Source organism: Castor canadensis, chromosome 5 (assembly GCF_047511655.1).
Source record: "Castor canadensis chromosome 5, mCasCan1.hap1v2, whole genome shotgun sequence".
Lineage (NCBI taxonomy): Eukaryota > Metazoa > Chordata > Mammalia > Rodentia > Castoridae > Castor > Castor canadensis.
Window position 1 is genome coordinate 158,777,878 of NC_133390.1, and position 283,655 is coordinate 159,061,532.

Consider the following 283,655-nt stretch of genomic DNA (forward strand, 5'->3'; position numbering starts at 1 on the left):
TAATTTATTTGTTTACCGATGGACATTTGGGTTGTTTTTGCCTTTGGCTATTGTAAATAATGCATCTATGGACATTTATGTACATTTTTGTTTGAACATCTGTCTTCAGTTTTTTGGGTATATAACTGGGAATGGAATTAATAGGTCAAATGATAATTTTACATTGAACTTATTAACGAAAATGCCAGCCAGGTGCTGGTGGCTCATGCCTGTAATCCTAGCTACTCAGGAGGCAGAGATCAGGAGGATTGCAGTTTGAAGCCAGCCCGGGCAAATAGTTTCCCTATCTCAAAAATACCCATCATAAAAAGGGCTGGTGGAGTGGCTCAAGGTGAAGGCCCTGAGTTCAAGCCCCAGTACTGCCAAAAAAAAAAGGAAAATGTCATTGTCTTCCAGTCACTATACCATTTTACAGTCCCACCGCAATTTATGAGGGCTCCAGTTTCTCACATTCTCACCATCACATCCTTTGTTGTTGTTTTGAGATAGTATTGCTACATTGCCCAGGCTGATTTTGAACTCCTGCCTCAGCCCCCCAGTACCTGAGATTACAGACAAGGGCCACTGTGGCTGGCTTGCTATTTCCTTTTAAAAACTTATCATTAGGTTGGTGGAGTGTCTAAATGGTAGAGCGCCTGCCTAGCAAGCATGAGGCTCTGAGTTCAAAGCCCAGTACCGCAAAAAAAGAAAAAATATTATTATATCCAATTTAGTGAGTATACAGAGACATATCATCATGTTTTGATATCCATTTTCCTAATTAATTATGATATTCACCATGGATCTATTGCCCATTTCCATATCTTCTTTGAAGAAATGTCTATTGCATTTGCTAGGTATGCACTCTATCACTTGAGTCACACTCCCGGGCCTTTTTACTTTAGTTATTTTTTCCTGTTTATGCCTTGGCTGACCTGGACAGCAATCCTCCTAATATGCTTCCTGCAGAGCTGAGATGACAGGTACATACCATGGCAGAACCGGGATTCTCCAGATCTCTGCCTCCTCAGTAGCTAGAATTTTTACTAGTACTCCTAGTAAGCCACCACACCCAGCTTCTTTGTCCATTTTTAAAAACTGGGTTGTTGGACTTTATGTTGTTGACTAAACATATTCTTTTTATATTCTATGTACTATGTAAAGTATCCAGTTCAGAGATAAGTTCAATTTTTTTGCTATCTTTTCACTCTTCTGATAGTATTCTTGGACATATAAAAGGGTTTGTATAAAAGTTCTTACTTTTAATGAAGTCCAATTTATCTGTTTTTGCATTTGTTGTTGGCAGTTTTGGTTCCACATCTAAGGTGCAAAAGTCAAGGACACGTGGATTTGTGTGTGTGTATGTGTGTGTGTGCGTGTGTTGATGAGGCTCAAACCCAGGCTTTGTGCATGCTAAGCAACTGTTCTACCTCTTAGCTATACCCCTAGCCCTGGTTATGAGGATTTGTTCCTATGTTTTCTTCTAAAAGCTTTATAACTTTAGCTCCACTCATATATTTAGGTCTTTAATCCACTTTGAGATGTTTTTGTTGTGAGACCTCATTTCAACTGACAAACCAAATGTGGTGGTGTGTGCCCGTAGTTCCAACTATATGGGAGGCATAGGTAGCCAAATCATGGTCTGAATCTGGCCCCAGGCAAAAACTCAAGACCCTAGCTGATAAAATAACTAAAGCAAAAAAGAGCAAAAAAGGGCTGGTGGTGAGGCTCAAGTGGTAGGGCTCCTGCCTATCAAACCCTGAGTTCAAGCTCCTGTACCACTAAACAAAACAAAATAATTTCATTTTTGACTTCTTACATTTTTTTTTTGGAGGCACTGGGGTTTGAACTTAGGGCTCCAAGCTTGCAAGGCAGGCACATTTACTACTTGAGATCCTCCACCAGCCTTCTTACATCTTTTGATGATGTGATTGATCCAAGTTATTTTCTTCTAGTGTGGAAAATATCTCTTGTGTTATAAGAAGCAGATTTGCAAGAGCAAGGCCAATAATATTGACCAATGTCAACATGATCATTTAAGAAACTTACTAATATTAACCAAGATGATAAAGGAAATACCAAAAATTAATAAGCAGATAGTTATATATAGATAATATTGTGAAAATTCTTTAAAATTTCCATGTTTCTTTTTTTTCCTTAATTTTTTTATTATCATATTATTTTTTACTAAGGGTACATTGTGACACTTACAAAAGTTCTTACTATATATTGTAGCTAAATTCACCTCCTCCATCATTCTCCTTTATACCCCTCTTTTTTTTTCTTTGTGGCAGTACTAGGCTTTGAACTCAGGGCCTTGATATTGCTAGATAGGTGCTCTACTACTTGAGCCATGCCTACAAACCCCCCTCTTTTTTAAGCTCCTAGTGTAACTTGCATCATTAGTTTTATTTGTTTATTTTGGTGGTACTGGGGTTTGAACTCAGGACCCTGTGCTCTTTATCACTGAGCCACAGCCAAGCCCTGTAATTTTCATGTTTTTTATCTCTTCATTTTAAGTTAGCAAAAGGAATTTGGATTTTTTTCTTGGTTTGACTGGAGTTTTAACTCAGGGCCTGTAGTTGCCAGACAAGTACAAATGGTTGCTCTACCATTTGAGTTATGTCTCCAGCCCAAATGCTAGGGTCTTAATATGAGGTAATTTTACATTTCTATGTTATCTTACGATAGCACAATCTAAATAAATGATTAGGAATATAAAATCAAAAACGCAAGGATCTTGTCTGTCTTGTTCACCAGTGTCTCCAGTGTCTTGGGTCATGCATGACACAGAATAAGCACTTCATAAGTACTCATGGAAATAAAATATGGTATTTCACATGCTGAATGTTGAAACAGATTTTCTAAGACATCAGAATTTTAATATACAAGAATGTTTACATTGAATGAATCTTTTATTCAAAGCTGTTATTTGTATGTTTAAAAATAGAATTTACTCCAAGACTCATGTGACTCCCAAAAAGGGTCCCATGCTGAGTAGAAGGTTCTGAAACTCCATGCTATGGCAAATGTTTGTTTCTCTCCACAAATTGATAAGTTGAAACCTAATCGACAATGTGATGCTATGAAGAGGTTCAGCCTTTTGGAGGTGATTAGGTTATTAGGGCAGAACTCTCTTTAGTATGACTAGTATCCTTATAAAAGAGACCCCAGAGATCTGCCTTGCCCCTTAACCATGTGAGAAGCAGTCCCTCAAGGGACCAAATCTGCTGATGCAGATTTCCCAGCCTCCAGAACTGTGAGAAATAAGTTTCTGTTGTTGGCAGTATTTTGTGATAGCAGCCCAAATGGACTATCACTTGAAACACAGCCCAGGAGAGTTGGTTTGACAACAAGAACAACTCAAGCACCTCGAGATAACAGGGCGAAGATTCTCAAAGCTACACTGGAAACCACCTAAATGTCCACCAGCAGGAAACTGGTTACCCTTCAATGAACTATGATGCATCATCATAAATAATGAGGTAGATCCACAAATATTGACATGGAAAAATGTCCATGCTATATTGGTAACTATTTTTAAAAAGAAAGTTGTGAACTGTGAATATATAATTCCATTTTTATTTTTTTTTCTATGGTACTGGGGTTTGAGCTCAAGGCCTCACACTTGCTAGGCAGGTACTTTACCACTTGAGCCATGCTCCTAGCACCATTTTTAAAAAACATAATAATATGTTAATGTACAGAAAAAGAAGTTGGTGGAGCTGGGTGCTGGTGGCTCACACCTGTAATTCTAGCTACTGAGGAGGCAAAGATCAGGAAGATCGCAGTTTGAGGCCAGCCCGGGCAAATAGTTTGAGAGACCCTATCTGGAAAATGCTCAATACAAAAAAGGGCTGGTGGAATGGCTCAAGTGGTAGAGTGCCTTCCTTTTTTTTTTTTTTTTGGTGGTAGTAGGGTTTGAACTCAGGACCTCACACCTCACACTTGCTAGGCAGACACACTTATCACTTGAGCCAGTTTGCCAGCCCCAGAGTGCCTGCCTAGCAAGCATGAGGCCAAGTTCAAGCACTAGTACTGCGCAAAAAAAAAAAAAAAAGAAGGAAGTTGGTGGAGTGTATGCTAAACTATAGTATATTTTTGAAAAGTTAGGACTTTGAGGGCGTGAATTCTACATTATATATTTAAGGAGCATTTAATATTTGTATAATTGTTATATCTGTGACACCCATTATATTCCCTCTATGAGGGATACTATAGAGCTTATTGTGATGACAACTACTTTAATTATCTGTGTCCTTATTGTTTGCTTATTTTTGTTTTTGTGGCACTAGGGATCTAACCCAGGACCTCGTGCATGCTAAGCAAGTGCTCTATCACTAAGCTGTATCCCAAAGCCAGTGTGTCCTAATTTCTTTAATGTTTGACTCCCTCTATATCCTGCAAATCTGTAAAAATAGCCTATCTTGTTCAGTGCTGAATTGCAGTGCTTAAAATGCCTGAAATATAATGGATACATGCATCCACGTATGAATAAGCCATAAAAGCTATTTATAGTCTGAGCTATAGTATATGAAATATACTTTATAAAAAAGTAGAAAAAAAATCACACAAAAAAGAATTATACTTTATCACAAATAGTTCACCTAGTAGTTATGGAATTGGTTAAGAGCACAGAAGTGAAAAGGGCTAGGGGTGGAGGGGTAGAATAGTTCAAGTGGTAGAGCGCCTGCCTAGCAAACACAAGGCTGAGTTCAACTCCAACACTGCCAAAAAAAAAAAAAAAAAAAAAAAAGCACAGATTATAGAGTCAGACATCCTGAGACTGAACTTCAATTCTATTTGTATAGATGAAGAACCTTGGACAAGTCCCTTAACCACTTTTTTGTCCATTTCCCATTTATAAAAGGGAAAAATATTAGTACCTACCTAATGAGGTTTGTGATGGAGCTTAAAAAAGATCACATAAACTGCTTAGAATAGAGCCTGGCATACATTAAATTAATTAATAGATGATATCTATAGTAATATATATTATTATTTATTATTATTACCAGTGCAAGTTTTGAATATGTAGTCCCTACATAGTTAACTCTAGCTTGCTCTAGAGGCAGGGCTTCTAGGACAGGGTAAGCCAAATTTTCTTCTCCCACTCCAACTTTCAACCCAGTTAAACAAAAATCAAGCCAGAGCCATGGTTAAGCAATATTCTTTCTTTAATTTCCCTTTGCAAATAGAAGCCCCTGAGCTAGTTCCCACCCCCACCCCTACCCCACACCCTGGGGACCCCCATATGCAAGGTCCCCTCCTCAACCTGGTGGTAAGAGAGGATTACCCCCTCCCCATGATGATCCATTAAAAAAAAAATCCTAGTCACTTAAGAAATGAGGCTGGGGACAGGAGAAGGGAGCTGGAAGACAAGGCCCAGTTCAGACCAGTCTAGAGATGTTGGGGTTGTGAGACCCTTGAGAAGGGTTTGCAAGCACATCCCTAAGCTCAGGGCCAGCATGGCTGAGAGAGAAGAAGAGACAGACAGAGAGAGAGAGTCTGTCTCCTCACGGTCCTGCCTGCATGGTCGTGCACACTGACACTCACCACCACCACCACAGGCCTCCTGATAGAGAATTTTCCAGTTTCTCTGGGGTAGGGTTTGCTAAACATCCCCTCTGGCCCCTGATCTGGGGCATCCCTGGGGTCCCCCTGAGACCAAACCTGGGAGAAAGAGGGACTCTGGGAACATGCAAAGGGGAGGAGACAGAGACCCTGCCCCACCCCGCTGTTCTACAGGATGGTGGCTCCAGCTGCATCTGGGCTCCGAGGGTCCTTCACACCGATGATGAAGTTGTTGGTCCTCCGGCTGCCATGTACCCAGGATAAGACATCTACCTTCTCCACATGGTGACCCCTGGCTTCCAGGAATTCAATTTCCTCCTCTGTGAACTCACCTGAAAACCGTGCCCCACCCCGACATATATATTAGAGTGTTTAGAATGGTGGCTCAGGAGTCCTACCGTTAGACTTGAGTCCTGATCCTGTCTGCTCCACCAAAGAGCTGTATGTATGATCTTAGGCAAACTGCTTTACCTCTCTGAGCCTCAAATCACTGTGTATAAAATGGAGATTATAAGAGAACCCACTACATGGAGTTGTCACAGGGATTGAAGGAGATAATGCATAGAAAGCACTGAGCTCAGTGCATATAGTAAGTGATAAATAATATACAGTAATTCTTAATATTGGAAAAAGGACTTTGGGGATCTTCATCTCCACATACCTAGCCTAAGTTGTCATCATTACTTGCCAGGATTGCTGCATAGTTCACTAACTGATTTCCCTGTTTCCAGTCTTGCTTTCTTATACTCTTTACACAATAACCAAGGGATCCTTTAAAACTATTTGTCAGACTTTTTTCACTTCTCAAACTCAAAAAGCTCCAAAAACTCTGATGGATCTTGGAATAAAATTCAAAGTTCTTACCAAGTTCTCTAAGGCCCAACATCATCTAGGACCTCATTCCCTCTCTAAATTCTTCTCAGTTCCTTCTGTTGGCCATCACACTGGCCTCCTTGCTGTCCCTCAAGTAGGTCAAACATAACTCCTACCTCAGGGCCTTTCTTTTTGTCTGGAATGTTTTTTTTTTCTTCTTCTTTTCTTTTTCAGCAGTACTGGGATTTGAACTCTGGGCCTTAGTGTTGTTAGGCTGGTGCTCTACCACTTGAGCCATGCTCCCAGTCCAATGCTTTCCTCTTGATAGTCACAAAGCTGACTCACTTACTTCTTTCCAGTCTTTGGTCAACAGGCATCTCTTTGAGGACTTCCTTATCTAGAATAACAGTCCCTGCCATCTTTACCTTGCTTTGTTTTCTTATGAAGTACTCACTACTACATGTTTATTTATTGATTGTGTCTCCCTTCCTAGCATTATAAATTCTTTGTTTGCTATTGATTGCTCCCCACTGCCTAGACAGGGTCAGAACACAGTAAAAGTTAAGCAGATATTTACTAAATTGGTGAACAAACTCCTATCCTCTTGCATAAATTCACTTTTTCATCATCTCTTGCCTGGACCCACCTGCTTTTCATTTCCTGGACTTACTTTATTCCCCTGCAATCCACCTTCCCTACATATAGCAAATAGATCATACGCTTCCCCTACCCAATTGGTTAACTTTCATGCTTCTTAACATTGACTTCCATGATACACCTTGTTAACTTTACCTCCCATTGCTCCTCTATATACATCTGGTCTTATTGTCCCAAACAGGATGATTTTAGGTACTTGTTGAGATAAAGGCCCCTTATTGAACAGCATTAAGTCATCTAGTCAGACATCTATCCCTTTGAGTTTCATTCTCAATCGTTTGATTATGGCAAGGACCAAGTTTCAATCTGGTCTCTAACATTTTCTAATCTCCTTTAACAGACAGAGCAGGCCTCAGAGCCTTCTGCAGACAACAGTAGCTAAGTAAAACAAAAACATTTAACTTTTTAAAAAAATAGCTGTTTATCATCTATGTGTGGCAAATGATGCTGTTTTCCATCTGTGATATGACATAAGGTTACTTTTAAAATACATTTATGTAAAAAATGTTCAGCTATAGAGATGAACTATGTAAATAATGGTGTGCAAATGTGGCAAAAGTCACTAAGGTGCTTGGTAAATTCATAAGTCTTGGAAACAGTTGGCTCCTGTCTGTTCTCTGAGCCATTCTTTCTGGGTTTTTCCCCTAGACTGGTCCTCATGTCCAGAATGTTGTTTACCTCCACATGCCAAATTCCTGTTCATACTTGAAGGCCCAGCCAGTTTACCACCTCCTCCATGAAGCCTTCTAAGGCTTCAGTTGGATGAACTTTGCCAGATTCCCACTTTAAGATTTTAAGGGAGGGCTAGGATGAGTAACATCATGGCATTGCACATACAACAGACACTATGTGTCAAACAAAATTCAGTTTTAAGGACTTAGCCTCATGCACCAGCTGGGATCAAGGGTCAGTGGCCAACTATATGGTATGGCTGTTGAGGACCTAGGTCGTCTGTGCTTCTAATGTGCTTTAGTCCAGAAAATATCAAGGACCGTGTGGTAAAGTAATTGAGTTAGTCAAGAGTATGTTCTAATCTCAGTCCTGCCACTTACTGGTTCATCTTTGACTAATTTATAACCTCCATGAGACTCAGCTTCTTTATCTGAAAAATAGGGATAGTACTGACCAGGCAAGGACTATGTCTCAATCAATTCTGTATCCCTTTTGGACTAGCATAGTACACCATTGTAATAAAAACTTCTTGCAGGTGCACATATTTTCCTATTTACAAAATGAAGCTGTATCCAAAATTAAGCCCCTGTTCTTAGAGGCAAGTCCATCTTATCACCATAAACCTATAAGGTCCATAACCTGGTTCCTGCTTCCCTCTCTGATCTCATCTCATCCTCACTTACCTTGGTCTCCTTTTTACTCCTCAGAAAACATCAAGCCCAATTCTGCCCTGAGTTCTTTGTACTCATTCCCTTGGTCTACAAAGCTCTGCCCCAGTTCTTTGCATGGCAGGCACTTTCTGACTCTTTAGATCTCAGTTTAGATGTCACCAAAGAGAAGCCTTCCCTGATCGCAGAGTCATTTCTATTACGTCATCCTCCTTTAATGCTCAGATGAGCATTTATTTTGTGATCTCAAATTTCTTTGGTTATTTTACTGTCTGCCTGTAAATGCAGTATCCCCACCACCGAGGAGGATGCCTGCACACAGTAGGTGGTCAATATAATATAAACTGTATTAAATAAATGCAGGTTTGCAGAATAAACTGTATCTTATTTTACCAATAAGAAAACCGAGGCTCAGAGTTGAGATGTGGACTTCTCAAGGCCACAAAGTCAGGAAATGGCAAGATGGCTCCAATCTCCAGATGTTTCATTGCTCCAACAGGAATTTGTGGGGGGAAAAAACCTTTAAACTTTTACTGGCACAATGGCTTATGTTTGTAATCCAAGCTACTTGGGAGGAGGAGATATGAGGATTGAGATTTGAGGTTAGACAGGGCAAAAAAAATTAGTAAGGCCCTATCTCAAAGAACAAGTTGGGTGTGATGGTACTTGTCTGTAATCCCAGCTATGAGCCTTGGCAAAAGTGCAAGACCCTATCCAAAAAAGAACTAAAGAAAAAAGGACTGGAGGCATGGCTCAAGAATAGAGACCTTGCTTTCACAAAGTCTTGAGTTCACTCCCCAGTACCACCAAAAACAAGCAAGCAAACAAAAACAAACAAACAATTTAAAAATGCCCTAAACTTTCACAAGAAGGAAGCTGGTGCTGGTCAAGGAAGGGGAAACCTTGAGAGTAGCCCCTTTTCCACCTGTCCCTGTGCCCACTCAGCTGGGAATCTCTGCTCTGCACTCACTGTCCACTTGCAGGAGATTGGACTGCAGGTCTGGATGCAGGCGACCTCGGGCCAGGCTGTCACTCAGGTTCCGGTTCAAGGTCAGGACATTCAACAGAACCTGTGGGTATCCAAGGGACAGAAAAATCAGAACTGTTCCAGGGTTGATCATTCAGGACTCCTCAGCTCTCACACTTGGTCCTTTGAGGGCAGAGGCTATGACAACAGCCATTCCCTTCAGGAAGAGCACATCCCTCTCCTTGTGAAGCAGGCATGGGGAAGTCTCCATGACAACAGAGGAATGACTGAAGTCCAAGCACATTACCATTAACCAAGGTAGGTAACAAGCATGAGCTGTATAACCCTCATTCCAGGTATGTTATCTGAGCCTCTCAACAGCTCTGGAAGTCAGGAAGGCCTATGATAACTGTCCTCATTTCACAGAGGAGGAAACTGGGGCTACAGATGGAAAATTACTCCAGAGTTTACAGAAAGTCAAAGAAGAAGTATCACTAGCACCAGTCTTCTTTAATTTAGGCCAGGGCTTCCCTCCCTTCTCTCTGGACAGGGCAAGGTGAATAGCTAGGAGTGGTTCAGGGATCAATGTGGTACTTTCAGCTTAGTGGTTAGGAGTAGGACAGGCTCTGGAACTGAACTGTCTACCTACTCTTACTAGCTGAAGGAACTTGACCTAACTTTTATACTTCTCCGAGATTCAGTTTCCTCATCTATAAAATAGAAACAAGCATTCCTTTCTAAGATGGGGAAGCTAAAAATGGTTACCATATAGTAAGAACTCTATAAATGCTAGATGTTGTTATTATTTCCATTTTACAGATGAGGATACTAAGATTCAGAGAGGTTAAGTGAATTCCCCAGCATCATATAGCTGGAAATTGGGGAAATTGGCAGCACTTGGGCTGGAAGGAGTCTAATTCCAAAGCTAACTCATCATTTGCCGAAAAAAAAAAAAAAGTGCTTGGCACATATATCAGCTGCTCAAGACATTCATGGAAATGTCTTGAGGTATTTTAGATAGTAACAGGCCCTTCCTTTCAAAATCAGACCCGAAAGAGGGCTGGTCATTTATTCAGATGCAGGCGAGAGGGATGATGGCACTTGAGGTTGACAGCACACAGACAGACCAGATGCTATATTAGTCTTCAACTCTATTTGTCCTGCAATTTCCCCTGCAGTTTGGGAGACAAGGGCCCCATTTTCACAAAGCTTAGCACAGTCTGTTTGTGTCCAGAACAAGTTTAGTGCAAAGCAGCACAGCTCATGTGTTTCCATGTAAGGGATGAAAAACCAAGCAAGATATGAGGAGCCCCTGCAACTCAGACCACAGTGTGGCTCCTGGTTACGAAAGGCCTATTATAGAGGAAAGCTCACCTGGGTCAGGCCGCTGAGGCCTCGGGCAGCTCCATTAGCTCCCAGAGCGAGGTAGGTCCCACAGAGCCCTTCTGCTGGTCGGACCACAGTGGGAAGCAGGAAAGAGAGTGGCCGCTTTCCTGGCTGCACTGAGTTCTCCTGTTCCCAGAGTGCAAAGATGGTAAGGGGCAAGACAGGGAGAGGGTCATCTACCACCCTTCCCACTTCTCTCCCTCTTCTACATGGTCCTCAGGCTCTGTTTCTGAGAGACTAGTTCCTTCCCAGGCAACAGTGTCCTGTCTGTGACAGGGGGTAGCATCCCTGGAGGGCGAAGGTGGATAAGAGGGAGGGATAAGTCGATCCATTGAGCATGCAGCTGCTTATAGGTGACAGGGGAAAGGACTAGCCCAAAAAAATGACATTTGGGAAGAATTGTAGACTCTATCTTTACTGGATCATCTCTGGGTCTTTAATCTACAGCGGCCCCAGCTTGCAAGGTATAAGTGTGCTAGTCTCCAACTAGACAATAACTCCTAAGTCCCTCCTCTTTGGGTCCCTCTTTAGTGTTCAGCTACAGGGCTGAGCCTCACCAGTTCAATATCATGCACTCATAGATCTTTAGTGCTGGAAAGCGCCCAGAGCATCAAATGGGGACCAATAACTTCATTGTACAGGTAAAGAAACTGAGGTCCAGAGAGGGGCAAGACCTTCCCTGAGTCACAGAGTGAGACAGTGACAGAATGGGATAAAGGTTCCTCAGACCACCAGGCTCCTTGCTTTAGACTTAGTAGGGCTAGGGATGAAGTGAGCATCTTGTTTCCTTATAATAGAAGTTCCTACAGAAAACAGGCAGGAGGGGGCAGCCTTACAGCTGTACCTCCTACCTAGCCTCGGGTCCCCAGGGAAGGAGAGAAGCAAGACCCTACCAGGCTGGGTGCAGAGTGGTTAACGGTCCTGTTGGGCCAGGAGAAGTCCAGCATCTGGCTGTTGAGCAAGATCCCTGAAGGGGTGATGAGGCCGCTGCCAAAGGGCCGGTTCAGGGAGCTGGGGGCCAAGGTGGAGTCAGGTGAACCCTATGGCTGCCTTCACCTCTACTCAGCCCCCACCTCCCTCATGGTTCAAAAGGTCTTTTGTTCAGATTCTAAAGCTAAGCTGGCATACCTGACCATGGCTACAATGAAGTCATCAGGACCCATGATCAGCACCTGGGCAGCTGTGGGAGCCCCATCCAGCTCATAGACAGGCAGGAGAGGGGCAGGGGCCGCCTGGGAGTCATTGATGTGGCCCCGGAGGTAGGCAGCTTCCACCTTGCTGAAAAGACAAAGGACAATGGATAAGCACACAACAAATTTCATTCTACCCCCACCTACCTGTGACGTTTGTTTGTGCAATGGTTTGATTAAATCTGCCTCCCCTAGTGGACTCTTAGGCCTATCAGCTCACTTACTGCTAGCACATAGGAAATACCCAAGAAATAACTGTTGAACTGGATTGAGTCAATTTACCTAGGTATTATTCAGATTCTTTTCTAGTGTTTAAATTCTTTTCTAATGTTTAAATCGAGAGTCTTTTAGTTACTTGGCTTTGCTACTCGATCCTATCCATGAAAGTGCCTGGTGTACAGTGGATGCTCTGAAAATATTTGTTTTGAATGAACAAACTAGATTCATTTAACTTAATGTTTGTAGTCTAGAACTACAGTGTATTCAGAGTTTAGTATATGTCCTGCTGAAGCAGCATAATTATTAAGAGTTTAGTTGGGGGGAGGATTTTTGTATCTGGGAATCTTTACTTACCATTAGATTTTGTTTCAAGGCAAAGGAGGACTTGGCACATAGTCCTCAAGAACTATGTCTTTTTTCTGGTGGTACTCAGGGCCTTGAGCTTGCTAGGCACACATTTCCAGTCCTTTGAGCCCTTTGAATAGATTTCATATAGGTCTGTGTGCTTTAAAGCTAAAGTCTTCAGACTTTTTAAAGTTGAACTAAGGGTTTCTCAGTTATCACTGATGTAACTGTATGTTGGGTTATTCGTAGTAATTAGGGAATACTAAGTCAGTAAGGATTACTGGAGACATTCATTCAGTTTTTGACCAAAAAGGCTAATGAACACGCAGAACAGGCACAGGGCTTTGTTTCAGGTTAGTGGGAGGGAGAGGTTTGGTTTTTATACTTTACCCTGTGGCCTGGACATGGTTATTGTTTTAGGTTGCTGCTCCTTTTATTTTTTTTGTGGGGGGGAGGTAAGTGACTGTGATATTATTCTTTAATTCTTTTAAAATTGACCAAGTCAGTTAGGTGCTGGTGGCTCACATTTATAATCCTAGCTATTCAGGAGGCAGAGCTCAGGAGGATTGAGGTTCAATGCCAGCCCAGGCAAATAAAAAATACCCAACACAAAAAAAAGGGTTGGTGGAGTGCTTAAGTGGTAGAGCACCTGCTTAGCAAGTGTGCAAGTGTGAGGCCCTGAGTTTCAGCCCCAGAACTACAAAAAAAAAAAAAAAAAAAAAGAAAGAAAGACAAATAGCTGGGTGCTGGTGGCTCACACCTGTAATCCTAGCTACTCAAGAGGCAGAGATCAGGAGGATCGCGGTTCAAAGCCAGCCCAAGCCATATAGTATGAGAGACCCTATCTCAAAAAGACCCAATACAAAACAGGACTGGTGCGGTGGCTCAAGTGATATAGCACCTGCCTAGCAAAGACTTAACAAGTGTGAGGCCCTGAGTTCAAGTCCCAGTACCACAAGAAAAAAAAAGACAAGTAAAATTATATGTATTTTCATTGTTTACATGATGTTTTGAAATATATCCACATGATGGAATGGTTAAATCTACCTAATTAACAACTGCTTTGCCCCACATAGTTACCATTTTTATGGTAAGAGCACTTAACATTCACTCTGCATGATTCAAAAATACAATATATTGCCATTAACTATAATTACCATACTATACAATAGATCTCTTGAACTTATTTCTGCCATCTAATTGCAATTATGCATCCTTTGACCAACACCTCCCCAACCTATATCTTTCTGCTTTTTAATTATAAACTGGTCATTTAGTCTCATCATTTCCAACTTGATTCATAGAAGATTGTTTGAGTTGCAATACAAATTTACATCAACTACATTTTTGGCTTCTAATTTTTCCAGAGCTAGCCTGTTAATCAGGCACAGTAGTAGTTAAATAGTAGCCATTCCAACTCCTTTTAGCATTTGTCTAACATATATCATATACCCGGACAGTGTGCTAAATGCTTTACATGTAGAATCTTATTTAGTCTTCATTAACACCTCACAAAGTTCTACAGTATTGACAGGCCCCTTGCAGAAACAGCCTTAGGGAGTCTAAATTACTTGCCCAGGATGACACAGCTAGTGAATGTTAAAGCTGGGGTCTGAATGGAGGTAATCTCACCAGAGCCCATGCTGCTAATGAAGATACCTATACTTGAAATCCCTATCACCTCCTGTATTTGTTTGGAAACTATTTTTATTGCTTTTTGACTTTCTTTTTATACTTGAAATGGGGGGAGGCGGGGAACAGATGCATCCCTATCAATTCATTGTGCAGACTGGGAAGATGAAGAGCAGGCAGAGGCACCAAGTATCATAATGTGAGTTGAGGTTTAGGTGAAATGGGCTTGGGATTTCACCAACTTTTCCCCTGATCCTTTTCGCACACCCACCACCATCTCAGCAATCCCCTGAGTCCTGTCCCAGGACCTACCTGAGCATGTCATCCATGCTCTCAGTGATGGTAGAATCATAGACAGGATCTCCCAGTCTGCTGGCCAAGGCTAATGCGATCTTCAGGGTCTGAAAACATAGCAGGGATGTGGAAGAGGTTGCCAGGCCACTTCCAGCACCCACCAGGGGATCTTCATGTGTAACAAAACCTCAGAGGTATTTAATCTTGCCCAAAGGCAGCACCTCATTTTCCCATCCCTAGTGCCCCCAAATCCAGGTGAGGTGGAGGGGTCAGTCTTACCTCTGCCACCCAGTGAAGTGCCTGCTCTCGGGATACCAGGGTGGTAAGATTGAAGCCCTCAAGGATGTTGAGAGCACTGATGAGGGCAGGGCCTGTGTGCGGGGGTGGGGGACTGAGAACCAGATGGCCTGAAAGTACAGGAAATGGCCAGATGGCAGGGGAGAGGTCAAGTCATCTTCACATCCCACATCCCATCTGCACATCTCACCATCACACACACTGAGACTACTGCACTGAAACCCCTCATCAGATCCCCATCTGATGGGAAGCACTGAGAGGCAAAGGGATTCATTCAAGTTCACATGCCAAGTCAAAGGAGACTCAAACTCAGAATTCTGTACTTCAGTTTCCTCTGCCATAGGAGGAAATTAAAGCTTAAGAGGGCTGTGACTCGTTGAAAGGCACATTTTAGGCTACTGCAGAGCAGGGATAGGTAAGCAAATGTCCTGATTCCTGGTTTGCCATGTGCATGTGTCTCCTTTTAGCTCCTCCCACAGGCCAAAATACTGTTCAGGGTCCTTGATTGTCCCACTCAACTGAAACTTCTTAGGAGCAGCAGTTTCCTCTTCCTATTCTGTTATTAAATATTTGGACATCGAACGAATAAAAATACCTAACACATAACATTGACATTATCTAACAGACTCATTTAATCCTCACAATGGGTACTATTGTTACTTCAATTCTATAGATGCAGAAACTGTAGCATAAGGAAGTGACTGCTCCAAGGTTATAGGGGACAAAGGAAACTTAGGGCACTCAAGGTACTGGCATTGCTGAGACAACCCATGCTGGGGAGAGAAAATAGAAAATCCAATACATAGTCATTATCCACTGTGGTCAAGGCAACTTCCTGTATCATCTCATCAAATCTACATGGGACTCTGATGTGGACACTATTATTATCGCCATTTTAAGGAGGAACAAAGGTTCATGGTAAGAAGTGACTTATTCAATGCAAATGGCACAGCTAGTATTCATACTCAAGCCCTCCTGGCTCCAAAGATACATTCGTTTCTCTACTTTATATAGCACGGCCTCTGGTAGAGGAATCATGCAGGAGATTGAGGCCCGTAAACTTGAACTCATAGGAAAGACTCTCCTGGAGCTTGAGGTGACCTGGTCCTCTTATAGGAGAGAGAACCTGAGAACTTCTTAGGGACCTAGAACCCACCCCTTGGGTTTGGCAAACATGAACTTCACCCATGTCATAAGCTTGGCTTTCTGGATTTCTGATTGTTTTTCTTGCGTTTGGCACATTAAGTTCTACTCCCTCCCTAGGCCTCAGTTTCTGTTTGGTATAATGAAAGGCAAGCCTGCAACTGTCTTATAAATGGTTTATTCTACTCTGAAGCTTAGGTGGACTTCAGTCTTACAAAATCTTCTTACTAAGTACAGGGCAGTGAGAATAGGGTTAGAGGACAGGGTTGAGGTAACACAAATTCCAAATTAAAACCTATGAGGGTTGGGGGTTTAGCTCAGTATTAACAAGGTCCTAAGTTCAATCCCCCAACCCTGTAAAAGAGCAAGAAGCAAACAAACAAACAAATATAAAATCTATGGCCAGAACCCCAACTTCCAGGTCTGAGCCTTTAGCTAGACCTATCCCCCCCATCCTAAATACGTGGGGTAACTTGGGGTAACTGACCCCTTGGCTACTTCACATGGTTGGCTGGCTCTGGCTTGCTTGAACAGTTGACTGCCCAGGCAGCTTACTGCCTCAGTTTGTCTCCTGTGAAATGGAGAGGAGTCTCCAGGCCAGAAACTTGTGGCCATGGACTGGGAAGCTTCTCCTGATTGGGGACCCTGGGAGCTGGGGGAGAGGTCACCTCTGTACATGCCACACACGGGTTTCTCCACAAGGGCGCTGTAGTTGCTGAAGTCCTCCTCAGTAATGACACCCCCTGCGTGCTGTGCCTGGAGGGGAGAAAATGATCACCCGCCACCATAAGGATGTGGGGGTTAGTCTATGACACATGTCTGGATCATAGACAGATCAGCTGTTTATAATTTTTGTAACTTGTGCAACCACCATCTTGGCATTTAGGGATCATCAGCCCAAGGTACCACAGAAGAAAGGAAGGGAAAGCAACACTTGCCTAGGAAATATCAAAACTGAATTCTGCATCTCACTACAGCCAATTAAAGCCACTATGAGGTCTGGGGTATGGTATAGCTCAGTGATAGAGTCCTTGCCTATCATGCACAAGGCCCTGGATTCCCCAGCACTGGAAAAAAAAAGCAGGGGGCTGAGGGGCTGGCTCAAGGGCACCTGCCTTGCAAAGGCAAAGCTCTGAGTTCATACCTCAATACCACAAAAAAAAAAAAAAAGAAAAGAAAAACTAAAGCCACTATAAAACTCTGAACTTTGAATGACACTGGAAGGACTAGACATAACTGAACACTCTTTATTGACCAATGAGTCAATCCTGTACAAACCAATGGGCTTATTACATCCTAATAGCATGCTAATTGTCAATCTTAAATTAGTATCACCACCATGAATCTTTTTTTTTTTTTTTTGGTACTTTTTAGTACTTGAAACTTTTATTTACCTTCAGGGAACTACACACTGAATTTCTCGGCTAGTGTCTGGCAAGTTAATAAACAGAACACTTCTATCACTCCAGATTTTTCATGTCACATCCCAGATAACCTTTTGTTTTTAACAACCACTGGTCTGATTTTTATCATCAGAGGTTAATTTTGTTTGCTCTACAATTTCAAATAAAAATAATCACAAACTATATGTAGAAAGAAAGGAAGGAAGGAGTAAGAGGGCATCCTTGTAGCACAGTCCTGAAGGCATAACCTTACCTCCCACCCTTGCACTCACCTCGGCCACCATCTCCAGTGTGAGGTTGCCACCATTGTAGAAGGCAGCAGGGCCAGAGATGCCAAGTGCCTTCAGCACCTCAGCCAAGTCGGGCCTACGCAGCAGGGAGCCAGGCAGTGGTGGGTGGCCCAATGGCAGGAAAGTCTCCAGGAAGTGCTCAGATGCGTTGGGAGGCAGCTGCTCAGCCAAGGCACGGGCTGGGGGCAGGGATGGGAGGCTGGGCAGTGGGGCACCAAGACTGGACCAGGTGACTGAGATGTGCAATAGGTGAGGTGGATGAGGGCTAAGTGACTGGCCCTAAGAGCTCTGCCCCACCAAGAGTCTGTTACATGGGAGGCAGGGATATATATAGGCTCTTCCCAGATCCCTTCAGTCCAGGCCACCTCCAGGTAGGGTAGATGGGGTAGACAAGAAGTCTAAGAAGCAAACTGAATGAGAGGTCCTCTCTGGCTTGGGCCCCAAATCTTAATAGTCCCTCCCATCAACCTTGTGTCTCTCCCCCCCACCCCTCAGCCCCACTGACCTAGATCATGGGTCACGTTGAAGCCATCTTGGGCCACAGCTGCTGCAAAGGCCAGGACTTGGGACCATGGCAGCCTGAGGGGGCCGGAGAGCAGGGGGTGGAGGAGGTCCTGGGGGGAGGAGGAGGGGTCCTGGGGGGAGGGGGGTTCCTGGGAAAGAGAATCCTGGCAAGGGAAGGGGGTATTAGGAGGGGGAGTTGGGAAGCAAAGAATCCAGGAGGGTAGGAGAAGGCCACCCAAGGAGAGATGCAGGCAGGGGCCCCTGGTCCCCAGGGGAGGGTCTTTACCTGCCATAGAGCTGATGAGCTTCATGTAGCCCTTTCACCATTCCAGGGACCCCCACCAAGAGCCCAGGCTGGGCGAGGCGGGCAGGCGAGGGAGAGAGGAGACCAGGTCACTGGAAGGGGGGGGCTGGGCTGAACTCCGCAGAGTCCCAAGCCAGGGATGGCTGGCACAGGGGAGAGACATAGGCCAAGTATCCCAGGGGATGGACAAGCTTTCCCCAGAGGCACCCAACCTATCTCCCTGACTTTCTATATACAAATGTAGAAAGGCCTTTATATACCATAATTTAGGAATTTAACAAATTAATCAAAACCTTTCAAGAGCCAGGAAAGAACCAGTTTAGATAGAAATCTACCTACACTAGATAACAGGTACCCTTGCATTTTAAAATGCATTTTACAAATTCATTTTCACATCACCATAACTCTGAGCTGAAATAACTCAGGAGTGTGTTTGGCTTTTGCCACTGCACCAAATACCTACTTTTCCAACTTGTTCTATTGCCTCTTTTGCTTTCAGCAGATAGTGGGTTTGCCTCTAGCAGTTCTCTAATCTTTCCATATGATATAGACTGGGAAAGTTATAGTCACCAGGCTCAGAGTGAGATATGATATGAATTTTAGTGCAGCAACTATGTGACATACAGCATATCCAAATGGCTTTATATTTTCTTCCTGTGTTCCAGACAGGTAAGACTGCCAAAGAGGTAAGATGTTTCACTATTACCTCCAGATTTTTTTGCTTATTATTTTATTTTGGGAGGGATTGCCTGTCTTCCTATAGCCTAAGAGTGTCCTGCTCAACTCTTTTTCTCTACCCCCACTCTTTTTCTTCATAATTAATATTCAACAAATTAATATTTAGATTAGTAAAAGGGCAATGAAAGGAGACTCCCCCCCCCCAACCCTCTCTTCTCACCAGGGTCCCCACCTTGGTCTCCCAGGATCTCTGCAGGGCCTCTTCCCTGAGGGCTCCTGGTGCCGACTCTCGGAAATCAATTAGGTGACTCTCATTTCTTCGGATGTCATGTACCAGCATCACACCCCCACTGGGAGAGATACAGAAGGGGGAAGGTGATGATAACAAGCCAACCCTCTGAACGATTAACCTGCCATCTCTCAATCCCTAGTGGTGAGGATTGTAGGTTCAGTTTGTCGTCCCGGGTGAATGGAGTGTTGGAGCATTGTCCCCAGCAGGAATTCAGAGAATCAGCCATCTTACAAAGGGTGAAATCAAGGGGCGTGGGGGATCCAGGTTACTGGAGATTTTTAATCCTTGATTTAGAGAAAACCCAGAGACTGGGAGAGCAGGATGTTCTGCCCCCTGCCCCCACCCTAGACCAGAGCTGGGCTCTTGCCAGCTTCCTGCACCTGACTACTTGGTATGCCTCCTGCCCCTCCCCCAGGACTGGATTATGTAAGGATAGATTGTGCAAAAGGGGAATTTCTTTGGTAGAGCCTGGAGGGCTGGTCTTGCAGGAACCAAGATATGGACTTTATCAACTTATTCCTTTTCTGTGTCTTATTTATTCGTTGTGTGTGTGTGTGTGGGGGTGTTGCAAATTTAAATGCCTGTTGTCAAAACTACAAAATAAGTAACAAAATAAGGAAAGCAGGACAGATAAACAATAGAGTGGTATGAAGTATGGCCAAGTGGACAACACCTGCCTCATCATGGAAAGCAGCTTCTATTCAGCTCCAGATAATTGCAGTCATGTGGGAATGTAGGCTCTGTGTTACCAGATCTCCTGATTTCTCAAGAGATGTTGGAGATCAGGAATTTTTTTTTTTTTTTACAATAGCAAACAGTTTAAAAAACTTAAATGAGCAAACCAAACCAATCTGTGTTCTGGGTGTGGCCCATGGGTGACCAGTTTGTAATCTCCCTTTTAAGAGTTCTTAGCATGGGATGTATTTTTGGAGGACAGAGGGTCCTCAGACTCACAAGGATTTACGACCCTAAAAGTTGAAGCATCACTGTCTTATTTGATGACAGGATACTTCACTGTGCACCTCACTTTACAGTTCTCTTTTCCTGATGGAAAAATCATAAAAGCTTCTTGAAAACACCTTCAGATCTTCCACATGGTAGCTTTGCTATTCTTACTCCATGCAGGGAGAAAAGGAGTGAAATTGGGTGTAGAAAGAAAATGCAAGGAGTGGGGCAGCTTCCTCTCTGCCTAAAAGACCCACACCCCACTTCCCCACAGGAGGCCTACAGACCAGGAGAAAAAGTAGGTCTGGGGACCCAGACCTCCACTGGGTCCTTACCCAGCTCCTTACCCGCCCATGCCAGAACTATGCGGTGCCACAATCCCCAAACACAAGGCTGCTGCCACCGCTGCGTCCACAGAAGAGCCCTGTTTACTGAGCACCTCCATGCCCAGTGATGTGCAATGGGCAGCATCAGTCACCACAGCACCTTGCTGGAAGATCTGGAAGACAGGAGAGGACTAGGTAGAGACAGTAGAAGCCCTTGGCCTCCCTAAGACACCTCTGATAATCCTAGTACCTCTACAAGATGACTCCTCCTTGTGACCAAGTGCTTCTTACCTGATGGAGTTCCTTCTTTTTTCTGTCTCTTACATGCTCCAGAGCCTTTCCCCTTGGGACCTCCCTCTCCCAAGTCACTACCCTCTCCCCTTTTCATTCCCTGCCCCACTTCTACCATCCAGTTACTCCCTAGTTCCCATCGCCCTCTCCAGTTTTTCCTCACTCCCTCTTCCCCAGTTCCCTCCAACTACTCTCCTTACCTGGGGGTCCCCGAAGTAGATCTGCATGACCAGCGCCACAGTGACACCGGTGGCGAAGGTGAGGCAGGCAGTGACGATGACAGTGAGTCCATCCTGGCGGCAGGAGCACTCCGAAGCTGCGGCTGAGAACGGGTCCTTGCGTGTCTCTCGTAGTGGCGACCCGTCCTGGCTGCCCATCTCCGAGGACGACGATGGCAACCGCTGCAGCCTTGCCGACTTCAGAAAGGAGTCCGCGTCTGTGGAGCGTGGGTAAGGGGTAAGGGGTTGGGGGTGTCGTTCAGGGCACCTCCTACCTGGCCCTGAAGCCCTGGGGCGGGGCGTTCCTCAACACCCTCCGGGCATCGCCCTGGTCACATAAACCCCATTGGCCAGCACTTCTCACTTTTCCTGTCTCCAGGACACACCCCAGGGCTGGCAGGGGCTGAGGTTCCTGCCTGGAGAGAGACAAGGGACCCCAGCTGTGCAACTGAGAGGCTGGATTCCAGTCCCTGGCTGATACTTACGCCAAATTTCCTGGGATCAGGACCCAGGGCTGAAAACAGCAGCGGGTTCAGCTCTCTTTGTCAATCAGATCTTGCTTGCCCAAAGTTGAGTCCTTGCCTGCTATGCCAGGAACCAGCTACCAAACAGGTCCTTGGTTTCCAACCTTGCTGCACTTATCCATTCTTTCAGTCAATATGAAAAGCCTACTATGTGACTGGCCCTAATGCTTTCCTGGGGAAAGGAATAGATAGTTCCTGCTCTCATATGATCAGTGGAGGAAAAAGGAAATAAACAAGTAAACAAAGGACTATAATTACAAGTTGTGGCAGGTGTTATGAATTAAAAAAAAAACCAATGAAATGATAGAGAATAGTGGTGGAGAAGGAAGGAGGACTGCTTATAGGGAAAATCAGGGAAGACCTCTCTGAGGAAGTGACCTTTAAGCCGAGAATTGAGATGTGAAGGATCCAACTGCTGGTAGACCAAGCAGGTGTGTGTGTGTGTGTGTGTGTGTAGTGTTCCAGAAAGAGAGAGCAGCAGGTGCAAAGGCACTAATGTGGGAGTGAGTTTGGCATATAAGGAAGAAATAACCAAGGCCTGATGACTCAGGTAGAGCAGGAAAGTGGGGTGAGCAGTAAGAGTGGAAGCTGGGCCCCCTACACTGGGCCTCAAGAGAAGCTTGGATTTTAATCTGTTAGGTGAGGGCATCTGTTTTGTGTTTTAAAAAGATTCCTTTGGCTGCTGTCTGAAGAATAGACTAGAAGATAATAAGAATAGAGGTAGGTAAGAGCCAAAGCCACTTATTTGCTCAGTGACTATAGATAGGTCACATCAAGTCATGAGCCTCACCTTCCTCATCCTAAAAATGAAGCAAATCCCTAACAGGTAGGATGGGTACAAGGATTCTGTGAGGTGATATATACCAAATGCACTGTAGCTGCTTAGAGTTATTGAGACTCACTTCCATCCCACAGTTTCTTCCTCTGGGTGCTATTAGCCTTGAACCCAGTTCCTAAATGGATAAAAGGTCCTGAATGTTTGTAAACAATAAATACGCTAGCACCTTGACCTTAACACCTTGCTGTATTCACAATAAATTTTATTTGTTTATTTATTTATATTTTTGCAGTACTGTGGTTTGAACTTAAGCCCTTGTACTTGCTAGACAGGAGTTCTACCACTTGAGCCACACTCCAGCCCTTAAGTTTTAAAAAGATTGTCTGCCTAGTAAGCACAAAAGCCCTGAGTTCAAACCCCAGTACTGCCAAAAAACAACAACAACAACAACAAAATCCAAAACAAATTTTTTTAGCTTTTTTTTTTTTTTTCTTTTTTGAGGCAGGGTTTCATTATGTTGTCTAGGCTGGTCTCTGGCTCAATTAATCCTCCTTTCTCACTCTTCCAAGTAGCTGGGAGTTCAGGTTTGTGCTACCACACCTGCAACAAATATTTTTTGACCAACTGTTATTATGCACTAGGAATATAACCTCTTTAAAAGTTTGTCATACTACTTGGAAAGCTAAGATCAGGAGGATCACTGTTCAAGACTAGCCTGGGCAAATAGTTAGTGAGACTCTTCTCCAAAATAACCAGAGCAAAATGGACTGGAGGTGTGGCTCAAGTGGTAGAGCACCTGCTTTCAAGTGCAGTCACACACACACAAAAAGTTTGTGTAATAACCATAAAAGTTGACTATTATCTTTCCTGTTTAAAATACATGATAAAATTCCAAGCTCCTGCTGGGCACAGTGGCTCACATCTGTGATCCAGCTACTTAGGAGACGGAAATCAGGAACCATCTCAGTTCCAGGCCAGCCCAGGCAAAAAAAGTTAGCAAGAACCCATCTCAACAACAACAGTGACAAAAAGCTGGGCATGGTGGTGTGCACTTGTTATCCCAGCTACCCAGGATACCTAAGTGGGAGAATTGGTCTAGGCTGCCCCCAAGCAAAAATGTGAAATCCTATCTTAAAAATAAACAAACCAAAAAGGGCTGGGGTGTGACTCAAGTAGTCGAGTGCCTGCCTAGCAAGAGTGAGCTCCTGAGATCAAACCCCAGTACCCTTCCCTCCAAAAAAATCCAAGCTCCTTGACTTTAAGGCCCTCCACAATCGATATATATCTTTTTAAAAAATCAATACATAGGGGCTGGAAGTGGCTCAGGCAATAAGAGCACCTGCCTAGCAAGTGTGAGGATCTGAGTTCAAAGCCCAGTGCTGCCAAAAAAAAGAAAACAATATATATGTGCTGGGGGTGTGGCTCAAGTGGTAGTGGACCTGAGTAGGAGGCTGGAGGCCCTGAGTACTGCAAAAGTAAATAAATAAATAAATAAAATAAGTGAATAAATAAGTATATATATTATATATATTTCAAAATAAAAGGAAAAAATACAGGGAGATAGGAATTGGGAAGGAAACTTTTACTTTTCTTATTATTTTCTTATAATGATCATGTAATTTGTTCTTAAATATTTACTTTTTTAAAAAAAGCTTATCTTGGGCTGAAGGTATGGCTCAAATGGTAGAGCACCTGCTTAGCAAGTAGACATTCCTAAGTTCAAACTCCAGTAAAAAAATAAAATAAGAATTCTCTTCTGGGAGTCTGCTTCAGTTGACCATGCTTCCCTCTAACTGCACACCAGCACCACAGACTATGTAAATAAAATTAAAATTCATTCAACAAACAGATGTTAAACACTCATGGACACAGAACTCTACTGGGCCCTTGAAGTATCAAAAGAAGTGCAGGAAAGAGTTTCAAACAGTATTTATTGATGCTAATGATATGCCAAGCACTTTGCATATAGTTCCATGACTTTATGAGATAGATCCTACCCTTTCTACTTTACAGATGAAGAAACTGAGCTGAGAAAGGTCATATTGTCTTCTTAAAGTGCTAACATGGATAAGTGGGAGAACCAAGAATCTGTATGTAAGTAAATTGACAGTCCCCTTTCCATTGCTCCATGTGGCATCAGAAGGTATTTCCACCCTCAAAAACCAAACTTAAAAGATAACTTTAGTTATTTCCAGGTTCTTCAATCTGTATTCTACATTCAGACATAAGGACTCAGGAGATGAAGATACAACCCAATCACAACTGGATCTATTCTGAATTTGTGGACCATTCTGAATTTGTGGGACACCAGGAGGAGCTTCCTGGAGGCAGCTGGCCTAGTGGACATCTAATTTTTATCTTCTTAGACACCATTCCCCATTCAATTTTCTTTTAGGGAGCATCCTTTCCTCTCCCTTAGCCAACTCCCTCATTCTTGACCAAAATAAGTACATGACTCACGTTTTGCCAATCAGAACAGGCATCTACACACAGGGACATTATTTTGTGACCCAAACCAGGCCAATAAGACTCAAAGTTTGTTCTTTTGCTAGAATTATTGGGATAGAGAAATGTTCTCTTCCTACCTAATTATCTAAGTTGATAGAATGTAAACATGTAGCTGCTTGGAGCATCTTGTCCCCAACAAGATGGGAGTCCTTCTGATGATAAAGCTCACAAAAAGGAAGACAGAGCAGAAGATAGCTAAAGGAATTCTTTTTTAGGCACTTTGATCCATCTAGGTCTGAAGCCCTATATTTCTGGACTTCTTAATTATTCTAACCAATAAAATTCTCTTTTTAGATATAACTGTTTCAGCTGAGTTTATGACAAAAGAATTCTGAACACAGTTGACTATGTGAGCCCACAGTTCATTGTTAGACAATGAAGTTATCCCTGGCTTGCTTACTTCCTTAAGGGAAGGATCACTCAGTATTTTTAAGCCAGCGGTGATATGACCAGAAGTGCAGAGTGGTGGATGGATTGGGGTGAGGGCAGAGACAGGAACAGTAGCTAGAAACATATGAGAGGTTAGTGGCTTAGTCTACAATGGTGATGACAGGATGATGAGATGGAATTTGGGAGATCCTTAGGAGGGGAGGACAGAGAGCACCTGATCATCTTTTAGAAGTGAGAGGGAAAAAGGGAGTCCAAGGTAGCTCTTGGACTTCTACCTTAGAGACTAGATGAATGGCAGTACCACTCATTGAGAATGACATTGGAAGAGGATAGCTGTGTGAAGAAGAGAGGATGGGTTCAGGATAAAATATATTGAAGGTGAGGCAAAATATCTAGAGCCTGATGTCTGGGAGAGGGAGGCATACTGAGGTCTGGAGTGCAAAAGAAGAAAGTATTTCCCAATCTCAAAGTGGCCACCATCTAGCTCTGTTTTCTCCAGGGCCTGATGAGGGGGATATCTGACTAAAGGTTAGCCAGGCACAACCAAGGCCCTGACTAAGAAGATGGGGCAGAGCCACTAGGTGGCATTGATAGGTTGAGAATATAGAAGGTCCAGCTGGAGTAGCTGGACCAAAGGAGCTTTGGAACTTGAAGTAGGGCTATGTGACATGGCACTGAAACACTTACACCAATTTGATGGCAATGTCCTTATAACCCCCAAGACAAGTCCCTTAGAATCTGGTTTACAAACTTATGATAAGGTTTAAGTTCCCAGAAGCTCAAGTGACCAGGGTCTCTGCTAGATTTCAGAATACAAGAGGGCATAGACTATTTGAACTCCCCCGAGATATATTCCCTGAGGCTTTGAAACTCCTTTCCCTGCCATTATTTCATCCTGAGACCTTTTCTCATTCATTTATTCATTCAGCAATTATTTATCAGGTGTCCAACACTATGCTGGATGCTGGAGAAAGGATAATGAGAGAGGACAATGGAGAAAGGGCAGGATCACGCTCCTGCCCTTCTGGGGCTTACAGGCAAGAAGTAATCACACCATTGCACAAATAAGTAACCACAGGTTTTTATAAGTGCTGTGGCATTTATATGGGTCTGGGGAAAACATATCAAGAGTGTCTGATCTCTAGGTTAGGAGAGACAGGCATTCTTCCAGAATGCAAGAGAAAACCAAGTGCCTGCTGTAACACAGTGAGTCAAGGAAGTGGTAGGATCAGAAGCATCATTCCTGACCTCTGAATAAAAGACCTGGCTTCAGGCTGGTTCCACCAAGACAATATCTTCTCACTGCTCTCCCTGCTACCTCCTGGTTCCAAGGCTAGAAAGGAAGCTTTGATCTATAGCTCTGACATCTGCTACCCCAAAGCCTTCACATTCCACTCTCACCATTCCCTCATCCCCATCACAGGTAGAGTGCAGTCCAGTCAGGTTGGTATAGGCTACTAGTCAGGGTCAGATGGTCAGAAAGTTGTGGAGGGGAAGAGAATTGGGGGCTCTCAGATTGGAGGTAGGTATGGAAGGGCCAAGCCAGAGAGAGCCAGGCCATGTCGGAGAGAGCCGGGCCAGAAAAGCAGCATCTGTCAGGCCCATAAGGGATGAGGCTCAAGTGCAGGCGCTGGGAGGAAGAGTCAGGCAAGAAGGATGTTCTAATGCCAGGAAATGACGTTAAGGGAAAGAGGACTGGGAGATGGAGGGTGGAGAATGGAAGGGAGAATAGAGCTGAGCCATATGGATAGGAGAGAGAGAACTCTAGAGAGAGAATACTCAGAGAGCTCTTGGTCCCAGCTCTCTCCCAAGCCTAGTCTCCTCCCTCCTTACCTCCATTCCTTGCAATTCCTGCAGAGGGCTGAGAACACAGTAATATTTGGATACTGCTTCCTAGGGATCAGGGTACCTTACCAACATCCTGGCCTGATCCATGGCTCCAGGAGGGGTAGGGTAATCCATAGGGCAGCAAAGGCACTCTGGTCCCCAAGGACTTTGAGAGGTCATGCAATTCATCCCCCTGTCTCCCAATACCCACTACTCCCAGACAGAGGGAAATCATATTCTCTTTACGCATACTGGATATGAGTTTTTCAGGTTCTCTCCAGATTTTTCTTCCCACAATTCCTGTCTTTAGGGGAAGTTCTTCTTAAGACCTACACTCCATCCCTCCTGCTGCAGTCTGACTTGGTTTCTTCTATCCTGTCCTCTGTGCTTAGAGAATAGCCTTTACTGGGTGATCACATCTGTTCCATAGGCTCTCCCCTACAATATTCCTTCCTTGTTGGTTGGTTCTTCTCAAGAAGTAATTCCAATCCCTCCTACTGCAGTCCCTGGCACCGTCTCCCTTGTCGCATCCTACGCCTCCAAGGCAGAAATGCACCCCCCTCCCCACCAGATAATTCACAGACAAGGGAGAAGGGAGAGGTCCAGAAGGAAGGGGATGAATTAAGGAGATGGAGGCTGAAGGTGGATGATCGGCACAGATGAAGGAGGACGGGGACTTCCCAAGGAGGGGCAGGGACCGGCCAGCGGGCCTCACCGGTGTCGGGGTCTCCCAGGAAAGCGTCCTCATCCTTGCGGCCCCTCAGTGGGGCGGCAGGCGCCGGCTCATCCTCAGGCAGTCGCGGGAAGCTGGTGATGCTCATGTAGTCCACAGGCGAGTAGGCTCCCAGAGCGCTCTCCTGGCTGGCCTCGTTCTCTGCCGCCATCCTCTCCCGCACCCCCCGGCAGCGCAGCGCCTGCCGGAAGTGGCTGCGGTGGGGGGGGGGTGCGAGGGTGGAGGGCGGGGCCTGAGCTCATGGGCAGCCGGGAGGGGGCAGTGTCCTGGTCTGACTCTCCCTCGCCTGCTTAGAGCTGTCAGCTTGCAGTGGGCACGCAGGTGCCGGCGGATGGAGAGCGGAGGGCAGCGCAGTGGAGGGCTGGGGCGAAGAGCGCACTGCTCTCAGCTCCTCTTGCAACCCCAGGACAAATCTCTTCTTCCTTCCAGCTAGAATCCAGCTAGTTTCCTCCTGAGTTCCCAGACACTTTGTTCGGGCCCAGCCACTACTTCGTTCCCAGACCGCATTTCCACCCACAGACCTCTCCTTAGACAACAGATCTCTCTTCTGACCGCAGATCCTTTCCTATGCCTCCACACTTCTCAGACTCCCCTTTCTCCCTCCCCGCCAACTATCAGCACAGGCGAGTGATCCTCAAACATCAGAGTGTTTTTGGATCTTTGAAAGAAGATTCCACCCTAGGATTACGATTCTGTAGGCTGAAAGGAGGAGGTCTTTGGAACCTGCATAGTCATTTTAAGTTTTTGATGTGGTTCTGGAAAGAAGAAATACATGACTGTGTGATAGGGCAGGAAGACGTGGGATGGGGAGGATAAACGGGTGAAAATGGGAGATGGGATAGATCAGTGCTGGTCTAGCATGTATAAGGCTCTGGGTTTGATTCCCAGCACTGGGGAAAAAAAGTGAGAATTTGTCTCTGTAGTCTAGGTGTCTATTCCTGGTACTACTGCCAGAAACTGTGTGATCTTGGGTAAGACATTTAAATTACTTGAGTATCAGTTTCCTCCTCAGTTAAATGCAAAAAAAAAAAAAAAAAGTATACATCTTAGAGGGTTGTCCTGAAGGTTAAATAATGAATGAAAGGTGCTTCAGGTAGGATGTGGCATCTACTCAATAAATGCAATAATCATCATGATCACCTTAATCTTGTGAATTCCATCCCGCCCAAACCCATAAAATTGTATCAGAAATTGCAGCCACACTACAGCTTGGCTCATTTCCCCATCTCCAAGGACAGGGGAAACTCCCTGAGGTCTCTGGTCCAAACTTCTATGTCACAGACTACAGGAGGGACTGTGTCCCTTCTTTCCACATCCCAAGACTCCAGGCTTAAAGAGGACCCGAAGGGCTATAGTATTTAGAATTCAGTATGGGCACACAGCAGCTGCAGTGCCACGTGTAGACAGGAGGCGGCAGCAGTATGTGGCGAACAGCTGTAGGAGGAAGACCGGAAAGAGGACAGGAAGGAGACAAGGCTGCTCAGAGGGTGAATGGTGGATGACAACCTTCTCTACATCTACAGGTAGAAGTGCATATGCCTTCCTCCCCACAGATAGATTCTTATCCTCTCAGTGAGGTACGTAGGGCCTGTTAACCCTGCTTTAGAGGGGATCTGTGCCCCCTCGGTGACCTCTACTCAGTGTAGGCAGAGGCTCCTCGGTGGAGTTTGAATATTCTTATTGGGATCCAGAGCTCTTTAGTAAAGTCTGTAGTCTCTGTATTTTTTAGGGGGGAATCCATATCTCCTCAGTTGGGTTAGTGCCCTTCATGTCCTATTAGCAGGGCCCAGATCCCTTTCCTAGGGTCTGAGAGTCCTGGTAGCAAGATATGTGCTCCCTTTGTGGAGTCTATGTCGCCTCGATGAAGTCAATGTCCATGCTACAAGATTTGTATGCCTTCAGTGGGCCCTGAGATCCTCCCCTCATGATTGGCTAAGCTTTTGATCATGTGTCTGACCGTAGGGAAAAATTTTTTTTCAGCTTAGAATGTACTAGGCTTATGATCAGCTGGGCAAAGAACAGGGGAGCAAGTAGGAAGGAAAGCAGGCTAAATGGGGCCACAAGCTCTGTGTAGACATCAGAAGGCAGGGGCTACTTGGTTCAGACCTCAGACTCATTTTTAGAGTTAGATATTTAAGAATCCTTCTTGGCTTGATAGCCAGTGGTAAACTGTCAGGTGGATCCTTAGTGGAGATGAGTGTAGAGTTCTGTCTAGCTTCTTTCTGCATGCAGAGGATAGAAGGAAGTCAAAAGTAATTGAGCTGTGGCAGATGGGAGATATCCCTTGGTGAAGTAAAAAGATTGGGAAGCAAAGAAGAGAATGTGAAAAGTTACTCCTATTTGCATAATTTTTGGTGTTTTGCAATCTTAGCTTCAGCCTGTGGCAGTAAAAACAGATCTGAGTCAGGGAACCCGGGCTTGGTCCTAACTTGGCCATTGTTTGCTCCCTGACCTTCCCTTTTCGGGGTTTACCATTTGTGCAATGAGGAGGTGGGTTTTTTGGCAAAGATTTCATCATTTTAATGAGTCTTGTACTTTAGATAAGGATAGAGATTTATGGGGGCAAGAGAATGAAAATGTCCTCAAAGGTGTGAGAAAACTGGAGCTGGCCCCAGGGTTTTGGGGAAGGGAGAAAGGTGACCTGTCCCAAGGGCTGTGCCTTCAAGGTCGTGGAGGAGTTTTTCCTGAGGAAAGAGTGGTGGTGCTGCTGGTGGGGGGTGGAGACAGCCTGGAAGGGACTGTACTCCACCTGGCTTTCTAACTCAGTGGAGGGTGACAGTGAAGATTGTGCAATTAGACCACGGGGCAACTCCGCTATGGACCTGACCCAACTCCTCTCATTAGCCCTTTACCGCTCGAGCTGCGGTAATTAATCTGTCACTACAAAACCACAACTTGGTCACTCCACGGCCCTGCCTCCTCTCCTGTCACATCCAGCAGGGCTACACCCCATCACTCCATGAGTCCGCCTTCTCTCCAGTCACGCCTGGCCCCGCCCCTTCCCTGTCATCCTATGGTCCCACCTCTCTCCTGTCACGCTCTGCCCCGCCCTTTCTGCTTTCACTCTACGGTCACACCCCTTCCGGCAAGTCAGCTCCGCCCCTATCCCCGACTTTTCCATAGTTCTTTACTAACCCTGCCCCTGCCCCCAGCATTAAGCCCCGCCCACCATTTGGTGCGTATGCCCCGCCCCTCGCCTAGGGCTCCGCCTCCAGGGTCGGCCTGTTTTCTCTGCCCGGCACCCGCCGGTACTGCAAAGGCGGCCACGGTACTCGGAACTTGACGCGATGGGGCTTCCAGAGGAGCGGGGCCGAAAAGGCATGGAGAGCCGGGGCCGGGAGGAAGCTGGGGCCGGGGGCCGGGCGCGGAGTTGGTCTCCGCCGCCGGAGGTCAGCCGCTCGGCGCACGTCCCCTCGCTGCAGCGCTACCGCGAACTGCACCGGCGTTCTGTGGAGGAACCGCGGGGTGAGGCTGGGCCCCGGCGAGCCCCGGGAGGGCGCCAGTGAGGAGAGGAGCGGGGGCTTCTTGAGGGGGTGGGGTTCCCCCTGGGAAGCTGAGGGGTCCGTGGGGAGACCGAGGCTCACTGAGGGAAGAATCGCAGTCCTTCGGGGAGATGGAAAAGAGATTTTGGGAAGAGATGAGGGTTCCATGTGGAGGAGGAAGAGGGTTCCCCCCTGGAAGTTGGAGAGTTCGGTGTGACCTGGCAGTTTCACAAACGGCTGTGGGTTTCCGTGAGGATTTAGGGGTTCCATGAGGGAAGAAGTGAGGCTTCTTGAGGAACTTGGAAGAGGGGAGTCCGGGAGGAGAACCCTGAAGTGAAAGGGACTCTGAGGGGCGCCTTGAGGGGAGGGGGCCACGAAGAGAGCTTTCTCTGCCTCCTTCCCCCCAATTCCGCATTGCCCCCCCCAGAACTTTTAGGAACTAACTCTCTTGTGATCTATGTAACAGCAATCCCAATAGAAGACTGAAAAAGTCACTAAAATGTCCCGTTTTTGCTTTTTAATTTGGGCTGGGGTTGTAAGAACTCAGATTCTGATAGATCGTGCCATGTCTTTTGAAATGTGCAGGAAAATCCCCTCCCCTTGCCTTAGGTCTGGGGAGGGAGGCAAAACCGTATCCCAGTTGATAGGCAGTATGATGTTTGGTAGTGGGATTAGCATGTGCCACACATCACACACCCCACAAATCACGTATTTAGAAAAATTGAAATTTAGACCCTAACTCTGCCACTCATTTACTGTGAGATCTTAGGCAGCTTTTTAAAACCTGAGATTTCTTTGTCTGTAAAATAGGAGTAATAAACTGGACTCCGGTGGTTCACACCTGTAATCCTAGCTTCTGTGGAGGCAGAGATCAGGAAGATCGAGGTTCAAAGCCAACTGGTGCAAATAGTTTGCGAGACCCTATCTCGAAAAAAAACCCATCAGAAAAAAGAACTGGTGGAGTGGCTCAAGGTATAGGCCCTGAGTTCAAGCCCCAGTACAACACACTCAAAGGAATAATAATAGGAGGACTAAAGTGGGGAATAAGTTAAGTGTGTATTATAGAATGCCTGATGCACAGTAGATATTAAACAGTGATTTGTTTGATAACAATGACAACATTAATGAAGCAGTTACTAAGTAGTGCAAAATAGGATTGGATCAAGTTAAAATGGTTGATTCCTGCAGCCAGGGTCAGTTTGAGTCCTCAGACCTCTTATCACTTCTCTTTCTCTTTATTTTCTCTCATCGTGAGTTCATTTGTTTTCCAGAGATAAGCTGTTACTACCATAATAACTCCTATACTATATATATAATATCTAGATCTATACTCTACATTTCACTATGCTCTGGTCCCAAATTTCATAGAACTATAGACTATTTGTATTCATACACCTTGATATTAATACCATATTCAACATGACTATGAATGAGATTTACCAATTTTCCCTCCCAAACCTGCTTTCCTTCCTAATTTTCTAATTTCTGCCCATCAGAGTCAATGGCACTATCCAAACTGTAAATCCTTTCTATCAGCCTCTCCTCTAAAAATATCTATATATCTTACCTATTTATAGATTATTTACTGATTGCTAAACACAATTCCAGTTTGATTTGATGTGAAGACTGTTGTGATCCACGAGGACACTGAAGCTTAGAGAGGTTAACTAACTTGCACAAAATCATAAAGCTAGTTAGGGCAGAGTTGGGATTTGAACTAACACATTTTGACTGTAGAATTTATACTGCTAATAATGATGCTTTTCCTTTTACTCTGGCCCCACAATATGCTTTTCACCAAATTCTGTCAAATAGTCCTTCAAAATGTTTCTCAGATTTACCTTTTCTTCCATTCCTACAGACACTTTATATCAGGGAAGCAGCCTCCTAATTTGTTCTCTCTCCTCTACTCTTACTGCCTTCAGTCTCTCCAGTAAATTTATCTAAACATCATTAGGTTGATATTCTGGAAGCACTGCTTTCACATGTCAATGCAAAAACTCGATAGTTCCCTGTTTCCTATAGTTTTGAATTAAAATTCTGTTTTTCTTTCAAGGTCTTTGGGTAATCTAGCCTCGCCCTACCTTTTAATCCTTATCTCCCACTGTTCCCTCACCACACCCCTCATGCTAGACAGGTCATTTTGTTTGATATCCTGGATACACAAAAGTCCCTTCCGCCTCCTTGCCTTTGCCCATTTCCTTCTGCTCCTCTTTACCTAATCAAACTCTGTCAGTTCCATAGAGTATTCCCTGATCATCCCAGTCCATGCTCATCTTTTTCCTGTTCTGAGTTTTATTTATTTATTTATTTTGGCAGTACTGGTGCTTGAACTCAGGGCTTCATGCTTGCTAGGCAGTGCTCTACAGCTTGAGCCACACCTCTAGCCCCTGTTCTATATTTAGAATGTGTGCCAAGGATTCCTATACATACACACACTCATGCACATACACACACTCATGCACACACACTCACATGTGTGTAAAAAACCTGAAAAAAAAGAAAACAAAACTAAGTGAACACAAACTCAGTTTTTTTTTCATTTCTTGTTGAAATAAATGTAGTTTCATAAATATAGTTTTATATGGTATCTATTACTACCCTTTTTTTTTTTTTTTGCAGTACTAGGGTTTTGAATTGTTAAGCAGGTATTCTACCACTTGAGCCACTCCACAAGCCCTGTCTACTACTATTACTTAAAAATATTTGTGTATATTTTGGCAGTATGTTACGTATATACTGGAGCTTACTAGGCAAGTGATCTACCACTCAAGCCATGCTCCCTGTCCTTAAAAATATTTTTGAGGATTTTTAGTCTTATCGTTAGTATATGTACAGTCTCTGGGAGTATTCAGTTTTCTCATCTGGGAGCTTCAGTTTTCTCATCTATAAAATTAGGATAATATACACTTGATATGACCATAATATAATATCATAAAGATTAAATGAGATTAGTCCAATCCTGATCCAAGAATGGCATTCACTAAAAGCCAGTTTCCATTTGCTTTCTCTTTAATGGTTGCAATTCAGTATTCTATTATATGACTAGCTGTAATATTACTAGCAGTTTGTAGTTGTTGAGCTTTTATTGAGTTGTTTCCAGTTTCACTATTATAAATAGTGTTGCTATAAACATCTCTTTAGTAATCACTTTATTCCTTTGAGATTATTTTCTCTTAGTATATTTCCCAAAGTTGAGTTAGAAGATAAAAGGATATAAAAAGTTTTACCTCTCTTGTTAAACATTTCCTGGCTATCCAATAAGACATTGTGCTGATTTTTTACAATGCCATTATTGTGTAAAAGTATCTATTTTTTCAGGTACACCCAATCATTGGGTTTAATCTTTAAAAAAAACTTTGTCAGTTTTATAGGTATATAATGCCATCTTAGATATCTTTAATAGATCGAAAGGCTGTTTTTACCATATGACTTAGCATTCAATTATATTGTCTTGTACATTTAAAACTATTTCATGTGTTAATTTTATCTGTCCAACTAGATTGTATAAATTCTTTGCTTGTTTATATTAGAAATAACTTTCACTTTATCACCTAGGCTGGTCTCAAACTTCTTGGGCTCAAGCTATCTTCCTGTGTCAGCCTCCAAACTAGCTGGGACTACAGGCATGTACCTGTAGTCCCAGCTGGCCTAGACTGCATAAATTCTGAGTTATGTAACCTAGCCTCTATGATTTGGTTTCATGAAATTAAATGAGGGTACAATAATTTCTAAACTTCCTTCCTTGTTATGGTTCTAAGTGTCTGTTTCTCCTCTAACTCTTGATCATGTGCTCAATTCTTAATTCTCTGCATTCTCTTATTTCATCTGTTTGGTACATTTTCTCCAGAGTAGCAAGGCAGATATTTTAAGAATGCAAATTTGATCTTGCTTAAAACCCTTCCATGGTTTTCCATTGTTCTTGGGGTAAATACCAGATTCCTAGCCAGGCGCCATAGCTCACACCTGTTATTCTAGCTATTTGGGAGGCTGAGATTGGGAGAATGGAGGGTCCCAGGCCAGCCTAGGCAAATAGTACTTGAGACTCCATCTCCAAAATAACCAGAGCAAAATGGACTGGAGGTGTGGCTCAAGCAGTAGACCACCTATTTTGCAAGTGCAAAGCCCTGAGTTCAAACCCCACTTCACCAAAAACAAACAAAACAACAACCAGATCCTTATCATGCGGGGAAGAATTGTATAATCTGCCAGTTATGCATCAGTTCCTGCTATTCTTTCCTTCATTCTCAGTGTTTCAGTCTTAAGTGGTTTCTCTTAACAAAAACCCTTGGTTCCTTTCTATACCATAATAGTACTCTCTCATTTGGCAAGGGAGTAAAGAAAAACTTCTGTTTATCTTTTTTTTTTTTTAAGTGAAATTGACCTCATGATTTTATTTTCTTCATAAAAGAACAAAAGATGGAACTTACAACTGGATCACTTGTCCCTTTCTCTTATCTTCTCCCAGTTGAAAATGCTTGCATCTCTTAAATAGCCAGAATTCTCTTAGATCTGCAGTTGGGCTCAACACACTCAAGTCTCAGCACTATTTTCTTTGTAGTTTTAGCTTTTTTTCCGGAAAATCAGCTTGGTCTGCCCACCATAGCCACTCCACTTCCTGTCATAACGCCGTTTTCTCTGGGCATACAGAGAATCCTTGCCGTTTTTGTACTGTGTCACTTTATGAGGTTGGTGCTTGCCACACTTTTTACAGAAAGTTGGGCGGGTTTTAGGAACATTAACCTCTTTGATCTCACCACTTCAGTTCCTTGCCCCGAAACCAGGTTTTTAGGGTCGCTCCTGCCAGTATTGGATTTCTTTGGTATATCGGGGCCACGCAAGGGCCTGGTCCCATCCGGGGAAAGTAACACCAAAGCAGGGGCAAGGATAAAGCTGATGTGACTGCTACCGAAGTCCTACCATGATTACTCTGTTTATCTTTTGAACATAGAAAAAGGTGTCTTCTTCAGGGAAGTTAAAATCTTGACTTAATAAACTGCAAAACCATGGACAAGTTATTTAACCTCTCCAAGCCTTGATTTTCAAATCTATAAAATGAGAGTGAAAACAATGCATACCTCTTAGGGTTGTAGTAAGGACTAAATGAAAGAATAGAAAAAAGAACTTAAAGTAAGCAGTTTCTGGTGGCTCACTTCTATAATCCTAACTACTCAGAAGACAGAGATCAGGAGGATCACAGTTCAAAGCCAGCCCAGGCAAATAGTTCATAAGACCCTATTTTGAAAAAAACCCATCACAAAAATGGACTGGTGGAGTGACTCAAGGTGTAAGCCCTGAAATCAAACCCCCATACTGCAAAAAAAAAAAGAAAACCAAAAAACTTGAAGTAACATTTGTGCAAATAAGAGTAGAAGGATGCTCAAGTAATAACTAAAAGAGAATGAGCAATTAAAAGAAAAAAGAGATGATCATGACACAATCATGGCTCTGTGAGTAAAGAACTTCCTTTCACTAATTTAAAAATTTACTGACTGCCTACTACACACTAGGTATTATGCTAGGTACTGTATGGCTATTATTTAAATAGATGGTTTTGAAAAATGATAGCTAGTTTTGAGGACAGAAGAAAGAACTTGAATGAAGATTCAGCCCAGGGAATAGAAGGTAGGTTAGGAGAGTGGCAGATGTTAAGATTAGATGGGTAAAGGGGAGTCCTGCAGCAGGGAAATTATAAATTGGTCCTAGGTGTAGACTGGTAAACCATCTCATGATAAATGTGTTTGAGAAGTTTAGTGATATCTGGAAATCTTTTTGTTGCAGAGTTTTGGGGAGACATTGCCAAGGAATTTTACTGGAAGACCCCATGCTCTGGCCCATTCCTCCAGTACAACTTTGATGTAACTAAAGGGAAAATCTTCATTGAGTGGATGAAAGGAGCAACTACCAACATCTGCTATAATGTGCTGGATCGAAATATCCATGAGAAAAAACTTGGAGATAAAGTTGCTTTTTACTGGTAAAAAATACTTATTTATACTCAGTGGCAAACAAACAAGAGTCTTCCCTCATATTTATATAGTGTTTTGCAGTACACAAAGTACTTGAAAGTTTACTAACTCACTTGATGCTTACAACAATCCAGTAGAATAAACAAAATATCATTAACTTAATGTCTCAATGAGAAAAAAATACCTCAAAGAAGTTAAATTACTTCCTTCAAATCACATAACTACTATGTGACAAAGTTGACATTAAAGCCAAGGGTACTGATTTCTAGTCTAGGTTTGTAATTGAAGAGGAAGGGGGAGAGGTCATAAATGGAAGAGAACAGGACAGAATAGCTTTTTTCCCCTCATTCTGTCTTGGGAGGAAAATGGAGGTATTGGGTTTTTTGCCACCTCCATCACTATTATCATTACCTTATTGAATTATATACCAGGCACTATGCTTAAGTGCATATCAAATATTATCTCCTGTGATGCTCACAACAACTGCAAAAGCACTGTTTGTTTTCTTCATTTTATGAATAGGAAAACTGAAATTCTAAGTAGTTAAGGGACTTACCTGAGGTGAAAAGCCTAGCAAGAAGCAGGGCTAAGATTCAGATGCAGGCAGTATAATTACAGAGCTTAAAGTCTTTAACTGTGACTCTCTACCATTCCTCTAACTCTCAACAGTTTTGCAAAATATGTGTTCTTAGTTCCATTTTATAGGTGTAGAAATGAAGGATAGAAGGGTTACACTAGTAAATAAGGTCATAGAGAAAGTGGTAGAGCCAAGATTCAAACCCATTTGTCTGCCTCCTTGCTTGTACCACTAGACAACATAGCCTCCCTGGTGGGAGCTTTCTAAGACTTACTCCCTCTAGCCACTTACTTTTCTAGGAAGTTTTACTATATTGAACCCAAACATGGCAGTGATGTCCCAGTAAATGGGGTATTCCTTCTGCCACCACTGATGAATACTCGAAGAACTATTCTATTTTTTTTTTTTAAACAGGGTCAGGTTGGATATTTCATGGAAGAACTAAATTGACACTCAGTCAAAATTTTCCCAGTTTGTGTGTTATCTTGAGAAGAGCCCTAATTTGAGAGCTAGGAAATTTAAATTCTTATTAAATTCTGACATTAGACAAAGCATTGAATTTTATTAGAGTCAGGAGTCAGTTTCCTTTTCCGTAGAAGGAGAATAATAATCCCACCCTTGTCTTCCTCACTAGACTGTTATAAGAATCAGATGAGATGATGTTGTAATAGCATTTGTTTATTCATCAGAAAACACTGTACAAATGTGAGTGATTGATTATCATACTACTATAGTTTAATTAGGGGTTACTTTGCCATGGAAAGTTACTGTCTGTTATGTCTGTTGAGACTCTTTAGTTCCTGTTCTAGGGCTTATGCTTGAGTGCCAGCTGACATTTGGGCCTACCCTTAGGCGTTCTAAAGATCAGAAAACCCTTAAAGATCTACAAAGGAGATGTTTATGTTTGAATTTGTTTCATGGTTTGAAAGAACTTGGGTACAGACTGAGAGAACACTTACTTGTTTAATCACTGGAGATTGCTCCAAAAACCTAAGGCACTTTTATCTTGAGATATTAGTTCCTCTACCATCCTTACCTGAACAGGCTCTAAAGATCCTCTCTTTCCCAATATGTAAAATGAGGGGGTTAGATTAGATCAGTATTTTTCAAAGAATGTTCCAGGTATCATTAATTACTGGAGACATTAGAAGGAGCTTCTTCTCCCTTCCCCCTATCCACTTTCTTTCTTTGTCTTTTGGCAGTCCTGGGCATTGAACCCAGGACTTAGCACATGCTAGGCAAGCACTCTATCACTTTACTACATGCTCAACCCCATGTATTAGTGCAAGTTGTTGTTGTTGTTTTATTTTAGCAGGGGTTTCTTAATTCATGAAACAAATGAGTTGGGGGAATACTACATAATAAATTACCTTTGCCTGTGATTTCCAGTATAGATTAACATAATGATGTCTCAAAGAAGTCCCATAGTAGAGATAATCTGATTTAATTTTGTCTAACATGAGATTTGCCAAATTTATTCCAGCCCCAAATACTTTTTGCAGTATGCTATTAATACAAGAAACAGTATTCAATGGAACTCCAATTCGGGAAGCACCAGATTTAATAATCTCTAAATTTGCTTCCAGTGCAAAATTCTGTAACTCCACAATAAGACATCTTCAGTCCACTTTTACATTGATCATTCCCTCAGCAAGAATTGTTAAAGGTATTGGGTACTCAGCCCAATACAGGGGTAGAGAGGTGAGAGACAAGTGCCATATAAGCAATTATTTTTTATATCTTTTATGTTTGTGATAAAGCAAAAGCAAGCTACAAATAAATTACATTTGTTAGTATAAATACATAGTTACTTCCCTTGTTACCTCTTTATTTTTAAGCAATATACTGCTGTTTATTTATTCTTATTTTATTTTTACTTTTGGTGATGCTGGGTATTGAACCCAGGACCTTATGGATGTTGTGCAAGCACTCTACCACTGAGCTATATATATCCCCAATCCTTTCTTAATCTTTGTTTTTTTTTTAAGTATTGAAGGGCTGGCAGGGTGATTCAAGTGGTAAGAGCATGTGCTTAGCCAATGTGAAGTCCTGAGTTCAAACCCTAGTGCTACCAAGAATAAAAAAGTATTGATTTCCTATTATGGTGAGAATTTAGTTCTCACACATCCTTCCAACTTCCTTCTCCCAGCCTTTCCATATAATTATATTTGTTTTTTACTTATTTAAAAATCACTGTTTCTATAAGAGTAGTATATTATGGTTGCATTTCCTTTTATATACAGTTTTTTTGTTTTCTTTGGAGTTAATAATTATCTGCCCTTTTTTCGTGTACTATTTGCCTTTATTATAAACTCAAAAATTTCCACTCTCTGGCTCAAGTGGTAGAGCTTGAGCTTGCTGCCTAGCAAGCATGAAGCCCTGACTTCAAGCCCCAGTACCACCAAAAAACCCCCAAATTCCACTCTCTATCATGAATTTATTCTATTTAGTTATCTTTTTTTCTCAAAGTCCTCCTTCTTAGAGCCCACCTTCTTTCTGCTTTAATTTTTATTGACTTTTTTTTGTGTTGTACTAGAGATTGAACTTAGGGCCTGGAGCTTGCTAGGCAGGCAATCTTGATGTTTTTTTTTCAAAATGACATCTTTTGGGCTAAGGTGTGGTTCAAATGATAGAGCACCTTCCTAGCAAGTACAAAACCCTGAATTCAAACTCCAGTCCCACCAAACAAAAAAAAGCTGTTAAAATGATATTTTTTCAGTAATTTGCTCTCGTTGATATACTTTTTTTGTTTGTTGTTTGTTTGTTTTTGTTTTTTGAGACAGTCTCACTATGTAGCCCAGGCTGACCTTGAATTTACAATCCTCCTGTTTCAGCCTTCTGAGTGCAGGGAATGCAGGCGTGTACCACCACACCTGGCCAGTTGATATACTTCTTATGGAGCTTTCTTTTCTTATGATTTTCTTCTCAACTGAAACTATGCCATTTAGTTAGCTAGTGGTAGTAGCATACCACATTTGTAGGTCATTCCTTGCTTTGGGTCATGTCATATATACTCTAAAATAATCCACAAAGGAAATAGTGCTCTTAGCAAGGTGCTCCAATTAGCCAAAACAGAATCATAGTAAGGAAGAATTTGACCTTCTACTTTTGCTTGACATACTATAAATGTTGATCAAATAATGGTATTTTTAAAATTTTAAGCAACTGTTGGAGTGATCTATGTCAACTCTATACATCCATAGATTAAGGCCCAGAGGGGCTGAATGATTTGCTTAGGGGTCATGCACATGTTTGAAGACAGAGCCAAGACTAATTTCCAGGTGAGAATTTCCATTTTCACCACTAGTCAACTACTTGGCTATGACAATTTATTCAGTCAGCAAATACTTATGGACAACTTACTATGAGTCAGACACTATTCTGCTGTTTTTTTGTTTTTTTTTAAATTTGAAACAGTATCTCGTTATATAGCCCAGGCTGGCCTCAAACTTGAGATTCTCTGCCTCTACCTCCAAAGTGTTGGGATTACAGGTATGCATCATCATACCTGGTTCTAGGAACAATTCTGAACAAAACAAAGTTCCTGCCCTCATGCAGGTATTAGTTCAGTGTGAGGAGACCCACAGCAAACAAAGAAAATAATAAATAAGTGACAAGTCACAATAAATGCTATAGAAAACCACAGAACAAAGGAAAAGAGAATGTCACTGCATAGTAGGGATTGATAAGGGAAGACCCCTCTGGTTGGATGACATTTGGGCAGAAATTTGAAGGAAATGATGGAATGTGCCATGCAGATAGTTGGGGTAGGGAGAGAAAATGTTCCAAGAAAAGCAAGTGTATGCTGCTGTCCTGGTGTGTTTGAAGACTAGCTAGGAAGTTAGTATGACTCAGGTAGTGGGAGGTAGAGAAAGAGTAATAGTGAGGTCAGAAGGAAGCTAGATCATGTAGAACCTTAAAAGCCAATGTAGACTTTGGCTTTTATTAATGGTGAAATGGGGAACTACTAGACAATCATATCTTGTACATAGATATGACAATGACTATGCTTATATTTAGGATCTGTCTTTTGAATTGAGAATACATTGTAGAAGGGCAAGAGTAGAAGCAGGGAGACCAGTATAAGGCAATTATAGAATTCTAGGTGAGAGATGATGAATTAGGCCATAGAAGTAGTTGTGAAGGTGGTTAGAAGTATCAAAGTTTCAATCTATTTTGAATGAAGAACATGTGGAATTTGCTAACTTTGTTTGGATGCAGAGAATGAGAGAAAGAAGAGTCAAGGTTTTCTTCAACAGTGATGAGGTCCAGATATGAGAGATCACTACTTTTTGGATTTTATAGGGAATTATGTCACACATAGACTTAAGAAAATTAATATGGACACAGATGGAAGCAGGAATGTGAAGCCAGAAAACTGAGAATTTCAGAGTCAGTATTACTCAAGGAAGAGGCAAAATGGCAAAGCATGGTGGTTCACTCCTGTAATCCCAACTACTCAGAAGGTGGATATGAGGAGGATCATGGTTCAAGGTCATCCTGGGCAATAATTGGGGTACCACTGGTAGGAGTGAAATGGAAAGATAAAATTTCAGAGTTATTTAGAGAAACAAAACCAACACAGCAAAGTATGGATAGTAAAGAGGTAGGGAGAGAAAGTTAGGGAGAAGTGTCAAGAATTGTTTTGGTCTATTTTTAAGATTTTTGCTTCTTTTTTTTTTTTTTTCTTTTTGACAGTACTGGGGTTTGAACTCATGGCCTTGTGCTTGCTAGGCAGGTGCTCTACCTCTTAAGCCATGCTCCTGAACATTTTTGTTTTAGTTACTTTTCAGATAGGGTCTTGCATTTTTGCCTAAGACCAGCCTCAAACTGTGATCCTCCTACTTATGTTACACCTAGCTTATTGGCTAAGCTGGGGTCTCACTAACTTTTTTTGTCCAGGCTGGCCTTGAACTATGATTCTCCTGATCTCTGCCTTTGCAGTAACTGGGATCATATGTGTGAACCAACATGCCCCATCATTTTGCCTCTTTCAAAGGCACACATTCAAGTGGATGTGTGGCTCAAATAATATAGTACCTGTCTAGCAAGCATGAGCCCCTGAATTCAAACCCCAGTACTGTCCCCATACTCTGCCAAAAACAGATAAGGAATCCACAAAAAAATATTAGGTAGTCCACAGAAAACCTGAGTGTCCAGAGAGAACAAAGGCACATATTCATCAGATCCAAGGGTTAAATTTGCCCTCCAAAAGAAGAGTTTGCTTCCAATCTCCGCTTCATTGTCTGTCCCCTAGTGTGGCACTTAGGAGAGTTAGTGGGGATTTATGTGTATATATGTAAGAAGATGATCAGTAAAAAAGTATTGGGGTAGTTATTCAGGGAGAGATAGTGAAGGATATTAGAGGTAGCTGAAAGAGTAAGAGTTGATTGAATGAAAGAACACTGGGAGGACTTGGGGAATTAATTAAAGAGTTTGTGAGGAAAGAGTGGTTGATGGCTGATAATCTGGTCATTTACACTAGCTGCTCCATCTCTAGGTTATTCTAGTCACAAAAGCCCAACAAACTTTTCATAGTCCAGTACTTCCGTTGTTTGCTTTGACTTGACCATTGCTGTCATCTCTGAGCCACCTCAACCACAGCCTTAGCTGAAATAAATGCTGTCTCTTCACAGACTCACTATATTTCAGTCCTTCTGTAGAAGCCGGAGCTTTTGCAAAGCAAGTGACTTTAGGAGTGACCTTAGGACAAAGCTCTGCTCTAGGGATTTCTGTATATTCCTGAATATTTTAGGAATACTCAGAGTAGATATTTGGGACTCCCCAGATCTCTGTGGGGGTATAGGGTCTGTATATATGAGAGTGAAGGGATAGTTGGGTAAGTAAGACAAATCCATGTTCTGACAAAGACATTTGTTAGGAAGACATGGAATGCCAGAGCCCTAGAATATATTTTCTCATCATTTAGGGGCTCTGTTATTTACTCAGGTCCATGTTCTAGAGTTGACTTCAAGGGTATGAGGAGGGAAGGACTTTTTCCCCCTCAATCTACATCTTCACTGATTTCACAACAGTGTATCGACTGATTAAAATATATTTGGTAGGGTTGGCAGAGTGGCTTAAATGGTAGAGTACCTGGCTAGCAAGTGCAAGGCCTTGAGTTCAAATTCCAGTACCATCAAATACACACACACACACATATAAATATACACACACATATAAATACACACATATTTATACATATATATAATATATGTATATTATATATATTATATATATTTTACATATGAGTGGTAAAAGAAAAACACTCATTTGAAACAGAAGATTACTTCAGATCATTCTTTTCCCCTTTTGGGGCCTTCCCTTTGCAGGAAAGGTGGTAGATGAAGTTGAGATACTCTGCAAGGTCCCTACAGGATACTATGACTGCTTCTGAAGAGGAAGTGGAGGGGGTTTTTTGGAAGTTCTGTTGTAACCTATGGTGACTATAGTGATTCAGTAGGCAGGCTGGGTTTCTGTTGGGAAAAGGAAGCTTTTTTTTTTTTACAAGATTTGGGATGAAGGGGCTGAAGAAGGAGTCTGTTCCTCTTGCTTGGGGGTAGTTTGTGGCTGGAAACATAAACTAAAAGCTAATGGGAGACATGTGGGAAATACCTGTTGCTGGGAACAGTCTTTCTCCTCTTGAATGAGGTGGGCAAATTGTGGAGGAGTGATGGAGGATTTCATGTTTAAAGTGGATCTCTAATCTGCATCTTTCACTTCTCCCTGAGTTTTATGACATACTGTGGTAAAAAATAAGACAGGTAGGCTGTGCTTTCCAACTTAATTTTTTGGAAGTAAATGGCATAGGAATAATAAATGGATTGCTCTGAAGACTATCTTGAGCCCCATGTCCGCTACCTGAGTTTGTGTATAGGCCAACTTCTACCAGTGTGTTCAGTAAACATTTAGAAATTAGCTTTAGTTAATACCCTTCTCTGAGCCTTGTTTTTCTTACCTGTTAACTATCAGGAGTGGACAGGATACTCATTTAAATTACTTCTGGCACTGACCTTCAGAATTTCTGTGACAGATACAGGAAACTTCACTGATAAGGCAATTGGAAGAGGTTGGGGGAAGAGGAGGAACCTGGTACTGGTCTCCTCTCCTTCAAAGTTCATAAGTGGTTAGTGGAATCATGAGTTGTTGCTTTAGGGAAGCCTCACATTTGCAAAAATAAATCAAGGAGGCCTGGAACTGAGGATTGGCCTTGCCTCTTTTCCTGGATTTGGTTTGAGAAAATATGGGCACTGGTAATGATCCTCAGGATCTGATATCTTGAACCTCTAATAGAGAATCTGAGATTCCAGTTATAGTCCTGAGAGGTCTTTTGATCTGCTTCCTATACAAAGCAAAAATTATATTCCAATATCCCTACTCTCAGTGATTCCCATAAGTTATTATTCTGATTCTCAATCATTCTGACTTGACCCCTACACTAACACTTATTGGCAAGTTACCGCTCCTATTTTTTTAAGTCAATTCACATGTTGTGATTCCCTCACTGCCCATCAAGGTCACCTTACCTCCTCTAAAGCTGAAGTTCAAGATTTATCTTCAAGATAGGCCTTTTAAAAAGAACTAATGATTACTCCAGTTGTCGTACTACCTCATAATTCTTTTATTTGGGCTTCTTTTATCTGCACTTGAATTATGGATATATTGATTACAACTTCAAAATTCCCCATAGTAGAGTCTTTGGGATATCATTTCTTTAAGCAGTTTTCCTTAGGATCACTTGCAGGATAGATGGATCCACCTGGTTCTCAATTACTGACACCTCCTCTAAAAATGAATGAGTATAAATCTTGTTCATTCCTAAGCTATCATACTCAGGCATGGTACAGATCTGTGGGATATGCCAATACATAGGTAAAAACCAGTTATTCAGCTTCTTGGTACTATTTGTTAACTGTCTTGTAGTTCCTTCCCACAGACTAAGAAATAATCCTGTGAGTAAAGAAAAACTATAGTCATTCTGTGAAGTGTTTCCAACGATGTACAGCTGCAGGAAAAGCCCTGTCAACTTACTTCACCTCTTTAAACATCAGTCCCATCTGTAAAATGGGAATAATAACATTTCCTATGACATAGATTGTTGTGAGGAATAATTAGAATAACCTTTTTAAAAGTGCAGACAGAAGCCCAGAGCTACATTCCATTGGCTTCTCTACCCTGTCACTGTGGCTGTGTGAGGTATGTGCAGAACCTCTAAAGACTCGCAAAAGTCAGTTTGAAAACCTAATCTATTCCAATGTTCTTGTTTTGAAGTAATACTGAGTCCACATTCCCTGCTTTTCCTATGATGTGGTTTCCTAAATAATCCTTTCATCATTATCTGGTCTTCTCTGGACATATTCTAGTTGGCCAATATCTCTCATGAAGTATTCCAGCTATGGTTTGCCTCACACAGGGTACTATTAACCATGCTTTGACTTTATCTAAGACTGTATTAGCCTTACTGGCAGACACCCAATGGCTACTCTACCACCCAGCTTATAATTTCTCATAATATCTAAGATTTTTCTATTCTACTAATAAACTGTCTTCCCACGTTCTACTTATATATTTGTTACCTTGATTTTTTTGAACCTGGGTATGGTTCACACACTTGACAGATTAGGAACTTGAGGCTCAGAGAGTAGAAATAATTTAGTCAAGGTCTCATGGCAGTTAGAACTTGTTTTGGACAGGAGGACAATTTATATTCCTTGTTCCAGACATTGTGCTTCTACTTACTCAGCCTTCGCTCTTTAAATAATTTGTCACCTATATAACTGTAGTTTACTTAAAGGGTTTGGGACTAATTTGGGGAATGTCAGCTATAATTTATAAGGTTAAAGACATTAAAGTGCAAACTTCAAAGAAGTGACATCCTTTCATTAACTAAAATATGCTCATTTTTCCATGCAGTAAGCATTTTTAAGCTGAATATCTGCATTATATAGTCCACATACTACCTGAGAACAGGCTTTGGGAAAGGGAGACAGGGCAATAGCAAAGGGACCAGTAAAAAGGCACTTTGAAAAGAGAGATAACAGTAAAGACCGTGAAAAGTGGTCAGATTTTGGATATTTTGAAGGCAGAGTCAGTACGGTTTATTGATGGCTTGATATATGATATAAAAGGATGTAGTTAAGAATATCTCCAAGGGGGGCACCAGGCATGGTGGCTCACAACTGTAATCCCAGTTATGGAGGAGGTAGAATGGGAAGATCATGATTGAAGGCCAGCCTGGGTGAAAAAGTTAGTAAAAAATAGTTAGGGCTGGGGTGTGGTTCAAGTGCTAGAATGCTTGTTCAATAAGTGTAAAGCCCTGAGTTCAAACTCTAGTACCACCAAAAAAGGGAGATAAAAGAAAGAAAGAAAGAAAGAAAAAAGAAAAGAAAGAAAATCAATAAGGGACTGGGAATGCCTAAATTCTAGCACTCATGTGGCTGAAGCAGGAGGATTGTGAGTTTGAGGCCAACCTGGCTCCATAGTGAAACCCTGTCTCAAAAAAAAAAAAAAATCCCAATGCTCTCTCTCTCTCTCTCTCTCTCTCTCTCTCTCTCTCTCACACCCCTATTAGTTGAGATGAAGAAGATACTGTGAGGTGAAACTCTTGAAATAGGATCAGGAATTAGTGTTTCACACACAGAGATAAAAATTATAGATAAGACAAGTGCTAGGATCCAAGTAGGGGTATGTAACATATTATATTTATATTTTGAAAATATCATTGTCTTGATCATAAGTATATTGGCTCACATCTGTAATCTTAGCTACTCAGGAGGCAAAGATCAGGAGGAATGTAGTTCAAAGCCAGCCCTGGGGAAATAGTTCGAGAAACTCTATCTCAAAAAAATTAATCACAAAAAAGGGCTGGTTGGAGTGGCTTAAGCAGTAAGAGCGCCTTCCTAGTAAGCATGAGGTTCTGAGTTCAAACCTCAGTGGTGCAAAAAAGAAGTCTAGCCTGAGGGTCTATGTGTAGGTAGAAACCCTAATTTCTTTGGGATCTTGAGACGTCCTTCTGACCCCCAAGTGCAAGCAAATCTTGTCCTATTCATCTCAAAAGATTGCCACAAGGATTAGCAGAGATAAAGAGGGCTGACGGAGTGGCTCAAGCAGCAAGAGCACCTGCCTAGCAAGAGTGAGGCCCTGAGTTCAAACTCTAGTGCTGAAAACAAAAGAAAAGATGAGTGAATACTTACTGCTATGAGAATTATAAAAATTTCAAGTTCATGGAAAAGTTGCAAATACAATAGAATAACTTTTCCCTAAACTATCTGAGGGTAAGATATAGCCCTATGAACACTATATTTCCAATAAACAAAGACTTTCTCCTGTATAATTATAATACAACTATCAAAATAAGGAAATCAGTATTCATATATTACTTGTCATCTAATTGTCAGAATTCATCCTGGCTTTGTTGGATTGGCCCAATAACATCTTTTGTGCAAAAGGAGCTAGCCAAAGAATCACATAGAATATATAGTTACTAGGTCTTTTTAGTCTCCTTCTATACAGAATAGTACTTGACTTTCATGGTCTTAACAGTCTATCTTTTCAGTCTTACAGGCAACAAAATGTAGCCTAAGTAATAAACTGAATTAGTTGATACCGTATATTGATTTTAAATTTCATGTCAGTTTTAGCAGTGGGTTAAATAGTTATCATTTTAAAATTCTGCATAGTAAAGATTTTTTTTTTTTTTTGGAAACCCAGGGCCTCACATGTGGTAGGCAAGAACTCTTCCACTGAGCTACTTTCCTAACCCCAAAGTAAAGGTATTTTTGAAACTAAAAGTATCAGCCTATATTACTACTGTGTAATTTAAAATAAAGATATTTTAATTGTATGAGAGAGGCAGAGTATAACAGCACAAAGTATAATACTTCATATTCAATAAATTTAACAGTCTGAAAAAACACCATTGATAAATGAAAATATCTAGGATTGGCATTGGTCTTTAGATTGCTCTATGCTTTTCAGTTTCTGCACTCTAAGCCTTAATTAACATTGTTTCTTCTCCCTAAATCAGGATAAGGTCTGTTCCTTATCTAAGCCAAAACCATATATACTTGTTTTTTCAGAACCATATAAAATGCCACCTTCTTTGTAAAGCTTTTTTCCAATTACTTTCCAACCCTCTTTCTTGTCCTCAGCCAGAATGAGTAATAAAATCTAGATTTAGAAAATTCACTTAATGAAACAGTCCTTTTATGTACAGGTAAAGCAGTTGAGACCCAGAGAAGTGAATTAATTTGTAAAAAAAATTTACATTGTGAGAAGTAGCAAGTTTTGGTCTATAATCCAGTATTTGGTCTAGAGTATAGCTCAAGAGGTAGAAGACCTGCCTAGTACTATCAAAAAAATTAAAAATAAAATAAAGTCCAGTTTTCCTTATTTCTAATCCAGGGTTCTTTCTCTGTCTTTTATTATAGCATTCTGTCCTAGGGACTGTGAGAGATTCAGCTAACTCTAAAGGTAGAGGAACAACATAGTCAGCTCAATCAATCTCAGGATTGATCAATTAAGGTAGGGTCAGATGCTGCAGGGACCCAGGACACAGGGATAAACCAAAAACACATATGAGCAGCATTCATTCTATGCATTAGGTATTAGGTAACATTTAATTTTGAAGCACTGAAGAGATTAGAAAATATAATAGAATTCAGTCCTAGGAGGGCCTCATATATTACCTCTTATCTCTTTTTCAAATGTAAGGGTTTGAGAACAGCCCTAATCTAAGGATCTAAGATATGTTCTGCTTATTAAAGCCTATGGTTTTACTAACAGGGAGAATCATTATTTTATATAAATAATTATATAAGACCCATTTAACCTGTAACTCATTACATAGAGCTGCTCATACAGAAAACATCTCTAAAGCATATTAACACCTGTATTTCTGCATGTGATTTTTTACTAGAGGCTCAGTTTTTATACATTTTTTTTCTTACTCACTGAACTCAGGAATTTTTGAAACCAGTGTTTGCTTGTTTTTGACAATAATATTTTAATATATAGAAATATATCCAAATAAGCAGTCACACAGACCCCTCATTGAACAGTAAAATGTCCAGTCATTTTGAGGATGACTGTACCTATTGAAAATGTTCCTCAGACTACCACATTAATTAAGCTAGAGAATCTTAAATATGACATCCAGATATGGTGAAAATCTATCCAGTTGTTTTCATATGACATGGAACAAACTAACAGAAATCTAATTTTATTTGTATGTATATCCATGTCCAATACAAATAATTCTATAGATTATCTATAGATAATCTACTAGTTTCTACCTTAAGGTTTAAAATTTTATAGGTATTTGTCAGGTATGTGTCAGGTACTATACTGCATGCTTAATATATAGTAATAAAGAGGAGAAATCTGGTCCTTATCATGGAGTTCACAATCTGATGGAGGCAAGATTTTTGCCTATGAGCTGCAATTTTATTTAGGAATGAATTGTTGGTAATGTGTCTCTAGGAACACATGGATATACAAATGGTCCTATGGCACTTGACAATGCCAGGAACTATGAAGGTGGACATATGAGAGCTTCCTTGCTTGAGGTTTTGGGTCTTTCAAGAAGTTGTCAAAGATTGAAAAGATAATGTTAACTGTGATCTTGGCTACAGTCTCAAGTTCAAAGTAGATGGAAGTGTCCTCCTCAGCTTCTAGTAATTTTTAGGAAAGTAACTTCTCCATGTTCATTTGGGTATACTTCACATTAGTACAGTAGAATAAACACTAGTCTAGAAGTCAGAAACCTGGAACCTAGTTACAGATTTGTCTTTAAAATTCCCTGTGAGGCCTTGGTAAGCCTATTCCTCTGGATTTATTATATATTTAAAATAGGATAATAATACTTGCTGTACCTACTGCTAAGATAGTTATGAGAATCAGGTGAGGGAGTGTCCTTTAAAGCTGTCTTACACTATACTCACGTGTGGAATTAGCTGGATTTGTATTGATTTATACAACAACCATGTGAGGCAGGCATGTCAGGTTTCATTACTTTCCTTTAGTCTCTACATCAGCTAAATTTGTTCTTGTTTTTCTCTTCCCCATGTAAGTATTGGATTTCCATCTATGAGTTCCATAGCCTGAATCTCAGCTCCGGGGGTTACTGCTAGTCTCTCCCATGGTAGAGTCCAGGAATGAACTCACTAATCCCACCGCAGGAACTCAAGAAACTCTTCTTTATAAGATTCCAAATTCCGTTCTATAAGTTACGCACTCTTCCCTTCTGTGTCTACCTTTTTTCCTTTGAAACTGATTGTGAGAGCCCATTCCTTTGCTGCTGGGAGAAACAGAATCAAAGAATCTAAGGAACATTAAGAGATTATCCAGTCTAACACCAACCTTCCCTTGCCTCCCATCTTTCTTCTCCCATCTTATACTTTACAGACAAGGAAACTAAGACTTAGTTTTTGCAAATTCACACATTGAAATAGGGGTAAACAATAAATCTAGTTCTGGGGACTCATATTGAGAGTCAGAGGTTCCCAAATTTTAGTACACCTGAGTATCTTTTTAGAAACTTCAGCCTATTGAATCAGAATCCCCAGAGGATAAAACCTCTGACTTGTACTTTTATAACCTCTTCAGACAATTCTATTGTAGGGGCAAGATACCACTGAAAAATAATTATCTAAGGGCTGGAGGCATAGATCAGTGGTAGAATGTATGCTTAGCATATGTGAGGCTTGAGTTAAACTCCCTCCATAATACAGTTTGAGATAAGAGAAAGACTATGACATTCTTACAACATGGGAGAAGGGTAATTGTGAAAGATAGTGGAAAGGGAGCCAACTCCAACTCCACATTTCCTAACATCACTGTTAGGAAAGATTATATGTGGGAAGTTGAAGATCTGAATGGTTATTCTCTTAAAATTTCCTTGTTCAGGTACCACAGAAATATCTAGTATACTATAATACTAGATTAAACACTAATGATTTAAACTATGCTATTTACTTGGATAACAGAACCATTGTAATGAATATTTTTGCATGTGTCTATTATACTTAAGGGATCTGAAGTACATTTAAAATAGTACCCCTGGCTGTTCTTTCCACTTTCTCTTTCTGCTCTAGGTATATTCCTCTTTTAGGTAGTATTATAATTGATGTGATGATAAAGGATCTGAGAGAGTTGCCCTTGTTCTCTTGCTATGGGTATGCCAGTATGCTTCACAGGATGGTAAGAACACGTGTGTATGATTTCCCTCCTGTAAGTGGGAAAAGGGTTACCTGGCCCAGGTTCTGTATTCCAAACAGAGAAGAGGAACAGAGTCTAACTGGCATCAAAGTTACCTTGGTCAAGGAGAACAGGCACAAGGTCTCTGGATAAAGGCCTAAAAATAGCTGGCCAGAGGATAGAGTACAATAATAGCACAGACTACAGGGGAAGAGTCTCATAGGTTGAACTTCCAGCCTTCTTTCCAGTCTCATGGCAGAGTCCAGGAATGAGCCCACTGCAGGGGGTTCAAGAAACCCTTCTTGATAGGACTTTGACTGTCTTTTCTTTTCTGTGTCTACCATTTTCCCTGCTTGTCCAGCACTTAACTTCTTTGTCTATGTCCTCTCTTATCCCTTACTTCCTTCCTTATTTCCTCTCTCTGATCAGATCCAGATGGACACATGAGCATAGGTAAGTTTGTTCATTTATGTGTTCATTATTTTATGCATTCATTTTGCAATTATGTATTAAGTATACACTGTGTACTTTGTGCTAGGCACTGAGGAGGAAACAGATAAAAAGATATCCTGTCTGCCACTAGGGAATTCACAATCCAGTGAGGGAAACAGATGTCCACATATGACCATAATGTTAGGGAAAAAAAGTGCCAATAAGTGTTTAGAAAAAAAACAACGAATGAATAAATGAATGGCTGGATAGTGCTAAATTTTTCTGATGAATAATCAGAATCTTTCTGGAAAGGAAGACTTATAAAGATGCCTGCTTTTTTCCTCCAAATTAACCCAAATTGCAATTGCAATTCCAATAAAAACCACAGTGAAATTTGTATTGAGATATAATTCATAACAAATAATTCACCCATTTAAAGTGCATGTTTAATGATTTCTGGTATGTTCACAGAGGTGTATAACTATTACCACAGTCAATTTTAGAACATTTATCACCCCAAAAAGAAACTCCATTCTCATTAGCAGTCACTCCCGTTTTCCTCCAATCTTTCTCTACTTCAGCCCCAGGCAACCATTAATCTATCTATCTCTATGGCTCTGACTATACTTGGGATTTCATATAAATGGAATCATAAATAGCCTTTTCTATCTAGCCTCTTTCACTTAGCATAAAGTTTTCGGTGTTCATCCATGTTATAGTAATTCATCCTTTTCATGGATGAATAATATTTGATTGAATATACCAATTAAAATTTATTTATACATTCCTCAATTGATAGGCATTTGGATTGTCTCTATTTTTGGTGAGGAGGGTGAGACTGAGGTTTGAACTTAGGGCTTTTCACTTATGAAGTAGGTGCTCTACCGCTTGAGTGACATGCCTTCAGTCCATTTTACTCCAGATATTTTGGAGATGGGATGTTGCAAACTATTTGCCTGGGCTGGCCTCAAACCATGATCTTCCTGATCTCAGCCTCTCATGAAGCTAGGATTGCAGACATGAGCCATCAGTGCACAGCTGGTTTCATTTTTTTATATCATAAGGAATGCTGCTATGAACATTTGGATACAAATTTTTTATGTGGATATATGCTTCCAGTTCTCTTGGTATATACTTAGGAGTGTAATTTTTGGGTCATATGATAACTCTGTATTTAATCTTTTGGGAAATTGCCAGTTTGTTTTCCAAAGTGGCTGAATCATTTTCTACTCCTACCAATAATACACAAACTTCTAGATTTTCTACATGCTTCCCAATCAATACTTGTTATTATCTATCTGATTATGTCCATCCTAGTGGGTTTGAAGTGGGATATCATTGTGGTTTTGATTTGTATTTCCCTAATCATGGCTGCCTTTTGAAGACTGGTCAGTACAGACTTGGCTTTCTGAAGGGGATTAGAGAGTGTATACAAAAAGTAGAGAATCTACATTTAGGCAAGCATTTCATGAATGGACCACTAATTGAGACTTTTAAACTCTATAGTTTTATCAGTTTTGGAGTTAAAGGAAGGTCCTTTCAGATTCAAGTTGAGAGGGTGCCAGTTGGTGCCAATTTTTTAATCAGGAGCTGGATGACGCTGTATTTGGGTCTGCAAGTTAGATATCACTTGAAATCAGAAATCTATAGTGCTTTCAAAAAAGAACATTTTCTACAGAAGTGGATGAGAAACCAAATAGAATGATGAATTTCTGAAAACTACACTAAAAGTCCATTCTTGGTCATCTTTAACCCTACAGTTCTTAGGGCTCTTGCAGTTTGATTTTTTTCCTTATGCTTTTCTCTCTCTCTCTCTCTCTCTCTCTCTCTCTCTCTCTCTCTCTCTCTCTCTCGCTCTCTCTTTTTTTTTTTTTTTTTTTTGCAGTACTGTGGTTTGAACTCAGGGCTTCACACTTGCTAGGCAGGCATTCTACCACTTGAGCCAGTCCATCAGTCTTTTTGTGTGTGTGTGTGTTGGGTATTTTTTAGATAGGATCTCGTGAACTATTTGCTGGCTTTGAACTATGTTCCCTGATCTCTGCCTTCCAAGTAGCTAGGATTACATGTGAGCCACCAGCGCCTGGCTCTTTATGCTTTTTTTCTGGCTTTGAAAACAACTTTTTCCTTTTGGAAGCCATGTCAGTTAGGAGGAGAATATCCTAACCTAGAGACATTTAGACTATGGAACTACACTATCCAATATAGCAGACTCTAGCCACATGTGATTTTTGTTATTTAAAATATTTAAAATTTCAATTCTTTAACTATACTTCAAGTGTTCAGTGGCTTTATGTGGCTAGAGACTACCACATTGGACAAGACTGCTTTAGAAAAATATTGTTAATAATTGCTAAGTAACCCTAAAGCTATCATTTCCCATTTCTGTGCCTTAGGTTTTGTATCTGTAAATAAAAGTGGTGGCTCTCAAAAGGTCCATCCTCCTTTAGCATTCCAAGTAATTCATGACTCAGTTTTGGGGTGTGCCTCCTTCTACCTTCTCTTTCAGCATTTCTATTGCAGCTAAGGCAAAAGTGCCCAGAGGGAACATTAGACTGCTAATTTGTCAAATTATATTGCTTCCACTCCCTGCTCCCTTTGAGAAAAGGAAATGACTTTAGGGTATACTTAAATCAGAGTGCCTCACATTTGTGCAGAACTCTTTCATGTTATTTTTTAATTTTATAGAATAAAAGATATTGAAGTTGGAAAGGCCATAAAGGTATCTCAATATTCAGTGAACATGAATTATATGGGAAGCTTGTAAAATGAAAATTCCAAGGCCTCACACCTTGGAAAAAGGTCTAGTACAAGTAGGTGCCCATGTTTCCCTGGCCTAAACTGAACAATTCTATGCTGTAAGGAAACTGGGGAGTCTGCATTACTAACACTATCTGACCACACTTTGAGAAACATTGGTCTTGCTTGGCCCACATGGCAAAGTCTGCTCTTTAGTATACATGCAAATTCCAAATTCTACACAATATCACTATAGTGTAGGGATCTCCTAAAGGAGTACCTTCCATGTTTGGAAAGCTTTAACAGTCAGAAAGGCTTTCCTTCTTTTATTTATTTATTTATTTATTGGTGGTACTAGGGTTTGAACTTAGATCTTTGCCCTTGGTAGGCAGACGTTCTACTGCTTGAGACATACCTCTACCTATAGGAAGACTTTCTATATATTTAGCTCTTCCAAGTGACCTAGCTGTTCCATTTAAAGTTATATAATACTGGTCTGCTTCCTTTCCATAATAATTTTTCAGATTTATTAATTCAGAAAAAATTATTGAGCACCTACTATGTACAAGGCTTTGTGCAAGGCACTGGGGATTCAGCACTGAATCTCTCTACCTTAAGAAGGTATCTTCCGCTTAGTAGAGGAGATATACAATAAGAACATGGCATGTCCTGTCTGTCAGAAGACCCATAGAGCCTAGTAAGCAGAATGAGAGGATGGCACAAGATGAAGTTGTAGAGAATGTAAGGTATAGATGTTTGAATTTTCCTCTATATGCAATGGAAGCCATTAAAGGGTTTTAGACAGGAGGCGATATGGTCTGATTTATGTTTGTAACAGATCATTTTGAATGATGTGTAGATTGGAAGGGGACAAGAATGAAGCAGGAGACCACTTCCGGGGCAATTGTGGTCATCCAGGTGACAAATGAAGGCGGCTTAACGTAGGATAGAGAGAATGGAGATACAGATATTTAAGATTAGCTAGTCCATCCATCAGTATCTTCCCTTTTCTGAGCTAAATATATCAGTTTGGTTCAATTTGATGCTCTTATAACAGGTTTGACTGTCTGAGTGGAGAACCTTCTCCCTAATGCCTCTATGAAAAAAACCAGTTTTTACACACACACACACATTGATGTTAAGTATCCCCTCCACGGTACTGTGCATGCTGGGTAAGTTCCCAGCACTCTCCCACCTATCTTTCAGCTTTTCCTCCAATTTTATACTTTGTGTAGTTGTAGGGAATTAACATCTTTAATCCAGTGCCTATCCCTATCATTTAAGAAGGGAAACTCCAGTTTTCCTTGTTATTAATCAATTATCAGTCTTTCAATGATTTGGCCATGACCTCTGAGTACCTATTGCACCAACTATACTTGGAGGAGACAGAGAGGACATGATCCTTACCTCCAAGAGGCCAGGGTGTAAGAAAAGGCTTAAATGCATGTAATACAAGGCCGGAAAAAAAAAAAAAAAGGATCACAAGGAAAGTGAGGTGAAGGACTCTGCAAAGAGGGAAGAACGTTCATTTTCACTGTAGGTAGGGAAAAGGAACTAAGAAAGACTTAGTTAATATTAATTAATATTAACTATTAAGTTAATATTAACTAATTAAGTTAATTAATTAGTTAATATTAATTTGGAGCACCTGAGGTTAAAGGTGCAGGTAGTACCTTACTTTTATAGCGTTGTCAAGGTTGACCTCACTGAAGCTAAAGTTTAAGAAAAGACTTAAAGAAAGAGAGTAAGTCATATGGCTATCTGAGGGAAGAGTGCTACAAATAGAGGACAAGGTCTCTAAGGTTTTATGTTAGGTGTTTTTGCCAAACATTAAGGCAACCAAATGACTGGAGCCAACCAAATGAGAGGGAGACAGAAAGGAAGAGAGAACAATAATATATGATTTTAGAGAGGAAGTAGATCATGTAGGAACTAGTAGGCTATTGTGAGGACTTTGACTTTTATTCAAATGATGTGGGAAGTGATCTGAGCATTTTGAGAGTAGAGTAACATGATCTGACTTACCTAATGGTAGTATTGGACTAGGACAGTAGAAATAAATGTGAAGCCCAGCGTGGGGGCTCTCAGCTACTACAGAGGCAGAGAAATAAATGTGAAGCCCAGCATGGGGGCTCTCAGTTACTACAGAGGCAGAGATCAGGAGGATCATGGTTTGAGGCCAGCCTGGGCAAAAATTACCAAGAGTCCATCTCAACCAACAAGCACCAAAAAAAAGAAAGAAAAGTTAAGAAAAAAGGGAACAATTTTTTTTTTTTTTTTTTGTGGTACTGGGGTTTGAACTCAGGGCTTCACTCTTGCTAGGCAGGCACTCTACCACTTGAGGACCTCCAATCAGTCTTTTTTTGTGTCAGGAACTTTCTTTTTTGTGGGGAGGGTCTTGAATTCAGGGCCTATACCTTGAGCCACTCCACAAGCGCTTGATGGATTTTTTTTCAAGATAGGGTCTCTCAGACTATTTGTTCAGCATGCCTTTGAACCATGATCCTCCTGATCTCTGCCTCCTGAGTGTCTAGGATTACAAGTGTGAATCACTGTCACCCAGCTCATATGATACATTTCATTCATTTATATTACCTGCCTGGACCCTGTTATTTTTTGGGGGGGGGTGGTGTACATGAACAGGGCCTTGTATATATTAGGTAAGTACTCTATCAGTGAAGTTTATTCCAAACCTTGATCCTAATAATATTTTTTTAAGGATGGCCCTGGGGTTTGAACTCAGGGCCTCACCATTGCTAGACAGGTGCTCTACCAATTGACCCATGCCCCTAGCCTTTTTTACTTTGGTTATTTTTCAGGGAAGGCCTCATGTTTTTGCCTGGTGTGGGCCTCAGACCTTCTACTACTAAGCTGGGTCCACAAGCACACACCATCATCACATCCAGCTTATTGATTAAGATGAAGTCTCATTAATTTAGCCCAGATTGGCCTTGAACCCAGATCCTCCTGTTCTCTGCCTCCCAAGTAGCTAGGATTACAGGTGTAAGCCACTGTGCCTATCTCTGATCTTGTTAATTTTTGAGCTTGCAATTCCCAGTGTGGGCAAAGAGACCTAGATTCAGGGTCCTTGTCCCTGCTTTTCTGCAGTCTACCCTGTGACCCCAATTTTAGCTAATAGCTTCTTGAATCTCAGAGTAGCAGACCAAATGGGATGTTTAGTTAAGAGCTAAAGGGCTTGGGACCTTGCATAAGGCCAGTAACCACTCCTCACCCCCACTTCCAACCAGCCACAGTCCCCAGCCTGGTGTATATGTCAGAGAAAGAAGACACTGGAGTAAGTAAGTTATCTAGATCAATAATGTATAACTTGAGCCTATAGCCAGGGAAAGGAGCACACACTGTAGGGTATGTGTGTGTGTGTGTGTGTGTGTGTGTGTGTGTGTGTGTGTGTGTGTGTGTTGGTGGTGGGTGCATGGGGACATAATGTCAGCATTCAGCCGTATCTGGAGATGTTCTAAAGTTCCTGTGACATTTGTCAGTGGTCAGGTTAAGGAAATGGCTTTCCTGCCTCTGGCATTTAGGACCAGTTGCCAGCTTCCTCCCTCCTTATTGCTTCCCACTTTAGTAAGCTTGCCATGCTTGGCTTCTTTCAGCCCTTGGAGGGTTAAAGCCAAGGAGAAGATAGTAACTGACTCATCAAGCCAGAAGCTAGAAAGAGGTTGATAATCTCCTCTGTAACCTCTTGTCAGTAAGAAAACACCTGGCTTCCCTGTCAGTCCCTGTCCTTCACACTATGAGGGAAAGAATCCTGACTTGAAATCAGAAGACCTGAGGATCTATTCTTGGCTCTGTCACTTATTGTGTGACCTTGGCTGACTACTACATCTTTCTGAATTTCAGTTTCCTCCTTCGCAAGTACTCTTGGTAGTAAGGAACGAGATGGAATACAATGGACAGTAGCACTGAGGAAGAGCTCTGTGTCTGAAGGAGGAGGAGGGACATTTTGAGCAGATATAATGACATAATCAAAAGGGTGGAGGTATATAAGGGAAGCCAGTAAGAATCTACTTAGAATAAAATTCAAATTTCTTACCACTGCTTACAAGGTTCTGTGTGATTTGACTGCTGCCTAACTCTCATTCTTACTCAGCCTCCTGCTCACTCTTGCTCACTGTATTCCAGCCACACTGGTTTCCTATCTGTTCTTCTTTTTCTTACTTTTTTTTTTTTTTTGATGTTACTGGCGGTTGAACTCAAAGCCTCCCACTTGCTAGGCAGGCATGCTGCTGCTGCTTGAGCCACACCCCCAGTCATTTTTCTGTGCTTTGAATAGGCCTCAGTGCCTTTCCATTTGATGTTCTTTCTGCCCAGAATCCTCTTCCTAAGAATTGGTAAAGGTACCACTTCTTATTATTCAGGCTTTAGCTGAAATATCACCTCCCTGAGGAGAGATCTTTTATGACCCTCTTATCTAAAGTGGTTGTTCCCTAGTATTTATCAATATTAAAAATGCACTTACTTATTTTTTGACCCAACAGTCCTACTTTTAGTAACTCATCCTACAGATATACTTGCAAGTGATATATGAATAAAGATATTCATTGAAGCATTTATTGTTAATTGTAATTCATACAAACAATGAAGAGAATGAAAAGCTTGTTTCATTAGTTTTGATGAAAAATGAAACCAAAGCATATAGTTAAATTTTAAAAACCAAGATGATTAAATTCTACACTTAAGATTTGTACAATTTATTACATGCATATAATAATTAAAAACAAGATACAGGAGCTGGGCGCCGGTAGCTCATACCTGTAATCCTAGCTCCTCAGGAGGCAGAGATCAGGAGGATTGTGGTTCGAAGCCAGCACAGGCAAATAGTTCATGAGACTCTATCTCAAAAAAACCCTTCACAAAAAAAGGGCTGGTGGAGTGGCTCAAGGTACAGGCCCTGAGTTCAAACTCCAGTACCACACACACAAAAAAATCCAATAAATTACATGCAAAAACTTTATGCTTAGCAACAAAAATACACAATATATATAATATGACAATAACTCTTAGCATTTATCCAATACCTATCTTTTATCAGCCACTGTGATAGATGATTACCAAACTTCCTTCCTTCCTTCCTTCCTTCATCCATCCATTGATCCATCCATCCTCTTTTCTATATAGTCCAGGCTGGCCTTGAACTAACAGTTCTCCTGCCTCTGCCTTCTGAGTCCTGGGTTTACAGGTGTGTACCACTACGTCTCCCGTCTTACTGAATTTTTCGTGTGTGTATGTGTGTGTATGTGTGTGTGTGTTTGTGTATTGCTGGGATCAAACCAAGGACCTCTCATACGCTATACAAGTGCTCACTGAGTATGTCCCCAGTACAATGGTAGTGATTTTCAAACTTTAAGTGTACATTAGAATAACCTACTGTGTTTTTGTACCAGCTTGTAATAAATCAGTTTCTTGGACTTTGGGATTCTGATTCAGTAGGTCTGAGTTGGGGGTCCAAGAATTTATATTCTAACAAATTTGCTAGGTAATTGGGATGCAAGTAATCTGGAAACCTTATTCTGAGTAATAACAATGCAGTCTCCCTCTCCTCCCCACATAGTTTGGTTTATGTGAGCAGGGCCTCACTATGTAGTCCATAGTGGCTGAACTTTGCAATGTAGCCCAGGATGACTTCAAACTCATGATCCTCCCCTCTCTGTCTAAATCCTAGGATTATAGGCATGCATCCATAATCCCAGCTACCAATGTAGTCTTTTCTTTTTTTTTTTTTGGTGAGACTGGGGTGTTTTGAACACAGGGCTTCATGCTTTGAAAGCAGGTACTCACAAAGCAGGTGCTCTACTGCTTGAACCACACCTTCAGTCCATATTGCTATGGCTATATTTTGGAGATGGGGGTCTCACAAACTATTTGCCTGGGCTGGCCTCAAACCACAATCCTCCTGATCTCATCCTCTCAAGTAGCTGGGATTATAGGTGTGAGCCACTGACACCTAGCTCAATGTAGTCTTGATACCTTATCAAGATCACATCTGGGGTAGAAGAGATGGCCCAAACAATGTATACACATGTGAGTAAATGTAAAAACGACAAAATAAAAAAAAGATCACATTTGAATGATAATGAAATATACTGCATCTGTATATGAATATAGTGAATAATGAAATGCACTGAAAGCTGTTGAATAATAGGGGAGCAGGGTGATAGAGAAAGAGTAAGTAATAGAGGGGGTTAATCTGATTAAAGCACAATATATACATGTGTGAAATACCATGGCAAAACTCCATTTAACAATCTATATATACATACAGATAAAATGAAGGACAGAAAGGTAAAACAGGTCCTGTCCAGGACTAATCACCCCACTCACCAGTGGAAGTGGGTAGGATAAAAAGAGAGGATGAGTTAGTTAATGTACTTTGTATATGTATATGAAAATAGAACAATGAAACCTGTTGAATTTGTTCTAAGGTTAGGGAGGAGGGAGAATGATGGAGAGGGTGAATCTAATTAAGATACATGATAAGCATATATATAAATGTCACAATGAGACCCCCCCATACAACTAATGTATGCTAATAAAAATGTAAAAAAAGATCACATTTGTGGTATAATTTCTCCCTAGCACAGCCCTAGGATAGAATAAAAGGGATCATTACCCTATTTTATCAACATAAAAAATGAGGCTCAGAGATGGACAGTGCACTTTCCAATAAAACACAACCTATGTATGAAATATCTCAAAAGGCCAAGTAGCTGTTAATTCAGCTCAAGGTGTGGTAGCAGATGATTTCTCATAGGACAGTTCCAAACTTTAATGTTACTAGATGGATTTTATGACTGCTCCTGTATTATTTGAGATTGAAGTCATACCTCCTAATCACTGGTTCTTTCTGGTGTATCTCAGGGAGGGCAATGAGCCAGGGGAGACCACTCAGATCACATACCGTCAACTTCTAGTTCAAGTGTGTCAGTTCAGCAATGTTCTCCGAAAACAGGGTGAGTGTGGGAATGTCGGAAAGGGACTGGAGGGCCTGGCCTTGGGGTATCTGAAGATTTGTGGGAAGAAGATAAAGGATGAAAGGCAATCTGGAAACAGAGGAATAGAAAAAATTAGCAGGAGCAGGGGCAGCTGGATGGGAGGGAGTAAGTAGCAGCAGAAAGCATCAATGGTCCTGTTTTGTATCTTTTACCTGCAGGCATTCAGAAGGGTGACCGAGTGGCCATCTACATGCCCATGATCTTGGAGCTCGTTGTAGCCATGCTGGCATGTGCCCGCCTTGGGGCTTTACACTCCATTGTGGTAGGAGTTTGGGCTGATGAAAAGGGGCAGGGGTTGGAGATAATGTTCTAGAGAAGTAGATTGGGTCTGGATGATGGAGTATTTTAAATAACAAAGGAGCTGAGAGTGTTGCACCATAGTCCAAATTATTCAGTTTCTTCTAAGACCCTGTCTTGGAGATGCTAAGTGTTTCTTGAGCAACTCCTTTGCTTGTTCGTTCAATCCCTGGGTCCTCCCTCTCTCCCTTAATTTTTCCTTCCCTAGTTTGCAGGCTTCTCTGCAGAGTCTCTATGTGAACGGATTCTGGATTCCAGTTGCAGTCTTCTCATCACTACAGGTGACTAATTCTCTTAAACTTTCTCTTGAACTCCTCACATCTTGAATCTTAGTTTCCACTCAGCTTGTTGACTTTGGGCTACTTAGGATGGAGAGAGGCACTGCCTGCCCTTCCTCTCCTGATCCCACCTCAGCCCAAATCCTCTAGAAGAGCCAGAATCAAGAATCCCATTCAGGAAGGGCCCTTTTGACATTGGGCCCACTGGGGATTATCATGTTTACTAAGGCCTGGAATGTCTGTTGCTCCCCAAAGATGCCTTCTACAGGGGGGAAAAGCTTGTGAACCTGAAGGAGTTGGCTGATGAGTCCCTGGAGAAGTGTCGGGAGAAGTAAGTGTGCTGGCCTGTTGGCTTCTGCCCTGCGTTGACTGGGTCTTTCTCCAGTGCCAGTTTCCTTTGTCCTGATACCCTAGATGGACATAGGGTGGGGGTCTTGCCAACTTCTCTTTTTAGCCAATTAGACTACTACTTCAAGCTTTTCTTTCCTCCAGAGGTTTCCCAGTGAGATGCTGCATTGTGGTCAAGCACCTAGGGCGGGCAGAACTGGGCACGGGTGATTCCCCCAGCCAGTCTCCCCCAGTTAAGAGGTCATGCCCAGATGTCCAGGTGAGTCTGGCACCACTAAAATCCTCCTATAAGCTCAAATTTCCTACTTTTTCCTGCCCAAGAAGTTCTTGATTTCTTCCTTTTATCATTAATACTGAGGATCTGAGATCAATCCCAAAAATGTTTCCTCTGGCAAGGCTGGCTGGGAACAAGGGACCTTGACCTTAAATAAGGGTAGAAGGACCTTGGGCCTTAGGAACTTAGCGTGAGAGGTTGTGAAGGAGACTTCTGTGTTGGTTGGGGTATCTTGATAGGCACAAGAGACCCTCAGGACTTAGGTTTGGGTTGGAAATGTGCTGACTTGGGTGACTGTATATAGTCATCTTGACTGAAATGTGACTTGGGATGGGCTACCTTTGTGGTCTAGCAGATGCTTACCATGGAAGAATCAGGGTACATCCCTCAAGATGTTTCTCATTAGCTCAGGATCCAGTGCTTCTCATGAGAGCAGTGGTGACCTCCCAGTCTGAGGGGCATAAGGATGAAAGTTCTGGGGTTCAAAAGGGCAGAAGGTTACTTAGATTCTGTAACTTGAAGGATCCTGACTGGTCTTGGGGTGAGAGAGCCTGTAGTTTAGTTCAGGGAGATTGGAAAGCCCAGTCAGTATTAGAGATTTTGCACATATAGGGGCTGGAGTTAGGATGAAGAAAATAAAGTCTGGGGGAACAAGTGAGAGGGAAGCCTCGGGGAAAATAGGCATCCAGGAGTTTAGAGGACACTTACCCTTCCTTCCCACCCCTCTATCCTTGGACCCTGCTCATCAGCCTTTCCATTCCATGGGCTCTTAACAGGGTAAGCTGAAAGAGAAATCCAAGCGCATTCGGCCCCAGGTATCCACTTCTGCATTGCCTTGGACACTGTTTCCCTGTGTGCTTATCTGTGTATCTATCTGGTTTTTGTCTGTTTGCCCCATGAGGTGTCTGTCAGACCTGACCCTGTTCCCCTTGATGTCTACACTACTCTGAAGAATTGTGAAATCAAATGTCCATTTCTGTTTCTAGCATAGAACAAGGATCTCAGAGAGGTAGCAACAGATATACCATGTCATTCCTGCTGCCCCAGGTATTTTGTAGAAGAGGGGACCAGGTAACCTGTCAGAAAGCATTTACTATGCACTTATCTGGGACAGGTCCAGAATAGATAGAGGATGGGCAGGTAGAGGAGGTATAGACACTGACCTTGGGAATTCACCATCAAGTTGGGAAATTAGACATGTATTGCAAATGAAAAAAAAGTTTTATACAGAACAGCAGAGAAGAACAGATTCCCAAATACATTTATATACTACTTTGGGATTTATGAACTGCACATAATTCTCTGATATAATTAAGTACTAAATTGAACAAAAGTCACTCTAGATGGTTCTAAGAAGGGAAATCCATAAGTGGGTGCTTAAAGCAAATCGGTACATAGGAGTGGGCTTGAATCCAAAGACACATTTTTAGCTATAATGACCTTGACTAAGTCACCTTTCCTCTCTAGGCTTCACTTTATTATCAGTAAAAGAGAGATGGTAATGCATGCTTAAAAGAAAATGGTTTCCCTTCCTAAAACAAAACATAAAGTCCATTGTTCCTATAAGCTGCACAATCGTCACAGGTTACCGTACTCTTAGTCTGATATGATTAACCTCTTAGGCTAATGGTATATATAAGACCCCTTTTTCTATTGTTAGTTTTCCTAGGGAAAACTGCTTTTCTTTTAAAACTTAAGCAAGGACCTAAGCCCCTTTTTTGAAGGAGGTCACAAACTTGATGATTTAGAGTATAGACTCTGGAGCCAGACAAGCTGGGTTCAAATTCTGGTTCTGTCACCTGCTAGTGTAAGCTTGGGCAAATTATGTAAGCTTTCTTGATTCAGTTTCCTCATCTGTAAGATAAAGGTATAATTGTATCTACCTTTTAGGGTTTTGTCAATATAAGCAAGGTTCTTGGCATGTAGTGACTACTCAATAAATGTTAGGTGTTATTGCTTCCTCTTAGCATAACAGGCAGACTGGCATTTCTATAAAGGAGACCAAAAAACAAGTAACAAACTTGTAATTTCTGCTTCAGGCTACAGGCTCCTAGGTTTTTGTTTCTTGGAGGTGAAAAAATCAGTTACCAAAAAACTAAAGAGCTTAAAAATAGGTTTACAAAGCCCAAGTTTGTTGGTCTGAATATTGCAGTAAAAGCTGAAACCTTGACAGAACTCCAAACCCCTCCATCCTTACATAATCTTCAAGGGAAGGACTGGAACAGTTTCTAGGTGCCCTCTTCAACCATATCACCTATAAACTGCTTCATATTCATCTTCCATACCTGGAAGCTGCCCTACCTTTGGCCCTGGTCCAAAAACAAGGGCCATCTCCTCAATTTGTATTTTAGAGAATTGAAACTTTTTCCTGGTTCAAAGCCATGGGCTTCATAGGCACACACCCAATTTATACACCATGTTTGCTTCATAACTGAGCTCATTGTGCTTCCTGATGCTCCTTATCAACTCTATGCCTAGAGTACCACACCTCCTCCACGTCTCCACATGCACACATACACCCACAAAGGAAACAGTTTTATAAGATTACAGTAGTCCCCTCATTGCAGAGCCACCGTGATAATTCACAGTACTATAGACTTGTGCCATTTGTACAAAGCAGTGTTAACTTAGTTCTGTTTAAATACATTAATACCCTCAGCTCAAGTGATCATTTGGCAGGAGAAATAATTATCTATGTGACAACATATACATAAACTCATATAGATCTTTCACTAAAAATTAGGATGTGTTTTATGCTTGGTAACTTATCTCTCCTTTCTTTTTCTTCTTATTTATAATGTCACCCTCACTTGGACTGGGAGTGTCATTCTTATGATGCTCATATGCCACAAACTACAAATTTTCTAGAGTAAGGGTCCTATAGTACAGAAAAAGAGGAGTTGTTAGAGAGTCACCTTCCAATTTATCAAGATACATGTCTAACACTTTGGGATTTTTTAACCAAATGTGCGCATAATAAATTAGCATATTTACACGTAATAGGGGAATGGCATTTCTCTAACATTACCCTATTTACCTGCCTGCCAGGGCCTTCATACAGTCAAGAATCTAATGAATACAAAAGGCTTTCACATAGCTAAAGCAAACCCCAAATGTCATCACACCCTTAAATTTATTTCCCAGTGATCACTGCACATATCCCATCTCTTCTGACATTCATCAGTCTTTTTTTTCCACATCACCCTAATCCCACCCCCTGAGACAATCCAAGGTTTGATGTTTATTAGATAGTATCTTTCTCTCTTGATGTTTCCAGAATTCTTTGAGATTATCAAGGGAAAAAATGACTATTCTCATTTTTAAAAAGGACTTGAGGTAGAGTGACTTGCCCAAGGTCATATAGTTAGAAGGTGATGAAATTCATGTTAAAATTCAGTGCAATTTTTTGACAAATTCAGGGAATCTAATTTCACCCAACAGAGGGTAGATTTAAAAAAAACAAACTTGTGTTCCAGGAAAGGAAAATAGTTTTAAAGAAGAGTTAAGAAAAATTTCAGGGTGACAGATCCAGAAGTCATTATCGAAGGCAATCAGGCATATGGGGATATTTCTGTCCTGGAACAAATCCTCCTTGCTCCTTCTATTAGCAAAGGCCTGCTGCATGGAACCTGTCTCCATGAGCAGAATTGCTATGAGAAACCCCATTGGTATCTGTGCTATAAAGGCAGGAGAGAACCTCCAGAAATGGAGGACATGTAGGAAAAATGCTTGAACCAAGATCTTTTGATTTCTTTCACTACTAACTAACAGAGTCAAGAGCTCACCTCACTTGCAGACTCTGACTAATTTTGCTTATCTAAATTGTATGGTGTCCGCATCCCTACTGATAAGTCACTAGTCCCGTCATACATATGTGTGTATGTAGGCTGTGTGTTCATAGTTATTTATCCAACAAAAACTTACTAAATGTCTGTTGAGTATCAGGAACTTTACTAGGTATTGGGGATGTTGGGGGGGGTGGGGACAGACAGACAAGCCATTACCCTCCTGGAGGTCACTATCTAGTTGGGGAAGATAGTAATCAAGTAAATGATCAAATAAAATTACAAAAAATAGATACTATGTGGGAAAGAAACATGATGCTGTGATTAATAATAATTAATATCGGGTGGGGTGATGTCAGATACTGGTTCAGGAAATCCTTTTTAAGAAAGTGACACTTCAGCTGAGAACTGAAGAATGAGAAGAAACCAAACAAGGAAACCTCCTGAGCCTATGGCCAGGCGAATGAAGTTCTGGGGTAGAGACAGAGCAAGGATGGCAGCTGGAAGTACCTAGGAAGCCTGCTGTTCTGCTTCTTTTCTCTCTGTCCCATTCTATCCCTGCAGGGCCCTCCTTCCCTTTCTGAACCTCCACCTACCAGTCCTGCCCCACCCTTCCAGATGCCAGGTAGGGGTGTCTCTCGTACTCATCTTGAGTTATTCACAGTTCTTCCCTGCCAATTCCTATCTTCCTTTCTCTGCAGATCTCCTGGAATCAAGGGATTGACTTATGGTGGCATGAGCTCATGCAAGAGGCAGGGGATGAGTTTGAGCCTGAGTGGTGTGATGCTGAGGACCCCCTCTTTATCCTATACACCAGTGGTTCCACAGGCAAACCCAAGGCAAGTGTATATATGTCTATTGTGTAGTGGTAAGAAGTGAGTTTCTGAGGAAGCATGTAATGACAGGAATTTTATTCTAAAATCCTGAATTTCAAAAACGTCAAATTACCTTTTCTAAATAAACTAGTATCTAAATCCTCAGTCACTAGATGGTGAGACCCAGAGTAAGACAAGTTAGGTAGGGGTTTTCATAGTGCCCAGAAGGTAAAGATGAGTCCATGTGGGTGATATGGGTGCTCCTTTCCCATTCCCACATGCTTGGTTAAAAAGAGAGTTGTCCTGCCAACTCAAGACCAAGGGTGGGCACAGGGATCTTTTCTGGGCTTCTAAGACCATAGCTCTTCAGTTCCTTCTTCATGGCACACTAACATCTAGTTCCCTACTAGGGCACAGTGTGGGAGCTGGAAACATTTAAGAAACCTTGGACTCTTCCATTGAAAGCTGTGTTACTCTACCTTCTATCCACCCCATCCCTAAGTTCATTCCTCAATGGGCCTTTAGAAACACAATTTTGGCCTCTCTTTCCTAGGGACCGGGTAGGGATGGCATAAGCAAAGGGAATTCTTTTTTTTTTTTTTTTTCAATTACTGACAATTGTGTAATTGAGTGCATGGACACAAATACATAGCAAAGACTATTAGATTTGAGTGGCCTAGAAGTGTTTATGTGTATGTGAGTGATGTGGAGGTCCAGAAAGGCAATCTGAGGGTGTGGATGGGAGTGATAGACTTCTTATGCATGTGTGATATCAGAGGTGTGATAAAAGAGATGAAAGAGAGACAGATGCTGTAAAATGAGTGCTGGCAGTGGCAGAACCTCTAAGAAGGGTCTTCTTCCAGCTCTGCCCAGCATTTGTTGGTCAGTGGAGGTGGGTGCAAGGCTCCAATCTGAGACCCTGTTCTTCACAACAGGGTGTGGTACACACAGTTGGGGGCTACATGCTCTATGTGGCTACAACCTTCAAGTATGTATTTGACTTCCACCCGGAGGATGTGTTTTGGTGCACAGCAGACATTGGCTGGATCACTGGCCATTCTTATGTCACCTATGGGCCACTGGCCAACGGTGCCACCAGTGTTTTGGTAAGAAGGGAGCTGGGACATGGACAAGATTATCCTGGGTGATTGCCTCCTAAGGTTACTTAGTCCAGAGATAGAGGTTTCCTGGAGAAAGAGGAGTCCTGAAGGAGTTGTATGTCCTGACAAGAGCTCTTTTGGCTCATCTGGTCAGGAGGTAGAGAATGGTTGGTCAGAAAGGGAAAGATACTGAACTTGGTGGGGGGCAGTAGGGGATAGAATAGAAAGAAGGACTATTGGGAAGGGCCTGGAATGACCAGATTTCACTGGGGTCAGTTTGAGGGGATCCCCACATACCCAGATGTGAGCCGCCTGTGGAGCATTGTGGACAAATACAAGGTGACCAAGTTCTACACAGCACCCACAGCCATCCGTCTGCTCATGAAGTTTGGAGATGAGCCTGTCACCAAGTGAGACCCTCTCCCCAGTTGCTGTCCCCTGGGTATCCTTCAGAGCTGGGTGCTGCCCTTTGTAAAGTTTCTTCCTATTATCTCAGCTCCCTGACCTGGATTAGGGGAGGGAGCAAGAGAAGAGCTGGGACACATGTATTTTGCTTCCAGTCATACTCAGAACTTTCTTTCACTCCCCTGCCAAGGCATAGCCGGGCATCCTTGCAGGTGCTAGGCACAGTGGGTGAGCCTATCAATCCTGAGGCCTGGCTATGGTATCACAGAGTGGTAGGGGCCCAGCGTTGCCCCATCGTGGACACCTTCTGGCAAACAGAGACAGTGAGTCACAGATTAAGAAGGCTGGGCTAAGGGACAATGTGGGAAGACTGACTAAAACACCTGACCTCTGATTTCCACAGGGTGGCCACATGTTGACACCCCTCCCTGGTGCCATACCCATGAAACCTGGTTCTGCAGTAAGTGAAACTCCCCTGTGGTTCTGGGCTTGACAGAAATAGGGTCTTCGGACATTTGACCTATTAGAGAGTAGGGAACTGGACTGATATGAGAAATTTAGGACTCTGGGATTCTTGGGGATTTGCGTCAGGGTTGCCTCATTCCTTTTCTTGAGTTCTCTTCCATTTGCTTTTAGTCCTTCCCATTCTTTGGTGTAGCTCCTGCAATCCTGAATGAATCTGGAGAAGAGTTGGAAGGTGAAGCTGAAGGTTACCTGGTGAGGCCCTGGCTCTTGGAGGTCTTTGAGGAGAAGGGAAAAGGGTCCACTAAGGATACTTTGCTTCAGCGTTTATAACCTAATCTTTCCTGATAGCTACTTAGGACTGATGTTCCACAGTTGAGGGGTCTGTCCTCTCCTGAAAGACCTCAGGGAAAATCTTTCTATATGTTTTGCCTGCATCTCTGCCTCTTGGTACATAAGGTTCTTAAGGGCCTTTTAAAAATCTATACAAAGATTCCCAGAGGTACTTTTTTGGGCTAGGAAGACTTGTCTTAATTCTTCCTTTGACAAACATTCTAGAGAAAAAAGGCTTCATAATATAGTAGACATCCGTTTAGGCTCTGAAATCAGCCTGCCTATGTTCAAATCCTGATTCTAACTCTTCTGTATCTCAGAGAAGTTAACAAATGCCTTTGAACCTAAACATTTTCGTTCATAAAACTGGGATATAATGGTACATTAAATTAGATAATCCATACAAAGAAATTAACTTCGAACCTAGCAGTTAGTACTCAATAAATGTTAGCTGCTCTAATTTTGTTATAGAAAATTACCCCTATAGATAATACCAGTCCTGCCTCCAAGATCACACCCATTTCACTTTTCCAAGATCAAATTGGTAACAGGCAGGACTTGAATCTGGGCCTTCTGACTTAGCTTAGAATTCTGTGCATCCCATCAGTCTGCTGCCACAGAATGTTGTTGATTGGAAAATACACATTTACTTATGTTTTCTTCTTTTGTATGACTGTTTTCATTAACATTATACTGGATATGCTTTCCCAAGAGTTTACCCAAAAAGAACTCAAATTTACTAAATGCTTATCACTAACAGAAGACTTTGCTAGGTAATTTCCACATACTAATTTAATACTCACAATAACTTTAGAAGACAGAAATTATTTTCTCTGATTGACATCTGAGGGTCCTGAAATTTAGAGAAATAATGTCACTTTCCTGAAGTCACACAGTTAGTAGGTGACAGGATTCCAAGCCAGGATAATCCATCTCTAAAGCCTGTCTTACTTCTCAGATTGGCTTCCTGTGAGACAGCCTAACAGATGTGATTATTGTCTGTGTCTTCTTCACTCCCCAGGTGTTCAAGCAGCCCTGGCCAGGAATCATGCGCACAGTTTATGGCAACCACACACGCTTTGAAACCACCTACTTTAAGAAGTTCCCTGGGTACTATGTGACAGGAGATGGTGAGCCTTGCCTATCCTGGCCCCATACCTCTTCCTAAGACATGTACCTTCACTTTCCATTCCAGAAGAGATGGTTAAGGGTGAAGATGAAAGAACATGTCTGCATGTCAGTGTCTTATCCAGGCAGATATATAGAGCACACTGTAAGAATAGGAATGAGTGCTGCAGGAAAGGTCTCAGGATAGTACCATCTGAAATCAGATACGCAAAGAAAGAGGGTTTTTTCTTTTTGTAGTACTGGTGTTTGAACTCAGGGCTTTGTGCTTACTAGGCAGGTGCTCTACCACTTGAACCATACCACTAGCCCTCTTGCTCTTGTGTTGACAGAGATATGGCCATGTAGCAGTGTGTATTACCATGTCATTTGTGTCCCCATGGTTGGAGCCTGTTTGCCCATCTATCAGTCTAGTCATTCATAAATATTTGTTGAGCCCCTGCTATGCCCAGGCACTGACCTAATAAGCACAGGGGTATTACCATGAACAACATAGACAAGGTCTCTGCTTTCATGGGGTTTGCATTCTAGTAAGGAGGAAGACAGACAATCAACCCAACAAATAAGCTAATTTTAAATAGAAATAAGTGCTATGAAGAAAATAATGTGCTAAAGAAGGTCTTCAGGGATGGCTACTGTTCACAAGATGGTCAGAGAAGGTTTCTCTGAAGTAACATTTGAACAGACACCTGAGGGGTGAAAAGAAACCAGGCAGAGGGAAATCTAGAATAAGAGTGTTGAATGCAGGGGAAACAAACTTGAAATATGTAAGGATTGGACTAAAGCCTATGTGGCTGGAGTGTAATGAGCACAGGGAAGATTACATGAAACTTGGAGAGGTAGATGATATCAGGTATTGTGGACCATGGTAAGCAGTCTGTATTTTATTCACAGTATAGTAGAAGACCTGTATGGGCTTTAACAGAATAATAAGAACTAATTTCCGGTTTAGAAAATAACTGCCTGAGTTATAGAAAATAGACGATGGGTTTAGTAGTTATTTATTGCTGTGGAACAAATTATCTTCAAAGTTGCCAGCTTAAAATAACACATATTATTTCACATAGTTTCTGAGGATCAGGATCTGACAGCACCTCAGCTGAAAGGTTTTAAGCATGGTCCCTCATGTATTATAGTCAAGCTGTTAGGGATTGTAGTCATCTGAAGATCTGACTGAGCTTGGAGGATCAGCTTCCACAGTTCCTCATTACCTGGACCTCTCCACAGAGTTACTTACAACATGGTAGCTAACTTCCCCCAGAGCAAATGGTCTGAGAGAATACACCAAGATGGAAATCAAAGTGTCTTCTATAACCTAACCTCATTAGTAGCATCCCATTATTTCTACCACATTCTGGTGATTACATAGCCTAATCCTATTCAATGAAAAAGAGAACTATGAAAGGCTATTAAATACTAGGAGGTGGAGATCAGTGGATCTATCTTGGAGACTGGCTGCCACAGTAGGCAAGAGTAGAAGCAGAAGACTTGTTAGAAGGCTACTACATTGGATGTGGCAGCTTGGTAATGTAGATTATGTATTCTACTGTGGGCATTTACTATGTTGTATGTTTCTTCCAGGCTGCCGGCGGGACCAGGATGGCTATTACTGGATCACTGGCAGAACTGATGACATGCTTAATGTATCTGGTGAGGGCTCTGACCCTCTTCCATCTCATTAGCTTGGCAACTCCCAGACAAAGCCTTCCAAGAGTGCTAGGGCTGTCCTTTGTATGGCATGTGGCATTTAGTTCTGGGGCCCAGGTTTTGAAGGAAGAGTGATGAGCACTGGAATGTGCCTAGAAGAGAGGATCCAGGGTGGTGAGGTGACTGAAAGCATGCCATGTGAGGAAGGAAGGACCTTCCCCATTTGACCAGACCAGGTCTTCCCTGTGGGTATAGATGAAGCAAGGGCTGAGATCTCTCTCATTGCATTTCCTTTCTCCTGACAAGGGCATCTGCTAAGTACAGCAGAGGTGGAGTCAGCACTTATGGAACATGAGGCTGTGGCAGAAGCAGCTGTGGTGGGCCACCCGCATCCTGTGAAGGGTGAATGCCTCTACTGCTTTGTCACACTGTGCGATGGCCACACCTTCAACCCCACCCTCACTGAGGAGCTCAAGAAACAGAGTGAGGAGCCTCCTGGGCAGGGACTGCAAGTTATTGAGGAGGGGCTGCACAAGCTGTTCCCCAAACCATGAACAGATCCTAGGGGGTCCCATGAACTGACATTTCTTCCCACTCAGTCTCCACTAAGATAATAATAATAGCAACATTTTTAGAATACTTTCTCTGTGCCACCACTGGGTACAGTACTTTGAATGCATTATCCTATCTAATTCCTATAATCAATTATGTGAAAAAGATCCTATTGTTATTCTAGAAACCTCAGACACAGAGAAGTTAAACCTCTTACTCAAGGCTATACTTTTAGAAAGATGGGATTTAAACTCTAGCAGGGTGATTCTAGAGCCAAAGGGGTTATGATAAAACAAGAGGATAAAGAGATTGTTAAAAGGGGGGAAAAGAAAAAAAAGGGTGTGTGTGTGTGAGTGAATCTGAGAATGACTCTGTAGGCAGGGCTTTGAAGAGGAAGCAAGTGGGGAACAGCTCTACCTTGACTTTTGAGAGTCTAGCTAAAGAAGTGCTTGATGATTTGGTTACAGTTAGAGAAAAGATTGGCCCCATTGCCACACCAGACTACATCCAGAATGCACCTGGCTTGCCTAAAACCCGCTCAGGTATGTCCAGGGGCCTGTAAGGATTGGGATGGGCTGAGGCCCAATGGTGGTGGAGTATGTGGATTAAAGTCCTTGGCAGGAGTTGGGCACGCGTGGCTCATGCTTGTTATCATAGCCACTCAGAAGGCAGCAATCAGGAGGATCACAATTTGAAGCCAGCCTGGGCAAACAGCTCTCAAGACCCTATCTCAAAAAACCCTTCACAAAAAATAGGACTGGTGGAGTGGTGAAGGCCCTGAGTTCAAGCCCCAGTACTGCAAAAAAAAAAGAAAAAAAGTCCTTGGCAGGGCTGGGATGGCTCATTGTTGTCACCAAATAACCAGAGTCCTGTGGTCCCCTAGGGAAAATCATGAGACGAGTGCTCCGGAAGATTGCTCAGAATGACCATGACCTGGGGGACACGTCTACAGTGGCTGACCCATCTGTCATCAGTTACCTCTTCAGCCACCGCTGCCTGACCATCCAGTGAACAAGACTGTCCTTTGCCCAGGATTCCCCTTGCTTGGCTCAAAGTTCTGCCCATCCGCCCTGCCCCGCCCCACTTCCAGGAATGATGAGGGCCAGAGCTGGCCCACACTTTGTCCCTGAGTGGAGACAGTTTCCTGTGACTTCCAGGCAGAAGGGACAGAGCCAGGGTAGCCTCAAGAGTGATGTGCCAGAACAGGGACCTGAAAGCCATGTCCCCAAACCAAGTTAGAGGGCAAATGAAGGTCTGGACTGAAGCAAGGCAGCAACTCATAACCCTATGTCAGCTTTCTCAGGAAGCACCACCTCTTGAGTATGCACTTACCTTCCTAAATGATAGTCTGTGAGTCCAGGAATAATTATTATTTTTAAAATACTTTGCACTTCTATTCTGAATCTGATTTTCCTTTCAAATGGCATAACTGCCCATTTGCTCCAGGGACTATGACTGTTGGGTCAGTCTCCAGAGGGTTTTCAGATCACCTGCTTCTTTGAAGGAGTAGATGTGTTTTATTCCTAGGATCAGAGGAACTTGTCTTCCTTGTTCTGTCCCACACTTCATGAACAGAGCCCTGCCTCTGAGAGACACTCTCAGGTTAAACTCTTATTTTCTTGTCCTAGTCTGCTCAAGCCTCACAGTTATAGGAATAAAGTCTGTGACCTCAAGAGACTGGTGATTGGTTTTCTTAGGTATCTCCCAGGATGTGTAAAGCTGCTCTGGTTTGTGTGGCAGATGGGAAGGAGAGTGGTATTTCCTAGGACAACCCCAATATCTTTCTCCTAGAACTTTTGGTTGGGGAAGAGCTAGGCAAAACTTCACTCAGGACCTCTGACAAGCTCCGAGCTAAGCAGTAGTGACTGAAGTCAGTTTACAACCGTGATGTCCCATCATGTTGCTCTCCCACCTGGGTTCCTGCCAGGCCATCTCTCCTCCCATGAGCTGTAGGAGTATTACTGGGGTGACTGGTGACTGGAATCTCAAGGTCCAATCCATAAGGGCCAATCATTTTTCATGCTCTAATTTACCTTAAGTGAGCTGACTTAGATCATAGTTACTCCCTCCTCTCTGTGTACAATGCAATTAATCATTGAATTAGCAATGTCATTTTATTTAAGGCAGAGCTAGAGAAAGTCTATGCCCTTCCATCTCCCTCCTCCTATCATTCAGTTCTATCTCAAATCAGGCATTGGAATCTGCTGGAAAGGCTGATGAAAGGCCAACAGGAGGTGGCAGGGTTTACAGACCTTTTCCTCAGAACAGTTTCCCTTCCCACATTCCAAAGATTTGGGGGTCTCTAGAGCTCATCTAAAGGAAACATCTCTTTTCTAATCCTCAGATGGTTTGCTAAGGGAAGGTACCCAGCATTCACCCTTCCTTGAAGACCCTGGAGGTCTCTGGCAGAGACTAACCCTTCTAATGGGAGGAGGGCAGCCTCTCAGGAGGACTAGGAGAGGAATGACAAGTATAGGGGATAGAAGGTCTCTTGAGTGAAGTCCAAGTTATGTCCTCACACAGGATACGGGTTGTCTAGGACTGCCACTCCTGCTGCCACGCCACCATCTGCATCTTCAATGGCTTTGGTTCGAAGCAGATGCCCCACATACTTGTTCATCACAAGTGTCTTTCCCTGCCTGTAGAAATAATGTCAGAAGACACACATCACCAAACCTTCCCTGGTCCCAGCTGAGCAGCACATGCATGCGTAAGTGGCTATCCCCAAGAAATGCCATGATTTAAGAGTCAGATTTAGATTTGTATCCTAGCTTAGAAATAACTAGTTGTGTCTTTGAGCAAGTTCCATAGCCTTTCTAAAGGTTGATTTCTTCTATTTAAAATTAGGATAATACCCCTTTACTCTGCATGATGGTTATGAGGATTAAATAAAGAGGAAAAGCACTTAGCATGATCCAGACTCACATTTCATGTCCCAAACTACAGATTTCCTCTTCCTCTCAAGAAGGTTGTGGGGTAGTGTGAGTGGGGTGAGGGGAGTGTCATACAGAGAATGCTGCAAGTGGTTACAGAGATTGTAGAGAGGTCAGGCTCTTATAGGGAGTACTGCAGCATCTGGTATTTCTATCTTGCCCTGACCTTGAAGTGAATATTTTGCAGGAAGTGGCACAAGGGTCTTGTTCCTTAGAAATTCCCAAGTCTTCTCTCTTTCTGATTCTAAGTGCTCAAATCCAAGCCCAGGGTCTACTCAGCTCTTCAAAGCCACTGAATATACTCTAGCTGATACATCCCACCTTTCTCCAGAATCCCTAGTGGCCTTGGAACTGGACCCAAACTCTCTTATTCCCTGGACTCTCCTACCAGTCCTGCTTGTCAAAACCATCTTTTCTCAGTCCTCTTGGTACTACCTGGAATTTCCTTTATAGTTGTAAAGCACCTCTCATCTAGCCCTATGAGGTGGGCAGGTCTTGAGTCCTTGTCCTCATTTAATAGATAAGAAAACCAGTAACAAAGCTAGGGATCAGCAGAGCTGAGACTAAAGCTCAGGGTTGCTAACTCAGACCAGGGTTCCTTCTAAGCTTGCTGGGCTAGCACTCTTGCAGGGAGGTAGTGGAAAAAGCTCCTCTTGAATGGCTCACCTGACATAGACTCCAAAGATTCCCAGCTCTGAGATGCACTGGACAACTCGGACAGGGCTGCCAGGCCGTAGCAGGCAATTCCCAAAAGGCTCAGGTTCAATCTTCTCCATGAGGATATAGGAAGCCCTCTCCTCGCTGTCCTTCAGCCTCTCCAGAGCTTGCACCATTTCCTCCCCATACAGGTTGTTGCCTGCAATTAAACTGGCCAATTAAACCCTGGACCCTTTGCCTCTGCCTACCTTCTCCATCCCCTGCCCTCACTTCTGGGGCCATGTAGACAAAACAACAGCCTCCCTTCCTGCCACTAGCTCAGTGAAATCAATGCACATCTGACTGCTGAGAAAGGAAGGTCTCCTTGACAGGAGAGCCCTTATACAACTGAATACACCTATGACCACACCCTGCTTTGTTCTCATCCTATCTATCTACAGATGTTCTCAGCCTTCATTACTGATTACATCTCTTCTTAAATGTTAGAACTGGTCCTTCACTCTTGCTTTGTTTTCCATGTGCCTTTTTTTTTTTCTTTCAGGGAGATTGCTTCCATTTCCGAGGCTCTACCTATACCCTATAAGTTAACTCCCAAGTCTTTAACTTAAGTATTCTTATCAATGTCTCCCCTCATTCTAGGAAATCTTCTGTAATGGCTGAAGCACTGTAAGTTTTGCAAATTCTCACTACTGCTTATCACTTGGATCTTGGATTGACCTTGTGTCTTTTCCCTGCATAAAACTCTACTACCCTTTGGATAAAATCCAATTTCCTAACATATTTTCAATGCCCTTTATAATCGGTCTCAAATGGTCTTTCCTAGTCCAGCTTCGGGCCTCCTCATAACTTCTACTCCAGCCTTCCCAGTTTCCCATTAATTTTCAAACATTCCATGGTTTCATAGTCCAGTGCCTTTACTTGAGTTTCCTTCTGCTTAGAATGTTCTTCCCACTTTCCTACCTGGGAAACTCCAACCTACCTGTTAAATCCAGATCAAAAATCATCATATCTGAGACAGACATGTTTCCTGACCTCAAAGAATTTCAAAGTAGGCAAGGAGACATGTATTCCCTCAAGTCTCTTAAAACACCCTCACCCTGCTTCCCTACAATCTACCTGCAAGCACTCAGACCAAACCCACCCATTCTCCATGGTGATATCTATGTCCCTCTTAAAGCTATTAAGCCTGTGAACAATGGCAGCAGCCTGCTAGGCCCTTTCACTGAGCAGCCCTGCAGAGGAGGATCCACCTACCTCCACCCTCTCTCTGGGGCTTCAGCACAAACCGGTTAGGGGCAGTGAGAGCCTCAGCAATGGCCTGGTCCCCTTCTTCTCCCTGGCAGGAGGCAGAAAGTAGTCACTAGCAATCTTAAGGCTAAAGAGGCAGCTGAAGTCATGCTGGTCATGCGAGCTGCATCAGGGGAAAGCAGGGAGCAGAAACAGCCATAAGCTCCTTTAGTCTGGATGCTTCTATCTGCATATAAACCCCAACCAACACCTTGCAGCAGTAAACCCAAGAACAGGTCTTTCTCTTAGCAATACAGGGATCTGCAGCAAGGCGGTCTGGAAATTGAGTATAGATATTCCCCAATTCTTGATACTTGCCTTAGTCCCTTCCCCAGGTTGCCATCCCTATCTCTACCTTAGCTGAGGAAGCTTACAGTGGATTCTAGCCCCTGAGGCTATCTCTTCCCAAGGCTCCAGAGGTTCTTCAGGGCATCATGGACCCAAGTCACAATGGCAACCATAATGCCAGCTCTACCTTCCACAACACATTGGGCTCCAGGTCTTTGCCACCTAGGAGAGCTGTGGTAGGAGAAGTAGGCTGCATATGTACCATGTCCAGTGAATAGAGGCCAGCAAAGGTGGCACGGAGGCGGGCCACAGCCTCAGGCTGGCCAGGGAGCAGCAACTCCAACATGCCTTCTCTGCTCAGCTCCTGCTGCACCTTCTTAGTCCCAGCCAACTGTGTGGCAATGTCTGGGCACTTGACAGCACATGACCTCTCCACCAGTAGGCGTGCTTCCCAGTTCTGCAGAGAGAAGAGGATGAAAGGAATTTTACTTTATTTCACTTCGGTTGACAAAATGCATATTCTTCAAGTGCCAGGTATTGTGTTTTTTATCTTCAAATCAGTTTTTTCCCAGGATCATTGTAACATCCTTGCCAGGCAGGTGTAGCCTCTCAATCTCCCGGACTCTTGCTTTTAGGAAGCTCATAGTCTAGCACACTGATATATGACCATAATTAAAGAGAAAATGAGAAAAGGGAAAACAGTCTTTTGTAAGGGTATAGAAAAATTGATTTCTTTTTTGAGACAGGGTTTCATTATGTAGCCCAGGCTGGCATTGAACCTGTAATTCTTTTGCCTCAGCCTCCTGAGTGGTGGGATTGTAGGTATATGCTAGCACACCTGATACCTGGCTTAATCTGGAGGTTTGAAGGGTATAGGACACTTGTTTATGAGCTCAGTTTCCCACTGTCTTCCAAATAAAATCTAGTACTCCAAAACTCTTGTTTCTCACCAGATCATACAGTAAAATCCAAACACCTTACTGTGGCTTACAAGACCCTGCATGAGCTAGCTCCTGTCAGTTTTTCCTTTTACCTAAAATTCTCTTCCTTTTGGCTTTTCCCATAGATGGTTAGATCCTTCTCACTCACATACCCCCCCACACTTTTTTTTTAAAGGCAGGGTTTTACTATGTAGCCCAGGCTGGCCTCAGCTTCCAAGTACTGGGATTACATAGTACACCAAGACACCTGGCTCCTTCTCATCCTGTATTTTGGTTCAGTGCCTTTTTAGAGAAGCTTTCCCTGACCACCTTATTTAATATGTGCTTCCTCATAATTTTTTATCCTTTCACCCCACTGTTTCATTAAAAGCAATTATTTTTCAACAAGGGGAAAAATATTTTTTTGAACTGAATGTGGTGGTTCACACTTGTAATCTCAGCAGTCAGAAGAATCACAAATTTGAGGCCAGACTGGGCCACAAAGTAAGACGCTGTCTCAAAAAAAAAAAAAAAAAAAAAAAACCCCAAAACAAAAACAAGGCCTCAAAAACATTTTTGAGAGGGCGATACTGGGGTTTGAACTTAGTTTCCTCAGGCTTGCTAGGCAGGCACTCTACCTCTTGAGCTACACTACCAGCAACCCCCACCCCAAAATTTTTTTCTAGTTTTGCTTACTTTCTGATGTTCATTTCCCTGACCAGACTATGAGCTCCATAAGAACCAGACCCTGTTGTTTGCCCCCCTCCCTTTTTTTTCTGGTATATCTCCACAGAAATGCAGTTTCTGGTACTTCATAGTATAGGTTTTCAATAAATATTTGTTATTGTTGCTGAATGAAATAAAATTTGGGTAGTACCCTAATGATAGGCAGAATGATAGTGAGATTCAGTAGAGGGGGTTACTCAGGCTAATGGAATAATATGAACAAAGGCTTAAAGGTAGAATGGTCTGTTGTACCAGGAATTTAAAATATATTAGCCAGACGCTGATGGCTCACACCTGTAATCCTAGTTATTCAGGAGGCAGAGATCAGGAGGACTGAGGTTCGAAACCAGCCCAGGCAAATAGTTTGCAAGACCCTATCTCAAAAAAGCCTATCACACAAAAAAAAGGGCTGATGGAATGGCTTGAGGTGTAGGCCCTGAGTTCAAATCCCAGTACCACAGAGGGAAAAAAAAAAAGAATGTAAGAAGCAGTGAAATGGCAGAGGATCATGCCTGGTTCTCATTCTCAGGCACTAAGGAGACAATCTGTTCTTGGCTCCAGATCACGGCAAACTGCTCACAGTAGGATTAAGGATAACACATGAGGAGTAACTCCTGCCCCACCCAATGCTGCCCATTGCAGAACCTTTACCTGCTTTTCACCAATAACTCCAGTCACCTAACACTAGTCTGGTATTCCAGGCAGTTACAGGTGTCCAGAACATGAAATAAACCCAGAGGAGTACCCATTATGTCAGAAGCAGGGAAAACAAAACCCAAACACAAGCAGAGACTTTCTCAGTGTCATAAAACTAGTTACTAAACTTTGTAGATCTATTTCCACGTTTTAAACCTACTTTGAGCTTCTCAGTTCCTAAAAATGTCCATCTCCTATGTATGTCACTTTCCACTTTCCTTTTTTATTATCTCACCCTCTTCTCTTTTTAAATTTTCTTTGGCCCCTCCCCACATCCCCTGTCCTGAAACTTGAATCCATTTTCTCAACAGACAATTTCTCTCTTTTCTAAGTCAGCAAGTCCCCAGCATTGCTAACCACCTCTCTAAGAGAAAGGATCTTCCTTAGAGCTGCCCCCTATAGAGCTCAATCCTGGTGGGAATCCTAGATAAACTGTAGATCTGTAAGGAGCACCCTTAATTATCAAGTGCACTTCCCACTCCCAGAAACTGAGACCCAGGAAGAGTGGTGAACCTGCCCATAGTCAAATAGAGCCAAAGTTCAGCTCATGACTCCTAGCCCACTACCCATGGTATTTCTTAATGTATTTCCTCCTTTACCTTTTCCCACATGAAAGCAGTGCTTCTTATCCTCTTCACGGTATGGATGTTAGGAGCAGGGGAGGAGAAAGGTATACTGGGAATACTATTGGCCTGAGAGTCAGAAAGCCTGGGAATTTCTGTGGGACCTCTGCATCACTCCTATATGCCTCAGAGGTTGGTTGTAAGAGTTAAATGAAATAATGGATGTGGAAAGTTATTTTGAAATTACATGGTAGGATAGCATCATTACTGCTAGGGACATGATTAAAAACTTTCTGACTCAGATAAAGGAGAGGCAAAGAGGAAGAAAACTGTCAGTAGTGTGCTCGAACTGACTTGCCTCAGCTAGTGAGTACTGATTGGACCCAACTCTTCCCAACTCTATGTTAGAGATGTTAAGTTGGGTAGCTCAAAATTACACTACAGAAATCAGCAAATGCTAAAAACTGAGACTCACCTGCACCCTGAAAGATGTCTGTTAAACACTTTTGTCAGCATATCTCTGGAAAATGTGCATGTGTCTAAAGCACTGTGGATTTCTGAAGACTCAGATTCTAGAAGACAGTGTTTGTAGAGTGAAAGATAGCAAAAAGCTTGCAGGAGGAGAAGAGATTTCAGCAGCAGGTTCCCAGAGGATGAAGTGAAATTAGGACTCAAGAGAAAAAAACCCTGGTTGTTGTGACATCTGTGTTGGGTCTCTGTAGTGCTCTAGTGGGTCCCAGGAGGCAAAGAACAGTCTAACAGAAAATACCAACCTGTAGACTATACTGACTTGGCATATAGCCATCTCGGAAGTAAACCACAGCAATTTCCTGGCCATCCCTAGAACATAGAATGGGAAAAGCTGTTGTGTTAAATTATAACTGATGTAGTCAGTGTTTCAATCTGTTTCAGGGTACATCAAAATGCATTTGCTTTTTTGAAAGTCAGTCTAGGGATGGAGACAGGACAGGGTTACACTGGAATCAGTGAAAGTAGGCAACCACACTACAGTGCTGCCACTAAAAACACAGAGGTGTACATCAGACCATGGGTCATTCTGAGCAGATTATAGGGAAACAAGAAAGTAACCAGAGTAATTTCAAAAACATGTGGACTCAAAATTAGTGATGAGCAGAATTATATTGCCATACTTGGGAAAATAGACTTCCATTTTCACTGCTTAAAGAAGCTGACACCATTTCTTAAAATGGTGGTGGGGTGCACAAAAATATGAGTCCAGTTAAGACATGAACAGATTTTTTTCTTGATAGTATTGGGGCTTGAACTCAGGACTTCACACTTGCAAAGCAGGAGCTCTATCACTTGAGCCACACCTCCAGTCCATTTTTCTCTGGTTATTTTGGAGATGGAATCTTGCAAACTGTTTGGCCAGGTTGGCCTCAAACCACCATCCTCCTGATCTCAGCTTCCTAAGTAGCTAGGATTACAAACATGAGCCACTGGTGCCCAGCTAGGACACAGACAGGTTTTTAAACTTCTTTCCCTCTTCTGGGATCTACTAATATTACCTGGTTTATCTGGAAAGTAAACACTTTGTTTTGTTATGATAAAAGCACATTTTGAAATATAGTAAGTGGTACTGTGAAATTCCATGTACGTTTGTAACTTCAACATTCACAAAGTTCCAGGTCAAATATATATTCTGCAATGCTATCCAAATATGTGGCACTAAAGCCACCTTGTGGTGGCCCCTGGGTAGAAGGATAGGACCTTTCTTGGAAGACAAATCCAGGCCTGAGCTCAGAGTAGCATCCAGATTAATCACAGAATGAGCCAGCTGCCCCTCTGGCTTCCCTGATTGCCTAGCCCAATTGGTCAGTTCAGACTTAACCAGCCATAAAGAGGGGAAAGAAACCTTTTGGGGCCTTAGGGGCTTATGAAAACCAAAGTTATCTTTAGGGTAATATCATTATCCAGAATGTCAATAGCTTTGATATACATTTTAGAAGCAGAGATTAGCTGGCCTCCAAAATTTCCTGGGAGGATGAGATGTTTCAGAAATTAGGAGAGAAGAAAACAAGCCATGACATCTTCTAGAAGAAAAGATCATTTGATGAAAGAGTGTAATAGGAGAGTTTCATAAAGCAGCCATCTACTCCTTTGGGGATGCTTACATAAACAGTCTTCGGTCTTGGTCCAGGGATCCCTTTTCTGAGACATCTTCAAACCTTCTCCGGATTACATGGATGTTCCTGGGAAAGATGGACAAGAATCAAAAGGACCAGTGGATGCTATGTTCTGAGTGGCCCTCCCCCATGAAGACACATCTAAAAGTCTCTTCCTTTATCTACCTGGCCAGTAGCTCATTCTCTATGGCACGCTGGTCAAATATGTTCCTTTCCTTCTCTTGAGCAATCAGTAGCACCAGAGCACTGGAGAAAAAGCACAGATGGCAGGAAGCTGCTGCAGAGTTTGTCCTTCCTCTGTTTCACCCCCTTTAGGAATGAGAACAGAGCTTTCCTGAAAAAGCAGATGTTCCCCCAACTGGGATTGCCTTAGGCATAGACACCTAAAGCAATAACACATTCTTTCCTAAGAAGAGGAAACTGCCCAATCTGCCCCTTCTCCAGGGGATAGATGAAATATTGTAATGATGTCAATTTTCTGTGCAAATTAGAATTTAGATTTAAAACCACCTCAAAAACCCTAGAGGATATTTTTCTTAGAACATAATGATTCTATAATCTGTCTAAAAGAATAAACAGGTGGGAGTATTGAAGAATATTTTATAAATGAACAATGCTGGGGTAAGGTGCTAATGTCTCTTACTAGATTATAAAGCTTATAATAAAGGAATGTGGTTTTTATATGAAAAATTAGAATACCTAAATGAAACCCTACAGAAATTCAGAGCCAACTACAAATAAGGTATTAGCTCCTGGGGCCTACCATCATTTCTGACCATAGGACCATGTCTAGTCTCACAACTGCAGTGCTAGGGTTCAAAACCAGGACCTTGTGGGGGCAAGCACTCTAGCACCGAATTAAACTCCCATCCCTGGTTTCCTATTAATGGTATCACTGAGGCTTACTGGGTCTCTTCCTCTGTCTGCCAGTTAAGCTATCTGCAGTGTCAAAGATAGGTTCAGTCCTCCACCATTCTCATAAGGCTGATTCTTAACAGTAGCAGACTCCATTTTGCTGTAGCTGCACTGCTTTGTGCCTGTGGCCTCTTGCTAAGACCCTTGGAAGCCCCAGACTTTGGCTTAGAATGCTAAATATATATTCCTGGCCTCTTACATTAGCCTCTTACCTGCTTGTCTCTGTTTCTCCTTACCTTAGCTAAACCTCATGGATTAAACTGTGTTTCCCTAACTTCTTTCCACTTGGCCAAAATACAGGTCTTGGTATGTCCCCTCTCAACGCCTACCTGAAATCTCATGAGGTCAGACATGACATTAAGCTGAGTCTTCATCTGAGAGATAAGCTAGAAGTGGTGTTCTCATAAGCAATCTTGCCCTAAGAGAGTCCCAAGGGCCAAAGGCCTTGCTCTTCATTTTGCAGCCTGAACTGCTCTGCTCAATGGTAGGTATGTGTGGGAGGGTGGCACCTGGCCTGGGCTGGCCCAACTCCAAGAAGAGGCAGAGGAAGAAGGCTGGAGGTTAAAGCAAAATTGCATGCTCTGGCTAATTAAGCTGGCCTGCCAACTGTCAAACGATGGGAGCCAGACTCAGAAAACATAATCTGCCTCCTCATAAGCAGTCTGAACTGCATAGGACTGTGAAAGATGTCAGCTAAGAAAGGTGAAGTGGCAATGGCATGCTGGCTGAGAGAGAGGACCCTTGAGTTCTAATCTTGGCTCTGCCAGTGACTTGTAGTGTGTCCTTGGGCAAGCCAGTTTCCCCCCATTTATTAAGCAAAGGTGTTAATCTGATCATAGTTTCCAACTTTTCTTTTTGAGACAGGCTCAAACTGGCCTTAACTCACTATGTGATTCAGGCTACCCTTGAACTCACAATCCTGCCTTAGCCTCCTGAGTCCTGAGATTATAGGCATGTACTACCATGCCAGGCTAGTTCTCAATTTTTTAACACTGAGAATCCCCTTTCCTTATACTACTCATTCTAATTACAGGTCCATGTTTTGAAAGAGCGTGTCTAAATTGAAATCATAATTCATTTTCCAGGCTTCCTTTAGAAAAATATTTCTTTTTTTTGTGGTACTGTGGTTTGAACATGAGTCACACCACCAGCCCTTAAAAAAAAATCTTTAAAAAAATCTGCTCTACAAATGTTTGAGCTTCAGTTCCTCAATCCATACTATAGGACCATACTTCTTGGAGGTAGAACAGTGTAGTAGAGAGAACCCAGGTTTTAGAGATAAATGAATTCTAAACTTACTGGTTGTATTACTTTGGGTAAATTACTTCTGACACTCCGTTTGCTCTCACGTAAAATTCATCTAATGATAGCTATCATTTTATTATTCCTATATTGTTGAATAAGTCACATAATGATCCATTCCACAGAATTTTTAAAAAGCATTTTTCAGATCCATGATCTTACTTAATTTTTACTTCCACCCTTTTAGATACTATCACCTCTTCCTTACAAATAAGGAAACTAAAGGTCAGAAAAAAGAAGTTACTTGCCAAGTTCTTGTGCTGCATCAGCAGAAGAGCCTGTCACACTCTTATAATGGGCAAAGCCAGTTTCAGCTCAGGTGCCACAGAAATACTACCCACCAGCACCTAATACTGAGCATATAAGTCTTTTCTCTCCATGTTATTCACAGCCTTGCAGAAGAAGCCCTCAACAGTGTTTATCTATCAGCAGTTTCTCAGATGACCCATCCCCTGGCTTCACTCTCTTGAAATTAAACCTAGCCAAGAGTTCTATCTGACAAAATGTTTGTCTGGTGACTTTTGAATGTTCAGTTTCATGTTTCTTGGGCTTTAATGAGGCTCAGCAAGCCCATAAAAGCTCTCTTGAAGGCAACAGTGTGATTATAAACACAAGCTGTAGAAAGCTTGACTCTGGGGCCTGCCACCAACTCAACATGTACCTTGAACAAATCACTTCACTTTTATTAATCTCAGTCTCCTCATCTGTAAAATGGGGGAGAAGAATAGTACCTACCTCAGGGCATTTGTTATGAGCATTCTACAAGACCTTGTATATAACTCACTTAGCCTAAGGTGTGGCATTAGTAAGTGCTCAATAAGGGATTATTATTAATGCTATATTATATATATATTATATATTATAATTGCTACATTGCAATAACTATTAGTATCATGTCCCTTCAATTATCTGGAAGTTACTTACCTAGCATCTTCATACATCTGGAACATGGTTGAGAAATAGGAAGAAAGCAAAAAATACCTCTAAGCAGTCAAAATAGACACCATAAAACTCCTAAATCAAATCTTATGCATTTATTCATCAAAGAGGTCCTCCCACTATTTGGACATAATCATAACAAACTTGACCTTTTGTTTTTCCAAACCACAGACAATCAAAAAGGAGCTATAGGGATAGTAGTGTAGGATTCCAAATTGAAGCACACTGACAGCAGTAAAACATTAAAGCTGATAATCGAGAAGTACACAGGAGAACTATGAAAAAAATGAATAAGAACTTAAAGTTTAGCAGTAGAGCTTCCAGTGCAGGCAAAGAGCCTCATATACTTCTCTAATCCTAGGTAGAACCTCTGTATTACAGCAAGCCAAAATCACCAATAGTCATAATTATGACCTCTAAACAAGGAAAGTTTAATTTAAAGTCAGCATCTCTGATTTAAGAAGGAACCCCAAGTCAGGCATGCCTGTAATTCAAACTACTTGGGAGGTTGAGATCAGGAGGATTGCAGTTCATGGGAAGCCCAGAGAAAAAGTTTTCAAGATCCCATCTCCAAAATAAGCAGAATCAAATGGACTGGAGGTATGGCTCAAGTGGTAGAGAGGCTGCTTTGCAAGTACAAAGCCCTCAGTTCAAACTCCATTCCCACCAAAAAAGAAAAAGAAGCCCAAACCTCCATTAAAATAATTTTGGCACTTAAAGGTATAGGTTTCTATTCCTAGAAAAATCTCTTCGTTCCTTAATGATGTCTAGCAAAGAAGCAGCTGCTGCCCTCATAAATGCTGAATCTAAAGCAGGATACTGTTGCCACTTCTTTCACATGCTTACTTGGCAGAGCCATAGAGCTCCCAGGCTTTGGCAATCCCCAGGGCCATTCCCTTGCTGGGATTATTGGAGAGGATCTTAACAGCTTCTTTGGTCTTACTCAGGACATTGAGAACATGTCTGTTGGAAGAGAGATGGATATTCAGTAATTGGATGGGCTAGAAGACCTCTCTCCCCATGACCTTAGAGATACATACAGGAATATTACCCTGAGAATCAACTGAACACTGAAAAGCATCTTAACCATCACACTCCTGGAGGACTCACTTTAAATGGAATAGGCTGGGCTGTGCCCACATTGGCCCCTGATATACATACCCAGAGGAGTCCTGAGACCCTGCATCCCTATTCCTCTCCATGCCAGCCTCCAAGTGAGCTAGATCCCCTTACCCAGGGATCCAGGTGTTGTCTGGAATCCTGCTGCAAACAATCTGGAATCACAGTAACCTGGAGCATCCCTGCCAGCTGGGAATGGCTATTACAATAGCCCAGCCCTCAGGTGGAAGCCCTTTCATTCCCCTCTCTTTTCAGGCCCTCAGATATGTCAAACATATCTCACTATAGACCCCTCAGAGATACTACTCCCTCTGCCTGGAACACTAACTTGTTGCATAACCAAGGAGCAGGACTAGATAAGCCATTAGGTAGGTCCCTTCTCTCTCTGACATACTAAAGATCTGATTACAAGTGAAAACTGTGCTGCAGGGGGTGGATGAGGGTGGGGAGAACACATGACCAAGGGCCTAGGAAGGCATAGTTATAGTTGGAGATCCCTGACTCAGTAATGAGTGCAGGTCCATCAGGCTGTTCCCCACAGGTGTGCCCACAGCTGCCCAAGGAACCCACCGATGAACATCTGGAGTCCGGGAGGCCAGGCCCCCAAAGCTGGCAGAGATTGTGTTGATTTCAATCTGTTTCAGGGCTGGGGAGCCATCTGCATTGCGCTGGAACATATAGTCTGAGCGGTTCAGGCCCAGGAACACAGTCTGTGGGGAAAACTGAAGGTTGAGGACATCTGCCCTGGGACTGACTTTGCTGATCCAGCCATAGAGCAGAGAGGTACCATGAACTCTATGGAGAGATAAGAAACACCAGATAATACTCCTAAATCCAGTAGGATCGTACTTCTGGTCATCCATGATTGTCATTGGGATGTACAAAACCAATGGGAACAGTCAGAGGTAGATTCCCATGAGTTCAAGGCTGGGACCAATTGCTTTGATGAAAATAAAACAAACAAAACCAAAAGGAAACAAAACACCAGAGATGAGAGGTATAGGTTCCAGAAGGGTATGCTGGGAATGGTTACCTGGGCAATGCCCTCTTTCAGGACTTGCTTGTAGATATCAAAGAGACGAGCAGTGAAGTTGTCTCTTTTGATAGTGCTGGAGGAGAAAACAGAGAACTTTTTCCAGGCTACAAGGGACCTTAAAGGTCAAGAAATCCTATCCCCAACCACTGACTCCTGAATCATCTCTGGGTTTACTAGCCCAAACTTAAAAACCCATTCCAGCTATAGCTAGGCATGGTGGCACATACTATAATTCCAGCACTCAGGAGGCTGAGACAGAAGGATCTCAAGTTTGAGGCCAGTTTGGGCTATGTAGCAAGACCCTGTCTCAAAAACAAACAAACAAAAATCCAGCTCCAGAGCCAATGATCTGGGTTCAAATCCCAGCTCTACCACCCATTATTAGATAACCTCAGAGAACCATTTTGCCTCTCTGTATCATAGTTTACTCAACTAAAATGAAGAGGAAAATAATTGTACTTATAGTTGTGATGAAGAGTAAATGAGACATTGTTCTCAAAAAATTGAACATGTTCTGGTTCCAAGAAAAATTTTAATATGGCAAGTGATATAACAACTCTATACTTTAAGAGCTCTGACTGTTGACAGCCTGTCTGGCTGAGCTGAAAATAACTCTCCATAGCTTCCCCTGCACTCTGGTATCTCCCAAGATAGGTTTCCTTTTCCTCCATGACAGCCCCCCAGGGCAGTTATACCCTGTACTCCAATAAGATTTTTCAGACCCAGCTAAATTCCTGATTTCCATTTTCAATGAGTCCTCATCTGATGTGGTTTTCTCGGACAAGCCTTTGCTTTCTGGGTCACATTCCCCTGCAAGGTGCTCTCACAGCACTTGGCTTCTCTTTACGATATTGACTGCAGATGCAATTTTCCATTTTATTTGTGTGATGACTAGTGTCATCCCTCCTGCTTGACTATAAACTGCATGAAAGTGGGGCCAGTTTGAGTGGGCTCATCATCACAGCCCAGTGTGCCACTGTAACATGTGACATGGAGTAGGGGCCCCTCCAGTATTGTTTTCTGGACCCTTAGAAAGAGGCACAATGAGGAGGAGTTCATAGACCATTAACACCACACTTGTTTCTTCTCAAGATTCAGGGTGGACTCTGCACTTCTGCCCAAGCCAGGCCAGTAGGCTCATCCAGTTATAGAGACCTTGTGGCAGAGCGGAGGGGGTAGCCAAGTAGTTATGGCCTGTCCTGAAGTTCCTCTGCTCCCACCCAGCTCTTCCAAGGGTGAGTTCTCTCATAGGCCTTTCCCAGCTTGGTAAGGAGGAAAGGTCCCATTTGGGCCTCAGCCTCCAAGAAAACTGGGATACATTTTCCCTTTGAAGAGATATCCTTCAACCCTGGGCTCTAGGCTGTCTCCCTGAGGTGACAAGTCAGGCTGCTCATAGTTACTACAATCTAGAATCCTGGATACAAAACAGCCCATCCTGAGAAAGAAGGTGGTGGTAGGGTTCATACGTTCATGACCAACTGGACTTTTGGCTCTAAGTCAATGGTTACCAAACCACATATCAATGCAATCCCTTTTCATATTCACTCTCACACTATGGGGCACATTTGAAAAAGATTTTTGTCTTAAACAAAATAATCTAGTTTTCTGTTGAAAATTTAATACAGAAATGATTTATACAATTATATATATATGCCTAGCATATATAAATATATATGACATTTTAAATTATAATTTAGAATTTATATTTAATTCTAAAATAAACTAAGAAATTTCACTTGTCCCAGGATCTGAATTTAAAAAAAAAAAAGATCTAAGGAGACAGAGAGGTGTGTGGGGTAAGCCATCTCATGGCCCAGTCTGTGTCCTTTCCCACTCAAAGATAAGAGGCCTGAGGTGAGAAGACAAGGTCACTGCTTAGAAGAAGCAGGAAATCTGACTTTAAACCAATAACCTTCCCTGTTCTCAGTTTTCCTCCAAAACTAGGTTGACCTTCCCTAATTCCAAATGGAAATTTTAGTCCTCAAAAGTAGGGGGTCAGGAATTACAGAATCACAGAATGTCAATATTGGAAGGAGCTTTAGATTTAAGCCACTCTCCTCATTTTTCAGATGAGAAACTGAGGCCCAGAGAAGGAAAAGGATTTGTTTGAGGCCATATGAACAGGCGGTAAAGCCAGGATTAGAAACCAGCATTCCTGACTCCCATTCTACTACTCTGTGTTTTTCCCCTGACAGGAGGGAGTACCTTCCTCTATTTCTCCAAGTTAGCTGACATAGCAACACCTCATGGCTCCCCAGTCTTCCTGTCCCTTGTTTCTAGCGGGTCCTGCCCCTACCTCTATCCTCCCACTCCCAAGTCTCTCGACCTGGTACCTGGACAGAGTTTGCTCCAGGAAAGCACAGTTCTGGCTGACAGCATCCACAAGCAGGTTGAAGTCCATCTGCACAGCATAGGCCTGCTCTAGCAGGGCACTGGGGACCAGTGAGGGGAACAGTGTGAAAGGGGCATAGTTCACCACCTGATCAATGAGAGAGAAACAGAAAGAGAGAGAGTGTGGAGCAGGTGTAGAGCACCTGTGAATGGAGTGTCCTCCTGAAAATGTAACCCTACAAACAGTCTGGCCTACGTTTATTGAGAACAAACCAACTGCAGATTAGTGGTACAAAGAGAGCTTCCAGATTCTGTGAATATTTCTGTACATTTTTTTAAAATGAGAAGCAAAACAAAACAAAAAGCCCACAAAATGACTGAGCACTTACTATATGGAAAGTACTATATTAAATATTTAAGATGGCTTCATGAAACCCTGTGAGGGAGATACTATTACTATTCATACTTAACAGATAAAGGACCTGAGACAGAGGTTGAGTCCAAAAATACATTCAGCTGGTACTAGAATTTGAACCAGAATGGTTACTAAACCACATCCACACAACCCAACTCCCATCCCTCACACATCCCCATGTGCTCCTAGCTGGTTGATATTCAAGCACACGCTAGTCCCCTGGCTTTCTGATTTAGTTAGAGAGAGAGTCCTGCTGAGTAGAAGACTGGGGTGGTTCCGCCAGAGTGCTAGAGATGGTGACTTAGGTTAATAGGCCTATAATTCAGCTGCATTCTGTGTTCTTTGGACTTTGATACAGTCAAGAAATCCAAATACCACCTAGGACACTGTTTCTAGAAGGGGAAAATGCATTTTGATATTCTCAACAACAAATTAACTAGGACTTGGCAATAGATAATAAGAGTATCTTGTGATCTCAATTATGAAGCGTTCCTGAGTTAACCTATGAAGTTAATATCAGTTTGCCATTATGGTAGTCTGAAGTTATGGTTTTAGAACTTGGCATTGGTGCACACCTGTAATTCCAGCACTGGGGTGGCTGAGGCAGAATGATCATGAGTTCAAGGTCGGCCTGTGCTTGTCTCAAAAAAAAAAGAACTTGGTATTTATATATTTTTTAATTACTGTTATTTTGAAATGAATAACACAAATTTAAAAGAGCCATAAGGATACAGAAAGGTGTGTCTCCATCTCACTCTGCCTCTAACCACCTAGAGACAGATAGTACAGTAGTGCCTCACACATCCTTCCAGATATCTGTATACTGATAGGAATGTATACAAATATATTTTTTCCTTTTTTACAGACACAGAATATAGTACGTACAGTACTCTGTCTTTGACTTTTTTTTTTTTGTGGAACTAGGCTTTGAACTCAGTTCATGCTTACAAAGTAGGTACTCTACCGCTTGAGCTATACCTTAGTTCATTTTACTGTGATTATTTTGGAAATGGAATCTTGGAAACTATTTGCCTGGGTTGAACCACAATCCTTCCTATCTCAGCCTCCCAAGTAGCTAGGATTACAGACATGAACCAACAGTACCTGGCCTGTCCCTGATTTTTAAAATATTTCCTTAAATATTTAAAGCACTCTAGTTCTTTTTATTTATTTTATTTTTTGGTTTTTAGACAAGGTCTCATTATGCAGCCCAGGCTGGCCTGGAACTCTTAATTCTACTGCCTCAGCCTTTTGTGTGCTTGAATTACAGGCATGTGCCACCCCACCTGGTTCTCATTTTGTTTTAATGGCTGTATAATATTCTAATCTTTAGATATACCATAATTTATTGAAACTAGCCTTATAGTGACAAATATTTAGGTGGTTTCTCTCTTTTTTTTTTTTCTATTACAATCAATGCTTTAATGAGTATCCTGGAATACACACTCTAGGTATTTTGTGCGAAAGGGTCCACAAATTCTAAATTTGTAAAAGTGGAAATGTCAAGGATTAATCCATTTTAATTTTGGCAGATAATTTCCAAAGTGCCCTCCTCTGCATCTATTTTGTGACAGAATGAGGAAAGGTATCTGTATGAGTAAGGTTTATTCAGTCTGAAGCCTTCATGAGTTAAAATGAGAATTACTGCAGATTATGTAATGGGTGACCTAATACTCCAAGTACATGTGTGATGACTAAAGGGGCGTTTCTTTGGCTTTAAGACTCACAAATATACTTCCTCCAACAAGTCCCATCTGGTCTGAAAAACTTCCAAAGAGTTCTTCTGCCAAGACTTCCCTCTACCTCTGACCCCAGGACTTATTACTTCCACTTGAATTTAGGATTAATGGCATACAGCTGTTTTCTGCTGTCCATAAACTAAAGGTTGAAACCCATAGTCTCTCATTTTTGACAGAGACATGAACATAGAATAACACTAGTTTAGTATAAGAAAAACTATAGCACATGCAATGAAGTAGCACTCTGCTTTGTAGTGAGGGAAACAATGCGTGGTGGGACCTGTGGTGAGGGGAACTCGCTGGGTCTCTGAGCCAAATGATCTCATGTTTCAAGACAAGCTGGATAGTATCTTCTTATTATTTTTTTTTAATTTCATATTTTTTAGTGTTTTATTTTTAATGTTGGCTCTGACTTTACAAAAGAACACTGGTTTAAAAAAAAACAACAAAACATTAACAATGATTGCCTCTGTGGAGGGGAAAAACACTGGAGGAAGGAATTTATTCTTCCCTGAATATCCTTTTGAAGTTTGCACCCTGTGCATGGATTACCTATTCGAAAAACCGAATTAACTCCCTAAACACTGCAGTAGCCAAATCTTCAGCCAGCACATGGCTGGCTGGTCTACAGCCCTGATCACAGGATAAAGCTCAGGCTCCCATCTGTGCAGTAACTAAAGCCTCTTGGCCAGCTTTGGCTTGCCTTCTTTCCCATGACATCCACTTACATGCCCTGCCTCCACACTGCATTCTCTTGAAATTTTTTTTTGCCTTTTCCTACTTTTAGGCTCCTGCTATGCTGTTCCTTTCTCCCATTTTTCTTTTAAGGTTTAGTTTGAATACCACCTCCCATCTTAATCCTCTAATCAAAATGAATTACTCCTTCTTTCAGGTGTCCTGAGAGAGGCAGTAAAGCACTGAAGGTCTCAGAAGATGAATACTCTGCTAATTATTCCACCATTTAAATGACCTCAGGCAAGTTACTTAACTTCTCTGAGCATAGTTTCTTTCTTTTTTTTTTTTTTTTTTTTGCCATACTGGGGCTTGAACTCGGGGCCTTACGCTTGCTAGGCAGGCTGAACCTGGTTTTTTCATCCCTATTGTGGTTGAAAGTTAAATGAGTCAGTAATTCCAAAGTGTGTAGACCATTGACTGACACAGTAAATAATCAATAAATGCTAGCTAATATTGTGCAACATACTGTTGATGTACTCATAGAACTGACATTTAATTTTGTGTTGTATATGTACTCCAACTAGACCCCGAGGCTAGACCCAGAGGCTAGGGCCTCTGGCTGGCTCACCCTGTCCTCAGTGTCTAGGATGTCCTGGCATAGAGCAGGCACCTGGTAGAAATTCAGAATGAAATCAATACCACCTGCACGTATATTTCCTGTCTTTTTCTCTGGATTGGAAATTTTGTTGGGGATTGTGCCTTTTCTAGGCTCCCAGAAAAACCACATATTAGACCTTCACACAATACCTATTTATTCACATAAGAAATAAAAGCTTGAAAGGGGAAACAATTAATCCTAGATTCAGACAATTCACAAAATATAGGTTTACAACCCAAGAAATTCTATTTCCAAAACCAGAGGCAGCATCTGGCCTTAAGTGATGGCCATTCTCATGTACTTGGGCCTTAGCAAATATTTACTGAGCCTGAATTGTCCACCAGTCCCACTAGGCTTTGACCACACAGACAAAAAAGGTTGATGGGTTTAAAAAAAAAAAAAAAAGATATTGGCGCTCTTTTTTAATGTGGATGGGCTTAAAATAAACTGTTAATTAGGAATTTTTTAAAAAAGCAAGATACAAAAGAGCTTGTGTACCATGCCTGTTTAAAAAACCATGCTTCTGCGTAGTTGTGCATATCTGTAATCCAAGCACTCAGGAGGCTGCAGCAGAAGGATCATAAATTCAAGGCCAGCCTGAGCTACATAATGATAAGCCTGTTACCAAAAAAAACCAGGAGGAATGTACAGTTACTTACTTTACTTATGAATAAACTCTCTGAAAGGACAGGTTGTCTTCAGGACAGAGGAATGTGGAACGGAGTGTTAAACTGTAAACTCTTGTTAACTTTTGAATTTAAACCATAAAAATGTATTACCTAATCACAAAATAAATAAATTTTTTTAAGGATAAGTTTTTAAAGATAAGTTTTTTGTTTCCTTGTTTTGTTTTGGAAATGAAGCCTCACTATGCTTAGGCTAGTCAAACTTCTAGGCTCAAGTGATCCTCCTGCCTCTGAAGTACTGGGAGTATAGACACAAGAAGCTACCACACCCAGCTAAAGGGTGGATTTTTTTTTTTTTTTCCAGTACTGGGGTTTGAACACAGGGCCTATACCTTGGGCTACTGCACCAGCCCTTTTCTGTGAAGTTTTTTTTCAAAATAATGTCTTGCAACCTATTTGCCTGGGCTGGCTTCAAACTGAGATCCTCCCGACCTCTGCCTCCTGAGTAGCTAGGATTACAGGCATGAGCCACCAGCATGTGCTAAGGGGGGATTTTTTTTTTTTTTTAATGTCTTGGGTTCAGAAGTTCTACATTTTCATATCAATCCTAGAGAAACATTTATACAGGCACCCAAACTGGCATGCATGTGGACTTTGCTGTTGTGCTATCTGTAGTCTTAAAAACATCAGAAGTCATCCGACTAGCCATCAGTGGGGGAAAGTTGAGCTGATCCATTCACACCTGCAGTACTCTGCACCAGAATGAGGCTGACTCTAATGGGGGCCTTACAAAGAGTTCTAGGACAGATGATTAAACAAAAAACAAAAGCACATCACAGAATGATTCCATTTTTTTTAAAAAAATTTCTAATTTCTATATATACATGTCTATATATATAAATGCACAGAAACAGACCTGAAAGGACATATCACAAACCAATTACACAGAAGGCACTGTAATTAGGGGGCTTAGTAAATAATAAAATTATAGCTCCCTGGACAAAGTGCTTTATGTACATTTCCTTCTAATTCTCCTTCCTACCCAATTAGAGAGTTCCTATTATTATTCCTTTTACATATTTGAAGAAAGTACAGCTGGGAAAGATTAAGTAACCCTCTCTAGTCAACTTCAAACCCCAGATTTAAATTTGATTTACTCCAGCATGCTGCTATTTACTTTATATACTTCCAGAGATCAATTTTAGTTATTGAACAAAATTAAATAAAGCAAAAAAGAGATGTGGTCTCTGACTCAAAGGAGCTGCTCCCAATCTGCCAGGGGCCAGAATAGCATGGTCATACTGTGGGAATGGTCTGATGCTTACGTCTGAGGAGCTGGGCTGTTGTTTGGTCCTCAGCAACACTCCCTCAGCCAGAGCTCGGTCCACGGCTTGCTGTGCCAGTGACTCCAGTTGCTGTTCATCCTGCAAGAGGCTCCCCCAGATGGTGGCCATCCTAACCTGTGACAGACAAGAGAGCTTGGTGACAGATGGCCTAGGGACTAACAACCACCAAAACTGGCTAGTAGCCACCTCCCAACACTTCGGGACCCTGCTGGTACAACAATGGCATTAGTCTCACAGTAAGGAAGCAGTGGCTCAGAAGTGAAATGGCTTTCCCTAAGCAATGACTGGTAAAGTTGAACTTGAACCCAGGTCTCTGGACTCCCAGCCCAACACTCATCTTGAGAGAAAAAAGACAGTGAAGTCATATGTGACTGAGGCAAGTTCCTTCCCCTCCCAGAGCTGCAGATTCCCTACCTGTGAAACAAGTGGGTGGAGGTAAATCAGTGGTTTCCAAACCTGGCTGAACATTCTGAGTTACTTGGGAAAAATACAGATTCCTGAGCCCCACTGCAGAGATTCTGATTTAAGAGGCCTGAAAGGAGGGAGGGCTTGAACCTCTGTATTTTTAGAAAAGTTTTCCTAGGATAGAAAACATTCTACTAGTTATTAATTTCCCTTCTTATTCCAACAACCCACTCCAGTAGATCTTAAACAAATCCCATATGAGGCATGAAGGAGCCCTTTGTGGAGTACCATGAAATGCAGATGAGGTAATTTCCTTCCTCATACTACCCAGAAGCAAACTTGCTAGCCGGAACCAAATTGCATTTTATATATGGACATCTATCATCACAACACAAAATATTTTGAAAATCACATTAGCAGAGTGGAAATAACTGAGACCCAGGTGGCCAAGTCAATGTAATAGGAGAAAGAGCCTGACTAGCTGTGTAGAGACCCTCAGAGGTATACCAACTCACACTGCTACTCATTCATTTTGCAGCAGGCCTTAGGCATTTAGAGCTGGATAAAATTCTGGAAACACCAGTCATTAATTTTGTTCTGCCCTATTGTCATTTAATTTTAAGAAAAGAACATAGCTACCCAACACAGTGGTCCCCAGGAAGAGAGTGAGAATGATAGGCAACCTCTATCACTTTCAACTACATCTTCCTCTCCTCATGACAAAGCTGGGGTTAGATCAATCACACAAGTCTGCCAGCCTCAGCACAATGTTTTACAAAAATGAGCATGTGATCTCAAGAGGATCCTGACAACATCCCTGTTAGCTGAGAGACAGAAGACAATAGATATAGTAAAGAGCAAGGTTCTGGAGTCAGACAGACCTAGGTTTGAATCCATAATATTTTTCTTATAAACAAGGTCACTACGTGGATTAAATGAAAAACTTGGCATGAAGTTTCTCATCAGTGTTTCTTTTCTCAGCATGAAGTTTATTAGTGAGATGCTGAATAACTCTATAAAGAAAAGAGATTTATTAAGCTCACAGTTTTGGAGATTCAAGGCATGGCACTGGCTCAAGTGAGGACCTCATGTCAGACAGCACTACAATGGCAGTAGTGAGAATGAGAAGGACCAAAGAGGGTGACTCAGTATCAGGCTCATTCTCAGGCCAATCTACTCCCTTGAGAACTAAGCCAGGGTTCCACAAGAACTATCTTAATCCCTTTCAAGGGCAGATCCCTCGTGGCCTAAGGATCTTTTGCTAGACCTCATCTCTTTTATTTATTTATTTATTTGCAGTACTGGGGTTTGAACTCAGGGCCTAGTACTTACAAGGCAGGCGCTCTACCACTTGAGCCACTCCACCAGCCCAAAGGGCTCACCTCTTAATGGTCCCACCATCTCCCCCCAATATCACCACATGCGGGGAACCAAGCCTCCAACACATAAACCCTTGTGGAATACACTCAAGCCATATCCAAACCATAGCAGGAAAATCAAAAAACAAACCACCAACAACAAAAAGTTCTATACATAGGAATTTGTTGTTTGTTTGTTTTGGACTGTATCATTTAACAGTAAAAGAAGACTTTTCAGAGGTCACACAGCAGCCAAAATGGCAGAACCAGGACAAGAAACCATGACGGACATTACAGCAATGAGGCCTTCCACTACTCTGGGATTTCAACATCTGTCTGCTGGACTTTTGCCTAGCTGCCCAACATTGTTAATATCAAGCCCTTGACTGGGTACTAGAAACATTGAGAAAGTAAAACATAAAATTATCACTAGGCTGGCAGAATGGCTCAAGTGGTTGAGCACCTGCATAGTAAGTCTGAAGCCCTGAGTTCAAACTCCTGTACTGCCTGCCAATATCTATATCTATATCTATATCTATATCTATATCTATCACTATGGCAGGATGTAATCCCAGCACAAGGACGCTGAGGCAAGAGGATTCCAAGTTCGAGACCATCCTGAGCTACACAGCAAGACCCTGTCTCAAGATAGTAATCATAATAATAATATTCACTATGAAAAGTGTTAACCGGGGCTTTTGTTTTTCTCATTCTATAGTCTTAACACTTTCTTGTGGCTGGCTTCTATTTTAGTGATGACACTCAAATCTGTATTTTTCAAAGCAGTACTGTCCTGAACTTCAAACTAGCATACCCAACTTCCACACAACCAGAATAGAATTTCCTCTCTCCCCAAACATCAGTTTCTCCTCTGATGAACCTCACCCTGGCACCCAAGCCTCCTATGTACTTTTATCCTACCTACGTCCCATTCTCCACCAATCCTGTGGATTCTGCTGCCAAATACACAGCTTTGAATTGCTCAACGTCAACCTGCACTGACAGCCGAGTTCTGCCCACCCCCATTTCTTCCCTGGACACTGAACAGATTCAGGGTGAAGCACCAGCCTCTCTCTTTGCCCTTTGAACACTCCCCACCACTCCTAAGCTAGTTTTGGAATTTGTTCCTGGTCTTCTCTGTCTAGGATTTCTACAGACTGTTCCTTTTCCCTGTACCACAGAAACAGCATTTGCCTTTTCTAGCGCCTAGTACTGCATTCAAAGATCATTAAATAAATGAATGGTGACTGAATCACAACAACTTCACACCGCCAACAAGGAAATCCGGTCGGACTTTATCCCAATGGCGAGGCCAATGCCTGCTCCCGGCCTAGGGCAACCACACAGTGGAGGCTTGCCCACTCTCTCCCACCCCGGATAAAGTTTGGTCCTAATCTCTCCCAGCTTTCTTTTTTTATTGAGGTTTTTTTTTTTTTTTTTAACTTTGGCTCTGGTCTCACTGGCCCTGGGTCTCCGACACCTGCCCAATCTGGAGGCAGAAGATGTGGAAAATCTAGGATCCACACGCGCCACCCCAACCTCCTCCCGGCGCCGCCAACGGGTTTGCGCTCCAGGCTCTCCCGGCCTTCGGCGTTCCAAGGGCTCGCCAGACCCCTCCCTCAGAACTGTCTTCCCGAGGAATCATGACCCTCGCCAGCCGCCGTTGCTGAGCCCCAACCTACTCTTCCGTTGTCCGGCTGCGTACGGCTCTCAGACTCCTTGCGCCGTTACCCGAGTTCAGGGGGCGGGGCCTCAGCACGACCCAGTGCGCTTGCGCAGACCTCCCCCGCAGGGTTTAAAGAGGTAGGGCGGAGCAGGAGACCCACGCCTGTGCAGCTGGACGGCGGCCGGGAAGGGGCAGTTAGCGTGTGAGGGCCACGTGGCTTTAGGGGTTCGTCGACTGCACCCAAGCGAACCGACCTTGGGAAATAGGGGCGGGGTCAAGCTAGGTCGGTGGTAACCTTAACTCCTGTAGCGTCAGTGCTGGTGACATCCAATGTAGGATGGAGAAACTCCTGCTCAGAGCTACGTCAGGGACACACACTTGAGAGGTGGGGGTGGGCGTGGTAATAGAAGGTCCGAGAGGGGCAAGAGACTGACTGACGCAGGGTCACAGTATTAAAATCTAGGCTGTTTTCCAGCTCAGTCAAGTCCCAGAAAAAAACCTATCTGGTTTTTCTCACATGGGACAGCGGCAGGGAAAGCCTGAGAGGAAAGGAAAGCATTTCCATTTTTCTAGGAATGTTGAAGTAAGTACTGTTTGAAGGTGACCCAGTGTTTTGGGGGGTTTGTTGTTGTTGTTTTAACTCTTCAGTACCACTTACAACAGGATCTGGAGCAGTATTTTTATTATTTGGCGGTACTGGGGTTTGAACTGAGGGGTTCAGGCTTGCTAGGCTCTCTAACGCTTGAGCCACACCTGCAGCCCTGGGGCAGTATGTGAATTCATGGTCCTACCCTGCCTCCCCTTTGGCAGCCCCCAGTGCCTTAGCTTTCTTTTTCCTAGATTGTGAGAGAATCCTGTGCAATCTGAAGCACCTGATAAGAATTTTAGTTAAATGAAATTTATCGGTCCAAACCCTAGGGAATTAACCATGAATAAGAGATGGCCCTGCTTTCAGTCTGACTAAGGTAGAAGTGCTTTTCTGGTGGATTCAGGGAAGAACTTCAACGTCATGAAGGATGAGTATAGGCTGTGAAGGAGATGGAGTGGAGGTGGGAGGCTGGGTGCCCCAAGTGGCAGGAAAAGCAGCAAAGGCATACAATCCTGAGTTTGGACTTGTTTTAGAGACAGGAGTTTGGTATAAATAATAAGGAAGACCTGGGGTTGAGACCAGGCTGTTAGAAGCTCAGTCTTGGAGAAGTAGCCTTTGATACCAGATGAAGGAGTTTAGTGGTTATCCACTGGGCAATGGGAAGCTGTTGGAGGGTTTAAGCAGAGGAGAGACATGGTCAGTTTTGTGTGTTAACTGTTGGTTGCACCATGGCAGTTGGTTTGGAATTAGGAATACTATGGCCAGAAAGAGCTCAGAGAGGGTTAAGGTGTAAGATAATGAGACTGAGATAGACAGTGGTTGTGAGATGGAGAAAAGGGGATGACAGGTTAAATAGAGATTTAGGAGGGAGAACTTTGACTAATTATAGATCAGTGGACCAACTCAGGGACCTAGATCCTTCCAAGTCCTTAGATAAAGTATGTACAATCTCTCAACTACAGGACAGATGGAGCCCTCCAATCTTCTTGTGTGAATGGGGATAGGGATGGCAGATAGGTGGTCTGGTTATTGCCAGAACAATGTTTGTTGATCTGATGTCTTTTCCTTGTCTGCTTATGTACCTAAGAGGGATGTGAAGCATTAGTTATTATAATAGGCCCCAAGTAGCAGAAAAGGGCTGCTGTATTAAGCTAGAACAAAGGAAGCTATTTCCAGTGCAGCATGAAATTAAAAAAAAATGACCCAAGGTTCTCTGTACAGAGTCCTCTCTTTCATGACAGATCACCAATGACACATATCAGGTATGGATTGGTGAGATTTGGGGAGGATCCCAGACCTTAACAGCCCTTTGGTTGAATCCCCTTGTGGCAGGTAGGGTGGCTTCATTCCCATTTTGTAGGTGTGGCAACTGAACCTGAGAAGTTATGTGGTTTGTTCAAGGTGACCTAGTATGTGGTGGGACTGGAAATGAAGGACTCTTAGTCTAGGATCTTTCCAGTGAAGCTTTGTTCTTCCTCCTCCCTCCATGTGGCTGCTTTGCCTCTAAATCTTGGCATTACTGGCTCCTTGTCATTCCTCCTTAAATACCACCCCCATTAGCCTATGAGTTTTCTTCAGAGCAGTTGTTAGTACCTGAAACTGTAACTTGTATTTGTCTGTTTCCTTCTACTGGAGTGTGAGTGCCATCAAAGGGCCAATATCTGTCTTGTTCACCACTTTTCCTCCCACCGCCTGGAATGATGCCTAGCACATAGCAGATGCTCAATAGTATTTGCGGTGTAATGGAAATAGGCTGAGGATGGAGGAAGAGTAAAAACTGACAAGTGAAAGTTTATGATGTCTAGGTACTGCTCACAAATTGCCTGATTTAATCACCTCACAGCCTTTCAAGGTAGACAGTGTTATCTCCGTTAAGTGGTTTGAGGTTATTCATTAAACACAAAGTTTTGCATATTCTATATGGAGGAATTCACAGACTTTCTCAGGCCCAATCAGGAATCTAGGATAAAGAAACCCAGGGTGCTGGGTGTTGGTGGCTCATGCCTGTAATCCTAGCTACTTGGGAAGCTGAGAACAGGAAGATCAAAGTTTAAAGCCAGCCTTGGGAAATAGTATGTGAGACCCCCATCTCCAAAAAATAACTAGAGCGAAATATGGACTGGAGCCAGGCACCGTTGGCGTATTCCTTTACTCCTGGCTACTCAGAAGACATCAGGAAGATCATAGTTCAAAGCCAGCTCAAGCTAATAGTCCTCAAGACCCTGTCTCAAAAATACCCAACACAAAAAAGGGCTGGCAGAGTGACTCAAGTGGTAGAGCACCTGCCTACCTCAGGGTGTGAAGCCCTGAGTTCAAACTCTAGTCCCACCACAACAAAACAAAAACAAGCAAACAAACAAAAACCAAAAAAAAAACCAGAGGGAATTTGCCCAAGGTCTTTCTGATTCCCTGAGCCTTTGCTGGTTTCTCACTATATGGCAAGGATAGATTCCATTTAGTAGTCTATAGGCAACCTGCTGAAGATTCTGGAGCAGAGGGAGATGCAATGAGGTTTGACTGGCTCAGAGCTGAGTTCAAATCTTGATTCCACAACCCAGAGGGATGACTATAAGCAAGCCATCTCACCTCTCTGAAACCCACTTGCCTCACCTTCAAAATGGAATCTGTTTTTTCCTAATAATTATTCTTAATCTGGTCACTAAGTGCGAGGTACTTGGCTAATGACTTTATAGTCATTAACTTTTTAACCACAACTCTATGAGGGGATGCTGTTTGAGGTCAGTAATGGTACAGTCTCCATTTTTACAGCTGGAGAAGTGGAGGCATGAAGAGGTGTCCTGACTTGCCAGAGATCACACAGTTTGGCACTGTTTAGTCATTGTGTCCCTCCCCCACACACCCCTTGGGATGTGCCATAAGTTTAGGCTTCTCAAAGCTGACTATTGAATCTCTATTCTAGAGTTCATGGGAATATTTAAGTATGGATTAGATGGGGGGCAGGTGGGAGAAAGAAAAGTAGAAACAAAACAAAAAAAAAAACAATAAGCAGGGCTGTACTGCAGTTTGAATGACCAGTCCCTTAGCTTTCTGTCTTGCCTTTGCCCCTGTGGAGACCTCTGTTCAAGTCTGGACTGGCCTTTTGATTGGGACATCTCCCTGTCCCAGGGTCTGCATAGCATGGGGTCTACATCTGTGCACATGACTGCTGTCTCTTTTTAGCAGTGACATCACTCTGCCTAGAATTGTTTTTGAGGCTCTCTCCCCACTTGGCTGGGGCTGCTTTGGCCATTGAAAGTGTAATTCTGCATTCCAGCCCCTAACACAGGCCTGACCCAGCATGTCTGCTCAGGAAATACCTGTGGAATCAAAGTGAAGACTCTTCATGTGTGGAGGATTTATTGTGTGCCAGGCCTTTCCCTGACACTTTATATGTGCCATCTCATTTACATTCTTGCAGTAAACCTGGGAGGTAGAAGTTATTTTACTGAGAAGAAAAAAAAAAAATTCAAGGAAGTTGGCCTTTGCCTTAGGGTCCCTCGCAGTGGTTGATGGTGCCATGTCTGGTTCCAAGACCTCATGATAAAGTCTTAGAGGGGGAGTGGGCTGACAAAGAGGAGGCACATTTCTAGGTCCTAGGATCCTCACTCAGAACCTTCTATTTACAAGCTTCCTAGTATAGCTCTCATTTTATTTCTGAGCAAAGGAGCTCAGAAAGGACAGTTGAATAATAGTCCTTTTTCTCTACTTACTAGTTTTCTACTTTTACGTAGGATGGGATCTGGTTTTATTCATCATTAAAAACCCAGTTAGATCCAGGTTGATATTCAGTAAATACATTAAAATTTTATGTATTGTGAAAACATTGAGAATTCAAAGATTAATAAACACCCACATATCTACTATCCAGCTTGTAAAATAAAATATTTCTACTATAGTATTTTCCTCTTTTCATGGGAGATACTTTCCAAGACTCCCAGTGGGTTCCTGAAACCACAGATAATTCCGAACTCAATATGTACTACATTTTTTTCCCTGTACATACATACCTTTGATAATTTAATTTATAAAATAGACACAGTAAGAAATTAGCAATAATAACTAGTAATAAATAGAACAATTATAGCAACATACTATAATAAAACTTATTTAAAGCTAATGAATTACTTCTGAAATTTTCTGTTTAATATTTTTTAAGCCATAGTTGACCAAGTGTAAAATCATGGAAAGTGAGACCCTGAATAAGAGGGGGATAACCACCCCTCCTGGGAAAAGACTCTTCTAAGTTTTGTGTTTATTATCCCAATGCAATTTTTTTAAATGGTGCTAGGGATCGAACTCAGGGCCTTGTGCATGCAAAGCACACATTTTGCCACTGAACTACATCTCAGCTCCCCTACACAACTATCGAGCTATAACTCATATACAATAAAATTCACCCCTTTAAGGTATACAATTCAGTGGGTTTTAGCATATTCATAAGATTGTACAGTCATCACCAATTCCAGAACATTTCTACCACTCTGTAGAGAAGCCCCCAACCCATTAGCAATCACTTGCCATTCTTTCCTTTTCCCAGCCCCTAAAAAACAGTAATTTACTTTCTTCTACTATGGATTTTCCTATCCTGGACATTTCATATAAATGGAACCCTATAATATGTGACCTTTATTTAGCATAGTGTTTGGATCAGAACTTTATTCCTTTATTTGGATGAATAGTCTTCCATCATATGGATATACATTCTATGTTCATCCATTCATCATTTCATAGACATTTGGGTTGTTTCTACTCTTTGCTATTATGAATAATGCTGCTAAGAATACTCATAAGTTTTTGTGTGAATGTTACGTTTTCAGTTTTCTTGAGTAAATATCTACAAGTAGAATTTCTGGGTCATATGGTAGCTATATGTTTAACTTTTTGAGGAATTTACAACTGTTTTTCAAAGTAACAGTAATGTATAAGAGTTCCAATTTTCACATCTTCACCAGTACTTTGTCTGATTATGGCCATCCTAGTTGGTGTGAAGTGGAAAATGATTTGCATTTTCCTTATGATTAATGATGAGCGCATTTACAGAAATGTGCTTTTTGGGCATTTGTGAATCTTCCTTGGAGAAGTGTCTATTTAGTTCCTCTGTCCATTTAAAAATTATTTATCTCTTTTTGTTGTGTTTAAAGAGTTCTTTTTGTATTCTAGATACCAGATACTCATTAGATATATGATTTGTAAGTTTTCTCCCATTCTGTAGGTTGTCTTTTCAATTTCTTGATAGTTCCTTCCTTCCTTCCTAACTTCCTTCCTTTCTTTCTTTTTTTCTTCCCTTCTCCTGCCTGCCTTCCTTGACTTCCTTCCTTGCTTTGCCTGCCTTGCCTTGCCTGCCTTCCTTTCTTCCTCTTTCTTTTTTGTGATATTGAGAATCAATGCCAGAGACTTGTGCATGCTAGGCAAACACTCAAAACTCTGAGCTCCATCCCCAGACTTGATAATGTCTTTTCTATTTTTAATTTTGCTGGAATCCAATTTATCTGCTTTTTAATTGGTTGGTTGTGCTTTGAGGGTCATATCTAAGAAACCATTGCCTAATCCAAGTTCACAAAGATTTACACCTATGTTTTCTTCTAAAAGTTTTCGTTTTAGCTCTTTTTTTTTTGAGCCTTAAAAATGACCTCCAATGGTCTTATTTTTTTAGTGTTTTATTAAAATATAATAGTGGTACAGGAGGTTTCATTATGACATTTCCATATATGCATACAATGTACTCCAGTTTGGTTTATCCCTCCATTATTCTCCCTCTTCCCTCTCCCCCTTTTTAAAATGAATTTAATGGTTTCAATGTTCTATATGCATACATGTATAGAAAATACATCAACCGTTTTTGCCCTCCTTTACCTTCTTCATTTACCCTCCCCCTCAGACCTTCTCCTTATCATGACTTGTTTTACATTCCTGTCGTTCCTTGTTTAAGTGTCTGTCCATTGTTTCATGGGGTTTTGCTTTGGAATTTCACCTGTCAATATATTGTACTTTAAGCAGTCTAAACCCCCAATTTTATCTCTTACAATTATGTCTTTGATTCATTTTTAGTTAATTTTTGTACATTGTATAAGGTAGATCCTGTGTATGTTTTAACCCTTTCACTAAATGTGTTTCTAAACAATATGTACTTTTTTTCATGATTTTGGGATTTTAAATAGCAATGGCTATATTCTCGTGCAGCTTGCTTTTCTTATTCAGTGTTCTATCAGGAGTGTTATCCATATTGATAAGTGTAACTCAAGTTCATTCATTTTCATTGCTCTGTAGGTTTCATTGCACAAAATACTGTATTTTGTCTATTTTATAAGTAACCTTTTGGCTTGTCTAACATTTTTTTTTACAAATGATATACACCTATTAGGTGCCTCCTTTTGCAATGAAGATCATGAGTATATTCAGATTTACTGGGTTATACAAAATTTCTCTCCCAAGTGGTTTACTAATTTGTATTTTTACCAGCAATGTATTAGAATTGCCCTTGTTTTACATCTTCATCAAGACGCAGAATTTTCAGGGGCTTTTTGTTTGGTTGTGAAATGATATCTCAGTTGTGATTTCCCAGATAAATATAAAACTTATTTTTCATTAAATATTTGCATGGTTTGTTGGGTGGATGCTTGAAGAAGAATATGTATAACTCTCTGATGAAGAGATAACCCTTTATTCTGTCTGAAGTTGGAGGATGGCAGGGCTCTTGGCTGAGACTTTTTGGGTACTTGTAGGGAGACTGCAGAGCTAGGAAATGTTGAGGAAGCTGACAACTCTGTGGGAAAGGGTGGCTGTCACCTTTATACTAGTGAAGAGAAAAGTTAAAGTTCTGCCCTTCCATCTCCCTGAACTGTCACCAAGATGGGAGGATGTGGGCTGGTGGAGTGACATAAGTAGTAGAGTACCTGCCTAGTAAGCATGAGGCCCTGAGTTCAAACCCTAGTACCACTAAAATAAATAAATAAATAAAAATAGAGTGAATCAAGAGGAATTGTTTAATATGATCATGTACAAAACACTTGTTTATGTGCTATGTGCTAGGCACTGGTCTGTTTGTTTTACTAAATGTAAGCACATATAAGGCACTGGTATTGATCCTTAATACTCAAAAAAAAAAAAGAAAAATGAAAAAAAGACGCTATCAAGAAACTGAAAAGACAACTTATGGAATGGGAGAAAACATTTACAAATCATATATCTAATGAGTATCTAGTATCTAGAATACATAAAGAGCTAAATAACTCTTTAAATACAACAATAAAGAGATAAATAATTTTTAAATGGACAGAGGAATTAAATAGACACTTCTCCAAGGAAGATTCACAAAATATATTGTCCTTGAGTTGCCAAATTCCACATTCATGGAGATGTGAGCTATATACCCTGAAATGTGGAAGAAGCACAGTCATTCTCAGGACACTTAAGAGTTGTAACACCACCAGACCTAGCAGGTGGGCTTTCCAGGCTTAATCTTTTTTGGGCCTTTCTTTATTCCTCACCTCTGAAGTTGACTGACCATGACCACAAGGCCAAAGACAGAGCCACAACCCACCCTACCCTTCCACTGCACCTCTAGTTAGTTTTTTTTTTTTTTTTGGCAGTACTGGGGGTTGAACTGAGGGCCTACATCTTGAGCCACTCCACCAGCCCTTTTATCATGATGGGTTTTTTCCAGATAGGGTTTCATGGTTTCATGGACCTATTTGCTTAGGTTGGCTTTGAACTGTGATTCTCCTGATCTCTGCCTCCTGAGTAGCTAGGATTACAGGTGTGAGCCACCAGTGCCCAGCTTCTAGTTGGTCTTTTACGGAAAACAGTTGTTCTTTCCCCATTCTACACTCCTCCAGGGAGCGGGCCAAGTGCCCCTGTCTGAGAGACCTGGGTTATTTGTTATTAACTAGCTGTTTTGATGCCTGTTTTGCTCACCAGTTTGAAACTGCTGAACCCTAGGGGAGAGCCCAGTCCCAGTCTGGGGCATCAGAAAGTGGACTGAATAAATGGGTGGCTGACTCAGGCTGGGGCAAACTCATTCTGATCCCCTTTGAAACAGGGTTTGATGGTGGGGTCTTACAAGATCCTGGGACTTCCCCAAGATTTCTCTTCCAGAATGTTGACTGCCCTGACCATTGTCTTAAACTTCATTCACAGAGTAGCAGACTCAAGGCTTCCCTACCACAGAACCCAGCACTCACATAGGCACAGTCTCATCTGTTCACACTGTTGACTTCTTACCATGGTTATTTCTGTCAACATTACAAGACAGGTACTCAGTGTATATTCATTTTACAAAGAAGTAATCCAAGGTTCACAGAGGTGAAACAACTTTCTGAGTCACTTAGCAAGTGGCAGAGCAAGGGTTTGAAGAGGCAGTCCTAACTCGTGCCAGGCCCAGCCTAATCCCTGTAGATACAAAACTGAAAAAGAAACACGGCCTGCTTTTAAGGAGCTAATGATACCATCAGCATAGTGTACATTGTAGGTCACACATAGGCTCAGCTTTTTACATACTCTATTTCATTGAAATCCACACAACTCAATGTAGTAAGGCTATGCTCAATTTATGATGGAAACTGAAGCTCTAAGAGGAAAAAAGAGACCCAAAAAAAAAAGACTCAAGGTCACATAGCAAGTTGGGCAGTCTGACTTTCTTCTGCTGTCTCTTCTCTAGAACTCCCATTGTTGGCTTCGTCCTTTCTCCATACACTGGTCTCTGCCTGCTGCAGTTTCTGCCCCTCCTTTACCCCACACCCCCTGATTAACTCATCCATAGTCTTAGCATAGTTTGGAGCTTGGGATTGGGCCAAGCCTTTTTTTTTTTTTTTTTTTTGGTGGTGCTGGAGTTGGAACCCAGGATGTTGTGCATGCTAGGCAAACACTCTACCACTAAGCTATATCCCCAGCCCTTGTGCCAAACTAGCTAGATGTTGGACCCCTGGGGATACATCTTACACCTTAGGGTATTCTTTAGCCCTTCCTCTTTCTCCCAGATGCCATGCAAGGGGAGTATTGGAGGGGCCCATTACCCAGGCCCTTTCCCACCTGTGGTAGCCTGAGTATGTGCAGGCCATGCAGCACAGATGATAGAGTCAGCAGGACAGCTGTACCTGGCAGAGAGTTCAGCTAAGGGGTAGGGGCAGGATTGAGCCTCCCAGGGATATGTAGTTCTAGAAGTTGACATGAGCAGCAGCAACTGCTGGCATTATCTGGGTTCTAAGAATAGCTTGGGCTGAAGATTGGAGGCTGGGGCCAGGGAGGAAGATAGGGGCCTGTGCTCCCTCCACTCCTGTTGCTTGGTATGGAGGCTGGGAGGCTCTTTCTGGCTTACCATTTGCTCTGGAACGGTTTTGAATGGATACAGTTGTTCACCACTGCAATGGAGAAAAGAGAATACTCCCAAGACTCAGATTCAGGCTGCACGCCCTAGGGCTGAAGACCCTGAACCCCCTCTGGAGATTGGCCCTTGCCTAGGCCCCTCCCCACTAGTACAGAATAGTTGTTTGAGTTTTTTTTTTTTCAAGGAGTATGTTGAAAGTGACTTTTATTCATTTAGCAGACACTTAGAAGTAGGTTATATATACACATGATTAAAAATTCAAAAGGTAGGCTGTGGGTGTGGCTCAAGTGGTAGAGTACTTGTCTAGCAAGCACAAGGCCCTGAGTTCAAACACTAGGACTGAAAAAAAAAAAAAAAGGGAATGCAAGGGAAAAAAATTAGTTTCTGTCTCCTCCTTCCCTGCCCCCCAGTCACTGCTACCAGCATCCTGAGTGACTTCAGAGGTAGCTTATCCACAAATGAAAAAAACATGCACAAGTCTTTCTGCCCCCTATTTTTGTATAGGTAGTGTTATATCCCACACATTCTTCTTCACTCTTTTTTCTTTCTTTTTTCTTTAGTGCTGGGGATGGAACCCAGAGCCACGAGAATGCTAGGCAAGTATTCTACCACTGAGCTACCCTTCCAGACCCTTATTTTCCTTAATGCTCTATCTTAGAAATAGCAGTTATTATTTATTATTATTATTGTTGTTGTTATTATTTTGTGGTACTGGAGTTTGAATTCAGGGCCTCGCACTTGCTAGGCAGGTGATCTACCACTTGAGCCATTCTTCCAGCCATTTTTTGTGCTGGGTATTTTCAAGATGGGGGTCTCACAAACTATTTGCCCAGGCAGGCTTTGAACTGTGATCCTCTTGATCTGTGCCTGAGTAGCTAGGATTACAGCCATGAGACACCTGGCAAAATAGCAGTAATTATTGACTCTCCACTAGTATCAAGCACCACTCTAAACACTTTGGATGTTTTAGCTCATATAATGTTCATCACAGTTCTAAGAAGTCAGCATTGTTTCTGAATGTCTGTTGTTAACAGGTTAATTAATTTTCCAATCTTTCAAGGTTGATAATTGGTATAGTCAGGATCCAAATCCAGGCAGTCCGATTTTAGACAAAGTGTTCATCACTAGTCTGCCTCTCAAGCTTGAGTCATATCCCTCCATGACACACCCTCCCTCTTCCTACAGGCCAATGTAAGAAATGCATATTGAACACTTACCAGGTACCAGGCTGAGGCTGAGACACAATAGAGTAAAGGAAAGACCAGGTCACTGCTCTCAAAGAACTGGCACCTCAATGCCCATGAGCATCTGCCAACCACCACAGGAGAAGGAAAATCTATGTCTCACACCACGTGCTCATGTACAGATCGGGCATTCAGACACCCTATTCCCTTACCCACAAGTTCTACAGTCACACAGCCTCTGAGCTGAATGGCCTTCGATCCCAGAGTTTTAAGTGGGAGCACTGGGGTCCAGATAGAGGTAGCCACCTACAAGAGATCACCATGTAGCCCTAGTGAGCCTCATCCTCTGAGATCCATTTCAGCAGAGCTGGTTGGGGGGGGTGTCTCTAATCCAGGGCCCAACCATTGTTTGAAGTTGGGAACAATTGAAGGGCAAGGGAGCTATAGATAGATCCACAGCTGCTGTCACCTGTCCCAGCCTGGGCACTGGGCCCAAGCATTGTCTACATTGGGTCATTCTACCATTGAGGGCCCCCGAGGTTGGGAGGTTGGCCCAGTTTAGCTCTTGAGAGACAGGATCAGACACTAAGACAGAGAAATGCAATCTCAGAGGATAGAGAGAATAAGGTAACATAGAAAGACTAAGACCATTAAAAAATACAAGAGACTCCTATCTAGTGCCAAAGATAAGAGCTATTGAGACAATGAGAACCTAAGGCAAAGGTTGAACTCACAGATGCAGCAAATCAGAGACTTAGACCAGAGCTAGTGCTGGGGTCCAGAGCACCTCAGTCCAACACAGGTCTTTCAGCCCATCCCTCCAGGACAACTGTCCATGCCTATTTTTGCTAGGGCGACCACATCCCCAAACTCTTTGGGGGTCTGAGGGACCCTATGAGTGCTCTGAAAGACTCTTGGGGTCTTCAGAAGCAAGAGACTGTGCTGTTGGATCTAGTCATAGCTTTAATTCACTATGCAATTTTTGGCAAGGTCCTGCCTCTCCCTCTGTGCCTCAGTTTCCCCATTTGTTCAATTGGGAAAATCAGTTGATTTTCCCCTAAAGGGCCCCTTCATCCTCTGAGGCTGTCAGGACATTTCCCCTTACATGTCCAACCTCTCTCCTTTTGCTGCAGCTGAGGCCACAGTCCCCTCCTTTGTCCTTTGTGGGGATGGGGGACAGCTGGTTCCCCACCCCCTCCCCCTAGTAACCTTTCAGCCATAAATCCATGCTGAGGCATCTCTCCTCCGGATAAACAGCCTTGATGCCTTTTGGCTGCCCTCATCCTATTTTCTGCTTGAAGCATCAGAGCTGGGGCCCACTCAAGCTCTCTGCAGCTGCCCATGGCCCCAGGAGGGGACAAATTTGGGACAAGCAGGGGCCCAGCCACCCCCAGGGTGCCAGGGTGGTGAGCCCCTCTTGGGGCCTCACCACCTTGCATGTGAACTGTTATGGCAGCCTCCTCCTGAATAAGTCTTCCTGCCACCGGTCTCGCCCCTTCAGTCCATCCTCCACACCAGCTGCCACAGGGATCCAATGAACACATAAATCTGACCCCACTGTCAGATTCCCTTGCTTAGAGCTCTTTGATGAAGAAATAAATAAAAACGCCTTTGATGGTGCCCCAACTCCTACAGGGAAAAGCTCTAAATCCTAATCTAGCTTTTGAAGCCCTTCACAGTCCAGACCCAATTGCTTGGTCCCAGCCGAGTTCCAGCCTCACCTCCCTTTATGTCCCAGGAGGTGCCCATATGGCCTATCTTCTTTCTCCTCCACCTTTCACTATTGTTCAGCTTTCTGTCCCCTCTCTCCTACCTTCAGTGCCTCTACCTATCCCATGTCCCATCTGCTCCCACTTTGATCTGCAACAGCCCCTTCAACTCTTCCCTGCTGGATCTCTTGCTCCTTTTAGTTGATTCTCTAATGACAGCTAGAGTGGCCATTGTTAAACTTTAAGTCATTTATTTTCCTATTCTAACAGATTCCCCATTGTACTTGTAATAAAGTCTAGAGTCCCTTCCAAGTCCTGTGAGATTCTCAATGATCTTGCCTACCTGTTTCTCTCTTTATCCTCACCTGGTAAAACTCTACCTTTATTCACCACAACCAGCTGTACCACCATTGTGACAGATCTCCCATGCTCTTTTCTGCCTCATGGTTTTTGTATTCCCTGTTCCTATTGCTTGGAATAATGTTCTTCCAGTCTGTAGCCTGATTGACTCCTTCTCATCTGTCTGGTCTCATCTCAGATGTCTCCTCTTCAGAGATGCCCTCCCTGGCCAGCCTGAATAAAGACAACTCATTACCTTCCAAAGCATTACAGCTCCTTATTTTCATCATATCACCTACCACAATCTTTACCTTCAAAGCATATTTGCTTGTTCATTTTTTGCCTCCCAGAGGAATGTCAGCTCTTTGAGGGATGAGACCTTGTTTTCATGTCCCATCTTTGCTACTCTGGGTGTCACATTTGTGTTTGTCCTTTAGATTCCTTCATTCAGACATCTTCCTTGAATAACTCCTTTTCCTGGACAATGAGTGTCTCTTGTTCCAATCCTGGTTGCAGAATGGAAGCTGTAGGGTGCGCATCAGCTTGGATTTGTGGGTCTCTCCTTGCTATAGTAGTATTTCAGCTGAGTCCTTCAATATCTTAAAGAAGGAAGGAATTTCAGGTACTGGAGTACATTGATGGCAGATATGTATTTTGGGCTGAGTTCTAAAATCCTGGAGTCCTAGACTCCTGGAGTTGGAACTGACTTCAGAGATCACCCAATCCAGAGCCTCAAGCCCAGGGCAACCTCTGCTTGAGTTCTCTTTGGTGTCAGCTGGCTCACTTTCTTCCAAGGCAGGCTCTTCTACTGCTGCCTGGCTCTGGGTGTTAAAAGTCCACCTTCGTGTGCATCCAAACTCCACTTCCTTGTCCCTGCCCACAGGTCTACTTTTGAGGCCACACAAATCCCATAGGCTCTCTGTGTTTGTTCCAGAAGAGCTCTTCAGGTATTTGAAGTCAGCACCCCAAGACCTTGCAGATTATAGTCTTTGTTACATTTCTCAGGACATGTGAGTTGCCTCTTCATGTTTATCTGAGCTCATCTCAGCAGGAAGATGTCCCTGAGCAATAAACCTAGCAGGACAGTTCTAGACCCAAAATTGGGGTTGGTTTTTTAGCACCAGGTTATGTATGCACTGAGCAGGTAACCTAGAATTTGACCTACATAATAGTTGGTATTGGGTAGGCTGCTGAAGGTGCTGATTCTCCAGGTTAGTTCTTTCCCTAGGAAAGAAGCCTTACATTCTGAGCATCATTGAATAGTGAAGAATTTTTCTAACCCTTTACACTTTCTATAAATTGTTAAGCTTAGCTCTCCAGCCTCTGACCCCACATACAAATTAAAACTCTATAATCTGAACTATCACATTTGGCTCATTCACTTGCTCAGTAGATATAAATTGACTTTCTAGTATGTGCAGGCTCTCTGCAAGGCGCTGGAATACAGACCCAGCTCCTGTCCTTAAGGAATTCCTTTCTAGTAGTGGGAGGCAGGCAAGAAACAACCTAAGTTCTACGAGGAGATTTAAAACAGAATGATGGTCTTACAAACATAATGTTGTCAGGAAGAAGAAAGGAGTACTGTAAGGTTCCATACATACAAATTCTAAAACTAGACAAAACTAATCCACAAAGTCAGGATTGGATTACTCTGGGGGAGAGTGGTGCTGAAACAGGTAATAGGGGAATAAGTCCTCGTAATTCCTGGTAATTTCCATTTCTTGAACAGAACATGTTTACTTTGTAAAATTTATCATAATGTACAAGAATATTCACTGCACCCTGACTATAATGGCAAAAATAGGAAGTGATCTGAAAGTTACCCAAAAGAGACTTGTGGAATTCCTAAATGGGACCTGTGCATTTGTGATTTTGACAGATATTGCCAAATCTGGCTTTTTTTTTTTGTCAGTACCGGGATCTGAACTCAGGTACTGTACTGATTGAGCCATGCCTTCAGCCCTGGGCATTGTATTTTTTTAAGAACTAGTTTTCATGTACTATACATATAGTAAAGTGCATAAACCTATAATGCACAGCTCAATTCGTTTTACAAGGTAGAGATACTTAGCTCAGTGTAGGTAGCATTTCCTGCATCCCAGAGGCCTCTCCTGTGCCCCTGTAGTCATTGCTCTCCCTCAGGGGACCACTCTTCCAATTCCGTCCCCATAGCCTAGTTTTGACTGTTTTTGAACTGTATATGGTTGAATATGTACCTCTGAAACAACTTCATATTTTATTTGGCACAGCTGTGTATTTGGAATTGATAGAAAGTTGGTAAAGAGGATTTCTCTTGTCTGACGTCTGATTGGAATCCTGGCTCTGGAACTATCTAATGTGTGTCCAGTGTCTAAGGTTTTTGGATCCTTTGTTCTCTGCAGTGTTACCAAACCCTGAATGAAGTGATAGACAGGTGGGTCTGGAAGTGCCTGGACAAATTCTGAAGTTCACATTAGGCAAACTGAGTGCCAGCACCCCCAATCTCACCCCTGTTCAGAATGGTGTGCAAGAAGTTGGCTTAAAAAAAGAAAAAAAAGAAAAAGTTGGCTCTTTGTGAATCTTAAATATCAGAATATGAAGGGGCTCTAAATTCCTAGATTTGCTTTGTATTTAATCAAGTCACTCCTGTACTCTGTGGTCCCAGGTCTGTTTTCTGCATTTATCTTAGGGGCCCTCAGACAGACAGGGCCAGGGAAGAAAAAAGCAGTGTCCAGCTGCTGGAAAAGGTTGTCTCACTCTCTGCTTTTCCTTTTCACCTGTCTCTGCCACTGCTGATCTGAGAGACTTGACCAGTGCTTTCCTCTGGGCCCCAATCTCTCCAGATGTATAAAGATTTGGACAAGATTGTCCCAGAGAGCATACTGTGGCTCCCTATCTCTGAATCTCTTTGCTCTCTCTTTCTGGGGCTGTGGGTCTTTTTCTGGGTGTATCAGATTCAGTTTCTATCTCAGAGATTTTTCACTGCCTTGTCCCTACCCCTTAAATCTCTAAATCCAGCCTCCCTGTCTCTGAGTGGAGTGTCTCTCTCTGCCTTTGTGATCCCCTGACAATAGGAGGTAAAAATAGCCTAGGGGCTGTGCTGGTGGAGATAAAAGAGAATTTGCCTTTTGTGTCCTGTGGCCAGGCTGGGGGGGCTGTGACACGTGGAGATTGCTGACATAGCTCTCCTCTGCTGACCTTGACAGCGGCAATAAAAGGGGTAGCACAGCTCCCTGCCCTCACAGTGGTTCTGAGGTGAGTGATCAGGGCTGGGTTGGAGCTGGAGGGCATGGAGGCAAGAGTGCCCATGGCTGGGTATAGGTCTTTCATATCTATGAAGAGGATGCTCTGATGTTTGGGGGTGTGCATTGTGTGTTGGGGGCTCACCCAGGAAGTTCCTTAGTATCAAGCCTTGTGGGTTGGAGGACCATGCCTCAGTGAAGGGCCCCTGGTTCCTCAATTTCTTCTTCACTGCCATCTTCCAGTGCCTGCTGTCTAGGACTGCCTTGAACTGCCCAGTTTTCTAGGCCCTCCTCCACCACCTCTCACCGCCATGATGGATGTGAGTGAACTTGGAGAGTCTGCCCGCTACCTCCGCCAGGGCTACCAAGAGCTGATGAAAGTACACACTATCCCATGGGATGGTAAGTGAAGGCAGAGGGAGAGGGGCACAGCCACAGAGAAGCCCTTATGGACTCCAACCAGGAGTGAGGAAGGTGACACTCCACTTGGGGCTGCAGGGATACTCTGGCCCGACAGCTTTAGCATTGGACTTTTCTCTCAGATTCTGGGGCCTGGAGACTAAAACCCCAGGGACTATGCGTACTTCATTGTATGTGAGCAAATCTTGGTTTGTCCCTCTGTAAAATGGGATAAAACTACCTACCTCCTGGAGTTGCAGTCCGTGAGAACTCAGGCTAGAACCTAAGGCCTTTGAGATGAGGCTGAGTGGCATGTTTGCAGGCAGCCTCCACCTGTCCACAAAACCTGTGCTGGACTTATTTTTAGTGCTTTCCACAGAGCCAAATCCACTGTTTATTAGAGACAGGAATAAAGATTACTATTTATGACCTGGATTGCTCATAGGACAATAATAACAATAGGCAAAGTGTGTCGGAGTTCGTAGTGTGTGCCAGGCCCAGAGCAGATGACTTGACATGCATCCTCTCAACGACCTGGGATGGTAAAGACCAGGGCCAGAGCAACTGCAGAGGTTGCACAGGGACCTATGCTCGGAAGGGCCTTGTGTTTGATTTAACACTCCACCACTACTGTCATCTTGATTTTTTCAAATGAGTTTTTTTTTTTTGGAAGTACTGGGGTTTGAACTCAGGGCCTCATGCTTGCTAGGCAGGTACTCTACCACTTAAGCCATTCCACCAGCCTTAAATAAGTTTTTAATAAGGGAACTTGAATTATTTTGCATCGCTTGTATAGACAATCCGCTCATCAAGTCACTTGACTAGCAAGTGGGAGGGCAGGCAATAGAGCCTGCGGTCTGCAGCCTGAGTCCAAGTTTTTAACCACCACAAAATCTAGGCTTCCTGAAGCTCTGGGGCCAGCTAGCCAGACAGGAAAGAGCGCAGGCCACAGTTAGGAGATCTGAGTCTTCAGTGAAATGGGGAAGGCAGATCCTTGCCACCCTCTCCCCTCCACCCGGAAAGAGTAAGGTGCCTGATATTGAGGAGCTGCTCCATTTAGAACTTGAAGATAACCTTTTGGTATTTTGTATTTGTGGGAACAGCCCAGAGAAAATGAGGGATCTCCCCCAGTTTGGAGGACAAATATGATGGAAACAAGGATCTGAACCTCTGTGTGTAACCCAGACAGACTGTTATTCCAATCAGGAGATAATCAGAGATGTCTAGGGACCCTCCAGACTGTGCCCTGAGCTTGGAAGGATCTTTACTGGGACTACTGTGTCCTGGCAGAAGGGCTTCTGGGAGGGGCACTGCTGTATGGACACAGCTTGGGAATCCACTGGACTCCAGGAGGTAACCCTGCCCCTCTCAAAGTTCGTCTGATCTTCCTACAATCCAGGAAAGAAACGGGTTTGGGTGCCTGATGAACAGGATGCCTACGTGGAGGCTGAGATCAAATCAGAGGTTACTGGCGGCAAAGTCACCGTGGAGACCAAAGACCAGAAGGTTGAATTCCCCCTTTCCTGAGATTAGCTCCTCTGTCTTTGTGGGGGGGTGCAGCATCAGGGGTATATAGAAAGGCAGACAATAGAACCTGCAGTCTGCAGCCTGATCCTGGAAGATCATGCCCCAGAGTGGGGCCCCTGGTCTTCAGGCCTGCGCCTGCGTGGGATCCGCACGCTGGATGAGCAGGGCCTGGGGAGTGTATGGGTGGGAGTGGGAGGTAAACTCAGTTGGTCCATCCCTGTCCGGCACCCTATTACTTGCCTCCTTGGCAGGTGCTGACAGTACGAGAAACCGAGCTGCAGCCCATGAACCCGCCCCGCTTCGACTTACTGGAGGACATGGCTATGATGACGCACCTCAATGAAGCGGCTGTGCTGCACAACCTACGCCAGCGTTATGCTCGCTGGATGATCTACGTAAGCCCTTAGCAGGGAGATGGGGCATGGGGTAGGGGGCAATCCCTAGGCGGGGCCAGAGGAAGAGCCAAGGAACTGCGAGGATGAGGCCTTGAGGGCCCCAGGAATGGGGTTGGGGGGATGGAGCTGAAGGGGCGAAACTGTGGTGGCAGAGGCAGACCTAGAGAAACATCCTCGGTGAATATGATAGTGGCCTAGAGGTAGGGCAGGGTGATGTTTGGTGCAATGGAGCCGGAGCCGGGGCTAGGGGCGGGCCTTGGAGGTATGGCGGCGTACTAGGAGCACAGCTGCGGCAAGGGGCGTGTCTGGAGACTCAGTTGCAGACTGTGGGGGTGGAGTCCGCATCTGGAGGCGGAGCTGGCGTCAGGAGTAAGGGTTCGGCAGGGCCAGGGCTGCCACAAAGTGTATGGCATGGCATATTAAGTGCTTCCTCTAGTACTGTTGTAGGGGTCAGGCGGTGTTGGATCTCACCTCCCCATAACCAAAACTAAAACTCTACCTGTACACCCTTACTTAGACATACTCAGGCCTCTTCTGTGTCACCATCAACCCCTACAAATGGCTCCCTGTCTACACGGCTTCTGTGGTGGCCGCCTACAAGGGAAAGCGCCGCTCTGAGTCCCCACCTCATATATACGCAGTGGCAGATAACGCCTACAATGACATGCTGCGCAGTAAGGCCGCCTCTCTTCTCATTCCCACCCAACACCCCAACCAGGTCCAGGGAAGCCTCTGTAAAGCAACCTCTTCCCTCCACTTGCACCGCCCTCCTTTCATGCTGCTGGATGCTACCACAGCCATTCTGCCTCTCCAGTCTAGAGGTCCCACCTAGTCTTTCCCATTTCTGACCCGCGTTTGGATTGTACTAGTGGCATGGGTACCCCACCTATGGCTGGTACCTCACTTTTGGCTGACTTCTGTCCCTTTCCTTTTCCTTCAGACCGAGAAAACCAGTCCATGCTGATCACGTGAGTGGGGCTCTGGGGGTGGGTTGGGAAATGCTGGCCATTTGGCAGGGAGGGGGCAAATACCCAAAGTCATTTCCCGGGATTGAGTCCAAAGTGCATAGGGCAGGGCCTTTAGCTCCTAGAGTCAGTGTCCCAACTGAAGCTCAATTAGGCCTGAGCATTTTCTCTGCCCTTATTCATGAGTGGGGGATAGAGAGGAGATGCTCAAAAATGGGAGTAAATTCCTGCTCCAATACCATCTATCCCCAGGACCTGGATCTCCCACCTTGATCCTTTGAGGTTCTAATTTTGACTCAAGGAAAGGGAGGAGATCCTTTCTTCTTCCTCCTCAGCATCCCCTCATCCTTCATCTTATCTCTGATCCTTCTTTTGTCTTCTTGGGAAAGTGGTAGATTTCTCATATATCAAGTTCATGTCTAGCCAAGCCAGTATTGACGTTTGTGTAGATATACACATACTTGTGTGCAAAAAAACATTCAGCCTGGTGATTTAGGGCAAGGGCTTTGAAACCAGATAGACCTGGATTCAAGTTCTAATGTTTCCATTTCTTGCTGTGTGCTCTTGGGCCTCTAAGCTTTACCAATGAGAACAATAAGGCACCAGTGATACTACACAGCAGGGACAGTCCTAGAACTTCTGAGGTCACTTTCCTTATTCATAAATGATAATGGTGCCTGCCTGACAAGGTTTTCTAAGGCTTAACTGAGCTAATGGAGGTAGAGTTCTTGACTTAGCACCTGGAGCTAAGCTGTGCTCAGTAAGTAGTGGCATCATCACATGTGTCATATCTCATGGGGGTTCTCTGTACTGCCTTGCTTTGTGAGAAAACATCTAGAATGTTGAACTATCCCTAGGAATTTGAATTTGGGATAATGAGTTGGGAACTGAATGGGGGGGATAAAAAAGAGGTTCTGCTTGAGGGGTGGAGTATTGGGGGCTGGGGGAGCTAGGGAAGCTAGATGGGCACTGGTGACTCATGTTTATGTCGTCCAAGCGGAGAGTCTGGGGCCGGTAAGACCGTTAACACCAAGCGAGTCATTCAGTACTTTGCCATCGTCGCTGCCCTGGGAGACGGGCCAGGCAAGAAGGCAGTAAGACTTGCCCACTTGGGCACTGATCCCCACTTCTCATTGTTTTTTTTTTTTTTCTTTCTTCTCTCCTTTTTTTTCCTTTTCTTTTTCTTCTTTTTTTAAGTCTTTTTAAAATTTTGACTCTCCAGATCCCCCAGCCCCTGCCTGAGCCTCCTACCTTGGTTGGAGACTCTGGCCTGAGCAAGGCTTGACCAGAAAAACTGGCCACCTCTGGTACTTTGTGTTTCCTGTTTCAAAAGAGTACCAAATAGGCTGCTTTTACTACAAAGTGATTGTTTTCTTGATTTTGATACACAAAGCTCCGTCACCTGATGCCAATCTTATCCACAGAGATTAATTAGCCAGAGTGGAGGGCACAGGGCCTTCTTGACAATTGTGTGACCTGTGATTTCTATAAGATCTTTGGAAATTTCCTAAATGTGGGTCTAGTGTTTTTGTTTTTAAGGTACATTTTATTCCTAGTCCAAGGGCCAACTGTTCAGAGCTCTGTGGTTGTCCCCTGGCTTCTACTCATCTATTCTAAAATGGACTGCCTTTTCTTTCCAGAAGCGCAAGCAAGGCCTCCTCCTGTACAGCCCTCACTCCTGGTTCTGTTGAGCCTTGCTTTATTCTGGGGCATTTTTCTTTTTTCTTCCCTTTTCTTTTCTTATATATATTTTTTCTTTCTTTTCTTTCTTTCTTTCTTTCTTTTTTTTTTTTTTGGTCTTTTCCTTTTTCCTCATTTGATTTTTCTTAGTTTTTGATTTTTTTTTTTTTGTTTCTCTGTTGTGGCCATTATTGTTGTTGTTGTTTTGTTTTTGCTGTTGACTTTTTGGTAGTCTTATTCTTTCCCTTGCCTATATTGTTTTCCAAACCCTTAAAAGGTCTTTGAAGATGCTGCAGAAAATTGAGTTGTTCTAGTGACAGGAAAAGGTGACAAGGAGAGGCTACAACTGGCAGGGACACAGTTTGGAAGGTCCTGGGGCAGGGGAGCACCTGGGCATAAGGAAGCCCTGATTGTGGACTCTAGGGAAGAGGGTCAGGCAAAGGAAGTGAAGAGAAGGCTGCTCACAGGATTTGGGGACTTACAAGTTGTATTGGTCACCTCCATTTGGCCCCAAATTTGGCCAAACTAGCCAGAGAGAGCCCTGCACAAAAACACTGGAGTGTGTAGGGCAATGGTTCCTGCCATTTCCCTTCTGTGTCCTTCTTCCCAAGCCATGTGTCTTGGAGGCATTTTTAAGTGTTGAGTTCCCTGGAAGTGAATAAATGAATGAATGCCACAAAGTCCCTGCTAGCATATCTATTCTTTCCAGAATCCACTCCTTTCTGCCTTTTCTTCCCAGCCTCCTAGCATCCAGGATAGGGAAGAGAAAGTGGGGAAAAAGGTTAGGAAGGGAAGAGGGATTCTGGGCTCAGTTTTTAAGTCCCTCTGGGTGAGACATAGAAGAGTTGTAAGCATGAGAGAGGCAGGATGCCTGGGTAGAGCTCGCCTACTCCTCCAGGTCACTAGACTTGCTTTGTGGCCTTGACCAGATCAGCACCCTGCTCTGACTGGGGTAAAAATATGTACCTGGCAGGGCCATTTGGATAATAGTAGGTGTACAGTGTATAATGAAGACACATCTAATCACAATAAAAACAAAGATTATATAAAAGGGGCAAAGTTAGGGTAGGAAGATTCAGAATGGGAAGAGGTTACTTTCAGCCTTAGAGCATCAGGTCTTCCTGGAAGAGGGGGAGCTTTGGCAGGGCCCAGGAGGAGAGCAGACTTTAGTAAGGAGCTTCTAGGGCTTGGGGCACTGCATGGTATGGGAAACAAAGCAATACCAGGGAGGCCAGAGAGCAGCAGGTTGAGGGAGAGAGAGGGCTGTGAGTGGGAGACTTTAGCACAGTTCCCTGTCTGAAGCCCTTGGCTAGGGCCATGGTTGCCCCCTTTCCAGCATTTCTTCTAACAGCCCTGGGAGTCGGAGCTGTGGGGAGTGGTGGAGGAGGGTGCTGCACTCACTGTTAGTAAACACTGGGTGACTAACATTCACTGTCCTTCTAACTGATGTCTGCCCTCCCCACCCCTCGCCTGCTGAGCCCTCACAGCCTCTGACATTGTTTTCCTTCTCCCCCCAGCAATTTCTGGCAACAAAAACTGGGGTAAGTGTGGGACCTATGGGAGTGGAGCAGGCAACAATTATGAAGTCCTAGGGAACTGCCCGCCCCACCCCCCTTTACAACTAGAGGGTGCATGGACTGCCCTGGCTTCCCAGTCAGTGAGTGCCAGGGCTGACAGACTCTCATCCCTGATGCCACTAGGGCACCCTTGAGGATCAAATCATTGAGGCTAACCCAGCCATGGAGGCTTTTGGCAACGCCAAGACCCTGAGGAATGACAACTCCTCCCGCTTTGTGAGTGGGTGGCTGGGGGTGGAGCATGGTCAGTAGCTGGGAGAGCCCAGGTGGTGGGAGCCTTCAGCAGTCCTGGCATCACTGACTGAGCTCCTTGACTGAGGAAAGCCCCTCTGCTGCAGGGCAAGTTCATCCGCATTCACTTTGGTCCCTCTGGGAAGCTGGCCTCTGCAGATATTGACAGCTGTGAGTTTGGGACAGGGGAGGGTGAAGTGGGAAGGAGGGATGGAGGCTGGCCTGAGCCTTTCTACTCAAACTCAGCATCTGTCAAGTCCTTTGGGTTCTGCCTGCTCTAGGCATCTTCTCCATCCTCCAGCCAGTTCATTTAGCCCACTTCACCTCTCACCAGAACATCACACTGGTCTGTGCAGGGTTTCCCAGCCTTCACTTCTTTACTTGGTCTTCCAACTGTAGTCCCCCTGATCCTAATCTGACTATATCTCATCACTGCTTAAAAACCTTCTCTAGAACTGGCCATTGGGAAGCTGAGCAAGATTTCCAGTTTTAGGCCATCCTGAGCTACATAGTAAGACACTATTTCAAAATACAACCAATGGCTGGGATCTAGCTCAGTGGTAGAGCACTTTCCCAGCATGGCACCAAAAAAGAAAAGACAAAACCAAACAACAAGAAGCTCTCAGACCTTCTCTAGATCCTGTCACTTGAAGATGGAGACACATCTCCTTGTTTGGCCAGACTTCTTGTGACTAGGCCCCTATCTGCATTCCAGTCTTTTCTTTGGCCCTTGACAGGGAAGGTCTGCCCCCTGTTCCTCCTACATCAGCTTCATGTCTACATCCAGTCTCCCTAATAGGTCACAGGCACAGAGGAGCCCCTATGCTGACTGCTCCCCACCTCATGATGCATGGCCAGATCCTGATGGATAAGCACATACACACTGGCTGACACCAACAAATAACCTAATGCACAGACACCGTGTTCACACCCCACTCATGAGGGCACACACTGACCCATCTGGCCAGAGATACACTCTAAGGTACAGACAGATGCATGACCCAGTAGTAATAAGTGCCAATGTAGACATCCTCCCAGTGCATGCTGGTCTGTGTGTGGATACAACACCTCCACACATTGTCTGCCCCTTACCATTGCCTCCCACTCCTGCACATCCTGCTTTGAGATGTGCAGGAGATAGCAGGATGGTGCCCTTCTCTACAGACCTCCTGGAGAAGTCTCGTGTGATCTTCCAGCTGCCTGGGGAGCGTAGCTACCATGTCTACTACCAGATCCTCTCAGGGAAGAAGCCAGAGCTACAGGGTGAGGGTCAGGGATGTAGGGGAGGAGTCAGAAGCTAAAGAAGCTGCCTGGCTCTTCCTGACCCCATCAGGCCAGGTCCTGGAATGCTGTTCCTTCCTGTGCTGTCTGTGACATCTCTGTACTGTCTGTGACATCCCTACTTTCCTAGAGAGTCAAAGCCAATTCTGTGCCCTCACTCCTTCCTGCAACTTCAGATTACTGCTGAGCCCTTTCCTTCTATGCCAGGGAACAGTCTTCTTGGTTCCATCATCCCACCAAGGTTATATAGCTTCTCACAGAAACCTACTTAAATAACTTCTGCCATCCTGAGACTAGAGGGTTCCAGCACCACAGAGGTCCAGTGACTGTTTCTACCTAGTTCTCTCCCTTGCAAGTCCCCCAAAGTCAGAGTATGGTTTTCCCTATATGTCAGCACCTGACTTAGGATCATAGCCAGAGAGGTGGCTATGAGCAGTGGTCTAGGGATGAGTGAGATGTAGGAATTGGGGCTTGTTTCCTCAGAGAGTCATAAAGGAATAGAAGGTCCTCAAAAAATTAAAAGATAAGGCTTGTGGAGTGGCTCAAGATGTAAGAATGCCTGCCTAGCAAGAGTGAGGTCAGGAGTTAAAACTCTAGTATCTCCAAAAAATAAATAAAATGAGCCTGGGGAATCTACCTCAGTAGTATTCACAAGGTACTAGCAGACAGAGAGAGAGAGAGAGTGAGAGAGAGACAGAGAGACAGAGACAGAGACAGGAGAGGGAAGGGGAGGGGAGAGAGGAGAGAGGAAAGGAAGGAAGGAAAGAAGGAAGGAAAGAAAGAAAGAAAGAAAAAAACAAAAAGCAGTCAGGCGTGGTAACACATGTCTATAATTCCAGCACTTGGGAGGCTGAGGCAGGAGGCTCATGAGTTTGAGGCCAGCCTGGGCTACACAGTGAGACTCTTTCGTAAATAAATAGCCATGGATATGGAGGTAGGGATCAGGTTCCAGAGAAGTCCTGGGAGGACCCTAGACTCCTGCTGGCTGGGCTTCCCCTAGGACCCACCATGCTGGGATGGGGAGGAAAAGCAGTTTGGAGAATTTCACAGCCTGACCTACCCGTTGCTGCTTTGTGTCCACAGACATGCTGCTCCTGTCTATGAACCCCTATGACTACCACTTCTGCAGCCAGGGTGTCATCACTGTGGATAACATGGATGATGGGGAGGAGCTCATCGCCACAGATGTACGGGCTGTGGTGGGCGGGTAGCTGAGCAGGGCATCTGTGATTTTAGGGGTGTGTGGAGTTGTGGGCTGGGTGGGGATCAGGGAACACTGTCAGGGGAGCAGTCCCTGGCTGGACCCTAGAGGGGCCCAGACTTCTCTGAAATCTCTATGCTTCCTACCACCCCAGCATGCCATGGACATCCTGGGCTTCAGTATGGACGAGAAGTGTGCCTGCTACAAGATCGTGGGAGCCCTCTTGCACTTTGGCAACATGAAATTCAAGCAGAAGCAGCGGGAGGAGCAGGCTGAGGCAGACGGCACTGAGAGTGAGGACCCTGACTCTGGTCTGACCTGGCCTTTACCTCTTTCACTCTGATCACCACGTCCTGTCCATGATCATTAACCCTAACTCTTGTCTCTAACCTTTGACCTCAGTCTTATCTGTTCCTGACTCCACAACTCCAGAGCCTCACTCTCCCAAGAATGATAGTGTGCAGGTCCTGAATTTGGCTGCTCCTCATCTCCCTCTCCTAACTCCAGACTGAGACAGTAGAGCCGCTGAGTGCCCACACTGTTGTCTTCTTCCTTCCTATCCACCCCATGTGTACTGCTAGGTGCTGACAAGGCTGCCTACCTGATGGGAGTCAGCAGTGGGGATCTTCTCAAAGGTCTTCTGCACCCCCGGGTTCGTGTGGGGAATGAGTATGTGACCAAGGGTCAGAGTGTGGAGCAGGTAAGCTGCTTTCAGGCTGAGGCCCACCTGGGGACAGCTGGGGCAGGGTCCCCTCCTTGCCAGGTTTCATCCCAGTCTCTCTTCACCCAGGTGGTGTTTGCTGTAGGGGCTCTGGCCAAAGCCACCTATGACCGCCTGTTCCGGTGGCTAGTGTCTCGGATCAACCAGACCTTGGATACAAAGCTGCCCAGACAGTTCTTTATTGGGGTCCTGGACATTGCCGGTTTTGAAATCTTTGAGGTGAGAATGGTCCTTAAGCTTAGGTTCTGTTCCTTCTGAGTTTTGAAGGGTATGGGATGGTGGGGGTGGGTAAACTTGGGCTCATCCCTGCTCCTCAGTGCCTGCTAAGCCAGGCACTGTCCTCTTGTAGTTTAACAGCTTTGAGCAGCTGTGCATCAACTTCACCAATGAGAAGCTGCAGCAGTTCTTTAACCAGCACATGTTCGTGCTGGAGCAGGAAGAGTACAAGCGTGAGGGAATCGACTGGGTCTTCATCGACTTTGGCCTTGACCTGCAGCCCTGCATTGACCTCATCGAGAAGGTGGGATGTGGGATGATGGCAATGCAAGGAGGAGAGCATGTGCACTTGTGTGAGCAAGCCTGTACCAGCATGGATGTAAGTGTGTGGTTGAGCACTGAAGATAAGCATGTACGTAGCTGTGACTGCGTGTCATGACTGTGACTCATGCACATGGGTTTGAGTGGGAATGTGTGTGCATAGGTGAATAGCTGTGCTGACTGGAGTTCCACGTGAACGAGTGTTGGAGAGTGGGAGTGAGCACCGTGAGCATTTCAGTACTGTGGACAGCAGCCCCTCTTGGTACACATGGTTCTGCAGTTCCTCTGGGTCCTCAGAACTGCCTTGAGCAGGGCAGAGTTTCCTGTGTCTATTTGGTTATGAAACATTACATATATTACATATTACATATATTTCCCCATTGTACAAAGAATAGAAGAAAACTGGCAAATTTGAAAAAAAAAATCCTACCACAACCTGTATCTTGCTTGACTCTTGAGTTGATTTCCTCTGAGTCCTTTGCCCTGGGCATGCATTTTCTCTATGAACACAGACTAAGTTCATACCACTTCTTCTCTGAACATGTATTGCTGAGGAAATTTGAGTATTGCTGAGGAAATTTATTTCTGAGGAAAGCAGAACAGGCCAGGCAGCAGGTGATTCTCCTATCCATGTCCTGACCACTGGGCATTTAGGTGGTTGACAGTTTTCTGCTGTAATAGGGTATCAGCACTGAAGATGGTCATTTTCCCATTTAACACATTAGGACATGGAGGTTTATCCCTATTATAACTAGTAAATGAGAGGGCCAAAATGTGGACTTGGTGGCTTTTTTTTTTTTAAACTTATCATGCACTTGTGTGTGAGTAGTGGATGTTGGGGAGGCTCCTGAGAGTGGGGATAGAGAGGCCATCTTAGGTTTGCACATCAGATAAACAAGGAGGACTGTGAACTGTGCAGAAGGGAGTTAGAAGCCAAACCACAAACTTTTCTTTCTTAGAAGGTGGGAGTAGGTCTGGTCTTAGACCCTCTGGGGAGATGGCTGGAGTTGAGGATCTGGAATGGCTTCAAGAAGAAGGTGGTCTGGGGAGCAGGGGCCCTTCCTAGCCAGGATGGGTTGGCCCTTCAAGCTTGTTCCCTGTTCTCAGCCGCTGGGCATCCTGTCCATTCTGGAAGAGGAGTGCATGTTCCCCAAAGCTTCAGATGCGAGCTTCCGTGCCAAGCTTTATGACAACCACTCAGGAAAGTCACCCAACTTTCAGCAGCCTCGGCCTGACAAGAAGCGCAAGTATCAGGCCCACTTTGAGGTGGTCCACTATGCAGGCGTGGTAGGTGTCTATTGGAATCCCAACTTCAACCATTCTCCTCTCTCCCTACTTTGGGTCCCTACCCTGGCTTAACACCTGTTTTATCTCTGTAGGTGCCTTACAGCATTGTGGGATGGCTGGAAAAAAACAAGGATCCTTTGAATGAGACTGTGGTCCCCATCTTTCAAAAGTCACAGAACAGGCTCTTGGCCACTCTTTATGAGAACTATGCAGGCTCCTGCTCTAGTGAGTACTGAGGGACAAATTCGCCATCCCAATGGGGATGTGGCATTCCCTGGAGTGACTGGGTTCTATGTCTCTACTAGCTGAGCCCCCCAAGTCTGGAGTGAAAGAGAAGCGTAAGAAGGCAGCATCGTTCCAGACAGTGTCCCAGCTGCACAAGGTGAGGCCTAGAATGGGCCCCACATGGGCCCTCATTCTCTCCAGCCTCTACCCCCTACTCTACTCCCTGCCATGTCCCCTGCGCCCTGGGCGGGCGGCCGTTAAGACTTGCAGTGATGTTTAACTCCTTTCCACGTGAACATCACAGCAAGTCTGTGCTGCTTCCCGTCCCCATGCTGCCTGGGCAGGACTTGTGGGGTTGGGGAGGGGAGAGAGTCACAAGGCCTCAGTGAGGGATGTGGTTCTGGTGTGGGAGGGGAGACTTTGAGGTGAGGATGGACAGTCACAAGGAATAAGAGTGAAAGAACAAAGGTGGTGGGCATATTTAAGCCCCTAAGTCCATTCCTCATGGGCCCAATCTACAGCATCCAATTCTGGTTCTCTGCCCCCTCTGTGCCTTCTCCCCACTCTCCCTACCCCCCAGGAGAACCTCAACAAGTTGATGACCAACCTGCGGGCCACACAGCCCCACTTTGTCCGGTGTATTGTCCCTAATGAGAACAAGACCCCAGGTAGTGTTCCCAGGGCTGGCTGCATGCGGAGGGCCACTGAAGGAAGGGAAACAGAAACTGGAAGTGGGCCCCCTCCCTCTTTGAGGTTGTCTGCACAACCTCAAAGTGAGTCCTGGGTCAGGACCTGAAGGTGTGTTCTTAGACCTTTTTCCTTTAACCCCCACCATGCCCAGGGGTCATGGATGCTTTCTTGGTGCTACACCAGCTACGCTGCAATGGAGTCCTAGAAGGTATCCGGATCTGCCGCCAAGGATTCCCCAACAGGCTGCTCTATGCCGACTTCAGGCAGCGGTGGGTAGTTCCTGCCAGCCTGGCTCCTTTTCCAGCTATACCTTTAGCTACCTTCCCCTGCCTTCAGCTCAGGGAGGGCACATGTTAGAGCCTAAGGGAGAAAGAGGTTCCAGCCCCTGGGGATGAAGCAGGGGTAGTGAGGGGCTGGGAAGGCATCTCTGGGAGATGTGGTAGCTTAGACCTGGGAGGGGCCTAAGGAAAGGCGTGAATAGGCTTGGGGTAAATACGGGAGGTAAAGTCCCCCGTGTTTTTTTTTTTCCCCTTGGGAAAAGCAAAAATTATTTAATCATAATTATGTCAAAATTACAGAAGTGTCTTTTCCCAAACACATTAGACTAGAAGGGATTACATAAAAACTGGTTTGAATTAAGTGGTAGGATCCCCCATGTTTTTATTCCAGATATAGAATAAGAAAGATAGAAAAAGTCCACAGTGATTCCCAGGTTTTGGGCCTGAGCAACTGGAGAGTTGCTAGTAGATTTATTGATATAGGCAGGGCATTTAGATTTGGAACAGATAGGGGGCTACTAATTGGAGCTCTGCTTTGAGCATGTCAAGTTGGAAATGCCTTTAGCAGACATTGTAGAAGAGAAGGGAGTGGGGTAGATTTGTTATTCTGGAGCTCAGAGGAGGACAGAGAGAATGTAGATTGGGAAGTTGAGTAAAAAGCCACATAGACTGGATTTCGTATGATACCTGGCATATAATTAACACTCTGTCACTGCCATTAGCTCTCTTTCCCCCTTCCCTTGATAGGTTTGATTTTGTCAGGCCACAAGTGTCCAAGGTTCCTTCCCCTTCCAGAAGTAACTGTGGTCAACACTGTCCTTTATACATGGATATCCATACAAATACTGTACATGTAGGCACATCACACTCTTTGTGAATTTTTTTTCATGCCACTATCAGTCTTACAGACTGCTCTTTATCAATAAGCCTAAGTCTACATCGACATTCTTTTTCTGGCTATAAAACATCCTACAGTTTAGTGAACCACGTGCTTTGTTTAACAGAGTCTTCCAGCATGACTAGAAGCCCAGTCTTAAAGAATACCTGGGGGTTGGGGTGGAGAAGTGGGTACAGCCAAATGTGACTCTGCCCAGTGTGACCAGCCACACCCAGGGTCAGCTCTTAACTCCAGTATACCTTGACCTTGGTGTGGCTAAACTGATTCTGTGTGTGGTCAGTGTCCAGGAAGCCCAGCAGCTCCCTGGACAGGCCTCTAGTGAGGGGCTGTCCTGTTTCTGGGGCTTTCCTTTCAGAGTGTGGCCCCAGCCAACCTGAGACTCATGGCTCCATACACGTCCACACACGTCCGTTTAAATGCACATGCTGGAAACCATTGCTCTGCAATTTGTGATATGGTACAGCAGGTTACCTTCTTTATAGTTTTTCCTTAAAAATTATAAAAGTAGCACATGCTTTTTGTAGAAACTACATCCTCTTTAAAGACTACTGAATGTATTTAAACACATGTGGAGGGTTTTTGGTTTTTTTTCTTTCTTTTCTTTTTCAGACAGGGTCTTACTATGTAGCTCAGGCTGGCCCAAACTCATGTTCTTCCTACCTCCACCGCCCAAGTGATGGGACTGCAGCTGTGCATCACCCCACTTGGTTCCTACCCTGAGGTTTTTGAATAGGATGTGCCCAATCTCCGTCATGCCTCCTCTGCCGCCTTGTTCAGAACGTGCTCCTCTAGAAGCTCTGCTTCTACCTTTGAGAGGCCAGGAATGAGCCCCTGCTTCTCCAGTAGTCTCTTCTGTTCTTGGCTTCCCATCCTCAGTGGCCTGTGCCTGTCCTCTCCTCACCAGCCATTCCCTGCCCTCCTAGGTACCGCATCCTGAACCCCAGTGCCATCCCAGACGACACCTTTGTGGATAGCAGAAAGGCCACAGAGAAGCTGTTGGGTTCCCTAGACATCGACCACACCCAGTACCAGTTTGGCCACACCAAGGTCGGGGCACACTGGAGTTAGTGTTGACCCTGGGTAGGGTGGTCATACTGGGCAGGGTCACATTTTGCTGCGTCCCTTCTCCTCCCCCTACAGGTGTTCTTCAAGGCTGGGCTTCTAGGCATCCTGGAGGAGCTCCGTGACCAGCGTCTGGCCAAGGTGTTGACGCTGCTGCAGGCACGGAGCCGGGGCCGCCTCATGCGCCTTGAGTACCAACGCATGCTGGGAGGCAGGTGTGTGTGGGATGAAGGATGACGAGACAGGGCAGAGCTGTGGCCACTGTCCCTTGGCTCACAGAGCCACCGGGCTCTCCAAGTCCTGTCATGTTGCCGGTTGTCCCCTGTGGCTAGTTGGAGTAAGGGTTTGTTTTGTGTCCCCAAGTCCTTAGCCTCAAAATTTGAATGAGTGCACCAACCACGTTGCTTTAGGTCATTCCAAAATCATGGTCTGATGGGATAATAATAGCATCCAATGTTTTCCAGAACCAGATACTTTATTTGCATTTTCTTGGTTAAAGTAAGAGGCAGCCCTCAGAGAGCCCTCTCTGTGAGCATACCACTCAACAGAGAGGGGCCTGAGTCAGAGAGATCCTTAATAGCTGTGAGTGTTGGGAAATGGGCCTTGGCAGTCTGACCCCAGGGCCTGGTGGCTCAACCACCCCTAGTGTCTTCAGACACTTGCAGAGGCCGCTTGGACATTTGGGGTTCGTGAATCCTACCCTGAAGACAGACCCCCTCAGCCTCCCACTCACACAGTTTCATTAGCGTGTACTCCAGAGGGGTGCTGAGAAGACAAGTGAGATGCCAGGCATGTGCTTCATAGGCTGCCAAGGCGCGGTGCTTAGTGAACCACTGGCCTCACCTTGAAGGGGCTGCACTGGGCCTGTCACAGCGACTGCCCCTCCCCAGGGACGCCCTGTTCACTATCCAGTGGAACATCCGGGCCTTCAATGCCGTAAAGAATTGGTCATGGATGAAGCTTTTCTTCAAGATGAAGCCACTGTTGCGCTCAGCACAGGCGGAGGAGGAGCTGGCGGCCCTGCGGACAGAGCTGCGGGGTTTGAGGGGGGCACTGGCCGCTGCTGAGGCCAAGCGCCAGGAGCTGGAGGAGACTCATGTCAGCGTCACCCAGGAGAAGAATGACCTGGCTTTGCAGCTGCAGGCAGTGAGTAGGGGGAAGGCGAGGGATTGCTCTTGGTGTCTGGGTATCCCTTGGCACTCCAAGAACCCCAGGTTGCTCTGAGGAAATGATACAACCAGACCCATAGCCAGGGAAGTCCTGGAATGTTCTGGGTGCTTGGGCCTTACCTGAGTCTTCCTATTCTGGAGGCATCACAAGACAGGCCTGTGGGCTCCTGTTCCTGTTCAGCCTCCCCAATTGCAATCCTTGACTGTCCATGTGTCTTAAGCTCTCATCACCACAGTCATGCTGAAGCTAAGAGGAACCCCATCCCCTTCTTACTGCCCTTGAAACAGACCTTTGCTCCCATCTCTGGTTAGAGGTCACAGGTGGTAGTACCAGAGTCATAACTCTGTTATGAGGGCAGGAAGGTTCCAGAAGCTCCTCAAATCCACAGAGCCAATTATCCTTTCTTCAGCACAGATTTTGAGTATTACCTATGTGCAAGCCCCAGGCTAATGTTGCTGAGGCATTGGTGGGGACACAGAAATGACCCTGAGGTCATAAAACCTACCCATTAGTGCAGGAGGCTATGTAGCCAGGCAGCAAGGAAACAAAAACTACCCACTTCCGGCTAGCCCCTGAGAGCTACGTTGTGGTGTGCAGGGCTGTGCATGCCAGTGTCGTCCACCTGTCCTTCAGAGGGCCTGAAGCCCAGCACACAGGAGCGGGCAATGGACTTCTCTCCTAGACTTCTTCCTTAGGCCTCCCTCTGGGTTGCCCCTAATCTGTCTAATGTTATCTTCTTAATGGTACCATTTCTGCCCTGTGTATCCCTGTCCGAGCCTTTCAGGGCTTAGAGCAGCAGGTCAAGGCATTGGTCCCCAAGGCCCACCAAGTGTGAGCATCACACCATGGCATGGGCAAACATAGAGTTTCTTCTCCAGTGTGAGGCCTGGTGTGCCTCAGTTGACCTTTCCTTGACTTGGCCCCTCTCCCTGTCCCCTCCAGGAGCAGGACAACTTGGCAGATGCTGAGGAACGTTGCCACTTGCTGATCAAGTCCAAGGTGCAGCTTGAGGCAAAGGTGAAGGAGCTGAATGAGCGGCTGGAGGATGAGGAGGAAGTGAATGCAGACTTGGCAGCCCGCAGGCGCAAGCTGGAGGACGAATGCACAGAGCTTAAGAAGGACATAGATGACCTGGAACTGACACTGGCCAAGGCTGAGAAAGAAAAGCAAGCCACCGAGAACAAGGTGTGGGCTGGGCCTGCTCTGGGGTATGGCCCAAGTCCAGGGACCAGCTTTGGGGCCAGGCAGCTGCAAGTCCCCCTCCTGGTTCTGCTGGGCTATATAACCTAGGGAAAGTCCTTGCTACTAGTGGGCCTCAAAGTTCTCATTTCTCAAATGAAGTTAGCACACTTGTCTTGTTAAGGTGGCTAAAGATTCAGTGGCTTTTGATAAGTATGTACCACAGGGCCTCACACATAGGAGGTGCTCAGCAAATACGAGCAATTACCATCCACCCTGGACTGCAAGCACAGCACTGGCAGTATTGATTGCATCATACTGGAGGGGAGGATGAGGCTGGGGATGGTAGGTTGCTTGTTCAGGTTCTCACAGATGCTTAGAACTAGACCAGGACTAGGAAATAGCTACCTGTAATGCCTGTTGACGCCACAAGTGGCTGACATTCACTGATCTCTTACTCTGGGCCAGGCACTGTGCTCTGGGCTGTGAGCCTTTGCCTGTGAATTCATCCCTCACGTAAAAGCAGTAGAGGCTTACAGTGGAGCTGACCTGCCTGTGTCCCACAGTTGGAAGGGGGTGGTGGCTGCTCAGCCCATAGTGTGGGGGAGGGATGTTCATGTGTTGGCCCTGACTCTGGTACAGGTGAAGAACTTGACAGAGGAGATGGCCACACTGGATGAATCAGTGGCTCGGCTGACCAAGGAAAAGAAGGCATTGCAGGAGGCCCATCAGCAGGCCCTGGGTGACCTGCAGGCAGAGGAGGACCGCGTGAGTGCACTGGCCAAGGCCAAACTCCGGCTGGAGCAGCAGGTGGAGGACGTGAGTTGGGGCTGCTCAGGGGGCTGTGAGGGTGGTAGACAGCTGGTGGCAGCTCCAGGCTGAGCCCTGTTCTGCTCCACAGCTGGAGTGCTCCCTGGAGCAGGAGAAAAAGCTGCGCATGGACACAGAGCGGGCCAAGCGCAAGCTTGAGGGTGACCTAAAGCTGACACAGGAGGCAGTGACAGATACCACCCAGGACAAGCAGCAGCTGGAAGAGAAGCTCAAGAAGTAGGTGTGGGGTGTGGTATGGCCTCCACAGCCAAGTCCTCCTTCCCTTCTGGATTCTATCAGTCCAGGGAGGGACACTGAGAGATGAGGGGGTGGGTCACTAGGACAGGGGGAGTGTCCTGCTCTCCCTGGAATGAGCAGCAGGTGCATAGGAGTGAGGTTACTTAGGGCCTCAGGAAAGGGGGCTTGGGGATCCTGGGAGGTGGACGGCAGTTAGGGCCTGGGATGGCTCATCACACCCTGTACTCCTAGAAAAGACTCAGAGCTGAGTCAGCTGAACCTTCGGGTAGAAGATGAGCAGCTCCTCGGGGCCCAGCTGCAGAAAAAGATCAAGGAGTTGCAGGTGCGTGGGGAATGGGGTTGGGCAGGCCAGGTCCAGGTCAGAGGTCCACTGAGCTGGCTGAAGCACCATCCACTTGCCCACCCAGGCGCGGGCAGAGGAGCTGGAGGAGGAGCTGGAGGCTGAGCGGGCAGCCCGGGCTCGTGTGGAAAAGCAGAGGGTAGAGGCAGCGCGGGAGCTGGAGGAGCTGAGTGAGCGGCTGGAGGAAGCAGGTGGTGCATCGGCTGGGCAGAGGGAGGGCTGCCGCAAGCGGGAGGCTGAGCTGGGCCGGCTGCGGCGGGAGCTGGAAGAGGCAGCCCTGCGGCATGAGGCGACTGTAGCTGCCCTGCGACGCAAGCAGGCAGATGGTGCAACTGAGCTGGGGGAGCAGGTGGACAGCCTGCAGCGAGTTCGGCAAAAGCTGGAAAAGGAAAAGAGTGAGCTGCGCATGGAGGTGGACGATCTGGGTGCCAGTGTGGAGACTCTGGCCCGAGGCAAGGTGTCTGCTTCTTTCCTGAACTGACCTCTGACCCCTCCTGACCCCTCCCTCTGACCTCTGATCACACTGTGCCAATACTAACCCCATAGCAGCATCCCATTAACTGGCATCCAACTCCCAGCCCCTTTCTAGTCCTAACCCTGACTCCTAAACTATTCCCTAGCTCCAGATCATCTTGACTCAGCATCCAATTCTAACCTCAAGTCCCTTGACCCAACAATGGTGTAATCCAGCCCTTGATTCTGACATAACACCTTGTCCTGACTCTGTGCCTGTCCTAAGCCCCAGTACCCAAACTTGACCCCTGACCACTGCCTGTACCAGATCTGGTATCCTAACACTCTACTGAGTTGGCTTTGGGATGGACTCAGCCTCTTATTTCTGAGGCCCCTGGTAAAGCTATGAGCCCAGCCCTGAACCTGATCTTTTTGATTCCTGGGGTCTAATTTTCTAGTTCCTGATCCCAGGTCCCAGTTTTTGACTAGCAGCCCTAGAGCTTGTCCTCTAATGCACAAACTTTTCTTGACCCCCTGACTCTGGGCCCCAGGCCAGTGCAGAGAAGCTGTGCCGGGCCTATGAGGATCAACTAAGCGAGGCCAAGATCAAGGTGGAGGAGCTGCAACGGCAGCTGGCAGACGCAAGCACCCAGCGAGGGAGGCTGCAAACTGAGAATGGTAAAGCCAGGGCTCAGTTGGGTCACACCTGGGTAGGCGCTGCCTCTCATGGACCTGACTTGCCTGCTGGCCCCTTCATCTGCAGGGGAGTTGGGCCGCCTGTTAGAAGAGAAGGAGTCTTTGATCAGCCAGCTGAGTCGTGGGAAGGCCTCAGCTGCCCAGAGCCTGGAGGAACTGCGGAGGCAGCTGGAGGAGGAGAGCAAGGTGGGCTGGCACTAGTGACTGTGGGCAGGTGAGCACTGTGGCCATTGGCCTGGACCCATGCTGAGGTCACTGGTGTCCCTGCAGGCCAAGAGTGCGTTGGCCCATGCTGTGCAGGCTTTGAGGCATGACTGTGACCTCCTGCGGGAGCAGCATGAGGAGGAGGCTGAGGCCCAGGCTGAGCTGCAGCGGCTGCTGTCCAAGGCCAATGCTGAGGTAGCACAGTGGAGGAGCAAGTACGAAGCAGATGCCATCCAGAGGACTGAGGAACTGGAGGAGGCCAAGTGAGTGGCTGGGAGCCAGGCCATCACCACGAGATGTTTACACCTATGCCTTTGTGCCCTGTGGGGGGGAGGAGGTGAGGGTTGATGCTGCAGGTTCTCCTGCTGGCTCCACTCCTTTCACAGTCCACACCCTCTGGTTTATGGCTCAGGAAGAAGCTGGCTCTGCGGCTACAGGAGGCAGAGGAAGGTGTAGAGGCTGCAAATGCTAAGTGCTCATCATTGGAGAAAGCCAAGCTGCGACTGCAAACAGAGTCAGAGGATGTGACTCTGGAGCTGGAGCGGGCAACCTCAGCAGCAGCTGCACTGGACAAGAAGCAGCGGCACTTAGAGAGGGCTCTGGAGGAGCGAAGGCGACAGGAGGAGGAGACACAGCGGGAGCTGGAGGCGGCACAGAGGGAGGCCCGTGGCCTGGGCACGGAGCTCTTCCGACTGAGGCACAGCCATGAGGAGGCCCTGGAGGCCCTGGAGACACTCAAGCGGGAGAACAAGAATCTGCAGGGTAGGATTTGGGGTCTGGAGCACCTAGGGTTGCCCTGAAATTAGGACTAAAGTAAGTGACCTGAGTCAGGGCACAAGCAATGAGAGTGGCCCCTCAGCAACTTTTCTACTCTATAGAAGAGATCAGCGACCTCACAGACCAGGTCAGCCTCAGTGGGAAGAGTATCCAGGAATTGGAGAAAGCCAAGAAAGCACTAGAAGGGGAGAAGAGCGAGCTCCAAGCTGCACTAGAGGAGGCAGAGGTCAGAGCTGACTAAAGGGGTGGGTGGGGTGGGTACTGACCCACAGCTCCCTGAACTCTCTGCTCCATCCTCACTTCATACTACCTGTTGTGTGTTCCCAGGGGGCCCTGGAGCTGGAGGAGACTAAGACTCTGCGGATCCAACTGGAGTTGTCCCAGATTAAGGCAGAAGTAGACCGGAAGCTGGCGGAGAAGGATGAGGAGTGCACTAACCTGAGGTCTGTGCAAAGCAGCGTTGCTATGCCCATAGTGGCACACAGGCACAGACAGTTTGTCACATGGCTTTCTCGGCTGAGGTGGCTGTCCCCATTTTAGAGATGAACCTCCATGAGGCTAAAGGACACACAGTGGGACAGCCTGTCTCTGGCCTCACTCTTGTCTGTGAACTTACTCTGATGGGCAACAGCCAGCCACGGGAGCGCTAAAGCTGGGGTGATTCAATTGTTCCCCAAATGGGTTCCTGTCTCCAGCAGTCTGTGGGCGTTTGTGGCTGGTGGTGTGAAGAGTGAAGGACCAGGAGAAGCCAACTCCTTTCTGGGAATGGGACCAGAGTGCCTGTGGCACTACCTTCTCACAGGCCAAGCTGACCCTTCATTCTGCTCTCTCACAGGCGCAACCACCAGCGAGCAGTGGAGTCCCTGCAGGCCTCTCTGGATGCAGAGACCCGGGCCCGCAATGAGGCACTGCGGCTCAAGAAGAAGATGGAGGGTGACCTCAATGATCTAGAGCTGCAGCTGGGCCATGCCACCCGCCAGGCCATGGAGGCACAGGCAGCCACACGGCTGCTCCAGGCCCAATTGAAGGAGGAGCAGGCAGGACGTGATGAGGAGCAGCGGCTGGCTGCTGAGCTCCGTGAGCAGGCACAGGCCCTGGAGCGCAGGGCTGCATTGCTGGCTGCTGAGCTGGAAGAGCTGCGGGCTGCCCTTGAACAGGGCGAGCGCAGCCGGCGGCTGGCGGAGCAGGAGCTGTTGGAGGCCACAGAGCGCCTCAACCTCCTGCATTCACAGGTGGGGCAGGGTAAGGGTGTATTCAGGGATGGGGGGCAGAGGCTTGCTGGCCAGCTAAGGCTCTGCTTCTCTCCAGAACACTGGCCTCTTGAACCAAAAAAAGAAGCTGGAGGTAGACTTGGCCCAGCTGAGTGGGGAGATGGAGGAGGCTGCTCAGGAGAGGCGGGAAGCTGAGGAGAAGGCCAAGAAGGCCATCACTGATGTGAGGCTGGGCTAGGGCTGTGTATGTGTGCACACAGAACCAAAAGGGACTTCCCTGAGGCCTGTTCTCTCCCGATCATGCCAATTCCTTTCCCACAGGCAGCCATGATGGCTGAGGAGCTGAAGAAGGAGCAGGACACCAGTGCACACCTGGAACGGATGAAGAAGACTCTGGAACAGACGGTGCGGGAGCTGCAGGCACGCCTGGAAGAGGCAGAACAGGCTGCCCTCCGGGGTGGGAAGAAGCAGGTGCAGAAGTTGGAGGCCAAGGTGTGTGTGGTTGTGGCTCTGCCAGTTCTTCCCCAGCCAGGCTGCTGGCGGCTGGGACAGCAGGCCCACCCTCTGGCTGTCTGCAGGTGCGGGAGCTGGAGGCTGAGCTTGATGCAGAACAGAAGAAGCATGCTGAGGCCCTCAAGGGTGTGCGCAAACATGAGCGCAGGGTCAAGGAGCTTGCGTACCAGGTGTGTACTGGAGTCCATCCTGGGGAGGGTGAAGGGAAGAGCCCTGGAACTGGCCCAGTCTAGAAAAACCCAGAATCCCTTTTGCTTGCCTAGGCCGAGGAGGACAGGAAGAACCTTGCTCGCATGCAGGACCTGGTGGACAAGCTGCAGAGCAAGGTCAAGAGCTACAAGCGTCAGTTTGAGGAGGCGGTAAGCACAAGGGTCTGGATGCCTGGGAATGGTCAGGATGCCAGGGGAAAACCACTTGCAGCTGTGGCTGGGTGAGGCATCAGCAAGCAGACTGCCCTAAAGGGCCGCAGCCCCATCCTCTGAGCCCCAGCAGAAAAAAGAAGTCCCTAAAAGCTCTAGAAGAGAGAAGCTCCTTCCTTGTCCCATGTACTTTCTCCTGGCCAGGCCTGGGATGACCTCCGATGGGCAGGTTGGCACTCAGGCACCTCTTAAAGGATTCATTTCCTTCTTCCTGCTGTGTGTTCTGGTGAGGGGTGAGGCTGGTGGGAGGAAGAGTGGAGAACCAGGAGAAGATAGCTCTCTTCTGGGGATGGGACCAGAGCAACCATTTCAATTTCTAAAGAGGAACCAAGTCCCTGTTTGTGTCCCCAGGAGCAGCAAGCCAGCACCAATCTGGCCAAATATCGCAAGGCCCAGCATGAGTTGGATGATGCAGAGGAGCGGGCAGATATGGCAGAGACCCAGGCCAATAAGCTGCGAGCACGGACCCGGGATGCCTTAGGCCCCAAGGTGAAGGGTTTAGAAGGGCACCGACTTCCATATAGGGTGCATGTTGTGGGGGGACAGGCGATGCAGCTCACTCAGCCTCCCTTACCTCTTAGCACAAGGAGTGACAGCTTGAGTCGCATGCCCCTGAACGCTGAAGAGGGATATCCGCTGTGATCCTGTGGTCTCTTCATCCTCACCTGCTGCCACTCTGCCCTCCCCAAGCCTGGAACACCCTGAATAAACATCATGTCTGCAGCAACAGATGGTGTCCTTCTCATTTCTTGAGGTTCCAAGGGAGAGGGGAACACACAGTCCCACGGACAAAGTCAGGTCCACATCAGTCATTTAAAATAAAGTTCTTTAATAGTCTCCATTTAATTGGTTTATTTGCTGTTAATAAATTGGCAACACAGGAGGGGCCAAAGATGAGCTCCCAGCCAGGCTCCTGTGTCTGGGCTCAGGCAGGAGATGCTGCCCTGGAGGCAGAGCAGGCATGGCCACTCAGTGCCCCAAGGGATGAAGAGAGAAGGCCCCTCACTTCTGGGGGAACCCCCAGGGATGAACGCAGTGGCCAATGAGCGAACAGAACCAGAGGAGCTAAAGGGGGAGGAGGGAGGAGGGGAGGAGGGGAGGAGGGAGGAGGGAGGAGGAGGAGGGAGGAGGAGGGAGAAGGGGAGGAGGGAGGAGGAGGAGGGAGGAGAGATGGGCAGGCCTGAGGGAAGGCAGCATTCTGCACCCCTGCCCGGGGCTCAGGAGCCTGTGCCTGGGCCCAGAGACTAGGGAGGCTCAGCTCACAGATAGGGGCCACTTCTTCCTCCCCCCCCAGGACGGACAGCCAAAAGACCGGGCAGGAGCTCAGACAGAGCTATTTTCCTAAGTCTCTTTCCGTTGAACGGTCCAGAGCCCCAAAATTCTGAGGGAAGGGTGGCACACTGCCCCGTTCACATCAGGGGATGATGAGGGAACGAAACCCCCCAATGTCCTGGGCCCTCAGACTCGGGATGATGAGGGAACGAAACCCCCCAATGTCCTGGGCCCTCAGACTCGGGATGAGAGCCTCCAGGATGTTTCTCCCACTGAGTCTGTACCTGAAGACCTGGGGCAGGTAGAGATCAGAAGGGAGGCAGGGAGGGATGGAAACGGGCAGGGCGTGTGGCACATGTACCCACGCTCACCCGCAATGGCCCTGGCCCGGCAGCCTCCCGTGGCCTGGCCCAAGATCACTCCTCAGTGAAGTCCCTGTCTATGTCCATGTAGGGCTCCTCGATATAGCTGACCAGGGCAGAAGGTGACTGACGGTCTGGGTTTAACAGGATGGACACTGTCTCCTTCCAGTATGAGAAGCTGATACAGGAGCTCTGGGTAAAAAGAGAGGAGCTGGGGGGAGTGGTGGTGCCTGGAGGACCCAGGTCAAGCCTGACTGGCACTCCACAGGATGGGGAGGGCCTTGGTAAGGGGACAAAGAGAAGCCTTCCCACTGCTCAGGTAAGGTCCATATACCCTGGATGCCCCTAGAATGAAGGGTCTTAGAATTGCATGCATACTGACTACCCACCACCCATTTGGGGTGGGGGACTCACATTCTCCAGGCAGGTGCTGTCCTTGTCCTTGTGCAGGTAATGCTGCTGCCAAAAGCGCAGCAGGTTGTGGAAGTTGTTGAGCAGGAAACCAGGATACTTCTTGCTGTGTTCCATCCGCTGCAAGAGCCGCAGGTATAAAGGCAGCCTCTCTTTCCGCCGGGCCAGCATCAGGATCACCAAGCTAGTGTTGAGACAGCTGACATTCTCCTGCAAAGCCATAGGCAGCCTGGCTGGGTACATGCCAGCAGGCCCATGGCCACTGGGCAGGCTGGGGCCTGGCAAGGTCCTGGGATAATCCATGGGTCACCTATTCACTGAGCTGCCCCATACACAAATATCCCCTATTTCATACAACCAAAGGCTGGGTGCACATGTTAGGTGCAGTTATCTCCCATTAGAACTTTCATGTTTCACTAGATTGAGCCTCAGGAGCAAAGTCTCTGTCTTGTTCACCAAGCATCTCCTGTCCAGGGCCTAGCTTCCTGACACGTTTTGCTAGATAACAAAATGAGAGACCCACCTCTGAGAGGTACTTAGGATTCCCCTTTTGGAAAAGGGTGTGAAACTGGAAGAAGGGAAGGCTGCCAGTTATTCTGTGAAGAAGTTGGGGAAACTCTCAGGTCCAATTCCATAGCCCAGCCCAGCTGGAGGATGAGGATGTAGAACATGGGGGAAGAGCACTAGACCGGGAGTCAGAATAATGTAGTGCCAATCTCCACTATGCCCCAACTTAAGTTTGTGATCTTAAAAGACTTGCTACCTCACCTTAGGCCTCAACTGTAAACTGGGGCCACTGGGCAAAGCCTTTGGAAAAGATGTACTTTTAGAATTGGGGGAGGAGGGGTATGGGGACACAGACACAGACATGCTGGGCTTCAGGACAAGGGAGATGGGTTTTTCAGCCCACTGTCTTCTATTTCCCATCAGCTGGGCCATCTCACCTGGGTCAGTGTCTGCACGTGGATGATGTTGATGAGGCGGAAGAGGAAGGACATCTGTGTGGGAACCTGGGATATATAGGCAAGCAGGCGGCACTCCGATAGGACCTCAGCCACTGTGGAGGGAGAGGGGTGTAGCAGTGAGATCAAACTCAGTGTGATTGGGCCCCTTTGACTATGGTAGGGTCCCCCTTGGGCTTTGACTCTGCAGCTGGGGCCTGTCATTGTCAAAACAACTATGATAAAAGCTGCTGCAGCAGGAATAATCTTCAACTGTTCTGTCACCAGGCTAAGCCAAGCCTGTGTTCTCAGAGCCTCTATGCTCAGGGAGCAGCCCTCCTGGCACCAGACCCCGGCTCCTCTGTATTACACACACAGTACTCCTGTAAGGAAGACAGACCCAGTGCTCATTAAGAAACACAGTGAAAGTAGTTCAAGGCACTTTCTAGAGCTCCTAACACAACTGATTTCCCACACAGCTCTTTTGTCTATCAGTGCCCACTGATGGGGTCACAGTGCACAGGAGGACTGAAGAAATAGCTTCCACATTTTCAGGGAGTAAGTAGGGCAACTGCTAACTATACCAAAGTACATGTGGCCAGTTCCTGAAACAGACCTTTATGGCAGAAATAGGAGGCAAATGGTTAAATTACTAAATGAAAAGGATGCTTCTTGCTGTTAATGACAATGACTATGAAAAGGGATAATTGACTTTTTTGGAGTTCACAAACATGAGAATCTGCTGGATGTCACAGACCCTCTTTAGAGAAAAAAAGCACATGTGCACACACATGTACATGGAAGTGTACACACAATTCTAGGCAAGGTCATACAACTCCACCTCAAGTACACATACACCCCCCAAGTACCTAGGAAGACAGACAATTCATTCCAGGCAATCCCAGTGCAGAAGACGAAGGTGGCTTTTTGCATTTTCTTAGTGATAATGGCTTTTTTCCTTTACCAAATGTTGTAGATACTCATTAAACGAAGCATGAACAATAGTGAAAAGTCAACACAGTTAAGCAAATCAGCCAAGACCACCCACCTGACACCAGACACATAGGCCTCTGGGCTGCTACTCCAGCCATTTCCATCTCCAGGAAATGGCTGACATCAGTACAGTCACACTGTGCCCACTTCCCTTGGCATTCCTGTCCTTTTCTCACCTTTCATGTCCACTTGGTTTTCAAATCGGTCCAATGACAGAGTGACACAGCGCACCAGCATGTTGGAGTCCACCAGAGAGCTGTTAATCTGCTTGAGGAACACCTGGAACTGTAGCAGAGTTGGGGCTCATCAGAGGCAGGGGCTGCTAGCCTGGGTCCAAGGTGGTCAGTCACCACCAGGGGTATCAGAGATCCTCTACCCAACCCGGCTGCTTCCCAGAAAGACAAATGGAGAGTGACCTGCTTTCCCTGCCACGCACTAAGATCTTGTTATACTGTTCAGTGGTTTTGCACCAAGGGTGCCAGGCTCTTCTAAACTTCACTTCAACTAATCTCAGTGTGTTTTTGACACATACCCTCCTGGGAACTTTACAAGCCAGGCGCAGTACTCCGTTCTGGGTTCCCCACGACAGTACCCATCACACTGCACCCCAGGAGTTTCACAACTCACCTATTCCTACCCTCACTCCCCAACATGCCACCAAGATTTTCATACCTGTATCCCCAGGGGCTGCCACAGAGCTCAGCACAGAGTAGATGTAATGAATGTTTGCCCACTGGATCCCAGAACTCTCCAACCGCAAACCCACACCTAAAGACTGGCAGGCTGGGGCCCTAGACAACTTGTGAGGCTGTGGCAAATGCCATGGGGCCTTAGGCTCACCTTACCTTTGCATCAGTGTTGATGTATTTATTGAATCTCTTGAATGCATCAACGTTAAACTTCATCAGCTCCCCTAGGAGGTCGAAGTAGCTCTGAAGCACATCCCTTGATTTGCACTCGCTGTCCACAATGCAGTATAGGATGTGCTGGGATGAAGAGGGGAGAGGGTGAAGGTGTGGAAATGGCTGCCCTCCATCTGTCTCCCACCCGGGGCTGGTATGGAGCTCAGACCACACATTTGCTTCAAGGAAGTATCCAAATGGATGGAACCTGTAGCCTTGTCTAGGTTTTTCTCTGAGGATGCTGGTGGCTCCAAGGACAGAGCCAGGTGACAGACCTCAGCAGGAGGTCAATGGGCTGGGTATGTAGCATTTTCCCTCTCTCACCTGCCCAGGGCTCACAGCTGAAGCCTGTAACCTGCTCTGTGGTCACCAACATGGCCAGAACTCTCCAGCTCCTGGGTGGGATAGCTGTCTCAAGATCTCACACTGGCTACCCAAGAAGAAGGGCCACTCCATAAGGGAAGGACAGAGTTTAAGTACACATGACACATTTTGACCCCATGGGTTTTGTTTAGGTTTATGAGTGTAACTGTTTAAAATTGGTATCAAAATCAATGAATTTTTATCAAGAACACAAAGCCAATTTAAACTGTTTCCAACATTTTCCATTTTCTTTATTTATTCAATTCCAGGTCAGACTGGTCTGGAACTTACTGTGTAGTCCAGACTGGCATCAAACTCTTGATACTCCTGGCTCAGTTTCCCAAGTGCTGGGATAACAGGCATATGCCACCATGCTCAGCTCATTTTCCTGAAGTTATATTGATTTGGATCCATTCTTTTCCATATGGATTTTTATAACAATTCATGGGTCAGTTTCTTGTCCTATCAATTTTTTTTAAAAACCAATTATAACTGGTCATTTTGCTCCCTTTTGTAAATTTTGTTTTTTTCTGCTGGCCATTAATTAATAAAGGAAAATTAACTTTTAGCTGATACCAAAATATCCTCAGGGTCAAAAGGCTTTGCTGATTAATTCTGGATTCTTAACCTCTTACGCAGGCAGCCCCAAGTTCCACAATCACCCCTTAAGCACCCATGAGGAGCCCACAGTTGGAAACCCAGGGCAAACACTAAGACAACCTGTACTGTCATTTTAAAACAAGAAGACTTGGTCTGTTCCTGATGAACCGTTTAGGGCTCAGGACAAGAAAGCAATGCACGGGGCTGGGGGAGAATGACCACCCGACACCCTGGCTCCACCAGGCCATACCTCCAGAAGGCCTCGCTTCAGCAGGAACATCTGGTCTGCATAGGAGGTGGTCCCTCGAAGGAAACTCTCCACAGCCCGGGCTTGCCAAAACCTGTGACCCAAATGTTGACTCCTGGCCCAGGCAGCTAAGTCTGCCTTCTCCTGGCCCAGGTTTAATTCCCCAGCGGTTGGGAGATGTTTGCTCCCTATTCATTCATTGGACATTTACTAAACATCTACCAAGCTTCAGGCCCCATCCTAGGACTTGGGGATGCAGCAGTGAGCAAGAGAACCCTGATTTTCATGGAGTTGACAGCTCAGTAGGGAACAGTCTTCTGTGTATGTCTGGAGGGGTTTGTATCACAGAGAAAGTAGTATATGAGATCAAAGAGTGGGCTCTAGAAAATTCTATATAAAACACTCTAGGCTTTACATTTTCAGAAGACTGGAAGGTCATGGACGTGGGGGGTCAAGAATATGTGTGAGAAGCAGAAGGGCATGTATGGATGGGCCACCAAGCTCACATGCACTGGGATGACCTAGAAGAGAGGTGGCTAATACTGACTGAGTGGCCCAGAGGGCCACTGAAGGCAGGCTGAAGTGACAGGGACCCACCTGGGACAGGGCCTACTGAAAGCTTCACACCCAGCCCTGCTGGAACTCCTCCTGCCCACAGCCTTCATGACTTGTTTCTGAGAAGTCTGAAACTCTGAGCAGGCCTCCCCATCTGCCCACCCCTGCCAGCCTTGGCAGGGAAAAGGAGTTCCTGGGCCAGCGTCTGGCTCCATTCCTTTCTGTGCTGCAATAAAGCAGGTTTCTTTCTTTTCATACTTGTTTCTTACAACCCCAGGGAATGCCACATGGGCAGAGCCTATATCCCATCTCTCTCCCACCACTCTAGTGCCAGTCCAGACTAGATGTTTGGTGACTATTTGGTTTCCTCCTGACATACCCTGCAGGCATGTGGCAGGAACACAGAGACACTTACCTGCTGAGTTACACAAAGCCAGTCACTCCTCCAACAGTGAATGCCCTTCAGAGGTAGACATTGGGAACTAAAGGAGGTATTCCTAACCACTTAGGAAAACACCTTGCTCCTGGGTCCCTCAGAAGTGGCAGGTGCCAGTCCTCAGACTCACCTGAAAGATGACTCTGCTGGTTCCTTCTTCATGACTTGCAGCAGTCGAGTTAATAAGCCCCTCTTCCCATCACACACCAAACTCCTGAAATAAAGATGAGCATGAGTGGCAGATCTAAGAGGTTGACAGCGGCCTCTGGGCTGGTCACTCTGCTGGCTTAGGTAGGTAAAAAAAAACATGCAGACATTTCTAAGTCTGTATTGGTGCCCTCATGCTCCACCTTGGTTCAGAGCCCCAGAGGCTTCCAGAGTCATCAACTGAACAGCTGAGTGTATTCCCACTGGACCTCAGGCCAGCTTTCCCTCCCCAGACCTGCTGGCAAAAGGCAGAGACACATCTAGAACCAGGCGAAGCTCACAAATGTTGAAGGAAGGGCCAGTGATACAAGTGGGTTTGAGATAGGCCATGACAGAGTTTAACAGATGGGGCAAAGTCTGTGCCAGTTGTGTAAGGTGCCAAGGTTCTTCCTTCCTTCCTGCTCCAGGTTCAGTTCCAGCTGGGCAGTGGGCAAGTACCCTCACCTCTAGGCCTCACTTTCTCAGTGTATGAATCAAAGGCTGTAAGTGAGGAAATGACTCAGGCCCCATCATAGAGAAAAGCAGATGGTAAAGCTAGCAGGGGTCTGGGCCCTGAACGCTCATCAAATACATTCTCTACTTTCATCCCCAAAAGTCATCAAGACAGGATTTATACCCAATTTCATCTGAAATTGAGGCATTCTCCTGCCTTCAAAAAAAGGTTGGGAAATTATAGCTCTGGTTGCTACATAATGTTCCCGCTACTCTGATTCCTGTGAAATTGTCATCTCATTGTTCTTCTCCAGAAGATGAGGCAAACATAATCAGGTAACAGGAGTTAACTCTTGGCAGGGGGTGAAGGGGCCTGCTTCTGTTTGCCCTGCTTGGCACACTGCTACCAGCAGGAAAGGAGTACATCAGCAAAGGTGCTCTGTTCCTGTGACAAGGAGAAGGGACATAACACAGAAGACTTTTGGCAGGTGGCCTCTGTCCCTCATCTGTAGGGAGGGGGTGATGATGGCACCCCAGGGCTGCTGTGAGACTCAGTGAGAAAAAGCAGGGGGCATCAGTGTCTGGCACACAGGAACCCTCAGGACACTGTAGCTCCATGTAAGAAAGGGTAAGTAAGCATACCTGTGTGTGTCTACCTATGAGCCCTATGGCCACAGCTGCCCCACCAAGCTCACCTGTCAGTATTGAGGACAGCTTCCACCTCAGGGATGTTTGCCTTGAGAGAGATGGCACTGAGTTCATTCAGTTCCTGGTTGTTGAGTAGCAGATACTTATTCCTGAAACAAATGAGTTTGAGGGGGTAAAGGCTGGGAACTGGGGCTGCTGAGCAGCACTGTACTGGGGCAGGGAGTCAGTCTGCTGCCTGCTTCCTGCAGGCAGAGAAGCTGAGACTCCATCAGCACCTCCCCCAGGACTTCTTACTGCTGGCATCAGCATTCACTGAAGGGCACCCTGGGCCTGCCAGCCACATTCACTAACAAGGCACTTAGCATCTCCAGGTCTTTCTGTTGCCCACTGACCATTCTTTTTTTTTTTTTTGGTGGGGTTTGAACTCAGGACTTCATGCTTGCTAGGCAGGTGCTCTATCACTTGAGCCATACCTCTAGTCCCCCACTGACCATTTCTATTTGATGTCTCAAAGGACCTGCATCTCTGCATGTCCAATTCCACCTGTCATCCTGCTCCTCAATCTTGGTCCTGCTGCAGCATTCTCAGCAGCCACATAGTCACATAAGCAGAGGCCTTGTCAGCTATGACATACCCACCTTCCCCTCCAATCCAGGCCTGCCATCACTTAGGTCCTGTACATAGCACCAGCTTCTTAAACAGTTTCCCATAGGAATCAAGTCCTTACACAACTCCTAGAGTGGTCTTTAGAACAGGAATGTGACCCTGACATTCTGTTTAAAATAAGTCCCCTACTTCTTACTAATTTGAAGTATATAATATCTATGACTTTGAATATGACCCACAGGCACTGTGTAGCTAGACCACTAACTACCTCTGATATGCCTTGAGTCCAGACCCCCTCACTTATACTTCCTGGCCACCCCAGTTTTCCTGACCATGTCAAGCTCCCTCCTGCAGGAACTTCCGCACACGTGAGGCTTCTGGATAGAACACTTACCCTCTCATGCTGCTTCTTCACCCTATTTGCTACTACTGACATTTCAAGCCTCAGCTGACAAATTACTTCGACAGGGAAGTCACTAAAGCACCTACTGGCCAGTCAGGACCCCGCTAACTGTCACAGAATCATGCTTGTTCTCCTAACTACTATGCTCCCTTCTGAGACTACATCTTTCGTAACAGCAGGGTCTGTGCCTGTTTTCATTCATCATTGTATCCCCCCAAACCTGGCAACAAAAGTGCTAATTTAAGCACTTTTGATGAAAGCTAGGGACTTAATTCCTCAAAAAACAAATCCCAAAACAAAAGCAAACAAGCAAACAAAAACCCAGTGCATTTTTGTAACCTACTGGTGCCCTAAGCAGAGACACTCTCATGAGGACCAGTCACACATGGGAAACAAGCTATAAAGCCGAGGCCCCTGGCCACATTTGTTCTCAGGCATGTATTAGCTAATATAATGTTCCAAAAATATACACCAACATTTAAAAATCAGAACTTGATCCCCAGCACCAAAATAAATAAATAAAACAAAAAAAACCCAAACCAAAATAACCCCAGGATCTTTCATATAATTCTTAATTTCTGGCTTTCCTTGGGGGAAAAAAATCAGAAGCTATGCAAAAGTGGGCAAGGTTCCCTGTACACACACAGTTGCTGAAGCTGACCTGTAGTCTGTTGTACTAGGTTCCCAAGGTCCCTGCCATAATGCCAAGGTCAAGGGGCAACTTATTGTTCCCTGAATGTACATTTTCTTGGACATTCTCCATCAAAGATTGAAAAATAAAAATGAGAAGGCAGAATGTATCTGAAGAAAAATGGGAGAAGAGTACATCTTGTTATGGAGGGAAGAACCCCCCATGTGTTCAGTTGGTGGCTCTGCCTGTCTGAGGTTCAGAGGCCAGTTAGTGGAGGGATGTGTTGGTTCCAGGGTAATGAGGAGCAACTTCCATCTTACCCTTAGGGCAGTCGTGAGGACTGAGAGAAAGCTCAGCACCTGGCAGGAAAGCAAACTAGACAAATGATAGCTCTTACTTCAGGACCAAAGAAGTACAGTCACATTTGATCACATGAAGGAGACGGGGGCTCTCAATAGCTCCCATGTTCTCCTCCTGAGCAGAGGTCAGTGACAGGACAAGGAGAGAGACCTTTGAAAGACACCCCAACAACCCCCCTGCAGGGACAGACGTACTTACTCGTGGTGGTCGCTGAAACTCTGGAGAAGCCTCAAAAACTGGATCTTTAAGGTGATGTCCTAAAATATATGTTAAAACCACAGCAGTCACAGTGTTCCCAAATAAGAGGAAGCCAAGGCTCCGGTGAGAACCTGGGAATGTCATTCTGCTTCTCTGAGCCTCTGTCTTTATGTATAATGAGAACTTTTCTTTAGTTGGAAAACTACGTGGTCAAACCTCCACATACAACTGATGACAAGTCAAACTTATGCACATACTTCCTGGAAAACATCCCCACATACTGGATTAAAAATCACCAAAATTCTTTTAAATGTGATGTTTAATTCCTAAGTTAGAAGGGGAAACTTGTAGAAATGAGAAATGCAGAAAAGCCTGAGTCCAGATACTGGTGCTAAGGGTGGTGTGTGGAGTAGGAAGGGAAGCCTTGTCACATCAGGGCTGGGATTCCAATGATCTGCTATGACCACACAGAGCCTTGGGTCTATGCAAAAAGCTACGCTGTGGATCAGAGAGCTAGCAAAGAAGCCTGTCTGCCCAAGGGCACCTGATGGGAGCCTCTTAGAAGTGGAAACCCAGGCTCACCCTATTAGAGCAGTAGGGCGAAAACATTAAATATGAAAACTGGCACTGGGACAGATGTACTCCTTAAAGTACCTGGCAGACAAAAGCAAATTGCCCTGTAGAAACACTTCCAGGGCTGAGGTTACACAGATCCCCAGGGAAAGCAAGACCCACTAAAGATGGCCTTTCTACAAACATTACATACTTTTATTTGAAGTATGTAATGTTTTATTTGAAGTATGTATGTAGTATTTTATTTGAAGACCCAAATAAAAGCTTTGGTACCCCATGAGCAACTGAAAGAGATTATAAGAGAATAAGTAACAAACTAGTAAAGAGATAACATATAGCAGAGGATACAAGACATTCACATGACAAATGTGAATATGACCAGAAAAACCAAGTAGTTTTTTAGGTCTTGTCTCGGGTTGGTACCAGTGGGATGGGGGAGGATATAATGAAAGGGTGCAGGAGGGTGAATATGGTGAAATATTATTTACTCATGTATGAAAATGGAAAAATGAGACCTGTTGAAACTATTCCAGAAATGGGGGGAAGAGGGGATAAAGGAGAATAATGAAGAAGATGAATTCATCTATGATATATTTTAAGAACTTTTGTAAATGTCACAATGTATCCCCTGTACAATAACAACAACAAAAAAAAGCAGTTTTTGAAAAAGAGCCAGACAGAATTCTAGAAATGCAAAATATATTCTCTAGCAATTAAAAACTCAAATGGCTGGGCACAGTGGCTCACATCTGTAGTCCTAGCTACTCAGGAGGTAGAGATCAGAAAGATCATGATTCGAGGCCAGCCTGGGCAAAAATTTGAGAGACCCCATCTCAACCAATAGCTGGGCATGATGGCACATGTCTGTCATCTCAGCTAGGAGATTAACATTAATAGAACTGCTGTCTAGGCCAGCCTAGGCATAAATGTGAGATCCTATTTGAAAAACAACTAAAGTAAAAAGGCCTGGATGCATGGTTCAAGTGGTAGAGCATGTGCATAACTAGATAAAGATCTTGGGTTAAAAAAAACAAAAACAAAAATCAAACAAACAAAAGACTCAAATGGACAGACTAAAAGGGAGTCTGTCCCCAAGGTCAAAGGGAGAAATGGTAAAGTGGGAGGCAGGACACTAAGTCCCCAGAATGCAGAGGTCAGGGGGCCCTGTGGCTGTACCATATTTGGAGGTCCCAGAGCACTTTACCTCCCAAGCCACTGGGCAGGCCACTACCTGAGCCAACAGACTTATGATCTGCCTTTTCTTTACAAGAAAACAGGCTCAGAGACTCAGTGACTTATTCAAGCTCTCCCAACAAGCTGAGTGGCAAAAGGCCCCCAACTCCCAGGTCAGTGCTCTGTCCAGGGCATTGTGGGACACACAAAGTAGAGGAGAGCTCTTGGTCTCAAAAAAGCTAGGACCATTAGTGATGCATGGTGCCTAGAGGCAAACCCAGTATCAGAGGACAAAACACCACATGAGGGAAAATCTGATGTTAGGTATGGGAATGGTGGCCCTGCCTAGAGGGAAGTGAGACCTCCACGTCAGAGGTGTAAAGGGCCCAAGGTGGGGAACCCCTTAAAAGAGATTTCTACAAGGTGGAAGATGTGGTACAGATCCTGCCAGTTATGGGATCATAAAACATGACTTTCAGTTTTTACTGTATTTTCAAGAGCAAGGTCACAAGGTCAGCAGCAGGTCTCAAAACTACTACTTGTAGCAAATAAAGTCACAAATGTCCCCGGGGTCCCTTGCTTACAGGGCTGCAGTCACAGTTCTGGTTGTGACCATGGAGGACAAGGGCAGATGCTGAATGTTTCCTCCAAATCAGCTTGTCAAACAAATTATTGAGTCCAGGGATCAGCTTGAACTCGGCAATCATCCTGTGGACCTGGATGGGCAGAAAGGGAGAAGCATTGAGACCAATATGTTTCCAAAATTCAATAAAACCTCATGCTCTACACAGACAACCATCTTCAGGATGAAGAAAGCAACAGTCAGTATGAAGTGCTGAAGAAAACATCCACACAGCCTGTGTCCCTGACAATATATAAATACCTTTTTACTTTGCTCATTACCTCTCACTACTTATAAGTCACACTGTGTGGAAGGACCTAGCTTAATAGGATGAGTTTTGGATTTAGATAGTCCTGGATTTACTCTTAGCTCCACCATACGTGAATTCTGTCATCTTTTTCCTCCTCATATCATTAGGATGAAAATATGCCTTTGCACTAGAAAACATTTCAACTGGAGACAAGATAACAAATACTAAAAAGCAAAACTGTAATGATCCTAGAAAAATGTTATGTGAAAACTTAAAAAAAAAAAAAAAAAAGCCAAGAGTAGGAAAGCTTTTCTAAAGTTTTATAGGAAACCTAGAAGCCAAGAAAGAAGTTTTTAACATTCTCCATGGCAAAACTCATAATAAGCTGTATGTACGGAAATATCACAATGAAATTTCTCACTTTGTGCAATTAATATGTGTTAATAAAAATGGTTTAAAAAGCTGAGCATGGTGGTACACACCTGTAATCTCAGTTATGTGGGAGGCATAGGTAGGAGGACTTTGATTTGAGACCCTATCTGAAAAATAACTCTATTTATTAGGAGGCAGAGATAGGAGGATCATGGTTTGAGGCCAGTCCGGGCAAACAGTTTATGAGACCGTATTTCAAATACCCAATACACACACACACACACATACACACACACTCAAAAGGGCTGGCAGAGTGGCTGAAGTGGTAGAGCACCTGCCTAGCAAGCATGACGCCTAAGTTCAAACTCTAGTATTACCAAACAAAACAAAACAAAACAAAAAAAAAACCTAACTTTTTTTTGAGTGTGACTCAAGGCCTGCTAAGATAAGCACAAGGCCCTAAGTACAGTACCCAAATACTGTAAAATAATAATAATAATAATAATAATAAAAAATTAAAATACTTCGAGGTCAGCCTGGGCTACACAATAAGCAAAGTCATGAGTCAAACATGACAAATGGAGAACATATACTGGCAACTTATGTCACAGGCAGAAAAAATTTCCTATATAAGGAGTCCTATAAATCTCTTAAGACAAAAAAAACTGCTTCCACAGGGGGGCAAAATGGAGAAAGGATATAGATTAGGAATTAGAAAAAGTTTTAAAATATATCCAAGGAGATCAACCTACTGTTAACAGAAATTCAAATCCCAACCAATTTTTTGCTTTTTCAGATAAGCAAAGGAGACAAAATTTTATCTGCCTTTGGCATCAATTTGGTGATTTGGGCACCAGACAGGTTCACATGTTGCTGGAGGAGAGCATATTAGTACCACCCACACAGGGAGGACAGTTTAGCAATATCTTCAAAAATTACAAATCCAGGCTGGTGGTGTGGCTAAAGTGGCAGAGTGCCTGCCTAGTAAGCACAAAGTAGTTCTGCCAAAAAGTTAAAAATTAGCAGTTCTTTTTCCTATATATTAGTTTTTTAAATATGGAAGAGGTATAAAAAGAAGTTTAATAATCAAATAAAGGCAAACTATTTTCATCTGTTGATATCTTAAAAAATTACAAACCCATATTCCACTTGATCAGCAATTCTTTTATTCCCCAAAACAGATATATCCTATACTTCCATCATGGGGATTAATTAAACAAATGATGGTACATCCAAATGACTGGACAAATGGCACCAGTATCAAAGTCTTTTCCATGTACTGAGTTGAATAATTGCTGAGATTATATATATATCTATATCTATGTGTGTGTATACATATATATGTACACATACACTTTTTTGGGGGAGTGGTACTAGAAATTTGAACTCAGGACTGTACTTGCTAGCTAGGTGCTCTACTAGTTAAGCAATACCTCAGCCCACAGACATATATTAACAAATCAAGTGTGTACATGCTCTATTTGACTGTGAAAAAAATTGCATTTGCTTTTACAGCATAAAATATCTCAAAAGGATATACTAACAACTGGTGAAATTAGCTGCTTCATGGAATACTGAAGATCAAAGGGAAGACAGGCTTCACAGATACTAATTTATATCAACGATGAGAATTATTTGCCTATTATTATTATTTACATAATATGAAACATGACTGCCTATTACATAGTTGGTCAGAGAATGTATGTGTGATAAGAGAATAGTCCCTCTCAGTTATTGCTGCTCTACAGGGCAGGGAAGTTCACCAAGACCAGCCTGAGCGAGGTTGGCCAGGGAAACGCCACTTAACCCAGGTGTCTTACCCTAAGCTCTGTCTGTCTCTTTCCAACCCTCCACCAGCATCATAAACCATGGGAAACCAAATCTGACAAAGGCATTGCCTGCAACCTCCACTCCTGTAAACATGCACAGGCAATTGAAATCTGACAGAACGAGGGTCAATGTGAAATGATATCTGCTCTGCTGCCTATGCCTCTACTGATAAACTCAGCCTGGTCTACCTTGCCCTGCTTAACTGGGAGTTGGAAGGTGAGGCTGACACCTATGGCAGTTACTGCGTGTCTTCCTGTCTTATTCCAAACCCTAAGCTCTGCCAAGGGCACACTGCAATGGCTCCCAAAATTCATCCAGTCCAATGGCCTCCTTGTACCAATAAGAAGCCTAGGCTCAAGATTAGGGCTGAGAGCACAGTGGTGCACTACAGTCTCAGTTACTAGGGAAGCTGAGGTAGGATGATCACTTGAGCGCAGGAGTTTGAGTCTAGTCTGAGCAACATAATGAGGTCCTATCTCAAAATAAAAAGATTAGAAAAGAGGGGCTTTCTGAGGCAGACCTGGACCTGATTCTGGGTCTCTTGAAGTCCAGGTCAGTAGTAGGTTTGAAGTTTCCTTTTTCTTGTGGGGAGGTGTGCAGAGCTGGGGTTTAAATTTTAAACTCAGGGCTCGACACTTAAGCTGTGCCTCCACCCCTTTCTGCTTTCAGTTATTTTTCAGATAGAGTCTTGTGCTCTTTCCCCCTGGGTGGCCTCAGACTGCAGTCCTCCAACTTATGCCTCCCTCTAAGCTGTAATTACAGATGTGTACCTCCATGTCCAGCTTGTTTGTTGAGATGGGGTGGGGGAGTTGCCTCACTAACTTTTTGACTGGGCTGGCCTTGAATTGAGATCCTCCAAACCTCTGTCTCTCAAGTAGTTGGGATTATAGGCACATACCACTACGCTCAGCTGATATTTCTTCTATGCTACTTTCCTTTTCTGTTGAAAATACTAGTTTTCTTCACCTGTCTAGCCAATTTTATTAGTCAAATGCATCATTTCTACTCTCAGGTCTAGCCCCTTGGTTGACTTCCCATGGGATGGTAGAAAGCAAGCAAGGGGTCAGAACAGATGCCACTCTACCACAGGAGGCAGGCATGAGCATTCAGGCTTTAGGGCCGTCACCTCTGGGCTCATGAGTTAACTCTGTGACCTTAGGCAATGTTCTTTGAGTCTTAGTCCCTTAAAGGATTATGGAAAACAATGGAGCTGTTGAAAGGGCTCAAGGAGGTAATGTTGGAGAAAGTTCAAGGCACCAGGGGGAAATATCTATTATACTGATTAGTGCCAGAGGAATGAAACTTAAGGCACTGCGCAAGTGCTTCCAGTCTTACGACCTCAATTTGGATAAGACTAGTCAGAGAACTTGTACATTAACAAGAAGGCCACTTTAAGGAGGAAGACTTCCTTGAAGCCTGGTCAAGGAAACCCTTCCCCTGCTTACCTAGTCTGGACAGGATCCGTGAACCTCTTGTTCCCACAGTGGCTGGCACACAGTAAATGGTTACTGTACCACAAGAGTGTGCTGACACAATGCTGGTTCTCAGTGGAGCTGTATTTCAAAGGTGCCAGCAGTCCCTTCTCAACAAAGCAGTGATGTTCTATAGTTTACCTGAGACCACACTGACTCACAGCAACCTGACAACAGGAAGGCTCAGGGAATAGAAGACACAGGGCAGTGGCACTTAAATCTTGGCTCTCCCAATGCCTGGCCTTTGAAAGCCCAGCCCATTTTGTACTCTTGTTTTCTTAAGCATCAAGTGTGGGGAGAGAAGGGTTCTCCTACCTGCTGTGTAACTTACCAAACATCTGAAAATTCAAATGTGAATAATGGTGAAAATGCCTCATAAAAGTAAAAGCATTTAACACATGAGTCGACACCACAATTTTTTTTATAAGAAATGTTCTTCACTGAAGAAAGCAGCACCAGCATGGGATGCAAGCATGGGCCCCTATCATGTAGAGGGCTCCCAAAGTTACTCTTGCAGCCCTGACCTCTCCCCACCTTTAGCTGAGGTAATGCAAGTGCCAACTGGAACAGACACCTCAAACCTACTTTGTCAACAATGCACTCCTCATCTTTCTTTCAAGCCTACTCTCCACTCCTCACCTCTAGTCTTAACCGTCTTAATAATCCACTCTCCTGCTTGCTTAGGCCAGAAAACTTGGGAGTCCATTCTTAACTCCTCTCCTCTCTTATGCAAACCATTAGCAAATCCCATCTGCTCCATCTACAAAATATGTCCAGAATGCAGCCACTTCCCACCAGTCCCCTTCAACCATGGTGCTGGCTCCTAGATACTACCTTTGGCTCAATTAATCCCCAAGGGGTCTCCCTACTCCCATTCTTGTTGTTTCCAATCTTTCACACAGCAGCCAAAGGAACAACTTCTCACTGTACTCAGAATAAAAACCGGAGTCTTTTAAATAGCCTTTGACAGCCCAATGCAAGCTGGCCCCTGACTCCTCAGTCCTCCTTTCCAGTCATCCAGTCCAGTTTCCTTTTCATGCCAGCAACTACGAGGCCCACTCCCACCTCAGAGGCATTGCTCCCTCTAGCTGGGAGGCTGCCTCAGACCTTGGCATGCCTGGGTCCCTCACTTTCCTCAGGACATCCCTATTCCAAAGTCCTGGTCATCCTACCTAAAACTGTTCTTCATTACTACAAAGGGGTTAATTGCACGTCTGCCATCCAGAGTTGTTCTGACAGTCCAGTGCCTGACTGAGAAAGATGCACGAGGGTTGTTGAATGTCCAGCCTTTCCTCCTAGACGTCTACCCTCTCTGCATGCCTAGTTTCTTTCCTAGGAGGGTGGTGTAGTCAGGAGACAACTACTTCTCATCAGTCTTGAGGAGATTTCCAAGCCCCCTTTCTCTCATTAGGTTATGGGACTATTATGGCTTGGATATGAAATATCCTCAAAGACTCGGTCCCATAGTAGTGTTCAGAGGTGATTGGATCATGGGGGGGCTCTAACTTCATGAGTGGATTAATCTATTCATGAATTCATAGCTGATTTGACTACTGGAGGTGGGGCCTAGTTGGAAAGAGTAGATCACTGGTCCCTTCCTGTTCCCCTCCATTCCTAGCTGCCATGAGGTAAGCAATTTTGCTCTGCCATGCCCTTCAGTTATGATGTTCTGTCTTAACAAAGATTCAAAAAACAATGAAGCCAGATGACCATGGACTTAAACCTCTGAAACTGAGCTGAAATAACATTTTCCCTTTTTTTTTGATGGTACTGGGGTTTGAATTCAGGTAGTCAGGCCCTTTATCACTAGAAAACTAACACGCAGACCTTGCCCCTCCCACCTGTTTCAAGGTTCAGGAAACTCCAGGACATCTGGAACTCCCACATTTTCCCAGGTTTTATAAGTGGACACAGCTCTGGGCCCTGTCCCACCATTATGAGTCCACATCAGATTGGAAACTCTTTCAATGCATTACCAGTCCTGTCTTTATTCTTAATCTTATTGAAATAAGATGCCTGCTCCTGGCCCTGTGTACCAATGCTGCCTAGGAATTCTGCTACATCAAGGTGCAAAGGAACGACTCTAAGCTCTGAATCAGTCTGGTTTCCTTATGAGAAGGAAAACACCACATAGATTTGCTGGGCTAGACTGAGCACCATCCTAAGAGAAGGCCTGAGGGAGGTGTACCTGGCACACCACAGCCAGGAGCATTTGCTCCTAGCTCTCCCATTCTGAGTTGCTGGGGAAGTACCCACCTGGTTTCGCTGACGCCCCATCAGCAGTACACAGAGGACATAGAGCACTTCCAGTTTGTACATGATCTCGTGCATAATCTTCATCGATTGGGGCAGCTGGGTTCTGGCTGAAGTGTGCGGCAGCCCATTTTCCTCAGAGGTGCCTGGAGTAGGGAACACAGTAGAGGCTGACACAGCCCCCAGGAGAGGTGTTAGTCACAGCTCGTGAGGAAAAACATTCTGCTCTCAAAGCTGCCATGAACAGAGCCATTAGACTAGGGCCAAAACTTTGAAAGCCACAAAACTCCCTCAAACCACCCCCCTCACCCCCCACCATGGAGCCTGGCAAGCTTAGGAACGTTCCATGAGGGCACCCTGCTGATGGCTTGAGATGGATCATTTTGGAAGATCACCCATCTGCCAAGGAAGAACCATCTAAATCTTTCTAAGTCTCAACTTCCTAAAGCAAACCGGGTTTCATAACTGGTAACAGAGAGAGAGATGAACATTACCGATCAGTAGATTTCATTTTTCCTAATCTCATCATCACTAATGCAGCAGGTAAGTGAAATGTATGGGACACTTGATACGTGTCTGGCATTGTACTTGAGTTGCAGGTAACCTGATTCATTTACCATACTTCTTGGTTAACAACAACAAAAAAATAAAACCTCTGTGGATTCAGATCACAGAGGAAGGAGTGTACCCTTTGGAAAGCAGGAGAGAAAACACAACAGAGGGAATGACAACTTTCTGGCTGTATGACTGGCCAAGTTACCTCCTCATCGGAGCACAACAAAAGCCAACCACCAAATTCTTAGGAAACCTCAGTCATCACGAGGTCTATTTAAAGAGGGCACTGGCCAGATTCATGAGAGGCTGAGTGACCTTGGGAGACTTACTTTCTCACAAGTTCCTCATCTTTAAGGCAAAAGGATGAATCATGAACTGCTAAGATCCTTTCAAACTGGTATTCAACCTGTTGCCCTGGAGGCCTTTTGCAAAGGCCAGAACTATGTGGTACAGAGTAGTTAAAATATATTCAGGGAAGGTTCACTCAGGAGGCATGGTGATTTCTGCAGTTGTCATGAAATAAGAACCTAACCTAGCACTGGCAGAGTGGCTCAAGTGGTAGAGTGTCTGCCACTTGTCAAGCATGAAGGTCCTGAGTTCAAACTCCAGTACTGCTCAGGTAGGCTAAAATTAGGGAAAATTTGGAACTCATAGAAAAATTTAACACTTCAAATTGGCTGCTCTGGCTCAGGGACTGCTCTCACCTGGCTGGGAACCACTCATTCCCTTTCCCGCTCATTGATTATTGGATGGGAATCACCTAGTTCCTCCCCGCCCATTGATTACTGTAAATTTTACAAGCACCAGGAAAAGAGAAGCACACCTTCTGGTCTCCAGATTCCACCTGATCCATATCATGCTCCCTTTTGTACTTCCCTTTCCTAACTTTTAATAAACTCCATTAACACCACATGTCCTGTGATAGATTCTTCCCCGAAGGACACAAAGAACTTGGAAGTCTTCTGATCACAGACTGCACCAGTGCTGGTAACATTTGAGCGAGCCAGACAGAAGTTAAAAGTTAAGGCCTCAAGGTGTCCCTCTACCCACTACTTTGGAGCCAAGCATCACACCTCGGACTTGCTCCGAGGCCCTGAGGTCGCAGGCCCTGGTGGATGGACAATATTAACCATGTTGTCCCCATCTCCTGACGTGTGGGCCTCTCTCAGCGCATCAGTGTCTTGCCCCAGAGCATTCAGTTGGGAGATGCAAGGATGTGCTGCATTAGCCCACCCCCATGTGGCATGAGGCGTGAGGAACCTATGCAGCCCCACAATCCACCACTGTGGATGTGTTCTGGTAGACACACAGCCAGGTTGGGTGGAACTATGGGGGTGGCCAGTGCCACAGTTTAGCCATGACAGCTGCTGTTCCAAGCCTCAGGCTGGACTCCTCTTTCCTGGGCTGCCATGCTTCTGCACCCTTCTCTTTTCTCCTTCCCTTCCCCTCTCCTCTCTCTCTGACCCCCAAGCCCAAACAGCTATGTGGCCAGGAGGCATGCTAGCCATGGTGGCTGTCTCCCCAGACACTCGAGCAGGATCCCTCTAACCTGTCCCCTGCTATCGGTTGTCAGACAGGGTCTTGGAGGGCTAGTGAGGGGCATGCCCCACCTGACTGGCCCCAGGCCTTAAACTGCCTTCAGAAGTGTGCATTGATGGTTCTTGCATCCAGCAGGAGAAGATTCAGTTTAAGTGTCAGTAAAGTTTGTTGGGAAGGGAATACACTTCTAACAGACTAAAAGCAGGTTGTCTCTAAAGTGAGAACAATGGGGTCAGGTTTTAAGGTTGAAATATTTACTTAGAAACTTTTAATTTTGGGTCCTTTTGGCCCCTGGAGTGATTTTCTGAGTTGGGGGTCATTGTTTTATTAAAAGAGACATTGAGTAACTTACTAGTTCCTGCTCTAATTGACAGAGAATTTCTGACTAAAATTCCTAACCTTTCCTCTGTCTAGCTCCCAGGTTTGGGTCTTTATTTTGTTAAATTCACTTGTGGAAACCTTCCTTCTCCATGTTTAAGATGTGGATTACTCTTGGGTAGAGAGCGAGTTAAGCGAGTTAATTAGTGTCTAACTTTAGAACTTCTTGTTCTCTAAACTCTAGTTATCTGATCTTAAAAAGAGATTAGTAGAGTTGGGAATTTAAAATGATTTCTTCCTGTCTTCCTCTCATGGTCACCGCTTATGCCTACCTGCTAACTATAAGAGGGACCGGGAACAAGTGCACACGTCCTGCCTTTCAGCAGCAGCCTGGGAGCATCAGCTTGGAGGCCGAGGCTTGTGGTGCTGGCTCTCCAGACCCGTCTGTCAGCATGGGCTCAGAAGCCCTGCCTAGCCTGCCAACGCATCCTAGACGATCAGCAGAGTCCACCCAGCTGGTGCTGGCAGCAACACTGGCAATGGCAACTGCCTTTGCCACTGCGGGCCCCTGGGGAAGAAAGGAGCTAGCTTCAGGCCTCAGGCTGGACTGCTCTTTCCTGCAGCTGCTGTGGGCTGGCAGTCTTTTTCCTCTTCCTCCTTTGCTCCATTCCCTTGCCTGTCTACCCTCCATGCCTCTGTTTGCCATGGGTACCTAGTCCCAACTCTCACCCACACTCTGAGGTTACATTCCTTTGTCCCAGGTTCACCAGTAAGGGGCTGTTGGGTCTGGAGACCTAAGGCAGATGAGTGAGTATCCCATCTGCCCATGGAGAGCACTATCATTCATTCCTGCATCCTGATAAGGAGTTGTAAATTTGCATTTCTGCACCCTGAAGAGGAAATACAGGTTCTGATAGATGTGCCACAGGGCTGATGAGCAAAATACTCTCAAGATAGTTTCCCCTCCCCCATAAGGGGCAAACAGACCAGTTCACCTAAGAAAGCCTGTGAATCCACGGCCAATGAAAAGAGACTACCTAAGCCTTACCCAAACCCAGAGCTAAAATGGCCATAAAAGCCCCAGCTTTCACCTGAGCAGCGAACTACCAGCTTCCGGGCTCCGCTGCACTGTTCTAGCTGTAGTCTTTCCTTTCTGTCTAACAATCCTACTTCGGATACCGACTTTGGCTCATCAATCAGGGTCAGCTCTCTGGCCTGTAAAGGCCAGGACCCTTGACGCCATCCTGCAACACTTCAAACCAGCATGTAACAGGGCTGGCGCCCACCACTGATGGGATTAATGAGATTATTTGCCAGATTCTAAAGATAGTTTGTAAGTCTCCTTTAGGGAAGCTAACAAAGACCTGCCTGCCTAGCAAATGTGAGGCCACAAGTTTGCTTCCACCTAGTTTGCTTCAATTATTTGGTCTCTTTATCAGGAACTCATATGTGTAGTAACACCTGTGTCTCAGGGGGAGCTGTCTCTCATTCCTATAACAGGTTGCTATTTTGAGCTTGTATGCTGCATGTAATATGTCTTTGTGCTCCATATGAAAGACCCTTTCGAGAAGACCATGTGGTCACAGGAAATGCTACCACCATTATGAAGTTACTATGTGTCCAGAGCCATTTTGCCACTCCCTAGAGATAAAAACTCAGCGGGTGATGTCATCTTGCCATACTCTAGGAAAATAATAAATTGTGCTTAAAATTCTCTACATTAATATTATTTTTATACATGTTGTTTTCAATATGTTAATCTGTTAAGGATTGAACAAAGAATAGAACACTGTGTTAAAGAGCTGCTATAAACTACTTAAGAATCTAGCTGGCTAACCTACTAAAATTAATCAGAAGAAATGATTTGTTTAAAAGTCACTCTGAATTAATGTGATTGTTTTGTGTGTCATTGTGTGTGTTTTCTGTGTGTCTTTGTGTCCTACCAATTATAGCCACTTAATTTTTACTTTTTTTGGGTTCATACATGTGTGCTTAAATTGACATTTTTTGGCATGCCTACATCAAAACATCTATGTGTGTATTTATATGTCTTTAGGATGATTCTTTTTTTTTTTTTTTCATTTTTCTTTTATTATTCGTATGTGCATACAAGGCTTGGTTCATTTCTCCCCCCTGCCCCCACCTTTAGGATGATTCTTAAACTACTTTTATAAAGTTAATGTATAAAACTGTTATTTGAAAAGTCATCCAAAGTTCTAATCCCAACAAGGCCTAACTATCCTCTTGCTTTAGGACTAAAAGAAAATTTATGGACAATAATCTCAATCTGTTTCATTATAGCATGAGTTTAATTTACATTTAATTCTTTTATAATTCAGTTTATTGACTCATGTATTCCTGTAGATTGCAATTATTAAAGAGACAGTTTAATTTATTTTTCTTCCTGAGTCTTTTAAGGCATAAGATTGCTAAGAATTCTATAAAAACAGTGTTAACTAAATTCAGGTTTTTACAAAGGCTGTTTCAAGATACAAATTAAGGTCTTAAAGCTTATAAGTTTATATATGTGTGATTGGGTTGGCTATAGTTTAAAGTTTGCCTAGAGAGTTTTCTGAGGTCAAATTTAAGGTATTAATGTGTATTTAAAAAATGTGTTTCTGTTTTACCAAAACAACTGCCAGGAATTTTTGGTGCTATTGATTGATACAAAATTTTATTAAAAGCAAACAAAAGTTCACCCTCCAGATAGGATAATAAAACCTTAAGTTTTTACTGGGTCTACTAAAAGATAATCTATCCTAAAATATTAAATTATGTGCGTCATTAACTCTCAACGATTGAGCCTGTTATTTTTGGGCTCCAGGGGCTGCATGCAGGCCAATAACAATCCTGCTGTGTGTCCCAAGCCATTCTGTTAACCTCAGCAGTCTAGGATGTGATTCCTTATTAATGTCCAGCCATGACTCTCAGTCACTGTGTTTCCTAGCTTTACACTCACTCCTTTACCTCTTTCTGTACCTAATCATTTGAGACATTAGTCTTGTTGGTTTAAAATGTACATGTTCCCCCATTCTTCTCAGTTTACAAGATGACTACAACCCCATGGCCTGATGTGCACACATGCTGCTGGCTTTTCCTCCACAGCCAAAATCCTGAGCTTCCGGTCCACATCTTTTCACTGCAGCAAGTGAAGGACACAGATCTTAGGAAAACTGACCATGGGCTATGGGTTTGTTTCAGCCTTGGTACAATTTGGATTTAGAAGTCAATTCTGTATTGGTTACAAAAATTCATATTAAAATGTTTCTTTTTAACACTCAACAGATTGTCTTCCTTTAGACTGTTATCTTTTCATTTTACAGGTTGTTTTTGGTTATCAGCCTCTACCCAGTGTATGATAGTTGTGATGTTTTAATGATTGTGTTGGCATTCAGGATCAGCATTCCATTTCTTATGCAGGGGCATAAGAGACTGCCTCTTTAGAGCAGTAGGAAGTTGGGATACCCCGCCACTTATTTCACAGAGACATCTGCTGAGGGGTCTGTAAGGCAAGCCAGGTCTAGAGGACCTACAAATGAGACTTCCAGGATACCTTGAGGATCTCAAAGGGCAATCTTCCTCCTGCCCTTTCTCTCTCTTTCTCTACCAGCCAGCACAGGGAATTCCATTCAGGAGCCCTCGTGCGGGGGTGGAGGGATGACCCTTAGGAGAATGATTCTCTTAAAGGGTAGATTTTCCCCCTTCCTTTTTCCTCTCTCTTTTTCCACCAGCCAGCATAGGGGAAGCCAACATATTCACTTGGCTGGATCCTTAAATAATGGGAGTGCTTTAATCCTGAACCCCTTCCCCCCCCCCAAAAAAAATGACTAGTTCTCTTTATAGCCCATTTAAAAGAATTTACTGTTCTTTGTATCCTGCCTAAATTAGTCTCTTGCCAGATGCAAAAAATCCTAAGGTATTTTTCTGGTAACACTGAGAAAGCTAAATTTAAATTAAGTAAAAATTCTTTTAAATGGTTTGAATATTGCTAGTGCCTTGTATGTGTATCTAAATGTTGTAAATCATTTGTAGAGTTAAAAGTGTACACATATAAACAGCCATAGTTCTTTTATCTAAGGTACAGTCTATTTAGTAAGGTCTTTGACATTTCTGCTCTTCATGACAAATGCTAAAAGCTCTGCCATTTAGGCCTAACATGTTTGTCAGATAAACATTGGTTTATCTGACATTGGCTAGATAAACATTGTTTTATGTATACGATATGCAATTGAGCATTAAAACAGGGACTAATTGAAATTACTGACACTGCCTTCATCTAACCATTGGAAAATTTAGGGTTTTTAATTTTTTGTACTGTTCTGACAGTACTCACAACCACTAACTTATTACTTTACCTAACCAAAATTCAAGGTTTAAACTGTGATGCTGCTATTGGGTTCTTTATGTTAGGTGTCTTTATGTTCCTCTAGTACATAAACCCTCTAAAACAGTTATAAAAAGACACTATACTAAGCTGGTGTCTTAGTCTCTTTTCCAAATCATAGTAAGAGGTTTAATAATAGTATATACAATTAAACTATTATGTTAATTGCTAAACTTTAAGTTTTGTCATTACAGTTCTAATCCCAGTGGGACATTTACAGACAAACCCTTGGAAAATGACTCTGGCAACCAGAACAGACATTCTTAAGTACTGGGGTTGTTTTGTATTTTCCCTGTAAAACTTTATAACTGTTGTCTCTGGACACTTTATAGCAATTTAATGGTGTTGATACATCCCCGATGGGACAGACAATTAGATTTAATTAAGCCCAGCTTAAAACCCAACTAACAGATCTCTTTATTGCTTAGTTTGGCCGCACTGGCATGTAGTTCTGATCTGTTTGATGTGTGTTACTCCCCCTCTGCTGTGGGACAAATCTGACTTTCTGGACTTTCCGGAAGAAGCTACTCCTGGCTCCAGGGGACAAATCTATCAAATTGGGAGCTTCTTCAGAGATGACTCTTAGGAGAACAGTTTAAGTGGACATGACTCCTGAGTGGTCAGCATCTCCCAACTTCTTAAAGGAACAAGTGATATTCAGCCATGTGAGACAGTTCAAAAGGACTACACAAGTGAGGGGACTTCTCTAGATCTAAATGGAGTCAATTATGCCAGATATCTAAAAGTAACCAAAGCCAAGAGATTTTAAAAAGGCATCTTACACTTGTGCTCTAATATTTAAGTCTTCTAGGCTTCTGGCAAAAGGCAAACTCATGTCTTTGGCCAAGGCCTTCTGTTTAAGCAAAGGCAATGTAACTTTCAATGGTAGCTAACTTCTGTGTAGGGACACGTGAGTTGTCTTTCTGCACAGAACTGACTCATTGATGTTTACCCTCTAACTGGACTGGCACCTGCCCCTGGGTACACCTGGTCCCTAATGTAGATACTACCCTAAACAATCAGCCATTAACTACCCACTACAGTAGTAGTCCAAACAGAAGGCCATCTAAGAGTTAAAAACAGCTACAGGTATAAATATCTAGAGGCAAAATAACCATAAGACTGCCACTTTTCAAAATGAAAGGTTAGATTCTTTATCCTTTCTGCTACACCCGGCAGGGTCCCTTCTGATGCTCCTATCAATGTTCATGTTCAGGTCATGCCTTCTAAACAAGATTTATCTCTTCCAGGATAAAAGCCTTTAGGACCCAAATCATGAGGCAACAGGGCTATCTATCTCTGCAGATGAATGAGATCTCTAGGAGCAACCCAGATCTCCATGAGAAACCTTGACTGTGTTGGATTATAATTCAGACAATTTGTGTCCAAATGACCCCAAGGCAAAGAAGTAGGAGAGACAATTTCCCCTTGTAGGTAGGGTTTGCTGCCCCTTGTCAGCTTGAAGCAGATTCAGAAAGAAAAGAGAATTCCAGACCCTCAGCAACCTCAAAAAGATTTTTTTCACGATCTTGTCTCTCAGCGGGAATTTGAGGAAGGCTAAGATTAGGGAAAGTTTGGGACTCAGAAAAATATTACACTTCAAATTGGCTGCTCTGGCTCAGGGACTGCTTCTTACCTGGCTGGGAACTACTCATTCCCTTCCCAAGGGCAAAAAAACCTCAGAAGTGCTTAAAACTGGAGGAAAAACACAAATTAGACGGCTGGGGAAATGTAGGGTGTAATTTATTTAGTAATCGAGGGGCTGATGTTTTCAGACCCATAGGGACAGAAAATGAAGCATGGATTTGGACCTCTGATGCCCAGGAACAACTTGGAGCTTTAGTCAGACAATGAATGAGAGTTTTTCCACCCTCAGAGAGAAAGGACAAGGACATATTGAGGCAGGCTAGGATTAGGGAAAGTTTGGGACTTATAAAAAATATATATATGATGTAGGTTGCCCACACCTGGTTCAGGGACAGCCCAAACCACCCTTACTTGGCTCAGGGGGCACCCATGCCTCTCCCACTCATTGATTATTGGATGGGAATCACCTGGTTCCTCCCTTCCCCTAGAATAGCATAAGTTTTACAAGCACTTGGAAAAGAGAAGCACATCATCCTCTAGGCCTCCAGATTCCACCTGAGCCCCATCATGCTCCCTTTTGTATTTCTCTTTCCTAACTTTAAATAAACTCCATTTATACCACGTGTCCTGTGAGGGATTCTTTCCCACAGGACACAGAATTTGGAAGTCTGATCACAGACTGAACCGGTTCCATTAACAATGCCAAAAACAAACAAACAAACAAATTAAAAAAACCCTAACAGACTTGGAACTACTTTTTCTAGCCACATCAAATCACTAACATAAAGTCATGACCCTAGGAAAGGACAAGCTGTTCATGGAGCATGACCTAAAGCCAGACTGCTGGGTGGCCTTGGGTAAGTTAGTTGACCTCTCTGTGCTTCAGTATCCATCCTCATCTGAAAAATGGTGATAATGACAATAGCACCTCCTAATTGGCAAAGATGGAAGGAACTGACATATATGAGGTGCTCAGAACAATGCTTGGCACATGTAAGCAACATATGTTAAATAGGAGTAAAAAAGTCTGAATTCTTCTGCTAATGCTTGCCTATCATTTGTTTTCCATGCTTTTAAGTATTTTACAAATTAAAAAAGTTTTGGTGGTACTGAGGGGTTCTGAACTCAGGGGACCCACACTTGGTAGGCAAGCACTCTACCACTTGAGTTACACTCCCAGACCTCTTTGCTTTTATCTTATTTTATTGCAGTACGAAGGCTTGAACTCAGGGCATACACCTTGAGCCACTCCACCAGCGTGGGGTGGGGTGGGGGGGGTGCCCCTTTTTTTCTTTTGTGTTGGGTTTTTCGAGATAGGGTCTTGTGAACTATTTGCCTGGGCTGGCTTCGAACCACGATCCTCCTGATCTCTGCCTCCTGAGTCACCAGGATTACAGACATACAGCACGGCACCAGCCTTAGGTTTTTTTGTTTGTTTGTTTTTAAGATATTCTTGCACTTTTTGCCTGGGGCCAGCCTTGGGCCATGTTCCTCCTACCTATGCCTCCCTAGGAGCTGAGATTACAGGCATGTACCACCACACCCAGACTCAATTTAAAAATTTTAACTGTTACACAAAAACATAAAGAATGTACCTATTAATTGGGTACTATGTGATGTTTCAGTGCATATACACATTGTTTAATACTTAAATCAGATTAAACATGCCTACCTCTTTAAACATTTAACATTTCTTTATAATGAAAACATTCAAAATCCTTTTTTTTTTTTTTTAAAGCTTTTTGAGAAATACAGTACATAACTATCTATAGTTACCCTACTGGGTAACAGCAAGTGGGAGCTTCTTACTCCTATCTAACTACAACTTATTATTCAGGTTTTCTTTTCAACCTGCATGCTGGCAACTAAAACGGCAATCAGAAAATACTAAGGACAATTTTACAGGAAACATCTAAGTGAGAAAATTCTGTCTATTCACATATATCTTCCTGCACCTTGGGGGAAAAACAGAATTACTCTAAGTTCACATTGGAGTCCCTTGGCTAGCTTCCAGAACCATGTAAGAGTCCAGTGATTTGTGGAGACTAGGGAACTGGCACACAGTACCCTGCCTCTGCTGCAGACTTGCTCAAGACTTGGTGAGCCTCAGAGTCCACATCCCCTGGGCATGGCCTCTAGGGAGGCCTCCAGGAGAGGATGGCTATGGAAGGAGCAGGTGCAGTGTGGCCACATAATTTCTTCAGCAATGAGTATCTGTGAAGAGGGAGACACAGACAGCTTGGATTTGTTCCCAAGTCACTGCCAGTATTTGTGCCTGAGTTGCACAGCCTGAGAAACAACCTGGGATAAGTATTTGCATGAAACAATCTTCAAAGCAATGACCAGAGCTCAGCAACAAGATAATTTCCAAGGATGAGGATGGAAAAACTAGCTCCAATGGCCTGCCCTTCCCTCCAAATCTCTTCAGCTCTGCAATATTGATGAAAGTCTCCCTATGTGTGTGCTGCACATACTTTCTGGGGTATACTCACTTAAAACAAACAACTGTGAGCTACAATTCACATTACCATACAATTCACCCATTTAGCCACAGTTCAGTGGTTTTTAAGGATAGTCAAAGCTGCGCAGTCATGATCACAACCAATTTTAGAATATCTTCAACCCCTAAAAAGAAACCTGGTACACATCAGCATTACTCCCTATTGCCCACCAAATCCCTAGCCCTAGGAAACCAATTACTTTCTGCCTTTATGGAAGTGAATATTCAGGATACTTCATATAAATGAGCTCACAAATATGTGCTCCTTTATCAATCACTGCATCTTCTACTTAGCACCATGGTTATTTATGTTGCAGCAACTACCAGTAATTCATATTTTTACTGCTGAAAAAGTACTCTATTATATGAATATATCACATTCTATTTATCCATCAACTGGTAGAGGATTTTGTTTTGGGCTATTATGAATATGCTGCAGTGAACATGCATGTAAGTTTTTGTGTAAACATGTCTTTATTTCTCTTGGGTATATATCTAGGAGTAGAATTTCTGGGCTATATGGTAACTATACGTTTAATCTTTTGAGGACCAGATTACTTTTCTAAAGTGGCTGCACCATTTTATATGCCTATCAACAGTAAGACTACGTGGACATGGTGGTACAAACCTGTAATTTCAGCTACTCAAGAGGCTGAGGCAGGAAGATCCCAAATTTAAGGCTAGCCTGGGCAGCATAGTAAGAACTCATCAAAGGATGGAAAGTGGGGGAAGGAGAAGAAAGGGAGAGAGGAAGGAAGGGTAAATGAGGGCTTCCATTTCTCCACATCCTGGAGATGTCTTATTATCTGTCTTGTCAATGATAACCATCCTACTAACTGTGAAGTAGCAGTATTTCACTACAGTGTTTTTTCGTTTTTTGTTTGCATGGTACTGGGTTCTGAATTCTGCTCTACCATTTGAGCCATTCCACCAGCCCTCACTATAGTTTTAATTTGCATTTTCCTGAAGGCTAAGGATATTGAGCAGCTTTTCATGTCTTACTTGCCATTTGTGTATCCTCTTTGGAGAAATGTCTATTTGGATCCCTTGTTTATGTTCTGAAACGGGTTGTCTATTTTTTTTCCCTTGGCTGCACTAGGATTTGAACTCAGGTCCTCACACTTGCTAGGCAGGCACTCATGCTAACCTGAGCCACTCTGCCAGCTCCATGGGTTGTCTTTTTATAATTGATCTAAGGAGTTTCTTGTACATTCTAGATTCAAGTCTCTTATTAGATACATGACTTACAAAAATGTTCTCCCATTCTGTGGTTTGTCTTTTCACTTTCTTCATTGTGGTCTTTGAAGAACAAAAGGTTTTAATTTTAATGAAGTCCAATTTGTCTATTATTAACTTGGTTGCTTGGGCTTTAGATGTTTATGAAACCACTTCCAAACCAACATCATGAAGATTTGTCCTTAGGTCTTCTTCTACAGATTTGTATGTTTAGCTCCTATATTTAGGTTTGTGATCCTTTTAAGTTTTGTATATGATGTGAGGTACAGAATACAACTTCATCCTTTTGCACTGATATCTAACAGTCCCAGCACTACATGCCGAAAAGACCACTGCTTCCCTCATTGGTCTTAGCACACATGTTGAAAATCAATTCATCATATATGTGAGGGTTTATTTCTGAACTCTTAATAATATTCCATTGATTTGTGTATGTCTTTTATCCTAGTAGCAGTCTTGATTATTGCAGGTTTACAGTAATTTTTCAAGTCAGCAAGTGTGAGTCCTTTAGTTGTTGTTTTTAACTGTAGTCTGACAGTGCATGCCAGGCTGACCCATGATCCTCCTGCCTCAGTCTCCTGAGTGCTGAGATTAAAGGTGTGTACCACCATACCAAGCTGTGAGTCCACTTACTTTGTTTTGGCTAGCCTGGGTTTCTTGTGTTTCCATATGAATTTTAGGATTGACTTGTCAGTTTCTACAGAGAAACAACTGGGATTTTTAATAGCATCTGCACTATATTTGTAGATTGAATCTGCAGAACAAAATGGGGATCTTAACATTATTAAATCTTCCAATTTAAGGACATGGGATGCCTTCATATTTATTTAGGTCTTCTTTAATTTCTTTCAATGATATTTTATAATTTTCAGAGGGTATGTTTTGTACTTCATTAGATTTATTCTTAACTTTTTTTTTAAGAAAATTGCCAATTTATTATTCGATTTGGAAAACAAACACACAGTAAGTTCTCTACACTATTTATACTTGAGACAGAATAAATTAACTACCCTTTCATGGACATGAGATTTACTGCCCAACTTAATGACAAAGAAAGATTTTTAAAGCAATATATTTTTATAAATAAACATTTTTTAAAATATGAAATAGTTTTTGTACATAGAAAAAGCACAGGAAATAAGAAAATGATCTAACAATACCTATTACACTTGACAAAGATTAGAAAGCTGTTAACATTTTGCTATATTTGCAAAAAAGGGAAAGAAACATATTTAACCTCAATTCAATCCTCCCCTCTTTCAAAGGTATAACATACATATTGTGAGTTTAAAAAATTACCACAATGGGCTGCCAAAGTGACTCAAGTGGTAAGAGCACATGCCTAGCAAGCATGAAGCCCTGAGTTCAAACCTCAGTCCCCCCCCACCCCAAATACCACAATGATATCGAAGTGGGCATATTCCTTTGCTAGATTCTTTTTTCAGTCTCTGTTTCCTTTGGAGCATTCATCTCTGGTGATGTATTTTGATTTAGCTTATTGTTTTAAATGACAATATGGTGCCATTTAAACTCCATTATTAGTGGATTCCAAGATGCCAACTAGAGGGAAGAAGCAGAAAGCATGCTCCCTAAAGTAAAATCTTGGAGAGATGCTGGAAATACACCTTGTAGGAAAAACCACCAAGAAGAGGCAAAACTCCAACTCCCCCCCCCCCCCCCGTGCATAACACCCCCACCCCATGTTAAATGGAGAAACCAGGAGGGCTCCTGCGCCTCCAGACGCCAGCTCCCAGACTGCTTGGGAAGACACAGACCACCAGGTGAGCTAAGCGACACACGGTACTCCCACAGACAGCCCTGGGTCAGATCAGCATAGCCCCCTGGACAGACTGACCCCCTCCCAGGGGGGAAAAAAAAGAGAAAAAACCAAACTGAATAATAAACAAACAGCTGAATTAAATAAAAAAAAAAAAGACATAGCAAAGAGGGTGGGCGCCCTGAGCCCCGGGGAGTGGGGGAGGAGCAATCCCTCAGGCAAACTGTAAATAAAAAAGCCGACCAGAGACAGGCCAGAGACAGGAACCACAGCACCCGTCCCACAACCTTGGAGAGGGTAAAGCCTGTAACTGTGGCTGTCTTGTGGAAAGCGCCACTGGAGAGGGGGAGAGGGCCACTCCTCATGCAAAAAAGACGGCAATTGCAAAAGGCAGGTAGGGCTGTATACTGGAGAAAAGAGAAGGGACATGCATCCAGGAGAACTCTAAATAAACAAAGCCTGCAGCAGCAGATGGCTGTCAGTAGGAGGCAGGTGAGCCACAGCCTCAGAAAGACATTCAAAGCTGTCTCCAGACTCCCCCCCTTTTTTTCTCTTCCTTTGATGAGACAACACCGGATGCCGAAGGACTAACCGAACCTGTACTGCATTTGAACTTGGGATATTTTTGTTTTTGTTGTTTTTGTTTTTCTCCCCTTTGATGAGAAAACGAAAGAACTCCTTCACAGACACCAAGAAGTCTTCAGGACTGGAGCTGAAGGACTAACACCAAAATTATTAAGACTGAAACTTTATTGCATTTGAACTTGTGGGTTTTTTTGTCTTTTTTTTTTTTTTTCATTATCCTCTCTCTGTCTCTCTAATGCCTGTTTAGCTCACTGTTGATTAGTACACTATCTCTCCCTCTATATTTCTTTGGCTCTGTTTTTTTTTCTTTTTTTTGTGTTGGGGTTTGTTTGTTTTGTTTTTTTCTTCTTTTTCTTTACCTTCTTTGCTTTCCTTCTCCTCTCACCCTTCCATTCTAGATATCACCATTGTTATTATTACAAGTTACACAATACTGAATTACAAACAGTATAGGAACAGTAACAATAACAAGGGCAATGATGGGAAGACGGAAAAAAGAGGGAAATCATTTTCCCCCCAACAATAAATTAGTACAAGAACCAGAGGGAAATGAAGAAATCAGATACCCAGATCCAGACTCCAACAAAACGAAGATGAACTATGCCAAAGAATGCAATGAAGCCTACAAGAACACCCTGAAAGAAGAAATCCTGCAAGTAATCAATGAGAATTTTATAGAGATGATATTGGATATTGTCAACCAAAATGTACAGGAGACACTCAAGAAATTCCAAGACAACAAAAATAGAGAATTTGAGAAAGCACAAGAACAAATAAAAGAAACAACTGAAGCACTGTATAAACACCAAAGTGAAACAAAGAACATGATAAATAAAGAGATAAATGAACTCAGGAGGAAAATAGACAATATTAAAGAGGAAATGACTCAGGATATGGAAAACCTCAGAAAAAAGAGCGAAACAGAAAAGCAAAACAAAATAGAAGGCCAATCCAGCAGACTAGAACAAGCAGAAGACAATCTCAGAACTCAAAGATGAAATGGTAATTAAAGGAAAAACCGAAGAACTATTAGTTCAACAACTCAAGACCTGTGAAAAGAAAATGCAAGAACTTACCGACTCCATCAAAAGACCAAACCTGAGAATCATGGGCATTGAAGAAGGAGAAGAGGTCAAGAAAAAGGAATGTATAACATACTCAACAAAATAATTACAGAAAATTTCCCAAATCTAGAAAAATCTATGCCCATAAAGGTACAGGAAACCTTCAGAACTCCAAATAGACCTGACCAAAATAGAACTACCCCACAACATATTATCATTAAAACAATAAGCACAGAGACTAGAGAAAGAATATTGAAGGCTGTAAGAGAGAAAAAACAAATAACATACAAAGGTAAACCCATCAAAATCACAGCAGACTTCTCACAGAAACATTAAAAGCAAGAAGAGCTTGGGATAAGGTCTTTGGGGCACTGAATGAAAATAACTTCAACCCTAGGATACTCTACCCAGCAAAACTATCATTCAAAATAGATGGAGCAATAAGTCTTCCATGATAAGCAGAAACTAAAACAATATATGACCACAAAGCCACCACTACAAAAGATTCTTCAAGGAATTCTGCACACAGAAAATGAAACCAACATAACCATGAAAGGGCAGGCAGCACCAAACTACAGGAAAAGAAAAAGCAAGAAAGTAGAGAGTAACATTGATTTAGCTACACACAATCAAACCCTCAACCAACTAAGACAACTAAATGACAGCAATCACCACATACCTGTCAATACTAACACTTAATGTTAACGTACTTAATTCCCCCATCAAAAGACACTGTTTGAGATAAACTGGATTAAAAAGGAAGATCCAACAATTTGTTGCATACAGGAGACCCATTTCATCGATAGAAGTAAGCATAGGCTTAGGATGAAAGGCTGGAAGAAAATTTACCAAGCCAAAGGCCCCCAAAAACAGGCAGGAGTAGCAATACTTATCTCTGACAAAGTAGACTTCAAACCTACATTGATCAAATGAGATAAAGAAGGACATTCCATACTAATAAAAGGGGAAACAGACCAAAAGGAAATAACAATTATCAACCTATATGCACCCAATGTCAACGCACCCAATTTCATCAAACACACCCTGAAGGACCTAAAAGCATACATTAACTCCAACACAGAGGTCGTGGGAGACTTTAACACCCCATTATCATCAATAGATAGGTCATCCAAACAAAAAAATCAATAAAGAAATCCAAGATCTAAAACATACCATAGATCAAATGGACCTAGTTGATGTCTACAAAACATTTCATCCAACTTCTACACAATACACATTCTTCTCGGCAGCTCATGGAATCTTCTCCTAAATAGATCATATCGTAGGGCACAAAGCAAGCCTCAGCAAATATAAGAAAACAGAAATAATACCATGCATTCTATCTGATTACAATGCAATAAAACTAGAACTCAACAACAAAAATAAAGACTAAAAACATGCAAACAGCTGGAAACTAAATAACTCATTGCTTAATGAACAATGGGTCATTGATAAAATAAAAGAGGAAATTAAATGGTTCCTGGAAGTCAATGAAAATGAAAATACAACCTACCAGAACCTATGGGACACAGCAAAGGCCAATCCCCTTGTTGTGTTTGCCCTTGATCTAATGTCCGCATATGAGGGAGAACATACGATTTTTGGTCTTTTGGGCCAGGCTAACCTCACTCAGAATGATGTTCTCCAATTCCACCTATTTACCACGAAATGGTAACATTTCATTCTTCTTCATGGCTGCATAAAATTCCATTGTGTATAATACCACATTTTCTTAATCCATTTGTCAGTAGTGGGGCATCTTGGTTGTTTCCATAACTTGGCTATTGTGAATAGTGCTGCAATAAACATGGGTATGCAAGTGCCTCTGGAGTAACCTGTGTCACATTCTTTTGGGTATATCCCCAAGAGTGGTATTGCTGGATCATATGGTAGATCAATGTTTAGCTTTATAAAAGCTATATATGACAAACCTACAGCCAGTATTATACTTAACGGTGAAAAACTGAAACCATTCCCTCTAAAATCAGGAACGAGACAAGGATGCCCACTATCTCTACTCCTATTCAACATAGTACTGGAATTCCTAGCCAGAGCAATTAGGCAAGAAGAAGGAATAAAAGGAATACAAATAGGTAAATAAACTGTCAAAATATCCCTATTTGCAGACGACATGATCCTATACCTTAAAGACCCAAAAAACTCTACTCAGAAGCTTCTAGACATCATCAATAGCTATAGCAAGGTAGCAGGATATAAAATCAACATAGAAAAATCATTAGCATTTCTATACACTAACAATGAGCAAACTGAAAAAGAATGTATGAAAACAATTCCATTTACGATAGCCTCAAAAAAAATCAAATACCTAGGTGTAAACCTAACAAAAGATGTGAATGACCTCTACAAGGAAAACTATAAACTTCTGAAGAAAGAGCTTGAGGAAGACTATAGAAAGTGGAGAGATCTTCCATGCTCATGGATTGGTAGAATCAACATAGTAAAAATGTCAATACTCCCAAAAGTAATCTACATGTTTAATGCAATTCCCATCAAAATTCCAATGACATTCATTAAAGAGATCGAAAAATCTACCGTGAAATTTGTATGGAAACACAAGAGGCCACAAATAGCCAAGGCAATACTCAGTCAAAAGAACAATGCTGGAGGTATCACGATACCTGACTTCAAACTATATTACAAAGCAATAACAATAAAAACAGCATGGTACTGGCACAAAAACAGACATGAAGACCAGTGGAACAGAATAGATATGAAGCCAAACAACTATAACCAACTTGTCTTTGACAAAGGAGCTAAAAATATATGATGGAGAAATAGCAGCCTCTTCAACAAAAACTGCTGGGAAAACTGGTTAGCAGTCTGCAGAAAACTGAAACTAGATCCATGTATATCACCCTATACCAAGATTAACTCAAAATGGATCAAGGATCTTAATATCAGACCACAAAATCTAAAGTTGATACAGGAAAGAGTAGGAAATACTCTGGAGTTAGTAGGTATAGGTAAGAACTTTCTCAACGAAACCCCAGCAGCACAGCAACTAACAGACAGCATAGATAAATGGGACCTCATAAAGCTACAAAGCTTCTGTTCATCAAAAGAAACGGTCTCTAAACTAAAGAGAACATCCACAGAGTGGGAGAAAATATTTGCCAGCTACACATCAGACAAAGGACTGATAACCAGAATATATAGGGAACTTAAAAAACTAAATTCTCCCAAAACTAATGAACCAATAAAGAAATGGGCAAGTAAACTAAACAGAACTTTCTCAAAAGAAGAAATTCAAATGGCAAAAAAACACATGAAAAAATGCTCACCATCTCTAGCAATAAAGGAAATGCAAATTAAAACCACACTAAGATTCCATCTCACCCCTGTTGGAATAGCCATCATTAGCAACACCACTAACAACAGGTGCTGGCGAGGATGTGGGGGAAAAAAGGAACCCTTTTACACTGTTGGTGGGAATGCAAACTAGTACAACCACCCTGGAAAAAAATTTGGAGGCACCTTAAAAATCTAAACATAGATCTACCATATGATCCAGCAATACCACTCTTGGGGATATACCCAAAAGAATGTGACACAGGTTACTCTAGAGGCACTTGCACACCCATGTTTATTGCAGCACTATTCACAATAGCCAAGTTATGGAAACTGCCAAGATGCCCCACTATTGACGAATGGATTAAGAAAATGTGGTGTCTATACACAATGGAATTTTATGCAGCCACGAAGAAGAATGAAATGTTATCATTCGCAGGTAAATGGATGGAACTGGAGAACATCATTCTGAGTGAGGTTAGTCTGGCCCAAAAGACCAAAAATCCTATGTTCTTCCTCATATGTGGACATTACATCAAGAGCAAACACAACAAGGGGATTGGACTTTGATCACATGATAAAGGGAGAGCACACTTGGGAGGTATGAGGATAGGTAGGACACCCAAAAAACTAGATAGCATTTGTTGCCCTCAATGCAGAGAAACTAATGCAGATACTTTAAAGTGACAGAGACCAATAGGAGAAGGGGACCAGGAACTAGAGAAAAGGTTAGTTCAAGAAGAATTAACTTAGAAGGTAACACACATGCTCAGGAAATCAATGCAAGTCAACTCCCTGTATAGCTATCCTTATCTCAACTACAAAAACCCTTGGTCCTTCCTATTATTGCTTATACTCTCTCTTCAACAATATTAGAGATAAGGGCAAAATAGTTTCTGCCTGGTAGGGAGGGGGTGGGGGGAAGTACGGAGAAATGACCCAAACATTTTATGCACATATAAATACGAGAAAAAAAAATGAACTCCATCATCAGATTTTTGGGTTCAAAATCTAAGTCTACTAGTTGTGTGACATTTGGCAATTTACATCATCTCTTTGGGTTTCAATTTCCTCATATGTAAGATAGGAATAATAACAATACCAACATTATCTAGTTGTTATGAAGGTTCAAGGAGGTAATGCATCTGGACTGTACAGAATAATATATTTATTTGCTACAGTTACCATAATAAGTTACCACCAACTGGATGGCTGAAAGAATAGGCATTTATTTTCTCACAGTCATGGAGTGAAAATTTTAATTTTTACACAGTGGAATTCCACAGACATGGAATTTCTTAATTCATCTGTCTTATGAGGATACTTTAATAAAGTTTAATACATTTTCTCTAAAAAATATTAAATCCATCCTGCTACTTTATTTCTAGGACTTTCTATCTTTTAGTACTACTGTAATAGCATTTGAAAAATGTAGTTTCGAACAGTTTTTTGGCTGATATTTAGGAATAATATTGTTTTCTATATCTTGATTTAGCGTTAAGGATACTTGCTGGATGCTCTTAATAGCTCTTGGAGTTTATCTGAAGATTCTTTTTAATTTTCTATGCAGAAAAATATATCATTTGTGAAAATGGACTGATTTTTATTTCCTTAACTTTCCTTGTCTTATTGCATTGTCTAGAGCCTCCATCACAACGCTGAAGAGAATGGGATTGGGGGTTTTTTTGTTTGTTTGTTTTTTGTCTAGTACCTGTTTTTAAAGGATTGCTTGTAATGATTCACTATTTAGTTTTTGGGTTTTTTTAAATCATTAATCTTAATAATTCCCTATTTTTTAAGTTATGAATAGGAGTCAACATTCATATTTAGACATATATATGATACATATATATTTAACCAAAAGTTAGTTATGTACTATTTTAAGGCATCAGTGATATTCACTTGATAATATTCTACATATTTATGACATGTTTATGTCTTTGTTCATAACTAAGAATGACCTACAATTTGTTTTTCTTCTAAGTTTTTTGTCATATTTTGGATCAAGGATTGTCTCATCAAAAATGAGTTGGGGGATCCTTTCAATCTTCTTTATTCTCTGGAATATGATATGATATCAACCTTGTCTATTTTTCTAAATTTGATACAAGTCACCTTCCAATCTTCATACTCAGTCTTTTCTTCTAGATCTCTATTTCTTTTGTTTCTTCAGAGAAAGGAAGAGACAGCAATTTGGAACCTGGAGCCGACACAGAGGATGGTTCTTGATACCTTCAACTTGAACTTGTCTCATTTGACAGGAGCACATGATTTATGTTTCCAGAGTTCTTTCAGTAAGCCCTTTTCATCAGATGCTACATTTCATTTAGTGATTTTTCCAGATACTTCAAATCAGTTTTAGAGGCATCATGGCAAGGAAAGCATGGTAGGCCAGAGCAGTTCACATCAAGCTAGCCAGGAAGCAGAGAAAGGCTATTTTATTCTTCTTGGTGTCAGCGGACATATAATCAATTCCTTAACTTCATTTTTGGCTTAACTGCTCCTATATAACAGTACTATTGATTTTTGAATATTAATTGTGTAGCCTGAAACTTTGAACTCATTAATTAAAGTTTTTTTGTGTGTAGCTTTCTTAGGTCTTTCTATACACAAAATCATGTCATCTGTGAACAGATAGTCTTACTTCCTTTTAAATCTAAATGCCTTTAGTTTCTTTTCTTCTCTTTCCCTCTCCCCTCCCATTTCTTTTTTGTCTAACTGCTTTGGCCAGACAATGCTGAGAAGTGGCAATTACAGACATACTTGTCTTGTTTGTGATCTCAGGGAGGGAAAACATTCAGTCTTTTGCCATTAGGTATGATGTTAGCTGTGGGTTTTTACAAATGTCCTTTTAATAGGCCGAGGGAGTTCCCTTCTATTGAATTAGCTCAGTAATTTTTATCATTAAGGGGTATTGGATTTTGCAAATGATTTTTCTGCACCTATTAAAATGATTTTTGTTTTTGTTCTTTATTCTATTGTAGTGTATTACATGAACTGATTTTTGTAAGTTGAGACTATCTTGCATAGATCCCATTTGATGATGGCATATAATCCTTCTTGAATGTTAGTATATTGGCTGTTATTTTTTTTTTTGAGAATTTTTTTTTTTTTGTCTATACACATAAGATACTGGCCTGTAATTTTATTTTATTGTGATGTTTTCATCTGGTTTTGGCTTACAAGTAATGATAACCTAAAAGAATGAATTGGGAAGTATTCTCTTTAATTTTTATGAAAGAGTCTGTGAAGTACTGGTATTAATTCTTCTTTCAAGACTTGGTAGAATTCATGAGGGAAACCATGTAATACAGGGCTCTTCAAATTTTCTATTTCTTTTGGTGGGATGGGGGTTTGAACTCAGAGCTTCATGCTTGCAAAGCAGGCACTCTACTACTTTAGCCATACCTCCAGTACCCCATTTTGTTCTGGTTATTTTGGAGATGGGGAGGGAGGGTGTCTCTTGAACTATTTGCCTGGGCTGCCCTTGAACCACAATCCTCCTTATCTAAGCCTCCCAAGTAACTAGGATTATAGATATGAGCCACAAGTGACCAGCTTTTCTATTTCTTCTTGAGTCAGTGGCAACAGTTTGCGTCTTTCCTTCAACTTGTCCATTTCATCTAGCTTATTCAATTTATTGTCATACATTGTTTATGGTATTTTTGCCTTTGTAAGATTGGTTATAATATACCTTTCATTCTTGACCTTAGTAATTTGAGTATTTTTTGGTCAGTGTAACTAAAGTTTTGTCAGTTCTGTTATCTTTTCAAACAAACAACTTTAATTTTGTGGAATTTTTCTACTTTTTTCTTATCTTCTATTTTATCAATTTACATTGTAACCCTATTATTTCCTTTCACCTACCTGGTATGCAAGTAGTTTGGTCTTTTTCCAATGACTAAAGGTGAAAGTTTAGGTCATTGAGATACTTTTTTTTTTTTTTTTTTTAGAAACTTAAATATTAATAGCTATAAATGTACCTCTAACATTTATACATTCTCTTAAATTTTTAGAAAGAGTCTGTGAAGTCTCGCTGTAGCACAGACATTTGGTACATTGTTTCTTCATTTTCATTTGTCCCAAAGTATTTTTTAATTTCCTTTGTGATCTATTTAACTGACTGATTACTTAGAAGTATACAGCTTAATTTTCACATATTTTTAATTTTCCAGAACTTTCTTCCTGTTATTAATTTCTAATTTTATTTCATTGTGATTGAAGGATGTACCTTGTACAGTTTTAATCCTTTCTAAGTTAATGATGTTTTGGTTTTTCGGCAGTACTAGGGTTTGAATTCAGGGACTTGCCCTTGTGAAGAAGGCGCTCTACTACTAGAGCCCTCCCCCCAGACCTTTGTGTTTTATTTTTCAGGTAGGGTCTTGACATCTTCCTACCTACAGTCTCCTGGGTAGCTGGGATCACAGGTACTTACCATCCCATCTTATTGAGATGGGAGTCTCACTGGCCTCAAACCATGATCTTCCAGATGTTTGCCTCCTAAGTAACTGGGATTACAGGCATGAGCAACCACACATGCCCATCCTCAAGACTTTTAAAAATCTTAATAGCCCAGCAAATGGGCTATCCTGGAGAATGTTCATGACAGAATGTATATTCTAGTTGCTGGATGATGTTACCTCGTTGGCTGAACTAGTTTCCTAGTTCTAGTTAACTTAGAGTGCTGTTCAAGTCTTTGATTTCACAGCTGACATTCTGCTTAGTTCTACCTGTTTCTGAAAGCGGTATTAAGGTCTCCAACTACTGCAGAATAACTGTCTATTTCTGCCTTTAAATATCAGTTTTGCTTAGTATGTGTTCTCAGATGCACTTATTTAGCACCTGAGAAAAGAGCAAATATGTGTCTATACAGTTTATGTATTAACCCTCTTATTTACCTTCGTGATACACTATTGATTTATGCAGACTTAAGTTATCACGTAGTGTAATTTTCTTACTCCAATACAACTTTGGCCCCATCTACCTTCTTTGTGCAGTTGTCAAATATATTTGTATGTGTTCAACAATATAATTATAAATACATGGTTTTATGCAACTACTTTTTTAAATTAAGAAAAGGAACATCAATATGCATTTGTAGTCTTTTATAATTATATAACTACCTTTACTGTGTGTTAAGTGGTACTTTGTATGTGTACATGCACACATGTATGTTTTCAAATTACTAACTCACTTGTTTTCAACCTGAAGAAATTCCTTTGGGATTTCTCATAAGGTGGTGCTACTACTTAATTTTCACGGTTGTCTGCTAGTAATGAATTTTCTCAGTTTTTAAAAAAAATACAGAAATGTTTTTATTTAACCTTCATTTTTGGAGGGTGGTTTAGCGTGATAACTACATTCTTGGCAGTTTCTTCTTTCAGCACTTTGTCAGCCCACTGCTTTCTGGCCTCCACTATTTCTAATAAAAAATTAGCCATTAGTCTTATTGAGACACTCTTGGGCATCATTAGCCACTTTTCTTTTGCTACTTTCAACATTTTCTTTTTGCATTTTAGCATTTTTATTATGTATCTGGATGTAGGTCTGACTGAGTTTTTCTTACTTGGATTTTTTTGAGCATCTCAGATATATACATTAATTTTTGCATTAAATCTGTGTTATTTTCTGCCATTAAATTTTTTTTCCTGTTCCTTTTTCTTTTTTATCCCTTCTGGTATTCCTATTAATCATAACTTGGTGCACTATTTAAAACTATCTCACCTTATTCTGAAGCTCTGTTCATTTTTCTTTATTTTTTATGCTTAATGTTTATTGATCCTTCACTTTTTTTTTTTAATTCTTCTGCTAGTTCAAATCTACTGTGTTCTAGTGAATTTTTCATTTCAGTATTATACTCTTCAATTCCAGAAGGTGGCTTTTTTTTTTGTTTTGCGGTACTAGGGCTTGAACTCAGGGCCTTCATCTTGAGCCACTCCACGAGCCCTACTTTTTTTGTGAAGGGTTTTTCAAGATAGGGTCTTGCGGAACTATTTGCCTGGGCTGGCTTTAAACCACGATCCTCCTGATCTCTGCCTCCTGAGTAGCTAGGATTACAGGCGTGAACCACTGGTGCCCGGCAGAATTTGGCTCTTTTTAAAATTATTTCTTACCATTATTTAATCATCTATTTAATGAGACATTATCATCAAAATTTCCTTTAGTTCTTTAAGCGTAGTTTCCTTTAGTTCTTCCATAATTATAATGACTATTTTAAAGTCACTAGTAAATATCCTCTTTGGATCCTATCACAAGAAATATCTGCTGCATGTTTTCTTTTACGTATGGGTTGCACTTTCCTGTTTCAGTGTCTCATAATTTTTGTTTAAAACTGGACATTTGGGCTGGGGGCATGGCTCAAGTGGTAAAGTGCCTGCCTAGCAAATGTTGAGGCCCCAAGTTCAAATCCCAGTACCACCAAAAAAAAACAAAACATCTCACACACACAAAAAAAACCCACTGGACATTTTAGGTAATATATTGTAGCAATTCTGGACACTGTCTTCCCTTGTTTCTTTATGGCTTAGTATTGTCATTTGTTTAGTAACTTGACCTGACTATCTTAGACTAGTGAAGCCTTTAATATTGCATCTCAGAGAGTGCAGACTTGGGCATGCACAGTCTCCTTGGGGTGACATTTAGCAGACCTCACCAACTAGTTTTCCCTGATCTGTTCAGCTTTCTATTTCTCCTGGTAGCACACCCAGTTGTTAGGCTCCACTAAGTGCTGGAGAATGCTCCACTGTTTTTGATAATGTTCTGGAGCATAAACTGCTCCAAAGGGCAATTTGATCAAATTTGAGCATGGGCAACTTAACAATGAGGTTTGTTCTGACCTTAGCAGAACTCTTCTCTTTACTATCACTGTTCCTGATTCACTGGTGACAGAGCTGGCCTAATGTTTTAGTTGTTGCTCTTAAAAAGAGCTACCAGCCTCCTTTTATTTATTTACTACCAAATTTCCATTGTTTTTGAGACTATGCTTAGGTATAAACCTGCCCCAGATTCTGTTCTTACCAAGTGCCTCTCCTTTGGCAAAATCTCTCAGCACTACTGTGAGCAGGGTAAGCAGCATCTAGTCTTCTCAACCTACCTCTCCTGTTATGGAACCTCTGAATACAAGTAAGCTGAGGCAAGAGCTATAAGAGCCATAGCATTCTTGGTCCAAAGTACCTGATGTAGAGCTTCCACACTAATCCCCAAGAACTTGGGCTTTTCAACTTGGAGTTTGAGGGAATGAGAACAGCTTGTGGCCTAAACCTTCTAGTGAGATACCATATTCCTTGTTTGAAAGCTGAGAATTCCTGGGTTTGTACAATATGACCCCTTAGTGCTGGCAGAGTCAAATGCTTCAGGGGTGAGCATGTGACACAAGATAGGCCGGGAGTCTTACCAGGAAGCTGGAGCTGAAAGTAGGAGTCTACTCACTGATGAGGCTGCCTAGTTTCACCATGGGTACTGGCAGAAAAGGGCAGGATAGAACAAGAGAAAGGACTTAAAAAACATGCAGAAAGAAGAGACACAAAAGAACTCTCTGGATTCCTAATTATACTCTGATTATTGGTTCCAGTCAGTCCTTGAGACACAGCTGCCTCAAGTTCTGTGACAAAGCCGTTCTGCAATCTGGTCTACTGTGAGGGAGTTCAATGAGACTTCTGGAATTAGGTATCAAAAGAGTCTTAACAGTCCTAGTCTATGACCACCTTAAGGAAAATTCTACTTTCAGCAAATCTCAAATTAATCTTCCTTGGAAAAGAGGTAGAGAATATCTCTAGGGGCCCAAGAAAAAGCTCACCACTCAGGAAACCCACCAAATGTACCTTGACTGTGTTCAGACTCCTCATTGGCCACTCGCATCAGGGCGTCTAGCACCAAAGCATTGTCTAGCCATGTGTACCACTCCTCCAACTCCTGAAGGAAGCTGGCTGTGCCTGTTGACTCTGACACCTTTCGAGTTGCCAGTTTGCAAAGTCGCTCAACAAAGCCAGGAATGCTGAGAAGGGCCGCTGCCAGGGAGAGAACAAGAGAGGGAATTTTCAAAACAGAGACCAGCAAAATGAGCTCTAAAAATACCAACAGTTTGCATGATAGGAATGATTCTTTTTTTAAATGACTTTATTAGCATATAATAGTTGTATAGGGGGACACATTATAAAATTTACATATGTGTTTACAATATATCTTAGATTTACCCTCTTCATCATTCTCCCTCTTTCCTGCTCCCCCACTTCTTAGAACAATTTCAACAGGTTTCATTACTGCAGCTAGTTAGAGCTGCTCTTTTAAGATGAAATACTGCTAGGTGTGGTGACTCATGCCACTAATCCCAGCCACTCGGGAGGGGAAGATAAGGAGGATAATGGTTTGAGGCCAGCCTGGGAGAAAAGTTAGCAAGACCCCATATTTCAATCAATAAGCCAGGCCTGGTGTGCCTGTAATGCCAGGTATGGGAGAGGCCTCAGGTAGGTGGATCACAGCCTGAGGACTGCCCCAGGCAAAAAGGGAGAATCTATCTGAAAAATAAATAAATAAATAAATAAAGCAAAAAAGGGCTGGGAGTGTGGTTCAAGTTGTACTGAGTTCAAAACTCAATACTGACAAAATAAATAAGTAAAATAAATAAAGTGAAATGCCAAGCCAAGGTAAAAATAGTAACAAGAAACAAGTGTTCAATTTTAGCAGGTTCAGGGAAATTGGCTATTTATTGGTATGAATATAAATTAAAATAATCTTTATGTCCTAAATTTGTGTGTCTTTGAGTTAAAGGGCCATTTATGGGAAGATATCATAAGAAAATATTCACTTAGCCAGGCATGGTGGCAATGCACACCTGTAATCCCAGCACTCAGGAAGTTGAAGCAGAAAAATTACAAGATTGAGGCCAGCATGGGTTACATAGGGGGTTCCAGGCCAGCTTGGGCTCATACAGTGACATCCTGTCTCAAAAACCAAAACAGAAGAAAAGAAAATACTCACTGATGTAGTTATTGTTCAATAGCAGACTCTAAAATGACACACACCTTTACAGTGACTCAAAAAAGTTGTTTAAATTTAAAGAGAAAAAATTATAAAACGATATTGGATTAAGCTCATTTTCTTCAAAAATTTAAATTGCATTGCTTCTTTAAAATGCACACATAAAGACTGGAAGCAGGGCTGAGGGATATAGCTCAGTGGTAGATCACAAATCTAGTATATGTGAGGCTCTGGGTTTGATACCCAGCACTAAAAATTAAACTAAAAGGACACAAGCACATACACCAAGTTATTTACTGTGGCTGTTCCTGAGCAAGAGAAGATAAAATGCTCCCTTAAATACTACTTGTCTACTGTTTGTTTTTCAAATAATAAACATCTACAGAATAATCCACTCCATAGCCACAAAACATACATACATCTCAGCAGCCCATCAAACTTACTCCAAAACTGGTAACATTTTAGGACATAATACAAGTCTCAACAAATATAAGAAAGCTGAAATAATGTCCTGTTTTTTATTAGACCAAATGATACACCTCAAGAACAAGATAAACTCAAAATTAGGAGATGGAAAGAAATAATAAAGACCAGGAGAGAATTTAATAAAATGGAGACTACCAAAGAAACAGGGTAGGCTCTTTGAGAGGATAAACATTGAAAAACCCTTAACAAAATTAGCCAAAATAAAGAGGGAGAAGATATAAATAAATAAAATTAGAGGTGAAAAGAGGGATCTCACAAGAAATGCCAATCCAGAAGATCATTTTGGAATATTTTAAAAACTTATATCCCAATAAACCTAAAAAACCTAGAAGAAATGGATAAATTTCTAGATGCGTGACTTACCTAAATTGAACCAAGAGGATATAAACCTCTTAAACAGATCTATGATTGAAGTACTAAATAAGAAGTCTCCCAACAAAGAAAAGCCCAGTGCTGAATGGATTCACTACTGAATTCTACCAAATGTTTAAAAAACAACACCAATGCTCATAAAACTATCCCATACAACAGAAAGGAAAGTAATGCTAATAGAACATCCTGTGAAGCTAGTACCCTGATAGCAAAGATCACAATATCTGACTTCAAATTAAACTATAGAGCCATAGTAAAAACACAGTATGGTGCTAGCATAAAAACAGACACATACAACAATAATAGAGGATCCAGAAATAAGCCCACACAGCTAAAGCCATCTGATTCTGACAGAGAGGTCAAAAAATGTATGATGGGAAAAAGGCAGATTCTTTAACAAATGCTGTTGGGAAAACTGGACACCCACATGTAGAAGACTGAAACTAGATCCCAACTCTCACCTTGTATAAAAAATCAATTCAAAATGAATCAAAGATCTTAATGCAAGACGGAACTTTGAAACTACTATGGAAAACATGAGGAAAACACTTGAATATGCAGGCATAGGCAACAACTTTCTGAATAGGACTCCAATAGCTCAGGAATCAAGATCAAGATCAATTCAATAAGATCAAGAATTGACAAATGAAACTGCGTCACATTAAAAAGCTTCTGCACATCAAGGAAACAATTGCCAGAATGAAGAGACAGCCTGCAGAATGAAAGAGAAATCTGCCAGCTGCTCATCAGGTAAGAGAGTAATATCCAGAATATATGAAGAGCTCAAAAAACTAAACACCAAAAGAATAATGCAGTCAATAAATAGGTAAATGAATTGAACAATTCTCAAAATGACTAATAAATACATGAAAAAATGTCCCACATCCCTAGACACAGAAAAAATGCAAATCACCATGACACTGAGAATCCATTTCAAACTAGTCAGAATATCAATCATCAAGAAAACAAACAACACATGCTGAAGAGGATGTGAGGAAAAAGGAATCCTTATGTACTGTGGGTGGGAATGTAAAATAGTGCAGCCACTTTGGAAATCAGTATGGAGGTTCCTCAGAAAACTAAAAATAGAACTACAACTACAATATGACTGTGTTGCACCACTCTTCAGTATGTATCTAACGGAGCATAAGTCAGCATACAATAGAGGCACCTGCACATCCATGTTTATCGCAGCACTATTCACAATAGTCAAGTTATGGAGTCAGTCTAGGTGCCCAACAACAATAAATGGATAAAGAAAATATGGTATATATAAACAATGGAGTATTAATTAGCCATTAAAAATAATGAAATTATGTTGTTTGCAGGAAAAGAGATGGGACTCAAAAATATTTATGTTGAGCAAGATAGACTCAAAAAGTCAAATATTGCATGTTTTTGCTCATATGTAGAATCTTAGACCTAAAATGACAGTAATAATGGGACATGAATGTGAAAAGGGAATATCTGGCAGGGGGAACCAGTGGTGGATGGGAGAGGGAGAAGAGGGTACTGGGGGTGAACATTATCAAAGCACATTATGAAGATAGCATAATGGAGCTCACTAAATACTGTTTAATAAAGGGGGGGCTGGGGTTGTGGCTTAAGTAGTGCAGAGCCTGCCTAGCAAGCATAAGACCCTGAGTTCAAACCCCAGTACTGCCAAATATATATATATTTTCATATCCAGGATAAATCCAGAGAGACAGAAAGCAGATTGGTGGTTACCAAGAGTTGAGGGGAGGAAGTAATAAGTCACTGCTTAATGTGTACAGGGTTTTTTTCTAGAGTGATGAAAACACTGTGCAAATAAAGCGGGTATTTATACAACATCTAACTATGCTGAATGCCACTGAATTGTCCACTTTAAAATGGTTAATTTTATGTTTATCTCAATAAAAAAATATATTGACATAGGGTTTTTTTTGGAGATACCATTGTTTTTTGGGTTTTGTTTTATTTTTTTATTTATGAGCTTGGCAAATACCAAGAAATTTGGAAATGTCTGGTATTGTTAAGTGTGTAGTGGCAACAAGTGGGGCGACTAACTGGTAATTTCTTTGGAGGTTTAATCTATCGAAATTTAAAAGTACAAATACCTGCACATCGTATGCCATTATACAAGGTTGTTACTTGTAGGGACAAAGACTTGAAATAAACCAAATTTCCATCAATAGGCACTTGGTTAAATAAACTATGGTATGTAAAAATACTATGGAGGTTTAAGAAGGAATTGCATAATTTTACATGTATTAGAATGAAATGCTTTGAAAGATAAAGTCAAAAAAGACAGGTGGAATGGTACATTTGTACAAATAGAAAGGAATCCATTTCTTTCCCTTTGTTACCCCATGCTGGGAATGTATAGAATATCTCTGTAAGGAGACTAGGTTACTACAGGGAAGGAGACAAACCTTTTACTGTATACCTGTTATTCCTTTTGTACTGTTTGAATTTTTTTTTTTAATCTTAGGTATGTATTACTTTCTCTAAAAATTAAATAGAACTGTTTGGACATCTTTACCTAGATGGATTTTTATTTTTACACCTTTTACTCCAGCATAAACAGCTCTAGTTCCTTCCAGGGTAGTTTGGAAGACCATGTCTTCCAGTGTCTTCCACATGGCTGCACACTGAACATGCTCCTTCAGGTGTGACCTACCATAAGACTTTGACTTCTCACCTAGATTCTTAAGCTTTTGTGCATCACTTATTTCTTGAAATGCCAAGGAAAGCTATGGACCCTCTTCCCAGAAAAATCACAAACTGAATTATACTCAGCAGTTTATATACAATCTCAGGGGCTGGCACTAAAGCATCATACAGTCCTTGTAATTCCTACAGCTTTATAAATAGTTATTACACTTTATTGGTTAATGTTAAACTAGTTGACAACTAAATCACACACAACTTCTGAGAATTTCTGCAGAAGCAGACTTCTCTCTCATTTGTCAGAATATCAGTATTTGTTGAAACATCTGGCAGGTGAGGGCAAACTTTCCATTTTTATGTGTTAAATAAATCAGCCCTTCTTAGCTGTTACTTATACAGTAACAATTATCTAATAATTACCTATGGCTTCATCTCCATCTCTGACTAAAATCTGGAAAGACCTTTTTTTCCATAGGTGGAGCCATTTTCTCTCTCTCTTTTTTCTCTGGCAACACGGGAATTTGAACTCAGGGCCTCACGCTTACTAGGCTCTTACTGCTTGAGCCACTCTGCCAGCAGGACCACTGTTTCCCATCTGAATCATAAGAACAACTGAGAATCTCAAAACAGATTATCATATTCATTACCTGAGCTCCAGGAAGACAGCATAAATCATTATTTTGCTGGACAAGAAAACCAGTTGACATAGTTTATTAGAAACAACATAAAAACTTTTTGGCAACATCCTACATAAATCCCTTTCTGTACTACTATGGATGGAATTGTATACCCTCCTATTCCCCTGAAGTCATATATTGAAGTCCTATCTCCGAATGTGACTATATTTGGAGACAGGGCCTTTAGGGAGATGAATAAGTTTAAATGAGATCATAAGTGAGGGACTTTAAACCAAGAGGAGTGTCCTTACCAGAACAGAAGGAGACACCATAGAGCTGTCTCTCCTTGTATATATGCAGAAAAGGTCATGTGAGGATATAATAAGGAGGCCATGTGCAAGCTGCCTCACCAGGAATCAATACTCACAGCACTTTGATCTTGGACTTCTAGCTTCCAGAACTGGGAGAAAATAAATTTCTGCTATTTAAGTACTTAACAGACACAAAATATTGTTTTCAGAGGATTAAGAGGGCTACAGTGGGATAGTCATGGTTTCCTATTGCATTTTATTATTTTACCTGTTTTATGCTTTTTTGTCTTAACCCCACAGTAAATAGCAAATAGTTTAATTTCTGAATTTGTAGCTATTAATGTTCAAGAACTAGTTTTACAGATAAATAAATGATTGAGCTAAAAAGACGAATCATCTATACTGTTATGCCAGGTCAGATGTACCTACTTAGTTGCCCCAAAACCTGCTCAGGTCAGGACACTTCATCAAGAGAACACAGTTTTTTTACTACTGAAAAGAAATAAATTGGGTAGACTAGTTAGGGTTTTTCTTTTTTTCTTTTTAAGTAATTTATATGTTCACATGGTTCTAAATAAATAACATGTAAAAGTAGTCCCACTGACACTAACTACTGTTACCTGCTTCCTCCTAGCAGGTAACCACTTTAGGTTTCTTATGTATCCTTTCAATTTCTTTACGTGTATTGGATGTAAGCAAATATATGGCCTTTTTTCCCCTAATACAAAAGTATCATGTATATATATATATTTAAAAAAAAAAAAAGCATGTCATACACATTGTTCTGTATTTTTACTTTTTTTTTTTTTTTTTCAGTGCTGGGGATTGAACCCAGGGCCATGTGCATGCTAGACAAGTGGTCTACCACTGTAGACCACTTGTAGAACCATATCCCTAGTTCTACATTTTCCTTTTAATCATAATATGTCTTAGAGGTTTTTCTATGCTAGTACACAGAGATCCTCTTCATTTTTTTTAAATTGGATGATTTTTCATTAAATATTCTATAAATTAAGCAGTCTCTTGTTGAAGAACATTTGGAGAGTTTCTAGTCTTTTGTTACCAGAATGGTGTAATGAATAACCTTGGTATCCATCATATCTGTAAGATAAAGGCCCAGAGAGGCTTAGTAGGTTAAAAGATATATGCATTTGTAATGCTGATAAATAGTGGGAGCTGTTAAAGATTTGAACTCATTTAAAAATCTGATGAGAGCTATAGACCTTGATCCTCCCCAAATAAAAAGCAAAGATACACATAGATTTTACATACTCTAAGTGGACCCTAAAAGCCCTTCACACATCAGTCTCTACAGATATTGAAAGAACTAGATGATTTTGGAAAGGTCTCAGAGCTATGACCTCAAAATTCTGAGATCCTAGAGACTTTACCTTGGTTGATTTCAGCTGCAGAAGGCCCCAAACTCAAGCTTTTCTTCTGCTGAGCATTTTTGGCAAGAAGAGTGTGCTTGTCATCATTGCCTGTATCCATCTCTGAAATGGTGACAGCCAGAATCCGGCAGAAATTAGCAAGCTGTTGCTGATCAAAATTGGATACTAAGGAACTCAGATTGGGAACTTCATCTAGTCGTATCATTTCCTAAGGAAGACACAAATAAAACATTCCCTATGCTCAATTCATTCAAGAGATTGTATGTGTCCTTCTGCATTTCCTCCAAAATGGGACTCAGTAGTGAGACCACTTAAGTTCAAATCCCAGTTATGGAATCTCTTTACTTGCTAGCTGTAAGATGGGACTAAACCTACCTCATAGAATTAGTCTAAGTGTTAAAACTTATTCTTTGAGTACCACTGTTCCCATTGTATTTTGCCTATTAAAAAAGAAAGCCTACCACTCATGGGTTTTTTTTTTTTGCTGTTGTTTGTTTTGGTGGTATTGGGGTTTGAACTAAAGGCCTTACACTTGGTAGCCAAGCCCCCTGCCTTTTTTGCTTTCATTATTTTTCCACACAGTTATTTTTCTTGCATTTTTTACAGGTCTAGACCACAATTCTCCTACTAATGCCTCCTAGTAGTCATCATTATAGGAATGAACTCCCACACCTGTTTTTGTTAAGATGAGGTCTTACTTTTTGCCTAGGCTCAAACTACAATTTTTCCACTCATGTTTTAGAATCATAATCACTATTCTTGCTGTAGACTTTTTTGTTAAGAAATAAAACATTTCAAACATAGCTAAAGGTCTCTGCATTCGTACACAGCTACATTCCCTTTTTTCTCCTTAAAGGGAACCATTATTTTGAACTTTCTGTTGATTATTCCCAGGGCATGTTTTTATTCTTACAACTATTTCCATTTAACTATATGGTATTGTTCTGCATGCAATGTGTACCTTACTTTTGACTCAACATTGAGACTTATGTACACTCATCTAAGGAGCCTCACTCTCATTATTTTTTCAATTGTTCCTGACAATTGTTCTCTTTTTTATGTATACTTAGATGAAGTACAACTTTGCACTATTAGACAATGCTGCAGTGACCATTCCTCCAGGTGCTCCTTATGCACGTGACCATTATCTACAGTACACAAGAACAGGTGTTCTTGCCTTTTGATCATAGTAGAAATATTTCCAAAGTTTCAAAATTAACAGTTACCCTATATCAAGTTAAGGAATTTTCCTTCTGTTTCTAGTTGCTATGGTTTCAAATGATTTGCACTTCACCAAATGTTCAAATATTGTGAACTTGGTCCCAGGTGGTGCTATGGAAGTGTGGAAAATTTAAGAGGTGGCGCCTACTGGAGGAAGTCCTTAGGACATTGGGGGTGTCCCCTCAAAAGGCGGTTCTCTCTTGCACACACTCCCAATATCGCTACCTGCCATGTGGTGATGCAGCTACCCTGTGCTATGCCATCTGGACTTTGAAGCTCCAGAACTGTTAGCTAAATAAATCTCTTTCTCCTCATAAGTAGGCTGTGTCAGGTATTTCATTTTAATTAACAAAAAGTTAACACACTAGCTTTTACTATGGGTGAGTATTAAAGTTTTTGAAATGCCTTTCATTTTATTATAATTTCTCTTAAAATCTACAAATGTGTGTATACATGAACTTTCCTCATTTTAAGTCATCCTTGTGTTCCTCAGATACTACCTGCTATCCTTCATCCTACTAATTTAACTTCCACTGGATCATTATTTTTCTATCACTGCACATAACATAAATTTGTAATTATTTGTTCTTACATCCATTTCCCAAATAATCTGACATTGCTTTGAGGAAGGGACAGGACTTATTTTTTCTAATGTACAGCACTTAGCAGTGAAGGAATCAGTAGATGTGCCCAAAACAAGCAAATAATTCTTGGATGTTTTCATGAATCTCACAGCTCTCTATTTTTGGTAATGGAGGAAGACAGTAGCTGATTCCACCTTTGTCTTTCCTTTCCCATTATTATTAGAAATTGTGACATTGAGCTCATCAGTTCCTCTACCCCTATGTAACTAAATGTACGGGTCCTAAACCAGGTCCCGCCATCCCTAAGCCCACTTCTTTTTATGTTTGAATTTGTATTTAATATTTGATACATACAACAAAATGAATCACAGTAGGCACCTTCCCTGTTTCATCTCTCTGCCTATCAGAGCTGACGACTGCTATTGTTTATTATTGCTTTGCCACTAAATATCTTTATCATACATAGGATCTGTATTTATTTTAGAGCTTTATGAAAATGACATACTATCTATAGTCGCTTGCAATTGGCTTCTATCACTCAATCGTTAATACAGCAAGTTTATTTCTAATACTTTATAATATTCCATTGTGTGAAGAGACAGAATTATTTTTAGTTTTTGGCTCTGAAACAATGATGTTCTTATATGTTACTTGATGCACATATAGAAAAGTTCTTTTGGGGCAGTAGCTTCCAATGATCAAGAATAAGAAATGTATTTTCCACCATGACTCAAAAACGTATGTGGGAATGTAAATATGTACACATACATATATACATGCACACACTCACACATTTATATGTATATGAATCAAAGAAAAGTGTCTTCAAACAATATACTTACATGATATACTTTGCTCTTTTCCATTTCATTGATAGTCACTAATTTTACAATTCTCCTAGGTTTAATGTACTGTTTTCATTTTTAAGAATCACTGTTCTAGGACTGAGCCTCCCCACAACAGTGCTCAGGCACAGGTTACAGATGACCCACAGTGAAATACTGACACCCACAGACCCTGAGGGAGAACTTCCCTAGTTGCTGTCCACAGGATATATGCATGCTCAAGTATAAATCCAAAAGATGTAGAAACATATTTTGCAGATAAAAAAATTTGCAGTATGTGTTTCCACTCATACACATTCTCACCAACATTTGCTCTCTCTCCCCATCACTATGGTATGGGATTTGCATTCTCTGTTTACCAGTGACATTAGATACCCTCTCATATTTATGGCCCATTTCTTTCTCTTCTGTGAAATGCTTCTTCATATCACTACTCATTTTTTGACTAGGCTAGCTGTTTTTTTTTATGCTGATTTATAAAAATTCTTGATAAATTTGTTTGTTGTACAAATTATAAACTCATTTTCTTTCTCTTCTGTGAAATGCTTCTTCATATCACTACTCATTTTTTGACTAGGCTGTCTTTTTTATGCTGATTTATAAAAATTCTTGATAAATTTGTTTGTTGTACAAATTATAAACTCATTTTCCTAGTTTGTGGTATATGTTTCCATTTTCTATGGTGTCAATTCCCCTTGCAAACCACACCAAGGTGCACAGAAGTACAATAGGACCTGTTACCATTTTTGGCTACATGGAAAGGAATGAGAGGACATCAGGATCCTGTGGGAAAAGTTGAGAAGGAGCAATCACTGCCTCCTATGCTGAGACTACCAAGAAGTAGTCATGGAGGCCTCCTCTCACACACTGGCTAGAGCACACAATTATTGGAAAAATAACAAAGCCTTTTTATCAAAGGGCACAAAGGGTCTGTCTGGGGCCTGCACATATCTTCAATGTCTCCCTAGGGACAATGGGCCACTTGTGCAGCTTCTGCCTCAGTGATGATAAGCAAGGCCTGGACAAAGTGTAGCAGAAAGACAGCCATGAAAGCTGGGGTGATCATAATGTATTAGAGTACCCCCTTCTCTGCAACAGCAACCTTGAGGAGGCTGTTCACCAGCAGGAGGAAGAAATCTGCCTATTAGGAACTAACATAGAGGCTTGGGATAGAGAAAGACTGGGGAAGTTAGCGCCGGATCCTAACAAGCATTACACCAAAGTTCTAACATAGTGAGCTTTTCTCTAACAGAAGTCTATGTATGTATTTTGGGGGTGGAAGGGGCATATAAGATTTTAATTTGGTGTTTTTATTTTTATCATATTTATTAAATGTCCACCTTATGACGAAGTGGAAGGGTTTAAATATTCACATTTTATCTCTGCGGTGGTGTCAACTAACCAACTTTAATTGAAGACTAATGAGAAAAAAAACAGAAGTAGATTAAATAAGCAAAGGCCAAACATTACTACCAGAAGGAATAAAGGTTTCACAGCAGATCAAATACAGAAAACTGGTTCGAGAGTGGAGTCACACACAGCACACAACAGAACAGGTATGCTAAAAAGAATGTGTACCATAATAATTAGAGGGGCAGCAAAGGAATGCTAACCATGACATTAAGTTCACCAAGTCAATTTGAACTTTTGAGCTTCATTACTATATTGATTTCAAGTTATGTATTTATTCAGGTTTCAAATTGATGAAAGATGTGTTAGTATAAGGTATATAACCTAGTTTTATCAAAGTAATGCAAAAAAAAAAATTATTCAGGTTTCAGACATCCTCCTCTCATTTGGTCAGCCACCTGCTGGAAGACAGAGCTTACCTTTTTAACACCCAAAATATCTTCAATGAGGGTTGCTGTTTGTAAGAACGTTTTCTTACTTGTCATCAGTGTAAACAGGAAGATCACAAAATCATTCTTTTCTGCCAAGCGCTTTGTAACTCCCTCCGTCTGTCAAAGGGAGAGGGGAGAAAAGGTAGAACATATTGGTTGTGATCACAAAATAAAAATGAAGAGCAAAACACTGCTTCCAAGGCAATTCTACCTTGGAAAACTGGAATGAACCAATGAATCTGAGATGTCATGGTTTAACTATGGGGAACACCTGCACACTCCCCAGCTGTGGAACAAAAAGCCTTCTGGCATTCAGACTGCACAACAGTGAGACATTTTAGAGTGGAGAATGAGAAAAAGGCAGGAGATGGTAGCCTCAGTTGGACTGTAAAGCCTAAGCCCCCTAATGTCTCCACATTAGAGAACAAAGCAATGTCACTGGAACAAAACTGGGTCATTCCACCTAGAACCCAACCAGAGTAAAATCTTAACAAATGAGGTAATGCTTTCTAGAAGGGCTGAGTAAGAGTTCTGCAGGCTAGTCTCAAATGTGAAACCCAACAGTGTTCAAAGCATGGTTTTTAAGGGTCAGGTCCAAGTTGGAGCAAATAATTTCTAACCTTTGGACCGCCACTTCTTCATCTGTAAAATGGTTATCTCAAAAGTCTTTGAGATTTGGTGAGCTGATGCATGCAAACATTGCCAAAACAGTAAGTCTCTTATTTAGTCATTATGCTACAATTAAAGCGATCATCTTGGAGAAATCAAAAACCTTCAAGTTTCCTTTGCTAGTTAATTAAGTTCCACTCTTCTTTTTTTTGGGGGGGGAGGGAAGATTGGGGTTTGAACTCAGGGTTTTGCACTTGCAAAGTAGGTGCTCTACTGCTTGAGCCATACCTCCAGTTTAAGTTCCACTCTTCTGACCGATATTAAAAGATCCTTCAAACAGGTGCAAGGTATCTGTCAGGGACATTCCCTCCAAGACTTTTCTTATGTGGGGGTCAGGCTGAATGACTTCCTGTTAACACTCATGCACCCAGGGGCTTTTCATACTTCTACATTTCATTATTCCTTTTGGGAATACCTCCACCAACTTTGTGTCTGTCAGCACCATTTAGAATATAAGAACAACATAAATGTCTGCTAATATGGAACACATAAATCCAATATGCTATACCTACATTATGGATTATACCATTAAAAATAATGTAGCTAATCTTTACGATTTTTGTAGAACACAAAAGCTGGCCATGAAATGGTGCTTATACACATACTAAAATACATAGGAAAAAAGTCTGAAAGTATTTGTAGCAAATTGCTGGTGATTGTTTAACTTGGTTAATGGATCACACAATTTATACTCTGTATTTTATCTATATTTGCTAATTTTTAAAGAACATGGTTTGTTATTTATGAAGTAAATTAATATCAAAGACAGGAATGGGCAAGCCTATCAACTCTCCTGCATGAAATCTTCCCTAACTACTCTATACACATGCACTGTTCTTCCTCTGAAGTCTCAACGTACCTGGTCTGTCCCTGTCCAGATATTTTACCATACCCTGACCCTCATCCCATTAATTTTGAGCTATATGATGGAGGAAGTCTATCTTATTCACCCTTGTATCTATGGTATCTAGCAGTAATCCTGGAACATGGCAGGTATTGATCAAAAATCGGTTTATAGAGTAAAAAACAAAGGTATGAAAAAAATAAAGATCAAGAATTTGGATTTAAGAGGCTAGGTGTGGATAATGTCTGTAATCCTAGCTACTCCGGAGGCAGAGATTGAGAGGATTGTGGTTGGAGGTCAGCCTGGGCAAAAAGTTAGCAAGACTCCATCACAGTTAATAAAAGCTGGGCATGGTGGTATGTGCCTGTCATCCTTGCTACAGAAGATTCATAAATAGGATTGTGACCCAGACAAGTTTGGGCATAAACAGGAGACCCTACCTCAAAGAAAATAAAAGCAAAAAGGAATAGGGGCAAGGCTCAGGAGGTAGAGCACCTACCTAGAATCCTCACAAGCATGAGACAAACCCCAGTACAGCCAAACAAACAAACAAAGAATTTGGATGTAAAACTGCAATTTTAAGCTGAGTATGGTGGCACACACATGTAATCCCAGCACTCAGGAGGCCGAGGCAAGAGGATAGAAAGTTCTGGGGCAGCCTAGTTCCCAGGTTATCTAGTTCGACCCTGTTTCAAAAAACAACCAAAAACAAAAACAAAACTGCAGTGTTTCTAACTTAACTCAAATGCACACATACACACCCCCCTCACCCTCCTTGGGACAACCAGAGTTTAGTGGCTTAGTGGCTTTGATACTTCCTCATTCTTTTAAGCCTCTAAACCAAAAAAACTCAAGTCAGATTGCGACAAACATGACTTCTCTTTAAAGTATACAATCAGTCTTGTGGAATAGGTCACTGGTAAAACACTTGCCTACCATGCTTGAGTCCCTGGGTTCAATCCCCAGCAAGTGAAGAGAGAAAAAAACAAACAAACAAAAAAACCACAGCTTGGTTGACTCCCAAGCTAAGAAATGTTTTATAAGATGTGTCAATCAAATTTAATTTTCAAAGTGAAGGCATCAATAAAAATGTGGTGATATATAAATCTTTAAGGATCACAACATTAAATAGGACACTGACAGAAAAAAGAAGTCTCAGTCTGACTTTGTAATTAATTAACGTCTCATTTCTATTCTTCAGCATGGTGTTATCACATCAAAAAAAAAAAAAACTTCCCAAACCACATTCAGCATCTAAATGGCTATGAGATGTGATCGAGAATTGATTCAAGCTTAACTAAAACAAGCAGAAGTTCAGAAATTCACTCCCAGCATGTGCACCTGCGCGCGCGCGCGCGCGCACACACACACACACACACACACACACACACACACACACACACACACACACCACTACACAGAAGAAAAGACAAATTTACCATTTTCTCAAAGTTTAAAAATGTATCTCTAGGCCAGGCCTACTTGAGAGGCAGAGATCAGGAAGATCATGGTTCAAGGACAGCCAGGACAGAAAATTAGTGAGGCCCCATCTCAACCAAGAAAAACCTAGGCACAGTGGTGAATATCTGTCATCCCAGCTAAACTGGAAGCATGAATAGAAGAATCTCAGTCCAGACCATGAGACCCTGTTCAAAAAAAAAACAACTAAAGCAAAAAGGTCTGGGGACGTGCCTCAAGTTGTACAATACTTGCCTAGCATGTATGAGGCCCAGAGTTCAATTCCCTATACCAGCAAAAAAAAAGGATCACTGGCTCAGTGATAGAGCACTTACCTATGTGCATGAGGCCCTGAACTAGGATCCCTAACACTGCAACATACAGCACACACACACACACCTATCTATCTTTAGACTGTCAAATATGCAATCCTATTGCTTTTTACTCCTGACCACCTTACTCTTCAATTTATCAAAGTCCTACTCTTTCTAGACACTGGCCCTTCTAGAAAGCCTTCACAATCAGTAATATCTATCTTAAAAGCCACATACATCCTTTCCTTTATATATGAGTTGTTAACTGAAACCTTAATCTCTAAAGCAATATACAATGCATTTTTCTGGGGTTTTTCATGATATTTAACACAGGGTCTAGACCTAGTATCTACCTAGAATCTGAATCAAGAGCTGCAAACTAGCATCAACAGATCAAGTTTTACCTGGCCAATAGTACTTTTTATAATTTTGAATTTAAACATCTTTAGGCAAGGTGTGCTTATTCTAGGCTAGTCACAATTTACAAGTCCCACTCCAACATGGGTAATTTCAAACATTACCTGTTTTCCACCTGATCCTGGAGGCACTGGTGTCTGCAACTTTAAGAGCTGCAGGTTCTCTAGCTAATTTGGAACTAAGCCAGATCAGCAGAATTGGGCCATATTATCCTACACTCTTAAGAATTTTTTTTTTAGCTAAACATCGATCTACCATTTGATCCAGCAATACCACTCTTGGGGATATACCCAAAAGACTGTGACACAGGTTACTCCAGAGGCACTTGCACACCCATGATTACTGCGGCACTATTCACAATAGCAAAGTTATGGAAACAGCCAAGATGCCCCAGCAATGACGAATGGATTAAGAAAATGTGGTATCTATGCACAATGGAATTTTATGCAGCCATGAAGAAGAACGAAATGTTATCATTCGCTGGTAAATGGATGGAATTGGAGAACATCATTCTGAGTGAGGTTAGCCTGGCCCAAAAGACCAAAAATCCTATGTTCTCCCTCATATGTGGACATTAGATCAAGGGCAAACACAACAAGGGGATTGGACTATGAGCACATGATAAAAGCGAGAGCACACAAGGAAGGGGTGAGGATAGGTAAGACACCTAAAAAATTAGCTAGCATTTGTTGCCCTTAACGCAGAGAAACTAAAGCAGATACCTTAAAAGCAACTGAGGCCAATAGGAAAAGGGGAACAGGTACTAGAGAAAAGGTTAGATCAAAAAGAATTAACCTAGAAGGTAACACCCACGCACAGGAAATCAATGTGAGTCAATGCCCTGTATAGCTATCCTTATCTCAACCAGCAAAAACCCTTGTTCCTTCCTATTATGGCTTATACTCTCTCTACAACAAAATTAGAAATAAGGGCAAAATAGTTTCTGCTGGGTATTGAGGGGGTGGGGGGGAGAGGGAGGGGGCGGAGTGGGTGGTAAGGGAGGGGGTGGGGGCATGGGGGAGAAATGACCCAAGCCTTGTATGCACATATGAATAATAAAAGAAAAAAAAAAGAATTTTTTTTTTTAATGAACTGTTTTACTAGACTGTGACTAATTAACGTCAGGTATTACAATTTAAAAACAGCCTCATAAAACAAATGACTACATGCAAGTTAATGATGAAGTCATATATATGTATGTATGGATGGATGGATCTATCTATCTATGGACTATTTCTTACTGGCTTTAGTTGTAAGAATAGTTGTAAATTTCTTGAACAATTAAGTTTTTTATCTTAATGATCTGTGCCTATCTGTGCCACCAGCTATACACATGGCTATAGAGCACTTGAAATGTGGCTAGTCCAAACTGAGATGTGCTCTGGGTATTAAAAATTCATAAATGGATCTTGAAAGCTTAGTACATAAAAGAATGAAAAAACTTCCTTAATAATTAACTAGAGGGCTGGTGAAGTGGCTCAGGTGGTAGAGCATCAGCCTAGCAAGCAAGAGGCCCTGAGTTCAAACCCCAGTACCACACACACAAAAAACTGATTATATGTTGCATAATATTCTTGATACATGTTTTAAATAAAATATAATATTAAAATTAATTTCATCCTATTTTTTCTTACTTTTTAAAAAATATAACTACAAAGAAATTTTAAATAACCAAAATGGTTTGCATATTTCTACTGTTCTGTAGAACAGTATTTCTACATTTCTCTATTTGTGTTGGTGCTAAGAAGCTTAATCCCAAAATTGTGCCCCATCTATAGTAGAGATGATTTTATGGTCTGCATTTTTTATATCACCCCAGATTGTATATTACGTTCCCACCCTTGTTCATCCTTTTCTTTCTTACATACTGCTAAGTTTATAATCTTGATAGACTTTACATACTCCCCACAAGATGCCCAAAATCTGCCAGGTATGGTGATAGATATGTATAATGTCAGTTCTCAGGAGGATGAGGCAGAAGGATTGCAAGTTCCAGGCGAGCCTGAGTTACATAATAAGATCCTATATCAAAAACCAAAAAAGGGCTGGCGGAGTGGTTAGCAAGCATGAGGTCCTGAGTTCCACCAAAAAAAAAGAAAAGAAATGGAGTTAAATGTTTCTTTTTAACTTCCATATCATATGGCTTTCACTTAAACAACATCATTTGTCTCATTCAGCAATATATTATAACTCACTACTTATACGTTTACCATACAGTAAGTTCCTAAAAGACAGGTACTGTGTTTAAAAAAAACTAATGTTTACATATTGCTTTACAAAGTGAATTCACATCGCTTATCTCATTTAGTTCTCACAACAACCCTATGATTACTAACTGTACTCAATGGATAAGAAACTAAGGCTCAGGGAAATGTCCTAAACTAAGGTCCAGAATATAAAAAAATCAACTTCTAACATTAAGCACTCTGCTTTTTTTCCCTATCAAATCGCTTCCTTTATTCCCTATTCTTCCTGGATCAGTGGTCAACCTGGTAGAGTGTCTACTCAATAGATGGGTAGGGCTTCCGGTTCTTGTTTTATTTTCTAAGAAGGAAAATAAAGGAACAGGCATAAAGGAGCTAAAGAACACAAGACACTCTGCCAATACTTGTCATCCTTAGACAAGTAATTCCTCAGTTTCTGCTTATACACCTTCAGTGGATACTGAAACAGCCTTGGCTCCTAATAATTACTCTAAAAATTCTGCTTCCCCATTACTTCTGTTAGTCCCAATTCTCACACACACATAAAATGAGTCCAATTTCCTCAAATGTGTGAAGACATTTCTTAAGTCTGCCACCCCCACTCAAATGTTCCCTTCTTAACCATTAGAGATGTGGCAGGGAAATTAATGGTGCCTCAATGGCAGGGGTACTTACGCAAACACAGGTATTATACAGAATGCTCAAGCAGTCCTTGGACATTTCATCACTTACTGAAAAGGAAGAGGAAAAATACTATTTTTCTCATTGAAAAGATAATGTAACATTATTACCCTTTTTTTTTTTTTTTTCTGCAATGCTGAGGTTTAAACTCAGGGCTTGTGCTTGCAAGATAGGCGCTCTACCCTGAGCTATACCACCAGCCCCATTATTACATCTTTTGAACATAAGAAGTATTACAATTCCTTCCAGGGCAATTACTTTTCTCCAATCTCTGTACACCAAATATTTTCAGGGTCTATAAGAACCTACAAACCATTTTCTTACTGTACTCCCCAGTCTTCATCATTTCGACCTGTTGTGCTGCCACTTAATAAAAGCATTTTTCCTTTGTGTCTTGTTTAGGATATATCCAGGGCTTGGTGGGGTTTTTTTGTTTTGTTTTTTTTCTCTATTTAGATATACTACAAATAAGTATCTTAACATATGTGCATAGCCTCTTTATGCCTGTATTGAATTTTCAAAAACAGAAGTACTAGAATCCAAAGCATAAACATCTTGATTGCTCATTATAAATCTCCATTGAAAGTTCTGCTACAAACAAGGATACCACTTTTATTACAAACTCACCAACTGGATATTTTATTTAATTTTTGTTGTAGTAATCTTTGATGGCAAATGGCCTTTAATAGTTGACCTACTACTAATTCTAATAAAGAACTCACTACTTTGCTGTGTGCAGAAGAGGACAATAGCATAAAAAAATGAAACTTAATTGCATAATCCCCAAACTAGGAGATGATAAAACTAAGCATAAGCCACAGACCAGGTGTTTTGTATGGCATTACTTTAATTTAAAAATTGTTTCCATATAGGCCAGGTGTGGTGGCGCAAACCTATAATCCCAGCTACAGAGGAGGCAGCGATTGGGAGGATCATGGTTTAAGGCAAGGTCACACAAAAAGTTAGTGGGACTTCTATGTCAATCAACAGTTGGGTGTGGTGGCACACTCCTGTTATCAAACTATGCAGGAAGCAAAAAGAGGACTGTGGTCCAGGCCACCTAGGCAAAAACCCAAAATGTTATCCCAAAACTAACTAAGGGATGGGGGACTGTTTCAAGTGGCAGAGCACCTACTTAGCAAGCACAAGACCCTGAGTTCAAACCCCAGTACTGAAGAAAAAAAAAAAAAAAACTGCTTCCATTCACTCCTGTATGCTGCCATAAACTCTAAAGTGCTGGGTCTTCCTCTGAGATCCCAATGAGCAGCCCTGTCACACTTGCTTGACCAAAGGAGTTCTCTCATTTGAAGACAATGCAGGTGCCCTGTTTCCTTCATTATTACCTCTCAACCTATTTGATTTGCTTTATTTATTTAATGATTTCACAACAAGGTAGAACACCAGATATCTCAGTATTTTTAAACTTTTATTTTCAAAGGGAGTTGGAATTCATGCACTCATCACATATTCGTTCAGCATGTATTCTAAAGCAGACAGTAGCAAGTAAATAAAAAAAGATGAGGCCTTAGCACTCACACAACCTGTAAACCTAGTAGGTGGAAGACAGAATAAGCAAGTGCACCAACAAGCCATTAGAAGATGCTACTTGCTGTCAGAGTAGATAGAACACATGAAGGACTAACATACAGCACAAAACTGAGATAATAAAGATGACTACCAACTCTAGTAACCACTACTGAGGCCTTATACAGTATGCCGTATTGATGTTAGTGACTAAAATTGTCAAAAATTTTAAAAACATATAAACACGATGTTTGTAGAAGCACAGTCATCAAATGTTAATTGAGGTGATTCCTAGCTTTTAATAACAGAATGCAGTATACTTATTTTTAAAAAATTAAATATTGAGTATGTAAAAACAATATTTGTAGTATTTAAGTTATAAAGAGTAACAGAGGGCTGGCGGAGTGGCTCAAGCAGTAGAGCACCTACCTAGCAAGCATAAGGCCCTGAGTTCAAAGCCCAGTACCAACAAAAACAACAACAAAAAGAACTGCAGTTCTACCGGGCACCAGTGCCTCATGCCTATAATCCTAGTTACTCAGGAGGCAAAGAGAGCAGGAGGATTGCAGCTCAAAGCCAGCCCAGGCAAATAGTTCTGCGAGACCCTATCTCAAAAAAAAAAAAACCCGTCACAAAAAAAAGGGCTGGTGGAGTGGCTCAAGGTGTAGGCCCTGAGTTCAAGCCCCAGTACTGAGGAAAAAAAAAAAGAGTAACAGAATAATACCTATATACCCACCATGCAGATGAAAGAACTGTGCACTGCCAAAACACTTTGGTAATGACTGAACTTTTACAAAGAGCACATATCACCCTTGTAAGAAAAATCTAAGAGTTTTTTTTAAATAAATAAATAAAACAGTGATCTTACCAGGGTATTCCTTACTCTCTCAGCTAGCTACATATATGAAGTAAGAATTTCCTAAGAAAACATAAAAGCTGGACCAAAGGACTATTAGGAAATACAAAGATTCCATTCTTTTTCCCCAGTGGTTTACATGCTTTTTCTTTGAAAACACTAGATCTGTATTTTGACCCAGTATGAATGAATGAAGAGAGCTATTTAGTTGGGGATGGAAAGAGCAACCTGTAGTTGTTAAGAGTCAGGAAGGTGAAGAATAGGGCACCGTGACCATATTGGCATACTGGGAAATGAGGACCAATACCTGACAAATATACTTACTTTTTAGTTTCTGTCCCCGGGTAGAGATTGTAGGCCTCATAAGAATTTCTACAAGGAGCTATTAAAAAAAAAAAAAAAAAAGATAAAAATCTTCAAAATTAATTCAAAGCACAACTTATAATCTTTACCATGAAAATCCATTATCCCAGTAGCGGTCACAGTACTGAAAGATTCTCTTTTAGAATGAAGGCAGTAAAGTCCAATGAAAGGAGCACTGTGACCAGAGTAGGAAATCTGAGTTCTAGCTCAACCAGTTCAGCCACTTATTCTCCATGCAAAATTAGGCAAGTCAATGCCCCTACTTGGACCTCAACTTTCTCATTTTTAAAAATGAGTAAATTGGATTAGTTAATCTCTGGGATCCAATGTGGCTTTAATTTTTTAAAAACTGAAAAACATTATTACTACTATGATTCTTCTTCTTAAAGAACATTTGTGTGAGTTTATTTAAAAACAAAAAGGCCTCAGTAAAAATAAATAAATAAGTAAATAAGTAAGAAAATAAATAGCTTCACCCACATCTATAATCCTAGCTACTTAGGAGGCAGAGAGATTAGGAGTATTGTGGTTCAAAGCTAGCTCCAGGCAAATAGTTTGCAAGAGCCTATCTCAAAAAATCCCAACACAAAAAAGGACTGGTAGTGGCTCAAAAGTAAGAGCATCTGCCTAGCAAGCATGAGACCCTGAGTTCAAACCCCAGTGTTACCAAAAAACAAAGTCTCAAAAAACATACCATATATTTACACTGATCTTTACAGGGATAATCTGCATATATATTTCATTTGACATATTTGAATATAACACACAATTTTGCTTAAAATGTTTAGAAAAAGCACTTATTTTTATGCTGTTGAGAGGAAGGACAATTTATAATGATAAAAGGGTCAATCCATCAGGAAGATATATAAATACATATGCACCTAACAACAGAGCCCCAAGATACATGAAGCAAAAGCTGACAGAATAAAAAGAAACAGACAATTCAAAATAATAGCTGGCCACTTTAATACCCTGTTCTCAATAATGAACAGACAACTAGGCAGAAGATCAGAAAAGAAATAAGGTCTGAACACCACAAACCAACTAGACTTAGTAGGCATCTATAAGACTTTATGTAGTGATAGCAAAATACTTTCTACTCAAGTGCACACAGAACATTCTTCTGGCTAGATCATATCTTAGGCCATATTACTAGCCTCAAAAAAATTTAAAGGATTAAAATCTTATGAATTATGTTCTTTGGTCACAATGGAATGAAAATTAAGAAATCAAAAAGAAATATGGAAAAATCACAAATATGTGGATAATTATAAATATCCTAGATAATCAATGAGTCAAAGAAGAAACCACAATGGAAGCTAGAAATGGATGAAATTTGATACAGCTAAAGCAGTGCTTAAGGGAAACTTAAGCTATTAACACCAATCTTTAAAAAATTACTTTAAATCAATAATCTATTCTTCTACCTTAAGAGACTAGAAAAAGAAGACTGAACCAAACCCAAAGCAATGGCTGGCAAGTGGCTCAAGTGGTACAGCACCTGCCTAGCAAGCATGAGGTCCTGTGTTCAAATTCCAGAACAATAACAAAAAAAAACCCCAAAGCAAGCAGAGAAGGAAATAATAAAGATTAGAGTGGGAGATGTTTCTTCTCAGAAATTGACAAACTGATCATGAAATTCACAAGCAAAGGCAGGGATGCACAATAGCCAAATGAATCTTTGTGTTTTGTTTCATTTTCTGTTTTTTGGAGATAATGGGATTTGGATTAAGGGCCTTCCACTCTACCATTTGAGCCACACCTGCAGCCCACCTAATCAGTCTTTTTTTTTTATCATCCTTGCAGTACTGAGGTTTGAACTCAGGGCCTACACCTTAAGCCACCCCACTAGCCCTTTTTTGTGATAGGTTTTTCCACGATCCTCCTGATCTCTGTCTCCTAAGTAGCTAGGATTACGGGGGTGAGCCACTGGCACCTGGCCCTCCTAATCAGTCTTGAACTGCAAGTATAGAGTAAACTCATATGACTATGGTTAACTGATTTTTTGGTCAGGGTGCCAAAATAATTTGATTGTGAACGAGTAGTTTCTCCAAATAAATAAGTGCTCTGACAACTTATTAGAACCCTACCTCACATGATAAATAAAAATACACTCGAATGGATCAGAGATCTAACGGTAAGAGATAACATTATAAAATTCTTACAAAAACACATAGGATAAATCTTTGTGATCTTGAATCAGGCAACAATTTCTTAGACAAACACAAAACTCAAACAGAAAAATGAATTTTACCAAAATTAAAAATCTTTGTGCTTTGAAACACTACACAAAAAGTAAAAAGACGGGAGAAAATGAATAGAAGGAAGCATTTGCAAATTATGTACTTTATCAGGCACTAGTATCCCAACCAACTACTATAACTCAGTAAGAAAACACAAAATATACGTAAAGCATGTGAAAGACATTTCTTTAAAAGCCACTCTTCAAATGGCCAATAAACACATGAAAAAATAGTCAATATTATTAGCCTCAGGGATATGCAAATCAAACCCACAAGAAAATACCTGTCTACACTTCTAGAGTAACTATAATAAAAAACACAGATACAGACATGTAGTACACAGCTATAATCCCAGCACTCAAGAAGCTGAGGCAGGCAGGAGAAATGAATCTGAGGTCAGCCTGGGTTCATAGCAGGACTGTGTCAAAAAAAACAAAAGGGAAAACAAAAACAAAATTTAAAAAAAAAGGTAATTGTTGACAAGGATGTAGCAACACTAAATCCTTTATACACTGCTGATGAACATGTAAAATGGCTCAGAAAACAGTTTTGCAGTTCCTTAAAAGTTAAATATTGCTGGGCACCAGTGGCTCATGCCTACAATCCTAGCTACTTGGGGAGCTGAGATTAGGAGGACTTCAGTTTGAGAACAGCCCAAGCAAATAGTTCTAAGACCCCCCCCAATCTCCAAAATAACCAGAAACAAAAAACAAAAACATAAGAGTTTAACATAGTCACCATATAACCAAGTGACTTCACTCCTATGTATATACCACAAGAAAATTTGAAAACCCCTAGTCAACAGGAAATGAAAAAAAAATGCCTATAGAAAAACTTGTACTCTAATGTCCAGAGTAGCATTATTAATTAAAGCAGTGTTATTAATAATAACCAAAACTGGAAAGAACCCAGATGTCCATCAAATGATGAATGGATAAACAAAATGTGGTATATCCATTGCATGTTTCTTGGAAATAAAATAGAATGAAGTACTGATATATATCACAACCCAGATAAATCTTGAGACAATTATGCTAAGTCAAAGTAGTCAATAACAAGACCACATGTTGTATGATTCCATTTGTATGAAATATTCAGAATAGGTAAATCTATACACAGAGGAAACAGATTAGTGGTTGCCTAAGAAGGGGAGACGGAGAGTTTAGGAGAAAATGAGGAGTATTACTAAAGGATAGGCAGTTTCGTTTTTGGAGTGGTAAAAATGTTTTAAAATCAATTGTGGTAATGGTTGTACAACTATGAATTTACTAAAAACCACTGGATTGTACAATCTAAATGGGTAAATTGTATGGTATGTGAATTGTATCTCAATAAGCCTGTTATGCTGTTAAAGAAGCCAGATAGGAAAAAAGCCACATAGTGCAAGATTCTGTTTATTTAATGGGCAAATCTATAGGGAAAGAAAATGGGTTAGTAGTTACCAGAGCTGAGGGAGAAGGAATGGAAAGTGCCTGCTGATGGTATGGTACTTCCTTGGGCATGATGAAAATTATTCTGGTAAAAATTTTGTAAACACAACAGAAACTACTGAAATGTAGTTGAGGATTAACTTTATGGTGTGTAAACTGCATTTCAACAGAGCTGTCACTGAAAAAATTCTGTTAACAAAAGTCTAAGTCAACATAAACAGAAACAAACAGAAAAAAAAGAAAAGATTTAAAAAAGAATACTACAGAATCTTAAAAGTGACTGAATTTGGTGACAGGTTCAGTTTCTCACATTTTCTTTAATGAATACCTTTTACTTTTATGACAAGGATTTGTTTTCAAATAAAGTCAATTTCTACTTAAGTATTGTTGTTGTTGCTAGTCTTTCTGAGACAGGGTCTCACTATAAAATTCAGGCTGGCCTCCAACTCACAATCTCCATGCTCTGACCTCCCAAGTGCTAGGATTACAGGCATGCACCAAGCCTGGCTTCTACTTAAATATGTTAAGGCATTTTTAAAGTAATTTGTGCTGACACCATGACTAAGCCCGTATGTTTAAAGACATGTGAGAGACACACACACACACACACACACACACACACACACACACACACAATGGTTTAAATCAAGTTAGGAGCGATTTCAAAACAAAAACAAAGAACTCTTCTAGCCTCTTCCATCTACAGGCGATTATGTGGGCAGTGTATCCAAGACACCTAAAGTCAAATGTTACAGAAAAGATCCCACAGCATTTTTTTAAACAAAAACAACAACAACAACAAAAAAAAACAACACACAAAAATCACATCTGTAATCCTAGCTACCTGGGAGGCAGAGATCAAAAGGATCAAAGTTTGAAGTCATCCTGGGCAAATAATTTGCAAGACCCTATCTCAAAAGTACCCAACCCAAAAAAGGGCTAGCAGAGTGACTCAAGTAGTAGACAACCTGCCTAGCAAGTATGCCCTGAGTTCAAACCCCAGTATTGGGGGAAAAAAAAAAAAAGCTCAGCTGGAAGATTTGAGAAAGACTGTTTATCTCAAACCAGCAATAAGTCTTTAGAAAACAATTCCATATTCTTAGGATTGCTCCTGGAATGAATGTGACACCCTAATTCAATACCCTGAAGTGACAAAGGAAACATGATGGGACAGATAGATGGACATGTTTTTGGTTGAGACAACAAATCACAAAATAAAAACCCTCAAGTACTCCTAACACCCACTGATTATCACTTCTAGAGAGCATTGGGCTCAGCTTTCTACACATATGTATTTAATGTTAACTTTACTTGTAAGAGAGAAAAAAAAGAAGACTCATGACTTGGGGCAGCAATGAAAGTTCTCCTGAATGCAGGCTTATTTTGCTCTGCATAACAGAGACTCAAGATCATCCTCTAGAAGAGTTGGAGCAATTATCACAGAGTATATACAATAGTATAGCCTGCTTTTTCATCAAGAATTTTCTGTTATTAAAATTTTAACATTGTATTTAATGACTTTATAAAATCCAACCAGATGAATGCTGTAACCATTAGCTTTTGGTGGATACTTTTAGCCATTACAAATTATGCTATACTATCTATATACGCAAAGCTTTATCTCATTTTGACTTAGGTCTTCAACAGAGAGTTATAGACATGTAAGTAACAGGGCAAAATGAATATTCATCTTTAAGGCTTTCAGGCATCCAACACCAATGGTTTTCAAAAGAGATCATAATCACTCAATCAAGATGAACAATATTCAACTGTGCAAAATATCTTAAAGTAAGTTCACTTCGAATGGAAGATAATCCAGATTAATAGGTTAAAAGTCCTTTAATGCCATGCTATAGTTTATGTCTGACCCACATTTCATTTGGCCCACACCTACTGAAAAGCTAGGAGAATTTTACCTGTGATTGTAGATTTCTCATATCCCCTCAGGGAAACTGTCAATGGGAACAGAAGAGTCATTTCCCTCATAAAAGCAGGTACCTACTTCCCAGTTCACCACAGTCCCTACAGCTATTTAATTTTGCAGATGATCCTGCTCTGGACCTGCTTTACTCCATTTAGTTACCTACTTGGCATCTGAAGTTACAAACTATGGGATATACTTTTCACTGTCATATTAGGGGTTGGGTCAAGCTGAAGTGTGGTCAAGTGTTCCAATCCATCTGAGCTTTGGTCAGCATGGACAACAGAAACCTACTTTGGGGTCTTGCTAGTGATGAGCAAAGGAAGAAATAATGAGCTTGTCTGAAAAATACCTCTAGGAGGAAGATGGCAAAAGGAGTTCAGCAAGAACAAATACACCCAACCGAAGGTTGGTGAAGCACAAAAGACCAACACAAAAATCTGTATTTATGAAAAGACTGATACTTCTGGAGAAACTGAACTAGCAGCAGAAAAGAAGGCCCTACAAAAACCAAGAACAGTTGACCCAAAGATGTCCTAAGATTGGACGAGAACTTACCATACAAAGTTATGTTTTCACTATAAATGGACACCAGGCTAGAGATGTACGTTATTCTTTTTCCTTCCATGAATAACTTGGTTTTAATTGAGTAAATTTCTTGATGAACAGTTCAGAAATAAAGGCTCCCTCTAGCTGCCATTAAATAAATACCACAGGACCACTGGGACTGCTGAGAAGAGGGGATGACAGAATAGCAGTTAAAGAATATAGGTGGGATAGAAGGTATATAGCTCAGTGGTAGAGAGCTTGCCCAGCATGTGCACAAAGAAAAAGGAGAAGAGAAGCAAGGAAAAACAAATCAAAGTAAAGCAAAAAAGAGAAAAGAATAAAGTGTGTGGCTGATGATACAGATGTAACACTCAATTCTTACTTTTGTAGAAAACAGTATATTCAAGAAAAATAATAAAATTAAATTGAAGTATAACACAATAAAGAGTACAAATCTTAAGTGTACAGCTCTAGTTTTTACAAACTGAACCCAAATCCTGTTTAGTCACAATCCAGATCAAGACAGAAAATAACCCCAACAGTCTACAATGCTCCCTCCTTCTAGCTCCCTCCAAGGCAGATATCTGGGGCAGAGAGAACGAGGAAGGGGGGAGATGTCAAATCCCAACTCCTTACTCATTACACCAAAATAAAAGTCAAATAGTGGAAAAATTTTAAATCTATAATTAAAAAAACTTTAAAATACTAGAAAGAAATAGTTTACAATCCAACAGCAGAACAAGCATGAAATAAAACTCTGAAGCCAGACTGAGGCATGACTCAAGAAGTAGAGCATGAGCTGGGCATCAGTGGCTCATCTGTAATCCTGGCAACTTGGGAGTCTGAGATTGGGAGGACTGCAGTTTCAGGCCAGGCAAGCCCAGCCCAGGCAAAAAAAGCTTGCAAGACTTTCTCAATGGAAAAAAAAGCTGGGCATGGTGGTACGCTCCTGTCATCACAGTGATGGCAGGAAGTGTAAAATAGGAGGATCACAGTACAGGCTTGCCTGGGCAAAAAAATGAGACCTTATCTCAAAAATAATCAGAGCAAAAAGGGCTGGAGGCGTGGCTCAAGCAGTAGAGAACGCTTGCTCAGCAAATATGAAACCCTGAGTTCAAATCCAGTATCACAAAAAAAAAAAAACCCAGGAGGTAGAGCACAAGGCTCTGTGTTCAATCCCAGTACTAAAAAAAACAAACAAAAAACTATGATCAACCTGATAATAATAAGAAAAATAAACAGTCTAATTTAAAAGTACCATAAAGTCAAAATTCAATTTTCAAAGTGGGGGAAAAACACAAAAACACTCATTAATGAGAGATTTTTTAAAAATACAGAATGCTAGCCAGGTATTGCGGTACATACATGCAACCCCAGCAATGGGAAGGCTGAGGCAGGAGGATCAAGAGTTCAATGCCATTGTGTGCTACACAGCAAGACTCTGTCTCAAAGTAAGAGCACTTAAAAACGACTAATAACCAAATAGGAAAAAAAATGCAAAAGCTAGTAATTGGCCCCTGTCATCCCATCTATTTGGGAGGCAGAGATCAGGAGGATGTGGTTTGAGGCTAGCTGAGGCAAAAAGTTAGTGAGATCCCATCTTGATCAAACTGGGCACAGTGACATGTCTGTCATCCCACCTCTGCAGGAGGTGGTAAGTAGTAGGATTGCGGTCTAAGGCTGGCCACATGTAAAACACAAGACACTACCTAAAAAATAAAGCAAAAAGGGTTAGGTACTTGGCTCAAGTGGTACAGTGGCTGCCTAATAAGTGCAGTGCCTGAGCTCTAATCCCAGTACTGCCAAAAACAAAAAAACAAAACCCAGACAATTGACAGAAAAAGAACTATTTATAAACACAGGAAAAATATCCAATGTCACTCATAGAAGGAAGCAGCTTTAAAAGCTATGAAGAGAATACATAAAGAACTCTTATATCTCAATAATAAAAGAGAAATAACTCAATTGAAAACTGAGAAAAGAACCAAGTATAGTGCCTCAAGCCTGTAATTGTAGCTATCTGGGAGGCAGAGATCATGTTCAAGGCCAGCCCAGGCAAAAAAGTTCACAAGACTGCATCTCAATCAATGGCTGGACACGGTGGTGTGTGCCTGCAGTCCAGGCCAGCCCAAGCATAAAAAATAACCAACCCATACTATCAAAAAAACAACAAATAAACAAAAAAGGGCTGGTGGCATGACTCAAGTGGTAGAATGCCTTTGTAGGAAGCATGATCCCCAAATTCAATCCCCTATTATTGCCCCAAAAAAAAGGACAAAAGGAGCCATGTGTGGTAGTGCACACCTATAATCCCAGCTTCTAGGGAGACAAAGACAAAAGGGTCATGGTTTGAGGTAAGGCCAAGCAAAGTTAGTGCAAGACCCTATCTACAAAAAGGACTGGGAGTGTGGCTCAAGTGATGGAGTTCCTGCCTAGCAAGCATAAGGCACTGAGTTCAATTCCAGTCCCCCTACAGACCCCTAAAAAGGGAATAGGAGACCGACATTTCTCCAAGGAAGATAGGCAAATGACAAGCTCATGAAAGGATGGTCAACATCATTAGCCATCAAGGAAATGCAAATCAAAACCACAACAATATAGCACTTCACTGGAATACAGGTAATCGAAATGACAATACTAAGCATTGATAAGGATATACAGAAATCAAGGATTTTTACACAGCTGATAGCAATGTGAAATGGTGCAGCCTCTTTGGAAAAACAGCTGGTAGCTTCCCCAAATAATAAAAATGAGTCTCCGCATGACCCAGCAACTCCACTCCTAGGTATATGCCCAAGACAAATGAAAATACATGCCCACACAAGAATATTTCCAGCAATGTTCTTCATATAGCCAAAAGGTGAGAATCTAGCTATCCATAAACAGACACATGGACATATGAAATACAGAGTATCCATGCAACAGACTATTATTTGACAATAAAAAGGAATGAATATTGATAAATGCTTAAATGTGGATGAACCCTGAAAACATCATGCTGTGTCAAAGAAGCCAGTCGCAAAAGACCACATATTACAGGATCCATTCATATGAAATGTCCAGAACAGGTAGCTATAGAGGCAAAACTTAAATTAGTGGAGAAGGGTATTGGAGAAGTAGGAAGTGAGAGCGAACACATGAAGTTTCTTTTTTGAAGTGATGAAAATGTTCTAAAATTGACTGAGGTGATGGATGCACACGTATATGTATACACTGAAAACCAACAAATTGTACACTTTGCACATCATCTTAGCCAAAAAGCCAAAAAGTAAACTGTACACTTTAAATAGGCAAATTGTATGGCATGTGAACTGTATCTCAATAGAGCTGGTTAAAAAAAAAAACTGTGAAGAAATATCATTTTTCCTCATATCTGCTTAGTAAATACTTCAAACACAGTTTGGTGAAGGAAGCTTTTAGATGCTGCTAATGTTCTTGTAAGGTTCCATTTCTCAATTTGGGCAGTAGGAGAAAAGTGAATTTATTTTGTGGTAGTTATTGGCATACTTTTCTATATGGAGATTATACTTAACAAATCTTCTGTATGAAGATTATACATAACAAAGTCCATAAAAATACACACACAAATAAGTTAGTAATGGTGTGGATAAACATACTCTTATACTTTGTTATAGGGAATACGAGCTAATAAAACCTATTAATAAGTTGCAGGTGAATAAACAGTAAAATATTTTCATTCCAAAAATCTATACTTATGTACAAAAAAGTGTGTATAAAATCTTTACTGCAGACCTAGGGGCTTGGCTCAAGTAGTAGAGTACCTGCCTAGCAAGCTCAAGGTCCTAAGTTCAAACCCCAATACCACCAAGGGGAAAAAAAAAATCTATATTGCAACCTATTTGACAATAGAAAAAAATTTATTAAAAAAACCCATAAATGCCCACCAATTGGGGCCTGTCCAAATACATCATGGTAAAATTATACCAGGGAGCCAGGCACTGGGTGGCTAACACTTGTAATCTTAGCTACTCAGGAAGCAGAGATCAGTATGTTCATGGTTCAAAACCAGCCCAGGAGAACAGTTGGCAAGACCCTATCTTGAAAAAAACCCATCACAAAAATAAGGCTGGTATAGTGGCTTAAGATGTAGGCTCTGAGTTTAAAACCCAGTATAAAGAAAAAAAAATCAGGGAACACAAAATCTGGCTACTTAAAATAATGAGGCAAATTTATGTTCACTAAAATCAAACTAACCCCAAGCCAGAGTTACATGAAAAGAGCAAGAAAGAGGATGTACTAAGTTTTGAGTTCATGTTTTGCCACTTGCATGTAGGGAAAAAGTAAACTAAGGAAGAGGTAGGGGTATGGGATATTTATACACACACACACACATATTGCCACAAAATATCTCTAGAAGGACATATAAGAAACTGTTAATCACAACTGCTTCTGAGAAGGGGATACTGAGAAACTAGGAAACACACTTTTTACTTTGTATACTGCGTCAACATAGAAGGGTGCCACTGAACTTCTAAAAGTTAAATATGAAATGTTTGCTATAAAATTTGAAATGTTTTTTGCTTCCCATTTTAACACTTATATTCTCAAGTTATTAAAGTCATAGTAATAATAAGCAGCTACTTACATCAACACCTCCAAACAAGTCAAAAATGTAAGTATTTGGATAAGTGGTTTCTTGAGTAAGTTTCCTATCTTCAGTTACAAATGCCATAGCCTCCATAGAGAGAAGAGGAGAAATTTCCTAGTTAAAAAAAAAAAAAAGAACATTCTGTTTAGAATTCAACTCAGATTAGACACTATAATATCAGTTTGCATTTCAGTCACAAATTGAATTCCCAGGCACATAGATAGTCCCCAATGAACCACACTTCCTAGTATTAGAACCCTGTAGAGTCCTTTCCCATGCAGAATCTGGGCTAACTCTGATTAATGAATATGCAGAAGTGACATCATACTGCTCTGCATAAGCCTTAATACCTAGAAGAGTTTGTTTTTGCCATCTTGGAACCTAATTCTTGTGCTGTGAGAAGCCCAACCTAGCCACCTGGGAGAAGCCAGGAGAAGTGAGGCCAGGACTGATATCCTTAGCTTACTTGCAGCTGACAAACAGTATCCTGACCTGCCAGGGATGTGAGTGAGGCCAATTTGGACATTGCAGATGTCTTAGTACCTTATCCAATCCACATGTCTACATGAAGCAGAAGAACCACCCAAACAATAGAGAACTGTTGAGAGGCAAATGGTGGTTGCTACTTCAAGTTACTAAGTTTTGTAGTGACTGGCTCTATAGCAATAACCAAATCTTTGCTCACACGTCACCTCCTGAAGAAAATTGGTCTTCCCTCATTTCCTCTATTCAAAAGCACTCTGATGCTTTTTCAAACCCCTAAACACAATCTGTAAGTCATTTGTGATATTTAGTACTTTTTCTTTGTACCTATTTACAAACCTACATTATTTGTTTCCTGGACTTGAAGACAGGCTAAAACAGATTCTTCTATTCCTTTCTCCAATGAGCTCAAGACAGAGCAGGTAATATGATAGATATAGAGCAGTGGTTCTCGGATTTTGGGAGGTCATAGCATCCTTTGTTTACATGGAACATAGCTAATAGAAAAAAAAATCTTAAAGAAAAACCTGCTATGTAATAAATTTCAACTATGTATTCGCTGGATAAATAAAGAAATGATTATTGCTGGTAGAATGGCTCAAGTAACAGAGCACCTGTCTATCAAGCATGAGGCCTGCAGTTCAAATCCCAGTACCACCAAAAAAAAAAGAAAGAAAGAAAGAAAGAAATGATTGTATATCAAGAACACAAAGAACAAAGATGTTAATTTCCCCACCCCCCTCAATTTTACAACTCCGTATCTCAGAGATACTGTAGGAAATCGAGTGAAATAATGTACAATTCTTGGAAAACATTTTTAAACAAGTGTAAGAGGCTATAATTACTTCTATCAATCAGACTGTGAGAAGATCAAGAACATGGAAAAGTCTCAAAGGTAAAAACAAAGCTTATTTAGTTACTACTATGTTTTAGAATAAATTCTGCAATAAAACCATCAAATCTTCATCTCCAAACAGCAGTACCATTTGGTTTCACTGCGATCAAATATATTTACAAGGATTAGCATTGTAGCTAGAGCTGGTACTGTAAAGTCACATTTGGACCCAGCCCCAAGCTAAAGTTTGAATGAGATACTCCAGACCTACTGAATCAGAAATTCTGGGGCCAAGCACCGTGACTGACAGACACTCAAGTTTGAGAACTGTTCTAGCATGATACCTTTGCACTGTTTCCACTCCTCTCCTTTCCATCAAATCTGAAGCCTTCAATGTTAGTGATAATTATTGACAACCACAAACCTCTTCCATGAACCTTCAGCTATACAGGATCTTTTAAACTCTGTTCCAAAAGAGTATTATCCAGGCCTGGGGTAAGCCTAGCATGCTCAAGGCCCTGGGTTCAATCCCCAGCAATACTGGGCAGAGGGACAGAATATCATCCAAATACAGGGGCATAGTGTTGACCTCCCAAATTAAGCAAGCATTGCCACAAAATAAGCATGAATAAAGCCCAACAGGATGCACAGGAAACTTAATGGCAATTAATTCTGGATGGTGGGATTACTAGTGATTTTCTTTTTTTGTATTTTTTCTGAACTTTCTTTAATTTTCTACAACTCACATAATTAAAACAGGCTATTTTTAAAAGACAGACAGTTTGGGTCACCTGGAGACACTGAACACAACCCCTCTAAAGCCCCTAAGAGTTACCTTAAGGATATTTTGGCATTCAATGAAGTCACTGTGGAGGTGGCTGGTGGCATATAGCTTAAGGAGCAACTGAGGAATTCCACTCCATTTGGACTGTTTGTCTCTCTCAGTCAAAAAACTCTCAGTGAACTGTGAATCAAAGAAAAGAACATTTTTACTGGTGACAGATATGACAAAGGAATGCAGGTGACTCCCAAATGCTCCCAGGAAATAAATTTGAAGGCCTCTTTTGTAGAAATCTTCAAAAAGGACCTACAAGCTAGAAGTCTAACTCCTTGTGATACAACACCCTTTTATAACCTACCTCCTACTTTTCAGTCCCATGTCTTTCCAAATGGACACTCTAGGCTCCAAAATCATGTGTTCTCTCTTCTTTATGCTCCTCTGTACATGCTCCTTCCCTGCCCAAAATGCTCTTTCCCTGTCTTTTCTATCAGAAATACTTATTCTCCTTCAAAATGCAAGCCAACAGTAAGAAACCTTCCTTGATTGGCCTTCCCCTGTAAAAGATTAGGTGCCCCCTCCTTTGAGGCATTATCTATTGCACAATTTAGCCTATTGTACCTAATTAAACCTAATTAAATCATTCAATTTTTCCCTTTCCTCCTCTAGACCACAACTACTTCAGAATAAGGACCAAACTGCATGTCCTCCCTCCCCCTCATGTGAATCCATTGCAGAAGAACCTGACACAGAGCTGGTACTCAGTAAATGCTTGAAGGCATGAACAATAGCAGTAACACATGACAAGGACATTAATCAATTACGACAATTTTCACTAACACTTTTGGAAAACACCATTATCGGGGGCCAGATGTGAATAATTTTCATGTACCTCAATCAGATCAAAAGCTTCTTTTAGAAGCTGTTAGCACAAGACATATAGATCTTCAATAACATTTTGGTTCTATCCTGACACATATCTGTTCTATGATAAATAGACAAGTTCCATTATTCTTCCTGGGTTTCTTAGATTTTAACAAAGGGGTGATAAGCGGTAATGAGATATTCAGAACAATCTGTCTTTGGGTAAAACATAGGAAATTACTACTTCTGTACATCAAAAATTACTGAGTGTCAGCAACTTCACATTGTTTAAGTGAGCTCAAACTGACGAAAGCTCAGAACAGTGGAAATACATCTTTTCTTTCCTTGAAAGGCAAAGAAAGAAAACAAATACAGTTATGGGATCTAGCAAAAGCAGTACTTACAGACAAGTGTGTAGTTGTAAACAATATTAAAAGTAGAAAAGAGATCATTAATCAATACTCTAAATTTCTACCATGAAAAACTAGAGGAAAAAGGAGTATACCAAAAACAATCAAGCACGAGAAAGAAAATATGAAACACTGTAGCAGAAATAAATAAAGAACAGAAATATAGCTGGGCACCAGTAGCTCACTGCCAATCATCCTAAGCTACACAGAAGGCTGAGAATAGGAGGACAGAGACCATCTGAGGAAATAAACTCATGAGACCCCATCTCAACAGAAAAAAGCTGGGCATGGGGGTTAAGACCAATCATCCCAGGTATGGTGGGAAGTGTAAAACAGGAGGATGGTGGTCCAGGCTGGCCTGGGCAAAAAGCAAGACCCTACTGCCAAAATAACTAGGGCAAAAAGGACTGGAGGTATGGTTCAAGCTGTAAAGTGCCTGCCTAGTAAGCACAAGGCCTGGAGTTCAAACTGCAGTACTACCAAAAAAAAAGATCCCTTGCTCATGGATGAGAAGATTTAATATTACTAAAATGGCAATATCTACTACATTCATTCTTAATATTACTAAAACAGCAATACCCCGTAAGTTGTATTAAAATCCTTGCTGGCTTTATTGCATAAATTGACAAGCAAATCCTGAAATTCATATGGTACTTAATAAGGATCTAGTATCCAAAATGTATCAAGAACTCTTGCAGCTCAACAATAAAAAGAAATAATCCAATTAAAAGTAAGAAAAAGGCTAGAAATCAAAAGCACTATCAGCCTTTGATGGGCTCGTTAGTACACTGGACATACCCAGAGAAATAATTAGTGAGCTTAAAGACATATCAATAGAAACTTCCCAAAATAAAATACCAAGTAAAAAAAAATGAAAGAAGCAGAACAGAATATCCAAGAACTGTGGGACAATTACAAAAGATATAGCATACATGTAATTGGAATACTAGAAGAAGAATGAAAAAAAGAAGTATTTGATATAATAATGGTTGAGAATTTTTCAAAATTAATGACATACAACTCATAGATACAGAAAATTCACAGAACACTTATAAGTATTTTTAAAAAATGCATGTGAGCTTATCATATTCAAAATCTAAAACAAACAATAAAACAACAAAGAAAAAAACCTTGAAAGAAGCCGAAGAGTGGGAAATCCTTGCCACCTATAGAGGAACTAGGATAAGAATTACATTAGGTTTCATATTAGAAGCCATGCAAGCAAGAAGAGGAGAGTGAAATATTTAAAACATTAAAAAGAAAAAAAATCACATCAACCTAAAATACTGAATCAAGCAAAATTATTCCTCAAAAGAGAAGAAAAATATAAAGAATTTATTTTTTAAGACTGTCTTAAAAATAAAAAACAAAAATTTTAACAGTAGAGCTGCCCTATCAAAAACATTAAAAGTAGTTCTTTAGAGACAATCAAAATGGGTTTCCAACCTTGGATATACACAAAGAATATTGAAGATGCAACAAATGAACATAAAACTAAAATAACGTTTTTATTCTGAATGAATCTGTAATCATTCAAACTAATGCTACTAATGAGCAGGGCTCAATGGCTCACACTAATAATCCCAGCTACTTGGGAGGCAGAGATCAGGAGGATCAAAGTTGGAAGCCAGCCCAGGAGGGGGAAAAAGTTAGTAAGACTCCATCTAAATCAATAAGCCAGGCATGGTACCAGTCATCCCAGCTATATTGCAAAAATGAGAGACTCTATCTAGAGGCGTGGCTCAATTGGTAGAGCCTTGCAAGTGTAAAGCTCTGAATTCAAATCCCTGTCCCACAAAATGAAATAAAACAAAAAACCCTAAAACCAAAAAAGGGCTAGCTGAGGTGTGTCTCAATCGTTAGAGTGCCTGTCTACAAGCATGAGGCCCTGAGTTCAAATCTCAGTACTGCCACATTATTGAGCTTTTATTTTTGGGCAGCACTGGAGTTTGAACTCAGGGCCACATGCTTGCTAGGCAGGCGCTCTTTACCACTTGAGCCACTCCACCAGCCATCATCATTATCATAATGGCTAAGTAGCAACTACTAGGTGAAAATATTTTGGAGAAGTGAACTGAGTGTCAGGAATGTTGAAAGTGATAAGAGGGAAAAACTAGGAATGCCCTGTAATAGTACCACCAATGCAGAAGCACAGAGTTATTAAAAAGTGGGCTTAGATTCATTCTAAGTGAATACTACAAACTCTAGGGCAGCCACTAAAAATGACTCTACATATAACTGATGCACTAAGAAATAATGCATTCATGTAAAATGCTCAATTAAATCCACTGAAGGGAGAAAAAGACAGGAAGATTAAAAAAAAAAAGACCAAGGATTGGAGGTGTGGCTCAAGTAATAGTGCACCTGCTTTGCAAGTATGAAGGCCCGAGTTCAAATCCCAATCCTACCACAAAAAAAAAAAAGACCAAGTCTAACAAATAGAAAACAGTTACGAACATGGTAGATAACCATCCAACTATAATCACTGTAAATGTCTAGAAATGGTCTAAATAACAATTAAGGACAGGGGTCTGGTATATGGCAAAGGGACTTTATACACCTATATGAAACAGACCTAAGAAACCTCTTGCAATTGCTTTAAGGGAGTGGAGAGGGGGTTGAGAGACGATAGGGGCAATGTAAATAATGTACAATATAAGTCTAATTGGAATTGTCTCTACGAATCCCACCCTGTAGAGTGAATGTACCTTAATAAAAAATTTATTTAAAAAAAAAAAAGAAAAGGCCTATCAGAGAGGATTAAAAAAACCCAACAACACATGAGACCCAACTATATGCTGTCTACCAGAAGCCTACTTTAAATATATAGTTAAGCTGGGTGCCAGTGGCTCACACCTAGAATCCTAGCTACTTGAGAGGCTGAAATCAGGAGAATCATGGTTTGAGGCCAGCCAAGTGAAAAAAGTTTGCAAGACCCATCTCAACAGACAAAAAGCTGAGCACAGTAACACGGCAACAACGGGAAACCTAAAATAGGAGGATAGCAGTCCAGGCCAGCCTAAGCAAAAAGTAAGACCCTGTCTCCAAGATAACCAAAGCAAAAAGGCCTGGAGGCATGGCTCCAGTGGTAGAGCACCAGCCTCAAAAGCCTGAAGCCCTGAGTTCAAACTCCAGTACCGCCAAAAAAAAGAAAGAAAGAAAGAAAGAAACAGTTAAAATAAAGGGATGGAAGAAGAAAAACTGCCTTAACAGTAATTAAAAGAAAGCTTAAGTAGTTACAGTAAGTTCAGACAAGGAAGACTTCAGAAAAAGGAAAATCATTACGGATAAAAAAGGCTATTATATAATGTTAAAAAAGTTAATTTTCCAAAAAGACATAATGGCTTTCAACATGTATATACATATGGCACATCGAAAAAATATGAGCCAACAACTAGAATAACTACCAGGAGACACTGAAAAATCTACTACTATAGTTGGACTTCATCAACCCTCTATCATGAAGAAAAATCAGTAAGGGTATGGTTGACAGGCACATCACCCTCTATCAATTGGATCTAATTGACATTTACAGAATACTTTATCCAATAACAGCAGAATATACATTATTCTCAAGGCAGACCACACCCTGGGCAACAAAGCAAGTTTTAAAAAATAGAAATTATACAAGGTATGTTCTCAAACCACAATGCAATTAAGCTAGAAACCAATGAACAGAAAGACAGTTGGAAATCCCAAAATATTTAGAGATGAAATAACCCATTTCTAATTAACATGTGGGTCAAATAAGTCTCAAGAGAAATTTGTAAGTATTTTTAATTAAATGAAAATATAACTTATCAAAACTTGTGAGAATTAACAAAAGCCATGCTTAGGGGGGAATTTATAGCAATGAGTACATACTAGGAAAGAAGTGTCTATAGCTAATAATCTAACATTGCACCTTAATAAATCAGAAACTGAAGAGCAATTTAAGCCTAAAGCAAGTAGAAGAAAATAAGAAATAAAAATGAAAGCAGTAATCACTGAAATTGAAAACATGAAGGACTAGAGGCATGACTTAAGTGGTAAAGCATTTACCCAGTAAGTAAAAGGCCCTGAATTCATACCCCAGTACTGTCAGAAAGAAAAGAAGAAAATAGGAAATCAATACAGAAAATTAACAAAACCAAAAACTGGCTCTAAAAAGATCAATGAAATTGACAAACTCTAACCAGGCTAATCAAGAAAAAAAGAAAAAAGACGACAAATTGCTAATATCACAATGTAACCAGGCTCATTATTTCTGATCCCATGGCCTTAAAAGGATAAAAGGGCTATGAACAACTCCACACCCCCAAAATTTGATTGATCACTTAGATTAAATGGACTATTCTTTGAAAAAACACAAACTACCTACACATAAAAAGAAAAAGATGTATTGACTAAATAATCTAATTGAAGAAATTGTTAAAAATAATTTGTAAAGTCTTAAAATAGACATTTTTTTCCAAAAAAGATATAGAGTCAGTAAGTACATGAAAAGATGCTAAATATCATTAGTAATCAGAGAACTATGAATCAAATCCACAATGAGGTATTTCTTCACATCCCACTAGGATGGCACAATTAAAAAGAAAATATCATTTGTGAAAGTACACAGAATTTGGAACCCTCTTATTCTGCAGGTGGAAATGTAAAATGGTATAAACCACTTTGAAAAACAGTGTGGTAAATCCTCAAAAGTTAAACACAGAGTTACCATGTGATCTAGCAATTCTAATCCTAAATGGAAGAAAATTGAAAATAAATGCCCACAGCAGGAGCTAGCTGTGGTGGTGCAAGCCTAATCTCAGCACTTGGGAGGCTGAGGGAAGAAAACTGTATGTTCAAGGCCAGCCTAGGCTACCTGGCAACATCCTGCCTCAGAATGTCAAAAACAAACAAAAAACCTAAACAACAACAAAATGCCCATAGCAGCATTAATCTTAATAACCAAAGAGTAGAAACAACTCAAATGTTCATCACCCAATGAATGGATAAATAAAATACAGTATATTCATAAATGAAATGTTATTCAACAGGAAAAAGTAATACAATGTACTAACACATGCATTATGCTAAATGAAGGAAGCCAGTCACAAAAGGCCACATATTGTTTGATTCTATTAATCTAAAGTGTCCAGAACGAGCAAATCCAGAGACAGTAAACAGATTAGTTATTGCCAAGGACCAGTGGGAGGCAGGAATTGTGGAGTAACTGCTATTGAATACAGAGTTTCTTTTTTAAATGATGAAATGTTATAAAACTGGCTGTGATGAAAGCTACATAACTTCTTTGTATAAACAGCAAAAATCCACTGATTTGTATGCTTTAAATGACAGCTTATACATGTGAACCACACCTCAATAAAGCTATTATAAAAACTAAATAAATGATGGACATCTAATAAACTAATAAACAGTGAACTTTTAGGATGACAGGAATACTCTAAAACTGGATTACAGTGATGGCTGCATAACTTTTATAAGCATACTAAAAATCACTGAATTGTACACTTACAGTGGGCAAATTTGATCATATAAATTAGTCTCAATAAAACCTTTTTTAAAAGAAACATTAATAAAAGAACCCAAAAAGGAATGCAAAACAGGTAAAATATTTTAAAAGAAATACTGTACTGAGTAAATATACTTAAAACCCAAAATATCAGTTTTTACATTAAATGTAAATGTGCTAAATGCTCTAATTAAAAAGTTGTTACATTGACTACAAAAGAAACACATAAAGGCTAAAAGTAAAAGAATGGGAAATAACACACAATGACAACACACACCAAAATGTCAAAATCAACAAGAGAGCCAGGTACTGGTGGCTCACACCTGTAATCCGAGCTACTTGGGAGGCTGAAATAGGGAAGACTGACTGCAGTTCAAGATCAGCCCAGTAAAATACTTCAACAAGACTCCATCTCCAAAACAAACATAGCCAAATGGACTGGAGGCATGGCTCAAGTGGCAGAGTGCCCCTTTGTAAGTGCATTTATTTAACAGTCTGGAAAAGGACAAAAACATCCATACTCATAGTGGAAGATTTTTATATATCTTTTCCAAAAACTCTTTCAAAAATTTGTAAGAACAAAATATTTTAACAGGAATGAAATTTTCATACCTATAGCACTACATCTAACAACTACTCTCTACACAGAGTACACAGAGAACATTTACAAAATGTCCAATTGCTAGGCCATAGATCAAATGTTTACACACTTAAATGAACTGAAATATAGAATATGTTCTCCAACCACACTGCAATTAACTTCAAATCTGTTAGAGAAAGGTAACTATAAAATCCTCCTACTTGAAAATTAACAAATATATTTCTTAAAAATGCGTAATAGGTCAAAGAAGAAATCAAAGTAGAAATTTGAAAATATCCTGAAATTAGTAATAAATCCATGCTTACTGACCATTTTAAACATGATACCAAAACCTCTACAAAGAAGAACCATAAGCCAGTTTCACCCAAAAAAAAAAAATTCTAATTAAAAAATTAGCTAATTTAGCAATTTGTAAAACGAGGATATAAATCTGTATCAGACGTTAAACATTGGTTTTATTATTTGAAAATTTTATTCAGTGTAATTCACCACATTAAGAATGTAAAGAATTATTACATGAACATCTTGATTGATGCAGAAAAAGCCTTTTCAATGTAACTCAACATCCAGTCATGATAAACTCATCTACTCAACATAAGGTGTCTACAGAAGACCTACCACAAAAATCATATTTAACGTTAAGGATTTTTGCTTTTAGACCATGAATGTGCCACTTGTATGCACTGTTCTGAAATGTCAGTCAGCAGAGTAAGGGAAGATAAAAAAAAGAGATAAGATTAAAAAAGATAAAAGCTTCATTTGCAGATAATACATTTAACATGATTATTCACATACATAATCTAAAATGGTCTAAAGGTAAATTCTTAAACTATAAGAGAAATATAAAACATCAATATTATTTTTATATTATAACTACAGTTTTCAAAACACTATTTACAATACCATAAAAAAAAATCAAAATGCCATGGAGTAAATCTAACAAAGTTATAAAAGACTGCTACATAGAAAACTATAATAATCATCAAGAAAAACTAAGGAAGACCAAACCAGAGCAACAGAGGAGGAAGTGAAAGAAAGAGAAAGAATGCATTAAGTTTAATAGACTGACTGCAATACCAATAAATTTTATTTGTAAAAATGTGTAAGTTCATTTCAAGATGCATACAAAAAACGGCAAAGGGTCAAGAAGAGCCAAGGCAGTTTTGACTGTTACAGTTAACCAAGTAGGAACATATACTTCTATTCCATCTATCTACCCAAAATCAATACATATAAAGTTGCAGAAAATAAGACAACACCAGTACATAGATAAATAGACCAGAAGAACGTAACAGACATGAAACAGATCCAAGCATTTACAAAGGTGGCCTAACGGGGAAGTTTACAATAATGATGGGTCAAATTGTATATCATTTGTGAAAGTACACAGAATTTGGAACCCTCGTATTCTGCAAGTGGAAATGTAAAATGGTATAAACCACTTTGAAAAACAGTGTGGTAAATCCTCAAAAGTTAAACAGAGTTACCATGTGATCTAGCAATTCTAATCCTAAATGGAAGAAAATTGAAAATAAATGCCCACAGCAGGAGCTAGCTGTGGTGGTGAGAAAGACTAAAGTTAAAAGGACTGATATAACACCATAGATTAGTGAGAACATGGAACTCACAGATATGTCTGATGAAAGTGAAAATTAGTACAACTCTTTAGCTATTGATGCTAAACAGATTCATGTCCTATAACACAGAAATTCTACTTCTAAGTATATACCACTCAAATTGTGCAAACATACCAAAGATAAATAAGAACATTCACTTCAGCATTATTCATAATAGGCACAAACTGGAAAGATCCCAAATAATTCTCAAAAGTAGAATGAATCATGGTCCATTAATACAATAGATTACTACAATGAAACAAAAAATGAACTATACTTTCAGCAACTTCATGCACAAATCTAAGAAACAATATGTTTAAAGACAATGGAACAATACTATTTAAAATTTAAGGGAAAATAACTTCCAACATAGAATTCTATACCTAAATAAATACTTAAGTGTCAGAATAAAAGACACTTTCAGATATGCAGGCTTGAAAAACATTACTTCCCACACATTCTTTCTTGGGAGGCTACTACACAATGTGCTCTAAGAAAAAAAGAAAGATGGAGAATTTAGGGAAAAGGGTCTAAAACATGAAAAAATCAAATAAAATGTTCAGGATTTAGCTAAGGGAAGTCCCAAGAATTCAGCTGTACAACATCAAGTAAGTTACCAGTCCAAACTCCATCTACTTAATAGGAGATTAACAGACTTTCAAATACGGGGTAACAGGAGAATTTGAGGTCAAACTATAAGTATACAGAAAGCAAATTTTAAAAGGATGCAATATTATGTTAGTGAAAGAAGCCAGACTCAAAAGGCTACAGGTATGTACATATGTATACATATATATGCATATATGTGTATATATGATTATAAAGTATGTTTCCATTTATTTAACAGTCTGGAAAATGACAAAAAAAGAGAAAGAAAACAAGTGAATGGCTATGGAAAGAACTTCTACAAAGAGATTTTCTATGTTCTAACTGTAGTGGTGATCACATGACTATAAGCATTTGTCAAAACTCATACAACTATACACTAAAAAGGGTGAATTTGGGTTGGGGACATAGCTTAATAGTAGAACATAGGCTCAGTATACATGATGTCCTGGATTCAATCCTCTGCACCAAAAAAAAAAAAAAAGGGAAATTTAATTATATGCATATTATCCCTCAGTTTAAAAAAATAGGAAGAGACCAGGTACCAGTGGCTCACGTCTATAATCCTTGCTACTCAGAAGGCAGAGATCAGGAGGATCATGGTTTGAGGCCAGCCCAGGCAAATGTTTCATGAGACCCTATCTTGAAAATACCCACCAGAAAAAGGGCTTGACAGAGTGGCTCAAGTGTGGCAGAGCACCTGCCTAGCAAGTGTGAGGCCATGTGTTCAAACTACACTACTACCTAAAATAAAAAAAGGACCGCTTTAAACAAAAAATTATATGAGTTACAATTATCATTTCTGTATATACATAGTTCTGCTGTAAACAATAATTATATCATCAGCATAATGCAAATACTTCAACAAACAAAACAGTGATACTGGGAGAAAGGTTACAAGGTAGCATAAATTATAGTGAATTAAATCCTAATCTTTTGCAGGAGGAAGAAAACAGAAAATACCAAATTGGAAAAGTCAAGAAATAGCTTTATAAGCATGTTATTTAGAAACACTGACTCTCTGGCTTCCTGAGCCATCTTTTTGCAAAAATAATAGCTACAGTGTAGACACTGTATGCACTGAGTATGCACTCAGAGATGCAGAGTGGTGCAGGGAATTGTTTTTTTGTTACAAACCTCATGATACCTAGAGATCCAATCCCAGTTCAAATATTCAGCTTCACAAGGAATTTCTGTTACTATATGCACATTGTCTCACAAGGCATTACTCTCATTTAAAAATAATCCTTTAAATTTTGTTTTCCTTGTGAACAGCAGGAGCACTATAATAAAAGAGCCACTACCCAGTCACCTTCACAGCTGAATTACTGGCAGGTGTCATATGGGTTTTTCTCTTGGAAATATGACATTCCCAGTTTTCATTGATTTATTGTCTTTACCACCATTCTTTACAAATAATTAAAGGATGCATTCCATAAAGACAAATGTATATCTTATTGGTTTAATCCTAAATGTAAGTTATATTATGTCCCAAAATATCAAACTTAGTACAAGTAAACAGACATCTTAAAGGATTATTAATGAAAATTAAATATCTTGCTATGTTATTCTGACAACAAATGTTCACCATTGAATACTTACGTACACTTTAATGGTGTCTATGTTGTTTCAATATAACTAGGAGTTAATTTTAGGGCTAGTGTATATAAATACTTCCTGTATATAAACAGTATTTATATATTTATGTAAATTTACCCTATCCACAGTTTTTTCAGTAACAAATTGCCCTTGACAAACAAGGGAAAGCTTATTGGACTTAAATCCCTAGGTTTTACAAACACTAATGCTTAGAATAAGGCTAAAACAAACAATGCCTATTGAAATTAAGGGAAAAAAATATGGGACTCAGAATATAGTTCAGTGGTAGAGTACTTGCCTAGCATGTGCCAGACCCTGGGTTCAATTCCCAGCACTATAAAAAGAAAATGGAAAAAAAAAGTGAATCCATCTGAAGAAAAATATGTGAAGTTAAAAAACAGGTGAAATCCAGATACGCAAATAATCATAAAGGATGTGACGGCTAGCATTTGGGAAACAGACAAGGGCTCCCATAACCCAGCCCATCACCAAACTGCCAAACTGAAGAGTATCTGGAGATGGTGGGTCACAACTTGTAGTGTGAGCTGCACTGCCCTAGTGCCCAGGATTTACCTACTCTATCCTTTCCCTCAACTCCTACTGATGACACAGGGCCTTGTACGGCCATGGTAAGGAATCCCATTGATTCTAACTCCAATGGGAAGTAGTTGGAGAGGTTTAAGCAAGAGATTTATAAGACCTGATTTGTCCTGAGGATCAAATGTGCTAATGAATGTGAGGCTGGATAAACTCCCAAGTATCATTCCAACATATTGTACTACCTTGACAGAGGGTGGAATGAAAGGAAGGGAAAAAAAATAAGACAAACTACAATCCAAGTAGGATAGGCCCATTCTAAATCATGTGGCCTATAGTCTTCTCCCAGGCTTCCCTTATGTTCCATTTTGTGATATGGGGAAGACCTGGGGAAGATCAGATTTGGTGGAAGAAGAATCAGGATTTTCGTTTTCAACATATTAAGTTTGAGTTGTACATCAGGTATCTATATGGAAATGCTGAGAAGGCAGTTGGATATAATATACCTACACATCTGAAGCTAAAGGAAGAGATCAGCAATGGAAATACAGACTTAGGATCCATCAGAACATATTTATGAATAAATATGTAGGGACTGCCAGAGTGGCTCAAGTGGTAGAGCGCCTGCCTAGCAAGCGTGAGGCCGAGTTCAAACCCCAGTACCGCCAAAACAAAAAAGAAAGAAAAACAAGATGAATAATCTATATAGCGTACTTACACATTTCAGTCACCATTTGAAGCGCTTTATGTGTATACTCAATTGGTCCCTGCATAGCACCTTAGGAAATTAGGTCCTATGATTATCTTTATTTCACAAGTGAAGAAACTGAGGCATAAAGACATTAAATAGCTCGCCTAAAGACACAAATCAAGTATCTTTGGCAACCTGACTCTGGAACTCTTTAAAGCCATGGTATTGCTGGGGAGTTAAGTAGAGAAAGACACAGGACTATGCAGAATTCCAATTCAAGCAGTTTCCTGTCCTTAGTATCAAGTGTGAGGCATGGTTCCAAGCTCTGCAAATACAAAGAAAAATAAAATATCCTCCCAGTCTAATAATTACTAGCTGAGAACAACTATTTACTAAATATTTAATATGTGCTACACTAAGTTTTTTAAAACATATTATTTTACTTAATTCTTCTAACAACCATATGAGGTAGATGTTATTATCACCATTTTCAAAATAAGGAAACTGAAATTTGATGAGATTAAGTAACTTAACCTAGGGTCACTCAACTAGCAAGTGACTAGGGTTCAACTCTTGTCCATCTTACTTAAGAAATCTGGTCTTTTCCAAGAATATTCCATCGAATGCTACTACATGGATAAAGCTTGAACACATTATGCTAAGTGAAATAAACCAATTACAAAAAGACAAATGCACAATTCCACTTATATGGACAGTAGTCAAAACTGATCAGGTGTGGTACACATCTGTAATCCCAGCACTAGGGAAGCTGAGATAGGAGGATCACTAGTTCTAAGGCTAGCCTGGGCTACACAGCAAAAGCCTGCTACACACAAAAAAAAAAACCCAGCTGGATACCAGTGGCTCAAGTCTATAATCTTAGCTACCTGGGAGGAAGAGATCAGGAGGATTGAAGTTCCAGGCCAGCCCAGGGCAACGAGTTCCAGACATACTATCTCAAAAATACCCAACACAAAAATGGGCTGGCAGAATAGCTCAAATGATAGAGTGCCTACCTAGCAAGCGTGAGGCCCTGAGTTCAAATTCCAGTACTGCAAATAAATAAAATAATAAAGTAGTCAAACTCACAGAAACAGAAAGAAGGATGGTTACTAGGGACTGAGGGAGGGGGAAAATGGGGAATTGTTCAGTGGATATACAATTTCAGATTTGCAAGATGAAAAAGTTCTAGAGATTTGAGACAAAACAATCTTAATACAAATATATACAATATATAAATATATAATATACATAAATATATACAGCATATATATATTTACACTTAAAAAATCTTAAAACCTGGTTATTTTCCTATACCACATGCCATAACGGATATGTTTACTGTGCCATGGAAATACAGGTGAGCAAATAATTCATTCTGCAGATGAGAGAGGGAAGTGTGACTACAAACAGGTCAAAGAAAGTAACTAAGTAAAGAAACATGAAAGCTGAAGATTCCCTTACGTATCCTCACTATAGTTCTGAGCAGGGGTTGTTATATCAACTTCTGAAATAGCTCTCAAACCAATACACAACAATCAGTTACCACAATAACCAGGCAAAACCACACACAAAAATAGGGCTACCAAAGTGGCTCAAGAGGTAAGAGAGCCTATCTAGCAAGTGTGAGGCCCTGAGTTCAAACCCCAGTGCCAACAACAACAAAAATTCCAGTAGCCTTCTAATATGGTAAGCTTCTCTAGTTTCCTCCTATCCTAAATCTTTAGCAATGGAAACAAATTTAGTTTCCTAAACTGCCTCATTCATCATGCTAAAGAACTTCTATGGCATAAGATCCTGAGTTCAAACCCCAGTACCACCATAACAAAAACTTCTATAGCTCCTTATTGTTCTTAATACACAGATTATCTGGAGGACTGTTTAGGATTATATTACTTAACCTTTCTTAGCATGAGTTTGGCTTTGTTAAGATATGATTCTCACAGTAGCCCAAACGATTGAGGATTAAAAAAAGATATTGTATACCTGCATAATGCCTGATCCAAAGTATATGCTCATCAAAGCATTGTTAGTTCCCTTTCTGTCTGTCCCTACATACCCAGCTCAGTGAAATATTCTGGATTAAAGAAAAGAGCAAGTATTTTCAGGATCATCTTAATGCAGATAGAGAGGAATGCAAGGAGAAAAGGTTGCTCATCTATGGTTGTCTGATGGCCAAGAAAACATATCTCACCCAGAAGAAGCACTCCTTCATCTGAATTCCTCCACAAATACATATGGCCTAGCCTTTATTTTATTCTATCTTTTCAATCATTTGAGTAATATTCAAATAACTCAAATTAAACTGTGCAAAGTTGTACTGTGAAGTCTCACTCCCATTCTCTCCTCCATTCACCCAATTCTCACCCCTCTCTCATCAATCACTGTATTACTTTCTTGCATACCTTCAAAACTTTATGCAAAAGTTTTGTTTAGATTAAGACAATGTTTTACAGGTGCGTTTGCAATGTAACTTCTGGGACCATGGGCCTGGAGGAAGAATGAAGAGACTATGTTTTATTCAGCATGCTAGTGTCCTTCACTCACCCAAAACAATACTGACCATATATTGGGCACCTATTAAAAAGCCAAACACTAAGTATAGCATTAAATGATTAACCTTAAGCCCTTACTATGTACCACAAACACATCAACATTTTACACAACTGTTTCCTTTGAATTTCACAACCACCTTAAAAGGTAAGTTACCAATTCTCATCCCTTCTTACAAGTGAACAAAGTAAGGCACTGAAAGGCAACTTGCCCAAGCAAAAAAGAGAGCAAGGCTTTGAACCCAGGCCTGCCTGGAGGCCTCTCTCCGAACTGTGACGCTCTACACTGGCAAAACAGTCTGTGCGCCCGTTGGAGCTCAGCCTAATGTGGGAGACAGGCAAGAAAAGGCCAGACAACAAAGAAATATGTAATTACAGATTGAGAAAGTAATGAGAACGAAACGAATGCGGGGCTTTGACAGAATAACAATGAGGACCTACTGTAGAACCCGGGAAGGAGAACAGTCAAGGAATGGTCTCTTTAAGAAAATGACATTTACGATACGCTTGGGGACCGTTTGAGGGGCTGCAATGAGGACCCTAGTCAAATTCACAAGGGAAAAACTGGAGGCACGTAGAGGATAAAGTCAACTCGCTAAGGTCCCCCAGACGTGTAGACGTGGCAAAGGGAAGGGAGGATCCAGAAACTGGGCCCAGAGATCGTACACGCCATCAATGCCCACAGCAGTCAGATCTCGCTCGGCCCGTGACCAGGAGGGCCTCGGCCCAACGCTGCCCACGGTCCCGCCGCGACTGACAGCGTTCGGGCAGCCCATAAGGAAGCCCTGAAGCCGGCCAAGGGGGGGTCTGGGCGGTCCTGTGGCGACCTGGAAAGGCCTCTTCCCCGTCCCCCCACCACCCCACCCCCCCGCCAGCTCTCGCCCGGTCCGCCCCGCCCCTCCTGGCCGGCCTGGTACCTGCACCGCCCGGACCAGACCCCGGCCGGTCAGCTGGCCCTGCCGCAGCTGCAGCAGAATGTTTCCGGGCCGAGGGCGGCCGCCCCATCCGCCCCACGCTGCCACCGTAGCTGCCGACCGTCTCCCTCGGCCGGCCCCAGCACCAGCCGCCGGCGCCGCCGCCATGTCTCCTCGTCCGACAAACAGGAAGCAAGCGGCCCCGGGGCCGCGTAGATTTCTACGGGGCGGCGGAGGGCTCGACGCAGCGCCCCCAGTGGGCTGACGGCGGAGGCGCAAGCCTCGTGGCAAGGACCTTACGTGCCCCGGGGGCTGCTGGGAAATGTAGTCTTTTTTTTTTCGGAGCCCGGGCAGGTGGCAGACAGATGTTTTCTGTACCGCTTGATTTTCCTGACTCTACGTCCAGCATCCTCCTCCCCAACCCCGAGGTTCCACCAGGTGGAAGAGGAGTCCCTGCGTGTGCACTTTCCCATTTCTCGCTCATTTGGGGAGGATGCAGCCAACTAGCCAGTAAAAGATCCTAGAATCTAGGTCAGGAGTTAGGCCCTTGAATCTGATTTCTGCCTGTTTCTCTCTGCCCTCGACTAGCCGCGGACCTCAACCAAGTCACCACACTCTGCCCCTGCGCCTCGTTTTCCTCCTTAGTCCATTCAGTCTTTAGTTTTTGGGAGCCGGACCAGTCAATAGTTGCTAAGGGGCCTGACGCCGAGGGGTGGCTGGGGTTGGGGTTGGGCAGGGCAGTGGGAAACAGATCGGTCTAGAATCCTGTTATGGAATGAGGTTTACGAGGAATGACAGAAAATCTATGCACAAATAAAGACACAATGACAACCTAAATAAGGCGTGGAGCTGGATGGGTTGTTGTGAAGTTAATTGAAATCATAGAAGGGAAAAGGATTAGCAAATTGTGACATCATCTGTAAGATGGCACCCTGTCCTAATTTCTCCCCACAAGATAATATGTTCTCTACTCTAAGCCCACATACTTCTCCTTTTGACAAATCTCAGAGGAGGCTGGTGTTGGCTCCTCTCCTTTTCCTTTCCTAGGAGGCAACTTGTAACAAATGAAAGGAGTGTTGAGTATGATAAATTAGGATATATGGTAAAGATTGTGACTCGCAACAAAGGTGGATGTAATTTATCGCCCAAACCAGAACACCTTTAAGACTGAAAGGACATAATGCACCAGAACAATAGATATATACGGGCACCGTCCCATGCAAACTAAGACTATGGTTACCATGCCCATTAAAAGGCAACGTCTTTACGCACCTCAAATATATAGTTGTTGGACCTTCATGTTTTAAAAAAAAAGCCAAAAATATGCATTTTTATATGAAATTGCTCAATTCTGAAAATCTGTATGGGCCAAATAAAATGCCATCTATGATTGCTGGAAGAGGAAGAGTAGAGTACTGGTGGAGTGGCTTAAGTTGTAGAGTGCCTGTCTAGCAAACCTGAGGCCCTGAGTTCAAACCCCAGTACCACAAAAAAAAAAAAAAAAAACTAACAAGAGGGAGAACAGAAATAGATTGTATCCATGTACGTTTAGCATGTGGTAAAAGAAATACTTCAAGTCAATGGGAAAAGAAGAAAATAACAATAATGTTAGATCTCTAACTCCCTAACAAAAGCTAAAATGAATAAGACATGTTAAAAACTAAACATAAAATCAACGTATAAGTCTAAAACTGTATTACAGTGATGGTGACACAACTACATCAATTTATTCAAAATCACTGGATTGTACACCAAAATGGGTGAATTTTATGATATGTAAATTATATCTCAATAAAACTGTTGGAATCAAATTGAAGTGAATACTTTTGTCATTTGGGGGTAGAAAGGGTCTTCTTTAGAATGAAATCTAGCTGGGTGCTGGTGGCTCACACTTGTAATCCTACCTCTGGGAGGCAGTGATCAGGAAGATAGAGCCTCAAAGCCAGTACAGGCAAATAGTTCCTGATATCCTATCTGGAAAATATCTAATACAAAAAAGGAATGGCAGAGTGGCTCAAGTGGTAAAGTGCCTACCTAGCAAGCATGAGACCCTTAATTCAAACCCCACACCACCAAAATTAAATAAAATCTAGAACCATAAATAGAAGATTAATAAAATTGACCTCAACAATAGGATAACTTTCTGTACAAGACAGCATAAACAACCATAGAAGACACATGACATTTCAGGAAAAATTTATTATTCAGAATTTATGAAGAATTTACTTTCCCCTTTGCCTCAAGTTCTCAATCCTAAGCAGCTCTCCAAATGGCTTGCTTTCTCATTCTAGCTTTCTGCTCAAAGACAGAGATTTCCTGAGCGCCTAAATAAAATAGCATCTTTTACATTCTTGATCTTACTACCTGCTTTTTAGAAGATAGCACTTGTCTCCACCTTACAAGGTGGCTGATTACTCTCTGCAACCCCCCAACTAATTGTGATTTGTTTAATTCTTTGCTGTACCCATCCCCAACCACCCAGAACAGTACCTGCCACAAAATAAGTGACAAAATATTTATTGATGGGATCAATGGATTAATAAACAGATTCATGCATTCCTACAAAATTACAATGATAAATCAAACAATACAATAGCAAAATTGCTAGAGAGACATAGGCAATTAACAGGGGTTAAAAATAGCCAGTAAATGTAGAAAAAGATAACCTTTCTCAGTTTTACTATAATCAAGACAGTGTAATACCAGTACGTAAAGGATAGCGATCAATGGAATTAAATAGAGAGCTCAGAAATAAATCCTCACTCATATGGTCAAATCTTCTCCAAGGGTACCAAGGCAGCACAACGTATAAAGGACAGTTTCTTCAACAAGTGATGTTGGGAAAATTGGATATCCACATGCAAAAGCATGACACTGGATCCTTATCTTACATCATATGCAGAAATTAACTCAAAATGAATTAAAGACTTAAACAATAAGTCTTTAAAGCCATAAAACTTCTATATTAAAACATGGAGGAAAATCTTCATGGCATTGGATTTGGCGATTATTGCTAGAATATGATGCCAAAAACACAGGCAACAAAAGCAAAAATAGACAAATGGGACTACATCAAACTTTAAAATTTATGCTCATTAAAGGGTATAATCAACGAAGTGAGAAGGCAGCATATTGAACGTGAGAAAATATTTGCAAATCGTTTATCTGATAAGGAATTTATATCCAGAGCATATTAAAAACTTCTACAACTTAACAACAACAGAATAACCAGATTTTTTAAAGGGGTAAAGGATTTAGACATTTCAGAAGATACACAATATCCTACAAACACATGAATAGCCAACAAACTTACAATCTCATGAATCTGTAGAGTAATGCAAATCAAAACTACAATGAGCTCCTATGGAAAACAGTAGGGAGATTCTTCAAACAATTAAAACTTGAATTATATGATGCAACAAACCTATGTTTGGATATATGTATTAGTCAGCTTTTCATTGTTACAATGTAGTACCTGGAGCAAACTAACTTTACAACAAAAATAGGTTATTTAACTCACTGTTTTAACAGTTCAAGAACATGTTAGCATTGGCTAACTCTGGTGAGGGCCTTCTTGACTGTGTTATATCATATGAGGGATGGCAATGGCGAATGACAATGGTAAGATGGCACGCAAGAGAACAGAAAGCCACAGAGCTGCATGGGACTAGGCTCATGCTCTTTAATAATCTTCATAATCCTCTCTCAACAACTCCCAAGACCTTTCACTAAGCCTCACCTCCTAAAGGTTCCATATCATCTCCCAATGCTTCCATCCTGGGGAGCAAACTTCCATCACATAGAATTTTGGAGTACACATCCAAGCATAGTGCTATATATCTGAAAAAACTGAAAACAGGATCTTGAGGAGATATATGAAAAGCCATGTTCATAGCAGGATTATTCCACAGTGGTCAAGAAGCAGAGGAAACTCATATCCATTGACAGATATTAGATAAGCAAAATATGATATGTTCATACAATGGAATAATATTCAGCCTTAAAAAAAAAAAAGGAAATCCTGAGTTTGCAGCCAGCCTGGGGTATACAGTGAGACATTGTCTAAAAAAAAAAAAGGAAGGAAAGAAAACCTGACTCATGCTACAACATGGATGATCCTTCCTTTGGGACATTATGTTAAGTGAAATAAACCACTCACAAAAGCTAGTTAAATTCATAGAGACAGAAAGTAGAAGAATGTTTAGCAAGCATGAGGTTGGAAGGGAAAGTGGGGAGTTGTTCAATAGGTATAGTTTAAGTTTTCTAAGATGAAAAACCTTCTAGATATCTGTTGCACAAAGCAAATTATAAAGGAGTAGATTTAATTACAACAATTAGTGTACAATTAACATTCCACTCTACGTGCTTATATGCATAGAATTACCTGAAGGAAATACACCAAAATATCAGCTATGGTCAGCATAATATTGACATATTTCCAGTGATATTCTTTTCACTTTATGGATATTTGTCATATTTTTTACACAGATTTCTACATTAAGAAAAATGTCCTTTAATGTTTGAAATTAATTTTAAAAACAGAGGCATTTCCAGGGATCCAAATTACTGGTGCACTGTCTGGGCATCAGCCAGCAATCCATGACCCAGGAGTTCCACTTAGAGCTTTTTCTGCTCCCACCTTGTCACAGTGACAAGACACAATTTCTCCTGTTAATAGTTCAAATGGCCCTCTAGGTTTCCCTTGGCATTCATCTTGTTAGGGACAAGTTTCCTCACCTCAGCTTTGACCCAACCTCAACTGTCACCTTCATCCCTACATTATTAACTTTCTTAGTCCATCTTGGCCTAAGATTCCCCAGATATTGGCATTCATTGAGTATAAAATCATCACTTCGAATTCAGTCCTTAAGGACAGTATGTGGCTAGAATGCAAGGAGACAGGTTTCCTAAACCTATGAGTAAAGAAAGACACTCCATTTTCTCTCTGTCCTGCTGGCCTTTTCCATAGAAACCAGCTGAGTGTCTCTCACCACCAGATGGCGTAGCACCTTCCCACAAGAGGCCTGTGGATATTAATTTAGGCCAACACTAGAAAAAAATGAAACTCCCAAACTGGCTAATTTTTCACAGTAATTCCAGATTTAATCAAATATTATGTTATTCCAGGAATATTGTTCTTGTAACTGAACTGCCAAGCTCATCTCAGTTGGGCAGATTTTCTGGGGCAATTTTTTGAATCATGTTTTTTTAATCATAGAAGTTTTTTGTGTTTTGTTTTGTCTATGTACGTATATATTTGCAGTACTGAGGATTGAACCCAGGGTCTTGCACAAATGGCAAGAGTTCTACCATATGAGCCACACCTCAACCCAAAATATTTCTTTTGGGTGACACTGAGGATTGAACTCAGGGCCTCTCACTTGCCTATAGGCAAGCACTCTACCACTTGAGTCATGCCCCCAGTCCTTTTGCTTTTAGTTTGTCTTTCAAATAGAGTCTTGTGCTTTTGCCCAGGCTGGCCTCATACCAAGATCCTCTAAACTCTGTCTCCCAAGTATTTGGGATTACAGACGTGCCCCACCACACCTGGCCTTTTGAGAAATTATTTTAGTCAAAGTAACTTGCATAATCCTATTCAGATCATAGTAATGACCTTCCCATGTAATCATGCATCACCTTGTTGTGTCATTTTGGGCACTATTTTTTCATATTGCAACTCTAATGTACAACTTCTCAATGATTTGCTTTTTAAATGCTTGTTGAGTATCACTTTATGTGTCAGGCACTGTTAGAGGTGCTAGGGTACAGAGCCAAATTTAAAAAAAAGTCCCTCCTATCATTGGTCTTATACTCTGAATAAAGCCCAACCTTTATGGAGCACTTACCATTGGAGCACTTCATTTGCACTATCTCATTCTTTCCTCAGCTTTTTGGGGGAAATTTTTCAAATCTACATAAAAGTTGAAAGAAAATGATACTATGATCACTAATAGTATTATTGCTTAGACCCAATAATTATTAACATTAAATTGTATCTGTCTATGTATGTATATACATAGAATATTCTCATATATATAGACACATATATTTAGAGATATATAACATGCATTTCATATTCATATACATAATATATATTTATACACAGAGAGAGGTTTTTTGCTGTCTTTTTTTTAGACAGGATCTTGCTTTGTAGCTAAATTAACCTTGAACTTGTAATCCTCCTGCCTCTGATTCCAGAGGCTGGCTAAACCATTTTTTGCTAAACCATTTGAAAGCAAATTATAGATAGTGTAACTTTTTTTTTGGTGATATTGGGGTTTGAATTCAGGGTCTCACACTTGCTAGGCAGGCACTCTACCACTTGAGGACAACACCAGCCCTGTTTTGTGTTAGATATTTTTGAGATAGGGTCTCAAGAACTATTTACCCTCCCTGGCTTTGAACTTCTCTGCTTCATAAGTAGTTAGGGTTACAAGTGTGACCACCAGCAACTGGCTCACCTCAATATTTCAGTGTGCATCTCCTAAGAACAAGGACATGCTCCTAATAGCCAGGATACCACCACACCCAATTAATTGAATGTTCATATTTTATCTTACAATACATATTCAAATATCTAAAATTGTCCCCAAATGTCCCTTGTGGTCTTTTCTCCCCAATATAGGATTTAATCAAGGACTATACATCACATTTGAATGCTGTCTATTTAATCTAGAAGAATTCCTCTTTTCCTTCGTCTTTCATGATAGTGACAGTTAAAGGTCAAGGCCAAGTATATTGCATTCCTTCCCAGCTGGATCTGCTTGATTATTTTCTCATGATATGATTAGGATTAAACTTTTTGGCAGGAATACTACATAGATAATGGTATGTCTTTTCCGTTGCTTTACATCAGAAGAAAATTATGTAAATTTGTCTCATTATTGTTATGCTAAGTTTGCTTTCTTAGCTAATATGGTGTCCTATTTAAAAGTTACATGCCCTCTTTTCTTATTAATAATCAATTTGTCATCTTCAAGTCTATGCAAATTTTATGTTCCCTCATCACCTTTCATCCAGTAGGGTTTTTGGTTTGTTTGTTTGTTTTCAGTCCTGGGGTTTGAACTCAGGGCCTTCACCTTAGCCACTTCACCAGCCCTATTTTTGTGAAGGGTTTTTTGAGATAGGGTCTCTTGAACTATTTGCCTGGGTTGACTTGGAACAGTGATCCTCCTGATCTCTGCCTCTTGAGTAGCTAGGATTACAGGCATGAGCCACCGGCACCCAACTCCATCCAGTAGTTTTTAGCATCCTTTGATGGTCCCTGCTTGGATTATTATGCTAGTGGTTACAATGTACTGATTTTCTAATTTTATTGTCTCTTCTTCTTTATTAGATGATATTCTCCCCCCCAAAAAGGAGCTTTCCCACCTTATCTGGAGTATTACTACGGACTCATGGATTCTTTTTTGTCCAATGTGTTATAATCCATTACTGCCATTATTCTAATTTCCTTTGGTTTTATTAAGGTATCATGTACATACAATGAAAGGCATAGACCTTAAGTGTATAATTTGATAAATTTTGACATATGTACAATCTGTGTAACCAACACCCCAATTTAATCAAAACTTTGAGGAGCATAGAGCATTTCCATCATTCCATAAGGTTCCCTCTTGCCTCCCTCCTCCACTGTTCTAATTTCATCATCATGGATTCATTTTGACTATTCTAGAATTTCATGTAAATGGAACCACATAGTATTTAGTCTCCTGTGTCTAGCTTCTTTCACTTACCATAATATTTTCAAAGTTCATCCATGTTGTTCCATGTGTTAGTGGTATACTCCTTTTTCCTGCTGTTGTTTTACTGCTTGAGTATATCAATTTGTTTACCTGTTGTGCTGCTGATTCATTGCTGATCCATATTTGAGTTATTACTAGTTTGAGGCTATTATGATTAAATCTACTTTGAGCATTCTTTTTTTGTTTTTTTTATTGTTTTTATATTTATTCATATGTGTATACATTGTTTGGGTCACCTCTCCCCATGCCTCCCGCCCTCCTCTCTCCCTTCTCCCTACTCCCCTCAGTATACTTCCAGGCTACTTTGAACATTCTTATATAAGTTTTTGAGATGTCTGTTTTCATTTCCTTTTCAATACTCATATTGTCCCAAACTTGACCTTTCGAACCAGTTCCATTGGGATCCTCTGGGATGATCTTCATTTTAAATGGCTGCTGTGGGACTTGTACTTGTCCATCTGTGTGATCAGATCAGAGTTCAGGAAATAGTCACTCTAGAGCTCTGTTCCAATCTCCACAGATGTGAACTCTTACCTCACTTCTGTAGCCAGTCACTCCATCTCCAACAGCAGTTCTTAACCTTTAGTGCGCTGAAGGTTCTTTTTTATTTTTCTGGTTCTGGGGCTTGAACTCAGGGCCTTACATTTGCTAGGCAGGTGTTCTACTACTTGAGCGACTCTGTCAGCCCTGAAGGCTCTTTCATGATGGAAGTTTGAACTCTTTCCCTCACAGATGTGCATACACATACCCATTACCCACCCCACACATATACATACTGACATTAGTTACAGTGGCCTACAAATTAGTTGTCTAAATCTGTTTACTGAACACTACTGTATTTTAGAAAGTATGCTAGGTATAACAGAAATGCAAAGAAAGAAAAATAACACTTAAATCGGCCTATTTATATGTGTTCTAGACACTATACCAAGTGTTTGCTATATGTCATCTTAACAAGGATGCATAAAATAGGGACTTTAGGAACTAACAAATTATTGTAGCATAATGGAATATGTGCTATTATCAATAATAGCATGTAGCCATTGAATTTCATTCACTTAGGAAATACTTATTGCAAGCTTACTATGTGTAGGCACTGTCCTAGGCATTGGGAACACAACTGAAAATAAGGTAGTTTTTGTGCCTTCTAGGACTCAAGCCTAGTGGAGAAAGACAGATTCATAAACAATTACACTCTGGGCTCCAATATGCATAAGTTTTTTTGTTTATTTTGGGTTTGTGTGTGTGTGTGTGTGTGTGTGTGTGTGTGCGTACATGAATGCACTAGGGATTGAACTCAGGCCTTGGGTGTGCTAAGCACATGTTTTAGCATTGACCTGCATCTCCAGCCCCGCACCAGCATTTTAACCTTGAACAAGTTGCTTAAATTTGTGAAGTCTCTATGCCTATCTTAATGGAGAAAATAACAGTACCTACCCCAATGGGTTGTTCTAAATTGCATGTTACTGAGGAGAACATAGGCCTAGAACAATGTAAGCACCTAAAAATGTTGGGTATTATTATTATGTTGATTGTACATGTGTTTTCTGTTCAAAAATATGTAAAAGTCAAAGGTCTTAAACTGGCATTTTTTTTTTCTTTTTTCTGTATGGGTCTCACTGTGTTGCCAAGGCTAGTCTCAAACTTGTGGGTTCAAGCCATCTTTCCTAGTGCTGTGACTATACATAGACATGTGCCAACACATTTGGCTTTTGGGGTGGGAGGACTGAACCCAAAGCATTGCACAGACTAGGCAAGGGCTCTACCACTGAGCAACATCACTAACCCCAGTGCTCAGCTTAGTTTGGTGGGGGCGGCAATGTGCAGTACTGAGGATTGAACCCAGGACCTCATGTATGCAAGCATTCTACCACTTGAGCTATGCCCACAGTCCTTTCATTTTTATTTATTTATTTATTTATTTTGAGATAGAGTCTTGCTAACTTTGCCTAGGCTGCCCTCAAGCTCCTGATCATCCTTCCTCAGCCTCTAGAGATGCTGGGATTACAGATGTGCAGATGTGAGCCACCACTCTTGGCTGTTGTGCTTGGCTTTTTCAACAATTATGTTTTTTGGGGTTTTTTGTTTTGTTTTGTTTTTCTTTTTTCTGGCAGTACTGGGAGTTTAATTCAGGGTCTCTCTCTTGGTAGGCAGGCCCTCTACCACTTGAACCACTCTGACAGCATAAATTTATTTCAACAATTATGGAGTTTTTGGGGGGGAGGGGGTTGTGCTTGACTTTTTAAATTATCATTTTTATGATTCTACAAAATTCAATGCTCTCCTCAAGTACTCAACGCTCAATCCCACACTTTCTCCACTGACCGGCAGAAGTGTCAGACAGACTGGGACACTTAGAAGCCCCCGAAGTCAGGTTAGGATCTGGTGACTCTGGCAGTTACCATATGTTCTTGAAGAGTAAGTTTCTGCTCTTTCCAGAACCCTGGAATAACCCCTCTTCAGTCTCCTTGTTTAATCCTGGCTCACAAACCTTTTTAGTATTGTTCTTTAGTTAGTTTCGTAAATTTTTTCCCCACTTGTGGTGCTTTCTAGTGTACTGATAGAAGAATAAGTAATCAGATAACTCTGCACCCACACTTTTTAACACAAATATAGTCTAAAAACACATTCAAATCCTTGTTTCCTTACATTGTACAATCATTTCAATAAGGTTGCAACAGCTCAATCTCTTCTTGAAATTCGTCTTTGAAAATGATTCTTAAAAGGTCTTAGAAAATGGGGGGGAAAATCTAAAAAAATCTGTTCTACAATCTTTAGAAAGTATCTTTTTTTTTTTTTTTGGCAGTACTGGGGTTTGAACTCATGGCCTTACACCTCCCACTTGCTAGGCCTCTGCTTGAGTCACTTAGTCAACCCCTTGTTCTACATTCTTTGGAGCCTCCTTACAGGTGACAAATTTGGTTTGATTGTAGCTAAGTCTTCCAAACAACCCAAAGCTTTCTGAGGGAAGCCTGATGAATAAGTGAGCAGTTCATGCCATTTATCTATTTAAAAACCTTTTTTATCTGGGCTAGAGTCGTGGCTCATACCTGTAATTCTAGCACTTGGGAGCTGAGGAAGGAGGATCAGGAGTTTGAGGCCAACCTGGGCTACATAGTGCATAGTGAGATCTTGCCTCCAAAAAAAAAAAAACCCAAAAAACAAACAAACAAAAAACCCCCCAAAAACCAAAACCTAAATGAAGAAAACAACAACAAAATCCCTTATTTTAGATTTCCAGAAGAGTTGCAAGTATGGTCCAAGACAATTCCCTTTTTATACCTTTCACCAGGTTTCCCCTAATATAATATCTTACATACCCATCAGTTTTCCATTTTTTTTTTTTGAAGAACTGTAAGGAAAAGATATCTCAGATTGAATGTTAGGCTGCAAATCTGGAAAATATCAATCAAGTTGGAACAGACTCCACAAAGAAAATAGAAAGATTCAACCAGGAATTACATCAGAAATTTAAAAAGGGAACATCATTTTAGAATTTCCAGCATTAAGAAGATCATAATTGGATATGATGAGAAATTTTATGCTTATACATTTAAAATTTTAGGTGGAATAAATTTTTAGAAAAAAACCACACTTACTTAAATGGATGCAAGAAGTAATAAAAGATGGAAGTCATCCTGTAAACTACAAGACATGTGTCACTTAATTATGGGGATATCTTCTGAGAAATGCATTATTAGGTAATTTTGTCCTTGTGCAAACATCGCAGATTGTATTTACACAAACACCAAGGTCAATCACTCAACGTGGCCTCTTGATGCTTGCCACCAAGAGACACAGTAAACACAAAATGTATGAGGCTGTTACCAGCATAGTGTTTTACAGTAAGCTTTTCTCTTATAAGTAGGAATATAATCTACATAATGATTATAAATTATAGTGTAGAAAATAAACAAACCAGTAACATGGTTGTTTATTTTCATTATTAAGTACTATATACTGTACATAATTACATGTGCTGTACTTTTATACAATTGGCAACATAGTAGGTTGGTTTACACCAGCATCTCCACAAACGCATGAGGAATGTTTGTGCTACACATTTTAGCAACTACGAAGTTGCTTAGACAAAAGGACTTTTTCAGCTCCATTACCTTGCAGAACTACCATCATATATGTAGTCTGTCAAAGGCCATCATTATGTTAGCATATGACTATCTTAAAGAAATTTTATATGTAATTTAAGCACCTTCCCACAAAGAAACTCCTATTCCACATGACTGTAAAAATCTACCAAATTTTTAAAGACAAAATAATACCAGAATTCCATAATTCCTTCCAAAGGCCATAAAAAGAGGTGTCACTTACAGACTGACATTATGAAAGTAGCATCACTTTGATACCAACCCAGGAGATGAGAGGCGACAGTATCTACTTTCATTTCATTCTATTCAAACTGCTTTCATTAATAAGGTCTCATCAATTTGGTACAACAACGCTGGAAACATCTAGTGCCCTGGTTTTCAGCCTTGAGCTTGCAGTAGAAACAATTACTCGGAAGGCTTCTTAGAACAGATTGCTGACTCTATTGCCAGTTTCTGATTTAGTAAGTCTGGGGTGGGGCCCAAGGGTTTCATTTATAACAAGTTCTGTGGTGATGCTTGCTGGACTAGGGACCACATTTGAAAACTTGTGATCCAGTGGTGTATATATTGAGATCTTGCTTACCATGGCAGTAAAGTCATTTGGAATGCTTGAACAGACTTGACATCTGGGGACAGTTTTTTCCAGACATTTCTAACTTAATTCTCTAAGAATGCCAAAAAAAAAAAAAAAATCACTTAGGCTGGCATTGTTATTCAAAGAAATGGAAATATTTTCCAAATGAGGTTGCTTCTCAGCTGGAAAAATACTAATTTTGTTCTCGTATTTTTATAATCTGCTTTGGACTTTTCATTGAAACAACTAACACTAATGCAATAACATAAGTAGAATGGACAATTCTAGTCTCTGAATATTTGTTTTCAGTAAATCAACTTTCATTGTATTCTTTTCCCTCCCAACAATATACTTAAATTTCAGTATTTATGTGTTCAGTATTATTGCTTTATTTTCACCCATATTTTTTACCTTACCTTACATAATGCCATTATACTTTTCTGTACTAATTTTTTTTTCTGTACTAATTTATATTGACCAAAATTACAATAGTCAACTCTCTAAATATTTTTAATCAAGTTTAGAAGGAAGAAATTAACTAAACAACATAACATGACCCTTACCACTTATAAGACATAAACTAAGTGTTGTGTAATTTTCAATTTGACTTTCTTAGGTTGGATTACAAAATCTATACCAGATTGTAACAACATAATAAGCATTGTTTCCAACATTCTCCAACAGAAAAGATTCAAGGAGAAATTTTATTATTACTAATACATATTTTATTAATTACCATAAAATTTGTACATAACAAAATATATGCCAGAATAATAATCTTTTGAGAATCATATGAGTTTTTTTTATTTTTTGGCACATTAAATACATCCAAATGACAACAAGGCTTCTCATTGACAATAACTTCATGACTCAGAAAATTCACTCATGTTATATATGTTTTTGTTTACTTAACATACATGTTCAAGAAGCTAATTCAGCATGTCATGTTTCCAAGATCCTTTAAAATTTGGTTGTTTTTAAGTTTTCATTTGCAAGAATGTCATCACAGTAATATGTTGGTGCATGTCATTTTGATGGTTTTACACATGATAAAACTATATTTTAAAAGCAGAAAATCTTTTATTTTTTTATTGAGGTGCAGATAAAGTCAAAGTTGCTGATTAAATATGATATTTTTCCCAATATTCGTATTATATTTTATTATTCTCGACTTTTTATAGTATTAAAATAGTCAATTTGAGGGCAGCTTGAACTAGTAGTTTAATTAAAATCCTACAATGATCACACATTCAACATTTTCCACTCTGGTTATGCACTTCCCGAAAAAAAATGCACCACAAATTCCTAAGCAAAACTCAACTAAAAGTTATGACATTGCCAAAACTAAAAAAAAAATCCCATACTTTAATTCACAACTTTTTACAAATTATGTTGCCAAAATATTAAGTAATACTTGATTCTCCCGTTATAACGATTGACAGTCATACACCAGAGGATCAAATTAGATGACAGCTTGCTAAGACAAGCAAGCTTCTGTGACCAGTGTGTCTACTTTTCACACCTCTTCTGTCTCTTCCATAGTGTGATGCAGTTAGCCTTTGTACAGTGTGATGTCCTCAATTCTTGCCAAGGTGTGCTCTAATAGTTTCTAATCCATTCTCTTTCATTATTTTAAGTTAGTGGGACACGTTAAATTTATTTCTTGACCCATTACAGGGTCATGAGCAGTCTCAAAAACACTAAGCTCTACTCTAAAGTATTACACTGTCACTACAGCAAGAAGGTTTATTAAAAAAAAAAAAAACCATAAACATAACAGCTTGCCTCTCCACATGCTGGATGCTTCCTTTGGTAATACTGCCTGCAAACTACTTCTGCTTCTTGGTTGGAGATGGTGTATATGTGATAAATGTTCTTTTTCTTCTTTTCTTTTGCCTCTTAAAATATTGAGATATATCTCAATACTGAATGAATTATAATTCATATACCATAAATTCCATCCTATTAAAGTGACAATTCAATGAAAAAATTACTTTTTTCATAAAGTTGTGGAATTGTCATCACTATCTAGTTCCAGAACATTTTTGTCACTGATCAGAGGATTCATACCGAGTATGAATTCTCCCTCCCCTTTATTCCCTGGCAACCGCTAATTTACTTTCTGTTTCTATGGAATCATCTATTGTGAACACTAATACAGAAGGAATCATACAATATGTGGCCTTTTGTATTTGGCTTCTTCCACTTGGCATTTATTTTAAGCTTTATCCATGTTGTACATTTACCAGTAATTCATTGCATTTTGTGGGTGAGCAATATTCCATTGTACGGACACACCACATTTTGTCCCTTTGTAGGTTAATGGACATTAGGACTGTTTCCACTTTTGTCTATTATGAATAATGCTGCTATCAACACTGGTATGTAAAATTTTGTGAGATGATCTTATTTCTCTTGGATACATATATACAAGTGATGTTGCTGGTCTAGGTGGTACCTAGGTTGGGTTTGTTTGTTTCTGGGTGCTAGAGATCAAAGCAAGTACGCTACACTGAGCTACTCCCCTAGCTATGTTTAACTTTTCGAGGAACCACCAAAGTTTTTTTCCAAACCAGCCACGCCATTTTACCTTCCCACCAACATCTGAGGTTTCCAAATTCTCCACATCCTCATTCACATTTATGCTTCTTTTTTTTTTGTTAAAACCACTGTGAACCTGTGCAGAAATGGTATTCAGCTGTGGTTTTGGTGTCTCATGATGCTCAGCATCTTTTTCTTTTTTTTTTTTTTCACATTTTTCTTTTATTATTCATATGTGCATACAAGGCTTGGTTCATTTCTCCCCCATGCCCCCACCCCCTCCCTTACCACCCACTCCGCCCCCTCCCTCTACCCCCCCCCAATACCCAGTAGAAACTATTTTGCCCTTATTTCTAATTTTGTTGTAGAGAGAGTATAAGCAATAATAGGAAGGAACAAGGGTTTTTGCTGGTTGAGATAAGGATAGCTATACAGGGCATTGACTCACATTGATTTCCTGTGCGTGGGTGTTACCTTCTAGGTTAATTCTTTTTGATCTAACCTTTTCTCTAGTACCTGTTCCCCTTTTCCTATTGGCCTCAGTTGCTTTAAGGTATCTGCTTTAGTTTCTCTGCATTAAGGGCAACAAATGCTAGCTAGTTTTTTAGGTGTCTTACCTATTCTCACCCCTTCCTTGTGTGCTCTCGCTTTTATCATGTGCTTAAAGTCCAATCCCATTGTTGTGTTTGCCCTTGATCTAATGTCCACATATGAGGGAGAACATACGATTTTTGGTCTTTTGAGCCAGGCTAACCTCACTCAGAATGATGTTCTCCAATTCCATCCATTTACCAGTGAATGATAACATTTCGTTCTTCTTCATGGCTGCATAGAATTCCATTGTGTATAGATACCACATTTTCTTAATCCATTCGTCAGTGGTGGGGCATCTTGGCTGTTTCCATAACTTGGCTATTGTGAATAGTGCCGCAATAAACATGGATGTGCAGGTGCCTCTGGAGTAACAGTCTTTTGGGTATATCCCCAAGAGTGGTATTGCTGGATCAAATGGTAGATCGATGTCCACCTTTTTAAGTAGCCTCCAAATTTTTTTCCAGAGTGGTTGTACTAGTCTACATTCCCACCAACAGTGTAAGAGGGTTCCTTTTTCCCCGCATCCTCGCCAACACCTGTTGTTGGTGGTGTTGCAGATGATGGCTATTCTAACAGGGGTGAGGTGGAATCTTAGTGTGGTTTTAATTTGCATTTCCTTTATTGCTAGAGATGGTGAGCATTTTTTCATGTGTTTCAGCATCTTTTTCTGTGCTCATTGGCTGACTCTGTGTCTTCTTTGGAGAAATGTCTAGCTCCTTTACCCCCAAATCCCCACTTTTTTTTGAGACAGGGTCTTGCCATATAGCCCATACTGGTCTCAATCTCACTATCCTTCTGTCTCAGTCTTCCAAGTGGTGGGTCTTTACTGACTGTTTTATTGTATTTTCCTGTTGAGTTGTAAAGTTTATATATTCTGGTTATTAGACTCTTATCAGATATATGCTTTGCAACTATTTTCTCTTTATTCAATAGGTCATCTTTTTACTTATTTTCTTACATTTTATAAAATTAGTTTCATAGTACTATGGTTTGAATTCAGAGCCTCATGTTTGCTAGGCAATCGCTCTATCACTTGAGCCATGCTCCCAGCCCTGCCTAATTTAGTTATTTTCCAGATACATAGACTCTGATGTTTGGCCCAGGCAGGCTTGGCCTTCATCTTCCTGATTTCTAATTCACAAGTAGCTGGGATTACAACCATGTACCACTATGCCTGAAATCTTTGCACTTCTGATAGTGTCCTTTGAAATACAAAGTAAAAAAGTTTTAAATTTTAGGGCCAGGCATGGTGGCTTATGCCTATAATCTAGTCAAGACATAGTAATCAGGAGGATCATGGTTCATGGTAAGCCAAAGCAAAAACTTCGTGAGACCCCATCTCAACCAATAAGCCAGGAATGGTGGCAAACATGTATCATCCCAGTTTTGTGAAAGGCATAAATAGCAGGATCACAGTCTGAGGATGGCCCCTGACAAAAAAGATGCAAGAGCCTACTGAAGAAATAACTAAAACAAAAAAAGACTGGGGGTGTAGCTTAAGTAGTAGAGCACCTGCCTACCAAGCATGAGGTCCTGAGTTCAAATCCCAGTACCTCCAAAAAGAAAAAAAACTTTTTTGGTACTGGAGTTTGAACTTTGTTGTTATTCTTGATTGTTTTAGTTCTTTGAAGTTCCTTAAATTTCCATCCATCTGAATTTTAAAATCAATTTGTCAATTTCTCTAAAAAAGGCAGTTGGTGCTGGGAAAACTGGTTAGCAGTCTGCAAAAAACTGAAACTAGATCCATGTATATCACCCTATACCAATATTAACTCAAAATGGATCAAGGATCTTAATATCACACCACAAACTCTAAAGTTGATACAGGAAAAAGTAGGAAATACTCTGGGTTCTCAATGGAACCCCAGCAGCACAGCAACTAAGAGATAGCATAGATAAATGGGACCTCATAAAACTAAAAAGCTTCTGTTCATCAAAAGAAATGGTCTCTAAACTGAAGAGAACACCCACAGAGTGGGAGAAAATATTTGCCAGCTACACATTAGACAAAGGACTGTTAACCAGAATATATAGGCAACTTAAAAAACTAAATTCTCCCAAAACTAATGAACCAATAAAGAAATGGGCAAGTGAACTAAACAGAACTTTCTCAAAAGAAGAAATTCAAATGGCCAAAAAACACATGAAAAAATGCTCACCATCTCTAGCAATAAAGGAAATGCAAATTAAAACCACACTAAGATTCCACCTCACCCCTGTTAGAATAGCCATCATTAGCAACACCACCAACAACAGGTGTTGGCGAGGATGCGGGGAAAAAGGAACCCTCTTACCTTGTTGGGAATGTAAACTAGTACAACCAAAAGACCAAAAATCGTATGTTCTCCCTCATATGCGGACATTAGATCAAGGGCAAACACAGTAAGGGGATTGGATTTTGAGCACATGATAAAAGTGAGAGCACACAAGGGAGGGGTGAGGATAGGTAAGACACCTAAAAAATTAGATAGCATTTGTTGCCCTCAACGCAGAGAAACTAAAGCAGATACCTTAAAAGCAACTGAGGCCAATAGGAGAAGGGGACCAGGAATTAGAGAAAAGGTTAGATCAAAAAGAATTAATCTAGAAGGTAACACACACATACAGGAAATTAATGTGAGTCAACTCCCTGTATAGCTATCCTTATCTCAACCAGCAAAAACCCTTGTTCCTTCCTATTATTGCTTATACTCTCTCTTCAACAAAATTAGAGATAAGGGCAAAATAGTTTCAGCTGGGTATCGAGGGGGTGGGGGTGAGAGGGAGGGGGCGGAGTGGGTGGTAATGGAGGGGGTGGGGGCAGGGGGGATAAATGACCCAAGCATTGTATGCACATATGAATAATAAAAAAATAAAAATTAAAAAATAAATAAATAAAAAAATAAAAAAAGCAGTTGGGATTTTGAAAGAGATTGTATTGAATCTGTAGATCAATTTTGGTAGCAATGTCATCTTCACAATATTATATATTATAATCTATGAACATGGAAATTTTTTTCCACTTAGAAATCTTTTTAAGTTTTTTAATTTTTTTGATGGAATTAGGGTTTAAACTGTTGGGCTTCACACTTGCAAAGTAGGTACTCTAACTGCTTGAGCCACAACTCTAGTCCAAGGTCTTTAAGTTTTCATGCAATAAAATTTATTGTTTTCAGTGTACAAGTCTTGCACTTCTTTTTGTTTACTCCTAAGTAATTTATTTATTTATTTATTTATTTATTTTTGCCATACTGGGGCTTGAACTCAGGGCCTTCACTTTGAGCCACTCCACCAGCCCTTGTTTGTGAAGGGTTTTTTGAGATAGGGTCTTGTGAACTAGTTGCCCAAGGTGGCTTCAAACTGCAATCCTCCTGATATCTGCTTCCTGAGTAGCTAGGATTGCAGGTGTGAGCCACTGGTGCCTGGTAGTAATTTATTCTTTGTGTTTTATTTTGTTTTGTCTTTTGGTGGTTCTGGGGTTTGAACTCAGGGCCTTGTATTCACTAGGCAAGAGCTCTACCACTGGAGCCACACCTCAAGCCCAATTTATTCTTGTTTATGCTATTGTAAGTGGAATGGTTTTTATTTTGTTTTTGAATTGTTCATTCCAAGTATATAAAAATACAACTGATTTCTGTGTATTGAGCTTATATTCTGCAACTTTGTTGACCTAATGTTTCTTGTTACTTGGAAGGATTGTAAAGATACTAACTAAAGGGTTAAAGTGCAGAAGAACAGGTTGGGGCAAGAACTAACAAAGAAACGTGATGGTAACAATACAATCCCCAAAGATAACAAAAAAAGAAGGAGGAGCTCTGGGGTCTCTGGAGCCAGCTAACTTGGGGTTTAGCTGTTTCTTCAACCATGAGAACCATGAACAGGTTCAACAATTGTTATTAGCCATAACCCTTTCTTTGAATGAAATCTCATGAAAATAGCCCAATATGTAAAATGTGATAGCCAAAAGCACATTATTATAGTTTAATCTCAAAAAAATAAAAATAAAACATCATCCAGTGGTTATGAGGAATCTAGGAAGACCTGTCCCAACAATGCCAGCTTAGAGGTAAAAGGCTGACTAGGGCAGCTAAGAAGTGGGGTTTTCTGTTTGGCAGGCTGCTTCTCCTTCGCCTGGTCATGGTTTTCAGGTGAGGAGAGTGTGCCTGGTCCTGCCGGAGGTTCCCAGGGCCCCGAACGCATTGTCTTTTTCTGAAATCTTGATCTCCTTTTGAGGGAGTAGAATTCCCTCATCAAGTCTTCCACTTCCCACTGCTCCTCCTTCAGTCTCCGGCAACAATGCAAGGCAGCAGGGTCAATGGGGTGAGCTTCTGTGTTGAAGATGTAGCCACCAGCCCCCAGGACGCACTCTCCATAGGGGGTTATTACCGCATCAAAGGTGGAACCATTGTTGTGGATGAAGTTGGTTGGGTCAAACAGAAGGTAGAGGTATTTCACAGTCTCTGCCAGGAAGAAGGACTCCATGCGGTTGTCAAGCTTATGGTCTCGGAGGTCTTTGATCTGCAGTGTGGGAGAAGGTAGCCAGTCAAAACAGCATCACAGCTTGGTAATAAGGTCAGGTGACCTCCCTTTATGAACTCCTGCTTTGTCACTAAAGTAGTTAAGAGCCTTTGGGCGAATCACATCTTGGAGCTTCGTTCTTTTCTAAGCCACCACCATCTCTCACTGGGATTATCACAACTGCACTTGAGGCTTCCATCCTTACCCTACAGCACAGATCATGAGTCTTACCTGTCACTCCTCTTTTTGTAATCCTCCGTTGACACCATACTTAACCCAAGCTAAAAACCAAGTCCTTAAAAAAAACAAACCAAGTCCTCATACTCCAGCCCCTGCTTCCTCCCATCCTCATCTCCTACCACTGGGATCCTTTTCTTGCCCCTCCGGGCCATATGGCCTTACTGTTCCTGAGCTCACAGCTCCCTCCCATATCAAGTTCTTTGCAGCTGTTGTTCTTTTGGTCTGGGTGTTCTTCCTTTAGAAATACTCAGAGCTGGCTCCCTCATTTTCTTCAGGTCTTTTCTCAATGTTGCCTCACCAGAAAGGTCTCCCCTGACTGTCCTACACGACAGGACAACCTCCTAACCCTTGTATCCTACCCTTTTGTAACTATAAATGTAGACTGACTTATCCCCTTTAACGACATGCTATTCTATCATCAAAATACATCACCATTTACTTAGCTAGTCTTCCCTTGTTGGACATCAAGGTAGTTACTAAGTTTTTGCTATTGTAAATAACTCACCAGAAGTCTAATTTTGTAAATTTCAACAGAGTTTACAGACATAGATGAGTAAGATGACTTGCTACTAACAAATTTTAGCTTCTCAGAATAATACATTTAAACAAAACTAATTCTCGGAGGACAAAAATGTGACTCAAATATGGACTTGATGCACTAAGCCTTATTTTCTTGTCTTGTTTGACAAAGACAGAATGATTGTTCCCATCATGCTCTTGGAAGACCTCCAAAGGACTTCATTTTCATGGAAATGAGTCTAGCATTCCTAAGCAAGTCCCAATGGTCTGATCACTTTCTGTTTTTTTCACAAACTACAACACATCAGAAATTAAAACTTATCACTGCTTTATTCCCAACACACACACACACACACACACACACACACACACACACACACACACACACACACGTCTTCTTTTTTAAAATATGGCTCTATATTTTACCTACAAAATCAAATCACTTATAAAACTTTCCAAAAAAATTTTTTCATTCTAACACAAACTCTGTAGGTTTGGGGGGGGAATTGTCTCCCATACTATTTTCTTACATGTCCATTTTTATGTCTGCAGTGGTTGTTTATTTATATCTTATTGCTTGGGTCCTATACAGATATGAGCTAGCTCTCACCCCTTTCAATCCATTCTCCACAGAGCATCAGACTGATATTTCTAAAATATAAATCAGGTCAGATCTACAGCACTGCTCTGTTGAATAGCGTACCAAGGCTTTTCATTGTAAGCTGACCCAAATCCAAACTCTCCCCTGGCTTACATGAGGTATGGAATCTAGCCCCTGCCTCTGTCTGGGACCTTCTCTCCTCTTATTCCCCCCCTTACCCACTCTATTCACACTGGCCTTCTTTCTGTCTCCCAGATACATTTTCTTTTTTTTTTCTGGGTTTTAGTTTTTGCTGCTGTTGTTGTTTTGGAGACAGGGTCTCACAACATGGCCCATATTGGTCTTGAACTTACAACCCTCCTGCCTCAGCTTTCTAAGTGCTGGGATTACAGATGTTCACCACCGTACCTGGCCCATTTTCATTGTTTTTCTGACTAAAATGTAAATTTCATGAGAGCAGGGGCTTGTCCTTTTTGTCACTATAACCCTTGGACCTAGCATAGTGCCTGGCACAGAAATACATTAATAAATACCTGTCAGTCCAATAGGGATATTTTGTTAATGAGTCCTAGGTTTGAATATGGGAGGAGGAGGGCAATGGGAATCTGGAGTTCCCTTCTCAAAATCCATTTTATAAGCCTTCTCACAAAACTTTCTACAAAACTCATTTTGCAAAGTACCTATTCAGCCATATAAAAATCTCTGATGCAGGGGAAAAGCTAAGGGCCTGGGGTCAAGACCCTCAGAAACTAATCCTAGCTCCAGTAGATATGTGATTTTCAGCAAGGTTCTTAGCTCCTCAGTTCTTAACTTACGTCTACCTCTAAGGTCCCCTTTAGTACTAATGTTCAGGTACTTCCAAAGCCCCACCCTTAAAGAGGCTCCTCAGCAGCAAAGGGAGTCACTTCCCAGTCCTTGGGCCCCTGAAACACTTACTGTTGCAAATCCACACTCGACCTTGCTGATTTTCTCAATGGACTCCACCGCATCTCTCCCAAGTTCTAACAGGGTGGGATCCCCTGTGGCACGGTAGAGGTACATCGCACTCTCGATGAGCTCTGCAAAGGCCAAGCACACTCTCCTCATCCAGTGGCTGAGCAAGCATGGCATGGGACCCACTTAGGAAAGACAGTGAAGAACTCCTCCCCTCTATAAGTGGTGCACAAGACTTCAACAAGGAGGAACATGGGCTATCTCACCCAATGCTGAGTTTTCGCAAAGGAGAGAAGCATAAGGCTGACCATGGACTTCTACTCAAGGGACAGTCAGCCAGGCTCCAGGACAGAAAAGGTAGCAGAGGTTGCAGCCCTTTCCCAATGTCTGTTCCCTCCTTCATCCTTAGTAACAGAATAGACTAACAATTATTCCCAGATGTTAGGTGAGATTAAGACACCATGAGAGTCATATGCATCCAGAATATAGCAAAGAAATGAATTTCTATCTTAATTTAGCTACTATTTTTTTTTCTGTCACTCATACCCTAATCTAATCCTAAAGCTTAAGGGTATGAGTGTCATTCTAAGGTCCTTTTAAGACAGGACTGACGAAAACATGAAGATAAAGATAGCTAAACATCAAGTTTCATTGGGTTGCTGTGCCCAAAATAAGTGAGAGTCTGCTTTATTCTACACCACAATTGGAATGTGATATTCAGGTGCACACCCTAGCTTAAGCTAGATATTAGCCACCAGGAGTGGGTCCAGATGAGAATATTTATTCTGGAAAAGGAAAGGAAAACATGTTTATTGCTTTCCAATACCTGAAGAAATGTTATGGAAAAGAAAGATTTGACTTCCCACTGAGGGTAGAAGCTACAGCTCAAATATGATTTTCTACTTCATCACCCATCTTTTCTCGGAGGAAAGAACTCCTCTCCCTTCCCTCTGCCAACACTTCCCCTGATCTCTTCCTTTCCTGTTTCCTCCTGGACCTCAATTGGCACTGCTCTCCCTTCTGCTCTAATACTGGAAACTAGCTCTTCTCTCTTTCTTTCATTCATGCATCTAGCCATTCTGTGGTGCTGACGATGGAGCCCAGGGCCTTGCCCATGCTAGGCACATTCACTACACTGAGTTACAGTCTCAGCCCCATCTAGCTCTTACTTTGGAGAAAAGGTCTCTGCTCTTCTCCCTTCCCTCACTGACAGCCCCCTAGAAAAGTGCTAATCCAATTGCTCATATTCTGTGATGCAGTCTGGGGCACACTTAACTGGCAGAAGAACACACGCAGAAAAGACCTCTTGAGAGGCCTCCCTTCTGCTTCCAGCAGCTGGCTGGGTCAAAGCCAGTCTTGTTTTCTCTTCCTCACACATGGCCCTAGTTTGCTAACTAGTGCTTTACTTTCCTCTAGCCAACTCAGGAGGAGGGTGAAGTCCAAGGTTTAGATTTGGACTGAGGAGGAGGTAGAGGCCCTCGGAGGACTTTAGGAGAGGCTCTGTAATTAACAGTGTGATCAGAGACATGCACCAGAGTACAACACACTGGCCCGTCCAGTTCTAGAGTAGTACCTAATCTCCCATGTGCTATTTTTTGGGGGAAGGAAAAGTGACTAGACTAAGGCACTCCTGTATTCCTGGCAGTAGTGCCTTACTATCATCTAATGCCTTCCTGTCAGCCTGTCCTGTATATGGAACAGGCTGCCTCTGTAAGCAGCAAGCTGTCACTAGTGGTAACTAAACAAGGAATAAATAACCACTGGTGGGGGTACTGTACTAACCTGAAATCTCACATTTTAACACATGCTAAAGCCAAAAACAACCAGTGAAAAGAAGAGAGAAGACCCTTCTCGGCCACGGGAAGCATCTTCAGGAGTGTCATTGGGAATACATACGCCTCTCCTTTGTATATTATTTCTAGGAAGAATTTTAAAAATGAATCCTACACACCTAAGGACATGTTTTGATAAAGTAGTAAAAATTAAAAAAAAAAACTTTAAATAAGATGACATTGCTAAGATGCTCTATCTTGCTCTGTAATCTCGTTTCAAAAACACGGTGTTTTTGTAAAGTGTGGTCCCAACAGGAGGACAATTCATGAACTTCGCATCAAAAGACAATTCTTTATACAACAATGCTAAAAATGGGACTTCTTTTCACATTCTTATAAACATGGAGCTCACCTGTTGCTTACAAGTTTTTAATTTTGTATTTTCAAGTGTGCATATTGTACACTTTTTGGGGATATGCTTAGTAATGCTATGTGTGATTCTTCTGGAGGTTGATAACTTTGCTTGCAGTAGATTTTCTTTAAAAGAATGGGCAGTTACATGCATACTTCAAAAGTATTTTCTTGTACAAAAAAAGTTATATAGGTTTTGTTTGCTATCTAAATTTTGGTTGTATTCTTTGATGTTAACATATTTTGTATAATTGTATCGTATAGCTGTATGGAATCATGTAGTATCAAATATTAGATGTGATTTAATAGTGTTAATCAATTTAAACCCATTTTAGTCACTTTTTTTTCCAAAAAATACTGCCAGATGCCGATGTTCAGTGTAATTTCTTCACCTGTTCAGTTACAGAAAGTGGTGCTCAGTTGTAGAATGTATTGTACCTTTTAACACCTGATGTGTACATCCCGTGTAACAGAAAGGGGCAACAATAAAACAGCAGTCCTAAAGAAAGAATATGGCAGAAAAAGATATGTAAGCACAGTCTTATTTTCTTTTGTCCAAAATACTTAAAATTCTTGAGCCTCCCAGAAATTGGAAGCTAAATAAAGCAACTCAAGTTTCAAAAAAAAAATAATAATAATTAGAAGACCTGTCAGCTTCCTCTAAACCTGAGATTGCGTAAGCTTACATCTTATATTTAGTCCTAAACTATGATAACACTAAATATGACTGATACCTTCTAAGAGTTTTCTCTTTAAAAATACCATGAGAACAAATGAAGTACACCAGCCTTTGAGGAGTCCAAAATGAATTTCTCCCTTTACAACTGTGATTTTATTCTCTGTCCTCTCACAAGGTCCCACAATAACCGTTGGGATTAGAGGAGGAAGGAAAGCAGTATAGGAAGGCAGAACAGGCAGAAGAACTAGGAACGCCAGTCCCATGGCTCAAAGGCAGTTCATTTGGCAAGGTGGAAAGTGGCCAAGATAACGGTAATGTAACCTACACTGGGGTGGGGATGACTGTGTGCTGACTAAGCTTCTGGTCTCTGTCCTCCTTTCCCTTCTCTTGACTCACAATTTTTTAACTTTACTGCAGTGAATCAGAGGACAACAGAGGTGGCAAGAACTAAGACAGTGCTTAGTGTGTGTTCCTTTCCTTGATTCTGAGTTGCAAAGGGAGAGGGGGACAAGACTAGTGATGCCTAAGGTTGATCCCAAAGTTCTACCAATACTACTATAGAAGCATAATTTATCCAACCCACTGACCGAAAGTTTGCCTGCACTTCTGAAATCCTGGCAGCAGAAACTTCAAAGGGGAAATCCAGGCATTTTCCTTCTCATTCATTTCCCCAAGTTTGAAAGAGCATAGGAGACCTGGGTTCTAGTTCCAGCTCCTGCACTTAACAGCCTTAGGAATGCCATTTCAACCCATTAGGCCTCAGTTTCTATACTTGAAAATATGAGGGGGAATAATTCCTACTAGGAAAAGCACCCAAACACTGGGTTGGAAAAAACAGTCTTGGTACTATACACAGGTACTTACCTGTGCATGATTAGGGTGATAAGAGTGTGAAGAATCAAAACCTATAGGCCTGCTACAGATCAGAGACACTGCTCACCTGGTCGAAGTGGGTACCCCTCTCGCTTCTCCACTGTGTATCCCTGAGGAATGTTGTAGAATTCTGGAAGCCCCCCAAACTGTTTCCATACAGTGTAATAGTTGAGGAATGTCCTCATGGCATTGTCAATGTCCCCAATGAGGCTCTGTGGGAGAGAAGTGGTGGTCAGGTAGGCAGACGCCAGGTATAAAAACCCACAAACAAAAACCTCAGAACTGATCTCTAGGAAAAGACAAAACAAAGTCTTTGGAGCCAAAGAAGTAATTGATCTGCTGTTGACTTGCTGTGTGGTCTTGAACCACAGAGTTAACGTCTCTGGGCCTCATCTATATGATGGAAAATTTAACACCTATCTCACACATTGCTGGGAGGAACCAAGATTGTGTATTAAATCTCTCAACCTTCATGGTCAATGCTACCTACCAGTAGTTTTTTAATTTGTCCAGCTGGTTCAAAATCCTGATAGGGAAAAGGTTGACTGTGCTGTCTTATTGCTACCCCACACCCCCAACAGATAACCATTTTTATTAATTTCTTACTAACTTTTCAGAGTTTCTTTATGCAAACATAAGCAAAAACTAATGTTATTTTCCCTACACTAAAAATAAGTCTATTAAGCATCTTGTTCTGTACTTTCCTTTAACACATTTAACAAGACATTCTGATTTTTTCCATTTAAGTACATAAAGTGCTTTCCTCCTATTTATACAGTTGCAGAGTATTCTATTGCTTACCAAAGTTTAATCAGTTCTCTATTAATCGTCAAATGGCTTGGTTCCAGTCTTTTTCTATTTGCTAAAACAATCAATGCTACAAAAAAATACCTCTATGTATATGTCACTTCAAACTTACATAAAGTGTATTTGTAAGATAAATTTCCAGAATTAGGATTTCTAGTTCAAAGTATATGAGTTATTGTTAAGTCTACTTAAAGAATCATTTACCTGAGCTGGCAGAGTGGCTCAAGTGGTAGAGTACCTGCCTAGCAAGCGTAAAGCTCTGAGTTCAAATCACGTAACACATACACACACACTCACACACATACACATGAAGAATCATTTACCTACGAATTTTTTGTTTTTCCAATACAGGCTCTCATTATGTACCCAACCCCAGGCTGGCCTTGAGACTAACAGTGTTCCTGCCTCGGCCATATGTGTGCTAGAATTACATGCATGTACCACCATGCCCAGCTCGAATTTTTTTAAAACTCTAAGAATTTTCTTTTTTTTGGGTGGGACTGGGGTTTGCACTCAGGGCTTCAGGCTTGCAAAGCAGGTGCTCTACCACTTAAGCCACACCTCCAGTCCAAGATATATATATATATTTTTTTGGTGGTGGTGGTACTGGGGTTTGAACTCAGGACATCATGCTTAGTAGGCAGGCATGCTACTTCTTGAGCCACTCCACCACCCTAAGAATTTTTTTAAAGGCTGAGCATGATAGCACATGCCCATAATCTAGAACTTGGGAGGCAGAAGCAGGAAGATAGAAAGTTTAAAGCCAGCTGGAGCTACATCATAAATCTGAGGTCAGCCTGGGCTATATAGCAAAACTCCTAATTCCTCACTACAGTTGATCAACAATCTTTATTTTTTCATATTGCTTGATTCTCATTCATCACTTCTTATAGCAAGAGTTTACATTTTAGTTAAGTTTAAAATTAAAGTTATTTACGTTGGGCTTAGTGACACACATATGTAACCTCAGCACTCTAAAAGCTAAGGCAGAAGAACTGAGAGTTCAAGGCTGGCCTGGCCTCATAGTGAGGACAGCCTGAGATACAAAGTGAGACCTTATCTCAAAAAAAAAAAAAAAAAAGAAAAGAAATTAAAGTGACTTAAAATCCATTCCATTAAAGTATAATTGTGTATTTATTCCTCTATTATGGAGCATTTAAATCATTTCTAGTTTTGCTTTGTCATGAACTCTGCTGCTGACAGCATTTGTGTATAGGCTGCATTACTTTATTGGTGAATAAACACAGAAATGGAAAGACATACAGTCAAAGGGTGTAATAAATTCTATGGCTGGATTGTACAAGAAGGTTTTCCAAGACAAATGTCATCACAAATAGTTTTAAGGAAATAGATTTCTAGATTCTTAACTTTCCTAAAACAGGAAAACAGGCTTTGTACTTATTATAACACAAAGACATGTTATCCAGTCTCATGCCTCATAAGCATCCTTATCCCATTTTACCAAAGCAAGATGTACCTACCAACAATCTCTAACTTTACTGAGGTATAAAAACTGGTATATAAAAACTTCGTCAGCAACAAACCGTTAAATTTAAAATACTAGCTAGGTACAGTGGCACTGGCCTGAAATCCCAGCTACTCTGGAGGCTAAGGCAGGAAGATAGCAAGTTTGCAACCAGCCTAAGCTACAGATAGATAGATAGATAGATAGATAGATAGATAGATAGATAGATAGACAGATAGATAGATAGATAGGAGATAGGTAGTAGGTAGGTAGGGAGATTAAAAAAATGAAATACATAAATATAAAAAGCTCAATGGTAGAACACTTTCCTAGCATGTCTAAGGGTCTAGATTCAATCTTTAGTACTACAAAATAAATAAATACAATACTAGTGTAGGTGTTGAGAAAATGAATGATTCTAACTACTGAGTAACAAATCCTTTTGTGGCTAGACATGGCAGCTCAGCCTGTAATCCCAGCTACTTGGGAGGCACAGATTGGATTTTAGTTTGAGACCAACCCAGGCAAAATGTTAGCAAAACCTCACCTCAACAAACATGCCAGGCATGGTATTCCAAAACTGTAATTCCAGCTATCTGGAGACAGGTAGAAAAATCGAGAACAGAGGCCAGCCCAGGCAAAAAGTGCAAAGCCCTATCTAGAAAAAAACAAAACAAAACAAAAACTGAAGCAAAAAGGGTTGGGGACATGCCTCAAGTGGCAGAATACTTGCCTAGCAAGTCCAAGGTCCTGAATCCAAATCCCAGTACTCCCAGCAAAGAGATCATTAAAAATAATTTTTGATGAGCAATCTGTGATGGTTAATCTTGATTGTCAACTTGATTGGACTGAGAAAGAGATCAGTAACACACACCTCTGGGGTGTCTATAAGGATATTTCTAGTGAGGATTAACTAAGAGAAAATCAGCCCTGAATGTGGGCAGTACCACTCAATAGGCTGGTGACCCAGATAGAATAAAAGGGGAAAAAGCAATAGGCCCCCTAGCAAAGGCATTTTCTTTCTCTGTTTTCTCTCTTGGCTCTCATCTCTTCTCTTCTCTTTCTCTCTCCCCTCTACCCTCCACCTTGATGTGAGCTACTCTGTTCTGCTATGATAGACTGAAACCTCTGAAACTGTGAGCCAAAATAAATCATCCCTTCCTTAAGTTATTCTGCTCAGGTATTTTATCATAGTGACAAAAAGTCTAAACAAGTTCATTATGTAATTTTTAACCATATAAAGACTGAGCAATGTAGTACCATTTTTATAGATCAAAGGTGACTGAAAGCTAGTAATTTTATGTGGTTCAATCTATTAACTGAATGATTTCAAGTAACTGAATGGTATCACAATAATCAGATCCCTTCTATTTCCATCTATTTAAGTGCATAAATAAGTAGCATTTATTTTAGAACTTATATCTAAAAGGGTAAACAGCAGGAATAAAATTGATCCTCAACCATGCACCATTTTATCAGTAACTTATTATTCACACATAAATGCACCCTTCCCAAATCAGTAAGAAACACATTTCCAATAAAACTTGTTTTTAGGTTTTTAGGTTTTATAATTATCAAAAAGTATAAGCTGTTAATGTTATTTAAGCAACTATATACTAACACGTTTAACGATAACTACAACCATTATTCAGCCTATGATTATGGGAAATGTCAAACCATTTTATATTTCTGTGTATATACAACTTTGTTACAGAAACACATGATAGTTTGATCAATAAAATGCTTTCAGCATAAAACACAGTAATAAAAATTCCTGTTGTGGGAATGGAACAGAAATATGGGTTCAAAGAAAAAAGAAATGTGTGCAACTATTCAAAACCTTACACTATGTCAGGAAAAAAATTCTGATGATGGGCAGAGAAGCCCTACCCACTGTCAAGGAAGAAACTTGATAGAAATGCCCACTGGAAAAAGAGCTATTGTTAGTGGTTGTTCCTGCTCAACCTGGAAAGACACCGTGTACAATACTGTAAATGGTAAAACATGCCATGCCAAACTGGAAGTTCAATTCCGGATGCCTTAATTCTCTCCTTGGACAACTCAGTTTGGTAGAATCATGTATCAGTCTAACTCATTCTAGATCTTTCTTCCATCTTCTGTTATTTGAATGATACATTAGAAGAAGCTTCTTTTGCCGTTCATAGAAAAATATCGCCCTCTTTGATCTTACCTGAAGACCAGGCCAGTAGGCCTCCAGGGACTGGAAGACTGGCATGGACACAGTCCCCTTATACATCTGCACCCACAGGTACCAGTCATCAAAGTGGGTGTAATTCCGAATGGCTTTGTTATACTCTGCATCATGAGAAATGGGATAATGGACACATGAGTAATTAGGGAGATAAAAGGCAGACCTTGACAACAGAATTATGAACTTGAACTTTTGAAATATTCTACGATGGCCTAGCCACAAAGCAGACTAGGATACAATGAGGCAAGTGACTAGTAAGAAGCATGGGTTCTGGAATCAAACTTCCAGCTTTAATTTCCAGCTCTGGCTTTACCATATGCTAGCCATGACCTTGAGCAAACTTCCCACTCAAAACCTCAATTTTATTCTGTTAAATTGGGAAAGTAACATTATATCCCTTGTGGGATTGTTCAGTCATTTATTAATTCAACAAATAAGCAAGCATTTAGTAGGTGCTCAGTGGTCAACAAGACAAAGTCCAGCCCACATGGAACTAACATTCCAGGGTAAACTTGAACTTATACCTCTTTCCTAGGTAATAAGTCCATGAAGGCTGGGACTTTGTTTTGTTCATTGTCCAATCCCCAACACTAGGACAGTACATAACAAATATATTTACCAAATGTAAATAAATAAGGCAACATCAAAGAGTGTTATGAGGATTAAGGGAAATAGTTCATGTTCAGAGCTTGGCTCAGTGCTTGGCACATCAATAATACTCAGTAAATATTTTCTAAATAAATGAATAGTAGCTATAATAATTATTACTAGTGACAGACAATTCCTCAAGATAATTATTACTAGTGTCTAAAGGTCTGAAGGTAATGCATTCATCTCTCACCTACCTCACTCAAAGGATTGGGGGAAATACAAACATGAGTAAGGCATGAATTCTATACTGAATTGGTAGAGCTGTAAAACTGTTGATGCCAGCTGACTGCAAGAAAGATGCTGAAGGCACTAAATTCTGAGGAAGGATCAAACTGGTTCCTAGGCACAAAGACATTTAAGCTGAGCTTTGAAAGGTGAATGGAATTTGGACACAAAAAGAGAAGAAAAAAGGGATTCCAGGCAAAGAAAACACCATATGTAATGGCCATGGTCAGAGAATGAAGAATGGCTCAGTTGGCTCTTGTAAGAAGGCATGAAGAGGTGCAATGGACATCAAGTGGGCAGCCCACAGTGACCTTGAAGATGGACACGGGTACTCTGAATGGCTCTTGGCAGAAAGTCCCAGGTTTATAAAGTTCCATACATCGACATCCACATGTCATGGGAAGCCCCTTACCCTCCCTTTTACCTAGGAACATGGCCATGAGCTTCTTATCCTGAAGCAGGATGGCTCCCTTCACCAGGTACTCAAAGTAGGAGTCCACACCCGCCCCGATGCCTGCGTCCTGGGCTACCCATTTGCCAGTAAGCACATCGATGTGGTTTCCAACCTAGGAGAGAGACACATGGTATACAGGGAGGGCCCCAGACCAAAGAAGTATCTCCCCCACCCAATGACCAGTGATATGCAAGGCAGGCACCTCAGTGCTTCTTGGAGAAGACTATGGGAAAGGCAACAAGGCTGGACCATGACCAACCTTTCTGTGCATACGTACAGTGGAGGTGCATCTCATAAACATATCTGAGGACTTAATTACATACACTGGGCAAAAATGAAAAAGAAAAAATGATTCAGAATGATTTTTGCCCTGCTTAGTGTGAGTGTGAGATGAGAGATGAGACCCTGATGTTTCCACAATCTGTCTCAGACTTCAGGGCACTAGGCTTGTGATTCCGGTGTCTAAAGACACAGATATACTTTACACATTTCCATAAGTTAACTCAGGCAGGGCACTCAGGAAGCTGATAGAATGGTTGATTCTAAGGAAAGGAACTGGATATGGATAGCTGGTGAACAGGGGTCAAAGGGGACTTCACCAATGTCACTGGGTATTTTTGTTTTGTTTTGTTTTGTTTTTTGGTGCTACTGGGGTTTGAACTCAGGGCCTCACACTTACTAGGCAAGTGCTCTACAACTTTAGCTCTGCACACAGCCCTTTCTTGCTTTAGTTATTTTTTGGATAGAGTCTCAAATTTTTGGCTGGGGCTAGCTTCAGATCTCAATCCTCCTATGTACAGCTTCCCATGTAGCCTGGACCATAGGTATGTACCACCGCACTTGTTGGCTGAGATGGGTCTCACTAACTTTTTGTCCAGGCTGGCCTCAAACTGTGATCCTCTCAATCTCTGCCTCCTGAGCAGTTGGGATTATAAAGGTAAGCCACTGTGCCTGGCCAGTGTGTACATATTTGTAGCCTTTGATTTTCACATGAACATAAAGCCTTTTTTTTTTTTTAAGTGGGAAGTACATTGTTTTTATTTTTATATTTTTAATTTCTTAACTTTTAAATGAGCATACATTAACTAATATGAGGTGATTTCATTGTGATAATTCCATATTGTGTACAGTATACTTTGAACAAGTTCACCCCCTCCATTACATTCTCATTACTCCTTTCTCCCTGCTTTTTCTTTTTTTTTTTTTTTTTTTTTTATTATTCATATGTGCATACAAGGCTTGGGTCATTTCTCCCACATGCCCCCACCCCCTCCCTTACCACCCACTCCGCCCCCTCCCTCTCCCCCCCATCCCCTCAATACCCGGTAGAAACTATTTTGCCCTTATCTCTAATTTTGTTGAAGAGAGAGTATAAGCAATAATAGAAAGGAACAAGTGTTTTTGCTGGTTGAGATAAGGATAGCTATACAGGGAGTTGATTCACATTATTTCCTGTGCATGTGTGTCACTTTCTAGGTTAATTCTTTTTGATCTAACCTTTTGTCTAGTTCCTGGTCCCCTTTTCCTATTGGCCTCAGTTGCTTTTAAGGTATCTCATAAAGCCTTTTAAAAACAAATGTCGGCTCAAGTATACAGCACTTGCCTAGCAAGTCTGAGGCCCCGAATTCAAACCCCAGTATCACACATAAAAAAATGTTAAAAATATTTAAAGGAACAGATGTTTTCTATGTTACTTAGACCCTCCTGGAAGTTGATAATTTCAACTGGCAATCAATTGAAAAGACACAGCTAATCATTCTGTGTTAGTTTGGGTTTCCCCAAGGGTTGACCCTCAGCAAGGAAAACTAAGGAAGTTGGTTTGGAAGGTGAGTCCCTGGAGATACCGATAGAGGAGAAAGGGGCAAGTGAAGTAGGGAAGGGGAGGTAGCACATAAGGGTTGAGTGACCAAGCAAGTTTCCATCATGGGAACTGGAGTTCAGTCCTGGGAACTGTGTGATTCAGTATAGAGGATGCACCTCAGAGTAACCTCACCAAGGTGGGGGTGGGGAGGCACCTTCTGATACAAACTCCTATCAGAATCTGTGGGTAAGAACTGCTTACAGGTAGCATTAGGTCCTGGGAGTTTCAGCCAAAGACAAACAGAGTAAGCTCCAGGCACCATGGAGGCCCACAGGCCCAGGGACATGGGTGAAGGCAGTAGACAGGCCAATGTGCAGAGAAATGGCAAGATCTAAAGGGTGTTAGGCAGGACACTAACAGAATCCACAACAGTCTCGGGGCTGGAGAAGAACCTGCCTGTGCTGGATTGACTAAGAGACTTACTCTAAGTCCTCAGAATGGCACCTTCTTAAGGGACTTTCAAAGACTCCTAACAGAAGTTCCACTTTTCGAGTTGACCTAGTGCCATAATATACATAGTGTACTATTCTTGAATCATTTTCAAATACAGTCTTTAAAAAAAGTCATAAAGACTCAGAAAATAAGGTTTTTTTGTTTCTGTTTTGTTTTGTTTAGTAAACAAGGTATTAATATACTGATGTTACTGCTGGAATAACTGAGACAGAGATGTTAAACAACTTGCCTCATGTCACAGTTTTGATGTGGTAAGGCCAGGGCTTAAATCTGGTTCTGACAAAATCCAGTGTTATCTCCTGGATAGCTTTGGCTCAATTACTGTTAGTTTCACATAACCGTCTCTTTTAGGAGCCAAAACCAGCCTTGAGGATTATCTGGCCCAAAGTTTGTTAAATTTTCAGGGCTGGGGATGTAGCCCAGTGGGAGAGCACTTGCCTGGCATGCACAAGGCCCTGAGTGCACAAAAAAAAAAAAAAAAAAAAAAAAAAGGCCTAGCAAAGTATGTTAAATTTCTATTTATTAATAGGAACTGAAGGGGGAAAGGAATTTCTGGGGTCAAATGAGCTTGAGAAATGTGAAGCAAAGCTAAATAGGTTCCTTTACCATCAGATTTCATAACTTTTATTCTGCTCAAGTTCATTGTGACTCCAAAAACAAAGGCTGTCCTATGCAAGAATCCCCTACAATTGACCAGGAATCATTGTTTCACAGAACAGCTGCCGTTCAACATCTCTCAGCACTGGCTTCTAAGGAACAGTTTTGTGCATACAGAGAGATGTTAAAAATGAGGGCCAGTGCTCACTTCAGCAGCACATATACTAAAAAATTGGAACGATACAGAGATTAGAATGGCCCCTGTGCAAGGATGACATGCAAATTCGTGAAGCATTCCATATTTAAAAAAAAAAAAAATGAGGGCCAGATGGGATGTATGTCTGGCCAGCATAAAACATGACTCCCTTCTAGAAATCAGATAGGCTCAAGAACTCAAAGCTTAACCCAGCCCTGCTCTCTACCAGAGGATGGGCTTTCTGTTCTCCTCTTCTGTGTCAAAACATGTTTGGTGTCCTAAGCCTAAGCCCTAGGCCACTCTTAGTCACCCTAAGTTTCTGCTGGCTGAACTGTAACTTGTTCCTTGGAGCTCTGGGCTTCCAAGCAGGGGCCGTGGTGGTAGGCTTGACTCACACAGGAAGGGCAGCAGCTGACCTACCAGCCCAATATCTGACCGGCTCTCCCAGAGGCGCATCAGGGCCACTCTGGCCACATCTTCAAACACAGGGTCACCAGTGAGACTGCTCAGGGTGGCAAATTCCACAATGAAGGTCCCAATCCCTGCTGTACATGTGACAGGGGTCTCTCCTGGGTTCACGCCATGAAGCAGGTTCACCGTCCCATAGGGCATGCCAGTGGGTGTCTGAAAGGCTAAACAATCACAAACTTAGGACTCCAGACAGGAGCAGGAAGGTAGGGGTGGTTTGGAAACAGCGCCAAACCTTGAGACCTTGGCCAGCACTTCTCTTTTTCTCCTGGGTGGTCTAAGCCAGAGAAGGATAAATGTCACACTGGAGGGCACTTAGTAGCCACCTAGGCCAGATACTGTCAAACGCTGTTCTGCATGACCTCGGGCTCCTGCCATGATGCAGGGACTTGGAGTGAGCTGAGCTCCACACATCTCACTTAGGTAAAGTAACTCTACTTTGATTTTATTTTTTCTACACTCTGCCTTCTGAGGTCAGGCAGGTAACTGAGTATGAAGCAAGTAAGATATAGGGAGTAGTGGGATTTGTGGCACAGGGACAAGAGCACATTCCACTGGAAGCCATTCATAGACTTTTTACAATACCACTCTGACCAAATGAAGCAGACTGGCAAATCCTAAGTAGTCCCAGAGGAGCCAGTGTGAGATCCCTTCTTTAAGTAAAAAGTTCAGAGGCAGTTATTTTTCAAATTAAAAAAAAAAAAAAAACCAGGATGTCAATTACTAAACCACTGATAAAGTCCAACCTCCAAACCCCCAATTTACAGGTAGGAAAAATCATGCCTATGAAGAAGTGACTCAGCCAAAGGTCACACAGAAGACTCAAACTGAGTGGTTTAGAAAAGCTTGCCCATTCCCTCGCCCACCAACCCCAACCCAATGCTCTGCTCACCCCACCCCATGCCTTCTGATTCAAGGCAAGAACTCAACAACCAGCCCAAGGCAGAGACTTCCTCTCTAGGCCCAAAGGTCAAACAACTGTAGAGCAGCCTGGGCGTCACCAAATTGTGAACAAAAGTGTCAAAACTTACAGGTCCAGCAACTTTTGTTATAGACAAGAAACTTGCTATCTGGTAGGTGCAAGTGGCAAACAAGGAGAATGTGAGTCACAAACAAGAATATCTCGAGGGAGTATTTTGGAAAAGGAAGGAAGTATTAAAAAGAAGGGAGTGAAAGTCCTCCTTCTCGACCTGCAAGGGGCTGCACTGGTGCTTGCTTTATTATTATTCAATATGCAATTTTGAATATATATATATATATATATATATATATTTCTCAATATAAACAAATTTTAAATGACAAAAAAAAAAAAAAAGAAGAAGGAGCAACAAGGCAGTTTCCTCTAGGGATGAATCACACAGGATATGATGTTTGCTAGGAGACACCAGGCTGTGAGCCATGGGCCATGAATGAGACCTGAACCCTGCTCACTAGCTCACTTCGGCTGTCCCCAAGGATGAGAGGCAAATACTGCATGCGAGAGATAAATAAGTGAGATGGCCGAGGGGCTAGTGGAAAGCACACTGTGACGTATTTGGGTGTGCACAACCCTCAGACCTCTACCACACCCTGAAGGGAACACAGTGTCCAGTTGACGTTGCTGAGCCCAGTGCTGCTGCCCCACTGGACAAAAACACTAAAGCTTGGCTTGCAGCCCTGGACACAGCTTAGCCATAAAACCTCACTAGTTCTTAGGTTCTCCAAGTACTTTCTCGTGTCTGACTTCATTTATGCCTCCCAAAAACCCAATGTGGGAGGGCGGCAGAAATGATGAGAAATGGAGAAAATGAACTATGGAGGGGAGAGTGACTTGGTCAAGATGCTGGCTAGCAGAGAGGAGTGTAGAACCTGCAACTCCTAATGCTTAGATCAAGGCTCTTCCCTGAGGCTGTTATTCCAGCAGCATGTGGGCCTGGAAGGGGGCGAAAGCACTCACTCAAAATAAGGGCATGGACCATGTACCAGGCAGGACAGCCTTCAGCCCACACCTACAAACAGTAACGAAGTCAGTTCATCCAGCCTGGCAGCACCTCAGAGAGTCCTCAAAATGCCCAGGATTCCTGTGATCTCCACAGTAGGTACTTGAGGGTAGGAATACAGAGTATTTGGGTGAAAACAAGAAACAATTCAGCATTGCCATGCTCATCTACAGCAAGGGAAGTGGGCTCTACTGGACTTCATGTTTCCCCATCTCTATATGGGTCTTACCTGGGAGAAGTTTTCGGGCTGCCTCCTCAGCCATCCTCAGAAGAGGTCCAGAGCAGGGCCATCCTGCCTCCACTTCTACCCCAGCCTTCTTTGACAGCAGATGAGCAGACAGGAGTCCTCCTACTACTACAGGTGGCACAAAACACAAGTGTCATGGTCCCAAGGACCAGTCCCTTCTGCAAATTAAACCTAAGCACTGTGTTGGGGTGGTTTACTGGAAAGGGGCTACAGCCACTAGCAAAAAGAGCAATCCTTAATCTCATATATTTGTACAGTGTTAAATTCACAAAATTTGTTCTCTTGGTGGGTCACAAAAATAATGGCTACCTTTTGAAGTCCCTACTGTGGACCAAGTGCTAGGTATTGATGCCCCCTCTAAGTGTCAGAGGGGTAAAGTGATGTGTCCTTGAACACCCATCTAGTAGGTTGTAGGGCTAGGTCTGTCTGACTCCAAAGTCCATGCTCATTCCATTTTGTCACTCTGTTTCCCAATCACTTACCATGCCTGAGGAGGATGAGAAAACAGGAGTTATTACTTTCATCTTACTAATTTATCAATTTTTATTAATTATGCAATATTTAGGACTTATAAAAAGACAAAGGGAGGCTGGGATGTGGTCCAAGTGATAGAGCGCCTGCCTAGCAAGCACAAGGCCCTGAGTTCAAACCCCAGTACAGCCAAAAAAAATGGTGAAGATGGTAAATTTGCCAGGTGTCGGTGGCTCACACCTGTAATCCTAGTAACTCAGGAGGCAGAGATCAGTAGGATCGCGGTTTGAAGCCAGCCCAAGCAAATAGTTCCAAGAGACCCTATCTCAAAAAACACCCTTCACAAAAAAGGGCTGGTGGAGTGGCTCAAGGTATAGGCCCTGAGTTCAAGCCCCAGTTCCGAAAAAAAAAAAAAAAGATGAAGGCTCTGTGACTGGAAATACTGGAAATATAGCTAAAAAGATATCAGAAATGGCCCTCTGACTAAAAATAACTGGTGACCTTAAGCTTTGGTTCTTCCCCTCCTCCTGGCAAAGAGGAACAGAGACAAAGGCAGGACTTGACCGACATGGGAAGTCTGAGAAAAGGACTATGCGTGAAATTGGAAACCTGAATTATATACTCTATAAGGATAAATTAAAAATAGACCCTGCACACCTCTCCTAGGGTACATAAGAAAAATTCTATGCCTCAAACCTTGATGCCCAATAAAAGGAAGGGATAAAACCAAATAAATAAAAACAACCCCCCACCCAAGAATTAGTAACCACAACCTGGGACTCTTAAAGTTTTACAGTCTGAATTTAGATTAACTGGATAGTTTAGAAAACCTCGAACCTTTAACATGAAGTGGGTTTTCGTAGGTAGTACCTTAAGCCAGGTGGCAGAAACCAACAAAAATGTATTTGGAAGAACTCACATTCAACACAGTCCTCAAAGAATCCTACAGATAAAGTCTAAGAAGTGAAAATACAGTTAAAAAAAAGGTAATAAATAAAATTTTTAAGTCACAAGGCAATAAAAGGAAACAAAAGCATTACAAATAAAAGCCAGCAGAAAGAAGTGACAGTAGAAATGATACCAACACTTGACATAATGTAATTATCAGTGAAATAATTATGCATAATATACTTAAAGAAATCAAAAGAAAATGAAATATGAGTAAGAAGGAAGAAATAATAAAAATGATGACCAGGTATATTTATAAAAGGGCCAAACAGAATTTCTAAAAATAAAAAAATACATGATAATTAAAATTTAAGCCTGGGCACCAGTGGCTCACGCCTATAATCCTAACTACTCAGGAGGCAGAGATCAGGAAGATCATGGTCTAGGCCAACCTGGACAAAGAGTCTGAGAGACTCCCTTCTCCAAAATAATCAGAGCAAAATGAACTGGAGGTATAGCTCAAGTGGTAAGTAGAGTGCCTGCTTTGCAAGCATGAAGCCCTGAATTCAAACCCTAGTCTCATCAAAAAAAAATTATCCAAAATGTAACATAAAAAGACAAAATGTTCCTTAAAATATACAAAAGGAAGTTGAAGGATGGAGTGAGAAGATATAACATACAGGTGGTTGGAGCTCCTAAAACAGAAAGAGAAAATGGCTAAACACTTTTTCAAACTAAGAAGTGACAGCAATTCTCAGTCCCAAGAATCCCAAGCAAGATAATAAAAAGAAATCCACATTTATATATACCATTGGAAATAAAAGGTCCTAAAAGCCAGCCACAGTCCATGTAACAATGATTCTTAAAGCTGGGTAATGGCTACATCTAGTTCATTATACTATATTGTCTTGACTTTTATATGTTTGAAAATTTCCAGAATAAAAGTTTTTAAAAGGAAGGGAAAGTAAAAGTGAAAAACAAAAACATAAACAATTATCTACAAAGAAATAATAATTAGACTGAAAGATTATTTCTTAACAACAATGAAGCCAGAAAACAAAGGAAAATTTTCGTCAATATGCTAAGAGAAAATAACCATCAACCTAGAGCCATATGGTCAAAAAAATACCCCCAAAGGCCAAAGGCAGTGAGATAAAGACAACTTCATGTAGTAAAATCTGAAACACTAGAAGGAAAGGTCGTCATAAAGGTGGTAAATATACAAGGATACGGAAAATTTCAACTGTAGAGAACAATAATGCTTCTTCCCCTTTTTAAACACTTAGGTATCACACAGCTGACGTATCAGTTTGATTGCAGAAAACATATGAAATAAAGGCAGGAAACAACTCAGCCATTCAGAGGTGAAAGCTTTTAAACTAGTAGTCTAGAAGGTCACTACAAATAAGGGCTGTGGGAGCCTCACAAGAATCATTAAAAGACTTCTGAAAATGTTGGTTAGGACTCAACCCAGAGATCCCAAGTCATTAAGTTTAGGATGGACCTTCAGTATCTGAACTTTTTTAAAGATCCCACATGGTATTGATGGGCAGTCAAGTTTGAAAACTAGTGCTCTCAACTTGTACTGTCTGATATAATAATCACTAACCACATATAGCAATTTAAATTTAAATTTTAAACTGAATTCTTAAATTTTAAGAACTGAACTGAAATTAAAAGTTCAGTTCTTCAGCTGCAATAGATACAATTCAAATGCTCAAAGCCCACATGGTTACTGGCTACCATACCAGGTAACACAGATATAAAAAACATTTCCATCATTGTAGAAAATTTTATTGGACAGACAGTGAGCTCTAAGAAGGCAGGGATTACAGTTTTCTTGTTCACAGCACCAGATAAATTTTAGTTATGTAATTCTGGTATATTACTTTCTAGCATGTTCTCTGTCCTCTGCTCACTTTTATGTCTGAAACTGATGCAGGACCCTGACATCTCCCCCTCCCATGTCCTCCAAGTATACAGAAGCCCTGAGTCAGTCACTCATTTTGATTGAGAGCCCTGGCAGAGTGGGTCCTGAAGACCTTTATTTACCAGTTTTTTTTTTTAATAGAAGCAACTTCACACCCTTCCAAAGGCCCTAGAAGGAAGCCTCACCTCGAATGTTGGTTTCAAATACGGAGGCATTTACATCAATATCAAAGTCCACGTTGTCCTGGAGCACTTCAACCACTCTTTGAAATTCAGAGATATTCCCCAAAATCTGAAAAGAAAGAGACCTGACCATGAGACTCTTTCAGGCATGGAGGCACAGAAGATGTTGGATTTTGACTTTGGGTTCCTATGCTGGTGTGGCCCTCACTTATTCAATTAAGACCTCCAAGCCAGGAGCTGGAGGCTCATGCCTGCAATCCTAGCTACGTGGGAGGCTGAGATTAGGAGGATTGCAGTTCAAAGCCAGACCAGGCAAAGAGTTCGTGAAACCCCCATCTCCAAAATAACCAGATCAATATGGACTGGAGGTGTGGTTCCAGCAGCAGAGTATCTGCTTTGCAAGTGCAAAGCCCTGAGTTAAAATCTCAGTCCCACCAAAAAAACAAACAAAAAAAAGACCTCCAATTTCTGTCCTAAGTTTGGTCACAGGGCAGAAGATGACACTGAGCTAGAAATCATCTAGAAACCAATTATCAAGGTACTGGTTAAGTGAATTCCTAGGTGCCAATTTGAGAGTTATTATGTATTCATTTAAACGCATCCAATATAAAGAATGCAGACTCCATAAGGAAGTCTTAGCTTGATATCAACAAAGATATCAGTTATTTTTAACCCTCTCCTGCACATTCAAGCTTGTGGAAAACATTACAGGTTGATTTCCAATCTTCTTTACCCCAATGGCCTCTCATCACAGAGGCTAAAAATCCAGATGCTCGGTTTCTCAGTGACTGTGTTACCCAGTCAATTCTGTTTGCAGAGTCTATTGGGGGTAACTCTGGGAATGTTTATGTTTTCCCAATAATAGCAGATAAACACAGCTTGCATCTATCTTTCTACCTTAAAAGCAGATTCTATTTCTGAACTGGTGGCAGCTGTGTTCTACCATGAGGTACCAAGCATGAGAATGAAAGCCAATACTCTGATAGTGATAGACCAGAAAGCTACAAAGAGCCCAGGTCTCTGATGGCATAGTTGAGTACCTGGCCCTATGCTAGAAATCACCTTCTGACTTTCTTTTATTTGAGAAAATAAACCCTCTCTTTTTAAACTATCAGCTAAATGCAACATCAATACCTTTTCTTCTGTTAATACCATCTCAGTTTTCCCCTGAAGAATCACCCTTCTTTCACAGTCACTTCTGTGGTTTGGAAGAGGATGACCCTATTTCCCCAGCTATGGTATGGGCACCTGACTTGGACCAGCCATAGTACCATGTCTATTGGCCAAGTGACTGATTCAGGAATATGGTGTGATCCAAGCCAGATCAATTAAGACTCAGTCTCTGGAATTAATGGGAAAGGGGTGATTCTTTCCATATCCATTTTCCTAAATGGATATAAAAAGCCTGTTGGCTAACCTGTCAGCTTATGGGGAGCATGAGAACATAGCAGCAAAGAAGGCAGAGATAAGAGATGGAAAAAGAGACTCCTAATGACATCATTTGTATGTCTAGATCCCGCTGGGTCTGAGGGTAGCCTTTATCTGGACTTTTAGTTATCTGATTCAGTAAATTTCCTTCTTGTCTAAATCAGTATGAATTGGGTCTCTGTTATTTATAACCAGAACAATCCTGACTCAAGGTCCTCTATAATTTGGAGCCAACCTACCTTTCCGTTTTGTCTTACTGTTCATCTTCATCTAACCTACCTTCATCTACTCCAGTAAAACTGTGAGCTGGTGGAGTGGCTCAAGTGGTAGAGTGTCTGCCTAAAGCACATGCCTAGCAAGCATGAGGCCGTGAGTTCGAGCCCTAGTACTGCCAAAAAAAAAAAAAAGATTCATTCCAGTAAAACTGTACCCACGATTCCTCAATTTTCTGTCTACACATGTTGTTCCCTCTGCCTCATGTCTCTTATGTTTTCTCATTTCGAAATCCAACCGATCTTTAACTGTCTAAATGCCACCTTCTCTAAGAAACCTCTGACTCTTCCTTTAACTTTTTCTTCTTTTAAAAGGTCCAAGAACTTTACCCACACAACTCTTAGGGCATCGATTTCTTTCCACATTAAGAAAATCCTTGCCTGGGTAAAAGTCTCACTCATTGCTGCATTTCCCCAGAGTGCCAGACACAGCTTATGAAGCAATTACTTGACAATATTTCCAGAATGACTACACAAATCTTTCTTCACACTGCAGCCAGTGACCTCATAACAGAAATCTCATCATTTCCTGCCTTCTACTTAAGAAATTCAGTGACTTTCTCTTGCTCTCAATTTAACATCAAGCCAGACGCAGTGTCTCACACCTGTAATCCTAGCAACTCAAAAGGCAGAGATCAGGAGGATCAAGGCCAGCCCAGGCAAAAAGTTACTGAGTCCCATCTCAACCAATAAAAGCTGGGTGTGAGCCTGCCATCACAGCTATGAAGGAAATGTAAATAGCAGGATTGTAGTCTAGGCCAGCCTAGGCATAAAGCTACATTCTATCTCCAAAATAACCAAAGCCAAAAGGACCTGGGGTGTGCGGCTCAAGCAGTAGAGTGATTGCCTAGTGAACATGAGACCCTGAATTCAAACCTCAGTCAATACCTGATTCTCCTTCAGATCCCAACTCAAGATTCATTTTACTGACTTAGGGAAGTTCCCAAAACCTCCTCAATCTAGGTCAGATTCTTCTTTTTCTTTTGTATTTCCTTTTTTTTTTTTTTTGGCAGCACTGGATTTGACCTCAGGGCATCACACTTGCTAGGCAGGTGCTCTTACCACTTGAGCCAGTCCACCAGTCGAGGTCAGAGTCTTCTTTATGACCATTCACAGAACTGTGTTCCTTTCCCACAGAGCATTCATTTTAATTTGTAATTATACCTTCTTTAAGGTTATTCTTTGATTCTTTTCCTTGCTAACATCACAAACACCAGGCAAGCAGGGCCATGTCTATTTAAACTTGCTATTTTAACTCCAGAGTTTATCACTGTGCTTGGTACATAATTGGCCTTCAAGAAATAGTTGATGAATGGATAAGCACATGCAAATTAAGCCAAGAAATTATAACCTATATCATACCTATGTAGTGTTCACAATTACATAAATACTATCAATATATAAAAATGAGAAGAAGTAGCCAGAGTATAGTAGTGTGTGCCTGTAATCCCAGTACTTGGGAGGACAAGATAAGGATCAAGAGTGCAAAGCTAGCCTGGACTACATAATGAGATGTTGAGAGACAGAGAGAGGGGAAGCGGGAGGGAGAAAGTGACAGAGAACTGGGGGAAAGTTGGTAATTGCTTTCTTGTGGCCTTTTTAAGGAAGAGAGTCAAGGCTCTGAGTTATACTAAATGAAGTCCAGGTTCTAGCTCCGACTTTTAATAGCTGTGTATCCTGCCAAGTCATTTTACCTTTCTGAGCATTAAATTTCTCAGATGTGAGAAGGAATAAAAGTATTTACCTCATGAGGTTATTTGAAGGATTGAACAAGATAATATGTAAAGTGTTTAGCACAAGCTCAATATATGACACAGTAATTAATTTCTGCTATTATTTTATTATCATTACACATGGCTACTAGAATGTAAGCTTCTAAAAAGGAGGAGGATATCAAAGTCTCTGTATTCCTCACAGAATTCTACAATCCTATCACAAGTCCATGTACTTACAGGTCCTCTATGAATGTTTGCTAAATAAATGAACCTGAATAAGTTGAAACTCACCATTCTCTCCTATCTCACTGGCTATCTCCTATCAGGCTCCCAACCAGAGCCTGGTGATTTAGAATCATGAGATGAAAGGCCTAGGAGAGGAATTCACTTTTTACCCACAGACAAACTACCAAAAGAGGAAGGATATCAGTTATGCAATAGTGGAGAGGAAAAGGAATAGATGAGATACCTACCAGCAAGGTGTCCAGAGCATCAATTAGGGTCAGAGAAAAACTGTAAAAGGACAGAAATTCCAGTTGCTTAGTAAGAAAATCAAATGCCAGATATATAACCATCCCAGATTGGTCCCCCCCAAATCCAAATGAGGCACAGTGATGACTCTGCTCCTCCCACTTGTAGTCACAACAGAGAAACCACAGGGAAAATCGGTGGGATTCTCTGACCCACTTAACACACACACGGAAGGGTGGGCTGATATAACTAAAATGTAATTAACAAATCACCTATATTCTCCAACATTCTTCTCTGCCATGGAGAGGCAGTATAAGATTATAGCTAAAACTACAAGCTTTTCAACAATTTTACATCTAAGAATTTATAGTGTACATAATTGTTTGAGAATGTTCATAGCAGTATTGATTAGAACAGCAAAAGGCTAGAAAGAACCCAAATGCCCACAAGTTGAAGAGTAGTAAACTAAACTATGGCACAAGCAGTGAAAAACTATGAAGTTATTTTTAAAAGATGGTTATCAGGTGTTCTGTGTACTGATGAAAAGATATTCAAATAATTTTGTTAAACGGAAAATGCAAGGTACAGAACACAGTACAGTATGTTCCCATCTGCACTTCAAAAAGAGAGGCATACTGACAAAAATCAGCTTAGCAGTTGTTAAGGACACTGATGGTACAGGACACTAGGGATACTAGGAAACTTTTTAGAGGAAAGAAGTATCTTGTATGTTAACTGTTATACAGTTAAATCAGGGTATTTTATTATCTGGAAATTAATCTTTAAAAAGTTAATCTTAAAAAAGATGCACAGTAGCTGGGTATGATGGCATATGCCTGTCTGTAATCCCAGCACTTGGGAGGCTGAGGCAGGAGGATCACGAGTTTGAGTGCAACCTGGGCTACAAAGTGAGAACCTATCTCAAAAAATAAATAAACAAATAAAAAGATATATATATGCACGCCAAATAATGGTGTAAAGTGAGACTATTTCTGCAAGGGTATACAGGAAAGGTAAGAGTGGCTGGAGTTGTAAGGTATGAGATCTTTATTTTATCATATATGATTTTATACTATCTGAATTAGCCATTTGTTTATATTTACTTTTTTTCCAACTTAAAAAGGAAAATGAGTACAAGCTCTGAGTTTACTTCCCTAGTCCTTAGCATGGGAAGGGATGCTATCATTTGTAAATATTTGTAAAAAATGGGTAATTGCACTTCACTCCCAGGAGCAGTAAGAGAATTAAATAAGATTACGGTAAAATGCTTAGCATATGTCAGCTTCAGTTAATGCAATGATTCTTCACTCAGCAAGGAGCAGGAGAGAGAATTCCAGCTCTCCTAGATTTTTACTCTAATGGAAATGAGAAAAACAAACCAGTAGGTCAATAAAAATGATGTTATCATTTTTATTGATAACATCCAAGAAGTGTTACAGAGAAAACAGGTAATTTGTAAGATGGGACTTGGAGGGGAGATATTCAGGGGAACTGATGCTAAGAAAGTGCCATATGGAGCTAAAATATGGATGACATGGAACAGTGATTTGAGGATAATGGGGAAAGTGTGTTTCAGTAACAACACCAACTACAAAGACTCAAGTTTGGGGAAGAGTTCTCCCCCTCGTCTGGACCTGGGTTGGATTTTGTGACTCTTGGAGCCCTTTTACAATATTCTATGACTCCAGATATTTACCCAAGTTCCCAGGGCTGGTGCCTGTTTCTGCTGAGGCTGAGCCCAGAAGGTCAGCCCACCAGGCTAATCCAGGACTCTTTTGCACTGCCGGAGTTCGTCGGTTCCTGAGGGTACTTGTCTGAATTACATGGAACAGCGGCCCAGGCCAGCTGGGAACTTTCCAAAACCAGGAAGCCACTAGCCCCAGCTGACCCTCCCGCCTAAGACCGGATCGCCAGACCCGGCCGCCCCCTTGGCCCTCCACTCTCACTACCTGCCCCAGGTGTCGTGTCCATCACAGGTGAGAGGTCTCAGCTCGTCGTAGGGAAAGGCATTTTCCAGGTAGCTGTCGTAGGCGTGGTAGAACATGGCCTTGACTCGCTCCCTGGTGCGAGGGATGAGAAATAAGGCAGGAAACCAAAACACAAAGCCAGGTGAGAGAACCGACCAGAAATAGGGCGGAAAGTGGGAATTATCAGCTGATTTCTGCTGAGGACCCAGTAGCGTGATTCAAGCATGTCACTGTAAGGGTCCTGGGATGGAGGGACAGGGAAGAGACCGGATTTGCGCTTCCCATTCCCCAACTACGTAAGGGCTGGAGCCTGGCCCCCTTCACCTGTAGTGTGCGGGGTCGGGCGCGGTGCCGTCGGGGCCTGGCGCACCATGGTGCAGGGGCAGCAGCGCGCACAATAGGCCAAGCGGGATGAGAAGACGGAAAGGCATAGAGGTCGTGTCTTGTCAATGCCGCCGCAGCAGGGGCAGCCAACGCCACCGGCTCATCCTGGGAGCACTTGCTGGGTCTTCCGGGAAAGCGTGCCATCACGCATGCGCATTGAGAAATCAGCCCCTCACCTCCGGACTACACACCCCAGAATGCAATGCGGGGCGGAACCGGGCAAAGAGTGTCTCTAGATTTAGTCTCCCAAGAAGAGACCAACGTGTCTTATAGACAATGGCTGCTGTTGCTACTTTTGCTAATTAACCTTTTAATATTCCAGTTAGCATTTCTTGAGCCCTTATTGTGTATTAAATCTTCATGGAGTACTTTAAAGTCATTATCTCCCTTTTTTTCCAACCACCTTATTAAACGTGAGGGCAGGGACTAGCAGAGACTCAGTACTTATTGGGCAGACGTAGGTATGTAAAGATGGATGGAAAATGTTCAACTTTGACCATTAGTAAAGGTACTGAGTTTCCAAAACCAGTTCCCTGATTGTGTAAGTAACAACTTAGAATTATCTGTTCAAAGCTGCCACTCTGGCTTCCTGAAATCCCTTCCGTTCTAGGAATTCATAAATTCATGACATTCTTCTTATACTTTGGGATGTGGTCGTCATCACGGTCTTGTCAGTCTCCATCCCAACCCAGAAGCTTGCCCACCCCGGTACCCTGCACACTGGCAGGAAGGCGGGGAGGGGGGAGAGAGATTAATGAGTGCTACAGTAAAACAAAGGACAACCGGAGTTGGGAAATGTTACCTGGAGACCAGAGGAGGGTCACCTCGCCCCAGAGGTTAAATAGCCAATGAAGTAACATGAGATTATGTATGGGACAAGCTGTTACCCACCCCCTTTCTGTAACCTGCTCTAAATGGTATATAAGAAAAGCCCCCTTTGTTCTCTGTGATCAGCCTTTGGACATGAGTCCGCTGAGTCGCTACCGGCTTGCTTAATAAACTTCCTTCCGGAAAGCTTTGGTGCCCTCTCAGTCTCTGAGCCCTCCTGCAACATCATCACAAGCTATCCTGTAGCCTCCCAGGTGAGAAGGAAGACCCTGGGCATTATAGCTTTCAGAGTTTTTCCATTTCCCTTCTTGCAAGTTCTTA

The 283,655-nt window shown here is 41.7% G+C and overlaps 6 protein-coding genes, 2 non-coding genes and 2 pseudogenes across 25 annotated transcripts; 4 read left to right on the plus strand and 6 right to left on the minus strand.

Annotated features, from left to right (window-relative positions):
- Positions 1 to 5,138: 5,138 nt before the first annotated feature.
- Positions 5,139 to 28,038, minus strand: Ggt7 (gamma-glutamyltransferase 7). 3 transcript variants are annotated; one of them, XM_074074604.1, is made up of 15 exons: positions 27,830 to 28,038; positions 21,070 to 21,305; positions 20,600 to 20,751; positions 19,248 to 19,365; positions 18,320 to 18,387; positions 18,035 to 18,108; positions 17,512 to 17,708; positions 16,505 to 16,592; positions 14,676 to 14,803; positions 14,415 to 14,503; positions 11,845 to 11,994; positions 11,610 to 11,727; positions 10,705 to 10,842; positions 9,341 to 9,433; positions 5,139 to 5,885 (listed from the first exon to the last, which is right to left on the minus strand). In XM_074074604.1, exons 1-15 carry the CDS (start codon positions 27,996 to 27,998, stop codon positions 5,823 to 5,825), a joined length of 1,881 nt encoding a protein of 626 aa, XP_073930705.1. In that variant the 5' UTR covers positions 27,999 to 28,038; the 3' UTR covers positions 5,139 to 5,822. The 3 variants fall into 3 exon arrangements, with proteins under 3 accessions (XP_073930705.1, XP_020033368.1, XP_073930704.1); XM_020177779.2 differs by having other exon boundaries at positions 9,334 to 9,433; XM_074074603.1 differs by having other exon boundaries at positions 9,334 to 9,433; positions 17,512 to 17,762.
- A 1,221-nt stretch (positions 28,039 to 29,259) lies between these two features.
- On the plus strand, positions 29,260 to 75,346 carry Acss2 (acyl-CoA synthetase short chain family member 2). Of its 7 annotated transcripts, none has more exons than XM_020177799.2 (19): positions 29,260 to 29,370; positions 37,111 to 37,306; positions 62,119 to 62,210; positions 62,411 to 62,514; positions 62,758 to 62,830; positions 63,083 to 63,158; positions 63,320 to 63,434; positions 64,226 to 64,264; positions 67,936 to 68,073; positions 68,985 to 69,155; positions 69,426 to 69,559; positions 69,745 to 69,877; positions 69,958 to 70,014; positions 70,191 to 70,271; positions 71,371 to 71,479; positions 73,056 to 73,124; positions 73,428 to 73,604; positions 74,141 to 74,215; positions 74,557 to 75,346. In XM_020177799.2, exons 1-19 carry the CDS (start codon positions 29,346 to 29,348, stop codon positions 74,682 to 74,684), a joined length of 1,992 nt encoding a protein of 663 aa, XP_020033388.1. In that variant the 5' UTR covers positions 29,260 to 29,345; the 3' UTR covers positions 74,685 to 75,346. The 7 variants fall into 7 exon arrangements, with proteins under 7 accessions (XP_020033388.1, XP_073930711.1, XP_073930710.1 ...); XM_074074609.1 differs by lacking the exon at positions 29,260 to 29,370 and adding an exon at positions 29,401 to 29,424; XM_020177796.2 differs by lacking the exon at positions 29,260 to 29,370 and adding an exon at positions 31,046 to 31,312.
- On the minus strand, positions 35,756 to 36,252 carry LOC109695341 (large ribosomal subunit protein eL42-like; annotated as a pseudogene).
- LOC141423725 (small nucleolar RNA SNORA18) lies at positions 45,786 to 45,912 on the minus strand (annotated as a pseudogene).
- Positions 75,347 to 75,768: 422 nt separating the features above from the next.
- On the minus strand, positions 75,769 to 100,573 carry Gss (glutathione synthetase). Of its 4 annotated transcripts, none has more exons than XM_074074612.1 (13): positions 100,437 to 100,573; positions 96,971 to 97,105; positions 91,535 to 91,680; positions 89,199 to 89,274; positions 88,736 to 88,875; positions 87,893 to 88,009; positions 84,056 to 84,136; positions 83,879 to 83,956; positions 82,517 to 82,583; positions 79,101 to 79,295; positions 78,518 to 78,599; positions 77,273 to 77,462; positions 75,769 to 76,312 (listed from the first exon to the last, which is right to left on the minus strand). In XM_074074612.1, exons 2-13 carry the CDS (start codon positions 97,097 to 97,099, stop codon positions 76,189 to 76,191), a joined length of 1,425 nt encoding a protein of 474 aa, XP_073930713.1. In that variant the 5' UTR covers positions 97,100 to 97,105; positions 100,437 to 100,573; the 3' UTR covers positions 75,769 to 76,188. The 4 variants fall into 4 exon arrangements, with proteins under 4 accessions (XP_073930713.1, XP_020033390.2, XP_073930714.1 ...); XM_020177801.2 differs by lacking the exon at positions 100,437 to 100,573 and adding an exon at positions 100,294 to 100,399; XM_074074613.1 differs by lacking the exon at positions 100,437 to 100,573 and adding an exon at positions 100,239 to 100,375.
- A 16,507-nt stretch (positions 100,574 to 117,080) lies between these two features.
- Myh7b (myosin heavy chain 7B) lies at positions 117,081 to 140,497 on the plus strand. Of its 5 annotated transcripts, XM_020177787.2 has the most exons (41): positions 117,081 to 117,186; positions 118,583 to 118,689; positions 118,962 to 119,105; positions 119,623 to 119,779; positions 120,046 to 120,073; positions 121,068 to 121,164; positions 123,268 to 123,291; positions 123,451 to 123,543; positions 123,666 to 123,729; positions 124,723 to 124,821; positions 125,923 to 126,026; positions 126,195 to 126,333; positions 126,622 to 126,740; positions 126,831 to 126,980; positions 127,111 to 127,281; positions 128,406 to 128,585; positions 128,678 to 128,810; positions 128,891 to 128,967; positions 129,391 to 129,478; positions 129,652 to 129,769; positions 131,600 to 131,723; positions 131,817 to 131,953; positions 132,629 to 132,884; positions 133,851 to 134,093; positions 134,730 to 134,906; positions 134,989 to 135,134; positions 135,387 to 135,477; positions 135,563 to 135,952; positions 136,500 to 136,626; positions 136,712 to 136,830; positions 136,915 to 137,111; positions 137,261 to 137,610; positions 137,727 to 137,851; positions 137,953 to 138,068; positions 138,461 to 138,857; positions 138,934 to 139,059; positions 139,158 to 139,328; positions 139,415 to 139,519; positions 139,613 to 139,708; positions 140,120 to 140,257; positions 140,350 to 140,497. In XM_020177787.2, the coding sequence occupies exons 1-41, from the start codon at positions 117,096 to 117,098 to the stop codon at positions 140,359 to 140,361; spliced, it is 5,826 nt and encodes a 1,941-aa protein (XP_020033376.1). In that variant the 5' UTR covers positions 117,081 to 117,095; the 3' UTR covers positions 140,362 to 140,497. The 5 variants fall into 5 exon arrangements, with proteins under 5 accessions (XP_020033376.1, XP_073930708.1, XP_020033370.1 ...); XM_074074607.1 differs by lacking the exons at positions 117,081 to 117,186; positions 118,583 to 118,689; positions 119,623 to 119,779; positions 121,068 to 121,164 and having other exon boundaries at positions 119,020 to 119,105; XM_020177781.2 differs by lacking the exons at positions 117,081 to 117,186; positions 118,583 to 118,689; positions 118,962 to 119,105; positions 121,068 to 121,164 and having other exon boundaries at positions 119,700 to 119,779.
- An 83-nt stretch (positions 140,498 to 140,580) lies between these two features.
- On the minus strand, positions 140,581 to 235,330 carry Trpc4ap (transient receptor potential cation channel subfamily C member 4 associated protein). Of its 3 annotated transcripts, XM_020177788.2 has the most exons (20): positions 235,102 to 235,330; positions 219,266 to 219,394; positions 217,110 to 217,226; positions 206,322 to 206,379; positions 203,612 to 203,667; positions 197,019 to 197,147; positions 192,540 to 192,747; positions 185,546 to 185,740; positions 158,884 to 159,050; positions 152,666 to 152,797; positions 150,336 to 150,394; positions 148,185 to 148,286; positions 146,981 to 147,064; positions 145,863 to 145,953; positions 144,593 to 144,733; positions 143,924 to 144,032; positions 142,758 to 142,870; positions 141,817 to 142,023; positions 141,412 to 141,594; positions 140,581 to 140,833 (listed from the first exon to the last, which is right to left on the minus strand). In XM_020177788.2, the coding sequence occupies exons 1-19, from the start codon at positions 235,264 to 235,266 to the stop codon at positions 141,457 to 141,459; spliced, it is 2,400 nt and encodes a 799-aa protein (XP_020033377.1). In that variant the 5' UTR covers positions 235,267 to 235,330; the 3' UTR covers positions 140,581 to 140,833; positions 141,412 to 141,456. The 3 variants fall into 3 exon arrangements, with proteins under 3 accessions (XP_020033377.1, XP_020033379.1, XP_020033378.1); XM_020177790.2 differs by lacking the exon at positions 140,581 to 140,833 and having other exon boundaries at positions 140,870 to 141,594; positions 158,884 to 159,026; positions 185,555 to 185,740; XM_020177789.2 differs by lacking the exon at positions 140,581 to 140,833 and having other exon boundaries at positions 140,871 to 141,594; positions 185,555 to 185,740; positions 235,102 to 235,329.
- A 16,813-nt stretch (positions 235,331 to 252,143) lies between these two features.
- Trnag-acc (transfer RNA glycine (anticodon ACC)) lies at positions 252,144 to 252,216 on the plus strand. Its single transcript has one exon. It is a non-coding gene; the product is annotated as a tRNA-Gly (tRNA).
- A 2,388-nt stretch (positions 252,217 to 254,604) lies between these two features.
- On the minus strand, positions 254,605 to 282,655 carry Edem2 (ER degradation enhancing alpha-mannosidase like protein 2). The gene is made up of 11 exons (XM_020177791.2): positions 282,447 to 282,655; positions 282,105 to 282,215; positions 280,158 to 280,197; positions 276,273 to 276,378; positions 272,781 to 272,906; positions 270,525 to 270,736; positions 266,968 to 267,109; positions 265,647 to 265,771; positions 261,251 to 261,395; positions 257,452 to 257,573; positions 254,605 to 255,155 (listed from the first exon to the last, which is right to left on the minus strand). Exons 1-11 carry the CDS (start codon positions 282,551 to 282,553, stop codon positions 254,658 to 254,660), a joined length of 1,734 nt encoding a protein of 577 aa, XP_020033380.1. The 5' UTR covers positions 282,554 to 282,655; the 3' UTR covers positions 254,605 to 254,657.
- LOC141423598 (U6 spliceosomal RNA) lies at positions 270,109 to 270,214 on the plus strand. Its single transcript, XR_012448443.1, has one exon. It is a non-coding gene; the product is annotated as a U6 spliceosomal RNA (small nuclear RNA).
- Positions 282,656 to 283,655: the final 1,000 nt, after the last annotated feature.

What these genes read in the sequence shown, in the direction of transcription:
- Edem2 (XM_020177791.2), bottom strand. Translation starts at nt 282,553, where the DNA reads ATGCCTTTCCGTCTTCTCATCCCGCTTGGCCTATTGTGCGCGCTGCTG. An exon ending in AGCCCGAAAACTTCTCCCAG is followed by an intron (nt 270,737 to 272,780) that starts GTAAGACCCATA and finishes GTGATTGTTTAG; the next exon opens with CCTTTCAGACACCCACTGGC. An exon ending in GCCGGTCAGATATTGGGCTG is followed by an intron (nt 267,110 to 270,524) that starts GTAGGTCAGCTG and finishes TCTCTCTCCTAG; the next exon opens with GTTGGAAACCACATCGATGT.
- Gss (XM_074074611.1), bottom strand. Translation starts at nt 97,459, where the DNA reads ATGTTCAGCCAGGTTTGGAAACCACTGATTTACCTCCACCCACTTGTT. An exon ending in TCCACCCACTTGTTTCACAG is followed by an intron (nt 97,106 to 97,405) that starts GTAGGGAATCTG and finishes TGTCTGTCACAG; the next exon opens with GTTAGGATGGCCACCATCTG. An exon ending in GCCCCAGAGAGAGGGTGGAG is followed by an intron (nt 77,463 to 78,517) that starts GTAGGTGGATCC and finishes GTTTAATTGCAG; the next exon opens with GCAACAACCTGTATGGGGAG.
- Ggt7 (XM_074074603.1), bottom strand. Translation starts at nt 27,998, where the DNA reads ATGGCGGCAGAGAACGAGGCCAGCCAGGAGAGCGCTCTGGGAGCCTAC. An exon ending in AGAGATCCTGGGAGACCAAG is followed by an intron (nt 18,388 to 19,247) that starts GTGGGGACCCTG and finishes CGCCTCGCCCAG; the next exon opens with CCTGGGCTCTTGGTGGGGGT. An exon ending in CACTGGAGATGGTGGCCGAG is followed by an intron (nt 16,593 to 17,511) that starts GTGAGTGCAAGG and finishes TCTCCCCTCCAG; the next exon opens with GCACAGCACGCAGGGGGTGT.
- Trpc4ap (XM_020177788.2), bottom strand. Translation starts at nt 235,266, where the DNA reads ATGGCGGCGGCGCCGGCGGCTGGTGCTGGGGCCGGCCGAGGGAGACGG. An exon ending in ACACAGTCAAGGTACATTTG is followed by an intron (nt 159,051 to 185,545) that starts GTGGGTTTCCTG and finishes GGGCTGTGTCAG; the next exon opens with CCTCTACTGTGTTCCCTACT. An exon ending in ACAGCACCTGCCTGGAGAAT is followed by an intron (nt 141,595 to 141,816) that starts GTGAGTCCCCCA and finishes CTTTTTACCCAG; the next exon opens with AGCTCCTGTATCAGCTTCTC.
- Acss2 (XM_020177796.2), top strand. Translation starts at nt 31,135, where the DNA reads ATGGGGCTTCCAGAGGAGCGGGGCCGAAAAGGCATGGAGAGCCGGGGC. An exon ending in ACGGTGCCACCAGTGTTTTG is followed by an intron (nt 69,156 to 69,425) that starts GTAAGAAGGGAG and finishes CACTGGGGTCAG; the next exon opens with TTTGAGGGGATCCCCACATA. An exon ending in GTACTATGTGACAGGAGATG is followed by an intron (nt 71,480 to 73,055) that starts GTGAGCCTTGCC and finishes TGTTTCTTCCAG; the next exon opens with GCTGCCGGCGGGACCAGGAT.
- Myh7b (XM_020177787.2), top strand. Translation starts at nt 117,096, where the DNA reads ATGATGGATGTGAGTGAACTTGGAGAGTCTGCCCGCTACCTCCGCCAG. An exon ending in GCATTGACCTCATCGAGAAG is followed by an intron (nt 127,282 to 128,405) that starts GTGGGATGTGGG and finishes CCCTGTTCTCAG; the next exon opens with CCGCTGGGCATCCTGTCCAT. An exon ending in AGACTCTGGCCCGAGGCAAG is followed by an intron (nt 135,953 to 136,499) that starts GTGTCTGCTTCT and finishes TCTGGGCCCCAG; the next exon opens with GCCAGTGCAGAGAAGCTGTG.